We start from the raw sequence: 288,358 nt of genomic DNA, 5'->3' as shown, positions 1-288,358 counted from the left end.
CCCCTGGTGGTGGATCGTCAAATCATATGGATTTAGGGCCAGGACACACAACTATGGTGATGTACATAAATCTGAACTTACCTGTCACTGAAACATATCTCTTTGCAGAGGCATTTAAATGAAATCATAACTAATGATCTTCTCTGAGGTCACAGATTAAAGATTTTACTGTAATCATGTCAAGAGAAATTTCAAATGAGCAATTTTACAGTGAGCTAAGCAGCACCAAAGTTAAAAGCTGCTCAATCACACATTTTCCTCTATATTTGTATATTTCTATATTTTTTAAATATGTCATATGTATCCTGCGGTGTATTCTCATCAGTCAAGTAGCATGACATGTGTAACAGATGTGTTTATGATGGAACTGAGCTGGACTGCATTTAATTACTGGAGTGTAAACATCTATCCTCTGGTGCCGCTTTAAAAAACATCTTTAAACTTTGTCAACAGTATAAAAAACCCAAGACTCACACACCATCACATAGATTCATTAAACTGCTTATCATCCAAATTGTCTTTTAGCCACATGTTCTTTACTAAACAGCTGAATGTGTCAAATAGAGGCACCTCTCAATTATTTCACTTTTACAGAATATATAATTAACCATTATTCGCGAGGTATAACCTTGTGTTCATGCCCACTTAGTGAAAATGAACAATAACTGCAGGCAAACAAATTAATCCTATTAAAAAAAGCTGACTGGGAGAAGGTGTCGTCAGTCAGGTCTCGGGGGGTACAGAGACGAGAGGCAGACACTGCCTGGTTCATCGCTGCATCTGGCTCAAATCTTGGTCAAGACCAAGGATGACGTTACTCTACCAACCTCAGCTTGAGGCCTGCGCCAGGGATCTTTCTACATTGTTCTGCTCCCTGCCAAAAGTTCATTTCCATGTCCTCTCATACTGGCTGAGCTGGGAGCTGTGGTTTTAATGTCATAAGCAGGGTAACGCGACCCAATGTGTGCGGTGTGCCTGTCATTTGGTTGAATTCAAAGTGGGAAGGGGTGGTTTTTCCACTCTGCTGTGGCCAGCTATCCTCTCTGCACACATAAACACATGGTGAAGTCACTGGGGTGAGGGAAGAGGGCTCTATGAGAGCAGCTTTTGGAGCTAACTGAACCCAAACATTATGGACACAGAAACTAACAAACACTATTTCTTAAAGATGGCTGCAGTAATCACAATAGGCTGATGTTTATTTCAAGAGAAAAGAGAAAAGAAAGCACCTACTCAATATTTCTGCTCACCTCAAGGCAATGAGAAGACTTGTCAGGCAATGACTCATCGATGAAATCTTCTAGGGTTTTAGGTTGGCTTGCATGAGTGGGAGTGGGTGGGGTAGAAGAGACAATGGAAGAGACCCCATCAGCTTTTTGTCTCATCTGTTCTTTCTGAAGACGTCGCTCCTTCCTCAGCTCTTTGGCCTTGCGACACGGCGGCCGGCTGGGATCAGCTCCCATTACTGCACCTCGGAGAAAAGAGAGAAGAGGGGGAGAGTTACGGAGAGTGTTACAAAAAACAGCATCCTTAATCTATTTTCATGCAAAAGACGTGAAGAATGTGGAGAAAATACAGGCAGCTGTGAGAAATAACTCAATTACTCCTTTTTGGATGCAGATAAAAAGGTTTTACTTTCACACTGCCTTCTGAACAAGACTTAACACAGGAGGGAGAAAGGTGGGAACTTCGAGCTGCTGGTATTGCTAAGTCTCAAATATGAGACAGATTTTGTGAGCGTTAGACCGTGTTTCCGATTGTTTTTCCCCCAGCCCCTGAGGGTAAATGGGCTGCCATGTTTGCGTTAGTGTACCCCCTGCCTAAGAAGCCAGTCTTAACAGAGAGCCCTGTGGAAGTCATTTTCTTGTTTCCTTGCATTAATACTCTTTACATTGCATCATTGCTTAGGAGGATATAAAACAACAAGTTCTGTGATAGTGTAGTCCAAGTGGTTAGCAGAAAGCTAGTGTGTATTTATGAAGGAACAGAAGACGCAGAACGAACCATGGATGTGTTTTTTGTGAACACATGAATGAGTAGCTCTTTTCACAACAGCTGAGGTTGCTACTAACACGACCAACTCATACACTTCCCCCCGTATTACTCTCTCAACAAGACTAACGTTAACATTCTCTGCAGCAACTCAATCTCTCCCCGTTTCCCTCTCTCAGCCCCCCTCCTTATCCTTCTGCTGTTTCTCCTCCTCCTCCTCCTCCTCCACCACCACCTCCTCCTCCTGGGCTCTTGCCAAGGCCTCCAGCTCTCCGGGCATCCCATGTCAACAGTTTACACGCCCACATCCTGTTTGAAGCAATAAGGAAACGAGAGCCATTTCCTGCTTGTCCTATTGCCAGCCGCCATCAACTCACATACTAACTTACCCCCCTCTCCGTCAATGTCACGAGAAAGAGAGGGACGCCCAGTCCCGACGAGTGCAACGAGAAAGCCTGGCACTGGTCGGGGTTCACTTGGAGGGTTCGGCTTCATCTGACTCAAGCTCAAGGTCATTTATTTTCTACTGTAAAGGCTAATTCTATCCTGTGAATAATAAATATAGACCACATCAGGAGCTGTGTGGAAATGCTGCCTTCTATCAAGAGTTCTGTGATCTGGGTTTCTGTATCACTAACAGTTGTGATACTGTGAACTGTTTGTTTCTAAGTCATTAGCATTCAGAGTATCCCATTAATGTGTGTCTGTTTCTTGTATCATCACATCAATGTCCCTTCCAGCTGCATTTGTCTTGAAAAGTAAATGAATGGAGGCACGACAGGAGGGAAGCATTTCTCGAATATAAACACACAACCCTGGGAGTTATAGCGTGGTCAAATGGTTTTCCTGTCAGAATAAACACAGCGAGGTCAAGAGCAGCCAGAGTCTGGACTGCGTTCATCACACTGACTCAACCACAAACACATCAACCCTTATCCACCATCACTACGTCCACGTGGCTTCTCCCTATAATTACACACTCACAACACACACACACACACACACACACTTTCTCTCTCTCAGACGCAGGTACTCCTGAGGACAGCCAACGCAGCGGAGGTGAAGATAAAGCCTTAACAGATCAGTTCCTGTGGAAGACAGATGCTCCCGCTCCAGCAGTTAGCACTTCATAAAAGCTATGACACTCTCCCTCCCGGCTTCCCCTAAGCGCACATACAACCCAGAATCAGAGTAAAGTTGATAGAATTGTGACATACTGCTTTATTGTGTGTAAACATGTAGAGCCAGAAAATGAATTTACTCTGGGAGGAGCACGCCATTATCTGTTCATCTAAAATACTTCTATAATACAACAACATTTTATGGAAACCTGTACTGGTTGCCACCTTGGGACAACTCTGCCTACGTAAAAACACACAACACCACTTCCTACAAACCAACAAATTTGGGCCATTAATCATAGTTAAGATCTAGTATTAAAATCCTGGCATTAAAATGTGTCCCAAAAGTCACTTGTGATCCGATCTCACTTCCCCTCTCAATATGCAAATAAACATTTGTGTCTGTGAAGACCAAATCAAAGTGGAATACCAATACAAACAGTTTCTCTACTTGTGATTCCTCAAAAGCAGACCCCTACACATGAAACTTTCTGAAACATAATGTTCCATATGCCCTTCTGTATCTGTTTACCTATGACTTTATGAAGGCTATACAGCAGATGGGAAACCAAGATTTCTCAAGCTAGAACTGGAACCTGCCCAAAGCCATAAAGAGCTCCGGTCATAAACCTACAGGAGAGATATGTCCAGGTGTTTTCTGTTGGAGGTGAATAAGCGGGGAGTGGAGAACCACTGGCTCAACGTAGTAAATCCTCCTTGCTTCCTCTTTGCTAGCATCCTGAACAGGCTTGTACTTTCAGTCAGAAGGAGGGAGAGGAGGGTGGTGCTGACACAGACGTAAAAGGTAGAAGGACACTGTCACTGTTCAAGTTTTTCTCAGTATGTTTATGTCTGCATCTGGATCAACCTGTACCAAGCTTCCTGTTTCAATACACGTAATTATCATTTGATTAATGAGCATGGGGCCTGTTCTCATTCGGAAAAAAAGTGGTTGAGGCAAGAAACACGAACATTTGTTAGAAGTGAAGCTTCCTGTCTAATGGGAGTTTATTATCTCTTCACTATGATTGTTATTAATTCATTACTGTGAGTTGGCCGTGGGGATATCCTGTACAGAGTGTAAAGAGAGAGAACATGACAGATAAGCCCAAACCAGGCACGCTCCTGAATACACTGAAGACACAGCAGCTTCATTCACCAAGCTGCTGCACAGTGGCATCTATTACAAAGTAAACAGTGACCCCCTCTGGCAAGCAATGGTACCTCAGTTCTAAAGGAAAAGCACGGTGGCCCCTTTACAAATGAATATAATGAACAGGAAATTATTATGAGGGCAACACAAACATGAAAGAGAGTGAACGTGTCACACAATGGAGTCCTTCTGAACAGGAGAAGAGTCCAGACTCCTAAAAGATGAGACTAAAAGATGGACTACTCCTGTGACATGGAAGTGGATCGGGTATGAAACGTCTTAGTGTGTAGTAGGAGTAACGACCAATGATACGCATCTGCACCTGGAGGTCAATTGACCTCTGTTTGGAAATTCGGTTTGTATTGCACAGCCCTTGATTGACAGATTGACGAATGATAGTAGTTCCACATGCATAGTTAATGTTCTTTATGAAAACAAAAAGCAAGTTGTTGATTTAATAAGCAAAAACAAGGACTCGCTGAATTAAGAGGTAAATACTACATAAAAACGAGTTAATTAATAATGAGTAACCTTAATAACTTTTTTCCAGTAAAGCAAGAATGATTTCTCACCTGCTTTAGTAGATGTAGCTGTTGTTCTTCCATCCGGAGCAGACATTAGATCCTTCTTTGTGGTTTCTGGGCCTGTAGGTGCAGCATCCGCTGCCTCCTTCTGAACTTCAGTGACAGTGGGACACTCTGCGACTTCCTTCTGAATGTCTGTAATGGCCGCACACTTCACTTCTGCGTGACAGACTTTACTTGGTTCCTGTGGACGAGCTTCTTCACACACAGAATCCATTGGCTCAGCTACAAGGCACAAAATCAACATCGCTGATACTATTTATGTGTTCTACAGAGTGACAGTACCAGCACTGTTATGAGTCTGTGTCCAACTCTAACTGTAGTTTCAAACATGCACTCTAAGGCAACTGCTGACCAACAGTCTCAGAGTGTGGACTGCTGACAGCTGACGGACTACTGAATACCAATACAGAGAAAATCTTCATGAAATACAGAAACCTTAAGATCTATTTTACACATATAAAAATACCCCTCACCATCATCCTGTCCTGTTGGTAATTCTCCATTGGAAATGAATTTGTTCATCTTCTTCAGGCTTTTCTTGTGGGATTTGGAAGGCTGAAATTTCAGTGCATGACATCTTGACAGAGAGCACAAAAAGGTAAATGTTTGGTTAGAAAAGCATGTATTATTCAACTCCATACAACTACAATGGGTCATCTTCATGTGATCTTGACAGATCTGAAGTTAAGTGAAGCATGAATGACAGGAGGAATTTCTAATGGGTCAAACATCATTACCTGATGGTATACTGTGGACAGCACGTCTTGTTCATTATGGGCTTATACACATATTTCCCACTTCTGAAAAAGAAGATGTGAACAGCCATGACACAAACAATGATTTGAACTATATGAATAAGAAATTTCAAACAGATCCATGTGTCAGTATACAGGGACTGGGTGAAGCCAGGAGACAGACACTCACCTCCTCCAGCCTCGATCTATGAGGTCTTGATAGTCTTGTACCGTCATGGTGTGAGACCACATCCCTGTAGAAAATAAAAAAGAGCATCACAACTTGAAATCATCTCTCACTTGCATTAATGCTCATGAACCGGTAAACCCAAACAATATTTCGATATTGTTTCATGGTAAACTCTGATGCAAGTTAAAATTCCACAAAAGGGACAAAAAAGCCTTGACTTGCACTTATAATAAATCTTTGCAGGTGACAAAAAATACAGTCAATGAGAAAGTATACGGTTAAGTGTTTCATGGCTAACTTGAAGGAAAACTATATCCGAACCTGGCATATGGGCCCTGATAGAACAGCTCATGAAAACAAGGCGGAAGTCTTATGCATGCATATTGTAAGGTGTCATTTGTCTACAAGCTGCTTGAGAGTACCATAGAAAGTCCATATTATCATTTCAGATTAAACCTCACTGTCCCTCTTGGTAAATTCCCACAGTGCATTAAGCCCCCCGTGGAAGCAAATATATTATTTGTAGCCACAGCAGCTTGGATCCTACTTCCCAGAACTGAGATCTGAGCTCTCCGTTTCAACTCTTGACCTTTTCCTCTGCAACTATATACACACAGTTAGGATGTGCACTCACACCAAATATGAGACCACGATCAGTTTACATCTAAATAAACCCGGGGAACTGATTGTGTACCAGTTCACACAACACACACTACGTTTGCAACTGAGTATAATGTTCCATGTCCCAGGAGACGGGTGCTTAGCCAGAGTCCACAGAGACAAGGCAAGAACACAGTGTGATCCAACAGAGCGTCACTACACCACTGATGCAGTAAATGAATGGAGCTAGAGGCTTATACAGCAGAAACACAATGTGAGAGACAGATATCATCATTACTGCACCATTTGTAGAGCTTTTAAATATGTGTATTTATAAATGTAAAAAAGCACCTGTTTTAAATATCTTATCGATCACATAAAATCATAATTATGAATACAATATCTCAACACCGATCTATCACACACAGTGTCACTACAAATCATTGACAGTGGTGCAGCAAATCAGAACGCTGTATAAATTGGATGAACAGTATTTGCATTCAGTGTTGGGTGATTTCTTCAATGGCAATAAATAAAATGATGAGTGAGTGAGACTTGTAAAGTTTAAAGCAAATCAAACATGTAAACGGTTAAACCTATAGAACAGGACATTCTAAAAACTTTCAAGAATTAGTATATTTGAGGAACGACAGGGTCAGTCCAACGCATGTTTACTGAGAAGTCAGACAACTGGAAGTCAGACGTTTACAAAAGGTAAGAGTTGTAGAGAACAAATGAATTGAGCCATGTGAGCTTAATGTCAGTAGAACAGCTGCCATCATTATGGCACAACACGAGCGCCTTTCAATCGTTCACACCTGATCCATTCTCCAGCCTCCACTGAGGCATGACAGACACAGGGACACAGAGAAGGCCAGATGTTGTCCTCTGTATTGTGGGCTCAACAGTGCTGATAACATCACAGCATCAGTCACATAAAGGAGAGTGTTATCTTCCTGATCAGCTACTTGGAAAAGTCTACAATACAACAAATCACACTGCTCATCTATCTGATAAATGACTCCATCAATCTATAGAGTGTAAATACAAGCACTTCAGCAGAAATTATAGTGGAGGGAAATTGCTTGTTAGCTATAACTTGATTATTTTCAAGTTGCGGTAATATGTCTGACTCTAGTGTCCTGAAATGATGGATTACAAATCTAGTCTAATTTAACCTCTGAACACTGGTACTGACCATAAGAGTTACACAGAGATTATAATCTCCCATCTTCCTCAGAACCTTCCATGTGCACATGATGTAACAGATTACCACTCTTATCTTAGATTAGACAACAGCTCTCGTCTGCTGGATCCGAGCCCAATCGCTCATTGACTTCATCAGTACGTGCCTGAAGCCTAATAATAGTCAACCTGCTTCCTTCAACTGAATGACACCGTTCTGTCCAGCACAGGGAACCCCTTTGCATCTTCTTACACAGCTTTTTTTATAGTCAAACTTTGAATAATGCAGAGTTACATTAACCAGGGTTGTCTTTTAAACAACAGTCAGAACAAACTTAGCTTGAGTCCCATTTAAGCTCTCCTGAACTGTGTACTCCCACTATCAGTAGACAATAAACCTGCACTGTGTCCCTCCTTTTAAAACACGTTCATGAGAGTAATGTTCCTGACCTTTTTGCAGGCCATTGAAACACTTCCCTGAATTAACGTATTACACCAAGCAAATGCTAAGGAAGCTTGCTGGAATTTTTCCAAGCTTCCATAACTTTACATTGAGTATGCAGTCCTACCGCAGACAGCAGGAGGAGAGGCTGTTTTATGAATTATAGATACACAAGACACAATACTCACAAATACAGTCTTCAAACCATTCAGTGTTGCTTCTCGCTTCCTCCTGACTGCCAAATGATAAACAGACTATTTTTGTGACGCGAGTCATGTGTTTGCGCAAGTCAGGCATCCATTTGAGAAACTTTCCGACAAAAAGATATGTAAACACAGTACTTTCTTGTTTACACTTCATTTGTGAATTGAAGGGGTTTGCTCTGTTCTACCCAACTACAGCAGGGGCGGGCTTTTAAATACAATAATTAGACAGTGTGAGAATTAGAAGAGAATACGAACTATGTAATGAAATGTTTGTAGCCGACTTCGTTTACAATGTCACTTGATAAATAAACCAAGTTCCCTTGGATGTGAGCCCTAACAACTGGATCAGGGTGAGAGGATCCTCATCAGAGCAGATATACCCGTTTTCTCATCTGCTTAAACTGAACCAACAATAGAAACACATCATCAAACCAATCAAGTTACCTGCTAAAAATCAAAATCAATAAAGTCATTAAATGTAAGAGTACAATGTTTGATGATGCAGCCACAGGGACGAGGCTGCAGCTTGCGGAGATGACATACAGTACATATTGTAAACATCCAGTCTTCTGTTTCAGCAGGTTGTGAAATCACTGTCTCGTTTTCAGTGTTTGTGCTGTGACAGCTCTCAGTACCGTTATCCTCGCATGAAACTCAGCAGTATGAGAAGTTCGTGTAAGTTCCATTCTGTGATCACTTGCGACCCGTACTTTGGTTTTGTGTAACGTGAAATGATGCGAGCATCAGCCCAGAACTAAACCACAGGCCTCTGGTCCAGTGTCTCAGCTCAGGATGGACATATGAGACTGACATCCGCATTTTCGCCTGAGGACACCAGCCTCGTTTTCCTGTGTATAACACCACTCGTTAGCTAGCTTGATGCTAACAGGGATAGAAATATGTCTACTGCTAAATTACTGACATTGCAGCGTGAGTCGTGAGTAAAACACTGTGGCACAGCTGAGCAACAATTCAAAAAACACCAGCCTAATACTGCTCGTTTATCTGTCTCTTAAAACAGTTGGGCTGAACGATGCTAACGGCTAAAAACTTAGCTTGGTGAGCAACCCCAACATCATCCAAGTAACATGAGGTTAACGCAGACTGACACGTGCTCTTACTATGTCTTCAACTGTCGACGCATTCGCTGTAACTTGTGGTGATATTAGCATCACAGTGCTAACATTAATTTAACCAGCCCCCCCTTTAAAAACCGGTCACTTGCGTCCAGCGAGCAGACGGGAGCTAGGTAGTTAGCATTAGCCAGATCTGTCCTGTAACACCCTCTAGCTGCGTTTCTCAGCCGCTTCGTTCAGACACTTACCATGAGAAAAGTTTCCCTTTTCATTTTTACAGTAACCACAGCGGTAGCCGTCGTCCCCGCCGAAATATTCTACTATAGTGAACGACTTGTTCGCTGCCATCTTTACTGTGGGACAGATGACAGCCGAGTTTCCCGGTGACCGGGTGCAAGTACTGCGGGCCGGAAAACCCCGCCCACTCCCTGGCGTCACCAGTTCACAGCCTCCAGCCCTTTCATATCTGCACGTCTCTGTCCTAAATGGTTTAATAAGAGTGTAGATGGAATAAATTAATAATAGAAATGGAAAGTTATATGTGCAAGGGTAGCAAATATGTGAGAGTAGTGTTTGTCTGGAAAGACTCATCTATTGCATGTTAGTAGTTCAGTATATCTGAAAACTTGTTACCTTGATTGAAAAGAACCCAGGGTGTGCATACCCAGCTGTCCCTTTAAGTCACTAGATCCAGATTTCTATTTGAATCTGCACCTAATCACACATTCATAAATGTCGTCTTTTAATCACTCATAAATTATTTTCTTGTTGTGTTATGCTGTGGTTGTCTAGGTGGGCACACTGAGGCAAATTCCAAACAACTGAGTTGTGTGGCAGTGTGAATGGCAAGTGTTGAATCTTGAATCTTTAGTCAGTGCCCTAAAACATGCCTGATATTTTTTATCAAGATCTGTGAATTTCTCTATGAAATAATTCACAATGTTCATATAACATTGAAAAGTAATAATAAATAAAATTAAATAAATCCTCTATCGGTCAGCTCCAGGTCTGCACCAAAATGTAAGGGGTTCTTGCCTGACCTATACCACCAAGTTTCGCGGTGATCCGTTCAGTATTTTTGGGTAATCCTGCTAACTAACAGACAAACAAAACAAAAAAAACAAATGCAGGCAAAAATAGCCTCCTTAGTGGAGGTAATAACTAGAAACCCAATACACTAAATGTGTTTGTAAACCTGGGGCATTCTGATGAAGTTTTTTAATAACAGTGACAGATGAAACACAAAAACATGAGTTACAAAATGTACAGCATATTTATTAAATTTGTGGAAAAAGGACAGCAAAATAAAACTGAACCGAGATCCTGCAACAAACAAGATCACCAAGGATGGGGTTTTCTTTTAGAAAAATAAGTTAGAAAATCACAGCTGGGCCAATGATTTCTCTTTCTGCTACTATAAAAAGGACCTTTCAGGGGAAAGAGCATTGTCTGCACGATTTGTTTCACCTGTCACACATACACACAAACATAATTGGTTTACTTTTTCAGTAATGGGACAACCAGTCATTTTCTCAGGAGATGGGTCTTTATCTTTTTTTGCACAGGTTCACATAACCAGCATCTTGGTTGTCCAGTAAGATACGCCTCAGATCTACATGGAAGCTCCCTGCACCAACATAATGGATTTAGACAGCTGATGGAGCAGCAGCTGAAAAGATGAAGTGCTTCTTGCAGACACACACCTTTATATAAGTGGGTAAACCTCAGTTATCTCAACTCCTGGTGATGGCTCCTTTAATTAAAACTCCCCTGGATGACAGGGATGTTTTCATGTAGGTATTTCATACTGCCTTGCTCAGAAAAGTCAGCCACAGTGTGCCCTTCCCCTCGAAGGATCCATTTGGTGGTCAGAAGCCCCTCCAAACCCACTGGACCTCTGGCATGTATCCGTGCCGTACTGATTCCAACTTCAGCTCCTGCAAAATGTGTACAATAAAATGAATGTCCTTATTTCAAAACAGTGGTACTTCAATACCATTTATGAGAGGATGTACAGTTTATTCTCACATAACATTGAGAAATAAAACCACGTCTGGTGCTGTACATACCTAGACCGAAACGGTAACCATCAGCAAATCGAGAGCTGGCGTTCCAGAATACACAGGCACTGTCCACCTGCTGCAGAAACTGTTGAGCTGTGTCCTCGTTCTCTGTAACAATAACATCCGTGTGGGAGCTGCCGTACTTGTGGATGTGGTCCACAGCATCCTGCATGCTGTCTACCACCTCAATGCAGCACTCCAGCTCCCCATACTCTGTCCTCAGAGACTTCACCTCAGATGGGCTGAACGTTAAATAGGACGCAAACTGGGGACCTGCGTGGATCTTGACCTGAGAGAAATTAAAAAAAATAATGAAATGACCAAACTTTTCAGTTTCTGGAGCTCTAACGATCAACAAAATAAAAAAAACATTCCACCATGCACTCTAATTCTATGTGTAATATTTGGGCATGTGCTAGTTAGGGAGTGTTTGAAAGTTTCTTACATGTTCTGCTCTCAGCATATCAATGATCTGGTCAAATATAGGAGTTCGCAACAGATCTCTGTGAATAAGAAGCGTCTCCATGGCATTGCAGGCTGCAGGGTAGTCACATTTGGAGTCTCTGACTAGAATGAAACATAAGTTAGTAAATTAATTCAGCAGTTCTGGGTTACACAACCAAGCAAAATAAAAACAATTCAAAAAAGTGAATTAATGTGTGACCAAATACTAAAGAAACACATACCAACGTCAATGGCCTTGTCAATGCTGGCGTCATTGTCTATGTAGACGTGACAGACTCCCTCGCTGTGGCCCAGCACAGGAATACCCTTCGCTGCTCTTTGGATTTCCCGGACCAGCTGGGACGAGCCCCTCGGAATGATCAGGTCAATCAACTTTTCAAGTCGGCACAGATCCTCAACTTCTTCACGTGTGCTCACCTGCACGACACGGTAAATTCAACACTCTTACAGAATATTGGACTGTATATTGAGATCATGTTAAATAAAAACACTAGCTGTGTCTTAATCTGGGGGCCACATCCTTTGGAGGCTGCAATTTAAGACTGATTGCATCCCAGCAGAGAGACTAGGCTCCTTCAAATGCGGCATAAAAATGCTTCCTTCCCCTAGCAATGGAGGATCCACCGGGTGGATGCTTCCGGGCCATCCTTTCCTATGATTCACTGCGCTCCAGTTACATTTTGATTTTTCAAAGAGGTAATAGGCAAGCGAGTTGAAAACATAGGAAGAATTGTTTTTTCAATGCAAGTTCCGGCTCCAACTTAACCAAACAGCTAAGTGCACATATGATAAAAAACATCTTTTCAATGTTTTTAATCAACCCAAAGAACTTTTTCGTCCATAGCACTGTTGCTAAGTGACAGCTGTAAGGGCTGTAAGGACAAGCTGGTGTCGCAATAAGAAGACCAGACCGACATGGTCTACGCAGACGATGAAGGATGCAGCAGACATCAACTGTGTAGACCGGGTCCTCAGAAGGATGCAGCCCCTAAATTAGGACACAGCTACTATGTTTATGTAATGTAATGCCTTCAGTTTTACCAATTGAATGGCATCGGTCACACCATGAATGGAAAGGGCTTCCTGGGTTAGTTGATGTAGAATTTTATTGGTGTTGGAAGCTTCTTTACCCCCCTTCAATAGCAAAGCATTTCCACTGGCAATAGCCAGAGCCGCCACCTGAAAAACAATATTAAATATGTGAAAATTTGACTTTATTGACTTTTGGCGAGAGTTGAAAATAAAACATGTCTCCCAAACCAGCAGCTAATGGTGACTAAGTGTTGTGCTTGACTCACCTGTGGGAGACAATCAGGACGTGACTCAAAGATAACCAGCAGCACACCAATGGGGACAGTGATCTGTTCCAGCTCCAGGTTGTTGCCCACCCTGGTCCTCCTCAACACCCGACCCACGCTGTCCTTGGAGGAAACAGCGAGCTGACGGAGGCCAATGGCGAGGCTGTTTAGTTTGACTGTTGACAGACTCAGGCGGTCGATCAGAGCCTGGGAGAAACGACCTACAAGGACAAACAAATAAAAACACTGTGGATGTGCATCTCCATCACTGTGTTTGATTGATGTGTGCAATTCACATATTTGATCATCTAGCACTAAGATTCACTAAGCCTCTCATTTATGCTGTTTATGTTTGAGTTCTAAAAGCACTAAGCCCACAAAGTCTTGGCAAATTTTCCACGTCATCTAATTAGTTTGAACATGTAGCTCTTCCTCCTTCATAATAATCTTTGACAACTCGCATGAAAATTGGCAGTAGTGGAGATGAGAGAACCAGTTTAGAGAGGATCAATCTAAATATAAAATGACAAATCACAAATTAACAGTAACATTTCAATAATATAGGTATATGGCCTCTACTAATGATTACATATATAAATATAATGAATTGGATTTTACCAATTCAAAGACACAATGAAACAAAGAAACAATGTGTTCATCAAATACAACTTGGGATGAAGTCATTGTTTCTTTATTTTTTCTCTCAACAAACAGAGGCATAGTAAACCAGGTGCATGCAGCTGTGGATTATGGTGATCAGCGTCTCTCCTCTGTGACTCTGTACCTGATTCTGTTGCTAATTCCATGTCTTTCCTGTTGGCGCTGAGAATCTCATCTTTCTTTTCTGTGAGCAGCTCAGAAAGATAGTAGATGATCTCCCCTCTCTGCAAAAACAAACACACATATCATTCTAATTATTATCTCCATACACCGAGGTATTTTAAAACTTCACTTTAAGACCACACTTTGGTAATAAGAAACTTGCCTGTTCAGGAAGCAGAGAAGCCAGAGACCTTCCTGCATGTCGCGCCATCTCTGTCTGCTGCTCCACAGTTGGACCTGGTAGTGTCAATAATAGAAGCATTAAATATGAAAACACAAAGATAATAAGTGGCTACAATATCCATTCATGATGGTTTTACACACTACCTGCAGGCTTCACTTCTGAGAAGAAGGTGCCCAGTTTCTTCCCTTCCACAATGTCTGTTATGACGTGGCCGGTGACTTTGGGATGTGTGCCATTGGCAATGACAACAGACGTCCCACCCTGCAGTGCCCATAGGGCTGCTTTCACCTGACAGAGACATCATTGAGAATAACCTTTTCATTATTTGACAAACTCAGGCCTGTTTACACACAGAGATCAAATACTTTCTGTCATGCTGACCTTGGCTTCCATGCCCCCGATGCCAACTCTGGACTTAGTGCCGTACTTGATCGACTGCTGGTCTCCAGGATAGAAAATATCAATAAGCTTGGCATCATCTGTTCCTGGGGGACTGTCGTATAAACCTGTAGGATAGATTTTTTTCCCCTTTTTAAATCGTTCAGAAAACCAAAGCAGACATGCTGAAATCGATATATTTTCATCAAGAAAAAAAGCCCTGTCCAAGAAACCAGACAGTATGTACAGCAGAACATTTTTACATATGACTGATAATGAGTGCTGGGCCATTTGGGCTGTTTAGACAACTTTTGATTTTATCATTATTTGTACACCACATTAAAAATGTTTACCTTGCACATGTTTTGTATATTTTTTCCACATAACCATAAGAAATTCATTAGAAAACATTTAATGGCAAATAAAGTGAACTAATATTAAAGTTTATACATAAATCTAAATAAATCCTTAGTGGTTATATCTACCTTCAACATCAGACAGGGCAATAAGGAGATCTGCTTTCATTTCAACAGCCAGCCGTGCAGCCAAGCTATCATTATCTTTGATGCTTATTACCTGTAAAACAAACAGAAGTGTCAACACGCCAAAAGGAAAATCACTGTATCTCACATTCTCTTGTAGAATAGCAGCTTATGAGCTGCTACCATGCGACAAAGGCCTCTCACTCCCATTCAGCTGCAAAAACAACATATGTTCATATGTTCTTATCAAAAGGAGATAACACAAGCAAGTCTGTGCACGATATAAAGGCAATTATAATAGGAAAATCGAACTGAGAACAAAGTAGCCATGAAAATGAAACCATATGACCAAGAAGCAAAATGTTAGTGAGGGTGGAAATATAAAGATGAAGAAAAAGATACGTCTTAAAATATGCATGCTTAAACCCTCTCACCATTACAATTCTGGCCCACATTAAGTATTCCCAGCATGCCCTTCACAAGATACCTACATTTACGCCCTGTAGGTCACTGTTGGGAACCGGGGGTGGAACCACAGCATCGTTGGTGTTTATGATAGGAACTATGTTCATCCGCAGCAGTTCATGGAGCGTGCTGTTTAGATTGCCACGCTTCTGCTCGTCATGGAAATCAAGATTGGTCACCAGAATCTACAGAATTGTTTAAAACAAAATTATTGTTATATTTACGTAATTTGCTGTCAGCATTTTTAGTCTATGATAAAAAAGAAAACTGTATTACATACTTGTGCAGTGCAGGTGCTGTACTGGGTGAACATAGCTTCATACAACGCCATCAGACCACTCTGCCCGGCAGCCGCACACGCCCTTGCCTCTAAAACTGGAATTGACTGAAAAACCAAGATATTTCACAAGGTTAAACTTGAAGTTGATGAACAAAATTAAACAAATGCTTATCTAATATTTTGTGTTATTATGTGACTATTATTCACCATTTGTTTGAGTTGGTTCTGTCCAGAATGCAAGGCTTGTCTGACACTTTGAGACAGCAGGATCTCATGTCTCAGTCTCTGCTTCCCAAACGCCACAGCACCACTGGTGACGATCATCATCTCCCTCCCTTGATTGTGGAGCACAGCCACCTGAGAGGTCACACAGAGGCAAGAACATTCAATTTCCTTTTTCAAGGCAAAGATTACTCCTTAGACCAGGGATTTCTGCTTTATTACATGTGGTGATCCCACATAACTTTTTTTTAACAACAATATTAAAGTGTAACTTCACTCCTAAGATTTAGCTGAAGTGCCCCTTCCTGGAAATAAAAAAAACTTCCCTTCAGAATATAGACCCTGGCAGTTGAACGTTGGAACCTCTGGTACATGCGGCCAGTGCTTAGGCACCCGGGGCTAAATTGTGTCTAAGAAACAGAATGGTCCAGAGCCGTTTGAACTGCTAGCACAGGTGTCTCAGCCAGCTTGTGTCGGGGGGCAGCCCACTTTTGATAAGCGGGTGTTAACCTTTTCAAATATACATAGCTGTCATGATGTAGAAACATCACAAATGGTTGACTCCCCTTAAGCATTTCCCTTTCAAGTTCCAAGATGGTTTGAAATATTGGGCCACGTTCAACCCATGAATGTAGATTCTTTATAAATGTTGTAATAAATGTGATATTAAAACCAGCACTAATATATCTCATGAAACAACAGTCACATAATTTAGTGTACAGCTCAAAAAACTGATTTGAGTGTGCAGTATTTGTTTAAGAGTAGCTTTACCTGCTCTACTATGGAGGCCAGTCGCCCCAGTGCCAGGCCGCACTCATCTCCGCGAGTCACCACAGCACTGCCCAGCTTCACGACGATGCGTTTGGCCTGCTTTAACTCACTGCGGTGGGCAAAAGACTTCCCATGGGGACGTGGGAGTGAGACTGCAGAGAACAACAACTGTCAGATTTGATATCACATCAGCAAACACCATTATAGTTTACATGGCAAAGAGATGGTGAGATTAGCATGCACTTCGGATAAGATGTTGGTAGGATACTCACATTTGGCTTTTGAAAACGCTCTGATGGAGACCGAGGACACATTTGACCTCCAGTTTCTGGAGGGCGGGCGAGAGCACAATGCCAGCCTAGCCAACATGACACCAACGGATGAGGGCAGCTGTCATCAACACACAGAAGAAACTTTATGTTATGATAGACAGAGTATATCAAGTCCAAGTTTTATTTGTCATATGCAAGTTAACACAGGGTCAACGGTATAATGAAAGGACAAGAAGACACTGGTCAGCTCAGCAGTGCAACAGTTAAATTAGAATAAAAGCAAGGTAGAAAGAGCTTGCTATAAAATAAGTCAAACACAATACAATACTAAAACTATATATATATATATATATAAATATATATATATATATTGCAGTTTACGGATGACTGTCAAAATAAAGAGGGAAAACACATGACAACACAAATCAATCACGTTAGCATTGCACAGTGATCTCGCTGCAGAGCTTTGCATCATGGATCATAATGTTTAGCATTGTTCAGTGATGGTACTCGAACTTGTAACACTGACCCAGTTCAGACGATGCTGTGAGTTCGCTTGTAAACACATGCTAGCTTAGCACTATACGCACAGAAAATCCCTCTGATATATGTGAAGCCCGCTAAGTTAGCAGGTGAGTTAACACTGCTAACAGACTGTGGCTAGTTGTGTCATGTTATTGCTGTCAAAAGATACATGTGGCTAGCTGGTGTTAGCTACCGTTAGCAAACACGAGCTCCCTCGCTGCTTCGCTTTCGCGGTTATTTCGGACAAAATGGACGTGATACGGGTTTTGACCAAATGACAACTTACCTGACGATGTGAAAATGTACACAAAACAACCACAACCGCGCTGGTGAGAGCACTGCAGGGGGACACGTAGTCAACCCGACCCGGCGAGACTGAGCAGCTGCTGCTGCCACATCCACAGCACACGTTGGTTGAGCTGCGCGACAATCGAGCTATTCACGAAGGACATGTACGTGGGATGTGTGGATACGTCCGCGTAGAGACTCGTCCTTTACATAGAAAGCGTAGGAGTTTTTTACGTACGTAGAAAATAGCACCTTCGATGGGCGGACACTGGAGTAGCTGTAGGAAGTACAAGTACAAGGATAATAGAGTAAATGTTACATTTAGAATCATAATGGAGGATTAAAGTGTAGGTGTATGAAAATATAACCTGGATTTATAGTCTTCATTAAAGAGTAAATATCGAACTAAGAATTCGTGGTATGTGTGTGTGAAAATGATAAATGTGAAATATTGCAGAACTTTATTGATGCCTTAGAATTATTTGAGGCCCTTGACTAGTTTATATTTTATTTTCAAGCTCATTTAATTGATATTTTTTGTCTGTATTGGATATAGTTGACTACATTGTGAGCGCTGTTTTATGTAGAGCTTATAAATGACACTATTAAACTTCCATATGTTAAAATGTGTACTTCAATATAGACGAGAGGAAATAATTGAAACGCAGTAAAATGTAAGTTTGATAAAAACCCGATATGATTTATGAACAAAAATATGGATTCACCTTAAAATGCAAAGATCTTAATCAATTAAATAAACGGCAATTCAACATATTAGTTTATGAAAAAATAGAATATGTGAATAACACGTTGTATAGAGCTGACTGTTCTGTATAATGATATGAGTGCTCAAAATAACTGAATATTAATTTGGGCAAGTTTTGTAAATTAAAATGAGTTTCTGACAAAATAATCTTAAGTCAAGGTCCACTTGCTAACGTATCATGCACATACATCTCAACAATTTAGTTTTATTTATTTGAACTGACAAGGCTGTGAAAATAAATTGCCCTTCAGGGATTGATGAAGTTCTCTGAATTTGAATCAATTCCATTTTCTGATAAAGGCTTTGAGATAAGCCCCTGAAAAAGGGGGCAAATTCCCCTTCAGTTAAAATCATTTCGTGAAACCACTTTTCAAAAATGAACCTTCACATTAAAATAGATTCCTTTATTTTTTAGATGAAAGTAATAAGTGGTTATTTATTTTTGCTTAATCCAGTTTGTTGGAAATGTGCCATTCAGGTGCCTGCATGGTCTCCTGGAGTCAGTGGTTTGAAACGACCACTGGATCACATCAACTCATCCTTTGTAATCTGACACTGAGGCACATGAGTGGCGTGTGCATGCCAAGAGAGGCCTGTGAAACATTCATGAGCAGGAAGGCTGCAGGAGCACAGGAACACACTGAGCTGCCATAACAGGTGCCAGAAGAGCTATGGGGACTGTTGAGGAAACCTTGAAGTGTCCCGTCTGCCAGGATGTCTTCACAGATCCGGTGACACTCCCATGCGGACACGACTTCTGTCTCACCTGTATCCAGACTGTCTGGGAAACAGATGGGCGTAATGAAGGCCCCCACTTCTGTCCCGAGTGTCAGATATTCCTCCCCTCTGAGCTGACTGTGGAGATAAACACCACTCTTCAGACCAAAGTGAAGGACTTCGCCACTGACAGGCCATCAACAGCACAGCTACAGGGAGCAGCTCTGGGCAGGGCACCCAAACCACCTTCAACCGTCCGCTGCGATCACTGCATAGAGACGCCATCGGTGGCCGTGAGGACATGTCTGACGTGTGACGCCTCACTGTGCCAGGCTCACACCCTGCTGCACGAGCAGAGGTCAGCTCTGAGGGAGCACACGGTTGTGGAGGTGACAGGGGACCCGCTGTCTCTGAAGTGCAGGGAGCACCGTGACGAGCTCAAGCTCTTCTGTATGGAGGAGAAGGTCCCGGTGTGCTGTTTGTGTGTCCTGGTTGGCGTGCACAAGAACCACAAGGCATCTCAGCTCCATGAGGCCTGCGCACACTTCAAGGTGAACATCAATCTACTAATTCCACAAATCTCGGTCTGTCTGTCTGTGGCTCTCATTTCTCGGGAAATGTTCATCTAATCAGTTTCACACCTGGCATGTGTATTGTTGGAAATCCAATTTGGACTCACAAGACATGAATACAATTTAAATAAATAGTCAGATAGCCGACAGCTGTGGTTGAAAATTCGGGCCTGCTAGATCATTTTGACGATTGGATATATTTTATTTCACCATATTAGACTGATACAGGCATTAACAGGTGTCACAGGTGCTGATCTCAACCACATGAATTAACATTAATGGAGTCACTCCCTCTTTAGCAAATTCTCTTCAAAGTAAAAGCACAATGGTTGTTTTGTTGCTGCAGTGCTTTGTATTGAGCTGAATTACAGAGGTTGATTTTGAAAAGTAGTAACCTTGGGTCTGAAGATTGTGTTAATTACGCAACAGACTTCTGAAAAAGCTGACAAGCTACATAAAAATAACAACAGTTTCATTTTATGAAAAACATTGACTATAAAATCAGTTTTAAAAAAAGAAAAAATAATCAGTTTGATCATGGACACGCAACGTCTTCATTGCAGAATAAACCAGGCAGGATGAACGCAAAGATTTTCAACATCACTCTGCACCATAAACTGTTTATAAAAATTAAAACAATAAAAAGTGTGAGTATATTGTAGAACTGTTTGAGGAGGAATAATTCTGATGTAGCTCTGGTGAATCAACACAAGCCAAGAAAACAGCCCATTCCATACCAGTTAGCATTGATTCGTCACTAGCTAGTGTGCTTTATTTTCTTTCAAATGACATGATGATTACTTAATTTTCTTGTTTGGGCACTCACTTTCTATAGGCCTGTTATTTTTCTATCTTTAGGGCATGTTAGAGACCACTATGAACCATCTGCTGAAGAGGAGAAGTGAAGCAGAGTTTGCCATCAAGGACTTGGAGTCACTGTACACACAAACAGTGGTGCGATCCACATGAAAGAGTGTTGTTAAATCATTGGTGTTTTATGCACAGAATCCCCCCTTAAATTTATTTAAAATTCTTTATTTCCTAGAGGTTTGCCGCAGATTTCAGAGAGAGAATCTCAGACAAGTACAACAGGATCCGTGTTGTGCTGGATGGCGATGAGCGTCTGATGATGCAGGTTATAGATGCCGAGGAGACATGTATGACAGAGTGGCTGGAGGCCCAGAGGAGCATGATGGAGGCCCAGATTAAAGAGATAGATAGTCTCAGAGCCTCCAGCAAGTCGCTCCTCCAGGACACAAATGATCTGCGTTTCCTGCAGGTAGGAACATGAAGACACTGTGTTACTGTGACAATGTGAAAGTGTTGTACAAATGCAGCTGAAACGTGTTCTGTGATTGCAATACTCTCATTTGTACATTACCTTTTTATTGTCAACAGCAAATCACAGCACAGAATCTTTGGTCAGTATATCATTCCTCTTTTTTTAATCCAACCTGGCATCTTTTGGTCTGAGTTATGCCCACTAATGGTTTTCAGTTTTTATTGTAGTGACCCTCTGGATTTAGCACCAATCCAGGAAGTAGACAAGGACCTTTGTGACCCGGAGAAACTGAGAACAGTGGAGAGGCTGGTGGACGACCTTTCAGTGGCTCTGTCCCAACACTTTCCACGAATTTGGTCATGTAAGTGAGGAAACAAATATTAAGCAATCTAAAATAAACCCCCACTATCTCTGTAGTTGTGTAATTAATTTTTGTATTTGCAGATCAAAGTTCTCCTGCTCTGGACTCAACAACAGCTCACCCAAAACTGGAAATATCCCAGGATGGGAAGCAGGTTTACTGGAGGAAAGAGCCTGTCAGTGAGGCTCCGAGCCCTCAACCCTATGACTCCCAGTACAGTGTCCTGGCTCGCGAGAGTTTTGCTTCAGGCCAGCACTACTGGGAGATCATTGTCCAGGAGAAACCCTACTGGCTGATAGGTGTGACTACTGGGCCGGTTGATAAAAAAGATGGAACAAGTCAGACTTCCTCCAGCCTGCGTGTGAACAACACATCCTGGTGCATCTACCATGGAAACGGGCAGTACCTGGCATTGCACGATAACCAGGAGAAGCAGCTGTCAGTGGGAAAGAGAGTCAGGAAGCTGGGCATACAGACCAATCTCCAGAAGGGGGAGCTGTCATTCTACGATGCTGATGCAATGACTCTGCTTCACGCTTTCTGTGTGCAGTGCACAGAGCCTCTCTACCCCATGTTAAATCCATGCATTGATGTGAATGGGCTGAATAGGCAGCCTCTTACACTGTTTTGGATCAAGGACCCCTGGGAGTAGCATGTAAACACGGATGGAGGTAAAGAGTGAACTTGGGGACAACCATAAACTCATCAAACTCTTTTTTGTCTGCACAAATATTTTAGCACGTAAATGTTTTGTTTACATCAAATTACACAGTGGACATATTAAACATGCTATAAGTATGTTTTCCTGTTCAAATAAGCTATGAAGTAAATGTTAGTGTTTGAAGCTTGTCTATAGTCATCAAGTGGTATCATTTTCATCGTCAAACAGCACTTTTGTTCTGTACTAAAGTCTCTCTACTCATTCAGCAGCTCTCATGTTCGACCTCATGCACTTCAGGAAGTAAATGACCCGTGTGTAAACCACTGGCTTTTTCTGGCTGTATAATTGTACCCTCAGCTTACTTGACCATAAAGGACATGCATTCCTTCATTGCTTCAGGGGCCGTGCAGAAGTGCTGGCTTGCAGCAAACGAAATGTCCTGGGAGGTCAAATATCATTATTTACACATAAAGTTTTCTTCGACCCACGGTTCGTTTTGTGGTTCATCAACAGAACTTTGCCTGACACGATGAGCTGTTAAACGGTGGTAAGGAAACGAGGGAATGTAACCTAATTAGATTTTGAGCAGGAACTTTGAGAACTCGCTTGTTCAAAAACAAATTCATAAGAATAAAACGTACATTTTATGCCCATCTGTGGTTTTAAACTCATTCCAGCCAAATTACTCTTGTGCAACTTCTGGGGGTCAGATGACGACATATACAGTAAAGACATGAGGGCACAGATCAGCATAAAGAGACACTCAGGGCTGAAGTGACCAGCATGAGGTATTTATCACCGTGCTGGAAATACCCTGTCACTATAGAAACCTCTGATTCATTTGAGTTCATTTCTAATGACAGACCACTGATTAATTTGAGGTAATTTCTACAATGAAGGGTCCAATGACAGACCCCTGATTAATGCAAAGGTGATTGATCACCTGAACCATCAGAAAATATGACACTTGACACTACAATGGACTCACAGGAGTCCCATTTTTAAATTATAGTGTCTGTTTTCCATTTCAGATCACATTTGGTTAAAATAAAAGTTAATATTGAGAAAAAAGAGAAAATTAAGACACAATGACACATTGATGAACAGTAGAAAGTGCAGACTTTTTTCTTGTGAGCCATATCCAATTTACAAATATCTGTTAAACTGACATGACAATGCAAATTTATTTCAAGGACAAAACCATTTGATAAGGTGCCTTTAGGTGGCATTGATGCCTAGTTGACGTAGACCTGAAGAGCAGAATAGCAGATTCAATTGCACAAAATCAAAGAGATACACATGATGAGCGTGATTTGCTGCGTTCATTACAGCTGCAGCGGCTGGTTATTTGCTGATGGAAACTTTGCTTGAGTTTTCGATTTGATCCAGTTCACGAAGTTGGTGACCCGTGTGTAGACCCCAGGGCTGTTCTTCCTCCCACATTGGTCTCCCCAACTCACCAGGCCATAAATAACACTGACAGTATTCTGCTCACAAGTCAGCGGTCCTCCAGAGTCACCCTGAAACAAGAGAATAACGCTGAGCGGATAGAAAATGCACATGCTTGCAGAAAACACCTCAGATAAGTTAGTCATACTGTGAACGATAGCAAGCTCCCAACTCAAAAGATTCCTCTACTAACCTGGCAGGAATCCACCCCTCCCTGCAGGTAGCCAGCACAGAACATGGTATTGTCCAGACTTCTGCCGTAAACATTGGGTTCAGAGCATTTCTCCTGGTTGATCAGCAGTACGTTGGCCTTGAGCAGGTGGTTGGAACCAAACTTAGCTGCAGAGACACGACATATAACAAATTATAACAATAAATGCTAAGTTGCATCTATTTTCATCGGCCACATGCAAATAAAAATTCAAGGCTGAAAGAAAATGAAATCTTGAAGGCCTCTATACAGAAATCATGACAATGACTTTTTTTATTTCCCAGTTGGATATGCAAATGGTGGTCTTACATTCCTCAGTGGCACCCCATCCAGAAATGGTGCACTCCGTCCCATCAGGCAGTTGGGCATTAGGCAGACAGGCTGTCTTAACAAACTGGGTCTCTCTGGCACAAACACCATCAGTTCCATTCAGCCTCAGCAAAGCTTTGGAGATACAGAAAAGTCATGATAAAATACAAATGGATAATTTTAATTCTTGTACTTTTACATCACAATCTCATTACTCATAACTGCAAATTTTTGAGTTTACAGATTCTGAGTTCATAAAACATATCACAGATTGGAATACTTGAAACCCTTTTGATTATTTCATATCCCATTCTTATCTAAACGAGGAAGCTTCAAGATGCAGAATTAGTGCTCTGTCCCAATTTTAATATTGTTAGTACGATCAGTACCTATTTGACATGAAATAAGAGAGACATAAATCACCTATGTCGTTGTATACAGCTGTAGGAGTCTCCCTGTAGTTCTCATGCAAAATAGTCTCTTCAATTTGTAAGATTTGCTCTGTGTATTCTGTCATGTCCAGAGACAGACCTCCCATAAGCGCCTGCATGTCCTTTCTGTGTTCACTGTTCAAACACGAACAATGATAAAGATTAGATACACGATTGAAGAGAATGAGCCGATGTTTTGTGTTATTTTTTTTTTCTTTCTTAGATTTCGAGTCATTATGATTGGACTTACATGCAGTGTCCGGCTGTCAGCACCCAGCAGCTGGCAATAAGTACTCCTCCGCATATGTGTCGGTATGGCTGGTTGGAGCCCTTTGGTCTCACTTGCAAAGACATCTGCCAGGGTAGAGCACCCGGAGGCACCTTCAGACCCCCAAATATTCGGGTTATGGGCCTTTTAGGCTGAGGCAGCCCACAGGTAAGGAACTGTGTTGGTGGAACAGTGGGAACGGGGACGGAAGGACGAGCAGTGGGTATGGTAGAAGGTTGCGGAGCCTGGCTGGGCGCTTGGGTCATTGGGGATTCGGTAGTTGCTGGGGGTTTGATAGTTGCTGGGGGTGTGGTAGTTGTTGGCGGTTGGGTTGGTATTGGCTTGACGGTTGCTATGGGTTCATGATGTGTAGGTTGTGGTTTGGGAGGAGTGGGATCAGGGACTGCTGAGGTAACTTCAGTTGGCGTCTCATCTGAAAACACAGACAGGAGAAGATAACACAACTGGTTTTGTCTTGATCAGAAAGCGTTCTGAAGCCTTAAAGCTGACCTGTCGGCTCGGGACACTCTGACAAATCACAGTAGTCCCACAGCAACCTCCTCCCTCTTCTGAAGAAACACCAAGGCATTGCGCTGCCATCTGGGTTTCTGCACCAAAGAAAACGAGTTAGATAACATCCTGTTGTAGCTGTCGTCTGCAGTTTGAATAAACTTATCTTTCTTCTCTTGACCTGCAGAAGTTGTGGGGGCCGAGTCCATCTGGGTCCTCAAAGGCGGTGAAGGGATTCGTCCCTTGATTCAGGATGAAATGTGAGTTCCAGTGGAGGCATTCATCACCGTCGTCGGACTCACTCACGTTGCCACGATATGACTCTCCATCGTCCACATAGCAGTCATCAGGGCCTACGGGATGTATCACCCTCAGTCAGCATTTGAGTTATGATGATGTTGTGATATCTCAGGCTGAATAATGTGGGGTGCAGCATTTACCAACTTGGCAGAAATTTCCTCTGTACCCCGGACTGCACGCGCAGTCGAAGTCGTTACCATCTATGATGCATTTGCCACCGTTTTCACACGGGCTAGGATCACACAGTTTATCTTTGGAGAAAAACAATAGTGCAGTGTGTAAGCTTGCTTCAAGGAACTGTGGAAAATAGATGCAAAGAGGTGCCCTGTGTTGTTTAGATGAGGAAATACTTACATGTCCTGCAGTTTGGAGGCTGGAAGGGCTCCTTGCACTTGCATTCATAATATGGGGGACTTGACGTCAGAACACATTCACCACGTCCACACCGACCTCTCTTACAAATTCTTTTAGCTGAAAGGATAATGATAACGTTTAGAATTAATTCAATTTTGCTCATTTTTCATTCTGTATATGTGAACAATTTGCAGTCCAACAACTCAAGAGAAGGGATTTTTTTTCAAACCTCTTTCGCATTTCTTTCCTTTGTAAGGTTTGGGACAGTCGCATTTGTATTTGTTCCTGGCTTTAGGCTCACACACTCCATTGTTATGGCAAGGGTTTGGGTCGCATGGGCCTGAGAAATGAGAAATTAAATATGCATTAAATGAGAGTTTTACAAAGCAACATAGCCTGTTAATGCAATATTACACAGATCTGTATCAATATTTACCTCCTGTAAGGACCCCTGTTGTTTGTTGTTGTTTTTTTTGTTTTTTTTTATTAGATTACCACAAAGCATATTATAACATAACATTTTCGGGCAGATATGGATCGGGGGACCAAATCAACGAACTCAACTCAAGCCATTTTCTGAAATCCTAACAGTTTGACAGAATACATGAGCGTTAATTCTGTCTCTTACCTTCTGTCTCTTGAAGTTTAAAAAGCCATTCTGAAATATCATCATCGTCGTCATCATCATCATCATCATCATCATTATTGTCAGAAGATCCCGGCAGGATCGCAAAGAAGTGGTCTATGGAATAATATTTTTTTATCTGTTAGGTATAAAGCAGTGTTGTCTTCCCTTTCTCCTCCCCTAATAAATATTCACTGCCGTTTACATTGAAGCATTGTGAAGACTAAGAAGACGCGAAATGTCGAATACAAACATACTCTACATGTACTGAGCTATAAAAATGAATAGAACAACTTACCGATAATTATGTCCTTAAATTTTTTTTTATTTCTCTCACGTCTATCATGCCTATCCTGATCATGACCAACACCATGTTCATGATGCCGATGCCGATGATGATTTTTTTTTTCCTTTTTAGGTTTCAGCTGAATAGAAAGAAAGTTTCAGATGACAGCACCACATATGAATCAGAACAAAAGACAAATAATGTGCGGTTACTTAGTGATATTCTAACATATTCATTAATCTTTTAAAACAAGACAACAAACTCTACAATTTATGCACAGTTAAATCCATTATCAAACATCACAGCATTGTAAATATGAGCCAGTACATTTTCTTATTGATGCAGAAGTGCTGTATAATACATCCAATAAATACATACTTCAGCAGGTATGAGTAGCACCGCTAAGAAGAGGCAGAGGAAGACGAGCTTGAAGTTCATGATGAGGATCAGACGACATCCAGAAGAGTAAAATGATAGTGTGCTGCCTGGCAGATAACTCACACTTTTCTAAACATTCATGTAAGTACACTAACCTTTGATTCGGAGGAGGTTGTCTGGCATCCGTCCCTGCTGCTGAGTCAGTTTTATTGATTTTAGCTGTGCTCTTGCCTGGTTATTTTTTGTAATAATAACGATATTACCAGGTAAAAAAACGATTCCTAACCACTTTTAATGAACATGAACATGAAAATCAATATCACTGTCTCAGCCACCTTTGAAATATATATATTTTTTTCTTTTTGAAATTCATTCAACTGAGTTTTGAGCAAATGGGCGAAGCCTGCACTTTTGATTGAACACACAAGCTCAGAGAGCATATTTGCAAAGAGTCCATTGTTTGTTTGAATGTAGACTTTGGATCCACATACTAACACCAGGTGCATCTAAGGATAAATGACTCCTTTTAAAAAAATACTGTGCATATTTCTGTTAATCTGAAAGCTTAAGACACACACTGGAATGAATGTGTAGTATTTAAACGTGATTAAAAGGACTCATCAGAGATCCCTGGTGGGAGAAAGAGCACTACATATTACAATAGGATTTGCATTGGTGCCATTGTGGTCATGCCCAGGACACAGGGCCAGGTGGAGGCAGTCTGAAAAGGTTCCCACACAGAACGAGAACAGCGGCGCCATCTTGTCCGCCTCAAGAAACGTCACCAGTCCTGCGGGTAAGCTACACATGACACCAACCCGACAGAAGCGTTTGGTGAAAGTCAGCTGATGGGGCAGTCCTCCGTGCCAGGCTGTGTACTCCCCATCAAAGAACTCCACGCACCAGGAATCGCCGCCCCGGCCCAGCCAGCAGTCCTCCGTGGTGCCCTTGCGAGGGATGGTTGGGTAGGTGATGCCCAGCTCCCAGTAAGTTTTCCCAGTCACGTCGATCTCCCAGTAATGGCGGCCGAAGCTGAAAGCTTGCAAGCTGATGACATTGAGGGTGGTGTCGAAGCGTCCAGGGAGGTCTGGAAGCGGCTGCCAGGTGTTTGTGTAGGTGGCACTGTCACCTTGGTGGGAGATGATGAGCTTTGGGTGGGCCGTCTCTGGATCCAGACACACCTCACTGGAATCTGGAGACACAAGTTTTAGATTTTTATGTAGAAAAGGCAACACACTGAAGAGGTCCAGTATAAGCACTGTAGAAATAGGTTAACTGACAGCTCTTGATGAGTTTCTTCATTATAGGCGTCTGCGAGCAGATTAGCAGAAGCATGTTGTTGGTGAGGCTGAGTATCTGTTCAGCTTTTGCCTCGTCCAGGTTCACGCTGCTCGGGTCTGTCGTGCTCAGCAGGTCCATCACTCTGGAGGAGGCAGAGATACATCAGCATTAGCTTCACTCTTAAGCCTTTTCTGTATTAATAATGATTTGAGTCCATACCTGTCTTCTATCTGCATGGCCTGCTGCTCAGGGTATGAAAAGAAAGACTGAGGAAAAGCAGAAAAATCAAGATTCATACATTATACAACACTTTTAATTCCCACACACGAGAATGTTAATCAAATTTGATCCACAGGGTTTTGCAGCTGTTCAGTTTAATCACCGTTACATCAGGCGATGTGAGGGTCTGGTCCAGTGCCACAGTGAGTCTGGCCAGGTCCTGCTCTATATCCTGGATCAGAGAACAGTTCCGCTCCATCAGTCCATCGAGAGTGGAGACCGCAGCCCGTTCCTCCATCTCCAGGTGGGACAGGGTCATCCTCAGGTCCTCGTCCAGGACGGCCTGGATCTCCTGATATTTCCTCACGATACTCTCCCTTATCGCTGAGGACTTTTTCTAAGTCAGGGATACGCATTTATGAGTTTATTATGCTGTCTGACCACAGGTGTAATCATAGTGTCAGTGTTTTTGTTGCAGGATAACAACGGTGACAAGAAGATTCCATGTTGTGGTAAACTTTCAGGACAGATGAGTGTGCACTCACAGCGATTTCTGATTGTCGGGCTGCCAGCTTCTTCAGTCTGTATTTCACTGCTTCTCTTTGCCTCTTTAAACCCTCCTGATGCTTTTCTAATGTCTCCTGTAGAAAGGGTTGGACACACATTCAGCACAGCTCCGTTCAACAGCAGTGGGGTGGATCTACAGTCAGACTCTTGGGGATGAGGCGCAGCAACAGCAGCAGTTTATATGAGACCCAATGCAGATAAAGTGGAGTTTCTCCAAGAGGAGTGTAACCACCATCTTGTCTTCGGTCTTGTTTTGAAGTTTTATCAAAAGGTATATTTCCTTTATTTTGATGGTTAGGTTTCATGTCATAATACAGCACAGAAGGATTTCACCCTCTCAAGCTGAATTTTTTTTCCATCAATGCCATTACATTACTGGCACAGTGCAGAGTTGGGACATGTATTCTAAAAGTTGAAAATCAGTAAACACTTTATCGTAAAGTCCATGATTTACAATGTAATTCTGTGGCCACAGTAAAAACCACAAAAGTCCTCCTTAGAGACACTTGGAATAAAACACATGCTGAGCTTGGGAGTAGCAACTGTACATTTTGAAGGAGAGGGGAAATAAACTATACTGTCTGTGTACTAGTACTGTCTAGGTACAGTAATGAGAAACAAAAATGAAGTTTGATAAAAAATGGTGTCACCAACCTTTTTCTTATTATGTAATTATGTTGGGGTTTTTTTAAAGAGGGGACCAGCCACTATTATAATACAGGCCACATAACATAATCTTAATGTGTGATTGAAAAGAACTAAAAAATAGTAACTAGGTTGCAGATTAAACATTTATGATTAACTATGTTTTATTATTCTCTAACTTTGTTCTAGTTTTTTCCTTATGTGACATTATTTAACTTCAATAGATGTACATTTGATCAAAGAACATTTGTTTTCTACTCCGCCTGTTGTTATTTCTCCTCCTCTTTAAAGTGCTCAGTTGTTACTAACTAACTCGGTAAGTATTGTATTGCGTCTTACAAACATTTACACAAAAAATGACAGGATGTATTATAATACAGTGTCATTGTTCCACTCTAATTTCCCTTGTGGTTGATTAAGGTCAAACTGCAGCTCTCAGAAAAATACAGTGACGTATGACCTGGCACTTTGACATGTTTGATTTGAATTACAGAGACAACTTAGTCAATGAATTATATTTTTGTATTTCTTTAAGAACCATCCTGGTGTGGTTTTCCTTTATTGTCACTATGAATGTAACCAGGCTTTCCACCACTGTTGACCATTTTCCACAGCACTCTCTGTTCTCACGGTCAGTTTTACATGTGCATGCATTTGATGATTCTGTGACATCACAACATGCAAGTTATAGAAGATTGATGTGTTGCAACTTTCAGTGCACATGCACTGCCAGTGGGTTTCTCAGTGGAGTAGCAGATACCTTGCGTGAACTCTTTAAAGTGCATTTGCTTATTCATAGGAAGAAGACGGGGTAGATACAGAATTCTTACCTGATTTATTGATTTTTCTTTTTGTAGAGAAAAAAACATATCAGACACAAATTATAATACCGAGCAAAGTATTTTCTATGTCTTATAATGTGTCTGGAGGATAATATTAAATTGTCCTGCCATTCTTGGAGCCATTGGTCAGTTCTTTTCACTGTATGTGGAAATTAAAATTGGAAAAACATTACATATGCTTGAGGTAATAAGATGTAATCCACGCCATGAGAGTTGTATGCATTATGTTGTGCCTTCTAACAGGAGCTTCACAAAGTCAGAGTCAATTAGGATTTGAAGAATGCAAGCTGGAATATGAAAAATAAGTCTGGGTGTGTAGAGTAAACAGCTCAAGGCTACATTTACCACTACTAGCAAAACACATCGGAACCACCAACCAGAAGTTGGTTTATGTTGCATTATGGGTAACGTAGGCCCCATGTTTTGGCAGGATTTCTGCTGCACTGATTTTGATGCAGACAACTATTAATCATGATTCTGACTGGTAGTGGTACAGTGCTTAAACTGTGGAGAATGTTTTTAGTAAGAGTTAGCTCCTTTGTAGCACTGCTAACAAAACAAGGGGATAAATAGTTTATTTTTTTGGAATAGTACAAAACTATGCAAGACTTGGACCTGTGAGCCAAATCTTTTATCTTCTTGCATGTGAATGCATCAATCCGGGGAAGTGGTGTTCAAATTAATAGTGTTTACAACTGCATTAACACATGGAGATAAGTGGAAACAGAGAGTGATGATTTAAAGTAGCTTTTTAATTCCTTCACCATGAGTTGCTTAGTTAATTTAAATAAACCGTGGCTATGTGTGCTATGGAAAATGGTCAGTTATCATGTTATCCTTGAAAGTGGGGTATGGTCTTTCAAGGCACAATCTAAAATGATGTAGCAGTGAAAACATGTTTCTTCACCGGGGCTCCATTAGTCAGTGTTTGTATGGAGGGTCAAAAGACTCCACCATCTGATTGCTCCCTTGAAAGTCAACAAGTCCTCAGACTACCTCTCCCCCCGAGTCAAATCACTGTGTGTTCAAATGTGGTGAAATGCAGAGAAGAAAACACAGAGGAGAAAAGAGGCGGTGGTACCTTTGGTATAGCCGAGGATCATATGATTTGTGGTGATTTAAAGCTTTATTGGCTTAGATTTCAATACAACAAAATGGCAGTGTGGGTTTTTCAGTTATAAAACAGTACTTTCAAATACAGTTGCTTCTTTCATTTTGTGTTTTACCTTTTTGAATGTTACTGTATGTCGGGTATGGCAATAAAATATATTAGGATTTGTACTTCCAATACATGTAAAGGGAAAGTGTCTGGCTGTGTTTATGAGAGCCTGAGAAGAGAGACGTTTTCTTTTTGTCAGGGTCGGATGAATGTTTTTGCGTGTACAGGAGCCAGGAGGGGAAGGAGACGGATAATGTGGAGGTGCTTGGATCATTCATTTCCATGTAGATCCAGAAAAAAACAGTTGGTGGGTCAGCTGACTTCTGCTTTCCCAGGGGCTTTTTTTTTTTTTTTTTATTAATTCAAAGACTCACTGAGCCGATTCTTGCAAACTTTGGACTAAAACAGTTTCAGCCCAAGCGAAGGAAAGCTGACACATGTTCAAGCTGTACAAGCATGGACATTTTGTAATGGCGTCATGAGGTTTCTACTGTACTTACAAACTTCCACAGGAATCAACAGCAACAAAGAGTAGGAATAAACAAGCGAGAAAGAAAGGAGAGCAGTTCCACTCAAAGCAAAAGCAAGAAGAAAACACGAGCGCAGTCAAACCAAATAACATGAACCTATGTATCATTCACTCTCATTCTTTGTCATTTTTGAACATGGAAGAGTTTCCCATTCCTTGTTTCCTGTGCAAATCTAACTGGACAGATCATTCAGCTCGCAGTCTCAGGAAGCATCAGAGCAACAAAAAAAAAAAGAGTCCATCTCATGGCTTCCTTGGATATGTCAGGATAAAACAAAACAAAAAAAACAGAATAAAACGAAATAAACCAAAAACCTACATCTAGATTACAGTTTGTCGTGTGCTATCTGAATGAATGTACAGTATATGCATGCTGCTCTGAGTGCTAGAAGAGCTTGGCCTTCTTTTTCATGTCGTTGCGTTTCCACAGGGGAAGCCTGTCAAACTCCTGGATCTCCATTCCAAAGATGTCAAAGAACGTTTCGGGCGCTAAGTGGCGCTAGAGTTGAGAACAAAGGTGGAGAAAACAAAGGAGGGGAAGGGATGGGAGTAATTTTGGTTAGCACGGAAGCCATAAAAAGGAGGGTCACTGCAAAAATGACAAGAAGCAATGGATACTGCACATTCATCGCTACAGTTGTATTTTTGTGCAACATGCTTTTTACACAAAAGTAGAGAAATCCAGTATCCAGTGTCATGTGGAAAAAACTAATACCTCCAATCTGGTTCTGTCCACATCCCTGGGCAGTTTAGCTCTCCCTCTACTGGTTATCATGAGCATTTCATAGGGGTACACCTTCAGAAGGAGACACTCGTCAGTGAACAGGTCAAGCCTACAAGCTGGAGTCAAGCTGCAAAAACCTTACAAATCATTTCTTATTAATCCCAACTATACAATTTGGAGACTTTAGTTAATCTGACAGTGACGAAGGGAACACTGAGTGGGAGAACAGGTATGTGACAAGAGGCTGACTGGGAGTGAGAGCTGAATTTTGTTTTAGGTTGTCAGGGAAATGCGGGGTCTTATGGTGTGGACACTTATTTTTGGTGTAGAAGCGTGCAATAGATTAGGTAAGGGCAAAAACATGAGATATGTAACAGTCTGTATATTTAATGCAAACTAAAATAAGAACCAACATCAGTTATGTAAGCTAAACAAATCCACTTAGGAATGATTGTCCTGGTGCATTTTCTACATTTCTAAATAGCTTATCCCATCCGTACAGGAATAAATGAGTTAGCATTTTAGTGGAAATGCTCAGTAATAAGCAACTAGAAGTTCTTCGAGGCCTCTGACCAACTCATATCCACACAGTTTTGTGTACACTCCCTTATATACTACACAGTATATAGTGATATGAGTTGTTCAGGTGACAATCTAGGCATTGGATTCTCCACTGTATGCTGCATACAGTATCCAGCCACTGTAAGTCAAAGCTATGTGCAGATGAGCATGGAGAAGCCAGCATGCTATAAGCGCTACACAGTGACTCGGCAGCTCCTGAAGCAGCATGCTAAATCAGGAACCCAGCTAATGTGAGTCTTTCAATTCCAGTAAAAAGAAATCAGTTTTTTTAATTATCTCCCTATTTCTTCCACCAACGTCCTCACGCTACGAGGGCACATCCAACTAGCTGATTATTTTATTTCACTCTGTTCGTTTGGATTCATCTTTTTCACTTTGTCAAATTGTCAAGACTTTCTCTAAATGAGCTGTGAATATATCATTATTTTCAAGGTAAACTTTTTAATCAGCGATATAATAAAAATGTCCAACATGTTTTCATGTGGATTACAATGCTGTCATCAGTACAAAAAGAAGAAGATACTTGCTTTTGGTTCCAACATATTAGGCATAGATACTCCCCTGTCCATCCTTGCAAGTGCTGCATGGCCATCCTTAATGTGCTAAAGAATAGAACATACACAAATGTAATATAGTGGAAGGGGGCTGCAGAATTAATGGCATGAATATGTCCACTAATGACAGTGGGCACAGTTTTCATTGGATGGAGCAAGTAGCTTTGATGCTATTCTATAAGTTGATTAAAGATGGGCAGTCGTTTAAATGTTTTCTGAATGTCTCTGTAGTTTTTTTTTCTCTATATATGATTTGAAATGTGACATTTAGCTTGAGTCATAACACTGGATAACAACACACAGAACAAGACATGAGGCGATGGTTGTACATTGCATTTACAGTTCACTGGTTCAGCTACTGGGCAATGCATGTTTTGGGCACTTGTAAATCACTGCACTGCAAACCCCGTAGTTGACAATTTATCAAACAGTGACGCAAGCAAGTAGCAGGAGTTGCCTGTGTGCATTCAGGGCAAAGTATCTCTTGCAACCCAGGAGCAGGCAAATATATGATGCAAGGGGAGGAAGCATGCCATGTGAGAAAGCAGATGAGAGACATACCTGAAACTCTGCAGGACAAAATGGGACAGAAAATGAGACTCACAGTTAATGGTTTTGCTTTCAAATCCCCCCCCCCACACCCTCCTGTCCCTGACGATACATTGTGTGAATAATTATGCCAAGTATTTTTTATATTTCAAAATGCACGTCCATTTATTATGTACACATAGCAAGCCATTTCTGAGTACTGATTCTGAATAGCTCTGGTGAAATTGGCAAGAGATTTGCTTGGTGGCCATGTTTGGGTAGTGAGCTCTCACCTCTGCCTCCCCCATACATGTCGCTGTAGCTGTTGTACTGGGTGAAGTCCGTGGACTGGGGCTGCCAAAGCACAGGGAGCAATACATCAACACAGACTTGTGGACATTTGGTTGATGAAGAACAGAATGATATTTAAAGGAAATTCAGGTATTTCTCAACCTGGGTATTTTAGGTCCTTAACCTGGTATTTTTCAACCCTATGTTTATAAATATGAGTATGTAAATGAATGGTTCCTAGTTCTGGAATCGGTCCAGTAGACCTCCGCCTACAATGTAAACTTATGGGGCAACTGCGACATCCAACAAAATGTCCACTAAAACTTCTTTTTTCACCAATAAAATCATGACATTGTTATTCTGGGTCTTTGCTAAGATTAAACATATCATTACACATATCTCGGTCAATGAGAAGACTCACTCTCAACCGTACAGCAGCTCATTGTCCCTCCTCTGCTTGTTGCCTCTCCCTCTCCCCTTGTTTGCTCTTCATTTTGTGGGAGCTCTTCGTTCATATACCCCGGTTTCAAAAAGGCAGCGACGACCAGGGAAGACAAAGCTTCATCCACATTGTCCACATCAGAAAAAGATTCCTCTATTATAGTTTTTCTTAGTAAAGTCCAAACTTCTCTCTCTAACTCTTACTCACGTTGCCGCCTCCATCTTCCTGCAACAACCCAAGTCTTAGCGAGATTTTCCATTGAGCGAAACATGTGTAATGTTGCAAGACTCAATGTAGCAAAGACCCACAATAACACTTTGAGCCTTTTATTGGTGTTAAAGTTTTTTTCACTGGACATTTCATGGACTGTCACAGTTGCCCCATAAGATCACATTGTAGCCACTGCCGTCGTGTCACGGCTGCTGGCAAAGAACAACTGGACTGATTTCAAAAGTTTTTGTAAGTACCATTAATTTACACAACCACATTTATAAACATAGGTCCAATGTTAAAAAAATCTGTAATTCAGTCTATAAAAAATGGACAGAATTAGTGTTTCTGGCACTATGGCAAAGAAATAGTGAAATTAAAAAACAATTTCCATTAAATAGTTATCAACGTTTTTAATGTCTTCATGTGTGTTTTACATAAACAGTAGCAATCTTGTTGAATGTGAATATAGAGTACATCATATGAGTCTATTGTAAATCTGAGTGGGGTCTCACCCGGTGTAGCCCATTCCTTCCATAGCCCGGCAAAGAGTTAGTTTTTGTTGGTGAAGTTGGATCTGAAATATAAACATTGTTGAAATTATATCTGATTGAATTTTTTTAATTTGAAATCAAATGAAATTTATGTTGATCCAATGAGGCACATAAACATTTAGAGCAAATTCATTTAGTTATAAATTTGCTATTCAATGATCCAGACCAGACATCTAAAAAAAGATGCAAATACGTAGGTGCACAGTTCCTGTGTTCCTGTACATTGCTGACAACTCAAGAGTGTATTAGCTGATGAAGCTGCTTCGTACCTGCGTCACAGTTGCTCTGTTTAGAGTCGTAGCGCTGAGCGGAGAGACTACGTGCGTGACGCTCCCTGATCTGTTCTTTTTCCTTCTCCTCCTTCAGAATGAGCTTTCCTAAACCAGACTGAATCTAAACACACACACATGCGTTCAATCAATTTTCAGTACATACATACATAAGCATCAGTCTATAAAATAAACATTAAGAATTCAAAGCATGCATTCATCTCAGGCACATGATATCCATATATGCATTACCACTCGTACATATAGTTTCCAGAAGGTTTATGATTCATTTGGAATATACTGCAACTACAATAACAAAGACAGTGTGTATTTACATTAGCTTTAGTTGCTGTTTTATTACTGACCTTGTTGAGATGTTCCTCCTGGAGCTGCTTTCTTTTCAAGGCCTCTTCTTCCTCGTCTTCTCTGGATCGTCGCCTTCCTTCTGAACCTATGGGTGCTGTACACAAGCCCAGAAAGTTACAGACAACACATACACACACACACATCTCTCTAGTGTTAAACCATGCGTCAGGTGTACTTGTGTAGTACAAAAAGAAGAAAATACTTCATTGACAGTTCAAATTTAGAAAATGACAGATAGCTTAGCTACTTCATTGGGCTGTATAGAGCAGTGAGGAATACACACAGTAGGTGGACAATAGAACACAAATGTGAGACAGAGTTGACGAGACAGACAAACATAAGGACTTATTGGAATATTTGGCTGCACTGACATGACGGATGTTTAAACTCCATTGGTCATGTCGAGATTCTACCGGATGTCAAATACACAGAACAGCACGATGTAAGACAGACACACAAAGGTCAGTTTGAAGTCAGTCTCAGTTATCTCTGTCCTCGTCATTTGTGGCACTGTTGCGTACAGCTAGAGCACCTGTCATGAGCAGCAGGTGAACATAAAGTGGGGGAGCTGATGCTACCTCAAGCAGAAAATTATATGGCTGCAACAGAAACCAAACAACACGTCCGCTTTAGTGCAAGCAAAACTGAAAAGCAGGCTACGGTGACGCCTGAGTAACAGCGGGAGCTGTGAGCTCTGAGCAGGGATGCATTTAAGCTTTCGGGGGGGGGCAGCTGGAACAAGGAGAGTTAGGTGTCTGTTGAACCGCTGCAAGCATCAGGAGCCTACTGTACCTAATACAGCGAGAGAGTAGGGCCGACGATCGCCCTCACTCCGCGAGCTGTCATCCAGAGAGGGAGCATGGGCCGCGGGGAAGGTGGCGGATCTGATGATGTCATCAGCCGACTTGCTTTGAAGGACTATGGCAGCTGTATCTATGGGTTGGTAATCATGGGAACTGGTCTATCAGTGTCAGTGGTCACAGTGTCAAACCAGCAGTTAACATCATGGAACCATCTTAGTCTTGGTTCATCTGGGTTTCGAAGAAAAGGCTTCTACACTGCAAAACATGTCTTTCCTAACAAGTCACTGGATATTAGATAGGGGCCTAAAATCCTATGGTCTCAAACAAATGGTTAAGAACTGTCTTTGGGTGAGAGTCAGTGTGGTTTTAAAGATGTTTTTGCTGACATCAGGTCAGAAAATACTCCAGCTGCCGTATATTCTACACAAGTTAAATCTTCTCACACCGTTACCATATTTTTTCAAATCCAGCTATAAACAAGCCATGCAACTCCTGATGAAAGGTAGATGCTGCTGAAGCCTTTCTCGCAGTGGCGTGTCATAATGACTGGCACGGCAAACAGCTCTTGACTAGTTAAGGCTAAAAATAGGCATAAATTAGAATGATACTAAAGTGGAAGCGATATCTCTCCTTACATCTCAGAACAGCCCTCCCATAAAGGAAATTATATTTTCTGTGTGCACTCATCTTGTAATTAAACGCCTGCTTAGCTGCGGGGTATTGTTAACAATCTGCTGTTCCATCTTATCGGTTCTGTTAATTTTGTAGACATGCTTGCATCATCTTTGACAAAGGCTGGGTACAGGTCAAGCAGAGCAGGAAGCAGGGCCTCTGACAGGTGACTGGAGATAAAGTGTTCTTGTGAGTGTTCTTATGAGATTTCACGCATTATTACACACAAATGCGCAAAAGCACAGATTTATCATTGAATATTGGTGTAAGTTGTCTGACGGCCCTGGCTAGTCTACCTCACATTATACTGTCAGATAACCTGCTATGTCGAGACATTGTTTTATTACACTACCTTGATGTTTCATGTATATTCGGTTTACATATTTACAGTTATCCATGTACAATAATATACATGTCTTTTCAGTTCTCATATTATTGCCAGGTGTAACATCTGTAGTACGTTTGAGACATGGTACTGAGGCAGGAAAATATGTTCTATGTTGTCACTGTGTTGTTTCATTGCTTGTTAATAGTAAACATTTTAACAGTTACCATAGTAGTGCTTTTTAGACAGTTTCCTCAATACTGCACTTTTGATATGAATACAGTCAATTTGAAGGGATAATAGTCCTTCTTCAGTCAGAGAGACGAAGATGTCCAGGCAGACAGCAGCGAGACATACTACGAGACACACTTTAAGCAACGGATAGACAGGCAGCATGGAATCATGAGACAGGACAGACACTGAGAGATTTATTACTTGAAGAGGTGTGTTGTCTATTCCATTTTTCTCGGTTGACTGGTTTTGAGGGGAAGGATGCTGGAGTCGAATTGTTTGACTGATGGTTTGGCCTGATTTTCAGATGTTTAGGGTCGAATGCAGCCCATCTTCAGTTTTAGAGAGATTTCGAACAATTGGAAGGGGGGGGGGGGGGTCTGCTTCACCATCTGTAAAAGCCGCTTAAGTTAGGTTAAGTTCACCTTTTCTGCTTGACTACCTTTCAAACAACAAGATTATAACACCCAACCCAAGGGACTTAAGTAAAAGTTACATAATCTCGTTTTAACAAAGGGCTTGTTGGGACCTTACTCCTGTGACTTGTTGAGATGGACAGAGTGCAGTGTAAAACAAGCTCCAGGTCAGACAGAGGAGGATTGGAGACAGACTTCAAACAGTGCTCACACACTGACACTGGGGTGACTGCACGGTTAAATGAAAACACAGTTTCAGGTGATTAACAAAAGCACTTTCACTTAAGAACCAAAATCTATCACCAAGTGGTTCCCAAAGTTTTCATTCTGAGGTTCCCCCACAGTCCTATCAGATATCCACAAACCCTTCCACGCTCAAAATGTACAGTACTACCGAATATATTTTCATTTGACTGGCATTGTTTCAACCATTTACCTATTAAGTTTAGCAAAACGTTTTAACCTTTTATCCATTACTTTCAGCTATTTCCACGATTTATCCATCACTTATTGCAAACAATTTGAAACATTTATCCTTTACTTTTAGCTTCTTGTTTTTTAACCCTAGTGGGGAATCACATCACCAAGAGTATGACTCTGGAGTAGGGCTCACACTCAGACATTTTTCTTTTCAGTTTTTACAGATACAAGATATACCATGAATTTAAATAATAATAAGGAAAGTTACCATGTTGTTTGTAAATGGGTGGTTTTCTGTAGATGTTGATCCCCTGATCTGAAAACATTAACATATAAGCAGAAAAGACATTTACTGATTATACAGAGTGTAGCTCTATTAAAAAATGAAAAGCAAACCATGATGCATTGGGATTACATTAACTGGCACCCTCTCCTTGTGATAGATCTGTACAGTCGTGACAGTAGAGGGGGGGAAAGCAATCCCAAACAAAGTATAATGAGAGAGAGAGAGAGAGAGAGAGAGAGAGAGAGAGAGAGAGAGAAAGACAGATAGATAGATAGATAGATAGATAGATAGATAGACAGACAGACAGACAGACAGACAGACAGACAGACAGACAGACAGACAGACAGACAGACAGACAGACAGACAGACAGACAGACAGACAGATAGATAGATAGATAGATAGATAGATAGATAGATAGATAGATAGATAAATAGATAAATAGACAAATAGATAGAGAGATAGAGAGACAGATAGACAGATAGAGGGGGAGAGCAGTGACAGGGTGCGCTCCAGCTCCTACCTGGGAGGTGGAAATGTTTAGGGGTCAGAGAGAGAGGCGGAGTGATCGGCCGGCTGTCGGGCCTGAGCGGGAGTGGGGAGCTCCGGCCACTTGGCGGGTCAGTGCCTCCAGTGAGAACAACCAAGAACAGAACATAAGCAGGCGGGATAATAGAGGGGAACCACAGTATGAACGTTGCAACACACAGGGACCAACGGGACCAGTCGACGTCACTTTGAGCGGATGGGAGACAGAATTCTGGTTGGTTCTGATAAATGCAGTTAATGGAGCTGAGCTCTATGTGGAGGATGAAGGTAGGGAAGCGGATCAAGGCAGCAGAGTTTAAAATAGACAGATTAAATGCTTTGGAAGATGTGTTATTAGCCATGAAGTATAAAGTCGGTTCAGCTGTTGTATAATATGAGTTCACAGTTGAATAAAAGTTAAGAAATGAATATTTTCAAGCATGCAAAGTAAAATTTATATTACAAAACCTGACGTTTTTATCTATGCCTTAGAGTTTAGAGTCGGGAGACGGATTCAGAAAATGCACCAAAAAAAGGCTTCCACCATCCAACATTCAGGGAAGTGTCAGCTTGGATTTTGGATTTGGATTATTCTCTTGTGTGCATGCAAAGCTGCAAACAGAAACACAGCGACTGTCTTTAACGTTGGCAGAGGCTGTGTTAGTCAGAGGTGAAGTGAGTGCCTTGGCTGGATGGGTTTACCAATGACATGGGTTTGACCATTCAGGATTGCAGTTCTAGTGTAATGAAAAAATGTGGATGGATCCAGAGCAGCCGATGGGGCATAAAGGGGGAGGTGGCATCCCGGGTGATGATGGAGATGACATTTTTGCCTTGAGGGGTGGGTGGCAAAGAGTTGAGTGGGGCCCTTACCTTGGCTATGGGGGAGGAAGTGGTGTCTGAAAGGGGAGGTGGGGCGGGAGTCACTATTTCTGGAGCCCACACTGTTACTGCACAGGGAGGAGCAGAGCTTCTGCATGCCTGTCAGAGCCTCTGCAGTGAGGGAGTGACAGGGGGACAAAGCCCCAGGACCAGGCAGCAGAGGGGGACGATGTGGGGGAGGAGATAGAGGGTGAGAAGGTGAGGGAAGATATGCGGGAATCAAATGTCGAAAAAAAGGAAATAAAAGACACGCAGTGAGTGAGAGGTAAGGTGTATTCAAGATGTGCAGTAAGAAACAAGGAAGAGTAATAATCTTTTTAACGAAAAGAATCGTAAACTGAGAAAAAGTTGTGTTCTGAAAGGTGCAAATTGACTTTAAGGTTGTTATTCTGCAAAAGGAGGGATTGTTCATCAAGTGAAACTAAAGTAGAGAAGAAGAAATTCAACAGCATAACTACCCAAAGTCAATTTTGATGAAATTCCCTTTTAAAGTGGTAAATAGATCAGAAGGAGGTGGAGGTAAAGAGTCAGTGAACTCTTCTCCATCTACCCTAACCCTAACAACTGTCATCTACCTGAGATCTCATCAAGACATGTAATAAAACACCTGATATCACTGATTTGATCAAAAACACTGTAACATTATACATGGACACACACACACACACACACAGACACAGACACACACACACACACACACACACACACACACACACACACACACACACACACACACACACACACACACACACACTCACACCTTAACCTTAACCTAAACCTAACCATAACCATAACCATAACCATAACCATCAACCATCAACCTTCAACCTTCAACCATCAACCATCAACCATCAACTTTAAGATTTAGGTCCCCACAGCTTAAGTAATACTTGGACCACACACAGACACACACGCACTGCATACACACAAGTACTCACCTGGCCTGTGAAAATGCTGTGGGGACCGTGACAAGGTTGGGGTGTAACCATGGCGATTATAAACTGGTGATCCTATGGAGCCCTGACTTGTTGACCTTTGGAGGATACGTTCCCTCCTGTCGTAGGAGCCCTGACGCACACACACACACACACACAGGTTATTACATTATACATGGTATTTCTGGTTGCATTTAGGGGACAGGAAATTTGACAAAGTGATGCTCACCTCAGGAGGTGGGGTTGGCGACATGTTCCTTGAGAACTAGAAAGAATCAAACAAGTCTGAATTACAGCTTTGTCAGTTAATCTAGATAATGTTAGACTGCTCCACACAGCCAGACCTGAACATCTTAGCGTTAGCAGGCTATAAAAACACCTCTCTGTCTGACGGAGTATGACTTATCTGCTGACCATCCACATTTTTTGTTTCTACAAGGCACATGACCTCCTTTTTATGTGACGCACACCTCGCACGCTGTTATTTCCTTTGCAATTTAGGGTCATTCGTCGTCATTAGCACACGATGACGTATCTTACCTTGTCATCGGGCAGCGGGGAGCGTTCCCTCCTGGCAGTGTGGAGCTGTGAGGGAGACAGAAGTTTAGTACTGTCTAAAAACTTGTTTAGAAATATCACACAATCTGTAAAGACTACCGTGTGTTCATTTATCTCTCTAGGGAGAGGAAAATCACACGTCAGGGCAAACAGATGATCATTTGAAGAGTGTTTCTCTTTATGCACAGTTCTGTGTGTGCATGAAGTGCATGCAGGAAAGAAAGCATGCGGCCTGTGTGTTTACCTCTCCCACACTCTCTCGTCTCTCCTCTCTCTCATCCAGGGAGGTGGTGTACATAGGTTCATAGGTAATAAGATCAGGACGCTCAATGTCATAAATGGCTTTGACTTTTGGAATAGCAGCTAGGTCTCTGTAATCAAGGATCTCATTGTCTACTTTTGCCTAGGGAGACAAATAAAGACATGTACAGACACACACAAACACAAGAGTAAAGGGAGATTACTACAGTGATACAGTGCTATCATTGAACAAGGTGCAACTGTTATAACAATAAGGATGAGGTTATTTCTCGAGAGACAGAGCAGCTAAGCGTAGCTCTGTGTCATATCTTACATAGATCGTGTGACCCGGTGAGCCAGGTATGCTTGAACCAGGTCTGGAACAAATACTCTCAGATGACGACCTCGTAGGCTGTAAGAGAAAGAAAACACAAGTGGCTATTAGTCAAACGGCGTCTGTCTGTCTGTCAGGCCGTCGGTCTCCCAGGATCCACGGCCCCCTGCCATCTGCACATCACCCTGAGATGTTATCACCCAAAACACATTTCATTACACCGTTTGGCCTTAATACGACATGAGCGATGAGAGGGAACTATATTTATGTTTCATGAATTGCGTGAAGTACCGTTGAAACACCAACATGTCATCTCATGATTGGGTCATTCATTTGCAAATTTGCAAAGTGAATGAGACTGTAGTGCTGTGATTGAATGCTCTAAAGAACCCCATGCCTGCTAATGGGAGATGAACAGTTTGGATGGCAGCAGCAGAACTGAATGTGGAGTAATTAAATTAGATTTTCCCCTAATGGTTTAAATGGGCATTTTAGAAAAAGGCAAATTAGTCGAGTCTGCTCCTTCAAATGTGTCTTTGCTTCATGCACCTCTGATATGAGCACATGTGTTAAAAGACAAGACTGAATGGCTCCGTATGACACCCAGAGAAGGGCACTGCAGGCTGCCTCCAGCAGATGGCAGCATACAGTGCATCGTGTCATATGTACAGTATATGGTGAAGAAACACAGGATGATGCCATCTCATAGCCAATAGCGAATACAGTACCTGCCTTTCTGTTTTTTGGAGGAATAAGAGGGACGGAGGCAATAGCTGTGAAGGAAGGGAGAGGGGGGGTACACAGGACATCACACAGGGGTTGTGCCGATTTAGCCTGACTCACAGTTCACATACGTACATCAAAGCCAACATGTCCACATGTAAATATGCACATGAACAAGTATTTAACACACACACACACACATGCAATGGCACACACTCACACAATACCACCTGAATAGTCAAATGCCACAGTGGGATAAGGTTTAGCAGTACAGGAGGAGTGGTGCACAATCCCTTGTTACATATTCAGAATTGTTCTCTTTTCGGGTAAATCACCGTCATGAGACATGAGCAGAAAGGGGCTTTCAGTCAGGACAAAGTCAAGGACAATGGAGTCAGGGACAGACAAATTCCTACCCGCTCCCTGTGTCTCTCCTCTGTTCTGGTCGTGTTCTTGCAGCCAGGATGCCAAACGGTGGATCCTGAGGAGGAGGAGGACAGACAATATTTAGAACAGATACACATGGAAATAAAGAATATTCACAAGACTGAAATGTTTAATTTGTTTCCACATACGACCAAATGTGATTCACTCATTCTGTGACACACTGTCAGCACTAGGTTTGCTGAAAATGCAACAATCTGGTCATAGACATTGATCAGATTGGGAATCATACTCACAATAAGAAACAACACTGTTCTTATGCTCTAACGTACCCACAGACTGTAGCAGCCAATCAAAAATGAGTGAAATCACACATTTGGGACTATTACACCATCAGTGCTTAAAATAAAATTAATATCTATTAGAGCCAGACAGATATATTGGTTGACCTATAAAAATCGGCCTATATGAGCCTTTACACCGTGTTTTTGTTGGCCAAAATAAAAACTTTAATTTTACACAATAAACAATACAGAAAAGATCTGCATTTATGTTTATATAGGCCACATAAAAGAATTCAAGGTCTATATATTTGATTGTGTTTTCTTTTCATTTATAGTTAATATGATGTATAAAACTATATCATACAATATAGTATAATAACATTTATGGTAAAATGGTAAAATATTAAGTATCAGGTATATTTCTTTGTCATTAAGGGTTTGAAAAAAAATTATATATCAGCAGACATATCATTATCTCCTAATATCTCTATCGGCTTCAGCCCTAAATAATCGATTTCTGTAGTGCTCTAATATCTATTATATCAATTTCCATTTTTATGGATCTTAAGATTGCTTGTCGTAAGGATAAGTTTTATATCATTGACTTTCTGCCTATTGCCTAACCTGACCCTCATTTTGCTCCAAACTACTTTATTTGACCATTTAAAAGAAATGAGTGTTGGCATAAAAATGCTGAAGATTCCACATAGTGTCCAAGGGAGGGGTCAATGAGTGGTGTGAGTAGGATATGAATCATATGCTATGGTCTTTGCAGTGGCCAAATCTTAATCGAAAACCTAATGGATTTCTCTCTGAAACCATCAAGAAAACATCTCATGAGGGAAGATCTTTTGGAGGAATGGTGTTAGTGGAAGTTCAGAAACTTTAAGGAGGATTAACTTAACGCTGCTCTGTCAGCTTGTCATGACAGCACTCGACAAAAACTATTTTTTTCACTGCGTTTTACTTGAATCGACAACTTGGATTAAATTAAAGATTAATTCTTTAATTTTGATTGCCAATCTACATATATTTACTTGTTGCTTGGTGTACTATTGTACCAATAACACAAAAATACCACATCTAATCCCTTTGTCAATGGATTTCATACTCCTGAGCTTTACTTAACCTCTGGACGAGCTTCAGTTTCAGCTCAATCGTGCAGTATCTGGTTTTCCTGTGACAGTATGGACACAGGCTGGTTAGCTCACCTTGCAGGTACATCTCCTCTCCCTCTGTGAACATCTGGTTGCACCTGCTGCATCTCGCACAGCTGGGGTGGTAGTGCTTGTCTCCTGCCTGGAAGACACAAAGCAGACTTGACGTCGTAGAAAAATGGCGATCAGTGACGTCTGCAGTCGAGTGAGCAAGGCAGAGCTGCAACTTCCAGAAAATAAACCCAGTGCTCCACCTGCTCTCAGCTCTCTCATCTTTCCTCTGCAACACCCAAACTCTGCTGGTGCAATGATGTGTTTCATCAGATCCTGTGTTCTGGTAACGGCTCTCTGTTCCTTCAACTTTAAAAGTGAACTCAAGACCAAGTTTTTTAGTCTGGCTTTCAATTTGTTTATTTCCAGTTATCTATATTTTAACCTGTTTTACTATTTGGTATATCTTTTTAAATTCACCTCCTTTATTATATTCAGTTTACCTTCCTTTTTATACAATATATTTATCATCTATTCTCTCTGAGGATTTTATAATTTTGCAATTTTTTATACATCTTCCTTTTTTTTATTAGTGCTCTATTAAGCCTTTACTGTGTGTGTGTGTGTGTGTGTGTGTGTGTGTGTGTGTGTGTGTGTGTGTGTGTGTGTGTGTGTGTGTGTGTGTGTGTGTGTGTGTGTATGTGTGTCTGGAAATAGTTCATGAGTTCAGTAGTTCATAAATGAGGATCCATGAGGATATACTGTATAAGATCCTTTAATGTATTCCAGTTAATTCATCTTACTGTACACAAACTGGTAGGACAGTGCTTATTGAGTACGACCACCATGACATCGGCCAGTTTGACACAGTCAACCTGCTTTCAGGCATCTGAGTGTTCCTCTTTAGGATAACCTGCATAATGCAATCCAGTAAAACGATCTAACGGCAACAGAGGCTCAATTCCCACTGATGTGCCAATTTGCATGTAGAGTGCTCCATTATAAACGCCTGTGTGACTTTGACCGGGGGATGATAGATACCCAAATGAAACTTTGCCTGCTCTATAACAACAGACAAGTGGCCTCTCAGAGATACGGAGCCAGAAACTAATATTTGCATTTGACCTTTTACTGTATTAAAAAAAAAAAAAAAACACATCTACAGAATGGCTATAGGGAGCACTTCACAACCCCTCCTAACCAATACTCCTTTCACGCACGCTGTAAAACTGGATTCCTCTCTCAGGGATAATAAATGGTACTTCTGCTATATGTGTAGTATGCCATTAAATGCACTCTCTATTTCTCTCGGCCTTCAATAATTACCCCTGCATTAATGAGCCATTCACATCGCACTCCCAAGGGAAGCAGACAGTATGTAAACCTACCGATGGCTCCATAGTATTTGACATGGGTCTTGGGTCTGTGATTAGACTATCAGACAGGCCGCTCGGGCTTTGGCCCCACTGATCCATTGGCAGCAGTTCAGCGGTGAGTTGCCGAGGCCTCTGCCTATTGTCATAAAGGCCTGCCTTAGTGCTGGATTACTGTAAACCAGGCTGGCTGGCGAGCAGTGACATTTTCATACCACTAAATGACACATAACTCAGTGTCTGATTGGATCACCGTCCGCAGAACAGACAGGCCAGCGCTTGTTCAAGACTCGAGTGAAGCGAGACAGAGCGAAGGGCCGAACTGTTGGAGACGTTTACATAAACTCAGCCCAGACAACTTTCATAACCTTCAACAAGAGTTTCGTAACAGCGGCACGAAACACAGTGTGTTAATGAATAATGATCACTTCACATCCCATTAGGTGTTTTATGTAATATTCATATAATCTGTGGCAAAGCCTGCTTGTTTGAGTGTGTGCATGCATGTTTATTTAGGCAGCGTTGGAGAGTCCTATAAAAAATCTGCTTTGAATTAATCTTTTAGTTGAATACAGTCATGTCAAGAGTCTATTTGGCTCGGTGCTGAAGAGATTACCCCAGAGATTATCAAACTGCGTTTCACAATTTCCCTCCAATGCAACATCCTCTGTCTGTACAGAAAGCAGAATGTTGATGGTACAACTGTCAAAAATGTTTTATATTTCTATGCACAATATTAAAATGATTTAGGTATTTCTAATAAATTTCTATTCTGTAATTATATTTCTAAAATAAACAATTCAGATTGTTTGTGCCCATAGAATTCTTACTTACCTTCAGGCAGCATTCATTTGAAATCCAGGACAGGTGCAATATTAATAGTGTGTTTTATAAATTCCACATCAGATATGCAGCTGCACAGAGTCACATCTGTCTGCAATACGCAGCCAATCAGACGGTGACAGTTCATACATGCTATGTGTGAGATATCTGTGTCTCACCTCCAGCACTTTCCCTGTGATGAACTGATGACACGCCTCACACTGAACTCCAAAATGGATCTGGTAATCCTTCTCACAGTAGGGGGCGCCATCCCTGGGTGGCGAGAGACAAATTTAAATCCAGCGGGACTTGACAATGAAATATCACAGTATAGTGAGCCTTATAATGCAAACCTGAATTTGACCAAGTAGACTCTAATAATGATGCAAGTGAGGTACTTACTTGCTGATGTACTCCCCGGTAAGCACTTTGCTGCAGGCCTTACACTTAAAGCAGCCCAGATGCCACTGTCTGTCCAGCGCTAGGAGGGCCTGTCCGTTCTTGATGTCTCGACCACATCCTGCACAATCTGTAAAGCAAAAGTGCTGTCGCTTAAAAACACATAAATGCCCAGAGACTGAATCAATCCTCACTTCAGTGTGTAGAATTTAGTGAAATCTAAGGGTGAAGTTTCCTGTTCCAGCTGAACACCCCTCATCTCCCCCTCCCCTTCCAAACATGAAAGAGAACCTGTGGTAGCCTTCAGTTGTCATAGAAACTCAAAAGGTGTTTTGTTTGTCCATAGAGAGGACCCACTCCCATTGTAAATATAAAAGTATTTAAATATAAAGGGCCTATTCTAGGGTAAAGCCAACAATTGGTACAATTAAGGTGATTACACACTACTGATTATTTAATATTCAATTTCTGCCAATAGATCCCTTTCACCTAAATCTTACACACTGGACCTTTAAATGTTCTTGTCATGTAAAAATACGACTTTAATCGGGCTTACAATTACAAATATAGGTGGAAATTACAGTATGCCTGATGTGAGAAAATGTTGTCAGTTCTGACCCAAGACACTAGATGGTGATAGAGGGCAACCAGCGATGTTATGACAGCTGCCTCTTGCTATCCTCCACATCTCTTTTAGCAATGGCTCTAAAAGCTCCATCCATAGCCAAGTATGTTCCCGCGGCTCTAAAAGTATAAGAGGCCGGTTTCTGAACGAATAATCTTCTTGTCATTTCTCCTTTAATGAAGAGCATGAAAGCAACGAAGAGCCCACCGCAACCACAGGGGACAATAACTGTGTGAGGCATAACGAGGCTGCGATGATGACGTGAGGAGAATCGGCATGCCTTATTTATAGGTGACCTTGTCTAAAAGCTCTTCAAAAGCCAACAGAGAGACCAGTGGGGCTGGGACAGAGAGAGGGGTAGACAGCAGGAGAGAGTGAATTAAAGAACAGGAAGAGGAAGAGAGGGAGAATGAGAGGAGAGGAAATGCACGGCCATGCATTATTTAGCAAGGCCTGTCTTGGTGTTATTCATAAAGGAACGTTGGCCGGCCGAACGCGGGGATGCGTTCACGGAGAAGAGGAGAACGAAGGTGGAGGAACTCCCAACGGAAACTCCTCCAGAATTCATGTCTTCAAGCTATCTGGGTTACAGGGGAGCTCCTCACAAACAATGTTCTGCTCCTGTAGCGAGGCACTGTCGAGTGGTACCAGCTACAGACAAGTATACTTTCTTAACCTGATTCACAGCTTACAGGCTGCTGGGCACAGGAGGAAATACTGTAGCTATACAATGTTTTAGTTTAAAGCTCCTACCAGAACTTCCAAAGCTCACTATAGCACTTTGTGTCTTGTTTGTTAAAGCTGTACAAAACCAAAAGGTGTGAAGGTTTTTTGAGACACACGGACATGAGAGTGATGCCAATCTTCCCAGCTATCTCTTGTAGAGAAGCAAATCAAATTTAAAAGTATTCCCTCACAGGTTAAAGGTTGAAAAAGTAAATACTGGGTACATGTTTTAATACTGGGTAAATGTTTTAATACTGGGTAAATGTTTTAATACTGGGTAAATGTTTTAATACAATCAAAGCATCTTGATTGCCGCCTGGTGGCTTCCTGCATTATAGGTGAGCCTGCCTTCTCCATTTTAGTGGAAGGGACATGGACCAAAATAAAATGTCCAAGTACACGTCATGTAAAATTAAAAACTAAATAAATAAACTAGTTATTTGATCCAATGAAAACGGGCTGAATCATCATGATTGACAGCTGAGACGGACTCACGATTGGTCAAGCGTGTGTATCAGCAGGACCTCACTAATGTGTCTCCATCATCTGATTGCTACGGCTCAGACTCCTCAAACTGCACAAGATGGCAGTGATTGTGTCTGAGATATTTTGGCTTCATTTCTGGATAGTGGGAGGAAGTAAAGATGCGGCGTCCATCTTTATATACAGAGTATGGTAAATATAGCATATGAGTACTGACTGGCCCACCAACAGGCCACTGAGGGGTACACAACTTTTAAACAGTTTTTCTGTTTGCGCTCAGTTGAATTTATACTTTTAATTGTTTGAGCAAGACGACAAATCCAATCAAATTATATTTGTATAGCCCAAGTTCAAATCACAGTTTGTCTCATGGGGCTTTACCCATCAAGAGTAAGGAAAAAACCCTATTAGCATTACAAATGTGGAACTGACATCAAATGCCTAAAAGCTAAAATTTCTATGCTTTAGTTATTTTTGTAAAACATTTCAGATTTCTTCAATTAACATTCACCGAGAATCCTACTGAAAACTTACGTGCAGAATCCAAAATCGCATCAAGTGAATGTAAATGCCTTCATGTGCAGCATCCTGTGAGCATGTGTGTGTATTAGGAAACTCAATCTGCCACTTACTGCTGGAGCCAAGGATGTCCTTTGGTCCTGGAGACATGGGCTCGACACAGTACTGACACAGACAGTCCTTCCCATTAAAGGTCACCCTGTCCCCAGCAGGGAATGGTCGCCTGCAAGCAGGATGACATCAACAACCGGTCAACAAGACATGAGCTTTGGCCCTGTGGTAAGTGTAAGAGAGTGTTAAGCTGTGGCTTGCAGGTTGTCTGATCTGGCTGATGGTGACAGGGCCCAATGATGTGAATGTGTGTCAACACTGTCTGCCTGAGGGAAACATACAGTGAGATGACGCACAGCATGGCACTGTACAGTCTACTGGAATTCCCACTGTCTTTGACCTACAGCTGGTTCCTTTCTGATCAAACGTTTATAATTACTGTGTTGAAAAGACGTACAACAAATGCAAGAAAGTAAAATGTAAATAGCTCTGGAGTAAAGAATTAATTTAATCATTTTAGTCAGTATGAATAGAAATAATGGTAAACAATATAAAAATTTCGGTCAAATATATTTATATATACACATTTAAATGAGGAAGACTGAGATACCTTCATGCCGACCTTCAAATGTTCCTATTACTTCATTATTTAGGCCTCGACTACGTCTATTGTGCAATGTAATTATTCACAACAATAAAATCTCTCCGAGTTAATCTGTGATTTATTAGCTGATAAATGTGCCGTGAAGAGATTGGATGTCTTACTTGCAGATGGTGCAGACGAAGCAGGCAGGGTGATAGGTCTTCCCCAGGGCGGTGACCACTTCCCCCTCCACGAAGTCCCCACAGCCATTGCAGCGGGTGCCGTGCATGCGTTGGTAGTCCAGCGTGCACAGATACTCTCCATTCTTCATGAAGAAGCCCCCCTGGGCGAGGTCACAGCCACACACTACACAGGACACACACATTGGCACTCCTCAAGTTCGGTCATTTAGTTCTCTGCCCGTATAACACATAAAGCACCCGACCATCAAGCCACCCAGCTCCTCCACGCATCAGTGGCTGTGTTAAGACTTGCTCGTCTGTGTAATTGTGAGCGGCTCACTGAAAGCATGAAATGGATGCTAGCTAAAAAAAATCTGTGGAGAACACATTTTAACAACTCTGTGTGTTACATTGTGAAGCACAATGTTGAATCCAGTGTTCACAGTCACAAGATGAAAATCTTTCTCCTGCACTGAAAGAGCTTTGCATAGTGAGCTCATGTCAATTAATCAGCACCACTAAAGCAAGGTCTTTTCATTGTCACCGTGGAGGTAGACTGTTCAATGCAGTAACAATTCTACAATTGTCTAGCCCAGGAAATAGCCTTGAACTGTTTTTGAAGATAACTGGCTCTAAATACTCCAACACATAGTCAGTCTCTAACAAACTTCCGTCCATTCAAACTCAACCTTGCCATCTCGACAAACATGGAAGGCAGAAATACAAATTAGGGAACAATTGTGTTTGAGAGAGTTTGGGATGTTTTAATGTGTTGGTGGGTTTTGATAGCGATCATATGAAAGATTGACTAAAGTTGAGGAAACAACTGAACATGCAGGAGACAGTGGATCAGTGAAATCCATGAGAGACATTCAGGGAGGCTAAAGATTTGTGGGTTTTCACTTTGTGGGTGATCCCATGTGCTTCGACTATCACCTGTCAACAATCTAATGATTTGTGTCTGCTTTTCAGCAGTCAATCATATTTTGATAGGTTGACATCACATGTGTATATTATAAAACAAGATTATAATCCGAAGACAAGGGCGGTTGTGAGGCTACACTTGGCACAACAGTATTTTGAGCCAAATGCTAATATCAGCAACAACAATGCTTACAGGCTTATGTTTGTTCACCATCAGGTTATTAACATTTGTCAATCAGCAGTTCACACAAATGAAAGCTAAGACTTACAACAATGCTCTTATTTTGCATATTTGCTCATAAAACAAAGGTTAAAATCTGATCCTCACTGAGTCATATAAGTTTACAAGCTAACCAAAGCTCTTGCAATTCATCCTAAAGGGAAACATGAATATCCACTACAGTAGTTGGAAAGACATTATACTCAAAACCACAAATCTCAACCTCATGGTGGCACTAGGGTAAAAGCCAGAGGATCAACATGTTCCTCTAGGGACCATGAATGTGTGAACGAAATGTCATGGATATGAATTCGATCTTGCATTCACATGGTGTCGGAGAGATTAGTTCCTGACTGGGAAAAGTCATGTGCGATAGAAGAACTTGGAAAATCAGCTAAGATTTGGATTCATGGGTTGCTGGGTTTCTGACGTCATTATTTATAAACCAATCAAAGAATTTTCATCAGCTCTAAATGTAAACTTTAAATGTGAATTTGTTAAATGTTTCACTTTTGTCACTTGCAAACTGTACGTTCATCCTTTTCAAGCTCCTAACAGCACACATTTTAGCAAATACAGTCTTGATGATTGACATATATTTTTTATTGGCTATAAATGTCACAACAGATTTTTTTTTTGCTCTTTGTTATTGTGCAAATATTGCAGAGGTGTCAAGGTGTTGTTTTTTCCACATTTCGACTTCAAAGTACATGAACACACTGAAGTCAGGACAATGACAATTCAGGAAATGGGACTTTCAGAGGAGCATGTGAATGCACAGTCCTACCAAACAACACATACCAAGACACTCATGCTTCCCCATGATTTGTTTTGTTATATCATGTTCCAGAAACCTCAGTTGCCCCCTCCAACTTTCATTTCATTTCAATTTCCATTTCATCAAATCGGTCATTGCATTAGTAAAAAAGAAAAAAGAGAAATAGAAAACAAGCAATCAACTTTGTGTCCTTTTAAATCCACCGCCCCGGCGCCCGAGAGTGAGCCTGGGAATTTAATAGCATTTTGGGAACCCCACCGCTAAGAGGGAAAATATTTTGATGTTTGAGATAACTGCACCTAATCATTCTTATGCAATGAGCCACGCTAAATCCTGGGGATGAATGGGAGCGAGTGAGGGAGAGAATCAGATTTAATTGCATTAGGGCTCAGGGATGATGAGATTAGCCTGTAAACTAACAGAGTTGATAGAAAACCTGCAGTGGATTTGGTGGCCTTTGACTGTGATGTCAAGCCACCTTGGCTTTACAACAGATGCATGCCATTACAATAAGTGCATTTTTAGGGTCAGCGAATGAAACTGCAATGAAAGTGAATTTAGTGGAAACTGAAAAGTTTTGCTCTTGTGCATGTTGGAGATAAACCCGTGCAGAAAGAGACTATTTCAGACCTGTCTGCATATCTGTTAATAGCATCTAAGTGTCAATAAGCTCAGTCAACCTGGCATGACCACAACTGACATTAGCGTAATTGTCAGTCCTCTCACAGGTTGGAGACAGTGCTCAAATAAATTTAGAAAGAAGGACTAGGACAGTGTGTCTTACGGCTATTAAAGCTGTACTATGTCTTCTTTGGCAACTGCACACAAACACCCTCACACACACACCAATACACACACAAACGCTTTTATCACAGGCATGTATATCCACTTGTAAAGGACAGAATTAGATTATAATCTCAGCGTATGCTTGTGTTAATCTGGGCCTTTGTGAGACTAAGCTAACTCTATAACAGTGCTCCTGTCAAAGATTAACTACAAGGGCTCCATCGGGGCAGGTTCAGTCTGCAAGAGCGAAACTGTATGGTCAGACGTGGGTGGCTGCATCGCAATCAGGCCAGAAATCCATCGCTAATAGTAACGCTAAGTGCAGAACGATTTGCACTGTCACTCTCCATGGCAGTATGGAGGTCTGATAAGTTACGATGAGTCATGCCAGCATGTATACTCCTCGTTCGCAGAGGACAGAAAGGCGACTGTGGCCTTTAGGTTCTTGTACTGTTCCGATCCATCTGGGTGATTGGGAAGCGTTTTGGGGACTGGCGAACTTTGGTTTCTTTACCTTAAGACATATCAGGCTCCTCGATACCTGCGACCCATAGAGTCATATTTTCAATGACATGGCTGTTGTTTATTAGACAGCATGTACTGAATGAAAGGAAGACAATCACCAACTAATGTGGCAATATCAAGTTAGCAATGAATTTTAAAACTTCACAACTTGGCTGCTGATTTTCACACAGCTCCCATTCTCCTCAGAAAAAAATGCATGTCTACTATTTACTATTTTACAAAAGACTGGGGTTCATGATCATAATGTTTGAGTGATCAGGTAGGGATTAGGCAGTTGTAGGATTGTTTCATTCTTATTCCAACGTACCTTTACAGGTGAAGCACTTGAGGTGGAAGTGCTTGTTCTGCACCCGCAGCACCTCACCCTTGCATGGCTCCCCACACTTGTAGCACTGAATCAGGGGCTTCTCTGTGGAGTGGTGGTTTGTGTCCTGCGCATGAGCCACTGCAAGAGAAGAGACATTGCATTACTATAAACCGTGACACTCATGAGTCAGCATAGTTGCTTGAAGTGGTAGTAACATTGTTGTGTTCATCCAAGGACACGTTCTGCTCATAGACCTGAATCTGCAGCATCACACCAAAGATAAAGACTAACTGCTGAGAGCCTGTCAGGGTAAAAAAAAAGAACATTGAACAGAACAGCACAACTTGGGGTTCACGGCCCAGATAGGCTCTCTGGAGAGCAGCAACCTAAATATAGTCTGTCTTGATCGGTGGAGGATGGGAGAGTCAAAGTGCTGAGGGAGCAGGACCTGCTAAATGGCACACTGAAAGGTTATTGATGAAATCTATTTCAATATTGAGCTTACTATGCTTTCATCCTCACAGGAAAATATAATTTAAAGTTATGAGCCATTTACTGCCTATTCCTAGCACATGTTCCCGGTAGTTGATTAACCCATTAAGTCTCTTTTGACCATGTTTAAAAAGTACGTTTTAGTGTCAAACAAAGCTTGAGAGTAATTTCTCTCAGACGAGCTAAATGCTGAACCCCTACATGCTACATGCTTCGAGGCATAGACTGTATATTAAGATGGAAAACACATTTCTACTTCCTCCCACTATCCAGGGGAGTAGTCTTGTCTATCTTTGGAGTCTATACTGGGCGGTATCATCAAAAGTAGATGAGATACTGTATTTCAGTAGTTGTCCAACTGACAACTACTGCTACCGATATTGCTACACCTAACAGTATAACAAACTACTTTTTCTAGATTTCTCTTTGGGCATAGGACAGTGAGGGGGAAATTGAGCGAGAGAATGGAGAAGACACACAGCAAAGGGCCGGGCCGTAACAACTCTACTCACGCATACCTCTCAATCAGAGTAAAGATTTAGACATAATTGTTTTAATGTGACGTATGCTCATAGTCACAATGATATAAAACAGAGAAACTATTATTGACTTGCTTTATTATCTCTACAAGCAGTATCCAGTATAAGCATGTCAGTCTAAGAAAAGTTTGGGCGACCCTGACATAGTTAGACATTAATCCAGCACCACTGTATGGGACGTAAATGCTGCTGCAGTGCCGCACTGCACTCATTTTATCAGCTGTTCAGAAAACCAGCAGATTATTTCACATTCAGGAGCTTTAACTAGCGAGGCGGCCTCCTCCTCACATCCTCTCGTTTCCTCTTTCTGTCTCCTTTTCAAACAAAGACACACAAACACGCACACACACACACACACACACACACACTAAGAATACACATGAAAGGATCTTTGCTCGTTCTGCACAGCAATGAGTCATTAGTGTTAAAACGAGGTACCACTGAAGGCATAGAAATAGCATTATGACCAATCACTGGTCTTCCAAAGAGAGTCATCACTCTGGATTATTGATGACTTGGCCTCGCTTGCATCCCACTTCGACAGTTGCAGTCTGATATTGAGAAATTGTTTAATTGCAATCAAAGCAGATCAAAGAGAGAGCCAAGTCTTTTTTAATGAGACACTTTAATACGCTTGCATTCATCCTGTAAGGTCCCATGCCAGGCTTTATGGATACCATTCACAGAGTATAATCTGGCTTGAGGAGAAGAATGAGATGGTGAAAACTGTGGAAGAAGAAGACAGGATAGCAAAAGGAAGGCTCAAACGTGTTGGGGTGTGATGGGATGGGGGGTTGGAGGTTGGGAGGATCTGTCTCTCTGGTGTCTCTGATGTGATTACACTCAGCAGGAAAATGAGTCATCACTGGGTGAACCAGACGACTGTGACAGTGAGTTTCAGCAGCTCTGTTTGTGACATTGCACCTCCACAGAAAAACACAGGCCATCTGGGTAAAAGCACACTGCAAAAATATCCAACATAACAAGTCGTTTGAAGCCTCGTGCTGGAACATCTTAACAGAAAGGCCTGGCCATTCAACATTTGACTCATTAATTTCTGGATCTTAGGGACATCACCACATATACAACAAAGTTTTTACAGGACAAGAAATGCACAGTCAGATGACCAGACATGTTGCAAATAAATAAACAGTGTAGCCTGAATTTATTATAAACTGCTTGATTTAGAGGTGAAACGGAAGGAGAGCGCAGCTGAAATGTCAGAGATGATCCTTTCATGTATGAATGAATGAATGAATGAGGAAGATTAGAGTAGTAACATCAGATTGGTTGTTAAACTTGCAACAAACTGCCAACACAACACATATTGTACAAAGGCACCAATTTATGCTACTGCCAGTGAATGCACTTAACTTTTGAATCCAAACCTGACCCTGCCAGTGCTTCAGTGACCAGATCATTTAGACCTTTCAAATTTTTTTGATTGACTTTAATGCTTTTTTTTAATGCTCTTTAGTTTTATTTATTGCATCGTAAACACTTGGGCCTAACTCCAACCAAGCCCCTAACTAAATCGCTATTTTATCCCAACCTCAAACTTTTTAACCCAGACCTAGCCCTAACCCACAGGCCCAAATAACTCCTAAATATTCAAACTGGATTTGTTTCAAATCACTATTGACGTTACCTCTTTAAGGTAGTAGATTGGATCGTCTAGACTCTAGACGATCCAATCTACTTGAATCTAGAGCGACACTTTGATTGGTGGTTAGGGTTCAGAGAAGGTAACTGAGAGTGAAATAACACGTGGTCCTTCAAGCTGATCCAATCTAGCACCAACCTTAATTGAATTTTGATCAAATCCATGTAAGTTTAGCCCTGGCTCTCTCTGGGTGCTTGAGCCCTGAAGCACCTGAATTGGCGCCTATGCTGACATATTATCACTTTATAAACTTGATTTAGAGAAGCCCACATTTCCGCCTATTCCAGCAAACGTGGAATGACATGAGCAGGAGTTTCTGGTGACTTTTACAATGTCACATTTAGCTGTTCCGGTCTCCTGAGAGACATATATCGTCCTCTGGGGTTTTGTCCTTATGAGATAAAGATTTTTAAAGATAATATAAGAGAAGCTTTAAAATATATGTTTTCCATTGTTTTGATGTCAACAACCTCTCTTTAAGCCTGTTTCTATTCCCAACCCACTATTTTTAACATTTCAGTTAGAGTGCTGTCAGAGAGGGGCACAACCCAGGATGGAAAAGTCAACACTGCAGACGTCATAACAGGTTGTCAGAAATCCAAGACAGATGTTTGAATCCCAGGCATAGAGGTTTAGATGAGAATATATGAGCAGTTTGTTTTTCCAGCTCAAACCTTCCTCATCCACTAATGCACCGGGTTTGCCTCAGCAGTGGCTGCTCAGGCGGGAATGAGACTGTGGACAAAAAATCCAGGAGAGCCACTTCACACAGTGTTTCATATAAACATGAAGAAGCCGACATATAAAGGGCTCTTATGTGATTCAGATTGAAGCATTTATAGGATTAGTTTATACATTAAATCCATTAGTGAGATCTCTTTCAAATTTTCATCAGGCCTCCACACTTACGACTCTGTCTCTACAAAAGCATGACTTATAGCAATCTGACTGCAATAAGTCTGAAGTGAAATAAATCCATTAGTGAGTCTTTGGGGATTCTTGTGACAGAAGCAAAATGGCGCTTGATTTGCTAGAATGTATATATATTATATAACGCTATAAATAAGTAAGCAGATAAAGCAACCTCAGCACAGAGCAACTTGCTGTGAAATATACAGTGGTACAATTTTTCAGACTGCTGCTCACATTCCTCATTCTGGGCTGGATGTGTTGGCTGTGCTGACAGAGTGATCTGTCCTGCCTCATCACCAGGGAATGAAGTGACTGATATGAGCCTAAACACACACACACACACACACACACACACACACACACACACACACACACACACACACACACACACACACACACACACACACACACACACACACACACACACACACACACACACACACACACACACACACACACACACACACAAAACGTGGCCGCTGAGGGAACAATAACCAGCAGAGCATCCCAAAGCCAGGCGCAAAAGAAAGGGGGCTGCCCTCTCCACCCCTACAACTCCATCTCCACCCCTCCCCACCACCACCACCACCCATTTAAGCTGAGCCCAGAGCGGCATTGGCAGTAATAAAGGCTGCAGATGATACTCTGGAGGGAAGTAAAGAAGGCCCCCTGAGGACAGATTTTGCCGTAACACGTGCCCCGGACTCGCTAGTAAATAACAAGAGGGTGGGGTTATTGACAGAGATTGTGGGATTTGCTGAGGAAGCTTCAGACTTTGTTGCTTTCATTTCCTTCCATGAAGCCACAGGAATGTATGTGACCATATAGTAATAGATAGAGAAAGGGGGAATTCAATTAAACAACACATGAAAGAGGAAAAAAGCTCATGAAATATTCAGTCACTTGCTGCCTTTGTTACTCTAAGATCCACAGACAGTAGAGTTTGCAGTACAGACAAATAGCAGCCCCAAAGGAGTGTGTGTGTGTGTGTGTGTGTGTGTGTGTGTGTGTGTGTGTGTGTGTGTGTGTGTGTGTGTGTGTGTGTGTGTGTGTGTGTGTGTGTGTGTGTGTGCGCACGTCTGTACAGTATGCTTGAGTGTGTGGCAAAGAGAGACAGAGGGACAGATGAGAAGAGTGGTAAGAGCAGTAATCTCCCCCCCTGGCATCCATGAGTTCCAGATGTGTTAGTATCATCGTCAACAAAGCACACACACTCACTCACGCACACACACACACACACACACACACACACACACACACACACACACACACACACACACACACACACACACTCCCACATCCATCCATCCCATTTTGACTGGAATATCAAAGGGCCCAAATTGTGCCCACCATGAAATCCAAAGTCTGATCTGACGGGAGTGTGTGTGTGTGTGTTTCTGTGTGTGTGTGTGTTTGGGGGGGAGGGCACTCGGAGCTCTTCATCATCCAGACATAACAAGAAACTCTTAACCCTCCCCTCCATGAATATGTATGGTTGCATTCAGCACCTCCCCACCCCTGTGCCCCGCCACCAGCGTCCCAGACAAAGCACTTCAAACGCGGGCACAAATTGCAGGGTGGGGGGACTCTATTGGCCTCCACCGTGCCCCCCAACCTTGCCTAACTAATCCTCAGGGACCTGGGTTTGGAATAATGGTCTGCTCTAAATGGAGGCCACGGTGTGGAGTGTTTGTTGTTGGGCACGTACACAGAGTAAATAATGGTAATAATAATGATGATAGACAGAGAAAAAGAGACTGCACAGCCACCCATCTGGAGGAGACAATGGTGGCTTCATGAAGTGCAGGAGCTATTGTGTTTGCAGAAGTGGAGCGGACGAAGGCCTTGGCTCTTAGCCTCTGAATGACTGCCCACTATGGCCCCACACTCCTGTGTCGTATTTCCCGTGATAATCAAACTGATTGATGCCAGACAGGGAGGATGTTTGTTGACTGGCACAATGTACGGCTACAGTCTGTGTTTCTTTCACGTGATTCTCATGTCTCCCCTGTTGTTTTAGCCTGTATATTTTAGGTCAGTGACTGTCTCTCCACCCCGGTCGACCACTTATCTCATCCGTATATTCTGGTATGTGCCAGCTGTACAAACAGTGTGTGTCTATGAGAGTGTGTAGAATTTGATGTGTGTGAAAGGGTTTAGCTCCTCTTTCAGGGGGTAGACACTGGGCGAGCTTCAAAGATGAGGCACCACTGCAGTTAGTCTGCAGCACTCTGCGAGATCACGGGAGGCAGCTACACAGGCACATGACACTGGACTTTCGAGCCAAAAGAAAAAATGCTCATGAGTGTGAGTGCAGAGGGTTCTGGGAGTTGGTGTTTCTTTAGCACAAGGTAGGTGACATACATGCGACGATACAGAGCAGACGAGATCAGCAGGGCTTGTGATGCAAGTAATCGCACACAAGGTGAGAAGAAAAAAAGTGCATAAGTGAATCAAAGAGTTTACAAATGTACACAAGTGTAAATGAAGGTAAAAAGATCAGACTGTCCTGCACACGCAGCCCCAATAAATTACAAACTATTTCAAGGGTATTCTTGGCTTTGAAAATAGGACAACCGCCTGCGCGCAGGCAAAACGCTAACACTGCAATCGCTTGGTTATAATTCATCATTCTGAGCATACAGTGTAATTCAGTGTTTGGTCAGCTGTGTTCCCTGATGGTACCGAGCCCACCTGGCCTCAGACAGGATGCATGATGAGATCCCTGGTGGATACACGGTGAAATCTTAGTTAGCAAAAGCATTTCCATATATCTTTCTGTTTAGAGGAAAACAATAAACCCCACACTAGCCTCTCGCCGCCGACAATCCCAAGAGCAGGCAAGCGAGGTATATGGCGGGGTAAGGCTGACGGAAAAAACTTTCACAGAGGGATTGTGGGAGACGAACATGTGGCAGCCAGAGGTTACGGGTGTACTGCCAACACGGGAACTTGATGGCAAGGGACTTTTCTTTGTGGCTTGTCGAATCCACATGAAGAGGACGGCTCCAGAGCTGGACGCCGCCTCCAGGCCACAGCAGGCTGTCAGATACATAAACAAACCTACATGTACATATTTTAGAGAAAATGTTTTTTTGTGATAGAAATATTTTCAAACAAAACACAAAAATATCACATGCCCACACAGATAACTCTGTCTACACACACACTGGAAAATGAACCCATCAAACCTCCACTGAAACACAGCAGAGATATATCAAGCTGTGACTCTGTAAAGAGAATTAGATTGGAATATATAGCACACTGGTGATGACGTACAGTGATGACGTACAGTATTATCGTGATTAATGTCTTTATGTTCAGGTCCAACCCAGTGAACTAAGTGGAGAGGCGATGCAATACTTTTCTATTACAGCAAATAAAAGTCTCAGGGATATACAGTATATATATATATATATATATATATATATATAGATTCAGTGTGCACACCTCCCATCCACTAGAGAACCACAGAGTTATTACCATTTCTTCCATTTGAAATGATCATAAAAATATTTTTTTACTATAGAAAATTGAGTCTACGTTGCTTCCTGCTGTGAGTCACCCTGACAATGCTCCACCTCACATACCCCAGTAAATTGCTGGGAATGTTAATATCTCTGTGCCTTGCCTGCCCCCCCCCTGATTCCACCTAATTCATCCCACACAGCTGGGTGACCTCAGCGATATAGGTGGAGACAATCATCTATTTCTTCTAACAGGACGCCGCCATCGAGGCCACGGCTGACAACAATGGAGTGTACCTTTTAGATGGTTGCCACGGCAACGGCTGCAGACAGAGCGAGAGAGAGAGCGCGAGAGAGAGAGAGAGAGAGTGAAAGGGAGACGGAGAGAGTGCAGGTCCACAGCTCTGCGCAGTGTGGATCCATCCCTACACCGGCGCTGCACTTCTCTATATGCTACCTTCTATTATTCAGCCTCTGTGCTGTTTGGAGAGCTGGGACGTTATATACATATAGACCAGAATGTTTTACATTTGCTGTCAGGCTCCTGTGCAGTGAGCCAGATGCTTTGTTCAAGCATGCATTTGCATAAAGCCTGACGCTGCCAAATTAAGCAGACTCCAACGCGAGCATCAGCTGCTCGAGAGTGTCGAGAAGGGCGTAGCATCTCCAAGTCTCTGACACACACAGTATATGTTGTGTTGAAGATTCACACTGTGTCATTAGTCCTGCTTCTTCCAAGCGACACACACCCACATGAAGAAAACCACGTCCACATTCCCATCACTGTATATCATATATGATCCCATCTACAAAGAACCAAACCAGTGACTGAGGATCCAGTCAAACTAAAGTCAGACACGGCAGTGCAAATCCAGCTGCACATCCACACACAGTGAACAACGCTACAGGGAAGACAAATGCCACAAAACCATACTGATCGCACACATACACACATGCTCTCTGACCATCGGCTGAAATACCTTTTTCTTTGACCATGACCATTGGAATCCAAGTTAATCTGCACCAGAGAAGGCTCCGAGAATCAATCAGCAGTTGAACACGAGCTGCTAGATCCTGTTTTTAGTCAGGACCCGAACCAGGACACCACAGAGACAGAGGCACACAGAGAAAGAGAGGTGTAGGCGCTGTTATAAGCTCTCCTCCCGAAAACACAGCTCCAGCGTGGGGTTTACCTCCCGACTGCCTGTTTTCCTCCCATCCCTCTCCTCCTCCTGCTGCTGCTGCTCTGCCCACTCCTCCTCCTCCTCCTCCCCTGCTATAGTCCCTTTCTCAGCCCCTCTGTTGTGTCAGCCGCCTCCTCATTGCAGCAACCAGGTGGCTGCTGCCGCTGCTGCTGATGCTGCTGATGCTGCTGCTGCTGCTGCTGCTGCCTCTGCTTGGCCAAAAACAGTAACCCCAAATCCTCTTATAGATCCCCTTATATACAGACACTACAGACATACTGCAGGCAGACACACATGTCAGTAACATACCGTACACTGTGCATATATGTTTGTAATCAGTTACATCAGACTTTTTCTTTTAAAGCATCATCTCCTCACAGCACATCAGTTTGACTCCTCCATTGTTCACTAAGGAGCTCAGTGTGATAATTTTAACTAACACACACGTCAACAAAGACACAGTTTCAGTAGAACTGGGCAGCAGGCGGAAAATCAATTACTTTCACAAGGGCAAGAATCTGCTGGATTAAAAACTATAAAATAAAATAAAGGCATGGAGTAAGAGGCCGACTTATTTTGGAAACTCCAACTCCAACTGGTCTTTCATAACAGCACATTGATGTGGTTACAACACCAAAATTAATAATCAATATAAAAAATGTATCAACCACATTATTTGCAGATTTGAGGGATTTAACAAAAGTATCACTTCGGGTGGAAAACAAAGGTTATCTAATCTTCTCCAATCAACACGGTCGACCTGATCATCCTGCAGTGAAACCAGGCTCACCTCGAGTGACGGCCTAAGTTGCTAATAATCGCGCTGCTTCGAGCATGAGCTTTGCATTAATATCTTTAGTGGATCCTCTGGAATCCAATTACAGAGAGCACGAGAGGGCACGTTCCTGGCTGAGCCCGGCGAACACACCAGCTCTTATATCATAAAACGTTGCTGAGGTGACCTAATGAACGGTTGGCGGTTCTCATCGACTCTGCTTTAGAGAGTTAACTGTACATGGTTTTATCATCTAAATGTGGCAATTTTAAGCAAGGCAACCCAATTTGCAAGAAGAGGGGAAACATTTGCAGCATGAAAAATTCATGCAAATCCAGAGGGAAACACGTTTTTGTACATAATTTTTTTTTTTTTTGTTGCTTTCAATATTAAGTTTCATGCATGACTCTAACCAAACTAGTTGTGCATATGCTACAACTTATCTACGTATATACATATATTCAATTTATAGAATTATTTATAAACATTTCATTCAAAACTGATTAAGAAGTTCTCCACAGTAAAACATTTTAGTAGTTCCTTATTTGCCTCCTGGAGAATATTGCAGGAAGACCAGCAAAAATCTCACTAGGAATAAAGGGAAAATTTGATTGATTTAAGTGTACAGAGAGCTCTTCTGTTCCTATTCCTATTCGGCAACAAATAAAATTGACCAAATCACTGTTCGTTGACACTTTGTTGAGCTAAAAAAAAAACAAACTATTTCAGTAGTAACTGGGTCACAGATATTAGTGACCACACCGTCCCACATCCATATGTCCCGTGCCAGGGTGGGGAAAGGAATAGTTTTGCATCAGCACCACCTCTGTAATTGCTGATGCAGGGCAGCCCATTATGCATTCAGAAGGCATCCAACCACTGCAGTGTCAACTGTGCCACCTGCTGGATATACCCATCAACATGCATCAGCTTCCACAGGGGCGTTTTTTTGCCTGATGGAGACATGCCAGTGAGGCGAGGGGTAAAAATAGTTTCTCCAGCACTCCACCCTTTTTTATTATGAAGGAAGAGGAATATGTAATGAGTTTGTGATGATTGAATATTTCAGTTCCTTTCTCTGTTTTTCCTCTAATGTTGCAGGTCAATCCATCTACTTGAGAAAATCTGAGTTTTACGGTGCTGCTGCTCACTGTGAAATACAAACACAGGGATGTCCTGTTAGTGCGTGTAATGGACCTATTATCATCTTGCATCTTTTAATAATCTCAGAAGGAGCTGCTGGACACTTTGCCAAGAGCAATGGCTGAGTAGGAAAGCCTATTATCCATGGATGAAAGGTCTTTTTCTGCATTTGGCTCACCTATGAATGGTGTGGTCTGACTGTCCATTAATAACCTGGTCAGGGGGCTATAGACTACCCAGACATATCAGCGCAGATTAGGCACTTTTATTATTTCATGGACAAGGTGGTAAATGCCATTTAATCTGTATGTTTTAGACTATTGCCTTGGGCAGTGAAGCAAGGCCGACGCTATAATGCAAAAGGTAACATTTACAGTAGACAGGTTTGTGTGGATAAACTGCACAGTTATCCCATGGATTAAAACTGGGGGTTGTGGGAGGGTGAATTTGACACACACACACACACACACACACACACACACACACACACACACACACACACACACACACACACACAGATCCTACAAACTCTTAACTACACATCCCATGCACTGGATGATGATTCCCAGATTTTTTCCAAATCCACCAGAGACACACTTATCATGACAGAAAACGCTGATAAACTAGGATGAACTCGTGGTCTCTGGTCTCTGGATAGCAACAAGCACTCCACCAGCTCGCTTCTATTTTAAAATGAGTTAGCGTTTTTCACCCCAATGCTACATTAGCATTCCTATTTTGTAGCTGCACCACATATACACAGAAACCCTCAATGGTAAAAAGAAATATGAAATTCTTATCATTTTAACACAAACATAAACATTTTCATATCCGCAGCACACATTTGGGTTTGGGCAGTTTGGGCTGCTCACTTGTTTTCTTGTGAAAAGTTGAATCAAATACTCAGTGACCTCTGGATAACATAACTTGTTAAAGCAAAATCAGTGCCAGTGTTACACAAGCACTCAGCTGGTGAAGAAGTCGGGGGCGGATCAAGGATTCTTCTGAATCAAGGACCATAAATGGGCCAAAATTTACACAGAGGTGCAAATTATATGTCCAACCTCCATGCACAATTCCTGATTCAGTAAGGTGAAGATTGAAGTCATTCCATGTTTACAGTTAGCTCTGTGGCTTTGGGCAAAGTCACACATTGAATATCATTTTAATAAATGTTCCTTGCACAAGCAAATTGTTCTTTAAAGAAGCTTAGAAAATAAAAAAACTTAACAAATTGTCATATTTATTGCTAGCATACTTAAGAAGTGAAAATCCTTTTTGCTGACAGGACCAGGACACATCAGGGGCCAATAAGATTTCAAGAAGTTTAACATCTTTGACAGTATGGAAACAGTGGAGACAACGTTTCAGCTTTATTGGGGCTGAAGTCTCAGTGGTTCAAGAAAAAGTTCAGGGTGAATAAAAGGATGACTGCTGTTTCTTTGAAAGATTTAAAGTTTTGCAAACTCATTCTCGAGCAGATACTGGGTCTCAGTGAAGTCCCATCACTGTCACTGTATGGTTGACTTTCGCTGCCACTGCAGAAATGAAGTGGATGTGATAAAACTTGACCTCTGTGATCTTTGATCGAGGGTCAGTATACAGAGTCAAACCTTGCTTGACAAGTCCAAATCAAACTTTGATTCTATAAAAGACGAAGCTGCTGGCGTTATTTGCAGATAACTAAGTGCCAAGCAATGATGATTTTACTACTGTTTCTGGCACGCAGTCAGGGAATACATAATGTCAGAAAATCTCTATTTGTCCTCATGCCCATGTTGTAATCCTGATGTAAGCTACCAAGTCTCTTCGTCATGTACTGTTGCTTGGCAGAATGTAGCAGGTCTGCCCTTGCGTATGGGTTTGCTTTATGTAACTATGGAGGGGACTGTGATTAATTTCCTGAATTTTTTTACATTTGCATAGCTGGGACTTTTTGGGCTTCTTGGAGTTATGGTTGTGTAACTTGTGCACAGGAGATTTCACACATATACACAGAGGTCAGATGTGTAGAGCTGTGAGAAGTGTAATCACTCGCTGTCATCCAATTAAAATGAAGTCATCTCTGAGCAACGACTAATCAACTCACTTTCAGACACCTACACACAAACTGAATGCAGAGCAGAGCAGCCAAACAGCGGCACAGGACGCAATCAACAGAGCCTCGTGATATTAACAGACGACTGCTGAAGAGGGAAAAGTAGAAGATGTGGAAATAATAAATTAAATGCAACTTAATCAAAGGTGTCGTTAAATGTAAATCAAAGCTCTAAAAGCAGATCGATAGCGTATGTTTTCATTTTAATGGCCAATTTGTATTACTCATTGATTCATCACCGCAGCTGACTGAGGTTACAGTTACAAATCACAGTACGGGCTGCAGGGAAAAGTGGGTGAATAGATGTTTCACATAGATTTAGATGCATCTTCTCTCCTGTCCTACCTGTGGCGACATCGTTCAGCCTCTCACTCAGATAATAGTCGTTTGGGTCGAGGTGGGGCAGCTGCTCCATGTACAGTTTGGGAATGAGATACAGGACCTCAGCCACATGCCCATCCTCAATGATGGACATGCGCTTGACCGAGCTCTTGCGCTTCACCTTGACGCGGTCGACATTCTGACTGCGGCTGGAGCTGCACAGTTTTCCCAGGCTGTTGAGATTAGGCAGAGTCGGCATGGTGCCTGGCTCCCCTTCGACTGTCCCACAGAGGAGGATGAAGCACAGCAAGTAGACGTCGGCGAGGATCAGCCTCGGACCTGCTCTATAATCCAGTAGTCTTTGGACATGAAGAGTGAGGGGTGTTCACAGAGGCACAAAGTGGAAACGAAAGAGCCGGAGCTTGGAGGGCAACTTCACAGCAGCTCATCTTTGGATCATGTATCCAATATCCAGAGTGGCCTCCAGTGGAAACTCCAGGATGCCTCCACCTGTCACCTCAGATGTGCAGTGGATGTAAGCGGTGGAGTGCTGATGTGCACCTTGAGGAGGAGACACCAAACAGCAGGCAGCAGGTATGATAAAGTGAGACACATGGAAAGAAGCTTACACTTTTAGTGTCTTCACCACAACCAGCCTGGTGCCTTAAGCAGCTTAGAGCTGACGTCGAGCCTATGATTATCTTCTGGGTGGGGTTAGGTAGCTCTGCATCAAGTTGGCCCAGCGTACGGTGGGATTCTCTAGACCTGATGTGACTCGTGTGCGTCCTCCCCATCACTGCTCTGTTCAGTCTGCACCACATTCAAAGTATGCAACAATAAATGACCAGATCTTTTCTGAGAAAGTATTTAAGATGCATCTAAATTCTTATATGTTCACTAAATGTTTTTTTTAGGGCCCGAGCACCGATGATGTGCTGTACACACATGTATCATGACCGGACAAAAAAAAAAGAGTCCCCTGCACCAATTTGATTAACACAACAGGAAGTCAGCAAATTTGGATTTTGTGGTCATTTTGGCCGTTTTACACGTTGTGTATTTTAACAATCTCCTCCTAGAGCTTTCATCAGATCAACGTCAAATTAGGTGAAAGTCATCTGGACTCTTTGGAGATTAAAACTAACTCAAATTGTGAGTTTTCGTCACACCACGGACTTATGACTTGAATTGTGACATTTCCTCAAACCGTGTAAACATTGAGGTGCGGCGAAGGTTGATCCTTCGCTAAAGGAGACGAAGTTGTCGTAACGCCACTCTGCATTGTCCAATCAGCACCAAAATTATGTCACATGATCAGTGTCCCGGCCTGAACAGCTCCATATGTCAATATTAATTCAGGGTCATAGCGCCATCTACTGATACGTCATGAAACAGGAAGTATTTTTTAACTCCACTGTGCATTGTCCAATAAGCACCAAAACTTTCACCTAAGATCACAGTCCCAGCTTATTCTTCATATCAATCAGTCTATTAAGTATATACTGTTATATTTCGCATTTTTATTTTGTTGATCTAGCTATGATTAGCTAGCCAGAAAAGAAGCTAGCTAGCTAACTGCTAGTCAGTATTGTACATATTTCTCTTTCTCACTAGTAATGGATTGTAAAATAAGATTACATGCATCAGATGTGCATAAGCAGCTGTGTGAAATGAATGGCAGGTGCTCTGTAGTGAATACATACTAATTGGGTCATTTTTGACCCATGTGTGTAAAAGTGATGTAGAAATACAAAATTTAGGTTTGTTTATAAAGTAAGAAAGAACAAAAGGAAAATAATGATTTGTGGTAATCAAAAACAAGATATTTAATTAATACTTCAAATATATGATAAAATACATTTATTTAAAAAATATAGCAAAGAAACACTCATGCATGAATTAACAAAGGGAATTAATACAGGTAATTTTTGACCCATGTTGTGCATTAGAAGGGTAGTGATACAAAAAATATTTTTATTCAAAATGTCACAGAGGAAAAATTTAAATAAGGATTAATTGGGGAATACCTAAAATACTGAATGATGAAATTCATTCCCTTTTGACCCATGTTGTGTATCAAAGGGTTAAGCTGAAAGAATAACACTTGTTTGTGACCGGTTTCGCCCAGTCCCTGTTCGCCCCCCTCCCCTGTGGCCTCATCAGGTCCCGAGATCGCAAGTGCTCGAGCCCGCACAGTGCTGCTCGCAGCCCTAGTTTGACATGAGATCTAACTTAGATTGAGGTTAGACAGTACAGTCAAGGCAGAATGGATGGATGGATGGATGGATGGTGCACAGCATCACTGAGATCCAAGATGTACTTTCAGGGTAAATTGCATTGGACGTCTGCCAGTCCTTTACAAGGTCAGCACCAGCAAGGTCATCCCAGCAGCCAACAATGCACAGTGTTTATTATCAGCAGGATCCTTCAAAGTAAAAGAGAGTGTAACTACATCAGCACTGGGGTGGAAAATGCCTGCAGTGACTCTCTTGTTATCCTCTAAATTCGCTGGATGAAGCAATAGGATTTTGGAATATGTAAGAAGGCATGTTCTGAGATTTTAATCTTCAAAGTCTTCAAATATTGGGATGGATTTGTTTCTGCAAAAAAACTTTCAGAGCATCTTCTTAACAAGCCAAATGCATATAATCAACATCTAGCCAATGAATTATTTATGTCAGATGTGATCATCTTCTTTCTTGGAAATATTGAGTGATTGACTTGTCTGTTTGGAAAGCTGGTGAAAGAGAATCTGAGCACACTCAAAAGCAATGTAACTCCGCAGTGCACTGATATGCACTGGAAACATTATGGAAAAACATAATGCAAAGACAGAGCTATACGCTGATTAATGATAAAAACCCCTTGATATTCATCAAACTGATAAGTCTAATCACATATCTCTACTTTCTCCTAGTAAATGAAATGAATCACTGAGGTCCATAGACATGATGAACAGCAGCAGACAATGACAAAGCACAAAATACCCTTTTTGTCTGGAGATGTCGGGCTCGGCCTGGACATCAGGTTCCTCTTTGTCTGACAGGGTGCACAGCAGAGGCAGGACGTCTGGAGCTCAGCAGCCTGAGTTTACTATTTACATCAATACAGGACTTGATCTAATTCAAATACATTTAGCTTAAAAGCACACTTTTATTCTCAGAGAAGAGATAAGATGTGATAGTCATGAGCTGGAAGACGTAAACTGTTACACCCCCACACGCAGACACATGGACCTGAGAGTACCTGAGGAAATGCTACTCTGCTGCATTGAGGCGCTGCCCTCCAACTGTCATCCACTGTGTGGTAGCTTTGACACAACTACCCACACACTCGCAGATCAGCCCACACATGCTCGTAAAACAAGGCTGCCGCCCCTGCAAGCAGACAAATTAGCATCGCACACATAACACATCCCCAATGTTTTCATAGCCTCTGCTGTTTCTGCATCCTGCTCCGCACTGGAAGAAACACACACACACACGCACACACACACGGCTCTTTATGTTTCCCATGTCTTACCATCCAGTCCGAAGCAGGAGGTGATTTTTTGGGCGTAGTTGCAGAGCCCATCGTAGCCAGGCTGATTCCTCTCCGTATTCCTCTCCCCCATCTCTACACACTCCCACACACACCGTCCCGTCCAGCAGCACTTTCACTCCTTCCCCAGCACATCAATTATTCAGCCTTTTGCCAGGACACATGCATGCGCATTCACAGCAAACCCTCCTACATGCCATACAGTATACAGAGAGAGAGAGAGAGAGAGAGAGAGAGAGAGAGAGAAAAGTGCTGATGCAGAGGGTCATGCTGCTGGAGCATGAGCAGCCCTCTCCAGTGGTCGGATAAGGAGGAGGCATCAGATTGGGTTACTGCAGAATGGAGCCTTGCCTCCTTTTTTTCATCAACCATTGATCATCAGGAGTGCACTGCAGTGTAACAGGAACGGTGTTCAGGATGTGCTAAACCCGCTCTAAAAAAAAAGGGCGGGGCGGAGAAGGAAGTCAAAGCAAGGCAAGACTGGAGATGTACGAGGTGTCGGGGATAGAGTCACTTAAAGCAATCTAGACATCCAAATGTGATGATTACTTTGTGGTGTGACCACAGGAAAAGTTTCTGCGCATACAGGGAAGCATAAAAGTTACATGAAAATAAGATTTAAAATTATCAGGTATTTTAGAAAGAAAAAGCTTTTATGCATATTGCTTTAGGTCACAGGACTTTTACATTTTAACATTGGAACCTTGTGGTAAATACTTTTGTTAGGAGGAGAGGAAAACCCTAAAATACATTAAATTCAGCACACTTCACTACTTTACGACAATGTCTCCAAAGAGGTTCGTCAAATCTAATATAAGATATGAGAAAACTGACTTTCCAACACTGACCCACATCCATGTTGTTTTAAGATCGTGCTGTGGAGCACAGACGGTCGGCCTAAATGGTCCAAGATGAACAATTCATTAACCGGCACCGCTAACCAAAACAGTGAAGGAACCCCACAGCTATTAAAATAAATGGTGAGATTCTGCTAAATGGAAAAGCTGAGGGAGTTTTCCCACACCAAGAGGGAGAATGTACAGTAGATGGAGGAATTTGAGAAGAAACATAATCCCTCAACTCCCAGGGTGACCTTGAACAATGTACTTCACCCCTTAGCTCATTGGCCATCAGCCTCGTAATGAGCGACTCACGGGGAGAAACGAAAATGGCTGCACTGCTTGAAATAATATATGCAATATGTGCTCTGTCAAAACCCCCAGGATACTAAAGGTTTTATTCTATCATGCCAGGCGATTCCAGACAAAAGAAAAACAGCACGGGAAATATGATGAGACTAAAAGGCTGGGAAAGAGTTGTATGCCCGCGAGGGTTTATTATAAGGTGGGGTGACTAATGGAAGGGCATCTCTTCCAAGGTGATGGCCCTGTGCTGATAGAAGAGGTGGGGGGTGGGTGACTGCAGGACTGAGAGCTCAGTAATGGCTGATGCTAGCTGGACAACTGAAAATGAGGCTAATCATAGGTGTGTATACTGAGAGGAGAAAACCTTGAAGTCATTTGATTGAATTGATTCCATTTTTTGACTTCCTGCAATGGGAAAAAAAAATCAATCAATCACCCAAAATGTTTTAGTTCTAATCTTTCCTGCATGTATTTGATGGGTCTTTACTGTATTATTGACAATACTACATAATATAAAACTAGAATGACACTCAGAGCTTATACCTTCGCCGAGGCCCAACAGTCCCCTTATTATCCCCCCAAATTGCACACACTCATAAATATCAGTCCCCTAAACCTGCCTGACTTATCTCATCAAGATCCATGACGTAATCTCTAGGAAATTGATGAAAATGTTGAAAAACACCCTGTCTCACAATGACAAAGACAGGGAAATAAATTCCTGGATCCACCCCCTGATCTGGACCCGCACCAACATTTTGTCGGTACTTCCCTGACCCATACCACATCCTTCCAATGAGTTTTGTACTAATCCCTTCAGTAGTTGTTGTGTAATCCTACTAACAGACAGACAGAGGTAATAATAAAACCAGAGAACAAGTTTCAGCTTTGAGGAGCTTTAAAATGAACATTAAAGTTGAGGGATAATGTCAATAATCCAATAGGACTGCGACTTGTAACTGTTTTCTCAATCAGTCTTTTCCTCCATAAAACATTAGGAAAAAAACAGAAAAACATATTCATTATAAATTTCTTCAGTCCCGTGTGGTGTCTTCAAATTGGTTTTTGGCCAACCAACAATCCAGCAATCTGATGCAACAAAAACAAGCCGCATATCCTCACAACCGAGTAGCTGAAGAGGAGGAAGTTTGGCTTTTTGTTCGATTGTCAAAATATGTGCCGATTAATTCCCTGTCAGTCGAGTTCTCAATCAGATGACATTCTGACTATAGCCAAAACATGGGGAGGTGCATGCAGGTTCTCTACATGCTAAACAAAAATGTATTTACATTGAATTGTTTATCTGCACTAAAACACATAATACATCAACATCTCAAGTGCATATGAAATGGGAGCACTATGACCCCTGTAACTGTGGAAGCATTGGCTGTTGACCAAATTAGTTATTTGACATATTGTCCCAAACATGCACATTTGTGCCATTGCGCCTGATTTATCACATTTGTTTAGAGATAACTGGCACTTCACTATGTTAAAACTGTAGGATTTGGGGTTGTTACTTCTCATGAGTAATGATGGGCTGTTTGCTGGGGGCTTAAGCATGCTAATCAGATCCATGTACCACAGAGGGGCTGTCAATCGTTGCATGGGCTCTGAGCTCCATCGATCTCCACCGGCAGCCACGAAGGACAGATACAGTAGAGACCACTTCAGTGATGGAGGGGGTTCAAAGCCATCTTGAAAACAGCTACACAGAGAAGGGCAGTGACATACAGCTATAGAGCCTCTTTATGCAAGGTTGATGATTCATTCAATAACAGGATCAGACCAGCCATGGGGAATGCAGCTGCAGATTTACTATAATAATTTTGAGGGCAATCAATCAATCAGACTTTATTTATATGGTACTTTTCAAAGTGTAACACAAAGTGATTCATATCAAACACCCCCATCTCTAAGTACACAAAGCAAGAGCTTTACAGAGCACTAAGAAATAAAATAAAACACTCACTGAGGAAACGCTATCCCGCCAATCTTCGGGACATGTACACAGGCCCATAGGCAACTGGACCCGGCCCCACCCCTCAGTGACGCCCCATCTCCCATCAGAGAGGCCTCCCCAGCCCCAGACCAGCAGGGGGTCCTGGGCCTATAGCCTCTGTGGGTTTTTACCTGTGTAACTAACCCACCAGTCAGCTAGAACCAAAGAAGCCCCATGGACAAGAGGTGATATGTCCCCAAGAAACATGTCATATTGTCTCAGTCAGACAATCTGATCACAGCAGGAACAGCTGGAGGCTCTTTGTCACTTCTGCCTCCAACAGAGTCACCTGACATGAATCCAGGACAGAGGTAGTCCTCTCCAGGTGGACCTTAGTGCTGTCTGCAAGGTTTGCAGGTTGATCTGAACTGGAATCAGCAGCAGACACAGTGAGACCAATAGTTTGTTCCTTTCCCCCCCAAAAAAAATCTGATACTTTTCATCACTTCACTAAAGGCTTGACTGGGGTGATCACACAACTCCACTGCATCCCAACCAGCCAGTTGAGAATGAACCCAGATCTACAGCTTGCAAGTATAGGCAACAATTAAGTGTGTGCAGCCTTTAACTAAATACATGCACCACCCCTGCTTACAGACGAACCATCCGCAGAAACAGCAACCAGAGGAGGTGCATGTGCAAAAAGCAGCGGGATCTATTTATAGTTGCACCAGAATACACAACTGTCCATATCAACAAGATAACTTGAGGGCTGCAGCAGTGGAAGGTGTAGTTTCAGCCATGCACCGGTGTAACCTACTTAGAAACACAGTCATTATTAACGCTGCCTCCAGAAAGACGACGCAAATGGGCTCTCTTCCCCACTGCGTCCATCCTTGAACCAAGACGCCCTCCACCAGTCGAAGAAGGACAGTGATAGGACTTCCACCTGTGTGTGTATTGTTATGAAGGCTTCTGCGGCAAAAGATACTCACCTCTAGCAGACATGCCCGGTAGGTAGAGCCTCTTTCTTTCTTTCTGCCTTTCTTTTGCAGGGATTGTCAGGAGGAGGAGGAGGAGGAGGAGGAGAAGCCCCGGTGCGGTTGCGGGAGAAAGGATGGAAGACGGACAACCTGATGTTTTCTATGATTTAAGTTTTTTAACGAAGATTAAAGGCATGGAAGTGTTCAGCCTGCGATTTTTTTGGGGGGGCAGACCAGACTACACAGGCTGCGCGATGCAGAGAGCACTTTCCCAGCAGCGACGGGCATGCAGGGCGTGTCCTGGACCAGACAGCATCCCTCTTATTCTCCCACAACTTTGTGTCCATATTTGAACATAATGTCACAGAACTGCAGACTGGTGAACGAGATCAGATCCTTTGCATGCAGCTTCTGTCAGGTCACCCCAACCTAAAAGCAGCTAACCTACTTCTCCTTCCTCCCTCTGGGATGACTGTGCTGTTTGAGCTCAGTCGGAAAGTTGACAGGCGCTCTGGAGCATTCCCCCCCACCCCATTAATCCCGCTACCAAAAGGAAAATATGAGGCGATCTATTTGACTTGTTTTCGGTTCATGATACTTTAAAGCAAGCTCGACCTTGTATTAGCAAAAAAAAGGGAAAACGCTGCAATCTGAGGGAAGCAGCTCCGATCACGTGGGAGGAGGATCAGTAACATTTTCCAGCTGACTGAGATTTTCCACATACTTTATGCCGCTGTGTTTATATGAATCACATTCTGCTCCATACGTGTTAGAGGTACGCTCATTGATTCTCGTTTCCACGCAGAGAAACACTGATCCTTCACTGAGTCCTTCTTCTCTTTGTATGCGTCGAGCGTTGTCGGTGGTTATAAGACCCCTGTGTCTGGGGTCGCTGCGCCCCCTGCTGGTGCGCACGCGTCATCGTTTGGCGAGGGAAGTGCCACCGTGTCCAAAGTGTGCGATACTCGAGTCTGGTCCGGGGACGTGCGGTTGTTTACAGCGGCTGTGCCAGGTCCAACGTGCTCCAGTTTTATTGCTGACGGCCTCTCCTCTTCGTTTCAAGGGTCGGTGTATGAAACCTCCAATCTGGATCGAGGCGGCAGCAACAGGAAGAAGAAGATAGAGGAATTCTCTAGGTCTTCTCGGGAGAAACTGGTCCAGTCGAAGAACAAAATGTTCTCCAAATTCACCTCGATCCTCCAGCACGCGGTGGAAGCGGTGGGTTACAGTCACCCACACCATATGTTCATCTACTGGCTCTGTGATGTGTAATGTTTGTTCCCAGTAGCGGAGGTAGCGGAGGCCTCTGGTTTCCCAGACATCAACACAACGTCAGCATTGGGATACGCTGCTAACTAGGGAGCTAGCACATTAGCGTTTTGTGTTGTCTATTTGTATTTATTCCCTGCTAGCTACAATGTACCAACGTGTGTTTCTGTTTGCCCGATGTCTTCTGACACGAACTAACACATCGACTCATCAGTGTTAAGTCGGAATCTCAGCTCGTCGACATGGTGACACATATCTCGACAAACTGAGCGTTAGCCACAGACGTCAGCTGATAATAGCCGCAAGAAGCTAAGCTAACGGCCGTAGCTAGCTGGTTAGCTCTCCCGTTTCAAACAGCGGGGTCTCATCACGAGGAGCGGTGTCGAAATGCCTGGACAGGCTCGTCTTATGTTGCGCAAACGTCTCGTCCATATTTCAGCCACAGTTTGTTGGTTATGTCGCACCGCGGTTCAGAAAAGCGTCATGTAGCATATATTAGCCAGCTAGCTAACTAGCTGCAAACCAGTAGTTACCTGCCCGTTACCTGTTCTCCAGCTGCTTCATGTCAGGGGCTTCTGAGGGATCACTTCTTACTCAGGTTTACAGGGAAACGTCTAAAACGGCTTGTTATAAACAAATGTCTTAGAACTTGATGTTGTGTATGAGGATAAGACCCATAACAAGTGTCACTCCTGGGTCACATGAAAGGGAAAGTTTAATTCAATTCTGGAACTTTGATCACAACTTGGACTCAGGCATTTTGCAAACTAGCATCATTCAAGCAATGAACTATCTCATTTGAAACTATTAGATCAAACTCAAAGAACCATCCTCATAACGAACACGTTCTTAATCTCTGTTTAAAATGTTAAAGTGACTGACACATATCTTCATGTTAGTGTTGTAATTAGCAGGATATCTCAGTTCCAGCTGTATAAACAGACAATATGCTTGTTGATAAAGTTTTCATGTTTATTATTTCAATATCCTTTTCCTGTTGCAGCTTGCCCCATCGCTGCCCTTGCAGGAGGACTTTGTCTATCACTGGAAGGCCATCACACATTATTACATCGAGACTTCAGGTAAGAAGAGAGACAATGATGTGGATGCTGTGATCATGTTTTCCTCAGGTGTAGTTTTATTGTTGTGCAAAGATGATGTCTGTTTAAGGGCACCAGTCGTAGGTTTGACTTCAATGAGGGAAATCTAGGCCTGTTCAGAAGATTTTCAGTGTGTAAAAGAGTAGTATAGTTAAACATATATTCACTGTTGATGAATCAATTCATTACTTTTAAATTAAAATCTTAAAGAGTTGGCTTAAACTTGATTTATGAGCAAATTGCAGCATTTTAAATCGTAGGCTGCATAACCAACATTTCCTGACTGTGGAGAATGCTGGGAATGTTGTCCTGGTTGGGTTAGTAATAACAACTATGTGGACCAGCTCCAGTCTGTGAGAGTAATTCCTTCACCTGTGTGCTCTGCACAAGTAGAAGTCTCTGTGTGCTCTGTGACTGTGTCAATTTCATTTAAGCTGGTGCTTGGTGGTGAAACCCAGTAATGTAATGTTTCTCGAACTGACTGACATGAGCTTTTTTGAATAATTTGGACCAGGAAAGTCTGCTTCTCTCACTCTTCACTCTAAACAATGGAGGATTATGTTTTCTACAAGTATTACATAAACAAACTTGTTTTCATGTAATCGCTGGTTTTGCAGACTTGTGACTTGCGACGCTGTCGTTGTTTTTTGACTGACCTTAATTGACCACCACGCAACCACTTGTGCATAATATTGTTATTAATCTTTATTTCTTATTCGTCCATTATGCATTGCCCTGTTGTTTGCTCGCTTGTTCCCTATCCTGATAAAGTTAATGTGACACACTTACACACATGTGTGCCACAGTAAATGCAATTAAATGTTAAATAAAGAACTTTACTGTGAAGCTACCCAGGGAGCGATTGACAATAACAGTTGAATTAGCGAACACAAAATATGGCTTGATGAAATGTGCACCTTTACAAGGATTCTTTTTTTAATAATAACAAAGATCAGTTGATCAGAATATTGAAATAACCTTTCAGTAACTGGAGTGAAATACATTTTACCCAGGGTGCTATGCAGTTAAGCAGTTTTGCTTTTGTCTGTTAACGAGAAAAAGAAAAGATGTAGCTTTGCACAGGTGAAGTGGTTTGATTTAAGCTTTTTTATGCTGAAACTGAGAGGCCTTTTTCTTTGTGTTTTTACATTATAGACAAACAGGTTCTGACATGTTTTTGTGTTTTCTCCTGTTAGATGACAAAGCTCCAGTCACAGACACCAACATCCCATCCCACCTGGAACAGATGCTGGACATCCTGACCCAGGAGGAGAAGGAGAGGGAGTCTGGAGAGACAGGGCCCTGCATGGAGTATCTCCTACACCATAAGATCCTGGAGACTCTCTACACCTTGGGCAAGGCCGATGTAAGACAGTCATGCTTTGGTAACTACATGAAATACAAATTCAGGAAGATATACATTTCATGATATGACACCTAAGTGATGTCAGATTAAATTTAGAAGAAATCAAGCCAGAGAATTAATTAGGAGTCCGTGGAGTTTGGGGAAGCTGGACACAGCTGTTATTGTGCAATCAGCTGAAGTGCAACAGTGAATCTAAAAGCTAAAAGCTTGTGTGCTGTAGAGCCATGTGTGATACCCTGTGAATCCCAGTGGGCCCTGACGGAATTGGACAAAGATTTCGGTCAGAAAATTGTGGCCCAAGCCCCACTCTAGTGGACGGATCTGTTTTGGTCGATGACCCGAATATATTCTAAACATTTTCTGTTTGTATGTTTTTCAGTGTCCTCCAGGGATGAAGCAGCAGGTGCTAACCTTCTACACAAAGCTGCTAGCCCACATTCGTCAGCCTCTCCTGCCACATATCAACGTTCACAGACCTGTACAGGTAAGATGTGTACCAGTTTAGATTTCTGTGTATTTTTGATCGTTCTTTTTCCTGAAAATAGTCCATTAAATGACAGCTTATGTAACTTATTTCTAACTGTTTTCTTCTGTGGCTGTTAAAATGTGCTTTCAGAAACTAGTCCGTCTGTGTGGGGACGTGCTCGCTGCTCCGACAGAAAATGAAGAGATCCAGTTCCTTTGTATAGTTTGTGCCAAACTGAAGCAGGACCCATATCTTGTCAACTTCTTCCTTGAGGTGGGTTTGCTATAACACCAGAGAGAAATAAAATTTAAAAAGCTTCACATTCATAAATATTAATTTGTATATATTACTTTCAAGAACCTTACAAGATTTTAAGAACCTAGCTCAGAAAATGTCTCTTATTTTGTGACGTTTCTTGCAGAATAAGTTAAAGAAACCTGAGTTGAGGAGTCCTGAAAGAGCAGAGTCTGTGAAGGCTCCAGACACTGGTCAGTCTCTCACAGGGGAACAGGCCGGGGGCCCAGAGGAGCCACAGGCTGCTGCTGCTGCCGCCTCCACCTCAAGTCCAACCAGCAACAACAACACCAACAGTCACAATTACAATCTGGTCACCTCCCTCCTCAACCTCACAAAGAGCCCTGTGAGTAACCTATGATTTAACTTTTTTTCCTTTGTTGTGAGTTTAAAGTTGGTGTCCATGACCCATGTTCTTTTTTCTGTCCACGTCTTATCCCCTCAGGATGGCAGGATAGTGGTGAAGGCGTGTGAGGGCCTAATGCTGCTGGTCAGTTTACCAGAGCCTGCTGCTGCCAAGTGTTTAATTGAAAACACGGAGCTCTGTGAGCTTCTGACTGACAGGCTGGTCTCCTTCTACAAAGCCCTGCCGAAGTCCTTGGACCCCCTGGACATTGAGACAGTGGAGGCAGTCAACTGGGGGTAAATGTCTTTCTAGTGTTTACCTCCTAAAGGGTTGATCATACAGTCCTCGTTCCATGTCTGCTGAGAGTTGTATACTCATTCCGCTCACACATACATGCCTACAGTCCCATTCATACTAAAATGAGGGTCAGCGTTGGTCTGGCATTCCTCACATGCACACCTTATCCCACATTCCTTTTCAGTAGGTGGACACATTGCACCCGGAACATGTGCAGTCTACACGTTCAGTCAGTGTACAGCTGTGTGTCCTTGCACATCTTCAAAGTTGGGTTGTACAAAGTAGCGACTGGCTCTCCTTGCACAGCCTCTTTTCAAAAACAAGCGTCCACGTAAATGTTGAACAATAAAATATGTTGTACCTGGAGCATGCACAGTAAGCGCAGTCAAATTTTAAGCTGCATGCGGACGGCTGCATAGAAGTCCGTACGCACCCTGGCAGACGTGTGGATGGCGATATTTACGGACTGAAACTATGAATTAGCCTTAAAAGCACATATTCAATGAAATTGGTACTGTAGCAACTGTGTCATTACAGCATAATTGTTCAAACGATATTCTCTGTGGATAATTTAAAAAAGTTGTTTTATCTTCTTCTCTCTTCCAGTCTGGATGTATACAACCTGAAGGAGGATGCTGCTGTGTTCGCAGGGAAGAGGGCTCTCATCTCCTTCCTGTCCTGGCTAGATTACTGTGACCAGCTTATCAAGGAGGCTCACAAGGTCCGTAACCACTGCTGACTCACTGTGTTTTGATGCATCATTTTTTAGTCAGAGATGACACAACTTCTATGCAAAGAAGTTTTTTTGTATCAGAACAGCACAGACGGCTGAACAGCATTTCTTTGTTTTTCTTCACCGCCTTTCAGTTGGCTGCTACAGTGATGGCAAAAGCAGTCAGGGAAAGATTCTTTGTGTCTGTGATGGAACCACAGCTTATGCAGACGTAAGTCGTCAATCAATCAATCACGTTCTTCAAAGGTCTTTGTCTTTCTTGTCAGTGTGTTGTGACTGCTCAGTGACTAATGAGCTGTGCCTCTCGGTGCTAACAGGTCTGAGGTTGGAATCCTGACGTCCACAGCCCTGCTGAACAGGATCATCAGGCAGGTGACCTCAGAGGCTCTGCTGCAGGAGATGGTTTACTTCCTGCTGGGAGAGGAGAAAGATGCAGAGACTCCAGGGACCGTCGCCCAGGCTCCACTCAGACACAGACTCATTGAGCACTGTGACCACCTGTCCGACGAGGTTCTTATCACACAGTTGTTTATATTCAGGAGATCTCAAACCACTCAAACCACACTCTGATTTGGGCTGGGACGCATATGAAGGAGCGCCTACACAGCTGACGTCCTCTGACCTGCTACAATTTCACAATTAATCTGAAGAATTTTTATGCTGTTCAATGCGTTGACATTTTTAGTAGCCACCACCACAATATCAACACTGAACATCACATAATGACTTCTATCTTCTTCAGACTCTGCTGTCTATCTCTTACTTGCGATGACATACACACACACACACCGACACACACATTGACATCAGTCACATCTAATATCTAGAAACATTACTTGGTGATTATTTGCATATAGAAAGTGAGATCCGATCACATCAGGACACATTTTAATTCCAGGGCCAAACATGAACGTCCTTAATTTCCCACAAATGGCCATCTGCCCTTCAAAGATTCAGATTTCCAGTCATCACACAAACCATGAATTTTAATAAGTATCTGACAAGGCGATTGCGCACATTTTCCTCACACAAAAGACGGATGACTCATCTCTTCGATGTTTAAGCAGCATCTGCCCACTTTTCTGTCAGCGAGCAAACACTTGGCACATTGCTGTTGATTTAAAGTGGGAGGTAATCCTCATTCTTTCCTCCCTGTCCCCAGATCAGCATCATGACGCTGCGGCTGTTCGAGCATCTCATTCAGAAGCCCAACGAGCACATCCTCCACAGCTTGGTGCTGCGGAGCCTGGAGGAGAGGAACTACCTGGAGAACAAACCGCAGGAGGAGCGGGAGCCCCTGGAGAACGGCCAGCCCCACGACGCCGTGTAAGGACCTGCCTCTAAGCTTGACCTCGCCGAGCTGCCCCACTTTACACGCACGTTGTGGGAAATCCTTTGCACAGACACAGTCCAGCAGAAATAAAGTGAATGCATCAACTAGCTGTGTTTTTTAGATGTCCTACCACTTAATGAATTATTCATCACTTTGTGTTGAGTCAGTGAGATTCTTCTGAGCCACGACTAAGTGGGATCACGCTAATCCAAGTCTGCCACTTGCTGTAAATCAAAGTCAGTCTAATGAGACTGAAATATAATGAGAAGTGATTGTGTATCCTTGTCTTTGTCTTGAATGATGAATGAAAATGACAATTAAGACATAAACCTCTTAAGAGGCATTTCTCAAATTTTCCTGTTGATCATTTTCAAAGGAATGAATTATTTCAAGATGCAGTTTTTTCACATTCTTTCATATTTATTTCATGTAGTTGTTATAGGGTTTGCAGAAGAGTTGACTTAAATCTTTAAAAACACAACTTTTCAGAAAAGTCCCATTTTAAAATCTGTCCATTATATAACACTTGAAAGTTGCCACACAGGCCCCAAGTGTTATTAACTGCTATCAGATCTTCTGAATCTCAAATCGAAATCTTACAAGAGATGAAACATTTAACGACGTAACAACCAGTTGGTTCCTTTCATCCATGTGTCTTGTTGCACGATGAAAAAAATGTTGAAATCGGATAAATATCAGTAATTTCGAATCTTTGATGAACTTGTGTTCTCTCTGCAGGGACCTCGAGGAGGATCCACTGTTCGGTGACGACCCCTCTCCAGACAGCAGGCTGTCTGGTTCTGATTGGCTCAGCTCCTCTCCACCGCAGAGTCCTGACCACTCCAAGTCCGACGGGAAGACAGAGGTCCACAAGATTGTCAACAGGTGACAGAGCTCATGATACAACATGTGTAGGGTTGCTCTGCCTGTTTTAGTCTTAAAGTTGTAACTCTTCCATATTTATTTCTGCAGTTTCTTGTGCCTGGTGCCTGATGAGGCCAAGTCATCTAATCACGTTGAAGGAACAGGCTATGACACCTACCTCAGAGACGCTCACAGACAGGTGAGATGTTGCTTACCTGTCACAACACTTTCCCGGAGCGTTTCACCAAAAAATGTAAAGATGGGTGACAGGACAGCTTCCCAAAAGTGAAGCCAACGCATATCACCACCTGGTGTTTGGATGCAGGATAGGTCATACGTCCTTTCTCCTCCATGTTAGTGGATGAGACATGGACCAAGCTAAAGTCAGAGTACACTTTGAATACATTTTTGTCAAAGATGGTTTCTGTCATTTTAGGTCTTTTTTTGTTGATTTTCTCTGATAAGTTTGATTTTAATTAGTTATTTGATGCTATAAAAATGGGGTGTGATTGGTTGAGTGTGTGTATTGTCGGTACCTCGAGACCGTGGCTTCCTTCTCCTGGTCACTACTGCACACACCCTGGCTCCAAATTACATCTCCGTGTTAGCGGTTAGGTATCTAGGGGTATTTTGGCTTCAAATCTGGAAAGTGGGAGGAAGTGGAGACACGTCGTCAAACTTTATGTTCTTTACTTTATCAACAGGGCCGAGACAGCTTCTGAGTGACTGTCACTCATTATTTGTTTTAATTGTCCCCCTCAGTTCAGGGACTTTTGTGGGGTGTGCCAGCGGTGGGACTGGAGGGGAAATCCTAAACCTTTCGAGAAGTGTAACTTGGACAACCCGTTCTTTGAGGGACACTTCCTCAAGGTTCTCTTCGACCGGATGGGTCGCATCCTAGATCAGGTCAGTTTGATTCACAATATACTAAACATCTGTGGTACCGCTGTCATCATTCAGAACAACTGTACGCTTTGCTGTCCAAATGTCTGTATTAACTTTCTGTTGCAGCTCCACTAATCCACAAGTCTGAATAACACAGTAAAATGATTGCTTTAAAATCAGAAATGCAACTTTGCCTCTATAAAACAAACGGAAACAAAAAGAACAGGTAGTGTTCTGCTCATTGAGCGCCTGTATTGAAATGAATCCGCCTGTTATCGGATGGAAATATTAAGACCTAATAAACTCACTAATTCAGAGGTTTCTGAAGCAAAGTACAACTGGTTAATCTAGCTTGACATGTACAACCAGATTGCAGTGAATCAATGAAGCTTTCGGTATGTAAAGATGTAATTGTTGTGCCTGTATATCCGAACAGTAAAATCTTCCTGCAGTCGAACGTGTTCCGTGCAGCTGAGTTTAAATGAGGTCGTCTGTTCACCAGCGCAGCTCCAAAATACTTCTACTGTTGCAAAATGCAAATGAGCAGCTGATTATGCAGAGGCCTTCCAATTATTTAGAAAAATAAAAACAAGTGCCCGCCATAAACAAATGTGAAAAACGACGTTAGATGGAATCGTCTAGATGACTAATAGAGATTTAGAAGCAAAATGCACTCGCTGGCAGCTCTCTGGTTTCTTCGTGTGCCTTTTGGGAAATCAAATATTTCTTTTGATTTCCTAAACGCTGCGAGGGAGTGTTATATTAATTGTCTAATGTGAGATTTTTCAGTTAGTTATTATCGTCAATGCTTCTTCTGCCGTGTCCTCTGTCTCGCAGCCGTACGACGTGAACCTGCAGGTGACCGCCGTGCTGTCCAAGCTGTCTTTGTTACCACACCCCCACCTACACGAGTACCTGCTGGACCCTTATATCAGCCTGGCCCCGGGCTGCAGGTCTCTGTTCTCTGTCATCGTCAGGGTAAGACTGCTGTTTAGATTACACCCTGTTTATCTTATTCATCCCTGATGGCAGACACTTCCATTCCCAGAGAAGACCGTCACTGTTATTTAAGGTTTCTAACTTTATGGTTTCTGTCAGGTGTAGTATTGTGAAGTGTTGATGATTGGTTTTCCAAAATGTTCAGTGCAACAAAACAAAGTCATGATTAAGTGTTGGCATTTATCTCAAGCCAGAGCAAGTGTGAATTCCACTTCTCTGTAATCTTCTCTGCGTGCTGCTACTTGACCTGTTTCTTACTGGAAGAAAAGCTCCTCTCCGACTGTCTCCTTCTGGGAATCAGTCCAACTCCTTTTCTTAAAAACCTGTCCCAGTGGCTCACAGTGAAGCAGCAGTTTAGAGGCATCTGGAAGCAGCAGAAAAAAACATCACCCATGAAAAAAAAAATTGTTTACGTCTCTACTACTGTACTATTGCTGGTATGATGCTAAAATGATTATCAACTCACACGCTGCTTCTCTATAGATTGTGTATATATATATATATAGTGGTAATAGGGGAAATTGTATTACTTTATAACAAATCTGTTCCTGCGTGTTCCTGCAGGTGGTGGGAGATCTCATGTTGAGGATCCATCGCATCCCAGACTTCACCCCCAAACTGCTGCTCGTGAGGAAGAGATTATTAGGTCTGGAGCCAGAGGGCATCAAGTACGTACTTCCACACGGTTCCATGCACTTACCTCCTGTGTTTACTTTAGCGGGTGCAGTTTTTAATCAATTGTTTCCTCGTTTAGTATCGACCACATGACTCTGCTGGAGGGCGTGATCGTGCTCGAGGAGTTCTGCAAAGAGCTGGCAGCCATCGCCTTCGTCAAATACCACGCAGCTGCCTCCTCCTCGCCGTAATCTTTCCTGCTGTTCGTCCATCTGCCTCGGCCCGGCAGACCGGGGTCGGGATGAAACCAGGTCTTTGGGGTGTACTGGCACTGGTGACACAGGGTCGGCAAAACATTACCACTAACCACTCATCCCTGCAAAACTGTTAAAGCCCACACGGACGTGGTTTCATCACTCCCTCCTCCTCTGGCCTCTCGGGCTCTACTGTAAAAAAAGGTCAGACACTGCCCAGCAGCCAGCAGAGGAAGAGGAGGAGGAGGAGGAGGAGGAGGCGGCGGCGAGAGGCTGAGGTGCAGGGAGATGCTCACTGGACTCTTTCAGCCTCTGCATTGTCTCTCTCGATCCCCCCCCCCCCATCTTTCTCTCTCACCAGCCAAAAGATGATAGCCCTGTAATTACTATGTCAAGGGGAAAAGATGTTGTGTATTTATTTCCTGTCCCGTTGTCACCCATTTGTAAAAGTCAATGCCTTAGTGTGGGATCACACCTTTCAGTTACAGAAAACTGTTTCTTTTTGAAACATTTAAAAAAAAAACAATCTCTGCTCTCTCACATGTTGTCTGTTTGAAGACAAGAGGCTGCAGAGAAACTACCCACGACTCCTCAACCCTTATGTGTGTGTGTGTGTGTGTGTGTGTGTGTGTATGTATGTGTGTGTGTAGTTACAAAAGTCCTGACGTGCAGTATTTACGATACTGCACCCCCTTTTTAAATACCAAGTCGTCTTATTATTTATTTGTTTGCTTTCAGGTTGCCTTTTTAAACTCGCTTGTGCTGTCAGAGCTCATCTTTGATCACCGTCGCCCAAAGATCCATCTCATTTTCTTCTGTGAAATGGTGAATTTTGCAAGTTATGCTGAATTTGCACATGAACCTCATTGCATCACGTTGCACGTGTTACTTTGTTCGACTTCATTCATGCCTTTTTTGTCGTTGGCTTTTAGGAAAGAGGCGTCTTGTTTTTGATTCTCCAGCAGATTTTGTTCAGAAATCTCGCTTCTCCAGACCCAGTGTTGATTTTCTCACAGTGTTTAATTAAATCCGAGATAATCTGTGTTATTGTTTTTACACCAATAATTAGTTTACTCTAGTCATGGGAGGGTGCAGAGGAAATACCGTCGCTTACAGCCGTGGATCTTGAATCAGATTGGATTTATTTTTAAAAGATTTATAAGAAAACCAACCGGCCTTTGTACAAACAAGTGCAAACCTCCTCCAAGGTTAACGGCCTTTCTCGCCATGCTGAAGAAAAAGATTCCAGGATCCCTGTGGAGGAAATCAGTTGAGTAGTTGTTACGTATTCTTACAAACGACCACAGGCCGATGAAAACTTAACCTCCTCGGCAAAGTAGAAAGTAAGAAAAGACAATTATAAGAACAAAATGTAGTCGATGCAAACCACAGTCTGTGGCTGCAGTGTCCTTAGAGCTTTGTGTTCCTCTGCAAGTTGTCATCACCTCCTATGTGTAGTTGCGTTTACTTCAGTATTACTTCAAATCAAAGTCTTACCCCACTTACATCAGGTTCGAATTCTTCTGAATCAAGATGTTAACGTTAACTTAATTTCCTGTCTGATGTTGCCGTGCGAATGCTTCTGCGATTGGTTGGTTGGTGTGTATGGCGATGACCTTGTTCATGGGTTGTCCGTGTGTGGGCAGAGTCGTGAATGGAAGCCGTGAGTCCCTGGTCTTGAGCTTTTGATTTGTTTTTTTCCTCTCTCATATCTCAAGCACCTGAACGACATTATGCAACAGCTTGCATGGAATCAGATTTGCACATTGTCTTTCTTCATCCTCCTTTATTATGTAAATATAATTAAAAAAGCTTTTTTTTTTCTTAAAATATTTTCTTTCATACACCAAAAAAATAAAATATCTAGGCTGTATCATGAGTAATGTTTCTATTTCAACGTGAAACTTTTTCACTAATTGTCAATCATGCACATTTTTAAAAAATCAACTACTCTTTTTCTGTACAGTTGTATATTGTATGTGTACAATAGCGATGGAGATATACTACCTGGTGTATTATGCATGCTTATACATACGTTTTCTTCTGTTGAGGGAGAGAAAAGCGGCGGACCTGCTGCCGCGTGGGGCGATTTGTGAGCTGTCAGCACTTTGCTCTGACCCGACCGGTAGAAACGATGCCTTACTTCACACTGTGGATCTCTGACCACGCCTCTGATCCACGTGCGGGGGCTTTTCTGCTTCACTGCAGTGTGTTGTGATCTTACTGTGCTTCTGTCTCTTGTGTTTGGTTTGTGAAGATGTACAGAACTCTTTTGAGTTTAAATCTGATTTCAGACCAGTCACTGTATCATGCTCATCGCTGCTTTCCTCCTCCCCCTCATGCTTCTTCACCCTCGTGGCCACTTTGATTATGTGATTGTGTAAAAGCATTAACTGATACATTAAGATAAGATGCATGCAGTCCCCCCCCCCCCCGCCTTCCAGTCCCTCACAGAGTAACCAGAAGCCATCACCTCGCTGTTCATTTACTCATCAGCAGCCGTCTTCACCTCACTGCTCCTCTTAGGTTTCATTAAGGACAATATGGTTTTATTTCAGATGCTCCGTCCCAACTACAAATAAAGATAAAAGGTCTTCAGCAGGAGATGTGGTCGTTCTTTGAGCAGTTCATCGTGTTTTTATTACAAAATGTCTGTACAACAAAAACAGAAAATACACAAAAATATCCATTTCTCTCAATGACAAAGTGAAAACCACAAATCCTGTTCAATAATCTGTTTTTTAAATCCATAGCTTCTAATAACCACCAGATTAAAGTGAAGGAGAAGTAGCTGTGCTCAGCGTGTGACTTCCTGTTCAAACAGCACAGCAGGATGACATGAGAACGTGTACAGGGACAGAGCAGAGGACATGAAGCGTGACAATGACCTCTGCCTCGCTCTCAGTCAACACAGCTACTTCATCCTCCGTCCGACTCTCTGGCTTCCAGCCCTGCCGTGCTCGCTCATCCAGCTAATTCTCTAGAAATGAGTTAAAATAATCTCACTGCGGCCGCAGCTGAGGATCGCATGACAGGTCCAAAGTCACGTGAGGAGTTCTGGAACATTAAAAAAAAAAAAAAAAGTAAATCCTACATTTCACTCGCCTTGCAGTGATACAGCAATCAGCCACAGAAAAGAGGCACAATGGTGCAGAGGGAAGGCTCAGTCTGATGACTCTCATTCTCTATGATCGCTGAGGGTCACACTGAGATGCAGTCAGACAGGGTCTTATAGTTAAAGGATTAGAACGTAAATAATAAAGACCAAATGAAGAGATCCCCTTGTACTCAAATGAGAGAGTCACTCATTACTGCTGTAATATTACAGCGACTGGACTTAGTAACAGAGTATTTCCACACATGGAAACACTGATGCTTTCAATGCAGTATTCAAGTGGAATCTTTAAATCTACGCGCGCGCACACACACACACAGCGTCTTATGCAACAGTTTCCAATGTCCTGACTCAAATGAGGAGTAGCATCATATAGTGCAAGTTCTACAGATTGATGAAGGCTAATCAGATCTACAGGTTTACAATGGATCATGCGTTTAAAACTGATTTTTAAAAATTCACATCAGGATATTACCCGTGTGTGACGTGTTCATATTTCTGTGTGAACGCTGGTGAAATTATAGATACAAGTGTTTATGGTGAGAATTGAGATAAATGAAAATCATTTCCATCAGATTGTCGTAGTTGGAACAATCTCTATATTTTAAGAGCCACATCAGGACTTCATTAGAAACCTCACATGTAAAACTCGCACTACATGATCACGCATTCAGAGGCTGCACTGAAACATGTTTACAGCAAATCACTACCTCCGCCACAGAGACAAGGGTTGATGATTTCACAAACACAACCCAACAGATTGCCAGAAAACTTAGAGGAAGAATCTATACAATTTTGGTGCAGATCTGGATCAGGAGGGCGGATCAAGGAATTTTTGTTATCACCTTCTTCAACATTGCGAAAAAGAGCGTTTGACATTTTAGTTTTCCCAGAGAATAATGAATGGATCGAAGTGAGAAAGAATGGGGCACATTTAGGGGACTGATTTCTGTGAGTGTGACATTTTTTGCAGCTTGATTGAATTTGAGGAGACTGTTGGGTCCTGGCGGAGGTAAACACTGACATTCTAGATAATGTCATGTTTTACATTTTGTGACCCAGGTACTTGATGATATTGTGAGAATCAACAAAAGTAAAACACACATCCAGCGTTCTTTCTCTATCTTGTAGTGAAAACTCCCAACAGCAACATATAAAAAGGTATATTAAATTAATTTACATATACATGTAAATAATTCATTTTCATTACGCAAATCATTTTCATGTACATACAAAAACCACTACGTAAAAAACAACTACATGCTGTTGCACAAACTAAACCAGGCTAAAAATACAAGTCATCAATAAAAAAAAAAATATGTACATTTCAAAAAATGTTTTTTTCATTATTTTTTTTCTTCTAAGTCAACAAGCGTCTCCCCACACCATTTACAAACTGCAGATATGCACGTGCACACAGACACACACACACACACACACACACTTGTGCACAAATTGCTCACACTGGAACATTCAGACAAACAAATGTCTCTTTGGCTGGTGTGAAGCTGTGGCACCTCGCTGTGTGTGTACACATAATTACACTTTCAAAAACCACACGCACACACGAAAAAATAAAGAAGACACCATCTAACGGCATAAAAACAGGTTCCGATGATGGGTGTAGTGATACTTTTCCTATGCATCTGCGAATATATATATATATATATACCAAAACATACTGAATACTGTATAAGGGTCAGCCACACATATGCCCTTGATTGATTGATTGTGTGTGTGTGTGTCTGTGTGTGTGTGTGTGTGTGTATAATATATACTTAAAAAGTCACATTCAGAAGTGTGATGGGAAACTCTGTAGGAAGGCATCAATAAATAGAGATGTCTGTCTGTGTTGCTGTGTTAAACAGCTCCAGCCGTCTGTCAGTCACTCTTCGAGTTCTGTGCCACGTCCAGGTTGACCACCTGCAGCTCGGTCAGGTTACTGCTGCTGCCGCTCGACTGCTGACCAATCACCATCTGGAACACAACACGCCTTGCGTCAGTAGAGAGCACAGGGCCAATCGAAGGCAGCCAATCACAAGTCATCACAGCACCCAGCACAGATGGACGTCCTGCTACCCTGCATGCTTTTCATTATGGAGCGATGTGACATTGTAATAGATGCTGATCATTTATGTAACAACTAAAAGCTTAAGCTATGAAATAACGTATTAAGAATAACAGGACGGGCATGTTTTTATAATCTAGAGCTCTATAGAGCTCAACAGCGTTGGTTCTGGAAGTAGAAATCCTATTTATTTTCTGAATAGAGATTTTGATCATCAGCTGTAATAACTGAACCATCCAATGTAGATTTACCAGAAGCTCAGGACTCAAACTATGTGAGATTCTCCTCTGGAAGCCACAAGTTCATATGATATCAACTGGGTTTTAAGGAAAACGGGTTTTATTCGCGATGTCAAGGAGAAATACGACACTACCCACAATCCTCAGGTGTAATAGAGACGGATATGATTTGTGGAGCTCGCTGTTGCCATGGAAATGTTTACCGCAATTGCAAAAAAATAAATAAACGATTACTATTGCAGGTTCAGCAGAACAACTACACTCAGTTACTACGCTATACACTGTATTAAATGCTACATATACAAACAAGACACAAACTACTATACATTTCAACACTATAATAATAATAACATAAAATTCAAGTGGAAATGCTGGAATTCACTGAGAAGGGATCATTTGCAATGGTGTATGGGATGTGTAGTTCCTTCACTCTAAATGATTATGTTCACTGTCTTGTACATTTGCCATTTTTACCTTTTCACCATTTTCCAATATTTATTTTTGCTCCCCATCAAATGATTTGTAGTCATGACCAACGAGTCGCTGGTTCCAGGTTAAAAACTCTTTATAAAAGGACTATTTGAAACATCATTGAGAAAATGAATGAAATGTACTTTCAGAACCAGAGCTGTTCAGAAGGTGGACAGTTACTGTTACACTCTGTAAGATCTTATCCAGTGTGTTTTTATACCTATAGTTCTAAAGGATCTTTAGAGCTCGATCCAGCAACATATTTCAACCAAGTTGCATAAATGAATTCCTCACATTTTCCTTTGTAAGATCAGATTTTACAAACTTAATAAAACATCACACTCTTCATCTCCATGCACTGCAACTGTGGTGTTTGGTTTAGTCTACTGCACGTGTCTTTGGCTGCAGGTCACAGGTAAAACCAACATGACAGCTGATCACCCACATTCATAAAAAAGAGGCAGCAGGTGACAAGCCTGTGGCCTCTGTGTGCCAGTGCTCTGTTAGGATGCATTAGTGCGATCACGTGGCATGCTGGTTGCATAGGGAATATGAGAGTTTCACTTGTAAAATGCAGATCTTGCCGTACTGGGTGAAGCTGCACCGCAGAAACAGGGATCTGTACCGTGCCGGGAGGTGCCGTGAGGAACACCTGAGGGACACCACCTGGAAGAAAAACAGTTTCGCCATCAGTGTTCTTATTTTCTCTGAACCGATATTTATCCAAAGCTGTCACCCAGTAATGAGAGTGTGCTCAAACAGTGTCTCACCTCCATCTTGACCCTGTGCGTGGGACACCTGCATGGCGGAGGTGCCCTGGGAGAAGGCGTTGAGCACGGCCAGCCCCCCGTCGGTCAGCCCCGAGCTGGAGGCGTACATTACAGTGTGGGGGCTGGGGTACATCATGTGACCCGCCACCGACGTTGGGATTGATGAGGTGACGATGGTTGCTGGGAGACTCACCGTTGCTGAAAGGCAAAAGGTGGGAGGGGGAGAGAGAGCACGTCACACTGAAGGTTAGAGTAGTGTACACATGTTGGCCAGCAGGTGGCGCTTAATAGCTGTCTCAATTACACTACTAACTCCTGCCTCTGCTTGTGTAGTGGCTCCACAACACTTTATTAGGGACAAAATTCATCCCAACGCATAAGATGATTAACAAAACAGTGCAGGGAGACCAAATCTCCTGAAGTCCTCCACTCATGGAGATGTGTATTTATTTGCATTATTTAGGCTAAACTAAAATCCCTTATGGTGGGTTGATGGACGAGTGAAACGTCATAAATTCTACTGTGTGTCATCATAAGATCACATGAATTTAGAGAAACTCTCTCCATCATTTGGAGCAGCTATGTACATGGTATTGAAATGGAGATGGTTCTCAAAGTGGGGTCTGGGTGCCCCAAGGGTCCTTAAGGCGGTTTCAATTTATTTTGACTATCATTTCATCCATTAATAACTCACTATTTTGTGATAAAACTTCTAACAGCAAAAATCTTGTCAGATTGGGGTCCATGGTTTCATTGGTCAGTTTAGGGGTCCTTGCTTTGCAAAAGTTTGAGCACCACTGCTCTAAGAAAACCTAAAATTCTCATTACACAGAGATGATTAATCCAACGGGCATGAGACGGGACAGCAGAGTGTTTCTCCAGAGTGTTTCTCCATGTGACCTACCGGTGGAGTTTGTGGAGGTATGGGAGATGTCTTGGTTGTGTTCAGAGGACTGGGTGTTTTGGTGGACCTGGATAGCCTGAAGCTGCTGGGGAACGCCTGCTCCTAGAGACACACGGAGGAGGGCAAACAGTGGCTACAGTAAGTCATCACACACTCCACAGGGGGAGGAGGAGGGCCCACAGGAGGGGAGTATGAATTACAGGACTGGGGTTGGTATACAGTAGAATTAAAAGCATTGGCAGTACTGTTAGCTGAGGTACACATCGTCGTGCAAGTGGAATTAGTAATACTAATGGTTATAATTCATAGCAGGAAGAGGTGGCATTAGCGGCGGCAGCTTGAGATGAGGCTATGATCAGTAAAAGCAGGCAGAGTGGTGGCAGCAGGCAGAGCAGGTCACCTGTGAGGGAGACAGCAGCAGGGAAGCGGAAGACAGCCTGCTGTCCCTGCTGTGGCTGCTGGGCCAGGGCCTGACCATGCTGCCCCTGGAGGGCCAGGGAGTGCTGCTGCAGCTGGCTCAGAGGAATGGTGGGGGTGCCAGGGGGGAGAGGTGTGCCTGCTGGAGGGGGGCAGGCACGCACACACACGCACACAGACACACACGCACAGAGGATAAGACTTAACGTGAAAATACAGCAGCATTTGAAAATGTTCATTTCAACCTTCAGGTGCCGGAGACATGAACAGAACAGCAGATGTGCACTGTTTAGTTTTTTGTAAACATTTTTGTTCTAATCTAAGCTTTCATCTATTAGTCTAGATCTTTAGCAAGATAACAGAACTACCATTTTTGTGTAGGTTTTCTCCAGATACTCCCGATTCCTCCCACAGTCCAAAGACATGCATTAGGGTTAGGTTAACTGGAGACTCTAAATTGTACCCCACCTCCTGCCCAATATCCAGCTCCCCCGCGACCCTAAAAGGATAAGCAGTATAGATAACGGAGGGATGGATCTTAATAGGGGAACTGTGGAGTACACTAACATTATATTTCTCACCAAAAAAGATTGTGTTTAACATTGAGGTTTCACAAACATGTGGAGTGCATTATTTATCATCATCATGTCATTTTCCTTGCCTCTGCTGGCACTTGAAACCCGACAGCAGAATGTGAACTGTGCTGCCCGCATGCTCACGCAAATGGTTCTGCACCCTCCTGCATGTGTAGGGTGCACACAAAACAAGGGAGCGGCTTGTAAAAACATTGCTCCACAGCACTACTAGTGGTGAAAACCTCCACCGGGTACCTTTAATACTGCCAAAAATACTGGGTCAAGCAAGTAAGCGAGTCTATGTACCAAACTGATACCACATCTTTTAAGTACATTTGTATCACTCAGCCGCTCCAAAACAGCAGTTGCGCTGTACTACCACTGGCTAGTTCTGTTTATGTAGTGGCAAAGTGATTTGGGATAGTGTAGCTTTAGCCTGAGCTAGCTAGAATGTCAAACATGTGGTAATATTTCACGCTGGAAGGTTCCACAAGTAAAACCGACATGTACCATATGCAAGGCAGTGTTCAGTTTCAAGCCATTTAAGATTTTCATATAAACCTGAATGTTGACACACTATACAACTGAATTAAGAGGTGATTAAATGATTTAGACCAGGGGTCTTCAATGTTTTTCAGGCCAAGGACCCCCAAACTGGTGGAGAATGGAGCAGGGACCCCCTACTATATATATTGTATAAAATTGTGTTTTATATTAAACTGGGCCTAGTGCCATGTATAAACATAGCTACCCTGTTATAGTGCATTCAATACTAAGCTATTAATACACAGGTTCATATATTGCATTGCTGACTGAAAGATAACGTCTTCTGCCTCCATTTATCCATTCGCTACAATATGTTGGATTCATGTTAATGTGTATTTAAAGACATTTCAATTTGTGGGAAAAAAATTGGTTGAAAAATTTAAGTCTAATCAACCAAAAATGTTGCGACCCCCCCTGCAGTACCTCCACGGACCCCCTAGGGGTCGCGGACCCCCTGTTGAAGACCTCTGATTTAGACTGAAGTGTCACTGTGCACATGTAACTGTCATTTTCTGAGCCCCAGCTTACTTTCTTCCATCATGTATCAATTGTCATTTAGCTTTTTCTGCACAGAGGGCAGACATTTCACTTCAGCACATGACTCTGGAGTTACAGCGTCACATTTCGTCAGATGCTCCAGAGACAGTTGCTGCAGTCGGGCGGACAGGCCCTTTCAAGCTGCCAGCTGAGGAGGTTATAGTGTGGGAGGGTGTGTTGTTCCACCTGGCAATGCCGCTATGTGCCAGACAGGTGGTGAGGAGGAGAGAGGGAGTGAGAGGGTGTAAAGAGAGGGAGGGTGAGAGGAGGAGGTTGTAAAAGGCAGCGAGAGACCGAGGAAGAAGAGAAGGAGAAGGGACAGAGATGCTGCCAGACTGTCCTTCACATGTCAGTTAAAATAACATAAGAGCCATTAGTGGGCATCAGTTTGTCCGTGTGTTCGGCTGAGGCAGTGTGTTGACAACCAACACACACTGCAGCTATTCACTACTGAGAACTCTGACGACCACTGGGCCTGTTCAGCTTCACTGATGTAACACAGACTCTGGTCTACATCATAAACTGTAGAGAAAACCGCACCAGTCAGCTTTTAAGTCTTTTCATGTCATGGACAGTCTGAATAAATGGTTCTTATACAGACGGGATAATATAAAATTCGTGAAAGTCAAATATTACTCGTGCCTTTGGGGGGAATCGTGACCTCTTGGCTTCCCCAGGCCCCTCCTTGAGACCCTCAGATGTAGACGCAGTGTTTCCCAGTACGTCCATCATAAAGAGGAAGTGTAATGAATAATTTCTGGGGAAAGCCAGTTTAGAAACACTTCGGAGATCCCCAAATCAGAGGCCGCTGCCCCAAACGTCCTCATTGAGTTGGTGGCGTACAGATCCCCTGTGTTTCAGAGTGCGTCGGTGAGGTCCCCCTTAATGAAGGGTCATGTGTAGTTCAGGACCACACTGACACAAAGCTCGGGCTCCACAAAGTGCACCTCAATTATAATTTCAGCACAAGGCACCGATCCTTCATTGAATATTCATGACTAATTATGAACTGTGTTCGTCAGCCCTCATTGCCAGGTCTATTGTGTCCCTCTCACCTAATTATTCCTGTCCCCGAGTGACAATCAAAGCCAGGGCCAGTTGCCAATAGACGTAGCTTTCCTGGATACTGGGGGCTTTGTAAAAACCAAGGACGCCGAGTGTTAGTGACTGCCTATGAAGAGCTGTTGTGTGATGTAAACAGCTCTGAGAGAGGCACGACCCCCCCTCCCGAGATGGCGGCGGAGGTCATGGAGAAGCCATTCAGATTCTAATCAGAAAATAAGCTAGACAACACTGTGACGTTAACAAAACACAAAGGTCTGCAGGAGCACCATGATTCTATAAGATGAGGTTAAGACCAGAAATGAGAACTGTTACAGAGTTCTAGATGTTCAGGACATGTGTTGCTTCTCTACGTACCAGGCATGAAGGTGAAGCCACCGGGCAGCTGCATGACCCCTGTGGAGCCACCGGCCTTGAGGACGGTGCCGTTGGCGCTGATGTTGCTGCTGGCCGAGACGGGCGCCAAGTAGTTGGTGAGGGGAAACGAAGTTCCGCTGCTCACCTGCATGGTGGTGGAGGTGGTGGGTACTGTGGACTGGGTGCTGCCTGGAAGGCTGGCCACCGTGAACGCCGGCTTCAGTGAATCCTGGGAGGAGAAAAAAACAAAAACAAGTCTTCTTAGGAAGACATGGGCAGATCGTTGGATGGTATTTTAAAAGTTTTCAGACAAGATCTCTAGAAAATGTTTGAACATAATTATCGAGTTCCTGTCTGTTTCACATATGGAGAACACAGCAGGAGGTTATCAGGGTCAGGTGCGTTCATATCAACAGGAAAATGTCCGGAACCTTCAGGAGAGTTGTGGTGCAGCATGCAGGATGTAAGATATAAATGACACTACGGAGATCACGTTTTGTTTACAGCATAATGACACAACTTATCACTAAAAGCGCTCTTGACATCTTCTTCGTTTCAGTTCTGCGTCTGTTGCGTGTTAGGAACATCAAAGCCCATTCGTTCGTGGTGAATCCTCCAGATAATCTCCTGTTGTTTTCTAACATGGGCTCATTCAGACATTATCTGGAGTATTTACTAGGGTTGAAGGGGAAACTCCGGAGAATGGAGCAACTGACTTGGACATTTCCGTTCTCACTAACAGCCCCTCTGGTTAATTAGGCGATTATCCAGAGTTCAGTGCAAATCTAAAAGTACAGGATTCCTGCCTTTGGTAAAAAATCCCAACTCTCAAGTAAAATCCAAGACAACCTTGATGATGTCGTCAGGGTTCATGACTACACTGAACTTTGTATAGGATTGACTGTAGAAGTTGCTAGTATTTCCAAATGTTGCATTAGCTCTTGCTCTGAATAAAAGAATCAACATCAGAGTTTCACATGAGGACACCTGAAACAACACCATAATGGGGCTTTTCCTCTCTGAGCAGCTGACAGCCGGGCAGGCAGGAGGATAGACCTCAGTACTCGTAGCATTTTCAGGGATCAATGGACGGCCGACAGAGACCAGAGTGTGTTTTAATAGACTTGGAGCAAATGACATGAGCGGGGCAGGGAAATGCGCCGGGACCCCTCTAATTGCATCCATATGTAAAATACTTAGCAGTGCAGGGAGTCTCTCTTAACGATTCAATGCTCGAGACTAAAAAGTGAGAAAAAAAAGAGTTCTGTTTTTTTAACAGAACATTTTGGAATTTCAGTATAAGATAGTGACATGACATTAATGGAATTCCAGCAGTGTAGTGGGATGACTGTTTATTCTGAATCCTGCAACATCTGAACATACTGCAATTAAAATCCAGCCACTGGTTGAACCAACTCGACTGGAGAGTAATAAAAACATTTTCTACCCTTGTATTTTGTTACTTTGAAACATTAAACATGTAACTGTATAACAGGGTAAAAAACAGGCAGAGAAGATGCTACATGAACTTAAGGAGGTGAGCTGTAGCATCACACAACACACACACACACAAATTTGAACATCCATGGAACAGCAGAGCAGGATGTGTTGGTGAGTGGGCTGCATGATAAGAGCAGAGTAGGCGTTAGGCCGGGACTATAAAGCACAGAAGCACACCATCCCCGTTTCTCCGCACTTATGAAAACACTTATCACATGATACTAATGATCTGTAATAGCAGAATGGGAATAAGGCTACATGTGAAAAAGAGTTTGCATTTCTATGTGGGTTCAAGATCTTTTGAGGGTTTGAATCCAGATGTTTGAATATGAAAACAGAGGTGTCGCTGACAAATCAATAGAAACTAAATAATTCCACAATCAGGGGTGTGCATTTAGACTATAGGAAACAAAGCAAAGAAGAAAGGCCATTCAAATATAAAAGGGAGCTGCATGCACGTCCAAGAATGATAAATACGCTGCTTCTCATTTTAGAGACTGGATCCTTTAATTCTGCATGTGTACAGTAGAGAGACATCATAATATCCCATCCCATTTCAGATGATCCAGCAGATGACACAACTGGTAGGGCCTTTGCAGTTGTCAGTATCCCATAATGCATTGTGCACTTTTCAATACCGCACACGGGTCAGGCCAAAGGACTGTTATTATACGTCCTTCCCCCCCTCTCCTCTCCTATCCTGTACACGCTACCCTGCACACCATAAAAATCAAAGTGCCCAAAACAATACCAGGTCATACTAATACCAGTCACTTAAACTGGACAAATAAAAAATACAATTAATGACATAAGAGGCCACTAGTAAACTGTCCAATGTTTTACCCAGAGCATGTTAACAGTCCCTTTGGGTTTAATATTTATAAATAATTAATATTGACAACTCCTTTTTATACCTCAGCCAGTGACAAGTGGCCAGAGCCATTATGTTTTCAGGTTGACTGTCCCTCCCTCTGTTCCATTCTTGTGAACACGATTTCTCAAGGAAGCCTTGAGGGACTTTCTTCAAATTAGGCACACAAGTTCAGTTGTGCTCAAGGATCAACTGATTTAATTTGAGTGGCCAAAAGTCAAGGTCACAATGGCCTCACGAAACATGTTTCTGGCCTCTGGGCATGATATCTGAGTCTTCCTTTTGGGAATTTCTTCAAAATTTGACAGGTTGTCCCTTAGACTCAGAGATAATTGACTGTATCAGTTGTCACAAGGTCAAAGGTCATGGTGACCTCATGAGCCTGAATCTTTTATTTTTAATATAGACTGAACCTGCACTGGATGGCAGAGGCATACAGCCACAGGTATTTGGAGACATACCACATTAATGAAGTCCACTGTGTGTTAGTTGTACATAATGTATTGAAGATAAATGTCACAACTTGCACCTGAAACTGTTGAAACAATGCCCCAGTTTCCCAGCAGTATTTATACTTTGTTGTGTGTTTGAGGTCAGCTTCCAGTGATAGAAATGTACTTGACTGATATTTGAGATTACAGGTTGAAAACTGTTATTTGGGGAGAAAGTGCAAGGTCAGTCTGGACATCAGGTCTGATGAAGGACATATCTTTGGTGGCCGTATCCCTCAGAGGGGGCAGCCTCAGTACTGGGACTAAACTGGTTTCATAAAGTCAGATCACTTCATGGTGCAGCAGTGAATAAATGATCCAGGTTCAGTCTCTGAAAACAGCCATGGACTATGAGAAAGCAAGTGACTGAGCTGTATTGCAAATAATTTGCATGGAATTCTAATCATTATGAATAACAAAAGGTAATGTGTGAGCACACTAGGCCAACCTCTCCTAGTAAAGCACTATTGGTTTTTATATGTCACTGATTACATGGGTGAGAGGTGGAGGATCCAGCATGGACTTCACTGATAACAACTTCCAACCACTCACTACCATGAAATCAGGTAGATGGAGCTACTGTAAAGATTAGCTACCAGTCTTCAGCCACACTGCAGTGTACCCACATATCAGTATTCATGAGGCTTCTAGTTTTGCTCACTGCAATGCTTAAAGTTGTTTTTATTTGAAACAGAGGTTTAATAAGTGTTTTAATAAATGATATGGGGTGTTGAGGCTAACTTAAGAGTTTTCAGGACTTGATGAGGTGCAGATGGCTGAGCAGGTGATGTCTTAAAGCCGAAATACACAGAGCTGAGCCGCTAGTTAGCTCATCTCTAGCTCAGATCCAGGGTTCTGACAGTCCAAGGTCCTTCAACTCTTTAGTTAAACAGACTCTGGAAAGTTGCAGGGAGGGAGGAGGGGTGGCGGCTGCACAGACGACTCACTCACGGTTGTTCCGGCCTTCTAACCAGAGAGGAAATCTGAATCTAAATTCGCACACCAACAATCTACGATCCAATTACTATACAACTGTCAGGCCTGTTATTCATTACAGAGAGACTACAGACAGTTAGACCATGACACAGCTGTCCCCACGTTTTCATTATCCCGAGAGACTTTCCAGTCTCTCACTTTGTGTGGCGAAGCAGGGTGAGACCTTTGTGAGGTTTGGGACAGGGGGACAGGGGACAGGAAAGGGGTCAGAGTACAAACAGCTGAGAGTACGGACAGCTGGAGGGAAACCTGAGCACCTCAGAGGGGGAATTAACCCTCTCCGAGCCAGCTGAGGCAGCAAGAGGCCACGTGTAATGACGGCCGCCATCTGACGCTCAGCAGCTCTGGCCACTGGAAAAGGGGCATGTTGCTTTATCGTATTTTGTACTAAAACATGGCGAAGGTTTCAGCTTCTCCGTGTTATACTTCTCCGTAGAGAAATATGTGGCTGCTCTGGCAGGTTTATACTCACATCCAACAAGGACACAGATTACTGCATGGGTTAAAAACTGGATATTAAACCTGGTTACACCCTAAAAACCTATTGTGAAACTGCTACTGTCTCTGTGACCTCTGTAACAAGCCTGTCCAACTGCTTTGTTTGACCATCACCGTGCGTCTCCTGTTCAACTGGCCAGTCTATAAACAGCGCTGGGTTTTAGTTCAGAGTTGAGGCAGTGCATAGTAAACATAGGCCTCATTGGTGTAATGCATTCCTACAGACAAGAAGTGAGAGCAGAGAATCATCTTAGTGACACAGGCAAAACCTCCCCAACGTCTTTTCCTCCGCGAGTCCTTTCCACTTCCTGCTCCTTCAGAGACATACACATTATCTCCATAATTAACAATGTTGCAACATCTGAAACCATTAGTTACTTACACCAAAGGGAGTTACGTTTTTACCCCCGTCCGTTTTTTGGTTGTTTTGTAAGCAACTCTACACAAAAACAATGGAGCAGATTACCTTGAAACCTGGTGGAAGGATGTGGTATGGGTCAGGAAAGAGCCCATTACATTTTAGTGGGGATCTCGATCAGGAGCAGGAATTGCTCTTGTTTCTCAAACACTGTGAGCTAAGACGATTTCATCATTTTTCCCAGAGAATATTTCATGGACCTTAATGAAAATAAATAAATAGACACATTTAGGGAACTGATATCCATGACTTTGTGTAATTTGGTGCAACTTGATTGAATTTAAGGGGACTGTTGGGCATTGGCGGAGGTTTGAGCTCTTTGTCTGTTAACTTCAGTTACTCTGGAACATGTCTTAAGTGTATAATACAACATATTAGACCTGAAACCGATAGTTTATTAAATCATTTTAATCGTTATTGTTAATCATTTGTTTTTTGATAACCAATGTAATTGCTTCTGCCAAAGAGGTTAGGTTTTCTGCTTGTTGGTTGGTTGGTTGGTTTGCAGGATTACACAGAAACTACTCATTTCCATGAAATATTGCGGAGGTGTGGGGAAAGACCCAAGGAAGAACCGATTACATTTGGTGCAGATCTGGATCAAGGGGTCTGTGGAGGTATGCACTTTACTGTGTACCATTCTACGTTTGAAGGCAAAGCCACAAACTTAACAGTTTGCTCTTATGCGATTTGTGCTCTTGAAATGTTGGTCGAACAAAAAGAGAGATGTGTCCAAGAGCTTCGAGTATTTGGACTTTTTCCTGCATCATTTAAAACTAATAATCTTAGTTAATATGTATTTCATACCATCTGACTTAGGTTGTTGATAAAGACTTGTCAGCTTAGAAGGAAATGGTGAAATAGGATTGTTGGTTTATAGTTTGACAATTTTATCCTAGATTCTCCTTTCCCACTCGTTTTCAAAATCAACCTCAGCACTGTTCCCTTTGCTTTGAAAAAAAAAAATTTAACCAGAGCACGACCGAGGGAAAACACTCCACTTAGTACGAAGTAGCGGAATATAACAAATTAATTCACAATTTATAGTTGTGCGAATGGAGGAGAGAGTTGTCTGAAATTGGCGGTGAATCCTCCAGTCTAGGCCACTGAGAGCAGCATCTATAAAGCATTTTACAAAAGAGGGACAATATTTTAGTTCAGAAACAGAGATCTCGAGCATTTCTACATTCTGTCCCTCCTAAATCCACTGTGAAGACAAATCCTAATATAAAAAGGATCAGGAGGTAGAATACAATAAACCCAAACCATGAGAAACACAAGCAATCTTGTTTATACACTCAAGAAGTTCTCTGGTTGTGCAGTTGTGCGACATAAAACACAAAAGTGGCAAAACAATTCCATTAGCACTTTTACATGCTGGTTTCCAAACATTTAGTGCATTCTTAGTAGTTCTATATATGGTAAAAGAATTAATGCCTCAATTACCCTCCTTAGATTCACAGACATCATAGGAAAGAGAGTCTGTTTTAAAGACTTGGTAAATAAGAGGGTAATTAAAAAGAGAAGGACACAAATGATTCCCTATTTATGGGGGGATTAATCAGTCCAAATTGAAGGTGGCAACTGTCAGGCTGGTCCAGTGTTTGGTTGGAGAGCCCATTGTGCAGTTTACTGGTGGCTGGCCCTCGTCTAATCTCCCATTTGCTGGCTCCCATCTCCCAGTCTGTCACCCTGCCAGCAACATGGAATTTGCAGCTCCATTTGGGACTGCTAAAAAAGGCAAGGCAGCCCAAGTGGAGGAGGTGCAGCCAATGGCGGATGACCTGTCCAGTTGCTCGCTGTAAAATAAGGAGGTGGAAGGGGGGGGGTGACATAACATTTCTCGCCTCCCCCCTCCAATACGGCCAACATGCTGCTTTCCCTCCCCTCGGACACAATCACCACCTCAGGGGCAGCCTTCTGATGAGAGCAAACATCAGAAGAAATTAACATTCCGTCACCTCAGCGATTCTCTCCTGTCATCTACTTTAAGGTGTCTGACCGAACTGTAGAAAAGTGTAAAATGATACATACTTTTTAAAAACACCATCATAGATGTGCAATATGTGGAATAATGAGGCTGTTTAATCTGCAGAGCCGTAACGCCAGAAAAACAAACATGACCGCTGTTCATCAGGACAGTGGCCTTGGTCTGCAAGTCTTCTGCTCTGTGTTTATTGCGACATCACAGTGCAATGGAAGTGTCAACTGTGCTAATGAGCAGAGCAACAAATAAAACTTCCACCAGGACTAAAACAAGAGCACAGTGAACGCAGCAGGGAGGACGGAGATAGAGAGGCATGGAGCGAAGGGAGGGAGAGAGAAAGTGAGCGCAGGGAGGAGGGGAAAACCGGAGTTGGGTGCTAAGACAGATCCTCTGAGCAAACACGAGTTCTGGGATTTGCCATCCCCTTCCAAAAATAACCCAAAACACATAAAAACATCTGTACTGGATGCTTGTCTAGTATTAAGAAGCAGCCGTAAACAATACCAGGATCTGTCGGAGGGGATGCAGGGACGGCACAATGAGGACAAATCTACTCCCTTTGTAAAGTGCTAGCTACTTTTCCATAGTCATTCCTCATTCACCTCTACATCAGATATTATATTTCCCACAATGCATTTATGCAGCCCTCAGAGAGCAGTCTTGATCATGTTAACTTCAGGTCTTTCGTACTTTGTGACCTGAAAAAGCAAAAACAATAGAAAAGTGAGGGTTTTCCAGACATAAAAGGAGTCACACACACCTGAAACTCAAAGTCTCTTAACACTACCCTGCTCAATTAAAGGAACTCCCTATTGAGTAATCCTGGCTGGTTTCTAGAAAGCAGTCTGTGCTTTTCTTTCTGACCGTGTTCTCGGTAGCAGTTTGAGGTCGGGTGACAGTGACTCAAGAGTCAGTTCTATGCATCTGAACAGTCAACAGATGAGATGATAATAATGTGACTCACAGCCTTCAAACTTTAACAGACACACAAAGCAATCAGCCATGAAACGTGACTCTGGAGCCGCACGGCCCATTTCTCTTCTTAAAATGTATTTACAGTTTTTTTTCCTCTGACAAATTCAGCACTGATAATAAACAATGATGGATGATTTTCCACTGGACTATCTTAAACACATTAAAAATAATAATTAAGTTCCACTGTACCACCAAATGGCTAATTATTTACCATAATAAATACAATGTATGTTATTCACAATATTAAAAAGGAATAAATTCAGGGGAATACACTGAACTATATGTAATGAACACGCCCGTTGTTGTGCTAGAAATGTCACCATGCGACCCAGCCGCCTCTGCTACAGAGCTCTCGCCTGTTTATTCAAGGTATATTAATATTGAACGTATCGCGTTTCCAAATCACAACAAATCCGACACTGCACTTCCCTGTATTCTTAACAATACGCATGCCCAGTGCGAAGCTGACTTGATGAACAGGTTTTTGAGTTTTCTGGAATTTTTATATCAATGGCAACTTCCTAAGTTTGACTGCACGTCCCAAAATCCGTTATAATTATTTTTGAAATTGCTACACATGCCTCCTTTGATAGTCATATTTGTAGAAATTGTGATAAGAATTCAGCTGGTGTGTAAAACATGCCGTTAGTAAACGTTGCTAGTAAAAAGTGATTCTGCTGTTGCCAGACGACCGTATAGTAAACCTGTAGTGTCAGTTATTCATATGCTGGAGCACATTAAATCCCTATAATACTACTCAAGTCGAGTGTTTTGGGAGAATGAGCTGTACTCGAAGCAGATGACCATATATAGAAAGCTGTGGTGAGTAAACGTCAGCTTGTTGTGGAAGTAGAAAAAAAGCGGTGTTCAGAGTTTCTGTCACACTTGTACATATGTTAACCTCATTTGACCACAATTAATACAGACAGTGTCACAGTATACTTGACAGAAAAAAGAATAAATGGTCTCCTTTCCTATTGGAGAAAAAGACACCACTTCAAGAACAAAATGTACGCCCATAGATACATTACCAATAGGTGTGTAGGTGTTTTATTGTTCCACTTCTTGGGAATACTTTCACAGGATTTTGATTCTGCTCATGGCAACAACATTTAAGAACCAGGATTTCTACTGTCACATGATTGTGTGTCTTCTTCACTTCATGCTCTTTTGCTCCTTCATGTCCTCCACTCCCCCCCGCCAGCCATCGCAAACTCTGAACTGTTTAGACTAGCTCGGACTGTATGTGTGACATACTCTCTTGATGAATAGTGTCCAGACGCTGCAGAGGTGCACACGGCGATCACGCAACAGATCTACTGCACAGGAACGAAAACATTTAAAATCAAGGCCGTTCTATCCACCTGCCATGTCCGAATCATAACAGCACTGATCCTGAGATGGACCATGTGGTGACGACTCATAGTGGAGAGGGCTCACGGAGACGCATGCTGGTGTCCCTCACTTGGGACTGCAGCGGGGGTCACGGCATCACTGCCAGTCACCTCAATACATGTCATATGAAACTTGACGTAAAGTATTGCACAAATGTTTCCATTCCAGCCCGCTCGTATCTACATCCATACCTCCCCTTCATATCACTAAATGAGTGGGGGGCTGGGGGGGGGGGGGGGGAAATCACAGGACTCCAAAGACAGCTGCAGCTTATAAGGAATGTGCGGGGCCTCAGCCAAGAGAGCAGGCAGGGAAACCATACCATATATGGCAACAGAGACAGAATCTAATTTTTATCAATGAGCAGAGTGGGCATGAGAGGGGTTTAACGTGCAAAGGTTGATCTCCTCTCCTCGTCGCTGTATGGTACGCGTTAGTTAGTGCCTTGTAAAAACAGCACGCGGCCAAACAGGCCTGCGACTGTCCGTCTTCTAAGGGGTGACTTAAGCCGTGTAAACAGTGGAGGGAATCTTGGCTTCCCAGCACGTGATCACACGAAGGTGTGGGCAGCGAAGTGTGTCTGCTGATGAATTTATCGCTTCACTTCAAACCCTCAAACGCTCGAGGTTTAAGAAACCTCGAAGCAACGCAGAGGCAAACACAGGGACATGATCTGCAGTATCAAAGGTGAAACAGAGTACACTACACACAGAGCTGAAAGAATGCAGAAATTCATCTTCTGAAAATATCCAGTCCTGAAGGTACTTCTGTCAAGGCTATTTTAAAAGGTTACCAAGGTTGGAAATTGTACAAAATGAGTGATATTCCAATATTTTCAGAAATATAAGATATGTTTCATTAGCTCAATGTTTCATCCATGAACACAAGACAGCACCGTCCCAAAATCAAAAGATAAACACCAAAGTCCTCCATAAAGGAGTCTGCGTGTTTCTCATCCTAACACAACCCAGACCTGCTGTGATTTATCTCTCAGAGCATTATGATGCTTTCCTGGACGAGAGGTCAGAGAGGTAAAGTGTAGACAGCTCCCTTTAGTAGAATAATACTCCACATCTTATCTGCTCCTCCCTTCACTCCACAGCCCTTTGAAGGACCAGGGAGACTTTTTTTGATTTAATTTTTAAAAAAGGACTTGATGCTCACAACCACACCACCAGCCCAAAACACAGGCCTCACAATATAACGGGCAAAAGTTCAAAAGTGTTTACAACGGGACAAAGATTATTTTCGGCAGCTGCCTGTGGGTTTGATTAATTTGCTCTCCTCATGTGCCCTTTTAGCATTTTCTGGAGATTTCCCACCGTATCCATAAGTGTCTCTCTATGGTGCATTTATCAGCCTTTTCTTTTTGGTTTTTATTTGCACTGCAATTCGCATTTCCATGAGTGAGCAGACAATGAGTCAGAAAGACTTCAAACTACAGCACCGTTGATGTTGAACCTAGGGGAAATGGACTGTAGGGAGAGGTAGAGAACTGAGTGATTCATAACTGCAGCCTCACTATGATCTCCCTTAACGAGATGGAGAGTCAGCGCTAGTACAGTGCGACATCACCACACGTGCTACAAATAAAAAAATGTCTGTGTGGTGAAGGAATCTACTCCTCGTAGCACCTGTGTGAGAAGGTTTTGTGTACTCGCCGGGCTCCATCTGCATAGTGTGAAGAGAGTCCCTACATCAAACACCAAACACCACAATTCCCACCGACCACCCGTTGACCTAGCTTGCTCAGAGAGACGTTACAACTTGGCCAATTAACTTAAATGAAGGAAAACGAAGCGGTATTTTCATGTTGTAAATCAAACCCCAACACACGTTTTTCGTTTTCTTATTAGTGATTTACGCACTCTTAATCCGATATAAAAATATAATAGTGTTGAACTGTTGATTTTTATATTTTAACATTATTTTACAGTTGTAATAAAGCAAATAAAGACAATGTTTATCTGAAAACATTTGTGCACTATACCTGTGATTGAGATGGTAACAGATGTTTAATTCTCACCTTTGTGTCACCCATGCTCTCCGACTCCGACACCTGATAGGTGAGGTCCGTCTCCTCAAAGCCTGTGGCACTCATGCGCTGGTCCGTGGACGGGTCAGATCGTGGCGGCGAGTCCGGCGAGTTGAGGCATGTTTGGATCAGGGCTTTGCCTGTTTCACTGGTGATCATTGGCTGGAGCTTGCGAGTGGCAAAAGTGTAAACGTGACCTGTTTCACTGGCCACGAGCAGAAGAACCTGGGTTCCCGTCAGGGTGGAGAGTTCATAGGCCTGGGAAAGAGAAAGAGGGAAAACATCAGGATAGGACAGAGTGGATGGTTCAATCAAACATCTTAAAAAGAAATCTCAACAGAATGTGAGAAATTTGAAAGATGAAACTCTGGGGGAAAAAAAGAAAAATACCCACACCTCAAAACATTAGGATCTAAAAATACCCCTGTAGTGAAGCCTGACGTATAACACAGATGAGGCTAAAATAATATGAGATAAGGCTCCCAGAATAGAGTGTGATATAGCTTTGAGACTGATTGCAGCAGGGGACTGGCTTGCATAGGCAGGGGGACTGGTAGTAGCCCACTCTTGACAGAAGAAGCGAGCAGTCATTTTTAAGGCACAGGGGTAGCCGGCTGTGAAACATGAGGCCACCATCACGCTCTGCATGCTGTATAATGAATGACAAGGCGCCCAGACGCTCACGTTCAAACTCCCTGGCGTGAAAGAAACGCACAATGAGACTCAAACTCCATCCAACACACACATGTCGATGCTGCACTCGGGGTGAACTCATGAGAAAGCTTTTTCATCTAAATGAGTCATCAGTTATGTGGAGGATGCTTGCGGTGCTTTGAAGGCACAGTGCCATTACCATCACGTTGGTGAACACGGTGCAGCGGCAGCTAGCTGATAGCTGTGCCAAACTGGACTGAGATACTCTCAGACGGAGCGAGGCGGAGGAGACGAATCACATTCAAATTAAAGATTTTATTGAGCAGATATTAAAATGTGCATTTGCCGTCCATACCACATGACAAGTCAGCTTTAACACTGCCCTCATTTTGAGCTGTATCAGTCTAGTCCTCTATACGTGGGCACGTGCCAAATGACGCAGACCACATAATTGCCTTTTGTGTATGATAATGCGATGACAGAACAGAAGGCCAATGATGACTAGCTCCTCCTGAAGTGGCTCGATGCTGCTTATGTCACCTGAGCACTTGAAACGCATTACGCAGAGCTTGTGTGTGTGTTGAAGGAACCTCAGGCTTGTTGCACACTTCACCTCACCTCACACTGGTAATGATAAACTATCCAGCTCCAACCCCTTCCCTCAATGGGCAGACGGGTGTCTGTCTAACAGCGAGGTCTGATGTTTGGCCAGCATGCAAACAGACAGATAAAGGACTAATTTGTCAATTTAAGTGCATTAGGTGGCAGCACAAACTACACCTACACAACGCTTTAATACGATTTCTTGCCCTGCTGAATTTCTCATAAATATTCATGACAGCAGGGTATGTGTGTGTTTGGAGGGTAATTGGTTCCTCTGCCTCGTACAAATTCCAAGTCGAGCTCACACACACACACACACACACATATATATATATTATATATACACACACACACACACACACACACACACACACACACACACACATGAGCTCGACTTGGAATTTGTACGAACATAAAGAAGAAGCAAAAGTCACACTCACGGACACAAACATGGATAAACTAGAAAACAACAAAAAAGGCTTGTTAGCCACATGAACTTATTTTGCAGGATTTTTCTCTCTGTCTGCAGGAGCATCTGCTAAAAGACAGTGTCTGTCGAGACAGTTACTAGTTTAATTCTCTTAATATCTGTTGGATTTGAACTGAAGCAAGAGCACAATGCAAGTGTGCAAAGTCAACAATTGTGGCTTGTAGGCATTGGAGGTAGTGTTTAAACAATCAGTCTAGAAATAGATTAGCTAATTGACAAATTGCCATCAAAACTTTTGAACTTTGATGCCAATTGTAAGGCATATATAACAAACATTTGCTTGTTCCAGCTTCTCAAATGTGATGTCTGAGCTTCTCGCTGATTCGTGTTTATTCATTATATTTGGGATTTGGACAAAATAAGCCACGTTTGCACCTTGTCCAATGGTTAAAGAATCTGCCAATGTCCAGTCTGCAAGGCCAACATGCACAGGGGGGCAAGGGCCCGTTCAATGCTGCTCGTGGGTCTTGTTTAAAGTGCAATTGTCAGATATTGGATTAAAAAAAAAAAAAAACATTTCCTCACTTCAGCAATGTTTAACACTGCTATAAATGATAATTACTATATTGGATTAAACATGATTTCTTCAATTAAATAATAGATGTATGAAATTTACATTGGAAGTTGTTGGAGTCCAAATTAGAGTCTTCTAATTGTTTGTGTCCTCTGACCAACTGTTTAAAAATAATTAATTTAAAACAATGTAAAACTGTGAGTGTTTGACAAACAATGAATTATCACTTATGATTAGCATTAAACTTTAAACTGCTTTAACAGTAGACCTGTCACAGGAGGAAAAACCAGGGTATAAATAATTACATAAAAATGGCTCCATTCCATTTGGATGAGCCAGTTTCAGAGCTCTGGTATTGCACTCGTGATACCTGAATGGAATGGAGCCACAGTTTATTCTATTGGTAACACTTGCACATTTCCTGCCATAACAAGTTCAAATGTCTGCGATGAAAAGTGTGAACTGAGCAGAGCGACAGAAAGAGCAAAAATGCCCTTTTCAGGACAACTGAACCAGCAAAGGAACAGCTAATTAAGTGAGTAATGCTTTATTTTGCAAGTGTTATGTATGACGAGAAGACACCGACTTCACTCAACACATCCATCAAAATGAAACCACCCGCATCCTAGAAACCAGTGTGAGACCACTCTACGATGCATCTTCCCACTCCACCCACCTGTCAATTTCTGTGATGGCTGACATAGTGTGGGCAACATTTACAAAAATCCTCCTTCCCCACACTGTGTCAAATAATGTTCATGCTGCCAAGAGCCTACATGAAGACACCCCAGTTTCCACGACAACAGTCTGGGATACATAAAGAAAATAGAGAAATAAATCAGAGTACACGATGCAGGCACTCAAAAGTAGCATCAGGACAAATGAAAACTCTTGCAACTACAATAAAACACGGCTTATCAGTGTTTACTTAAAGTCACAATGAAAAATGGCCGCGTCTACTGCAAAACAACTTCTGTGCCTCTGGTCAACAGGCGACTTCATCTCCAAATAATCAGCTGCAGATGCCTTGATGCCAAATGCCACAGAGCAACAGTTTATCACGGCAGCAAACATGTGGCCGGGTTGTGATTTCCAGAGAAGTAATGATTGGTACTCAATTAAGCAGAGAGCGTTGGAGGCAAGATCCGGGCGAACAACAAAACTAAAAACCAAGGCAAGTCAACCACTGCTTCATGACGCTTGTACCACAGTGCATGGACTTCACTTCTGTTTGAGTGATCTCTGACTGTCCTCTGACTTGCCTCCCTGGGGTTTAGTCAGCTGTTGGCACCTACAGGCCCTGCTGCTGCTGCTGCTGCTGCTGCTGCTCATCACCACATGGCTGCCGCCTGCAACCAAAAGGAAACAGCCTGTGCACTGATGGTTTTCATCAGCAGCAAACAGTTCCAGGCAGCAGCGTATGACGGTGTAAGGGTATGTGTGCATGAATGGAGTGTGTCAGTTTATCTGGAAATCTGTATGTATGTGTGTGCGTGCGTGTGTCAGGCCATGTGTGAGGTAGAGCTGGGGGTGGACATGGTCACAAATAGAATTGTCATTTGCTCAAGTCTATAAAAAGCACGTGGCCTGTCATAAAAGCCCTGACTTCCTCACAGCCAGACAGTTAGTGCCGCACTTGTTTGCCTGTAGTATGAAATGAATCGAAATGAGGGGAACTGCCGGTCAGTGGAGCCTCCATTCACAACATGTCAGTAGGAGATGATCACAATAACAGAGCAGGATCAGGCAACAGGTGTCAGAGCTGCACAGGTAATACAGGTTTGATCCAATGAACAGCATGTGTTACAGTGCAACACTCGGACTCACCTTCTTCATAATGCCGGTCTTCCTCTTGCTGAAAGTCGTGTACCGTCTCAACTTGTTGTCAATAAATTCCATCTTTATCTTGACGCGCCCACGTGTCTTCTTCCCCGGCTTCGCCCCCGCGACCCCACCGGGCACCATGCCGTAACCTCCGGGAGCTACTCCCACCTCCTGTCCCGTCACCGCCGCCTCCATCTCCCCTCTCTCCCGCTTCACCCCTCTCCTGCTGTCCCCGAGTGAACCCACGGGGTCGTCGTCCTCCGCGGAGTCCGAGTCGTTATCCGAGCCGCTGCACAGCGGAGCGCTCTCTCTGTCCGGGTCGAACCGCGCTCCGTGCGGCAACACGACCCCCGCGTTCAGCCCCACCATGCTCCCCTGCACGGCGCTCTGCAGGGAGGTCACGCCTGTCCCGTTCCCCGGCCGCACACCTCTCGGACCCCCAGGACAGTTAGCCCCCAGCATCCCGATGGCGTCTCTCTCCCCTTGTCGCCCGGCAGCGCACTCGCCGACCCCCTGTAAAGCTTGCCCTGCTCTCACCAAAACGGGACGGACCCCGCTCCCGACAACCCCCGCGCCGTGCCCTGTGGTTCCCCTGCCCGAAGCTGAGCCGTTCCCAGGTGGTGCCGATCCAACCTGGCTCGGTAACATTCTACTCGCGGAGCCGAGTCTGTGAACACCAGCCGGAGAGCTGGAGCGCGTCGGGTCGGAAATGACGGACAGAGCGCATACACACGGCCGAGCCGCACAACGTAAACAAACCCGGCAGGTTGATGGTTCGACTCCAGGAAATAACCGAGACAAACTTTGGGAAGTGATGCTGCCGTTGAGCCCCTGAGCCCCGCTGCGTCTCCTCCTCCTCTGCCGCCACTACTCCCAGAACCTTCTCTAAAAGGAATACGCGAACAGCGCCATGCATATACATCCGCGATGTCAAGTAGTCCGCGCTATGACCGGACAATTACACACGTGTTGACCGGCTGGTTTTCACGTGTTTACTTTTTCTGAATGAAAACCACATCACGCCTCTCTCTGTGGATCATGCGTGTGTCTTAAACGTCTTATTTCAAAGCAACATTTACGGCAGCGCAGTGATCTCCGCACACGGGAACTACTTCCCGCCTTATAAAGAGATACAACGTGTCCTTATTTGGTGGTGTCTCTCCTTATTTGGTGAGTCACAGCGTCGCCCATCGATTGGCTGGAGATTATCCGAGGGTCGCTGTGATTGGTCACTGCGGCGCGCTGATTAGAATAAATACCAAAATGGTTGCGCTACCGTCAACGTCACCGCGGACAAGCAGAGGCACCGACACAACAAACATGCAACTTTGTTTTATTCCCCGTAGATCGCATCCATGTCACTGAAACATGTTCCCCGGAGTTTTAAAGCCAGAAGGTCTCACTGTACTGGACCGGACATGATTCGACTCTGTATTACTACTGGTGCATTCACAATGACATGTGGCCATTTAATGTTACAGATTATTCTAACAATAAAAATCTTTACGTTTGATAAGTCGGATTTTCGTTCCACTGAAACCCTAGAATATACTCACCTGTCAAACTAACCTGATTAATTGCAGAATAAAGTTTATGATTACTTTCACTACTTTTTCAAAGGAGCTTGTATCCAAGTTGTAAAAAACATGTTGCTGTACCACATACCAAATTAAAACCTGCTTACTTTTCCAGACTTGCAGTTTTCAGACATTACAACTTGTCTCAGTAGGAAAACGACTGACATGCTATTTTATATGTGTCTGTTCTTTTCACGGGTCCCAGTATTTATCTTTATCATTACCACCCATTCTTTTCATTTGGTTCATGTTCTTGTGTTGTACTTGTGTTTGAGTTCTAAAGGATGCAGTAAACCCCCCCGGCACTGCAGGCAGGTTAAAACAAATGCCATGAAATTACGGTATGTGAAAGTGGTTCCACATCCAAGATTTGTTGGCATGATGAATGGGAGATTTCTGAATGGCTACTGGCACTACCTCAGTCACTGTACTGGTTTTGAGGGTATGAAAAGCTGTTTTGCTAGTTGTTTTCTGTCAAAGTCTGAAGTTGAGGCTGTTGATCCATCACTGTAACGCTACAGCAGACCACTCAGCTACAACATAAGCTGCCATATCAATAACATTCTCAACAGAATTTGGAAGAGGAGACCCATGATGCTTTGGATCCAATGATGAGCTGCTGAAGAGGCCTGTGGGCACAAAGCAAAATGTCATATGGCACAGCAACACTCATACTGTAAACTTATTTAGAAACTATAAAAGACTATATCACATTTAACTGGATGTTGACTTATGTGAAAACAATGGGAAGGATTTGGGATCAAGTTTAAAAAGACATACAGAATATATACAGCACTCTCTAGTGGTAAATTAGAGAACTGGCTGCATATATGTTTCATTACTTCATTCAAAGTCTGTTTACACACAGACTAAAAATGTAATTAGAGATACTTGCATGAGGGTGGTGAACATTCAACAGCTTAGAAGAAGCAACATTGTTGAAATAAATGAAGTTGAAAAATGTCCATGATGCTTCTCACAGCTTTCTGGTTTTAATTGAACAACATGAACATGAAGCATGTTTCAGCAGCAAAATACCTGTTTTTTATTTAGGATGTGAAAAATGGTCCCAGTTTTAACTGTATTATCACATTGGAGCTAAAAAGAAAAACATATTCAGAGCAATTTATCCCAAACGCGCTTATATTATTAGAAAAGTAGATTTTCATACCAAACAAAAAAATGTAGGAACTACAATAACCACCCTGTGCTTGTACCCTTCCGCCAACCAGAGCAGTTTGTCTACATACATATATTTTAAAAAGTTCCCAGGCTCATGAGGTCACATGACCTTTGACCACTGACATCCTAACAATTCATGTTTGAGTCCAAGTCTGGTTTGGTCAAATTTGGAAGAAATTCCCTAAAGCCAGACTTGAGATACGTTTTGTGAGGCCACCGCTACAATGACCACATAAATCTATTCAAATCCACTTCAACTCAAACTGAAAGTTTGAACCAACTTTGAAGAAATTCCCTCAAAGTGTTCTTGATATACATGTTAATAAAAATGGGACAAACGGACAACCTGAAAACATAAAGCCTCCGACCACCTACAAATTGGAAACCGTCGCTGATGTGCTTCTTGAAGCTGCGTTACCGTCCACAGTATGAATCACAACACAATAGGTAAAAACACTGTGAACCTTTATTGACAGCAGCATGTATACTTCCGTATATATCTGATTACTGTGAACATTTTGCTGAAGCAGATAAAAAAAAAGAAATAAAAAGAAAGGTCTAGGTGTGAGTGCCTAGCATTCATAAAAACAAAACATTACACTAAAAACAACGTATAAAAACAAGTTCATAAACAAAGGCCATTGCATTTGATTAGATAATGTAAAAAAAGAGGGAAACAGTTAAGATAATCCTTCATTTACCAGGCACTTAAAACGAGTACTGGTGACCAGCAGTCACTCTTTTGACCTCCTTTGTACTTTGTGTGAGCGTGTTGAGCTGAACGCACACTGAGATGGGCCGTGAGCATGAATACATACCATCAGAGAAAGTACCTTTCTATTATAAACATAGTTAAAACAAACACAGGACCTTCATCATAAATAAACAGGCACCTGCACGTCCTTCTACACGACATGATAGAGATACAGAGGGATATTCCTTTAAGTGAAGTTAGTGCATGGCTTCTATATTATGTACACGTTGCCTGGTGTGATGGTCCACTTTGCAGCATTGCACAAAACTACTTGGACCAGGAGGGGAACTGTGATTGGACCTCTGGGGAAATTATGTCGCAGGTTAAAACACAATGATAGGCTGCAGCCCCGCGACGGCACAAAGATATTAATGTAGTATAATGGGTTTTCTCACCCATAGGTAGTGACCAATAAAAACCTCAAGGTTAATACAAAAACAAAACACACTCGTGAAAACGTAGAAAGTCCACACTAGCACAGTCTCATCCATCCGGTTTATTCCTTGGCTATAAACTTGATCTTTTTTTTTTTGTTTGTTCCTGAAGTATTATCACAACATGGAGGATTTATCTCCACAAGTGTCCTCACGGCGACAAACCTTCCTACTTCCACTTCCACTTTGAGCGTACACTGTAGCATGGGAACAGTTTAGTGACGCGTCCACACACACACATGCACAGACAAACTCTGGAGGGTGGTGTTGGGTCCCTGGTGGACAGAGTAGCCGAGTGTCTCCTCCGGGGGTTAGGGTGGGGGACTCAGGATGCAGCTGACTGGATTTTAAGTTCGAGCAGATCCGCTGACACCGTCTCACTCAACACACTTCTAAGTGGTTGACAGAATATTTACGAAGCACAGTCACATTGTATCCCTCTTTCCTTTCTTGAGTCTTTCTAGATTCATGAGAAATGACCAAGGACTTAACAGAGTGGTGAACGGAAATTTCAAGGGTTTTCCTAAATGTCAGAAAAATGATTTGTATTAGATTCCTAATGCGCAGTCCAAAGTTTCGGTGTGCGTGTGCGTGTGTGTGGAGGGGTGGAGGCACTGAGGTTGTGAAGCTCGGAGAAATGACGTGTCTCTGGGACAGAGCGGCCGCAGACAGGCAGGAGGGCAGGGTCACAGTGGAACCTCACACAGGGACTGGAGGGGAGGGTCATCCATGCTGCGGTTAAGGCAAACGTAAACTCCTGGCACTGCTCACGAGAAGCCATTCACACAAATGTGTGTGTGCGTTTTCCACTGATATAGCAAAGAAGTCTTGTGCACACAGCCATGTTTTGAAATGCATATTTAAAAAAAAAAGTGTTTTCTCCTCAACCCTTTTCCCTGAAATGTGTGACTTTAATATCCAGCATTCCTGTCTTTCTCTTTGGGGGGGAGGAGGTTGGTAGAAGCTCCCCCTCGGATGTGGGCTGACAGTTGTCTCAGACTTTGCTGTCAGAGGGCAGCTCTCCCAGGGCTTGGACGATGTCGGTGAAGGACGGGCGCTCTTTGAGGCTTAGTGCCCAGCAGCGCACCATCAGCTTGTAGATTTTGGAGGGACATCCGTCTGGAATGGGGAGCTTCAGCTTCCCTGTCTTCAGACCTGTGAGCACAGAGAGGGGGGTTAAACCAAATCTGTGGACGGTGACTAGAAGTTCCTCGTTTTGAGATAAAGCCTCTGTCAAAAACTACTTACTAATCACTATGTAGTGTAATTTGACATTTAGTAGTGCTGTCAGAATGTGAATTTTGTTATACCCTATATAGGATGGACTCATTGTTTCCCACAGTGCATCGAGAAAAGGTCACTATCTGAGCAATATATACCATCATGCATTGCTCTTGGGGCATTGACAAAGAAAAATGTCGAGAGGGCAGCACATCTCAGCCTTCTACAGCAGGCAAATCTACTACTTCTTATTCTAATCAAAAATATGTGAATTATCGTGAGGATAAAGACGGACAGGTTTATATTTGCCGGCATTTTCACAGACCAATTTTAAAACGGTCAGAGTTTGTCTAATATTTCCGATGGTGTAGTTTGTTTGTTTATTACAGACACGAGACAAATCATTGAGCTGTGGCGGTAAAATATGTAAATACGAGCAAAGCAGGACGTCACAGCACCAACAAGTTTATTTCTACATTTAAATGTTTTTTACCTAAAAAGTATTAATACCAAGTGTAAAATAAGCATTTAAAATGTATTGTGGGATTTCCCAGCAGCCGACGTTTTGCGTCATGACAAAACTAAAACCTTTCTTCTTTTCTCTTGAAAGAGCTCCTTATCTTGTTGTTTGAATCAGAACGTGAACTAAAAATAAACCGCTGCAGCATCATACTGACCCTCCAGCACCTCGTCATCAATGAGTTTGGTATACGGCATTTCCCCGTGACTGAACACTTCCCACATCAACACTCCAAAGGCCCACATGTCAGACTTGGTGGAGAAATCGTCCTCGAACACCGACTCAGATGGGAGCCAGCGCAGCGGGATCCAGGCCTGTCTGTAGTGATAGTACTCACTGCAGACATGCACACAAGGACAAATAACAGGGAGATGGAAACAGTTCATATTAGCCCCATGAAAACCACTGAGAAACTAATGATTTTTATTAAACATCTCTTTTCTGACCAACCTGTTGTACACGTCCTTGCTGAGGCTCAGTGACGACACCTTCACGCGCCGCTGACTGTTGATCAGACAGTTTCGGGCGGCCAGGTCTTTGTGAACGAAGCGGTGATTGGACAGATGCTCCATCCCATGAGCCACCTGGGCACAGATGGAAACCTGGAGAGGAAGCAGAAAAAACATAGATCAAAACAACTGTCAATGTTAAGTGACTTTGATTATATCTTTACTTATATACACAACATCAGCGGAAAGTTTTTCTTTGGTGTATCAGTTCATTATTTTGAAGAAGTTCTCATTGCCTGGTAACCACACAATGATGACAACAGTCCAACACATTGACACAGCACCCACTGAAACCACTACTTCTCAGTTTTCTTTCTACACATTAGATATTGTGTCATAATAAGTAACATTTTGACAATCAGTGTTTAGTCACTAGTTTAGCTGCTACACGCCTCCTGAATGGAACATACTACTTGTTATACAAACTTAAGATTGATGAGAAGATCTACTCATCTCATGTATTTTCTAAAATACCTGAATATGGCTTCAAGTGAACACGATCTCACAAAGAACAGGATCAGCACAACTTATACAAATCATCTCCAACAACCTTCATATGCTTAATCTGACATAGATTTCTATCTCTTACTATTTACACCAGAGAAAGGGAGCAGGATGGAGGAGGAGGAGCTGTCAATGGAGGAGGAGGAGCTGTCAATCATAACCACAACACTTACTTTGGTCTTGGTGCTGATGGGAGATTTGATCTTGTCATCTTTGTTTTTAGAAATTCTCAGGAACTGCTTCAGGTCTCCCTGTTTGATAGAAGCAAAAACATTAAATCACAATAAAAACTATATTTAAATTAAGATAGTTAAATTGTGTGTGTGTACTTCTGTGTGTGTAATTACCAGATCGTAGTACTCTAAGATCATGTAGTGGGGTTCGGCCTCCCTACACAGGCCCAGCAGGCGGACGACGTTGGGGTGGGTGAGCTTGGCGAACATTTCAGCTTCGCGGCGGAAGTCGAGCTGCAGCTGTTCGTCTCTGGTCTGCAGGCTCTTCACCAGCACCACCGTCTCCTCCTCACCCTCCTCGATGCCCTTAGCTTTGGAGAGCAGCACCTCACCAAACTCCCCTTTACCTGAGGAAACGTTCAACCGCCACGAAGCAAATGTCAGAGCAGATAATGTTTGATTATGACATTGATTATGTTGCAGCTTTAAGATCAGAACCAGAGAACATCCATTCTCTGTTATTCTACAGAAACGGAGTTGGTTAAACGAGTCTACCTAGAGTAGTGATGGTCTGTAAGTTTGCTCGAGGGAAGTGGAGCTTATCGTTGTTGACGTGGCTGTGCCGTTTCTCTGTGGTTGCCGCGGTACCCATGTTGGTGAGTGCCACCTCTTCCTGGATCTCAGCCGTGGTGTGGCCATTTTGTTGGACAGCACCTCCTGACAAACACAACACACAGGGTCAGAAACATTATTATCGAAATAAGAGCAAAATATATATTCATCATCGTCTAAAAAAATGTTTCTTTTAGAAAATATACACATTTATATATAGTTGTAATGTTTAGAGGTAGTGAGAAGTTTGATCAATGTACACCAATATATTCAAAATGATGTGTATATGTACATGTAATGTATGCATTAGGGGTGGCAAAATTAACGCGTTAACGCAGGATGATTAATTTGTGGAATTAACGCGTTTTTTTTTTACGCATGCGCAGAATGACCCGCTCCATGTACCCATACCCGCCCCCACTCACTCGCTCAGAGCGACACACGCAGTGAGATCAGAGCTCGTTCACGTGAAGCAGCCGGTCAGTGACTTTGTAGAAGAACAGTGAAACACAGAGTTTCTCTGGTCACAGCTGCTCAGTGATCAGAGCAGAAGCTGCGGTTGGTTTGTTCCAAGCTGGAGTTTGTGTGTCCTCCTCCACTCTGCTCTCACTGGAACTAATAAACACTCCTCACTAGGTATCAGGACCTGATCAGCACATGAAGTAACTTAGTGTTTGTTTGATTCGCTCCAGAGTTTATGAGGCTGCATTTACACATCATGAAGAATGACTGGTCAACATGTTGTTCTCAGTACAACACGAGACGAGACGCTCACAGTCAGGACTCAGTGTTAAAATGAGCGGAGCGACACGCAGACATGATCCGACTCCATCGATTCATAACCAAACACATGACTGTACGTTTGTCACCTAAATCATCCCAATAGAAAATGAACTATGAACTTGGAACTCGTTCTTTTTAAGTGTTAACTGGCTCAACACTGCTTCTACAGATGGGCTCAGATTCAGATTTCACATTTAATTGTGTAAAGGTTTGGTTGTTTGTTTGATTTAAAAAAGAAAGAGAAAAGTTTTATTCAACCATCCTATAATTGCAAAAAAAAAAGAGAGCAAAGGCTAAGATCCCCCAATTGTTTAGGATAAAGGTTATCTTTCAGTTTGATAAAAAAACAAAAAGTTCTAAATAACATCATCCTATGTCTGTTCAGAGGCATAGCAAAGAGACAGCCACATTTAATTATGGTGTGGTATGTTTTAGTTTGATTTTATTTTTCATTCTATCATTTGGACTTGGATAAAAAAAACTAATGTTAAATGTATATATCCATTATCTTTCCGTTCCCACAACAATATACATAGAAAATTGGGATTTTACGGGCATTTAGAAATGGTGATAAATGGTGATTAATCACAGCTACCCTGTGATTAATCTGATTAAAAAATGTAATCGTTTGACAGCCCTAATGCATATAGATTACTAAAGTATGTATATGCATTCACTTAACTCGTGTGTGGTGGTATATTGTGGTGTATGGTGTGTAGTGAGGGATAGACAGAACTTCCGTCTTAACAAATTGATCTGAACTGCATTTTATATGATAAGAGCAATAACCAGAATGAACACAAGATGGCAGCAAATGTCTTAAACTCTCCACCAATGCTTTGAGGGGAGTTGATGGAAAATGAACGACCATGTTAACCTGTGATTTTACTCCCGTCTCCACACTATTACATCTACGTTCTTCTGAATCTAACAGTCATACCATTGAGACACTCCATCTCCGGCTCCTCTCCGTCCTGGCCTTTCTCCATTCTCTTGGCGTTGCGTCTCTTTTTGCAGTAGAACATGAGACCCAGCACGACGATGATGTAGGCCACAGCCGCTCCCACTGACAGGCCAATGGTTTGGATCATCTTGTAAGGAGCCCTGTCATCATCTTCACCATTACCATGCACCGGTTTTTCTGCTGGACACAGGCAGTAAATATTATTATTATTAATAACTAGAGCTCTCTGAAAATGCACAGGACGTGTTACTTTAACCATCACAGATTGCAGTCTTTAATGAACAGAAAATGTTCTGTTACATCTTTCAACAAAGCACTTTGTTGTTTTAGTACAGTGGGTGTCTTATATTATGATCATAAAAAATCATCCTGCTCCCTATAAGTGCCCTGCACAGGATATATGTTATCTGCTATGTGTTGATCCATTAGCTGAACGTGAAAACTGACAACCAGCCACTCTTTTATGTTTGAAGTGATTTATTATTGTATTCAAATAACATTAGGATACTTATAGTATAAAAAAAGTATAGTCAAAACTGAAGCAGCAAAGATATAGAGGTCGACATTTTTGATCTCTTATATAAGTAAATATCCAAAAAACAATGGATCCTACATTTCCCATAATTCAATTTCATATGCTATTTCAGAGGTTTCCAGCTGTCTTGTAAAAGTGCATCTCTTGCAAACAAGCAAAACATTTCCATTTTTACTTAAAGAAATGTTATACAACATTTTTCATAGGAGTATTTCTGCCTATAAACATAATTAATATGTATAAGTAAATAGTCGGGAAAGCACAAACAATTTAGGTTTCTGCAAGAACAGGTATTTGAAGAAGTGGATGCATTTATGTAAATAAATGTACAGATGCAAAATCTAACCCATCCTAACCTATTATAGCAAAGAATAAGCCTGTATCTGTTTTATTGAATAATGGACCTTGCATTCAACGTTAAAACAGATAAAAACCAAAATACTATCTAACAAGTATTTTTTGAGTTGCCCTGTTTACACAGTGCTGTGCCTCACTGTGATCCTCACAAGCTACGACAAACATCTAAATTCAATTGTCTCCAACTTTGGGACAAAATGAGTTGATATGGGACACGAGTGCAAGTGTGTGACTATAATTTTCAGTCGGCACAAAAGGAGTATGAAGCGTTATTAGATCTAACGTCTGCCCAATCCCATCACCTCAGTGACAGTCGTGGCGTCAGAGACGTGGACGAGGTTATTAACCTGTCGAGTTGGATGACGGGCAGAGGGCGAGGGTTTAATTAATGCTTTCATCCTGTACTTCTGATCGTGGCTTATGCCCCATGTGTGCAGCTTTGTGCCCGATAAAGAAAGCCACTGAGAATATGCTTGTGTGTGTATGTGATAAACTCACCAACGACATAAAGCTGAGCCACACGGTCTTTGATGCTGCAGCTGTTTCCAGCCACACATGTATATCTGCCCGTGTCGTCTGTAGTGACATCTCTGATCACCAAGGAGCCATTGGACATCTTCTGGAACCTAGAAGGAAGAAGGAAGGAGGAACGTGAGAGGTGAGGGTGGAGGTGTGGACGTCCACACAAGTCACAGCCAACAAGACGCAAACAGTAGAAAGAGGCAAGGAAAAACAAAAAACATCCACAATCCACTGCACAAAGTTGTCATGAATCACTTCTTTCAGCCTGAGGAATGCAACCTGTTCTTATACAGATGGCTGTTTGTGAGATTTGATCATTGGCACAATCAACAACAGTAAATCTGTTGCATAAGGACGTCTGCTGCACTCGTTGTGTGGGCATGTTTGATCCATAAAAATGAAAGAGGAAAGAAAAGAACAAATGCAGCAGAGTAAGACGTTAAAAGACTGAGATAAAATTATAAGATTATATTAGTAGTGTCAGCTGAGCCGCTCTAAAAGAAAGGAGCTCTGTGAAAGTACGGAGCTGAGGGGAGGGTGGGGGGGGGAGAGTGCGGTGAGGAGAGTTAAAAGGAGGTTGGGAAAATATGTAAAATTCCAAATGAATTTTATTTAAAATGTTTATTTGATTACTCCACACTAATATGCTCATCTTGGGTTATTTCTGGGTACTAACTGCATCTGTATGTATGAATATATACGTGCACAGATTTTATATCGTCATAATTTGGTATTTATCCACGTTATGTGAAAGTAAAATGATTTAGATGTATATACTATAAGTATATCATAGCAGGGTGTTTTTATATATATATATATATATATATATATATATATATATAAACACAATTTATTTTGTAACCTCCATCATGAATGTAAAAGACTGATTGATTGATTGAGACAAGTTCTATAAAATCACTTTTACATTTAACTTAAGAACAAATTAGTTTGGATGAGATGTTCTGGTATGAGGCCCATTGTAATCAGGTGTTTAATAATATATAAATACAAATAATTAATGCATAGTAATAAAGAGCCTGTGATCACAAGCCGTGATCCTCATCCATGCCGGCAGCGCTGCACAGAAGCATCTCATTTACCTCCTGTTCTTGCTGATGTCCAGCGTCTTGTCTTTAACCATCCAGTGGATGTGAGGCTCGGGGTCGCCGGTGACTTGACAGTGCAGAATGGCAATGTGACCCTGGTACACCGTCGTGTTCTCTGGCTCCAACTTAAAGCGAATGTACACTATTTGTGCACAAGAAACACATGGACACACAATAAAGCTCATTAACACAACATTCAAGACACAACTGGGCAATAACATCCCATTTACAGCCTGTGGTGACTGTGGTTAACGTCTTCTCAGTTACACTACAACCCAGAAGCCAATTCATTACTCGGACTGTAAAAAGGCCACACAATAAAAGCTGCTGTGTGATGATAATCAATGAGTGTCTCCTTGTAAACCACTCTTAGAAGTACAGAAACCACAAGCGCTTCTGATGTGGTGCTGATGACGAATATGGTAATGTCCCCCCTCTCATTCATAATCCCCTGGTTCCAGGATGATGAGTGAGATGCTTACCGGCCACAGTGAGCGTCACCAAGGCTCTGATCTCCCCTTGGATGCTGTTGGAGGCGATGCAGGTGTAGTTGCCGGCGTCGCTCCTCGTGACTTTGGTGAAGTGGAGCTGGCCGTTCCTCTGCTCCACGCGAGGCGGCAGCTCTCCTCCGTCTGCAGAGGGCGACAGAGAGGCAAACATAGGGGACAAGGGGGGAGTTAGAGGTGCTGTGTCTGGCACTGCATGGCGAAGTGAAGTGGTTAAACCGAGTCCATCATGGCCAACAAAGGGGTGAAATGATGCATGATGATGAATCTTCCAAACAGGTTCCTACATATTCCGGTGGAAACACCATCAGTCATCATAAGCATTAAGGGAATGAAGAGTGCTTCTGCTTTTTTGATGACATATTGTCTCCAGGAGCAGTGGATCCTTATCTCGTTTAAGATAGCGTGAGCTAAGGTTAAGCCAGTGGCGGCGTACACACCTGCTTTGGTCCAGCGGATGGTGGGGATCTCTCTGCCTTTAGCCGAGCACTGGATGCTGATCTCGTTATCCAGCTCCAGGCACTGAGAAGGCTGGGGGGTCGGGGTGAACTTAAGCTTCTCTGAAACACAAGTCAAAACACCACACACACACATTACACACGTGGTAAACACGAAGGGGGGGGGGGGGGGGGGGGGGGGGGCAGCGTATGTCAAAGCCTCTTTTGTGCAACTCACACTGCAGGTGAAATGACACTAATCTGATGCAAATCGTGTTCAGACACATTCAGGCAAACAGGGCAACAGGCGCACATGTGCACGCAGATCTGATAAGTATAACAGACGAGGTCTATCTGAACCTGAGATCTTACAAACAGGCATTGGCCAGACAAAACAGGGCCATGTCAGGCCATCTATCATTCATTGTGTAGCAGCAGAATTTATCACCTCGATAAAGTGGAGGCTAGAATAAAGCTGCTGCACATGAGTCACATTTTACACCTCTGTGGGTGTCCGCCGGAGACGCAACATGGACACTTATTGTAGTGAGCACACACTTATACACGCGCCCACAGGCATGACAGCATTTGTTTTACAATCTTCTCTCAGCACCGCATTACTCATTACGCCCTAAATATGATTTCATTCATTAGAGATTATCATTCCATCAGTCTGAGGATCAGCTTAGAAAGCATAATCTACTTTACATATTGATGGACTGAGTGATTCCCCCTGCAGCTTACCAAGCACAAGAACTCTAGCCTGCCCAGTGAGTCGGCCGCCTGCGGTCTTGGTTTCGCAGCCGTACATCAGTCCGTCGTACACCTCCACATTGTTGATCCTGAGGCTGCCGTTTGGGAACAGCTTGAAACGAGAGTCCTGAGGGAAGAAGCGCATGAGATTCTCTTATATCACAAAAACAAAGCTTTATTAGAGTTTTCATGTGAGAAACATACACTAATATCTGTGTGTGTGTGTGTGTTAATTCACCTCAGGTGTGATCATGATGTTGTTGCGGAGCCAGGTGACCTCAGGTTGAGGGTTGGCCTGAGCGTGGCAGTGAAGGTAACCTGGTTTACCTTCCTCTAAGTGGCTGTCCTGAGGCCTTGTCACCCACACGGGAGCAGCTGGGGACACACACACAGCACACCATTAATAATCCTTGCTATTTATTTTAGTGTTTCAATGACCTATAAGTTAACCTTCTTCTTTTAAGTTCTACTGGGAAAAACAGTAGAATCCCAGTATTTCAGGATTGCTCAGGGGGATAAATATACTAAAACAAAAATTTGGATCTTATTATGTAATGCATTATTGAAAATAAAATATTTTTTCCTATTACCTACGAGTGCCCTGCAAAGGATAAACTGTTGCATCTGTTTTTTATAAATTTGTTGACAGTAAAAACTGACCACTACTCATTTCTTTGAGTCATTTCATCAGATTTTGTATGATTATAAAATAACATTACGATACTTATAGTTTTAAAAACATGGTCAAAATTGAAAGTTTAATATTTCCCTCTTATAAGGGTAAAAATACAAAAACATTCCTACATTTCCCATAATCCAATGTGATAAGACGAACCATTAGTTTCCACCTGCACAATTTACAAAATATAAATTTCTGTTTTAAAATTTTTACTTTATATAACATTACAGAACAATTTCTGCCTGTAAACCAAACTTAATGTGTCAAATTGTTGAAGTGCCCCGTCAGAATGGACTGTGTTTGACTCACTGGCCACGGTGAAGGTGACCTCCTGGGTTCTGCGTCCCGCCTTGTTCTGGGCCACGCAGGTGTACGTGCCCGAGTCTCCCTCCTCTGTGGGAGTGAAGACCAGATCCAGGCCGTCCTGGTGCACCCGGCCCGCTGCGGGGACTCGCTGACCTCCTCTCTCCCACCACACCTCGGGCTCAGGTCTGCCGCGTGGGGCGCGACAGGCGACCCTCTGCAGGGTGTCCGCTGTGAAAACCTTTGACATCTTGGCCACCATGTCGTCTATCTCTGTAATGGAGAGAAGAAAGAACAAGAGCATGAAGAAGTGATTCAAATGGTAAAATTGATTTACATTTATATCCCTGATAATCATCAAACTTCCCCGGAGCCAGTGATGCATTAAACTAATTCCAACTCACAGCTCTGTTAACGGATTTCCTGTCTAGTTAGGAAAAGTCCTCTGACGTGCAGCACAGACCAGAATAATTAGAGAACAAAGCGCACAGTAGGAGAACTGAGTATATAGGTTCTTCTTGGTATGGGAATTAACAAGGGCCTTTGTGAGGCGGGTCATATCAAAACTGTCAGCCCTTATACAGAAAGTGGAATGTGATCTCTAGTCCAAAGAATCAGAAGACCTCCCACTACAGTGAGGTCTAATACTGTGTGTGTGTGTGTGTGTGTGTGTGTGTGTGTGTGTGTGTGTGTGTGTGTGTGTGTGTGTGTGTGTCTCAAATGGAAGTCATTAATACTGTATTGGCCAACATCGCTCTGAAAGCTGGTCAGTGGCTCTGACCTTCTTTGAGTCTAAGATCTAAATCAATTACAGGCAACAGGAGAAAACACACATTTCTCAGCAGATGAAAGCGAAATTGAGCTGGTGAGGGTGGGGTTGGGGGGGGCAGCTCAATGAATGAAGTGGTGCAATGATGGAGTGACTGTTTAAACTTGTCCCTAAATGCTGAATTCTGCTGTGACACAATCCCCCTATAATGCCTGCGGGGATTACCATCAGATTAAGTGAATTAAGGTATTTAAATGGAGCTGTGGTTCACTGGGTTAAAACTGCAGATACAGTTGTACCTCTTTAATCCAAAACCCTTGGGGGGAAAGGGGGCTGGTGTGAGGGGAATAAAAGTGTTTGGGACACTGAAACGCATAGAAATTCCAGCCCTGAGCTTATCCAAAATATTTGACTTGCATGCACTTGCATTGCAAAATGCTGGCTGATTAGTAAGATGAGAAGATACTACAGCTTGTTCTTGCTTTAAGCTCAAGCAGCCATTTAAAAGCTATTTTCTCTGCAGAGGAGGTTTTCACCCCTGTCTGTTTGTTGGTTGGTTTGTATGTTTGTTTGTTTGTTTGTAAGCAAGATTATGCAAATACTACAGCACAGATAACCTTGACACTTGGTTGTAGAATGTGGTATGGGTCAAGGATGAACCCTTTAAATATTGTTGTGGAGCCGGATGCAGAATCTCTTTTCCCCACTTTCTTTAACATCATGGAATAATTGGATTGAAGGGGACTGTTTGGCCTTGATGGAGGTATGTGCTCCAGTATTTGTTACTTCTGATGGTTTGATTTCAGTTTGGAGTGATTTATTCCACATGACAATGCAAGCAAAATTTCAACTAGTGTTGGAGGGAAATCAATGGGGCAGCTCTAATGACATTAACCAACCTCATACTGACGCTGCTTGTTTGCTTATTTGAGTCATGATGGGATGTTACTTTGCTGCTTGCTCAGCCAGGTACTGTTACACTTTGGGGGAAGCTTGTTGAGCTAAACATCCTTGGCAAACAGCTGGACTAATGGAGGAAATCGTATGGAGGAGACGCAGGAAAAAGCTCCAGCAGAGTGAGTGTGTGTGTCTGTCTGTCTGTCTGTCTGTCTGTCTGTCTGTCTGTCTGTCTGTCTGTCTGTCTGTCTGTCTGTCTGTCTGTCTGTCTGTCTGTTGGATACAGCTGGGGCGGATGTCAATAAGAGGATGTGATTATCATCGGAGAGATCTGGCTCTAAGTGAAAGAACCAGGAGAAGAAGAAGTGGGGGGGAGCAGAATGATATGGAATGAGTTTGGATAAATATGTAACCCCAATGCCCCTGTCACACTCAGATTACACCACCACAGCTGTGTGTGTGTGTGTGTGTGTGTGTGTGTGTGTGTGTGTGTGTGTGTGTGTGTGTGTGTGTGTGTGTGTGTGTGTGTGTGTGTGTGTGTGTGTGTGTGTGTGTGTGTGTGTGTGTGTGTGTGTGTACGTACCAGCTATGAGGAGAGAGGCCTCCAAAGTAACCTGGGACCCGCTGAGGCCGTGGCCGACACATTTGTAGGTCCCTGTGTTCCTGGGCTTGACCTGTGTGATCAGCACTGTGCCATTGGACAGGAGAACGACTCTGTGGAGAGGAAACAGATCAAACAGTTTAGAAATCTGAACCACTGGCCAACAAACAATATGAGTCACATGTTATTTACATTCACATCACATTTAGACTAGTAATAAAAAAGCAGCAGAAGGCGGGAGTGCAGGAACCTCTTATTGTAAAGCTAATGCACCCACAACAAGGGCGGGGGCATTTTCATTCGTCAACACTACACCTGGCTTTCTATTGGTTGGGGACTTTTGAAAGACTGGTTGCACAAAAGAATCCAAGATGAAATCTGAGAGCAGACGTTCAACATGTGCACAGAACGCTGCGTGAGAAGAACCTGGAGCGCAGGAAATCTGTCCAAGCAACAAAATATCTGAGTGCAAGCGCACAGTTTGATCACAAGCAGAGCAAATCCAAGCACAAGCGGGGATTTGAGTGCGAGCAAAGGAGTTTGAGTGAGAACATAACATTTGAACGTGAAATCAAAAAGTCCTGCTCTCAAACTGAGAGACCAGCTCTTGGCATATTACCGGATGTTATCAGAATTCTGCTGCTCTAAGTTGTCTTAACTAAATTATAAGTAATTGTCTACAGAACACAAAATAATCTGTCCTACATGGTTAATGGTAAAAAGTCCTCGGTTTTAAGAGGCTCATCCTGAGGGCCGACCTCTGGCAGGCTGAGGGGAGCATCAGTGCCAGCAGAGACGGACAGGATGAGCAATAATTAAAGACTGACCTTAAGCCAGCTCCAGGGATGACAGATAAGGACTAAACAGCTTTACAGGCCGGACAAACCAACAGCTCATCATTATTATATGTCATAAGAAAGCTTATGTATGATGTATTAGGTAAATATGTAAAGCAGAGAGGAATACTTAAAGGTACTGTTGGATGCAGTTTGGCAGCTGTGTAATTCCTGAGAAGAATTTCAAAAAGCAGCTAAATGTCTCTGTCGTGGATTCTGTGAGGAAAGATGATATTTCTGTGTCATCTATTCTACTTCTCTGTCCAATAGAAGGAGGGAAGTCAACTTTGGGAGCTTGTGTATGTTTCCAGTAGAACATACCTCTGAGGACACTGTTTAAAATAACCACCAAACCTAATCAACAAAGAGAATTGCTTTTAGAAAAAGGAAATAATCTTTACAGCTACATGGATCCTACAAAGAGGAATTTTCACATTTTTGGCCTCCAGAGTTGTTTTGAGCCGTGGGGCAGAGTTTATCTGTCTACGATAATATTCACACATAATCTGGAGGAGGGAGGGTCTGAACAGTGCAGGTGCATTACAGATGATATCTGACATTCCTCTGCCTTTGTAATCAGCTCCAAATCGCACAGAACACCACCGCAGAAACAGCCTGAGTGGTGGGTGTTTTTATATCATGCTTATGCTGAGTCATCACTGCCTTGGTGAAACAAACCCACCTCTGACAGCCTCATTACACAAGTGACTAACTATTGATATTGGAATCCTTCGCCTCCCTCGCTTTGTGAGCACAATAATCAATTCACAAAATCTAAGAACTAGGCCCTCACTCTCATTGTGGAGTGTGACTACGTATAAGTGTGAGGTGCTATGAACCCTGAGGGTGAGCTTGGCACAATGTATAGAAGTATAGAAATTGGTTATTATCTGGTGCTTATGTGTTTACAGGGTACGCGCCCGGTAAGCCGACTGTAGCTGCAGGGGTTTTTCCACTCCGTGCTTGAACACTGGAGAGCTGCAGAGGCGTCTGTGATAGGCTGCAGAGAAAGTCTGCGCTCCAGTGATGTATAGTCGACCGCACAGAAACTTTACAGTGCTCTGTTCCAGTAATAACATTCCTTAATGTGCAATTCGTCTTAAACCCGAGTTGAAAAACCACACAGAGCAGAGAGCCTGATGTTCCACCTCATTGGGTTCAAAGCAGTACCCGAAGCTGAAACTTATATAATGGTCAGTGCGGAGAGGGAATGGAGTGGAGGCAGGATGAGAGGGAGTTGATGGGAGCCGGGAGTCCGAGAAAACGGAGTGAGAGGAAGAACTGGGGCAGTCAGATGCACAATGAGAAAGAGGAGGAGGCTTCATCTCTGAACGTACCGAGATTTGTTTGCCAGCGGCTCATTTTCGTGGTACCACTCCAAAGTGGGGGCCGGCACAGCAGTGAACTGGCAGTGGAACATGGCCTCCTCGTTCCTCAACACCACTTGGTCCTCCGGGGTCACCACTGGGCGTGGAAAACTCTTATCTGTTAGAGAGGTAGACAAACATGTGCATGATTACATCTGCAAGCATTATTAGACCATCAAGTTGCATCTGCGTGGATACTCATGCATTGCACATATTTACTCTGGGCCTTTATTAAAACCTGCCAACAGCAGCGCAGGGCCGGTGAGCAGGCAGCCTTCAGGTGGCGGTGTGTGTCAACGCCTCAGGGGCCCCGGGGAAACTTAATGAGGTCAGTGACCGGACCCTTCAGCTTATCAGGACCTATTATCTCTTTCCCTTTTACCTCCTGGGTCGTAGAATCACACACAGGAAATCATCTCTCTCTCTCTCCTCTACATTAAGTCACTTTTCTCCAAGAAACTGGGGTCATTTTTTGCAATGGAGTTTTTCCAATTTTTGTGAGAAAATTCTTCTGCACAGTATTCACATTTGTTCTACTCTGCCAGCCTCAAATCGCCCCTTGTTAATAGTGGACTAGGCTGCTCTGACCTGCTTAAACCAGAGATTTGGTACAGCCTAACCAAAGGAGTAGTAATTACCGCACAGATTTCAAGACATTGTTATACTCAAAATACAAAGCTGAAGGGCGTTGAGCTCAATAAAGGAACGAGAACACGAAAATACCCCTAATCCAGGTTTATGCGTGTGAGTATTTCAAATCTGCACGGCTAATGGAGGTATGGTGCCAGTAGCAGTATTAGGACGTGGCCACTGGTTGGTGAGGGAAAAGAAAAGCGTGCAGTCGGAGCACACCTGGCCCACCCAGGAAGTTGGTGGAAAGGCCTCAACTTAAAGAGCTGTGACCGTGCATTGAAGAGCTGTCGAAATCTGTCAGCCTGTCCTCGAGGTGAGGACCTATAGAAGAGTGGAGGGTGGCAACGGGGTAACTGGAAACTCAACAATTACCCATTCTTCCTCCACCCAGGTGCTAACCTAGCGTGTCTGTGTGTCTGTGTGTGTGTGTGCTGCAGGTGGCTAATTAGAGTGGAACAGGGCATCAGGTTTCTTGCACAGATGTGCTGCTGTACAGTATATGCTGTACTTGCTGTGTGGTGTGCTGAGGGGATAATACGCAGGGGCTCTCACACACACGCAGAGTAAACAGCAGAAGCCGTGTCGAGAGCCTGCAGGAAAAACAAACATGTCTCCTAACACGCCGTCTGCGAAAGCTAAAGTAACAGAGACGAATCAGCAGAAGGACACTGCTACTGAGGGAGCTGACGTTTGTTTGCGTAGATGTTTATGATGTTGTTTCTTGTCTGTGTGGGTGGCGGAGGAGGAAGACACTAACACACTCACTGGTAATCACATTAGGAACTCTATCACTTCGTCTTCCTGCTCTCGCTCTCACCACTTATAGACTTTACATCCCCTCCTTTCAACACGTTTCCTGGCAGGTGAGGAAATGAGGAAAGTTCACTTAAAGCTCAAAATACAAACTGTTGGTTTATTATTTAATTTGACAGAAATGTAATATAAGCAAATGGTTACTTGTCGTTTCAAAAAAAAAAAAAAGAAATTTTGATTTCACACTTGTCCAAATTAGCTCATGTGAGAAAACAGCAGGAGATTCTCTGAAGGATTCAACACAAGAGAGTGGGGGTTTTGATCTAACATGCACCTCATGCAGAAATGAATAACTAAACTAACAATACAAATATCTCAGGATGTAAAAGCATTGCCAATTATGAAGGACACAGACGAAGATGTCAAGACTAAAAGGTTTTAGTGATACGGGCTAACGCTAGCATCGAGGTAAACAAAAAAAGCATGATCTCCACAGCAGAATTTATATGTTACATCCTGCCCCTGCCTGCCGCACCAGCCCTCACCTGAACGCTCCAGAGATTTCTTCTTGTGAATGTGTCTGAGCGGAAAATTTCCTGCTGCATTGTTCATGTGTGAAAGGCAACCACCAGAGAAAGTCCAGACCCAATTGTGCGGACATCCTCCGGAGGTCATGTCTGAAAACAGTGTGTGAAATCAACCAAGAATCACACACCTATGATGTTGAGAGTGAAGTTGCTGTTGCTGCAGACGTGTCCGGCTGCATTCTTGGCACAGCAGTAGTACAGGCCGTTGTCATCTGGACTGGCGCTCTTGACGGTGAGCGTCCTCTCCTTGTTGTTGATCTGGTGGCTCTTTTCCGTTAGCTTCACGCCATCTTTAAACCACTGGCAGGTCGGCCTGAGAGGCAGAGGAAAATAAGAGGTCAGGCGTGAGAGAGGTTCAGGAGAAGAAGAAAAAATCTCGAAACACGATGACTAATGGAGCAAAAGAAGATGAGATGCAAAGGGCATGAGAAGAAAAGGGCCTGTAATCATTTTACAGTACAGTCTTCACCATGATCCTTAACCCCGTGAACTCTGAACTCAAGGTGAGAGAGGGAGGAGACTCACCGTGGGTGTCCATCGATATGACAGCGCAACGTGACCAACACAGAGCTCTCGATCTCTCCTTCGGAGCTGGGCTCCTTCAGGGTCACGCCACCGCTTTCCAGCCCTGCAGAGAAACAAAAACAGAGGCGACTGTCAGCGGGAGGAGGGACGGAGCGCATGAGGACAAGAGGAATAACTGAGGAGAAGGACAGGAGGAAATATTGAGTTAAGTGGTTGTCCTGTCATCTGTCCTCGCAGGACACACGACGACAATGCTAATGGGTACAACAGCACAGTGACTCAGGACCAGAGAGACGGAGCAGGGAGCGACCGCAGGTCAGCTTACATCAGCATTCCACTCTTTTACACTCACAAGAGCGAGCTGGGCCTTTACACTGATTTTTATGGACGTTTAATGGACAGCCCATGGACTGACTCTGTTAAAACGACTACTCTGCTGTCAGAGCAGCCAATAAACACGGGAAGAAGGGAACATGTTTCTATTTTAGTTATCGTATTCACTTCTTAGTCAATAAAATGCTTGAATATTGGTGTAATGTAAAACCCGATCGATGGAGTCTGACTGATGGATGAACAAGAGAACAAATCAAGAAAACAGATGGCGACAGCTGTCCCCTGAATGCAGCACGGTGCAGTGAGAAATGAGGTGAGCTGCGTGCTTTCCCCATTCAGGAAGTGACCCAGCACACGGGGACATTTATAATACATATAGCATGTCAAGAAATGTCCAATCGTTTTTCAAAAGAAGGGAAACATAATACCATTTGTCAAGGTTTGTCCAAGGTAGACAAGTATATATGTATCCCATGATGTACTGAGGTATTTCATCCCCTCTTTCAATAAATTCAACTGTGAGGACCTTTTTTGTTATAGGCAGAGAGAGAGAGAGAGATATATGTGCTAGATGCACACTTTAGTCTCTCAAATAAAGAAATATCTAGGAGTGATTTAGAGAGACCAAAGCTGTGTGCAGCCTCAGTACAGGCGCAGTGTACCTTGTGGGGATTCCCCTTCACCCTGCTGTGTGTGTTGACTATACAAATACTTAGAGTTTACACTGAATGAGAACAAGGGCTAATTGTTATTTTTGTGATGATATGTAAGCAGTGGTTGTAGCACACAGTAACTCTACACGCTGTGTGGTTACATGGGAATAAGGATGCGACCAGTGAGCGAGCATGTTTGTTTGGGTTTCCCTGGATTATACACGAGTCAATGGGGTTTTTAGTAAGGTGCCTGTGTGTGTGTGTGTGTGTGTGTGTGTGTGTGTGTGTGTGTGTGTGTGTGTGTGTGTGTGTGTGTGTGTGTGTGTGTGTGTCATTCCCTCATGTTGAGCTCCATTCCTATGACTGATAGTGTGGCTGCATCTCGGAACCTATGAAATATGCATGTCATGAGCCTGCCCCTAAAACAGTTGTGGAGAGAGAGCGGGGGGGCAGCACCCCTTTGAGGTCAGAGGGGGCGCTAGAGGAAAACCTGTCACAGTGAATTAAACAGGAACCCAGCAGTTCTCTGCACAATGGAGGATCATGGGAAGTCGTCTCTACGGTAACGCGGCCTACATCCCTCTGGCTTATATCCCCATCTGAGCCAGGCACCGCTCATTAGCTTCATCTCAACACAGATGCCCCGACAACTGAGAATGTGTGTGCTACACTGAACAAGTGTGTGCTAATATTGGTGTGTGTTAGAGTGTTTGTGCATGTATGGTTTGGTGAGGAGTGAAACACACTTAATGATGTTGTGCCCCTCAGCATGAGAGCATGTGTGCACATGGCAGTTCAACACAGGTTACTAATTGTTAGTGTGTCTCACTCAAGGCCATTCCAGTCAATAGCTCCATTAAGTTAGTGAGGAGGAGGAGGAGGTTGTGATGAAGGCCATCCAGCGCTATGGGGACATGGGGCCAGACACTCAGACAGACCTGCTATTAGTGAGTCACCAAGGAGGCGGAGGAGGGTGAGAAAAGTTTGATGGAACAATTATCATCTGCAGCACAACGACAAACAGTCATCTGCAAATGAAATTGTAGAATTAGTTTCAACCTGCCTGAGAAACAGGTGGGCGTTTCCAGTTTCAGGTGGTGACAAAGTGTCAACCCCAAGGGCTGAGACTGAAATTCAAAATTATATTCTGTACATAATCTTTGAGTTGAGTAAGTCTGTCATGGTTGAAAAAAACCCAGCATGTGTCTGAAATAAGATCGTAAAGTAGTGGGTGAGTAACGTAATAGGAAAGCAATGCTGAAGAGATTAAGGAAAAAAAAGAACTATATAAAATGTGAAAAAGTCATCACTGTAGCAGACACACAGTTTGACTGATGTGACCCCTTCATGTATTCAGACACAACAAGGTGCACTTCTTAACACAAACTGCCTCGTGACTTTGTTTTCGAAAGTTCTACCCTGCTGACATATTCTTTCCTCCAGCAGGTTTAAACCTATTCTTGTTTTTTAAATTTAATTTCCAATTTGACCTGGATTCCCTGACAGTGACACATTCTAAACCTTTGCCCTGCTCGTAGCTCTATTCACAGTTTCAGGTTTCTCCAGCTGTCCGCTCGACAAACAGAAGGCACTCTTTCATAACCTATTAGTGGCAAATACTTGCCTGTAATCCTTCTCAGAATGCATGACTAAGTGTTGGAGCGGGCCTGGCAGCTAACGCCGTAATTAGGGGAGTATAATTATTATGTTGAAGACAGAACAGGAAGCTCCATCAACACACGGATGATAACAGATGAATTGCGAGGATATTGTCAAGGCAGATGCTTGGACCGCTCATCCCTCAGTGTGCCAAAAGGCGGCTGTGTGTGTGTGTGTGTGTGTGTGTGTGTGTGTGTCTGTCTGTTTCACTCAATGAGCTGATTTGTTGCCATGGAGAAGAGGCAGGGTGGATAGTGTTATCCAGGCAAGTGCTGTGGGTATGATTTGACTGGCAGCACCATATGGGTATGAAAATAACTAAAACATGTGGTATAGTGGTTTCATATTGTAAACTTTGTTTAAAAAAAAAGGTCCTGGGAAATGCGTGACGAGCCCAGCACGCCTTGTGAGACGATGTGTCAGATTTTATCAGCTGCGGCTGACAGAGGTCAAAGGGCCCCGCTGCAAACTGTGGCGATTCAGAGATGATGCTGCTGCTGTAACATGACAGATAGAGGAGGAAGAAAGGAGGGAAGGAAAGAAACTGACACTGGAGCAAAGTCACTCCGCAGGGGAGAGGCTGAGGGATGGAGCCGGGGTCATTAGGCACGAGGAGCTGCATTTTTCACCTCGCAGATGACAGGATGAAGAAAAAAAAAAGTTGAAGTGATTCCGAGAAAAAGTACAGCTGAGCTAGCCATCAGCGAGGATGCTATAAAATGCATCTGCTGAACAAATGTAGGTTAAGGACACAAGCTGTGTGATTAAATCAGGATGGCGTGTGTGTGTGTGTATGTGTGTGTGTGTATGTGGGCACGCTCTCGTCTGCACGTAGCTCTGCGATTTGAAAGTTTAAACAGAGGAAATTCTGCCTGCCTGTGTTTCTGCAGTGTCATTACCTTCTTCTTACAAGCTGAGTCAATGGACTTCAAAACACTGTCGGCCTTCATCTTGTTACAGATTATTATTGAGAGTCAAGCCAAGCGTCACCTCCAGGACCAACAAACGCGCTGTGACAATGGTGATGCCTGAGCCCCCACGCCTCTGCTGGACGCGGCCCTCGCCACTGATGCCTAGTGACCGGCTGGGACAAAGGGATGGAGGGGGGCTAAAACCACTATTGGACTAAACAGAGGGGAGATAATTACTCTGAATAACTCTCGACTGGCAGGATTTGACCACCCACCCTTGAGAGAAAGACAAATTAACTCTCTCTCTCTCTGCAGAGGGGGGAGGGGGTAAAAGCTACTCCGGTACAGTCTATGTACAGTACATATGGAATACCCCCCATCCCACCCCCCTCCTCACAACCCACATTAACTACTACACACGCAAACTAGCACACACATGAGCGAACGCACATACAGGATTATTGCCAAGGGGGTCTTCGCTTTAAAACCGCATGCGACTTTATTGCCCGTTAAATGTATGTTGGGGAAATATGAGAACATCTGTCATAATACGATCTGATCCACCTAAAGTGATCCAGAGACAAACAGCCAGTGCATTACAACAGGCCGACAAACGGGGTTGATACACACAGATAGACAGAGTGTACGAAAGTGATTAGAGATGATTTACTACTGCGTGCTACTGAACCTTGTGTGTTTGATCCTGGAACATATATATATCGTTGTTTCTCATCTTACATGTCTTTGGAATCCGCTCAAGTTGCTGTATTCTTATCAAACTGATAACACAAGGCTACCGCAACAATCTCACTGATAATCTCCAGACTGATGTTTGATGGATTACAAACAGTACATGCGTGAACATCTGCCTCTCGGCAATGCATCTGCTGCTCATGTCTGCTTGTACATACCATTGTCATATCTGAAAAATGTGTAGTCACAGCATGTCCAGCATCAGGTTCTGTGCTTAATGTGCATTTGCAAAGAGACACATCAACAGCTGGTCGCCCTCAGATAAAGATGGAGAAACCGACTTTGACATATTTGCTGCTACACAACAAACGAAAACTTGCACCCGAATTTATAAGAGCAGTCTGTCTGATATAGCATTAATACCTCCGGCAAGGAATTTATGTTTTCAGCTGTGTTTGTTTGTAAGTTAGCCAACAGGATTATGCAAATACTACTCAACCGATTTCCATGAAATTGGAGTGGTAGGACATGGCCCAAAGAAAAACTCATTAAATATTGGTGCAGACCTGGATCAGGGGACGGATTCAGGACTGTTTTTACTATCTTTCAGATTTTGAGATAGGAAAATGTATCTGGTGAATTTAAATGTGGCTTCATAGGGAGACTGTTGGGCCTTGGCAGAGCGAGCGCACTACTGAGTGCTAGCGCTAGTTTACACTTGGATATACCGAGTTTAATGCTGGTGAGTGACGTGCAGGCTCAGTGTGGGCATAAACAAATGTTCATGATTTGGCTGCAAAAAACAAAGCAACAGCAATCATATGAATGATTTTATCTATGGAAAGAATCATGCTGATCAAAAGCAGTCAATACTAGTTAATATTCCTGTGTTTCTATTTATATTGTATTGTGGCAACCTGAAGCTGTATCTATGAATGAACCCCACACAGTGATGAAAGACGACCAAAACTGTGAGATTGTAAGGAGCTGAAAGATGAACTAAAGCCCAAAGTGCAGAATATATGACAATATATCACGCTAATTAAAAATAAGTGGATAATTACAGTGATAGTTATCTGTGGGTGCATCTTTTACAGTACACAGTAATTTACTAATATAAAATACAGATTATTGCACTAAAGCCAAAAACGAGTAAGATGATTATATTGTTATTGTGTGTGTGTGTGTGTGCGCGCGCATGCGTGTCTAGAACTTGGCTCAGCTCTTGCAGCAGGTTTGTGATCAAGTCGCACTTTGTTACCAGAATAGATTTTGACACTCTTGTCTTCATGTATGGGATAAATGTACATTTTACAGCTTACATAAACATAATTCCGTGATTTAATGAGTGCAACGAGAAAAAGAAAAATACTTTTATAAAGTGAATACAGCACCTTCTTTCCAATAAAAACAGGCCTGTCTTTCCAACGCGTGGGAATGCTAATGACCTGGCAGATAATGCAGTTTATTCTGGGTCAGCTCTTAAGAACTGGTGTTTCATGTCTGACTTGTTTTTCTTTTCTTTTTAATCTGTAGGAGTATGTCAGTTGGACTTGGCCGACGCACAGGATCTTGTTTAATTGCAACACATAAAATCAGTTCCCTTCAGATCAGATGAGGTTTTGTAAAACTCATGTTCTTCTTCTAAACTGTTCAGATTCGGTGCTCAACATCAGAAACCACAAACATCCGCTGGTGGAGGCGCATCATAAGAGGAAGGGTTAAACCTCAGCTCTCTCCTTCTGTCTGGCCCTCTCTGTTTATCTCCCAGTTTGCTACGAGGAGGTCCGGACACTCATCTGTTCTTGTAATCAGCCTTTGAACTAGCAACAGCACCGCAAAGACAAAACCTCCCGGCTGAACGGAGAGAGGACAACATATTCCAGATGGAGCCATTTTTCAAACCGCTTTGCTTTTTGTTTTTGACGGCCATCACTATAACTCAGTGTTTGCAGGACACAAAGGCTTTTCAGTAACAACTGGTACCTGAGGGCCTTCCACAATACACAAACAAGGTTCTTATTTATCCTAAACAACCTTGTGCAGAATTCCCATGGCTTCCCCTGAAACTTGGAGAGGGTCACTGAGCTTTGGATTTGGAAAAAAAAAATCAAGATACTAGTGTGCCTCGACAAAAACGTAAAGGAAATGACTGACTGAAAAGCCTGCAGCAAAGAAGGGCAGTGTTAATCTTAACCTAAATAATTATATAGCTAGAAGGTAAATGACTCTGTTGAGTAGTTTCCAAACAAAAGCCTTTTGAGCGTATACGGGAAAAGAGTGTTACACAACGCAGAAAAAAGAAAAAAAAAAACAGTACAAGCAACAAGAAACACATGCTGGGTGGCACACATATCCAGTTTCCTTTGGAGAGAGGGAGATGAAGCCACAAAGAACAAGGCAACAAGGTGGAAACATTCCTTCAGCTCATACTACCTGTCATTGTATACTGCCACTTTTGTTTTGCGTTTTTGATCCAGAAACTGGACGCACATCCTTGTTTGCCATTATGAAACCCTGTCAGCTGGCAAATTTTCACTCAGGAAATCAAAGGGGCTATTTTTCTTTTTCAGAATGAGGCTTGAAATGAAACACTCACACTTGATATTGAAGGAGGCATTGGTGGAGTGGAGTGTCTCTCCCGTGGCCGCGTTTTCTACGACGCACTCAAAGTTTCCTGCGTCCAGCTGACGATCCACCGCTGTGAACTTGAGGTTGCTGCCCTCCTGGAAGAGCCTCTCGCTGTTCTCCAGGCGCTGGCCATTGTGGAGCCAGCCGTAGCTGATGTCGGCCGGATCGCTGACCTCGCAGCGTAGCATGGCGCTGCGGCCATGCAAGGCATCCTGGGACTTGGGCTCCTTGGTGAACTGGATGGCAGCAGCCTGGATGGACAGAACTGGAACGGAGAGGGTGGAAAAAAAGGGAGAAAGGGGGGAAAGTAAATGACAGAGGGTTAGGATTGGGCTGCTGTTAACATTTTACTGCTTTTTCCGTTCATTAAGTGTGCACCATAGCAACCACTTAGCCGTGTGGAGGAATGTGGTGTTTAGACACTAATGGCTTACTGTGAACTATTTTGTCGTAAAAGTATCAGACCCAACGCGGAGAAAATCCCTTTTCTCATTAGTGACTAATCTGACACACTGACACACACACAAACACACAGTCATATTCAATCAGCTCAGTGAGACACGTATCCCAAACAAGACACGATGTGCTGCACACACATCCTCACGCACACTTGAATCTTTTATTTCCCTCATGTGGACACGTTTTCTGCTCCAGTTACCCACATGTCACTGGAGGAAATGGGTAGAGTGACTTTCACTAAACATGAGTCACAAATCAACTCAATTCTATTTTATTGTGACACAGTCACAGTATTTGTGAGAGGCGATATGGTCATGATATGCAAAGGCAGGAAAGAGGAAATAAATTAAATCAGAAGCATGGAGTCACATTGCCGTTAGCTAGAGGTGCATGTTTCTGTTTCAAATTGTTACAAGTGGTCGACTGATATGGGTTTTTCCAATGGCTGATGCTGATAATCAGGATGGTGATATTATATTGTTTTTAATTTAGCAAATAATGAAATATAAAGAAATTATAATAAAAAATTTGACACAAAATTGCTGAACATTTACTAAACACTAATATTATATTCTCTTGAACACAGAAAATACAATCTGTTTTAGCAAGTCTGCAAAAAAAAAATATATATATATAAATATATAAAAAATATTTTACTGAAATGTTTACTTAACTTCTGCAGACATTTACTTTTTACTCTTACACTTTTTAATGCTATATATTCACTGGGCAGCCACAGCTTCAATGAGAATAGGGTAGCAGTGCAAATATGATCATCTTTATCCAAATCTTGCATTCCAAAACGACAATGTAAAGACACTTTTTATTCCAGTTACGTTCACACAGCTCTTTTGATTGCTGCTGATTAGAACATTTTTATTGAGACACAGGAGGAGTCTCATTGGCTGCTCCATCTTCACTTCCTGTTCGCTAAACCAACACAATGAACATCAGTAGCCATCTCCATAGTTTATCAAGCCAGGCCCTCATCTGCACAATGTTATCATGTCAGGCTTTGTGATCATAAGGAACGGTTCATCACTGGAGTCGATTGAACATACCTACACCTGCGGGATAGTGTGTGTGTGTGTGCGTGCGTGCGTGCGTGCGTGCGTGCGTGCGCGTTCGTTCATTCGTTCATGGCCTCTGGCAGGACTGGAGCCAAGTAAAAAGGGATCTTTCACTAATGTTTAATCAAGAAGCCTGTTGAAGATGAGCCAAGGGTAATCCCTCCATCTCTGACCCTCCTCATCCCACCGCTCCCGTCCTCCTGCTGCCTGTGCATCTCTTCATCACCTCTGCCTCAGCAGCAGGTGGCACGAGCTGACAGACAGGCAGCAGAAAAAGAAAAAAAAGACGCAGCGAGACAGAGAGGCAGAGGTGCAGGTCAAACGAGACATCTAGTGAGGCTGTGGCAGGGTGGGACAAGGATGAATACGTTTGCCTTAAATGCCCCCTTGCCTTAAATCTCAAAGTCTGATCTTCTTTTATGCAAAGAAACACAAAAATACAAACAAAATAAATAAATAGTGGAAAAATAACTAACATAGCAAGGCAGTTTACAACACGTCACAAGGCTCACGTGGAAACCTATTATTTTGCAGATATAAGCCCAGCTAATAATACTCATTCTGAATAAATGTAATGGGCGAGCATGCAGGGCCATTTCAAACAGCTTGGAGAGGTTAGAGACCACCGGCCGTCCTCCAGAATCTAAACACTGGGTCACAAAATGACAGGCACCTTTTCAGGGTGAGGATGAGGACCACATCAAGCTGTGTAAGCATAACAAAAATCCCATCTACCGTTGCATGCAAGGTAGTTAAGTACCAAAATAAATATGCGGTATCAGGTGTGTCATCATACAACACACTATAGTGAAAAGTAAGAAGATACCGTTGATACGCTGATAAAACCATCACTATTCTGATAAGAAAATCACTAAAACATTAGCAACAACACAGGACGCAATAGCAAGATGTAATGTAAACTACAACCACCATTAAAATGTTGTCACACAATGGTCCACTGACGCATCCAATGATGGACAGTTGCAGATTTCCATTAAAAACACACAGACACTTCCAGTCCTTTCAAACCCTCTCACAAGGTCAGTGCGTCTCTGAGGTCGCTGGAGTGAGCTGAGAGAGGGGTGATGTCGTTATGTTCCCAGGGAACAAGGACTTTCCCAACAGCAATGAGATGAACATAAATCTGATCAAAGCAGTTCATGCAATGTTTCTCTAAAGTGACTGAACATGTTGAACCTTCACATCTGCCCAACATCTGTCACCCTTTCTTGCAAATGTCATACAGATCTCTTGCACTGACGGCTCATTATAAACCACTTATGTATGGGTTCACTTATCCCTTATAGATCCACACATTTATGCGAACACAAGTCATAAGCTAAAGGTTGTTACACTTGAGTTGACTGGTTAAAATAATAAGAAATAAGGAAACAATGACAACGCTCCAGTGTTATATTTTTTGTCCACCATGCTTTTGTTTTTAATTTCCCACCAGGTCTGCCAGCAGAGACGATCGATGGGGTCTTCGGGGAATCCTCCGGGGAGGGTAATATTTTTTTCATGGACACAGTGTATTACAGGTCACAGACACATTGGCCTTTCTTTCAGCTGTAAATACACTGTGGGAAAGAAATTTACAGGCGGGCTCCAGGGGCGACACTATACCTGCCAGATGATTGATTTCTACTTCACTGCATCAGGGTTAAATGTCTCACTTGGGATGAAACCTCACCTCTTAACCTCAATTTGTGCCACTTCAGCTGATGTGGCAACCATCTCGCTTCATTTCCCCACATAGATTTGAAATCTAATCACAACTTATTTTGTTCTTGGGTTTTTTTCTAGGTGATAATCGTGGACTGAAGTTTGCAGCCTATCTCACAGTGACCTAAGGTTTTTTTTATTCGTAATCCAATAAATACGAATAGAAATCTTGCAATCTGAGTTTGTTCTGAAAATTTGCAGTAGGAGATGGCGTTGGCGTTGAGCAGTAAGAATGATTTTGTGGTCCTCTCACTTGATGAAAAAAGAAAAAGAAAGCACAAGCCCATCTAATCCTTTGTCAGGAGTAAGTACATCTTCTGATTGAGGAGCTACGAATGTATCCCAATTACCTCCAAGTCTAATTGTCAGTGGTCTAGTTTGATACGCTACCAGCACTGAGATTGCATATTAAAAAGAAGAAAACAAAGTCCTGTGACCCAATTGATCCCAAACAGCTCAAACAACTCTCTGGAACACCTTTCACAGATGTTAAAAAAGCTATAATAACTGAAACCGTACCCAAATCTTTAATGAGAGTTGATCAAGCAAAAATGGAAAATATCCCCGTTTCAGTTTCTCAAAAGTCAGGATTTGATGCTTTTCTCTCCTTTGTTTTATATATTTGAGTTCTAGACTGACACAAGATGTTTCACATTTCAAGAACTAACACTGAATTTATCAATCGAAACGAGTATTCAGGGGTCAATGATTATGACATTATACATAGCCTGAGTTCATGAATCATTCTTTCTTCATCTGAGCTAAACTCCACATGATTTATTAGACACAGGATTGTTACAACTCCTCTTCTGTACGACCGACTGGTCTCGAACAATTCCCCGAAGAGGCCGTGAATTTGTTCCATCTGTGGAAAACTGGGATAAGAGGCAGCAGATGGGTTGGAAACTCCAGCAGAGACATCCCCAACATCCACCTCAATCAATCCATCAAGTGATGTTCACAGACAGCGCTCTGCCTCAGCGCCAAACCTACAGCTGGGCCGCGAGGTAGCGCGCCAACTCCCATCACAGCGAGCCTCCTCTGTACACTGGTGTTACGAGCTTCGGTGGGAGCGCTGCGGAGGCGTGGCATGCAGTTGATGGTTTCATTTGAGATGCATGATGACATGCAGTGGTGTGTGTGTGTGTGTGTGTGTGTGTGTGTGTGTGGATCTTAGCTGCCAGAGGGAATGACTTCCGGGAAAAGTCCCGGCAGAGACAGTGTGAGTAGATAAGGTGTTTTCACATACCACAGGATGACAGACGAGAGAGTGAGTGAGAGAGTGAGGGAGAGTGAGAGAGAGTAAGGCTCACTCTATCACATCTTAGGGAAATCTGCCAAGTTTACTGTACTGTTCAAACAGAGACGGCACCGTGACCTACATCTCCAACACACACACTCTGCAGCCCTTCCTATCCAACACTCATAAACAGACACACAAAGACTTGAAGGGGACGCGGGGACGCGCGCACGCGCACACACACACACACACACGCACACGCGCGCACACACACAGTCACTCAGCAACACACATTCTACAGAAGATTTATCCGTCCGACCAAATCAATACAGTTAATTTAGGCCATGCTTTGTCAATGAGTCACACGCTGGCTGAAGGGAAAGAGACGCTTGGATCTGCACAGTGACATTTCAGAGAGATAAGCGGGGCCAGTGCTATCCTCACTCCTGCTGAGGGCCCTTCACAGAGAGAGCAGTTGAAAGGGAGAGTTTCAGATACAGTGGGAAACAAACAGAGATAAGAAAGAATGGAGGAATGGGAATGTTCTTGTCACAAAAACTCTCAATTCAATGCAAAGGATGTTGAAAAGGAGTAATGTTAAACTAACAATGGCACAAAGACATTGAAGTAAAATGAATTATTAAAGGTATGCTGTGCCCTAGTATCACTGTGGAGGTGTGGGTTTTTTTTGTCTTTTGTTTTATGGTATTTTGCTGGGTGACAGCTGGTGGAAGTTATGTGCCAAGACTTGTAAAGACGTGCAAAGACATGCAGGAATACACCCAGCAGTGTAAGAATAAAGCCAGTAAACACCAATGTAAACAATAATTAATTTTAATAGATAAAAGTGTCCATGGGGGAAGAAAATAGACTAAGTTGTTAGACCTCAGGTATACAATTTAACAAGAAATCATGAAACAGCACCTTTAAGTTTTAAAATTCATAATTTTCTAATTGATTAATAGGTAGATTGGGAATCCAAAAAATTATTTATCTTATAAAATGTGAGAAAATATATTAATCTTTCAGGGCGATTTTTTCTGATTAACAGCTTTACCTGCCCAACAATCCAAAGTTCTTGAGCAACAAATCTCACATACTAAAGGCTAGATAAGTTACTGTGGACCAACTTATTGATTAATCAAATTTTTTTTTTCCAGTACTATTGAAATATTTTTAATTTAAGTAAAAGAAAGTGGAATCTAGATCAATTTTAAAAAGCTGGTGAAAAATATTACTCATTCAGTGAGCCTCTCTCCTTCTTTCTTTCCCAGGATAATAAACACAAAAGACAGAGTCCCGGCTCTGATTCCAATCAATACGCACTTACTGGAAAAAGCTTAGAACAAACACACTAATGCACCCGAATGAGCAGCAACAGTCATGCAATATTAATAGTTCTACACTTTCAAAACAGTTTGAGTTTCCCTGGATTTCGATCCAGGTATCTGGAAATAAGTTGAAAGAGACAGAAAGTGGGTTAAAGGCGCAGGGGGAAACTGCTGAGAGGGGGAAAATATCTGCACACGGGGATTCTCCTCCTCAGCTCGCTGCACTGCCGACCCCATTAAGCCGGGCTCGGCTGTCGGGGCTGTCAGGTGCAAGTCGCCTTAAAGTCGGCCTGACAGCCAGAACCCACCGTAATGGGCTCCTCAGCAGCCCACGTCTCTCTTTCACAACATCGCTTGCTGGCACAGGCAGGGAGAGGTGTCAGAGCGGAATCAAATTTCACAAGAAACTATACTGTGACGCCTTATCAACTTTCAGCATAGATCGCAGGACGCACAGTCGGGGTCACAGACAGAGGGTCTGTGGGTAAGTCTAATCTCTTACTGAAGGGCATTAGGGTTTATCCATCATTTTTGACATTATTAAGAGAGACAGTATCTGCAGGTCACACATTCACCTCGGATCTGTTATCAGCTGCTGGGCCGGAAGCCAGAAATCTGACAGTTTTTATTGGCAGCCACAAAAATAATCAACACCAATATTCATGAAACAAGACAAATTTATGTCTCCAACCCGTAGCTCCAACATGACATTAACCCGAGCAGCACATCTGAAAAATTCATTATTGATTGATTTTATTGGTTGTAATAAACTGAAACAACCGCTGGAACAAACTGATTCAACAATTTTTTTCTAGGCTGTCAGCTCATCATCAGTCGACTGTGATTCTTCAAGTCAAGCGTTTGTTTTCTCCACCAAGAACAACAAGAAGGTTATGTTTTCATTCCTCCCTGTTTGTTTGATGGTAGGTTGGTTTATTTGTAAGCAAGATTACAGAAAAACTAGGAGACGGATTACCATGAAACTTGGTGGAAGGATGTGGGCAGGATCAGGGAGGAAAGCATTAAGTTTTGGTGCGAATCCAGGTCAGGGGTTGGATCCACGATTATTTTCTTCACTTTATTGAATTAAAGTGTTTTTCAACATTTCCTTGATGAAGTTTTTCTTTTTCTTTCTTCAGACGGTGTGCAGATTACTTCAGCTGTACAATGAACTCCAACACAGAGAGTTGTGCAACTATTATCATTCTGTATTCAAATTTACTCTGACATTATTAAATTGTTAATACTGATCAAGACATAATGAAGAATTTTTTTTTTTCAGTTCCTTTGTCTTGTACATTATGGATACCTTCAGTCCACCTTTGAAAAGCATCAATCTCAAAAATCAATTTTTGCTCACAGCTCAAGTCATAACTGTGATGAGGGGTCAGAAATCTGAAGAGAAGGTACAATGTGATCAATCACTCAGTCGTCACTGGCAGATTATATTTGATGATATAAGGTTAGAGCTCATACAACACACTGTGTGCTATGCGGCAGTCTCTGTCAAGGATTATGATAAATGTTACATAAAAAAAAAAGGATTTTAAATGCAGGCTTTGAGCCAGGGTGGCTACTACATGATGCATCTTTATTCCTGTTTTATACTGAGCCTGCAAATGTCATGGGGGAAACAACATGTATGATTTAGATAATTTCAAGAAATATATTTTTACCTCTTCACTAGAGTTACGGGATAAAATGTATTTTATGGGATAATGATATACATGCTAATGTAATTAGTATGGATCGCAAGAGGGGTCATATGTATAATACATTTGATGTGGATAATACATCAGAAGTCATCTGCATCCTAAAAACATAGCTTCTGTAGTGCTTCTTAAATGTTTACTGCCATGTGGATTAGAAGAAAGTAGGATATCAAATATAAAATGTGATATCAAATCAAGTGCATTAATTAGCTATCTGTGTGTTATTTATTTAAGAGCATAAATCAATAATTCAAGAGGATAAACAATAATGCACACAAATTATTAAATTGTGTTCACAAATAACTTCAAGAGCTGAATTTATCAAATTGCGTCCATGAATTAATTCTATAAAATAATCCACTAATCATGCACTTGGACCACATTGTGATGTTGTGCCTTAAAAAACAACAAATCTAATTGTTTTTGCATTTAGTACTGAATATTACAACAGTGCACAGTGAAATCACTCCGTTTGTCAAGTCAGTCATCAAGTGTCAGGACAGGACTTCAAACTTTCCGCAGACTAGTGAACGAGCCTCATGCCAAAGATGAACTGAGGGTAAGGGTGGGTGAGGAAAATCCAGGGAGGAAGGGGAGAGGGTAAAAAAAAATGTTTCATCACGTACGATGAATGCTCAGGGAGACAGAGTTGTTTGAAAGGAGAAAGATGTGTAATGCCAGCATGCAGGCCTTGCAGCCGAAGAAACAGGTGAAGCAGAAGGAAGTGCTGCTGAGGGAAATCGAAAGGCTGAAAAATGTTCTGCAATGCGTACGAGCCCCGCAAGCCAGAGAAAAAAAATGAGGGCGAGGGAGAAGGAGAAGCTCAGGGAGGAAGAAGAGGATGAAAGAAAACGCTCATCACTCACGAATCAAGAGATTGTTATAAGGATATATTAAAGCAAAGAGGTAACCATCACTAAAATAATAATAATGATCAACTGGTGATGTCTGAAAATGTAAAACCCCTAAAGACTTGTAACCCATCTGATGAAAAAATATGCAACACCCACACAATAAAGAATATTTCTGTTTTAAGTTGCACCTCAGAATCAAAACAAAAGATCGTTAAGGCTGTCTGCATAGGACAGAGCTGTGACTTGGGAAAGTCTTTATTACATCTTTATTTTATTTCATTCTATTCATCCAGATGGTTAGAAGAGTTTGAGGCTTCTTTAAATACCTTCAGTCCAGTGGTCAAAATAAAAAAACACTTTATGGATGCATTCTGAATAAGAGCCCAAAAAAACATGATCAGGAGAATGTCCCATATTAAACTCATGTGATACTCTGGGTTTCACAGCTCACACACAAACACCATGAAGAGAAACATCCGCTTTAAAACAAAGACGGCTCAGAGCCGACAGTTTCACCCCGAGTCGTCCATTATCTATAGACAAGAAGGAAAATCAATATCCAGATAAGATAAACTGATTGATGTTAATCGCCACAAGCTTTCCCTGTGCAGGTAGAACAGTTATATTAAATAAGAAAAAAGATGGTTCCGAATTGTATTTATAAAAATCAGAGCCTTAATTCAGTCGAAGTTGAACACAGTTTATAAGCTGACGTTATGTTATCAGTGAAGCGGCTGTAATCAGTACTGTGTGTCTCCACCAGGTCATCACACACCACAGTGTTATCTCTGAAACCTTCTCTAAACAAACTGCTGCAGGGCGACGACAACCAGTGACGACACGCAGCACTGAGGTTAAAGGGGGAGTCGGCCGCACATGCACAGACACAAACAGCAGCTCCCACAAACGCTTGGCACCAGTCACACCCGTTGCAGGAGCTCAAATAGCCCCTATATGTGGGAGTGGTTCAATAGCCTCTCGGCGGACCGTGTCGAAGCGGGACAGCTGCTCTGAAACGTTTCAGGGTGACGGGATAACAGAGCGAAGAGTCTCTGAATCGCAGAGATGAGCGTTGCTGCCGGGGCGTGAGACAGTGATTGGAACGTTCGGCATGGCTGCCATCAGATGTTTATCTCCACACCTTGCACTGAGTGACACAGAATTCTCCGTCACACATTAAAGTGCTGCAGATATTTGTTAAATACTTTGTTGGCAAATCCAGCAATCTATGAAAAAAAAACACAATCCTATGAAGACACGACTCAACTACCACGCATGAACACTTTGTTTGTTCATCTCCCAGCAAAATCGACATAACCCAATTAAGGGTAAAAGCAGCATGAGTCCATAACACCCCCCCCCCCCTTTACTCAAACTTGCACACGGACAGCAGACAGTGCAGCTTCAAAAGAGTTTTTTTAAATAGGGAAGAAAAGGAGTGGCACAGACACGACTTGACTTCTTCAGATTGGATCAATTATTAACAACTCAGAGTTCACATGAGATCTGAAAGAGAGCCTGGCACATTTGGAGGCAACATCTTTAGTTGATGTCTATCCGAGGGTCAGACAGGGGCCTACTCGATGACTGGAAAAACATGTCATCAATTTTTCAACACACAAGGATGTGCAGCGAGGGAACACTGACGAAAACCACTCTCTCTTTAAAAGCATCTAATTTAGCAGCTGCTGTAATTTCAGCTCTGTCCTGTTCACAGAGTTGAAGGCGGCTCTTTACATTGTACGATTCACAAGTCTGCTGCCCTCGAGTCCTGTGGAAAAAAGTCTAGATTTAAAATCAGAGTGGAACTTCGGGTAAGAAAATGTGCATATCTTTATTTCCAGCAATTGAGCAATCAGTGCAGATTCTGTCTGCTGCACTGGAATGCCAGGCTAACAAGATTAGCTTCCCTGCCAGGGTGGATGTCAAACAGAGAGAAGAGGAGGAAACAAGAGGAGAAACGACGAGCGGTGTGGCGAAACTGATACGAGTCAAAGTCTCAAATTAGTTTGAACCTCCTGGGAAGTAGCTGTAAATACATTTTCAGTACCAAGTGAAATATGGTCCTGATATTGTAAAGAAGGTTGGCAGTGAATACCTGATCAGATTACTCAACTATCTGATCAGAGTATTCCTAACCTAAATCATATTACTTAGTGAACAGTGGTGCTGTAACAAATGTCATGTCTACTGTGGCATTTCATTGTTTTCCACGTAATCTAAGTGATTGGAAACAAGCTCATAAGTCAAACACTTTTAAAATGAGACATATTCTGCTCATATTAATATTCATAATAAAAATAAAAAAAGGTTTCCCTGCTCGAATGTTCAGAAAACACATCCCTTTCCCCAAACTGTCCTTTGCTGCAGCTCTTCTTTTCAGCCTCTGTCTGAAACATTCTGTTTAAGCTCCTGTCTCTTTAAGGACCCCCTCCTTGGAAAGCCCAGTCTGCTCCGATTGGCCAGCTGGCACACTCTGTTGTGATTGGTCAACCGCTTCCGGCATGTGTAGGAAATTAGTCTCCACTCTCGCTTTGCCCGGCTTTGTAATGAGGTGTGTCGGACTAGCCAATGAACATGCACTACTCAAATGTTGCTCGTCGTGAGGTTATCACATGATGCAGAAGTATGGCCTGGACTACTGAGGTGTTTCAGGAGCTTCAGGATCAGTGCTTTCTGTGGGGGGAGGAGCTCCCTTCACTTTCTTCACAGCTTTTCAACTTTGCAGAACTTTTATAATACACGTAAAATCTTAACACTAAACGGAAGAAAAACAATGAGAAAACATCGTACGCCTCCTTTAAGGCTTATTTAACATAAACCCATTTCCCTGAAATCAGGACAGATGTGCAAGCTTGGATGATTGTCACATTGACATTTGCAGAGAGGCTGATCTGTCACTGTGCTTGTTTTTAAAACCTGAAGCGAAATGTCAGTGGAGAAACTGTGACAGATTAATCCTCAGTTGGTTGAGTTTGTGGACTGAGATGTCAGAGAGATAAAATGGAGTGGTAACGAAGAGCATGGGAAGCACCGAGCTTTCATGGCCTGTCAACAAAGAACTGGATGCGTGTCTGTGTGATTGCGTGTTTGAGTTTTCCACTGACTGAGTTGCCTCCCCTGGCTGTTTCCTCGAAAACTGGTTGGCAGAAGATGTTTTATTAGATTGACAGGTTTTTATGGTTTATGGTCTCGTAAACACAATGGAAAAACCCGAAAGAGCATAAGACAGGTAAGTCAGCATGATATACTGCGCTCGTATTTATTGACACTACAATGTGATGGCAAATCAAAACTTTAATTCCTTTGGCACCAAAAAACAATAAAGACAAACGTGTATTAGGCATAAGTGTGTGTGGTAAAAGGTAATAACAGACCAAAAGATATTTTCTGTGCTTTAAAGTGAGACAAAAAAAAACAAAGAACAGTTAACACAAACAGAGGAGCTAAACTAGAATACTGACGTCAAAATGAGCTCATCTTGCGAAATGTGCATTTTTCATGCTCTGCCGCTGTCCTGGTCAGTGTTTTCAACAATGCTGTGTGTCAGCAATAGTTTGCCATTTCTAAACGTGAATTTCACAGAGTATTCAGCAGTGCATGAAGCTGAAATGCCGCCAAAACACAGAGGTCAGGTTGCCTCATTTAGCTTGACAGCAGAGACGTTAAACAGGACGGAGTTAGACCAGGTACAACGTCTCTGTCAAACCGTTGTAGCGGGAGTGACGGTTTGGTTCACCACAGGCTGATGTCATTAGTCAACACGCTGGGCGTCTGTGGACTTAACGTGGTTCTAGAATTATTTTAAGCAGGAAAATCACGTTGCAAAAAATAATAATGTTTTATTTATGTGGCACAAGATTGAGAACAAAGTGATTTCCAAGAGTAAAAGAGACTTGCTCCCTCACTCTACTACTTTCTTTGCTTTTATCCTTTTCTTTTGCCTTTACTTTTTAATAATCTTTATTCTATTTGCGGTCTTTAATTTTAAATTATATTACATGACTCTGCTTTTTGTCTCTGAGGTTTTGTTTTCTAGTCTTTTTTTGTCCTCTTTGTGAAGAACTTTACAACGGCAGTTATTAACTAAAAAATATTTAAATTACTGACCAATCAATTCAAAGTGACATATAATCCTTACATTTTAGAAGCTGCAGATACATTTATGCTTAGTTAAGAAAAATCTAAGGAATAGTTTGGGAAGTACTCTCTAAATATTAAGCTAACCAGCAGACGGTTAGTTTAGATTAGTTTAGCTTTATATAAACACTGGAAACAGGGAGACAGCTAGTCTGTCTCTGTCCAAAAAAATATGTTCAAACTCTGAAATAAATCAAAGTAACATGAAAGATCGAGTCCCTGCTGTCTCTTTTCATTAAGTACAGAAAACTGACCTCGGGTAGTATTTTATTCTCTGTGGGACATTACATCAGCCGAACACATCTCTGTGTTCATTCTGCTGCTTCTAATTGAAAACCATGTTCAAAGCAGCAGAGCCAGGATACCTCTTTACCAATGGCACCGGTATGCACACCCACTACCTTAATTCAATCGCTGCTCCTATTGTACCATGTAATTGCACTCTAGAAGGTTCAGACTCTGTAGTGTGACTTGCTCCTGTGCAAAGAGAGGACCTGGCTTATTATTACAAACCTCGCAGAGATCACTATCAGTTTGGAGCCGCTTCTCTCCATCTTACCACTGACAGCGGGGAGCGCGCTCTGCAGCAGCTACACAAAGACCCTTCCCTCCCTTATTGCCAGGCAGCGATGGCATGGCAACCGGCATGCAATGTCTCCAGGTGGACCAGACCGCTCCATTCATTTTTGCATCGCTCTTTCTTCAAACTGTAGCAACAGTCACTGAGGAGGTGTGATGCCATTTTGACAACTAGCACTTACAAATAGCTCTTCCATCAGAAACATGACACTGACCTCATTGTAGCTGCTTTTCTTCTTGAACAGAAATTCAATTTCAGCAAAAACCTACATGACATGACATTTTGACAGAGGTATGTCACCTCTCTTATGCTGTCATGAAATGCCCCCTCATCACTGTCTACAAGTCGCTGCTTGCCGCCACACCTTTGAAATGAAGTGCTCCAAAGGGTCTGCGAGGCAGGAAAAATGCTAAAAACACTTGAGTTAAAGTGTGAGTGGGGGAGAGGTATAGGGGAGGGTGGGAGAAGGAAGCCTTGGTGCGTTCATCGCTTAATAAGCACACCAGGAGGTGGTGAAATTGTGAGCTGTAGGCCTCAACCTAACGCTGCTTCAGGTTTAACAGGCCACCCATCCGAGGGTATTACCGCCTCATTATGAGTAGTACTACGAGGCCTGCAGCAGGCTTCAGGCTGACGCTGGGATGAGGTTAACCACTGAGGTGGTGAGGATCATCATTATATAGCCAGCAGGAATTAGATACACCACCATAGCTTGGAGTTTAAGTCGGGTAAAAATTCTCAGCCAAATGATTTGACATCAGGAAACTGATATTGTGGAAACAGTGTTTGTTTTGCTTTTCTAAATACCACTACTTGATAGATTTTGTGCACCTACTATTACAGTTTAGTTTCAATGTCACCAGTTTGTAAGAGCTGATATGTGTATATATATTTTTTCGATATTGATCGACGTTCAGTGTCTTCTTTGATCTTATTGCTGGGGTTATTTAACTGTAACGCAGGAAATCACAATGTCACGCTATTCCTTGTTATCGTATGAGGTTTAAATGACGTTTCACTTAGAGTGATGGAGCCCCGGCACATGAAGAAGCCTATCAGAGAAAATGTGAGCCTCATCGCTCATCAACACTACCCCCAAACACACACACACGTCTATCCCTCTACACCAGGCTTCATAACTGTCATGCTGTATCTAAAATAGAGACATGTGAGCGTGGCCAGCTCTCACCTATTTTCAACACCCACTCATAAGAGGCTGACTGTTGAAACACAGGGAGCCTAATGCATGTCAGTGTAACCCACGCACGCTGAGGACAGAACATGAGCTGACAAGGAGGGAAAGACAGAGAGGAACAGAGGGGAGAAAGAAGGACTGATAAGAGGTTATACAATTTGTCTGGAACGCCCAAACAATGACGATGAAAAACCTTTGCGGCGTCCACAGATCCCGATTCTGGCCATGAAAGGGGTCGTGGGTATTATGACCCATGGTGCACAGCAATCTGGAGCCACAGCCAACCCTTGCAGCTGTGCCCTTGCGAGACAGAATGAATATGGGAGCAATTATTAGATTAAGACGGATTAGGCTTTGCTCAGGTAAGGCGGGCCGGGCCTACCCTGTCTCTTTGGTCCTGAAAAATGGGCACTAATCCAGTAATGGGATCGTTTTAGAGGGAAAAGTGCAGCAGTGGAGAATAAAGGCCGCCATTTCTTCTACATACGTTTAGTTTTTTATATATATATATATATATATATACATACATACATACATACAACAAAGGCACCACACACACGGCAGACATGAAAGCCTAAAGCAAACTGTTTACACAAGTAAGTGCTAGAATTACCCTGCAGTGGGCATGTACAAAACTTAACAGAGGATTTAGTATCAAACTAAATATAAAGGAACACTAATATCAAACATCTGGGGTCACACTCTACAATATTTTTCCAGAATTATGAGCCAAAGATGGAAGATTAAGTCCAAGTGGAACAGGGGAGCTCAGCACTTTGTAGCCAGGTTGAACACGCAAGTCTGATAAATGTTAGAGACTAAAGTCTGCTGTGTAAGTGGGAGTCGGAGACGGGAGGCTGGCTGCACGGTTAAATCTCCCTCTGCAGGACACCGCCTCTACGCAGCACTGTGACAGATATGAGATCAAGCAGAGTTGGAAGATTTGGGATGCTGTTTCCAACTCTCCTGCCTCCTGAAATATGATCTATGAGGATGAATAACTTTGATGGATTAAACAGAGAAAGAGAGGGGGAGAAAATACCTCCACTGCACAAGCCAGAGCCAAACGTGCAGCCTTGGGACGTAAACCGTATATAGAGTGCAGCGTTCACAGGACAATACGTCTCCTAAGTGACAGAGCTGCTTTTCCCATCAACGGAGGTAATAAATGATGGTTCCTCTGCCCGCTCTGGCAGCAGGTGGGCGCTCAGTCCTTGGATGCCAGCGTCGGTCTCTTCTCTGCAGGCGGCTCTGGCTAACACCCGCAACTCTGCTATGTCCAGACATGAGTGCCAACCAGGAATGTGGTGGAACTCTACGAACCCTCAGCAAACTACACAGCATGAAGGAGAGTAAGGCGAGATAAGGAGGATGGAAGAAGAGAGGACAGAGTAAATGGTAGAAAGAAAAAAAGAAGACACTGACAGGATGAGGCCTGAACACTTGTTTCTGTCATTCAGATGATAAGGTATTTTTTTACCAATTTGAGTCATTTGAGCTTTTGGCTTCATAAAAGGGTGAAAAAGAGGGTTTGTAAAAGTTGTCACTTTATTACCGACCACACTGAAAGAGATTGTGCGGGATATTAGAGTAGTCAATTTGAGAAGTCAATCCAGCGCCAGGTTTCTGCTGCAACATCCGACTGCTAACAGTGATGTGTCTATGTAAGTAGGATCATTAAAAAACGAGGTTTGAAATTACTCTCCTCTGTCAGGGCAGTATACATTTTATGATCTAATGAGATCATTTACAAAGACGAGAGCTCAGAATACTCACGAATGAAAATGCCCAATCAAAAGTCAGATTCAGTCACTCAATGGGGCTCCGGAGTACACTAAAGACTCCATTATATCCACAATTACAGCCAACTTTCTCTCTCATTCTGTCTTGTTGTCTATTTGGTCACACTGCAACAGTCCATCTGCCACTGGCCTTCGGAAGTGTGTGTTTTTGAAAGCTTCCCGATTCTCTCTGGCAGAAGCAATCTGCGATATCCTCAGCGAACAAACTGCGAAACTGAATTAGCATTTGTTGTTCTTTTACCTGAGGCTGACAACAAACACAGATAGATTACATGAAATAACGCAAGATGACTTTCATGATGCTTTAATTTTAACAGGCATTACTGCTGCTATGGTTACACCTGCCATCCACACTACTCCAGAGTTTTGGAACACCGAAGACAGAGAAGATTGGAAACAATCAGGAGAACACTGTCAGCAGTATTATCTTCCTGATTGGTTCTCGTCAGTCTCGACTCTACAACCAGCGGTAAATGCAAAATGTTGTTAACACTCAGTAGCAGATCCGACTCATCCTAGGTCCAAGAAAAGAAATACCTCATCTTACTTTTCAACATTGTTTCTCTTTTGTAGTATTTTCTGAGAAACAAACTGCAGAGCAGGTAATCTGCTTCCCGTTTACACCAGGATGCATATGTAAAGTGTACGTGAATGATCACGAGATATACGTTTCCAGGTGTGCCGAAGTGAACACTGATGCGGAGCTAAAATGCTTGTGTAAACAGAAATCATTTTAGGTTAAAAACGCCATTTTAAATTGAAATCGGATTAATATGAATGTAGCGTGTGTGTGTCTCTACTAACAGATTCCGAAAGATGAAATATAGACATGGGTGGCCTCCAGGCCTTTCTGTATCTACCACTCCCTCCCGTCTTCCCACACGCAAACACACACACACACACACACACACAGATGTTGATGCTGGCGAGAGGGGCGGGGGGGGGGGGGGGGGGGGGGGGGGTCAAAGAAACCTGGCAACCAGGTTGTTTTCAGGACCAGTCAATTCTGTGGTGTAGATTTCCTAGCAGAGCTTGGCTGGCTGTGCAGAGTGAGCTCAGTGTAGTCACCAGAGTTTAATCAGCCACAACCTCTCTGGACAGACGTCTACTGTAACTGCAGTCGCTGCAGTCTCCACAGCTGAGAGAGAGCTCCCTGTGACCGTGGACCACATAGGTGCAACTGTGTATTTTTATGAATCTGTTGACTCTGTAAACACAGAGCAGAAGGTTTTAGTGGCAGATCTCCAATACAGCACACTTGTAGTCCTAAAGTGAGCCGGGATGCCGTTGCTTCAGTTTCTATAGTGATCATTAAAAGGTGTGTTCCATCAATAAGATTCCATTCTCTATTTACAAACTGCAATTTATTGAAATGAGCACAATGACAAAAGATCTATTAAAGCTGTAACTTAAACATGTTAACATGCAGGAGCAGGTCAGTAGAGTTGGCAACAACAAAAACTGCAGTTTGTCAATTCACTGGATTATAGCTACAACAACTGTATTGGGATATTTATTTCATCCACAACAGTAAACATTTGAACTAGAACCCAGTAAAGCACATAGCACAACAGTCTCTGTACGATTTATTGAACAAGATCCATGAACTAAAAAATCTCTTGCAATATTAAAGAAAATGAAAAAAATTGCAGCATCCACCGCCTCATATAGATCCACATCAATAACGAATGGTTTCTTCACCGATGCCTCCTACCACCAAGTCTATAGAAATCTGTTCAGTTGTTTTTGTTCAATCTTGCTGACAAACAAACAAACAAACAAACCAAAAAAAACTAACAGGGGAGAAAACATAACCTCCCTGGAGGAGATACCAACTACCCCAGCCTTCAAAACACACAACCAGGTCCAAACAGTAAGGAAACAAATATCCAGCTAAAGGCGGACGTGACACACGCAAAGGAAGTAATTGTTGAATTAATGAGAAACTGTGTCATCTTAATAAAATCTGACAACAAAAACATCCCGTTATGAGAGTTAAAGAGCAGAAGTGAGTGGATCATTCCAGTGTGTGTTTCACATGCATCTGTTGCCCAAATGAATATAATTAGGCTCTATTATCTTTTAGATAAGCAAGTCATCCTGTGACATCATGTTTGCCAGCCAGCAGGGGGTCCATTTGCTCAGCCTGTATGTATCCATGTAGGGTACTGAGTGCAGTTTGAGTCTAGATGGACATGGAAGTGACTACAGCTCTATTCAGCCAATCTCTGACGCCATTTTATGAGGTGACGTGCTGAAAAAAAAAACGGTGCGTTTTTCAGTGCTTCATTTCAGGCATTAAGTGCAAAAAACTTTTTTGGAAGGTCTGTGGTATTTGGGAGGTCTGTCAGGCTGCTCTTACATTAAAACATGCCTCAAGTGATTTGATCCTAATGTTTCCTTAATGTGTCTTAGGATGTAGTCTGTGTTGTAGTAAGAGCTGTCAACAGTGACTGGATTTCAAGACATATTTTAGTGCCAAGTGTTAACAGGACCACGGGGACTTCTCAGTATCAGCTGTTAAGTTCTTTGGGGGAGAAAAGTGTGGATAAGTATTCATTCCTACAAACTATTCAATTGAATTGAATTTCTTCCCTTGTTTTTAAGTATTTTTTCGAACCACCATGAAAAAAGGCATCCATCCCTTGGGTTAAGACAGGATTCAAATGTTCTGGAAACAATTTGACTTGGCTTTTTCCACCTCCACATGCATCTTTTATGCAGTGAGAGGAAAACCCCATTAGGGAGATATTTCTCTTTAGAATTTAAATGCTTCGATTCTGTTTCATCTGCCCTTTAGTGTATAATATTAAAGAGGAGATTTCAGAGTATGTGCCACTTTCAAATCTCATGGGATGACTGTGCGCGCACCGTAGGGGGTTCATGACATTTGCAGCACCTGGGATTATTTCAATAACAGAGGAATGGGCAGGATGTGGCAGACCCCCGGCATTTAGCTTTGAAAGCAGTGTTTGTATTAGAATTTTGAGCCTAGAACTGTGAGTAAGTGAGGACATTTTGGGGAAATGAGGCCGGTTCTCACTTTTTGACCCACATTCAAAGGACTGGGGGTTAAGACTTACAGAAGTACAGTGTTGTATGGTGTGTGTGTGCTTAATGTCTGTTTTTCTCCTGCTACACATCTCCAATGATTATTCTAGTTTAGTGGCCACGTGTATAATCTATGTTCTACTTAGCCATAAATCATTTACAGACTATCAAGTGGGTGCTCGCTGTAGTGCGGGGATACATACTGATGAAGGATAACTAACTGATCAGAGCAAGCGCAGATGAATCAAATTAAAGGCTGCAGCGAAGGATAATCTCTCAAACACACAGACCTTGCCCGATTTTCAGCCTTGAGAAACAACTCCATCTTTCAAAATAAAATCATTCCAGGATGCGAGTATCTGCTAAATGTCTTTGTTGTAAAGTCTATTGTTACACAACCTGCTAACTTCATTCAAGCACTATGACAAAGCAGTCATTACTATATGGACGATCACACAAAGGCTCATGGATCCTGTTACTTGGCAACACGCGGTACTTGTCGTGTTTTCCACCCACTCAGGTTGATCTGTACGCAGTCAAGGTGATTATGTTGTTTCTGTGAACAATTCAAGAGCTCAGCACTCGCCCCTTCTTACCTCTGTGCTGAGAAAAGCACTTTGTGTTCCCACTGCTAGCACGCGAGAAATGAGGTAGCCCGAGCTGTATCAACCAAAGCCAGATTACTGTAGGCCCGCCACCTCATATGCACTGTAGATTAGGGGTCTCTGGACAGGAAATTAAATGTTTGGCCTCTCTGCGTTGTGGCGGGGAGAAGTGTTTGTCCAGGTACCGCACCTGTTGATAGGCATCTAGACACCAACAAAGCCAGGGCAAGGATCTGAGATAGGACAGGAAGACAGACTTCCTTGGGGATAAGTCTGAGCGATAAATGCCAACACGGGGGGGGGGGACTCATGTCAACTGGACTCACGTACCACCTTCCCCTTGAAACAACTAAAAGGCTCCAAGCTATCAGCAGGCCTTCACCTTCACACTACAGATGTTCCAGTACAACTTTTACCTTCCCGACATGAACTCTGATACCTGGACATTGCGCAATGGCAAATACTTAGAACTGATCCGATACCATTGCATTGAAAAAATATCAAGTTATATATTGTATTTTACCTTGTATGGAAGTAATATGTGCTATCATTGTTTTTTGGCCTGATTAAATGACACAGAGCCTCTTATATTATCTAGTTTGACGGAACACACTAACCCTAACCCTCCTGACATTTTAGTTATCTCTGGCTAATGCTTCACACTACTGGAAATCACCGCTCTTAAAACAGTACTTGTCAGTGGCAGCACAGCGCTACTGCCTATTTGGAGTGGCGAGGAAGAAGTGATTTCGGGGAGAAGAAAATTGAAGTTTGATCTGAGTGAAACTAATGTATTTTAAAGACGTGGTATTGAATCGGTACAGAGATGCACATGCTCGACAGATCATTTTCAGATGTATCAGAGGCATTTCCGATGCTGGTATCGGAAAATCTCTACTTCATACACAGCAAACATACATCATGATGTACAACCAAACAGTATAACAATCAACAAGCTAAAAGAAGAACCTACTTAAACAACACTGTGGTTTCTGTTTCTCTGCTGTCCTGGTAAAGGAGCCCCTCAGGAATAATCATCTATGGAAAACCATCTCGATTACATTTTATTCTTATTCCATAACACTTTTTCCATTACGCCTTTCCAGGAACCTACCCTTGATGGGGTGGGTTGATGTGAAGAGAAGGGATACCATTTGTCTTTCTACTCATCAGCCTCCAAGAAGAGGAAACACTTCAGAGCAGAACTGCAGCTGGTATCCATCTCTACATCTGTTCTGCAAATGTCCGTGTTGAATGTGTGTACTGACATTGGATGGAATAGAGGAACTGAGGCAGGAAAAGAGGGAGGAAATTCTTCAGAGAAACACAGAGAGACAAAGTGGAGGTTGTTTTTGATGCATGTCAATACGTCTGCTTATTTGCCTTTAAGCTTTCCATCCTTAGGGCTCATTCATGGCTGGGGTGCTGGCTGTGGTCGAGGGAGATCTGGGTGTATCCTGTGGATCAAATGGATAGCGTGCTCTCATCTGGATGGTCTGTTTCTGCTCAGGGCTCCGGTCTAATGAGGATGCCAGTGTATGGAGTTACAGACCGCAGCTAGGCCAGCGGTGATCCTGACCAGCCAAGTCAGGCGGCCTCCCCCCCTCTACGCTCCAGGCTCAGTGGAGATTTCATGGTTCCACATCAGGAAAGTCTGAAGAAAAATAACTTTGTCGACTTGTTTAAGACATGACTGTTTTCTCTTTTCAGATAGAAAAAAGGGACTTATTCAAACGGCAGCACGTGGAAACCGATGGTTGTGACTGAGCCTTCAGGCCAATTTCTACCTTTGCATTGAACTGACACTGTATGTAAGGTAGCAGAGTTGGTGCAAAGCCATACATACCCCATCTTTCTTGACCTTAAACAACTGGATGTCTATGTCTCAGAATACAATTATCTCAGGATTAAAAGAAAAAGATGTAAACTTGGAAAGACATCAGGATTAGGGAGCTTTTGGTGATAAGTGCAGACACTGGGGTCGATGTGCTGTACATCACCCCTCACCTGAAAGTTTCAGAATTTTTCCTGTTGTGAACATGCCTGACCCGCAGCAGAATCTCCTATTGTGTTCTTCATATGTGAAAGGCAAATTCTGGAAAACATCCGCACCCAATTTCCAAGCTTTTTCCAGAGGTCATTGGTTGAAAACAGCCATACAATCATTTGGGTAATATAAAAACATGCAGGCTTCTTTTAATGGTGTGAAGGAATTATATTAGCTTACGTTGATATAACTGCAGTTGTTTTCAGAAAGTGCCATATCTATGCTAAAGCGAGCAACAATCCAAGATATGAGGGAAGTCCTGTAGTCTGATGTCTCCGACAGGACACTTAATGAGCAGCTCTCTCTTTCCTCTCATAATGGAGGGATGCCATCTCAACTTGAGTACAGGAAGTTGTCCTCTTTATTGCCCTTCCTGAATTTTACAGAAAGTGCTCTGGAAAACTGCATACACTTAATAAAAGGGGAAATTGACCTGAATAATATCATGGTCGAGGGGGAAGACTGCAGATTTCCATGAATGAACTAAACCAAGATCAAAAGCAAGTCATCAATCACCAGGGGGTGAACATTTAAATTTTTTTTATGCATAACACTCAGAATAATGAAATAGCCAGTGATTCTATATTTTGAATAATTGTCAAGTCCATAAAATGAACTCTTAACTAGAATAATAAAAAAAAAACATTTTCCCAGTGCGCACACACACAAGCCAACATACTGGTTTCCTCTCCCCTAAATGTAAACAGCATTGAGGCCTGACTCACACAATGGCTTCCCTCTGAGTATACTGTCACTCACACTCTGGGGAAAGACACCTCACAGCAGGTGGTGGCGCGACCTCCTGAGACCTAATGAAATGACACCTTCACACACACACACACTCATATGCAGACTCTCACGCACGCACACGCACACACACGCACACGCACACACACGCACACACGCACACGCACACACACACACTCTAAGGCCACTAATTGGCTTGCTTGGCTGTGTGTGAATACTAGCTGGATGCAGCAGCTGTTGTTATAGGCAGTTCTCTCAAAGGTGAAGAGGGGAGGAAGTGGAAGAGTGAGAGTGTGTGTGTGCACGCGCGTGTTTGGAATGAAGAATTTTGTCTCATGCTGTGTCGCCCCCTGATGCCAACAGCCAATTACCTATGTGTAAAGTTGGAGCCCTCCCTGCCTTTCTGTCAGGGCCTGTCTCGTCGTTAAGCACGATTGGACAATGCAGTTTACTGGCAGAGTTCTGCTGCCTGCCTGGGAGAGCACAGTATAAGGCTGCTCTCCCATAATCGCTGCCATCCTAACCCACCCCACACAGGCCACATCAGTGCTCTGCTGGTTCCCTTTCAGATATTTTTGTTCCCTCTGCCCTTTGGGCACTTTGCATTTCCCTCTGCAGAGAGGAGACAGCTTGCACGTTATAGGGGTTTAGTTTTTCCCCACATACACTGGGCGACCTGCCCAGATATATTAATGGCTGCCTCAGTATAGTTTGACCCATTTCAACAGTGGCTGAAGTTTTTCAAGAAGTCTGACGTCATGAAAGTGAATATGTGGTCTGTGTAAGGGAAGGCGGTTTATCTGTAACGACAGTTAGAAAGTTTAAGTTCACCTGCCAGTTAATGCTTGACTTATCTTTACCACATAAAAGCTTATATTGACTTACCCGTTTATTAGCTTGTCTAATGAAATTAGATACCATGACCCTAAATAAGTCATACCATAATAAAACTCATTTTTTCTACATATGAGCTTTTTTAACTATATCCACTGCTGAATAGGCCGAGTGGGGAATATCATTATGTAATTTATACGATTTACAATCATAGGACCTCCTGTATTTGTGATGGAAACAAAACCATCCACACACTTGAAATTAGACCAATATTATGAAGGATTTCCCAGTTAATTGTTGAATTAACTTGAGAACAGGACATCACGGGATATAGGCTGGTAGAATGACTGCATCTTCAGAAACCCTTAAATCAAATCAGGAACTAGTTTATCCCTGATGCATTTAGATGAATTTGGACATGAAATGATGCAGCCTCTAGCGTCTGTAATTGCTTTGTTTTGCAAGTGAGTTCTGACTGTGTTAGCTAACCACTGTTTTGATCTGGATTTTACCATGTTAATTCATTTCCTGTGTAGTTTTTAGAGTTAATTACACTGCTCAAAAATCACATGTTTGTAATTCAGCTTTTAGTCAGCACCCGTTATCATCAGATTATGAATAAACACAAGCACAGGAGGAGCTCAGACATTGTAGAAAATGTAGAATAAAGTAAGAGGAGTTTAAATACTGCATTTCAACTAAATAAATTAGCATCCTGCAGATTGATGGTTTGTGTAAAAGGTTAAGTAGCCAGGCAAAACAGAAACTACAAGTCATATTGTGAAGCAATCACATGGCCATTTCCCAAAACGAATGTACTTGGTTTGCAGAAACATGGCAATGAAAACGTATTTAAGCTCACCTTTGTTGGAAATAGTTGCATAAGTCACATCCGAGCACACATGAGGAGAGAAGGAGAGAAAACAAGAATGTTAACCAGGGGCTCAACATCAGCACAGACTTAATGACACAAACAGAAAACGGGTTCATTCTGCCAGGATCACATGCGTTTTTATTTATTTTTTTCCATTCTATTCTTGAGTACGACTCTAAGGCAACATGAACATTTCTATCTATCTTTCTTTAATGTGCTTCTCCCAGAATGCAGCACTGCTGTAACAGCGAGATGCCTCCCGGCTCTTGGAGAGCTGGATGAGATAAATCAATCCAGATGTAAACATGAATCCATCTATTCATCCTTCATACATCTCCCCAAAACAATATGGCCATGAAAGATTTACGGTTCATCATCGCTGGCAGTATAAACCTCGGCGAGAACAGCGGGAGTAGTTTTGCGGGCCAAACCAAAGGGCTTCTGGGTAATGCTTTCATCCGTGAGAGAGCGGTTCGGGTCAACACATCTTCCTCTCTGCCTCAAAGCGACAATCTATGATAAAGGTGAACCAACTACTATTTCTAAAAGCCCCCATGAGCAGTGCAACATAAATCTATTTTTTCCCTTCAATCACTCCCTCTACCCATTTATCTGTTTCGGGCTCATCTTGGCTCAGAACAAACGCCAAAGGAGGGAAGGGAGAGGAGTGGGGGAAAAAAAGTAAACGATAGATCATACATTGAAAAGTAGGAGGGGGGATATATATTTTGCAGTGTCTTAAAAACTAGACATTTGTCACCATTGGTGATACCCCCTTGCCCTCCAGCTCACCCCCTGAACCTTAATGACATGCTCACAACACATTGCTCTATTGCCTGTAAAATAGACACAGTGGCCTATTTATAAGAGGATTAAGTAAAGAAAGAGAGGCAGCAGGAGGGTGTTCTGTCTTCAACAGTACTCCCTGCCTGAAGGGGAGGTCCCTTTACCAGGACAATACATGTATCCTGACGTGTTCTCCAACTCAACGCAGACCTAGTCCAAGGTGAATGTTTCCGGGCCACAATTGGGTTCGAAGGTAAATCCACAACGATACACAGCCCTGAATGTGTCCTAGATGCCATGACATGATTGGGATACTTGGGCGAGCTGGTTTCAGGCAGCAAGGCACACTGCAGTATGTCAACAGATTCATGTACTTTTAAGTATATTAAAAAGTACAACCATACACATCAGGAGAGGAAGGTTAATGGAGAGTAAAGTCACAATAGAACCAGCAGTAAATACCAGGGCATCGCCATTAATTGTATTAAGATCATGATCTTGACTCATATCTACAGTATATACAATCTCATTTCTGATCGACAACTTCTGCTGCATTTGAATTAAATCAACGAAAGTGTCAGAACAAAGAAGTTAAAGAACCCCACATTGCTCCATTATCTTAATCCCTCAACCAATGACAGCATGGCATTACCCCACCTAATATAGAGAAAGAAAGACTCAATTCTAAGACAGAAATTAATACGTTAAAAAAAAATTCCAGAGCTGTGCAGCTCTATTAAAAACAGAGAATTAATGGCAAAATTAATCATTTTAAATTGACTTATCAGAATCGGTAGTTCAAGTTTGGTGAATTTTGAGCCAGACCTTGACTGAGAGCTTATGGCAAAGACCATGAGGCGTAATGTCTCCGGTTCTCAAGTTCAACCCCACCCCCAGCTGAATTGGATACAGCGTTACAGAAGAGAAATGGTTTGGAGACCGTTAATATAAGAAACAGGAGTAAATAGTTCAAATATTTCTTCTTAATTTTAAATAATAGATGGAATAAATGCCAGTAGCTCACATGGCCTCTATCCCCATTTAAACACTTTTTATTGAATGACATTGACTGACTAGCAACAGCCTGTTCCCCAGCTGGTCCACTACAGTACTGCAATGGCTCTTGCAGCAGTTACAGTAAAAAGCATGACCATAACCCACCTGAGTCCCACCACCTCAAGTTCATCTTTGAACATCTTCAAAAGAGAGATGTCCAATAAATCTCAGGCAGCTTTTAAAGAGGTGTAAAGGAAACCCTCGTTGTTAAGCATCATCAGTGACTGCCTCACCCCCACCCCTCCACTCGTATATCAGTAACACAAAGAGCAGCTCTGCCTCTGCACAGATCAATGATGACTGCTGCCTCCAGACCTAGTGATTTAATGATTTTTCTCAGGCTCCGCAGACTTGGTGAGCCCTTGTGAAGGATCATTCCCTCGACTTGTAAATTGCCTGTTGCTGCCAAAAAGATTTCTTTCTCAACGGAAGAGTGGTGCTTAACCAACAAATGTCAAAACAATAATGGATCATGTTACCCAGTAAAAACAGGAGTATCTGCATGTCTAATTTCAGCCCCCTGGTCCCACCCATCTCAGGCGTCTAGTAACAGTCTGTTCTATCTTTCCATCTGGCTTAAACCCAGAGGCAAGGCTATAGGGCTAATACAGCCTTGGTCCAGTTCTCAGGTATCAGCACTATTGAATTGAGGCTGAGAGGGAAGGGGCACTGTGGTGAGTACCCCCCCAACTCTGAAACTCATCAAGGACCAGTGAGACAGCAGGGAGGAGAGCGCAAACACTCAACTAATGATGACTGGTGCTTTGTAGACTTCTACAAACAGGCGGTTTGTTTACATTCTCCATTTCACTGGGATGTATTGATCTGCAGACCCGTGTAGCAGAAGGTCTTGTCTAAGGAAGACCCAGACATGCCCTTGTAAAGTACTGATAAGCTCACACAAGGGGAGGATGTGAGCTGCATCATAAAAAGATGAGAATTCTCCTTTGGTTATGGGTGTAGCTTACTGGTCATCAATCATGAAACTAATGCATCATATAATCAGATTCAAGTACAGAACAACAATGGGGGGGTTGAGTATTTATAGAATTTTAAGGATGAATTCCTTAAGGAGGTAGTGGTGGTTTGTCTTTGATAACACGAACGACTTGAGGCATATAGACCATCCCTCATTCATCTGCGTCTGTCCAGACAGCATCTTCCAACAGACGTTTCCACGGCAACCATGGCAATCCTGGGAGAGAGAGCCTCACCAGTGGTCAAAGGTCAATTAGGGGTAATTTATTTTTTGCTGAGAGGAGCGATGATCCTCCCATCTTTAAGCAGCCATCCTCCCAGTATGCTTTTCTTAAAAGGTAGGAGAGTTGATGTTCATTCACCAGTGACAGATTCCTTCAGCTGCTGTATTTTTTATAGGTTTTTGGTTTATACTGACTTATTCAGATTTTTTGGCTTCAGTGGGTATTTGTCACATTTCCATCAAATATGTGCATAACATGATTCTGGTTCTTTCCAAAAAAGCAATTTCAAAAATAATTTCAAAAAACCTTTGTTAAAACAGAACAGAAAAGGGCAGTTTCTCTGTTCCGTTTTGCCCTTAAGCTCCTCAGAGGCATCAATGCTTCTTTCCCCTTCTAGTGACAACAGCACTGTCAAGTACAATCTAACCCCAATATAACATTTGGTGACCTGAATAAGGCTCCATTTGAGACAAGGCCCAGGGGCCATTGCACATAAGAGAAATCTAAAGCAATATCCACTGTGTGGATGTTAAGTGTTCACCTGCTGAGTACTAGCTTCATGCAGACGCTCCTCTCCAAGGGTTAAAAGGCTATAGTGTCAGTGAAGGCCAACAGTAAGACGGTTCGATGCCACATGAATGTTAAGGATGCATTTGACAAAGCGGGCAGCACTAAATTGACCCAAACCCCCGGGCCAAGCAGCCACTGGCAGACCGGCTCATTGGGTGACCCGTCCTCATGGCTTATTAAACGCCAGCACTCAACAGCACATTTAGAGAAATCACAACAAGCACAAATATTTCTGTACACACACCAATGCAATCCACCCAGATCCAGGAGATACTATACAGCTAATTCAGGCAAATGACATTTACTGAAGAGTTATTTAGATGCTATCGGTGGCTCAGGTCTTTGTGCTAAGGGGATTAGCGCCACCGTGCCCAGCGCTGAAAGGCGTCTTTGTGGCTGTAGTCTTTAGCGGGATGGGAGAGCGACTCAGATGCCTGCGTGGAGGGTGTCAATTATCAGGGATCCTGCCATGCCTTGCTAATCTCTGGCCCTGCAGAGTTCTTGAACCCCAGCCAGCGTGTCCTACGCCAGCCTCTAGAGTTCCCTTAAAGCAGAGGGACAATGATAGGTATTCACAGGGAGAGCCACTGGACCGTCAAGCTCCTCTCCTTGAGTGAGAAGCATGAGGGCAAGGGGAAGGCTTGGGCTGCAGGACGACAGGTCTAAAGCACCATTGCTGCGTTAGCAACCACCAGCATTCAACAGAGACAAGCTACAAACATATGCTTTGGAACACTGCACCCACACAGGCACAAACCACTCTGAGAAGAATGTGTCTTTTAGTCATTTGCCTGCAGTGATCTGCCCCTGGCATCGACACACATTTATATCTGCCACAGAAAGTAGGTGGTCACCTGGGTTAACTGTTTGGAATGAAATAGGATGAGGAGGTGAGATTGCAATGGTTGTGATAAATGCAAAATTTGTTTAATGTATAAAGTCCCCAGATTTCCATTCTTTTGAGAATACAAAAGGAAGTTTTGAATTATTAATCTAGCCTTTTTTTTTTTTGCATCTTACATTGTGCATACTCTTTAATAAAAAGTCTTATTCATGAAGCACTATTTTAAAATTCTGATTAAGGAGTTGTTGAACTTTAGCCAAACTGTTCACACAAAGCATCTAAGAATCAATTATCTTTTGAGTTTCCAGGGATCTGAGCTTAAACTACATAGTAAAAGAGATTTCACATTTACTCCAAACAGCTTAATCAGTTGCAAAATTCCTGCAGGGTACACTGGTTAACGAAAAAGTGGGTCAGAAATAGAGCGCCATATGTTCCCCAAAGATCAGCACTGTCTCACACTCCCCAACACTGTGAGTTATCTGGGATGTTTTAATTAAATGTAGATGAGTAGGAGGGAGGGGGAAGATATGCAACGCAGCTGAAATTCTCTTTCCAGACATCCTGAAGTTTTAGAAGTTTGGATGGTTAGAAAGGGGTAAAAAGGGTTGGTGGGTACATAGGGAGGGGTGGGTGCAGAAGGGAGTACAGGAAAAAAAAAAAGAGGGGGGCAGAGGATTAGTGCGACCAAATGAAGAGATGATTCATTGAAATGTTGAATTAATTTGTGGCTGTCAGTTTCTCTTTCACAGTGTGGTTTTCATGGTGTGGGGTGTCTGCCCCCACCATTCCTTGGATCCCACCTCTTCCTCCACATGCCTTGGCCCAGCTCAGCTTGGCTCCCCTCAGCCTCGCATGGCCTCCTTTCCACTCCACTGAGAAGCAGACATGCAGAGGTCTATCGTAAATGCTTGGCTGCAGAACTTCATAGACCAGTGTCTCATCTCCTCCTCCTCTTCCTCCCATTGTTCCCTTAACCTGGTTCTAATGTCTGGCATGATGTGTTGCAACCCCCCTAGTATCGGCTCAACCCTGGTTCAACACACATGGTCTACCTCTTTCAAAGCAGTAAAGAGCTGGGCACATTTTGGTCTGGGGTGTGTTACAGTAAGCCAGGTCCCTGCAGTCGTATATCCAACTGCCCCCAGCACTTCTCTGGCTTCAAAAAGAGCAATAAGAAGCCTGACTGAAGATCAAGCAGCTCACTGCAACAACTGGGCTATAAAGTCAGTTCAGGCTCTATGTTAACTGCTCTGAGGTAAAATACTGCAGAGCAAACACATATGGTTGAAGGCCTACACAGACTCAGCACAGGGATGACAAAGCTTATTGTCTAGACATGGAAGTCTCAAACGCTGGGGACGCGACACTGTCAGACAATCAAGGACAGCAGCATCTGTCCAACACACATGCTCACAACCACCTCCTATTTGGCACAGCAGTGGAATGCGGCCACTAACAGCTCTGTCCCATCCCGGTGTTCACCGAGCAGCTAAGTACAATGTCTCTTTTCAAAGGAGATGCTCAGATGAAAGAAGCCAAGTTAATTGCCTTGGCTACAATAGAAACCTCCCTGGAAGGCCCTCCCATATCCCCTGGCAATTAGGGCTCACTTCCCCCACCAGGTACTCCTGAATGAACTGTGAGGTCGACACTGAGCCGTGGCATCAGGGCCAGATTCCACCCGTCATCTGCTAGTCGTCTATAGAGTGTATGAGGCACAATAGATTGGTTCCTGCATGGAACAGAAAGGAAGAGAGGTGGCTAACTAAGCTGTAATTGAACAAATACCACTATTATAGAGAGAACAGGTACAATTATCAAACTAATGTTTAATGCAATTAATTGTGTTCCACTATTAGGCATTAAAACAGACAAAATCAGTCAAATAAAGACTTAAATAACAAATTTGGTTAGTTTATGAAAAAAAACACCTAATTGTCAGCTAATAACAAATTGAATCAATTGAAATCAACTGCCCTGTGGATTTTGCCATTGATTTGTAATGAGTTTCAAGAAGCAAGGGTTACAGGCAAAGAACTAAAATCGTTTTTAAACTTTACAGTTGGAGCTGGCAAATATCAAGAGATTCTTTCCAAAAAAAATTCAAATGATGATTTTTGAAAGGCACATTTTAAACTAACAAAAGGCAAAATGCTTTGAGAGTCCACATAGTTGCATGTCATCTTTCCATGTATTTGTGAGCCCAAAATTCACAACCACATGGACTCCGTTCTTCTGACTGCACATTTTTGGGTAATATCAGGCTATGAATTTAGCTGAGAATTGTGAATCGAGAGCACAGACAACTCCAGGGATTTCATACCACTCATCCAGACCAAAGTTTCCTGTGAGTGTAATAATTGTCCTACTGAAAACAAAGGGAGATCTAACGCTAAAACCAAAAACACAAGTAAAAGGTTTAAAAAGTACTGTTTAAAGGGAGAAGTACAACAACAGAGATGTGGAATGTGGACATGTTTACCGTCTGATACCAGTAAATTTATCAGAGATTTCTGTTGCACTTTCAGATGACTCAGATTGTAATGCAAGGGCATCATACCTTTGCCTCTCTGTGAACAACGCACCCTTATGAAGAATAATTATATGGTGAGAACGCCTGTTAACCAACTACACAGCCGAGAAGCTTTTTTTTTCCATGATTAAAGCAGGATGATTAGCTCTAATTACTTCCTGCTTCACACACCGTCTCCTGCAGGTCACAAACCGAGAATGAACAATGTTTTGCTTTTCCCAGGATTTAGGCTGAGGGGGGGAAAGGAGATGGGACTAAGGGGGTTGAGTAAAAAGACAGGGGCTGAGCTGAGTGGAGTTTCTCTAACCGCACTCTTCAAAACACGAGCACGACTGCGTGAAATGTGCACATACGCACACTTGAACGAAGGAACGCTACTCATACAGAAGGTTTTTTTTGGTCCGATAAAACCAAGAGGGAACTGAGTGACAAAACCACCTATTATGGGCTCATTTGTATGTACATCACAGCCTCTCTTTGTATTGGAGTAAGATGTGTTGAGGCGCGCTACTCTGCTCCTCAATGAGAGAGTGACAGCCCTGCAAAACCAGACCCCCCCCCTCCCCATAAACCTCTTGAATGAGCCCTCTACAGTGGTTTTCGCTAAAATCCTGCTCTGCATTAGCATGGGTAACGGCTCGCTCAGAGGGGGCTGGGCCACACTCACGGACATGGACAAAACGCCACAGGGAGAAGAGTTTCGCAAGTGCTATTGAAATGGTTCAATCAAAAAGCTGCCCTCCAGCAAAATAAATCATGTTTCCAGCTACAGACATAAAACCATTTGAATAAATGTGTTGTGATTACATCATCAGATCACACGTATTAATTATTGGTGCTGACAATTAATGATTACAATATTGAGTGCAACAACATTGATGTAGAATTTGAGTATCTATGCATGAAGATGTTCTGCCTGTCTACCAGGGTCTGCATTTCTATGTGTATTAGGGGTGCAATGATTAATCAACGTAGTCGACAAAAATCGATGACAAAAATAGTTGCAGACGAATTTAATAGTTGATGATTCGTTGGTTACATCAATCTTTTTATTTTTTACGAACTAATCTGAAATATGTGTGGTGGTCTATGATCTATGGGTTTGTACAGTTGGGTGCACATAGTCAAAATTGTTTAAATCTTCCTTTTATTTTCTATTTTGAGAGTGAGACAGCATTGTTTGGCCTTTGCAAAGTTATTTGGCCATTTAGTTAGTAAATGTCAGCACACTCAAACTAAACTAAGATGGTGCACATGGTTTACATGATATCTACTGAACGTCACGTTAGCACAGTCATTCTAAGGATGTTATCAATTCACTCAATGTTTTGCTGTGAGTCAGTGCAGCTTTGTGGAGCTGTAGACTAGCCATCACACACACACACACACACACACACTAGCTGCCACTTAACACTCATTATGGATTCATATACAAAGTAATCTCAAACCTCAAAAATCCCATCCCATCATCGACAAACAAGAGATGCATAAAATCTTTATATTTGTTAAAGAGAACAAGCTTATTTCTTGAATAAATATCTTCATATCTCATCAATCATCCAAATAGTTATCAGGGATTTCTTTCCACAAGTCAGTGTGTCATGGTTTAAGCATCAATTAGTAATGTTTCTACTTCGTTAAGTGGACGATAATGCATTTGCATGCATGGCTAAACCCAATAATAAGATTGACTCATACTTTCATACATGTTATTTCATAATGCAGTCATCCTGCACTGACAATCCTTCACCACATTGGTGTTTTGCACTGTGAAATCCCTTTCTGTTGCTCCCCATGAAATTTATCAGCTAACAGGCCCGGTCCACTGTGGCGTTCAAGGACTCTTGCTGACTCGCCGTTGGTCTCGTTGGCTGATCAAAGTTTTCTGAGACTGAGAGCTCACAGTGTGTATTCTTCTGCCCTCGTTGCTGATATTAACAAGCCTGGGAAACCACGCTCCCACCGGCAGGAAAGCTGCATAAACATTGTCTGAATCACCCGCAACTCTCCCAGATATCCCCCACAGGTTAAGTGTTTCATTCTGCCAATGTTTAGATGACATGTAGTGGTAAACATTTTAAGTGCTTTTAACCAAGACAAACAAAAATGCAGTCAAGGTTTTCGGGAAAACACATTTCAATGAAACACTTTGAATCCTTTTGAGTCACACTCCCCCTCGCTGAGCTGATTCGCATTTCCAAAGAATGAGCTGACGACACCTATCTGTGTGTATTTAGCACATCCAGGGCCACAGTGAAACAAAAAAACCACTGTACTTCGTATGCATGTGTATGCAGGGAACAGTAAAGGCAGACGAGCCCAAGCACTTTGACACTGAGACCGACGGTAATGAGCCTAAACACTCTCCTCACCGGTCATCCACATCCATCACACACACACACTCAGTGCAGATAAGATGGTCTGAATTCATTACCTGACATACACTGCACATCCTGCAGGCTTTTTAAAATGGAAACAAGATCTGGAACACCCTGCTTTACTCTCCTCTGTGTATATGCAAGTGTTTTCTTCAATTTGGAAGGAGGTGTTGTGGTAAAAACTACAGCTGTGGTCACAGCAGGGACTGTACCTGTGCCAGATAGATGCACTAGAGTGAGATCCGTGACCCGTGAAGAGGAACGCTGGGTGTCCAGGCTCCTGCTGTGGGCAATTCCCCATTTCAATTTACCACCTGGCATAACAAGCGTCACCTACAAACAAACACAGAGATAAACGCCAATTCATACCACACCTGAGGACACCAGGAGCAAGGCACAGGAGGAGATGAGGTAAAACAGGGTCGAGCTAAACCCAGATCGCAGGACACGCAGGCGCGTCTCCCTGGTCGCACAAACCATTAAAACAGGAATACGGAAAGGCCTACAGCAGAGAGATCTAATCATAAATGTTAGCTTCACAATATCCCGTCTGCCACCTCTAATGGGCCACTTAAGTTTAAAGGGGGAAAAAGTACAATTCTAGATTGAAATATGAGGCTCTGGAATTCCCACTTTCTCATAACATACATTAACTGTTTGAAAGAAAAAAAGGGGGGGGGAATCTTTCCAGCCCTTTAATCTGTCTCGTCTTTCGATTAGTCAAGCATATTTAAAGGGGACTTTCACCGTACAGAAAAACTTCCATATTTCACAACAGAGGGAAGAAAAGCAATAAATTCCAAGTGAAAACTGCTCATTTCCAGCTCAGCAGTTGTTTTATCTGTGACAGTGATCGATTCAACAGTTTAAATATGAGCTGAAAATAAGTATATCATCTCTACATTCAGAAACGTCCACGTCAGAGCTCAGAGTACTGTTGGCGTCAGGCAATCATTGAGCCGTGACTTTCACAGAGACACAACACTATAGATGGCGCCCTAAAAATTACACTAAAATGAATTAAGAGATAAAACCTGAGGGGCTATAAATGCTCTATAAAAGTTAAATGTGTATATTTTGTGGTATTGCTTCTTGATGTTATCTGAATTGTGAGCACTGGACACTGGTATGGAGCTAAAACAACGGCACCGGCTTGTGGTGCACCATGACGGTTTGTTGCAGCGTCAAGCAAAGTGCACGCGCGGCAACGTTCAAGCGCATACTGTGCCTAATACCCAGTGTGTGGGGCGAACTGTCGGCGAGCACAGCACCAATTGCGTTGTGTCTCAAAGGGCCAGGAGGCAGCTCTTCGTGCCGAAATGTACAGTCATTGGAATATCCTTGACCAAAGCTCTAATTGAATGGTAATACCCTTTAACAGACAGCAACAGCGACTCAAATCTTTTTATCCCTCCATGTTACCTCGAGGCATCCCCCCTGTAACATAAATCTTTCTTTCTTCCCTCCACCCCTCTCTTTCTGCCCTGTTAAAAGTCAGAGCCCCTGAGAAGCTGGCAGTGGCTGCAGGAGAGGCATCTCACATTTCAAGACAAAGCCCGATCCTCTGTCAGAAAGGAGACACTCTCCAAACCGGGCCTGCTATTTATCACCAGGAACCTGTTTTTCTGCCTGCTCCCCGTCTCACACCTCTGCGCTGAGAGGCCGCGCGCTAAAGTTGCCTGTTGATAGGGAGAGACTGTCAGGGATCGAGCCTGTCGAAGCTTTACAGTTTCTTTGCGTGATCGCACAATGAGTAGATGCCACCTAAATCACCTCGAGTCTGTCCGTTTTCCCCAGAGAATGATGCATTTTGTTGACAGTGCAGACAAAAAAAATCAATTACACTGTGTGAAGGTATGCAAGGTGACGTGGGCTTTGTTTGAGTTTCACACAAACAGAAAGAGAGGGTCGGGCAGACGGCGATAGCGATGCATCGGCACAGTGTTAATTTACTAAAGTGTGAATAAACTGTATTTTCTGCTCAGCACAATGAACACGAGAATTTACATCCTGAGAGATATCAACACTGCCACAGTGCTGCTTTTGTCCAAGTAACCAGACAATGGACAGCAGCACACACTGTTTAGAGAAAAGTGACAATTTGCCAAGATTTAAAACCTTGTTAAATACACAACATGGCTGCTGCCGGTTAAGACGGCGTTTCCTGTGTGAAATTGCACGCTGGGGATAATCAGATAATGACCCTGTAAGGAGCAGATTTGCCTTGTTTGAAGGCGAGAGGTCATGTTATACAGAAGCCACAGTGTTTCAGGACCTGAGGTTAAAGCACACGTCATGACCTCTGATCATAAAGCTCCGACTCTGCGCGACGCTGTTTGACACCCAGGGTCAGGCTTATAACTACAGAGACTGTGGCTTACGACAGAGGGTCAGAAAACTAATTTTCTAACTTGCACTAACAAAGAGCCACTGATCCCAGCGACTGAATTTCACTCTCAAAAGGTCTGATGGCACACCCACCTTCTCCGCACGGCTGTAAATCCATGAAAAATACCTTTCTGACAAGTCTGCCACTTAAAGCTTTAAGGCTGAAAAAAGTCAGAGCTCTGTAACTTAATATTCTGCTGTCTGGAGTACCAAATATATTATTTTACCAGAACCCCCCTCTTCTCAGTAGCATTTCAAATGTAAACTTCTTGAAAAATCAAAGTGCTTCACTCAACCAACAACTCACAAGCTAAAGCAAGCATTAAATATCTAGGGGGGGGTGAAAAATCTACAAGCTGCCTGAAAATAGATATACAAGCATTTTTCTGTTTATTTTGCAGAGCGAGCTGTTATTTCATTTGGATTAACAAAGTTCTGGTGGAACGTGGCCAAAAGAAACACTTGAGCTCTACCTCCTCACTACTCAACGTATATTTCAGATTCATGCAGCCACCTGCTTGACGCTACGTGTGTTAAGCAGGTTAAGAGGAAATGGTATTATTAGCAGTGTACCATCGCTTAGAGGGCTGAGACGTGGCGAACAGTCAAAGGCGCTCTTGTTGCCTCTAATATGAGGATAACATTGTTAACATACAGAGGAGTACGTCTGATAAGAGCGTCTGCTGCAGGCCTGAAAGTCACATGAAAACAGTTAGGATTCACTCATTTATCATTTCTACAGCTCATCTACACAGACATGCTCTGAGCTACATCCAAGAAAAAAACTGAGCCTCAAAGAAAAAAAACCCCACAAAGGATTCATTTACAAAATCAAAATCCCCACAAAAAAAAAAAATCAATATCAGCCTCACTTTAAATTACTTAAAGCTTCTATGGGAACTGGTCTTCGTCATACAGCTTTAGTCCATCATAAAAACGCTGAAAACGGGCCATTGTTTATGGCATGTACTGAGTAGTCTGGCAACACTACATTTAACAGGATCTAAAACAAAATAGCATTTTTTCACCAAATAAGAAGCATATGGTCTCAGAGTCAATTACAGCTATTTTCTCCCCCGGCTCACATTTCACAAGAGCCACTTGTTCGCTGCACAACTTCTACAGGAATCATCTCGCCACACAGCTCATGGTGACCTCAGGAACTAGCCACCTAAAAGCAGCCCTCATTCATAAAAAACTGACTTATAAAAAGGGACATCAGACACACCACAAGATTCCAAGCTTTTTCCCCCATCAAGACATAGTGGGGTTCAAAAGTATGAGACCACACTCTACAAATATAAATCTACAAATCTTCTTTTTCTACAAATAAAAATCGTCTCTATACTTAAATAAGCATGGATTTCACATGCAGATGTATTTTGCATGTTCACAAAGCTGTCTGTGATCTTCCTGACCTTAATTTGAGCCCATACTTTAGGTAGGGTAAGTAGCGCAGTTACACTGAATAGACACTGAAGCTGCTATAATATTTAGTGGTATTTTAATTATAACACAAGCAAACAAACCCATGAAGTGTCTTGTAAAAAAAAAAGTTTATGATCCTGTAACCACAATGCACTAAAATAACGTGTATGATGATATTGTGGTGACGGTAGGTGGAAGCTTCCCCTCCTCATAGTTAAAGAACTGACGATGTTTGAATGTGTGCTTGTAAAAAGAGTCAAAAAACCCAGCAGCCACATCCTGGGAGCTGGGATTGGATGCAACATCAAAGGCCGATGTGTCATAGTTTAGAGAGATATTTAATAAATGAATCTGGGAGAATAGCAGGACAGGCCCTGGGTCTTTTCACATCACCTGACCCACAGAGAAAATCAGATCAGGATCACAGGATCAAGTTGGTGAGCTCCAGGGCCAGAGAGCGAGAGAGAACGTCTGCATGTCTGGGGGAACTGGGACACATGCAGACCGAGGACGGAGAGTTGAGAGCTTGTTCAAGCCAAAAATACATGCCCACGTCTCTATTCATTTTAAAATGAAGGTCCACGTTGGTATGGTGTTCCACGCATGTGTACCTGATCACACATTCCATTCCAGAAGGTGTTAGCAATGCACAATGAGGTTGTTTGTCAACTGCCATTAAATTAAGAAGCCTCTTATCATGACCAAGTGTGGGTGCAACTTCTTTCCAAGAGTTTGGTTAACCTTAGAATCCTTCAAAGGTGAGTGGTACAAATGTGGATAAGAGTGGACCTCCTCGCACAGCCTCTCTGAAAAATAAGCATTCATGTTTTTTTGTTTTCTTCTCTGCAACCTTGTACCTAGAGCACGGGCAGTCAACATGTACAGTCAGCCTTAGCAGACCCCAATGGACTAGAAGACCAGAAAACAAAGATGTAAGAGTTTCTCCCAACATCTACACATGCATTTCTAAACGGGTCCTGCAGAAATCTATGTGCAGTCCTGTGTCTAATGAAAAGTGGTAGACCTTGAACAAAGCAAAACCCTGATCATCAGTACACAGCTGGAATGAGTTGTTGCTTTGTCCTTCCTTCGGAGTGAATCTGTTAAAAGTCTTTTGAAGTACCGATTGTCAATAATGTAACCTCTTTAGGGAGCATCTGAAGAAACTGGACCCTTGTTGTGACCCTGACCTTTATCCATTCATTGCACTTTTAAAGCTGACGGAGTTCTGCATGGGAGCTCACACTTCCATCTGTGGTGGCTTAGAACCTGTGTGTCTCCCTCACTTTGAATCAGGTCAATGCTTGTTAGAGTCCATCTGCATTGAAACCTGAGCAGACGTTTGGGGGAACAGTGACCTCAGCTTCTCTCTTGACCCTCTAACCTCCCTCCACTCTCCCCTTCATGGTCTGATATTCTCCAGCTGCCAAAATGAACCTTACTCCCGCCCCAAAATTAAGGTCTTCATTAGGACACTTCTAGAAGCCTTTAACCATGTAACCATTGTGTCCGTTATTTATTAACCAACCCAACAGCGGCACATGGCAATAAAAGTTTATGTGAAAAACAGTTTGCGGACAAAACTTTCACTCATTATTTCCAGCTGTGACATGAAAACGGAGGAGGTAGCTCATGGATGTAAACGTGTGACCATTGTTTTTCACTGGTCAGTTATGGTTTCTTGCCATTGCATTTGGGACACAGTTAAATTTAAGACTTCCAAAAGACCATAGTGTATAATATTTAAGACTTATGTCAAGTATAACTCACAAGAAGAAATATTAAAGTCCAAGAATTACTTATACATCCCCATAACTGAAGGTATGATGAAGTAGGCGAGTTGGCAATAACCCTTGATACACTACATTATTTTACAAACTACAGGCAGAGATACAAGGTATCCAGTCTTTCAGACAGTGCACTGAGATAGATTCTGACTAAGAGGTTTGTCGTCAGTTGCATGTTAGTCTTGTTTGTGGTTTTATTACAGTGTGCTAATATCTGTATTGTAGAGAAAGAACTACAACATTTACATTACAAAACTTTGCATGCTGTCAAAACATTTCTCAAAAAAAATCTTTTTAAGCCACAACAGAAGTTGTGTTAAATTAACTTTTACATATTTAAGACCTAACTAAATGTAGTTAAGAAAATGGTACATATTCTTTTATGTTTTTTGAACTTTTAAATTTGAGACTTTTTAAGACCCCACAGACCCCTGCTAGGCGAAAAGTTAAGTTGTTTTCAACTGCATCTTCCTCTGCCTCTCAACGCCCTGTGGCACTTACCACTAAAAGGAACATCATTAAAACATGAAATTTAGGCGTTATTATGTTGCCACCCTAAAGGTATTCATAGTAAGTCAACTGGGTCTCACTTGGCATAAAAACAAAGCCAGAGTGCACTTGTCCTCCCATAAATGTTCAGAGACATATTCATATTTCCAAAGTAAACCAACTACTTACCAAAAATATGGTACAAAGTACTGACTTCAGGAAAACAGACAAGTCAAGAGGATCCCAAATGGCGACTTCAAAGTAAAGTTTCTTTAAAAAAATAACTAACACGGGCGTGTGTTTGTGAATGTGGGTGTTTACAGAGGGAAACACGGGGCAAGGGCCAACAGCTCTGGGAGGATCCGGTCCTGTTGTACGGGCTATAATACACTCAGCATATTCTGTGACGGCCTCTCACCGTTTCCTTGCACTGGGGGAACTCGCTCATGTTTAATGCCTTTTGAACTGCCAGAGTTTCAGTAAGAGTTACACTGCCAGAAAGAAAAAAAAAAGATCAAACAAAAGGGAAGGGGTGGAGGAAAAGCTGCAGGACATCCAACTCTTGCTGTTGTAAGAGATGAGAAACATTTGTGCGGGTGTCTCTGAATAGATGTGCCTGTTTAATTCATGACCAGCATCTTTCCCCACGAGGAGTTGTCAAGTTTAGCCCGACTGGCTGGAAATCAGAAGAGTTGCTTTTTTCTATTAAGCTGCCCTGTTGTACGGATAACTGCTGTTTTCATCAGAATGCAGTGATGTACTCGCTCTTAAAGATTGAATTAAAGTATAGCAGCTTTTTAATGTAAAAAAAAAAAAAAAAAAAAAAAAAAAGGTGCAGTAAATTCCTTATTGGGTTTAATATTAACCACTGTCAATAAGGGTTTGGTACCGAAATCCGGGTACCGGTTGCTACACGTTCCGGACCGGATTACAGCGCCGATTTCGGTGACACACTTTGCTGCCTGAGCTATGTACGGAAATACTTCTCCTGCTTACAGAAAACATAAAAATCACGGGACATGTTAACATTACACTTAACACTGGTGGGAACACACTCTCTACATGGCTCTGGCAGAATGTAACATTAGCCTACAATTAGCTAGTCGCTACCTAAAATACACGTTGACAACAAAATGCCTAAAGCCAAGCAGTCAGACTGTCGCTGTCTTTCACATGAAAGGTTTCCGACTCCGGGAAGTGCGAGGAATGATTTAAGTTCAAACTTTGAATGACAAACTTGATGAAGCACCTGGTGACGCACAAGATACATCTGAAAGTGTGTGGGCGGACCTAGCCCCGGCGGTGGGGAGACAATTGATGAGGAAACTGAAAGGGATGTGCATTTTTGAATTATTCTAGCTGGGTTATGTTTTACTTATGTTTATTTCTGTAAATTTGTTAGGAGTTTTGCACTTATCTATATTTGTATATTTAAGTTAAGTATACTGTTACAGTTAATGTGTTATATTTCAACTTCCACTTGGCCTCAACAATGAAAAAAGTTCTCATCATTGACCTTCGTTTGGGCTTTCTGAAAGAAATCGGTTCAGGCAACGTTTAGGCGCTGGAACGAAACAACAACAAAAAGCATCAATTTAGAATCGATATCAGAAAAAGGAACATTACCCAACCCTACTGTTAGTGAGTCATGGTTGTGACATTTCATTGGAACAATATCCAAAATGCAAAGGGAAACATTGCAGTTACAACTGACACACACATCTCCCCATTTGACGTTTGCACATAAAGAATGCAGCAAGGCATATTTGACTGTCACTCAACCTACATAGAGTTCAAACATGGTGTTTCTCTGAAAGCGGACAGCAGAGTATACAACGTTTGCTCTTCCAGAGTCAGAGAGTTGGGTTCTTTTGCTAAAAGCTCTCCACCATCGACGTGTTCAAAGAACACGAGGGAGGAATATAAAAGAAGAGGGAGGAAGCCAGAGGTGAACCCAGGGCTCGTGTGTCATCTGACCTCATTTTAAGATGGACCTGAGAGGTTGCAGGGGAAGGCAGGGGTGTACCTTTCACTGCAACCTTTTCTTCGCTTCCTCCAAAATGACAGGACAGGAGGGCGCGCACAAAGGCAGAGTAAGACGTCTGCCTGGAAACCATCCACCAAGAGATGAAAGAGCCCTGGTGAAGTCATGGTGCAAAAACGCAATGAGCAGAAATACAAGACTCTTTGAATAATGGCCGAGCGTATTCTTTTGAAAAGACAGAGAGAAGCATCAGATGCGTTTTTTCTGTTTGGTTTCCTCCACAGTTTGTCAAAGATGACACGCACCAGGACAAATGAATCACTCGCTTTAAAAACACAGACAGATATGTGCCCACAGGTGCATGAGCCACATGTGTGTCACACACCAACACATGCGCACACATAAAACAGCCTTTCCTGTGGGGCGTCAGTCTGCGTTTACATATTCTTCAGATTCCAGAGGCAGTGAAAGCCCTGTGTGTTCGGCAGCACGAGGGCCCCCCCCCCCCATCTGCACCACAGGAAGTCAACAGCCAAACAGCCGCCAGCCTACTCCTGCCACGGCTGTTGTCCAGACCCTCAGGGAGACCTCAGCCTTTGCCCTCCATTCTGACCACACACACAGAGCTGAGACCCCCTGTCACGCAGTTCAGAGTGAGGAAAGACAGGACATCTGTCTGGGTCCTAACCTGGATGAGGACACAAAGCAGCGGTGAAAACTCTAACCTGGAACAGAGGATGCTGTTGGGACCCTGATCCTCCCCTGACGCAACGCCAGGAGGAAAGAACCACAACAAAACATCTACTTCCTCTGCCTGCACTTCCTCTGAGCCAGGGACCATTGTCAGTGGTCAGACACTACAGTGGCATTTCTATCTGTGGTCACCTCAGCAAATAAGTACAGGAAGCACTGTCCTGTGCTCCCAAATCAACAAGGCTGTGTTAGCTGGCTGCACCTGCACAGAGCAGCCTATTGTAGTGCTGTGTATTATGTTTGTCCTCTGTGGGGATTGAACAATGTGGGGTTTCTGAGGGCAAATACTGATATTGTTGACGGAGGCTGGTAATAGCAGACACTGATAACAATGTCTGGAATTAACTTTTCATTCCACCCACAGACGATGTAAAATAATACCTGCCAGGAATTATTTACACTGGCAGGTATTATTACACTAGTACAAGACTGAACTACTGTGAATATCTTCAGTTGAATCTTCAACAAAGAACTGGTTAACAGAATACAAAAAAAACTGCAACATAAAGCTGCCACAATTGCTCATTTCAATGATCCGCAGCAAATTAATCATCATTCAATAATTTTGATATACCATATTAATGTTTAAAGACTTTTATTTTATTCTCAAATTTAAAGAAAGATGAAAGAAAATAGACACTGTTGGGCGTTGGACAGTTGGTTGAATAAAACAAAATATTTTTTAAATGTAATCTTGGACAGTGTGAAATTAGAAAGGTTAGAAAAGTATTTTTAACTGTTTTCTGCTATGTTGTAGTCATAATATGTAATCAAGAAAATTAACTGGCAATGTAATTCCTTTTTGAGGTGAATAAATGCAGGCCGAATAGGCTTCATAAGCCTTATGTTATAGTTCATAGCAATATTAGAATTTTATTCGCATTTACTATATAAATACTGTGGGACACCCTAATGTAAAATAGGGAACAGTGTTTTTCCAGATCTTGTTCACGCACAATTAAGTTTGTATTCAACAGGATTGATTCCAGACATAGACATTATACAGGTGATGCATTCAAGTCTTACAAGTCAGCTCAGATAATTTCCAACAAGTGATTTTTTGATGGAAAACTTTCCAAGTACATTTACTGTTTGTTTTTCAGCCTATGCTGATCATTTATTCTAATGTCCGTGTGAAAAAATCCAATAAATACAAAAACAAAAGATCAAGTTTGCCACTCAAGTCAGTGGAAGATCCTTTAACAGTAGACTGTCAGTTAATGAACTTCCATGGAAACCCAGAATAGACTCTTAAAAAAAAAAAATGTTGCAGTCAGAGAGTAGTTTTCATCAAATAAACTGTTAAACTGAGATTGAATTAAACACCACAAGCGGCTAGATACTTTACATCAACCTTCCACATACCAGCTACAGTAGGGTGGAAGGATGGAGGGAGTCATGCTGGACAAACAGGAAGCACCTTCATGTAGCAGATGTTACGGGACTAACCTGCGACCTCTTGTTGCACTGGTGAAAACAAATCATCACACAAACCACCAGACAAGGTTTTTCCTCTCTATATGACGCCCAGCGGATAGAGATTGAAAAATGTTCTGGGGACGTTTTGGTCAGAAATGGGCAGAGGACATAATCCACGACCCTGATACTGAGTGAAGAACCAGACTCCTTCATGTCAGAACAGAGTATAAGGCAGAAATACAATGCATTTCGATACAAACCCAACTTCACAGATAGAATAGAACACCGATGTGACCCCATTCCAGCTGCCACTCTATACACAGTGTTGTTTCCCAAACACCGAGCAAAGAGGTGCCGTTTCACCAAAACCTCTTCATGCAGAGAACCTACTTGGTTATTCTGCCTGCTGTGCCATCCAACTGTCAGAAGTGATAGAAAAAACACTGCAGTCTGGCTTAAAGCAGACACAGGGGGAGGTTCAGATAGAGGACAGCAGAAAGGAGGACGGGGTTTAAAGGGATTCGGTAGTTGGCATAGTTTGTGAAACTGGAACGAAACAAAGTGAAAAGGAGCAAGCGGAGGGTGAAACATAGTGCGAGTGCAGCAGCAACACGGAGGGAAGCAGATGAAGCTGGAGAGGATGGCGAGATTGTTTAACATAATTAAAACCACAGAAAATAATTACGCCGGGCCGTGTAATGAGCTTCCCTCTCTGCTGTGGTTCTACTAATTCAGAACAACCGCCTTAATGTACTAACGCCGTAACAGACGTCGGGTCAGCAGAGGTTTCCCAGGGTGATTATGTAGCCATTAAATAAATCTACTGAACGACCGGCTTCACTGTTAGAGACATTAGAGACGTAAAAGGGACATTAAATATAATAAAAAAGAGAAATTTACAAAGCGATACCCTGTGTTTCCCACTGAATTGACTCAGACTCTGTGACAGGCGCACAAAGTGAGAGAGATGTTAATGTGCAAGAAAACTGCAGTGAGTGCCAGTCGCGGGTGCGTACACAGCTGCAGATGAAACGAGGAAGTCTGACTGTCTGTGTGACGGTAAAATCTTTATGGACGACAGCGTGAGCCTGCAGAGACAGTGAACATGAGGCAAATCGCTCTACAAGGAAATAAACTGAGCAAAACACCAAGTTTCAGAAGTTATTATGTGAAGTGTAAAATATGAAACTGTGGCAAGACAAATTAAAATATGGCAGGCTGCTACAGTCTATATAGTTAATGGGAAACACTGCCATATCACGAAATCTAGGTCTAAACTATGTTATTCATATTTTATTTGCATAAATTTAAAGAGGCCACTAAACGATGATGACCAAAGTCAAGAGCAGCTGCTGAGAGGAAACTATTCCATGTCAATTAAAGAAAATATTTTTTTGTGCAAAATGAAAATACAACAAATGAGAATACAGGAGGTTAGTCAGCAAACATAAATCAATAATATTGAGGTTAGAGAAACACTGGTTAGGGATATTTTAAAAAAGTACATACGAGAAGAAGCTTCTCCACTTAAAGATGTGCAGAAGCCAAGGAGGGTTTTTCCTTTTACAGATGACACAAGGCTCTGTCTTAAGCTTGCACAGACGCACTCCGTCGCATTAAACAAACACATTCTTATGGCTGCTTGCTAGATAAACAAAGAAACCAGCAAATGCAATATATCGTGAATTCATTCTGTGTGTTTCCTTGATCTGTTCATTTCTTTAAGGTACAATTTCACAGAAAACCCTGTTAAGAACTACTGCAAATTCTTCCTTTGTGAGAACAGCTGAAAAGTGCTCCTGCGGGAGAACACGAGCGGCACTGTGGCACTTGGTTCACATTCAAAATGTATGAGCGAGGATTCAAAAGGAGCTCTGAAAGCAGTCACAGGCGCTGTGCGCCAAGATAAAGTCGCCGGCTTCACTTATACATCTCGCTGCTTCCATCGCACACTGTAAACCCCGGCTGTGCAGGTATAGTCAGGTAGCAGGAACAGGAGGTTAACACTGCACATGCTGCCATGGAGACAGATCTGGCCCTTATGTGGCCTTTGAGCTCTGCTTCAACCCATAGCGAGAGAGAGAGAGAGAGAGAGAGAGAGACAGAACACAGCATAATGAGGAGCAGCGCCAAACACAACAAAGAGCAAGTAAACTGGATAATACAGTAAATCAGCACAGATAGGAGAACATTTAAACTACTCAAAGAAAATATATTCTCCCCAAACAACAACTGGGCCCACTGCGGGGTCAGTTGTAGCCAGCTGACCCCATTCATCTGCAGATCAAACAGAGGCGAAGGCCCTTCTCATTGAACACCAGTGGCCTTTTCAGCCCGTTCAAATCTGCTGGTGTGGCTGGGAGGAGCCAGGCGCTGATTGAGAGCTGCCTGGTGTCACTCTGCCTGTGGCCCGTTGCGATGATGAGTTCATTCGCCCCCGGCACACAAAGAGTTAATGGCTGTTGGGATTATGCAACGGCATGCCAGACGCCTTTCTCCTCTCTACCCTCCTCCCCTTTAAAAAACCGGGCCCAAGCCAAATTAGGCATTCTTGCACGTTTCCATCAGATGCATTTGAATGCGGTGGCAACGGCGCACATGCTTTGGCACTGACGCCGGGAACCAAACGGGGGGTTTTATATTCGCCCTCACCAGGGCCTCACACCTGCCCTGCAGGAGGAGCGGTGTCATCTGGATTTACAACCGTCGGAGAGGGTGATATCTACACAGTGTCAAGCTAGTAAAACCATCTGTATTCATCATTTTAAAAGTGAACATGAAACCACAGGTTATCACTAATAGCTGATAAGTGATCCGGCTACAGGAGATAGAGACAGGGTTATGGTTGAAGACGGTCAGCAGATGTCAGAGGCTGCGTCAGATAAGAGAATAAACATGTCACATTAAAAAAAGGATCAGGGCAACTGAACAAGGAAAGTTAGTTCTATGCATTAGATTTATTAGATTATAGCTTTCTTTTATCTCTACTCCAACTCTATGTTGGTTTTTAAATCACTGAGGACGGTTTAATAGTTACACTGAAGTTACAGGATTTTTTTATTTATTCGTTATTCAACTCCACATCTTATTATTGAATATATACATATTTTACACATTAGGGGAAATTTACTGGATCACAAAACTTACATTGGAGGCTATGTACATTTTATGGACACCATTATATGTCAGTATCGCTACGTGAAATTATATAAAAAGCAAAATAAAGATTTGATCAACATTACCCACTATTACCTTTCACTGAAGTAAGACCAGGCCCAGATTATAATCAGTAAAAACAAAATATTATTATTAAAGAAAATTAACAAGCTTTGAAAACATTGTTTTACACAATAAGACATTTTAATGGATCTTGCTAAAATCTCACCACCAGGGCAGCAAAAAAATTTTTCATTATCAATTAACCTGCTGAACAATTCCCAGCTAATTCATAATTTGTTTCGTCAATAAAACGTTAGAAAATAGTGAGAAATATCCGTTGTAACCTCTCATACCTTAAGGAGACATGCCGTACTTTGTCGGACCATGAGTCTAGATGATGTGTGATCATGAGCAACAATGGAAGGTTTCAAATTCTCTCTTTTCAAGAAGTAGGAACCAGAAACTGGTTGGCTGTTTTTCTTACAAAATAACAAACAATTATTTGATCATGAAAATCGTTGCCGATTAACTTTATGTTGATTGACAAGTTGGCCAGCAATATTTACCACTATTTGGAATATTAGCCATTTTAAGATATTCATCTAAAAAATAAATGTTTAGGTTAAGATCATTTGTGTTTTGCGTTACTAAGACGATAATTTGAGGACCGAAGCTCCTCTGGCGTAGTATCTCACTGGAGCATGACAACAAGTAATTGGAAACGCCACAGAATGAAAATGAATAACTTTGATGAGGGCAACACAACAAAGTCAGCAGCAATGGCGGGTTGGGGTAGAGGCTAACCACCCCCACCCCCTACCAGCCCTCCAGACAGGAGACAGAGCTGTGCAGGCAGGCACCAAATCAATAAACAACAGAGATCCTTCCAGACGAGACTGGCAACCACGAGGCCCAACACACCAACTAGGACAGGAAAGAGAGACGGAGATCTACAAGGACTGACTTCAATCACAACCACAGGGTCCAACAGCAGAGCCAAGCACAACCACCAACACATGAGCCAACACGCATGCAGTCCATCACACACACATACACACACACTGCAGCTCAAGTACATGGGTCATTAGGTGCAGTAATCATCATCTAAAGCGGGTAGCTCCACTCTCACAGGCCTTTGTTTATTTGGCTGCACATGAAGCCAACAGGGGCCACGGGAGCAGTGCTTACTGTGAACTGTGGTTATTTCATCGGGGAAATTCAGTCTTCCTGCACAAATCAGCAGGTACGCCTTGTACAGTCACACACCAAGTATTTAATGTCAGGGCTTGGAAAATATTAACCGACAGAAAATCTTATAAGCTGTCATATCCTTCTCTCCTTCATAAATCTCTCCCCCGGGGTGAGGGGAGAGATGTTTTTGGCAACCACGGATCCATACCTTCGAAAACGATCCTAATCAACACATTTTTAGACACACTGGAAAGAAACTAAAAATAAGACAAGGCTAAGTGAATTAAGTATTTTCCCTGTGACTCACCATATTTATTTCAGTCATGAGAAAAAGTCCAGTGAGGACAATTAGAGAAAGACAAGAGGGAGAATGCTTTTTTTTTTTAATTTCCTGTCCATTTAACCTTTATTCCCTCTCGCCTGCTGCATGTCCTGTGGAAACGGTTGTGGACGCAATCTTAAAACTATTTGCCACAGTCAAACATTATAGTATTGTGACCATTGTGAAAATGTTGGTTTCCAATTTAGGCACATTTGCAATCTTCACTTCCGGCTCCTCCGTAGGGCCCGGTCACACAAATGCAAATATTTCAATTGCAAATCTTCACTTTCCGCTCACTTCCAATATGTGAAAGCGAAGACATTAGACATTAGGACATTTGCTTCCTGTGGCGAGGCAAATCACAGCGTGGCTTTGCGTGGAGTTCAACTTGGACCCGCAATATTTGCATCACATTCGCGTATGTGTGACCGTGCACTTAGTCTCCTTTCCTCCACCAAAATCTTTTAAAAGTTGCACACTTGCTGGAGGTCAGTGAACTGAGAGGATGGGGGTGCATCATTAGAAACTACGGGAACCCCAAATCTAAGATGCCGCTCGGCCATGATTGCAATTTCTGAGAGAATGCAAGAAGATCCTCCCATGGGAGTAGAGCCCTGTTTAATGGAGCGGCAGCAAACGGCACATACCAACCGGCTGAGAAAGATGACTCTCAAGTTCAAAAGGCTTCGCCTAAAACCTGAGTAAACATTGTCTGATAAATGATCAGAAACAAGAGCCATGGGAGACCTTGAGAAATCCTCCCCCAGTCTCACAACCTGTGCTACCAGTCCAACTTTCCTATGTGAACAAACAAACAGAGAACCAGATCTTCTTATTTTGCTCCATTTATCAGCCTCTTTTCAGCTCAGTGCTTTGTTTTGTTGTCACGCTCAGCTCTTTGAGCACAGCTAGCTTTAGCTGTCCTTGAACCTGCCCGGGTTAATTATAATAACCGACATCTCTGCCTCATATAACAGCCTCCAGAGTTACAGCACAACACTATTGTCTTCTACAGAGCTACAGATACGAGGGTTCATACAGCAAAAGACAGAAACTAACCAAAACTGTATGATGTAAGCTAATCCGATATAACAGAACAAATCAGGAATGGATCAACATCAAGATATTAATCATGATGTTTTTCAGAAACAGTATCTGGTGAGATGAAAGCTCAATCTGTAAACTGGTCCAGCTGGTTATTCTGCTCACATCGCTTATTACTGACTCAATAAATAATGAGGGAAAAAATAAAGGACATGTTGGAATTTACTAAGTAACAATGTTGTCAGTACAGTTTCATCTGTACACACACATACATATACATACATATACATATATATACATATACACATATACATATATACATATATATGTATGTATGTATGTATATATATATGTATATACATATATATATATACACATATATGTATACATATATACATATATATACATACATATATATATATATATATATATATATATGTATATATATACATATATATACACATATATGTATACATATATACATATATATACATACATATATACACACATATATATATATATACATATATATATATATATACACATATATATATATATATATACATACATACATACATATATATATACATATATATATACATATACACATATATACTGCTTATTTAACATAAAGATTAATCAAACTGTTTAAAGCAATGCTCGATTGTTTTGAGGTACATTACCACACCTTTAACACATATGTAAATAATAAATTGATAATGTAAAACCACTTTGTAAAATAAATTTGATTCGTTCAATTTAGTTTCCCTAAACATTTCATTGAGACAACAGACACTCATAACCTACCAACATAATAGGATCACACCTCAACCTGCAATGACGAGCCGATTAAACCATCAAAAGAAAATTAATATGCAATTTCAATATTATATTCAAAGTATTTTTTTTAAGTAAAAATGTTGAAAGTTTTCTCCCATGTTCTCAAAGAGATGCTAGTAAAGTAGTAAATATTATATATGTAATGGGCAATTTTCAGTGTTGTCTGGCTTTTTATAGACCCAACAATTAACTGGCTGATTTAGAAAATAATCAGCAGAGAAATGGATACTAATCAAAGCCTTAAAAAGCTAATATTAGATTGACAAAGTGCGATAAAAGACCCCCCCCAAAAAAAGAGAGTGTTACAGGGCTGTTGGACTGGGACGTAAAGATGTTCATATGATACATGAACCCTGCAGCACTTCAGGGAAATAAACAAGACAAGATGTCAGAATCAATTGGTTGAGGGGATGAAAAAAAAACAGACAAAAAGGACCAGATCAGAAAACAATAAGTTACTTTATGAGGATTTTTGATAATGTTTTAAATTGTCTTGTCATATGATACTGTTGAATGTATGAATAACTTAAAGTGGTTTACTGCCTCAATAGCCATGCGTGAAAGATACCAATCTGAAGCTGTGCTCTGTATTCTAATCCACTCAGATATATATCAGACATATTTAAAATATATACCAATGATGCTTTTTTATTTCAAAGATTATTGTCCAACACAGGACCGTAAAACACTACATGAGCCTGACAATAACAGAATCAGTTTATTCCTTTATTGTTTCCTCTCCTCTGAATCCAATAATTCAGAGAATCTGAACCATGGAGCATCCAAACAGCCTGCAGGCACAGCGGGGTTAATAGGAGCCGAGCATATGGATTTTAAAATAAAGCAGCGGCAGGTGGGCATGCCGACAAAACATCCTGCAAAAAAGCTCTGATGGTTTCTGTTTAGAGCCGCACTCAAGATCCCGAGCTGATACGGAACAAATGCTACAGATTAGCTTCATGGATCTCCTAATAGAAGCAAGCGGAACCAGCACACCTACTTCTGGGCATATAATACCTTCCATTTGTTGATAGAAGAACATATCTGTTACCATATCCAATACTACAGTTTCCTTTGTTGGATGAAGACAGAGAGACGATTCCTGAGGTCATTTGAGTCTGGATTTACTGGGGAAGAAATTTGACTACACATCTTTGAATCATCACGGGGGGGGGTATCCCAAATCTTCACGCACAAGGGGTCGTGAAATGCAGATCTTCAGCTGCATGATGAAGGATTAAAGAGTCTGGGAAGAGGCAAGTGTGAGTGAGTGTGTTTAACATTTTTACGTCTATCCGAGTACCTCCACAAAATAATATTTCTTTACATAAATACTCCTGGAATCAGGAATCGTCCTTGATGAAGAAGATGGGGAAATGAATGAGGAAGGGGTGGGAGCTATGAGTGGGCGGATGAGAGAGATGCTGCATTAAAATTATGGACATCAACGCCATACGTGGTTTCCATGTGATCCGAGAGCTGCTTCATAGCTCGCTGCTGGTGAGATACAAATAGAAACCAGATCCAGACATGTGAAGAGTGGGTGAGAAAAACAAAGTGATTGCTGTAAACTAAAAATAAAAAAATCTGGGTAAATATGTCACCACAGCGCCCGGATCATGCAGATGAGAAAACCCCTCCAGAAACACGGCGTGTTTGGTGCGGACAGCTTCATGTGGGTACAAAGCCACAATAAAAATTGGGCCTCGTTCGCCGCCATTTCTGGCCTTTGCAGTGCTTTCACATATTTCAAAATGCATATAGAGGACATTTCGAAAGCCGCCTAAAACGTGAAGCTGCTGTGATAACCCGGCTGGCCTCGATTCATGCATCCAATAAACACAAACCCACAGCAGCCTGCGTCTCCCCTGCCGCCTGCACACAGAGGACACATTCATCCCTAAGTGGGCACCATGAGGAGACTGGAGGTGGGTGGGGGTGGGGGGGGGGGTCAGCAGACACACTTCAACTTAAAGGAATTCTTCAGCCACTTTGACTGTCATGGCCGTGTTGAAGGCACAGGCAAACACAATCTGCGTTGCCTGCGTCTCAGTCCACATGCGGAGATCAGATAAAAGTGAGTGAGTTTTGACATGATGAGCGGTGAGTTAATGAGCCCGATCCTTGGCAGGATAGGAGCATTCCTTACACAAAAACTAGGGAACCATGTCTTCTCCCTGGCTTCTCCTCTCACCCTGCAGCTGGGGTTATGAACTTTAGGGAGGCCTTGACATTGTAAGGGGGGGGGGGGGGGGGCAGCATCGCGTCATCTTCATTTGTCTATTGCTTTTTTTCCTCCTTCTGGGCAACAACAGTGCAGGCAGAGGCACAGCCCAGCTCTCCGTTCCGTGCACATGAATGGTACCCAGGAGGGCGCACAAAGCAGGGGCTCGGGGAGGCAGCTCAGACGTGCAGACAGAGTTATGAATATGATAATCAGAAATGGCGTATCCAATGTGTTGTGTGGGGATGGGGAGTGGATTCCCCTGGGAATGCATGATAATGACAGAGCAATGGCTGCCATCGGAGATAGATGGAGAGCTGCCATCCCTCTGCTCCTCATCACATGTTTAAGTGGAGGAACACGCAAACACGCGTGTTGTTAGTACAGTGCAAAACAGTGCCGGGCTGTGGATGCTCCTTTGATATCGAGTCCTTCGATTCTCCCTTTTTCCGGTGAAACTTCATTCAACGTTAGGGTTGAAATAATCTGCCATTTTGAGGACAGACCCCCTCAAACATACAGTTGTTGTTGTTACACCCCCCCTCCCTCCCCACCACCACCACCACCACCAACTGGGGCTAATGGGGGAGGGGGAGGTGTGGATGGGGAGTTGGGGAGCACCCCCCCTTCCTCCATTGACCCCGAAACAAAATGTACTTTAAATCCCTAAAGTGTGAACTTTACGATTTTGATGTGGAGCTGTAACAAGACCCAACTTTGGCTCGGGTGTTCGAGCCGCTGCTCTCTCACATCAGGCGGCCACCGACTTCACCACAGCCCTTTGGAAAAGCGTGGAGGTCAATGTCGGGTCTGTCTGTTGTTTTAAAGCGGCTTTTTTGTCTAGTTTAAAAGGCATCACACCAACAGAAACAAGCGCCAATGTGTGTGTGTGTGTGTGTGTGTGTGATGTGTGGGAGCGGAGTGCGGTAGTTTGTCACCAACCTTGGAGGTAGATGAAAACAGCGGCGAACATCGGATCCACCGGTGGTTTTCTCCTGCGAGGCGCCGCGGGGTTCCTGCCGCCTTCCCTCCGCCGGCTCTCGCTCCCTCCTGCTAGATCCATGAGCGTCCCGGTGCTGCGCTGCTCCCCGGTGCTGTGCTCTCCGGCTGCGGCTGGAGGTAGAGCGGTGGTGGTGGTGGAGGAGATCCGGTGGGTCACCGTGTGCAGGTAAGCGAACACCCGTTACCTGCGCAGGTCCGCCGGGTGGAACTAACCCGCACGGCTCGGCTCACCTGGTCGTTACGGAGACAACAAGCGGGAAGCGGGCGGGAGCATGCGGGGCGGACGCGGCGGTTTGCAGGCCGACCTCTCGGGCGACTTAACGAGTCCCCGGGAGCGAGGAGTGGGAAAGCCGAAAAGTTTGAGGCGAAGTTTAAACTTCCAAGTGTCGCGCCGGGCGGAGGTTGAGTGTGAGTTCAGCCCCGCGGTGGTTCACCACAACCCGCTCCGTGTAGTCGCCGTGTGGCCGCGTCCAGAGCCACAGAGCAGCGGGTCAGATGAGTGTTGGTCGCTGCTCTCGCTCCTCCGGCTCCGCGATGTTCCACAGTTTCCTCCCACTGAGACATTTTACACCCGCGTCGAGCGCCTGCACACCGCCTTCACAATAAAAGTTAGAGACACTCACTTCCTCTGCGTTTCCTTTGACTTGTTAACAACTTTACTTTTTTACATTTTAGTTGGATCGTTGTTGGATTTCACTTTACATTTAGATTTAATTTGTTTTTATTTTAATTTGATTCTAGCAGCCCCCTTTGTGCCCTTTCAAGACAAAGTTAGAAAAACTAATTTAAAATGAAAACGTCCATCAACAAAACTATTTCAACTTATAGCAACTGAAACTAACATTTAACTTGTCTTTTCCCCTCATATGTTCACTTTATTAATATGTTCAATATTATTATTTTTTTGTCCCACTTTTTATACTAGTGCATCGGTTGAAATAAGTTTCTATTCATCGTTTTTATTTGTAATATCACACATTACTGTTAAAATTGTACAACAAAGACACAACACCTTCGATAGTTCAATTTAGTCCATAGTTGGGTATGGACCAAAAGGTGTTTTATTTTGAAATCAAAGCATTGAACATCCGGTGTGAATCTGTCTATCAGTCGGGGCTTGACGCGGGCTCCCTCTCTCCCTCCTGTGCAGCTTCCGGTGCCCGGACCTGACCTGGGATAAGGAAGACAACACTGCGACCCCCTGGTTCAACCTGATCACTGTCTCCTTCCACTGCACATATCCCATCATCACCATCATCATCTTCATCACCATCATCATCATAAGAATAATAATGTCTAGCATTTGGAATTTGATGCATCTAGTCACTGTTAAAGAAAAATAACTATTAAAATTATTTTATTATAATCTAAATTAGTTTCTATACAAGAATCTCTATATATCTATAATATCTTACTCTATAACTCCTTCGCACATATGTCAAATTGGTATGTTGTGACTAATACCAGCTGACATACTGTATAATATTACTGTGATTCATATACAGTCGCAGTGTTTATGATTAAACCTGCATGAATGCACACTGCTGTGACAGGTCCCTGATGACCTCACCAGCCCAGTGGGTCCTAGCCGTGCAAACACACCACTCTGATCACATGGGGACGGGCCCTGCTGGCACCACCGGTAGTGTAATGCTGTGAGCAGGACTGGTGCCATGTTACTGGTCCAGCTGGCACCTGTGTGACTGTGGCTCCCAGTAACGTGCAGTCAACCTGACTGGAAGATTAAAGGGTCAGGGAAAAACTGGATGTTTATAAGGTGCTGTATTTAAAATGAAATTCAAATCCGACAGCCACTTGCGTTATTCTGTGTGTTTCTGATGTAGGAGGGAGGGTTTGAGGGTGAGGGAGCAGCTACCACCTGCACACTTCTTTCCTGTGAAGTTTCTGAGGGCACAGAGTCAACTCGTGCACTAATGAACTCTGCTGCTCCCGCGTTGCTGTTTGCTTCCAAACACAGCTGAGAGAAGGAGCCCGGCAGCTTCTCTGTCAAACGAAAAAAACCCATCCTGGGATCGGTTAAATCAAAGTGCTCCGAACTGAGGCTCCACATTAAAGCTTTGACATGCTGAGAGATTATCAGTGAGCGGAGACCCCAGGCTGACTTCTACCAGGAGGAGGAAAAACTCTGGGAGACACATCACGCCTTGGCAAGCTGTCAATTTTCACAGGGTTCCCACACATACTTAAAGACACTGATGTGAAAGATCTTGCTTGGAGGAATTCAGAGATTTAATCTGCAGGTTTAGGGACAAAGCGAGAAATAACACCGGTCTCTTAGAGCTGTAAACCAGCTATCAAATGACAACAAAACAACCAGAAATAGAAAATCATTGGGTTTTTATTTCTGAATCAAGGTCAGGCAGTGGTTCAGATTCACTATCAGGCATTATTCTGTTATTACACATGTGGCTGTAGAAGAACCAGGTCCAAACAGAAGCACATTCACCTCTTACCAACAACCTATCTATGATTTGTGAACTTATCAGATTCTATTTAACATTATAACAAAGGATAAAACTAGTGGGAGAAAAACAAAAATCAAAAATAATTACAAGACATTCCAGTTCTTTTGTGTAGCTTCACTAAAAAATACAATTAAAGACAAAAAGACACCCATCTGAGAATTGTGCAAATTCTATCATCACCACATAATAGAAATCTAGACGTGTTTCGCTCATCGTTGTCACTGTGACGACATCATGACACTCACACTCCTGCAGACGAGTCACACATGGCACAGGAGATTCATTCAGGAAGACCAGGTTGAATTAGGCAACCCAGTTCTGCCTTATCATTTTTTATATACAATTTAAGAAGTTGAACATTTCCATCTATGTGTTTTTTTTACCATTGAGAAACACATACAAATTGTAAGTCAGTCATATCAACACAAGATATCCGTAAAAAGTCATGTGACTCATATCATGCCAGTAGAATAAACGTTTCACCCTGTTTCCCAAAGCGTTAACCGACACCTCACATAGCAAATTAATCTCAAGAGGCAAATGTTTAACCATTAAAACGAAACAAAAGAAACAAGAGTGTAGTCACGGCAACTTTACATAATGTCATTTCATTTTTTTTTACATGTTATCTAAGGAAGGGGAAGACACAACATTTTCTAAAATCACATCTACATTTAGAGAAAAATACCAGCAGAGGTGACGCTATGGAAACAGATCAAGTCAAAGTGCAGAGTCAGTGATTCTGAATAAGGGGGGGGTGGGGGGTGAGGTACATTTTCTTGGCTTGGAAACTGATGAGGAAAGAACCAAAAGCAAAAGCAGCGACCTGACTTTAAAATTAAACACAGTAATTGTATATATTTGTCTTAATGAGATGAAACGTCTTTGGGTGTGGATCTGGGGGGAAATGGGTCTTTGGGTCAGATCTGGTAGTGTTGTTAGTGATCGGAAGACGAGCCAGAGGAAGGGGCATCTCTGTGTCTGTGAACAGATCGGCTGACAGAGAGCCGCCGGCGCACCAGTGGCTCAGTTTCCAGTGTAGAGGTCCATGGTGCTGGAGCTCAGGCCCCGGCTCTCCTTGAAAGTACTGCCTCCTCGACTCTGTGAAACAGAGATTATGATTTGAGGAGGATATGAAGTTTGAACATTTCCAATAGTGTAGCACAGATGGATTCATACAGAGTGATCCTCACCTGAAACGAGTCATCACTGGTTTTGTTCAGGTAGTTCAAAGAAGCAGCTCGCTTCATGCTGATGAAAGAACAGTAAGAAAACGATGTTCATTCAGGGTCTGAGCGAACAAAACTAAATACTGATTACACCTTAAGCTGGTTACTTCCAAGCTACAATGAAACAACCTGCAAACGCATCACATGCTTCAACAACTACTATAATTTGCTTTAACTACCTGTTGTCTATCATAACAGAGGATTTGTTCCTTACTTGGTGCTGCGGGGTTCAGGCGGCCCGTTGCCCTGCAGTTTCTTCACCAGCATCTCGCTGCTGCGACGCAACACGTCCCTGAGCTTCCCCAGAGAGCCACTGCGCTGCAGGGCTCCGCTGCCATCCTGCAGACACACACACACACACACACACTCACTCATCAACACACTCATGCAGCAACAACCATGTGGAGGAAAACCTGAAAGTGTCTGCCATTGCAATTCTTTTACCTGAAGTGGAAATTATACATCTGTGTTAATCGAAGGTTTGAGAATTTAGGGAGGAAATTATGCTTTTGCAAATATGTGTTTTCTTGCAAGAACATGCAACCAATATTTGAAATATAATTCATATCATTTTTATCATCTTCAAGTTAATCTCCCTCTGTAAGGAGTAATAAGAGATTTCACACACATCCATCGAGCGTGGTTATTAGTGTGAACGTCTCCTTGTGGTTGAGCTGTGTGTTAATGTCATCATCTACAGTCACCAGAACTAAAGTGATCAGCAACTATTCTGACAGTGTCATTTCTAAGAAGACAGGACTTAGTTCCAGCTTCTCAATGGACAAGCGCTGCCTTTCTTTATAATTAGTTTTGGACATTAATTTTTTCCCCTGAAAAAATACAAAATTATTTAAAATGTAAACATGGGCAGTTTTTTTATGTTCTGACATTTTTAACTCAAAATAGTTCATCAGTTCATTAACAAATGAGCTGGTGGATTTATTAAAAATAACTAAGTTGTGGAATGAGACCCAACAGACCATCAGACAGTATAAGACTCAAGTTTCTCCGGTTTTTTTAGGTGCGTAATTTAAGTAATAATTGAGTAATTAAGTAATTTACCCATCCATCCATCTTACCACATCCCAGCTGTGTTTTAATGACCAACCAACCAGGAAACACTATGCATCTCCTTTGGCTTTGGTGGGACACATAGGTGTGATCATAATGCAATACAGTCTTATCACCAGCAGGGAGAGCTGTGGATGAGTCTGAGGCTTTGGAGGCAGAATGAAACATTTCCATCCAGAGAAGAAACATGAAACAAACTGTTCCCACCGATGACACATCGACACAGACGTCTCCATCCGAAGTAGAAAACAGACAAAATGTTCACAAATGAAAAACTTTATTTGAGAATACCAACAAGTGTTGATGCAATAATCTTCACAATGCAGAATGGTAAATATAATGCAGTCCTACTTACTAAGATAGTGCTTATAGACCTTACCATTAATGTTCTTCCACTTGAGGAAACTGAAGTCACACTATATATGTCAAGAATAGACAGTTCAATAAATAAGCATTCCACTAACACAACAATATTGTCATAATTATGTGATGAACATAGTCAATTCTTCTTTTGTTCAAGAGTTGCATTAGAAGTATAGGTGGACTCATTGGAAGGAATGAAGAATCAAGGCAAGTAGCATACTGAAAAGCCATATAATAGTCAATGCACTTGACAAATCTATAAATACAGCCTACAATTTTACTTCCAAGATGTTAAAGTACATTCAGTTAGTTAAACATCTCAAATAACATGTTGATCTTGAGGAAAAGACTCGCACTTGTACTTCTGGCGGCTAAAAACATGATTCACCAAAATGACGATGTTGCAAAACAACCGTGTAAGAAAAAAGGCAACACACCCCATTGAGCTTTGTGTTCAAAATACCGTAACCATAGCCAGAGCGGGCACTGTGACTGTACCACCAAAACATACACGAATACACACTAAACACTACAGTGGAATCAAGGCTTCCATTAAATCTAAATATTACTCCTACACCAACAAATCAAGGCAATTCTGGGCATGTGTGTCCTTTATTTTGAAATCTGTTATCATGGCAATCTTTCAGGTGTCTGTGCTCCTCGACTAGTTTCTTTGTAAATGCAAGCCTTTGTGTATATCGTGTGCCAACATAGAGCCTGCGTGAATACTCCATCAATCCAAGGACATTACGGAGAGCAACTTGAAAATAAATCACCATGGCAACAGCTTGCTGCGATCGAACCAATTTTGCCGTCAGTCTTGGCCTTAAACGGTGCTGAGCGTTACTGCTCGTTCACAACAGGTAAACACGATGTTATTGTTGACAAACTACTGCCTTTATATTCAGCCACAAAACAATTGAAAAGCATTCTTTAAAAAAAAAAAACGTAAACAAAAATCATAAAAAAATCGAAACAAATAGGAAATACGTCTATAAAAACAAAAAGAGTAATGCTCCCTTCTCATTTCCTGCCAACTAGGCTGAAGATGTTTAAAAGAAATCATTGTAAATGTCCGGATTGGCTTGTGTAGCTTTACAGTACCATTTCATCTGTTCAGGCATTTGATCTCAGGCATTGAGTTGAAACAGAAATTGTAAAAAGGTGAGAGGAAAATAAGATGCAAGTGACACAGGCCGGTTGGAATCTAGCTTTGAGGTCAATTGTCACTTAGAAACAGGCTGAGAGCCTCTTTACACAAAAAAGTCTTGATCATGGTCCAAACCAAGGTTCATGTCTTTGTTTTATTGTACATTTGATGCTGTTAGTTTTGGTTTTACATGTGTATGACATACATACGTCCTGTCACCATCACCTACGAGGCCGATCCTCCTTAACTGAAGACATTTGTATGTATACGGGCGTGTCTGACCTCGGTGTGGGTAGTAGTCTTTCCATTTGGGAGAAAACGAATGAACGGTTTTGTTAACTTCATTTCAACTGTTATATTGTGTTTTTTTACAACCAGCATCACTAACTTCACGTTCAGTGCTCCACACGTAATGTGCCAAATGAGCGTCCTTGTGGCTTAAACATTATATCGACACTGCAACCACTCCTTTGAGCCTCGTGTGCTTCTTTTTCTTCTTCTATTGTTCAATGTTGTTTTATTCAAATAAGTGTTGTGTGTGGTGTGAAAGTGCCCTGAGGTCTCAAGGCAACAAGCAAATTCAGCGTGCGACTGTTGCAAATCAACTGTGGAAATATATTATTTTGTATAATATTAAGTCTATAGTATCAGTTAGTTTCCATCTGACTGTGCGTTGGAGTGATGTCTGGAGCTAAAGCTGCTGTCGAAGGATGCACTGATCCTCAGAATCATTCAGCATTTCCTCTGCGTGTTTAAACTTTTTCCAGTAATTTATATTTCCATCTTCCCTCTTCTCCTATGCAGCTAATAAATCAACTCTGCATCCATTAAAAATTACAAGTGGGTGTTGGAGAGAAGGAAAATGTGCGAGTGACTTCCTCACAGGGAAAGATTACATACACTGACTATTTTTAATGTTAAGTGAGAGAAAGAGTTGGAGTAATGATTTCTGATATGGAGAACGACACATGGTTAGTGAGACGAAAGGTTAAGAGAGAGAGAGAGAGAAAGAAAGGGAGAGGGGGAAAAACCAGAGCACAGATGAGAAGAGAAGACCAAACGTCCCGGCAGCGGTCAGTGGAACTGGGGACAGAGGTGACAACCAGGTGGGGGCTTTCTGAGTCTCTGCCGCGGAGGGGGGGCGCCGGGACAGCAGAGGGGCTTGGTTTGTTGGGACAGAGAAGGCCAGAGGGAACGACAACACACATCCTTTTACTATTGTGTTGGGGAAGGAGAGAAGGATGGAGGAATAATCTTGATGGCTTAGGCCTGATAAAAGAGAAAGAGAGAAAGAGACAAAAAGACAAAAACGGCACACATTGTAAGATTAGGAGCTCTGGGGGTTTCGGCTTCCTGATGCAACTGTGTCACATACACATCTGGAAATCTGAGCTGCAACTGCTTCCTACAATAACCTGCCCTGTCTGACCTGCACCAGGTTTTCTGTAACTGCATCAAACTGATGTGAAAATCCAGCAGCACAGGAGCTGCACTAAAGGAGGAGCAGGTCGTGATGCAGTAGGTGGGCGGTTGCAGTCACAGTGACTCAACAGTTTTTCTTTCCTCTCTTGGTACCAAAAGGTCCGAAGCTGGCACACTGCACTCAGCCGGTGACTGTGCACTGCAGACGTCAGATATCTGCCAGCATCAGCACAAATACATAATCATATAGCTATTACACTGATGATAACAGGGACTGATGTTGTGATAATATTCCTGTTTACTGCATCTTGAATCCAGAAGTAAAGTATGGCAGTATCAACTTCCTTAAGCCACTTTTATATCTGATAAATGATGAAAATATAATCCTACTACATAATAATACTAAATACTCAGCTTTCCCTATATTCTATAATCTTTACCTTTGACTAATACATCCATTACCGAACCTATTACTATGTCATATAATACATAAATATAACACCTAAGCTTATCAGGTGGAGTAACAGATCGAGAGGGGGAGTACAATCCACTGAGTGAGAAAAAGAAATTCCATAGATAGGCTGATTGGTTGTCATGGCAAGAGTAATTAACTAGGAAATAGGTTAGTGACAGAAAAGAAAAAAGGGCAAAGGATGAAATCTAGAAACATGCAAGCTAACAGGAGCACACTGAAGCTGAACACACAAAGCAGATACAGACACACACACATGACTCCAATCATGCATTTTAAAAAATGAGACATGCACACACATACTGTACAAATTAACGCAACCACAAATTTCGCCGACAGCTGTCGTCTCCATCCACTGGTTGAACACACACTGAGTAAATGAGCTAATGTTGAGTGTGTAAAACACCTCCATCAGACTTTCTGAGAGCAGCGTGTTTGGGCAACGCTTTACAGAAGGTGAGTGGCAGGTCTGACGTGTGTATCACATTCTCTCTGAGCAAATATCTACACAGAAGCAGACAGCAATTTACAAGCCTCTTTTCTACAACATTAAATAGCCAGGTGACAGTTGCACATGTTGGTAGATGATGGATGGATGGATGGTATTTGTTTAACAATCTTTTTGTCAAAACCTCAAATGTTTTGGGACAAACAATTTTTCAGAAACGATCTATAAAAGCATGAGAATGTCATGATGAGTATATTTGCTGTTTTAACTGAGTGAAGTGAGTTTCTACTGCTGTGGCTGTGATCGTGAAAAGCTCGCACACAACCTGCGTTCCTCTGCATGCCGACACACGTTTCAGAGACAGACAGGTGCACACTTGGATGAACACACATGCCGGTGCATTTGCTGGAGTGAATTTCCGAAGCGGTTTGAGTCGCAGTGTTACGCGTATGTGTCAATGTGTCAAGAGAAGCGTTCACACTCACACAACATCCAGCAAACACAAACCCCACCTTTCTACTAGATGTTACCCACTCAGGGAGCAGCGGAGGTGAGGTTAACAGACATTTCTCAACCATGTGTTAACACAGTGAACGCACATGGTCCATTAGTGTGCATGTTAAGGGTGAGCCCAGCAGGCCGGCATAGCTACATGCATGTTTGGACTGGGTTGGTGCAGTGAAGGGCGTGACTGCACTTAAGTGAGGGGAGAGGCACAAGCTCATACGAGGCATCTCTTCTGGCACAGTCCTTTCCTCTGGCTTATGTAAGCATGACCAGAGGGCTCCTTCAAGCCGGGACACAGCTTTAGCAGCGACGATTAAACTGCAAACACTGCTACACTAAATATTAGCAATTTGTATTGGCTGACCCCTTTAATAACGAGGAGAGAGGTTACAAGTCCAAAGGGAAGCTCTGTGCAGAAATGAAAGCTGCACTGTGAAATTACATTAATGATTGTTGGTCTCTGGGAAACCGCCTGAGTGGACTTTATAATGAGACTATAAAAAAGAAGGATGAACTGTTGCATTAAAACTGCTCCATTTACTGGAGAGAGAGATCCTGTCAGTGGAATTTAATGGTGGAAATATGAGGCATCCAGGAAAGGATTTCGACAGACGGTATCTCTTTGAGCAGATACATATTAATGTGTTGCCAGGGTGCCACAGGATGAGCTTGTGCCTTTTTGTTGCCGCTCCACTTGTGCAGAAGCGTTACCAGCAGAACAACGACATATTAAAACAAGGCAGCAGGAATTCATTGTCGAGCAATGAACAACAAAAGTAAGAACATTTAGACCAAAGCAGACTTAGATGCTGTCAATAACGGGTCAGCATGCCAAGACACTCAATCAGCTTTACATTTCTCAAAAATAGATTTCCTGGTTGACCTCATGGGAAGGACATGGAGATGTGCATCTACAGAGAGCTGATGGACTGGTACAGATACAGTTCAATGAGTGCAGCTACACCAAGAACTGGGAATGAGAAGCTATTTAATTTAAAAAAGATAATTTTAATAGAATGGTTGTGTAATTTATATTTAGTCTATGATTATATGTCACAGTGTCATAAAATAGACCATGCATGTAGGGTAAGCAAAATGAGAAGATAATTATCGATATCAACTGATATGACATTTTTTATCTTGATATGATTTCTGGCCTCATGATCCAGCCTTACACAAAGGAATTACTAATTTGTGCATCTGTGCAGCTTGACCACATTGAGAGAGGGCAACCTGAGCTTCCTGAGCGCACTCAACAGCTTCCTGTCTAATGAGACTTCCTGACAGCTCTGATGAATTAGGTAGAAGAGCGAGAGGACTCCCAATAATCAGTCCATTAAAGCACTAATCTGAAAGAGTCCTGTTGTCTCATCTTTCAAGTTAGATAACTATGCATTCAATTTCTATTACTTTGTGGGATGGTATGTATTCGTTTACACTCTGTGATTACAAACACCGCCTTGTTCTTCCAGTGAGGTCACTGGCCATGACTCTACTATCGTGGATTTGTACTCACCCCATTCCACTCCACGCCCATACTCACTTCCTCGCCGGTCTCAGAGCCGCTCTCATACTTAACGCTGGACAGGCTGTCCCGGCTCCTCCGCCTGTCACCATCTGTGTCCTTCAGGATTTCCACCATACGTGTCTGGTTGATGGGGTCGATGCCCTGATGGAGAAAACACACACGTATGATGCACAAGCAGATAAATATAATAAAATTTTAACCAGACGTTAGCTTGACAATATGGATGAGAGTGCTGAGGGTGCAAAGTTATATGGAGAAAATTTAGTGATTTTAGGTTTCCTTTCTCCCTTGATGCATTGTCACAGCATCACAGAGACGAGGGAACATTTGAAATGACTGAGGTGAGAGTGATGTTAGGGGAGAGAGGTGAGGTCTCTGTGGGGGCTATCAGTTACAGACAAACCACTTACTGTGTTGCTCTGGATCCATAGAAATGTAGAGAAAGAGAAAGGGATAATATAAGATTTGACGGGGATCACATTTCAGAATTCAGAAAAGCAGGAAGTGATGAGCTATCTCCATGCAGCGAAGGCCATTTTAAGTTTGGAAATGCTGCTCACCTGCTTGCGAGACCTCACAGCGCATTCTTCCAGGGTCTCAGCAGCCTCTAGCTTGCCCTGACGGCGGTACAGGGCCCCCAAGTTCCTCAGGGTGGTGTTCACGGTAGGGCTGGACACAAAACAGATGCACACACCAGAATGTTGTCAAAGGTCATAAGAGGAACTGTTTCATTTGAGCCACGAGAAACTACTGTACATATAAATTAATCCTGAATTAGTAAAATTGCTAAAACATAAATGAGAAAACATAGAAAGTTTAAAGAATTTCTAAAATATACAGATGTCACCCATGTATAAATACAAAGTAATTCATATCCAGCCTTTAATAAGCGTGTTTATGACCGAGCTGTAAAAACATGCTTATCAGTGTCTGCCTCACCTATTGACTTTGCAGGCCTTGTACCAGCCTCCATACTCCCCGTATGGAGTGTTGTCTCTGTGCTTGCCCTGGAAGTAAATAAGGGAGAAGAGGAAGAAAAGCGTGTGAAGGGGAGTGGTGGCTTCAAACTGGTTCCGCAGCATTTTTCCTATATTTACATACAACTATCATAAGCCAAATGGGGATTATAATGTTTGTGAAGGACAAGATCATATTTCACTTTCCAGGAAGTGAATGTAACAGATCTTTCCAAATTTCCCCGAAACATTTTATAACCTTGCATTTGACGTGTCTTTCGTACTTGTTTTAAAATGTTTTATGTTTGCTCTGCTTTTATTCAGAATGACACGAGGACGATTTCACAAACCCTCACCTTACTCATCTCCTCTCTTTCCTCTGCATGCATCCAGATGGGCTTGTTCTCAGCTGAAGAAACAGACAGGACAGGTGGTCTACACACAGTGCAATAGGACTGGACAACAGCTTAACTGGTTGATGCCAGCAGGTTTATTTTAATCCAACATGAACATTAAATGTTAATCTGTTTTTGGTTGTATTTGGCAAGAGAAATACAAGAAGAAGTAGGTGAATTCTCTTCCCACCTGGAGTAAAAATATTAAAATGCTGGCTAAATGTTCTAAACAGTTGTTTATAATATCAAGATTGATTCAGCAACATAGCAACTTGAGCTAATTCAATAATACATAAAACATACAGCTTTTGTTTTTAAAATTAATAATTTCATAAAATCAAGATATACTGTAAGTGTATAGATCTTCATACATAAAACAGTATAAATACAACATGGCAATCAAAATACAACCTGGTCTTATAACACAAGTAAAGTAATAAAGAATGATTTGTATCACACCATTTCAGACACCCCTACTTAACTTTAACGTTTTCAGGTAATCATTAATATGCATTGATGTATTAAAATTCATGAAATACACCTTTGAAACATCAAACACATCACATGTAAGATTAAAAAGGGATATTCAACATTAACTGTCTCTGTTTAAAGCCTCTGTGTTGTGTAACCTTCACCTTCAACTCACCAGGAGGTTTAAAGAACATCTAAACACTTTTGTCAGGGTAATTTCCCACATGAAAAATGGGACCTTTTTGAAAAATGTGAGATCCTTTTGCTCAAAAAGCATCAGCACAGTGCATTGTGTTGAGTCTTTCATTCCATTTTCAAAGCAGTGAATCTAATCCCTGGAGAAAAGCCACCAAAAAGCTTAACTTCAACTAAAAAAGAGAGAAGAAAATAGCAAGAGCTCATTTTTCAGACAGGTAAAGTCTTTATTTCTTCAAATAGTTTCTGTAAAGATTCTCAGATTCCTCTGAATGGTGAAGGTCGGCACCCTGCTTAGAACATCGTCCCCTTTCTGACCAGCTGTCCATCAGTGACCCTTCTCACTGGTGTGAGATGACAGTAGTATAAGATGGAGTATAAGATAAAAGGTGGAGGGAAGTTGAGAACACAAAAAACAAATTTAGTCTCTATATAATGAAGGAAGTTTAATGGAACCCACCACCATGTTTCCTGGGATAACGAGATGTTTAGTCTCTGTTTATAGGTTGAATAAAACAAGAATCTCCAGCTCATTAATAGAGAAATAACATTTTGACATGCAACGCCATATAATGTAAATTATAATATCCGCTATGAGGCCTTACCATCAACAGATCCAAACTCTTTCTCATGGGCACGAGTCAGGATCTCTTTGTACAGAATCTCAGCCTCCTTATATTTCCCTTGTTTGAGAAAGCAGGACGCCTGAGGAAGAAAAAGAAGCGAAAGCACATTTTTGTGATGGATCAAATGAGCCTATTGACTAGTAATGTGCCCCGAGACAGCAGGTGCAATCTGTCTGTATATTTCTCCTGCGAACTGCGGTGGCTCCTAATAAAGCTATTTAGCACTGCAGAGCCTTCCCTTACTGTCGCCATACAGCCTTTCCATCATCAATGGGATAGGACAGAAGCACGGTTGAGGTAGGGAGCTAAAAGCAAGTCAGCAGATAAAGGACTAGGGGCGAGCTATAGACAAAGCTAACTGAAACAAAAAACTCTGAAGATGACTCGCGTGCTGAAAAAGTGTCATTATATACTGCTTTATAACTATTCTTTTTTTTTTTTTAATGGCCCATTTGTCACATCTGGCCACATCAGCTGGATATATACAGATAAAGTGTTAAATAGACATGAAGAAATGATTGGTTGGGCTCACAATGAAATTATTGTGTGACTGAGTTTACCTTGGTACATTCAAGGCTCAATAGAGACTGTGAAAGGGGGAAAAAGTGTAACAGCTGATATGGTGGTAACTTTTCCCTCACCAGGTTGTTCTTGGTTTTAGCCACGTTGGCGTCATCTGGGCCCAGCCTGCACTCGTAGATCTCCAGGGCACGGCAGTAGTAGTACTCTACCTCCTCATACTTGCCCTGGTTCTGGCACAGCAGAGCCAGGTTATTGAGTTGTTTGGCCACATCTGGGTGGTCCTTCCCCAGGACCTGATGGAAATCAAGAAGCAAATGTTTTGAATTAACATTTCAGTCTGTGTATCTGCCTCTGTGCCGTCGGCTGCCTCCAGCACCTCCATCTCTTCTCGCTGCATTCGCCAGGCAGCATGTCTGCCTGATGCAGGCCCCTCAGGAAATCTGATAAAAGGCTGGCTGATCAATAGATGGTAAAGAATATAAATTTCAAGCAAAGACAAATCATTGTACACTGCTGAGCTCTGTAGCTGTACCATGTCTCCTATCTGTCCCTCTACTCACTCCCCCAATGCCTGCTATCCATTTTTAGCTGTGCTCTCAATTAAACCCTCCAGTTCCCCTCCGACACGGGAATGGCCCTCAGCAGAGACTTCACAGACAATTTAAGAAAATAATTTGCTCACGTCTTTATTTATAGTCTTTTGTGAGCTCGCGTTACAGTGGCTCCAACGGACATTTTGAATAGATTATCACTGTTAATTACTTTAATACAATGAGATAACAGTTCACAGGTTTAGCCCTCAGATCAGGTCTCGATAGCTGTGTTGTGAACCTCTGTACTGGTTCAATCCAGGGATGTGGCCTACCTTTTCTCTGATCTCCAGAGCCCTCTTACACAGAGGCTCGGCCTCCTTGTACTTCCCCCGCTTCCCGTACAGGACGGCCAAGTTGTTCAGCGTTGCAGCGACCTGGTCAGATAGAAACAGAAAACCTGAATAAGGCCAATTCCTCTCTGATTCGGTTTGGTATTCACAGTGTAGCGTCGCAGTATCAGAACTCTGTTAACTTTGCAAAGGGGAATATGTTTTCATCTGCATTGGTTTGTTCTTTAGCAGAATTATGCAAAAACTACTGGTCGGATTACTACAAAGCTTAGTGGAAGGATGCAGTATGGGTCAGGGAGGAGCCCATAAAATGATGGTGCGGATTTGGATCAGTGAGAGATAGGACATTTTTTTACATTTTCACTATCTCAGAGAATTATTCATAGATCTTGAATCAGGCATATTTAGGGGACCGATTTAGTTGCAGCTTGATTGAATTTAAGGGTCTATTGAGCCTAGGTGGAGGTATGCACTCTTAACTGCCTTTCTAGTGTTGTAATGCCTTGACACACAGTTGTTCAATCAAGCAGTCTTCAAAAAGCAGAAAGACACATGGATTACATAGGTTGTGAGTAGTCACCTGCCTTTGTGCGTTTGCATTGAGGATAAAACATGGAAAACAATCTGAGATTAGCTCTGTGCTTCAATAGCTTCCTTTAGGCTACAAAAGATGTTTTGGTGACAAAGCGTAAATCAATTCCTGCAAATTTGTTCATAAGGGTAAAAAAAACATTATCTTACTTTTGGTTGTTCTATTCCTGTTGGAAGGATTTCATAAATTGGTGTATGGATGTATGAGCACACACTGAGCAGTTCTGATTGATTTTTTTTAAGCCTGCAGACGCATGTACTTTAATAGTCGGACAAAATCCCCACAGCCTGACTGAGCAGCACAGTAAACACTGCAGACTGTGCAGTTATTGCTTCCCTGTTGACTGAGACCTTGAGCGGTTATGAACCAAGACCAGATGACTAATCTCATCGATGAAAACGATAACGACGAGATGGATGTGTCTAAATGAAGACATGGTTGCCGTGGCAATGGCGGAGTCTTACAGCAGGATGGTCTTTTCCCAGGGTTTTCTCCCGGATAGACAGAGCATCGTTGAGCAGATGGGCTGCCTCTTTGTATTTGTTCTGATCCCTGAATGGATGACAGGGAGAGGCAGGACAACAGTATGAGACCGAAGTGTTTCTCATTCTTGTGTAGAGAGGAAAGCAACATGACAAAAGTGAAATAACAGCAGAAATAACTAAAGCTCATAAATGGGGTTGTTTCTGACCTATAGACCAAGGCCAGGATGTTGAGCATGGTGGCCACATCAGGGTGGTCGTGTCCAGATGTCTTCTCCAGGTCCTCCAAAGCCTGCTTGCAAAGGGGCACGGCCACCTCGTACCTGCCCTGGGAGGCATACTGGATCACCAGGTTGTGCAGGGTTCTCAGACGGGCTGGGATCTCGTAGCCTCCCTGCTGGGCTGCTGCCACGGCTGCACTGTTGTGTTGGTGCGGCACTGTGGGGGTACAAAGGTTGAACACACAGGTCAGAGGTCAGCAGGCTTGCAAGGCAGAAAACTCTGACCTGATTATATCACTTACTACATTTGAAAGAACATAATACTGTGATTTGAGGAAATCAGATTAAGGGGGTTAATTCAATTAGTGTTTAATGGCATGACACAAAGTTATCTCTTGCTTGCACAGTCCACCAGATAATCAGACTAATGCCAAACCAAACCTGATTTCCCTCATTCAAAGCAAGTGTGGTTATTGAAAACCTTGCTTATTCTTTTAACTAGATTTATGCTAGTAGTTATTTCGACAAGGATAAAAACATTTGTGTTTGCTTTAAAAATCTCAATTATCTTATTAACTGCTATTCCAATAATGCAATACACATTTGTTTTAGTCACATACCATAAATACTTTAGGATGTATTAATACCTTTTTACTAAATTATGACTATATCATTTGGAAGCGAACCATCCTCTATTAAAGACAAGCCTTGTTATTAGGTGTTATAGTCTTATGGGTGAAACATGTTCTTACTTCCTGGGCCATGCTCCTCTTCATCATTTGGGAAGAGGTCGTCCAGGGAGTCCTTTGGTGTTTCTCGGTCCTTCTCCTCCTGCTGAGAGGATGAAACCAATATGTGGATCAGACTCTCTGACAGACAGCAAGAGTAATGGATGACAATACAGAAACCTGGCATATCAGATATGACAAATAATCGATGACAGGTAACACACACAACTCAGAAATTCTGAATGACAAGCACATTGATCTGAATACATCAAAGCGAGCACACATGAGATACTACCTGTCTGAAAGCTTATTATTTATACAATTATATCAGTGTAGTGACATACTGATCATCAGTGAGTCAAAACGTTCAGTTACAAAAGAAGCTTTGTGGTGCTACAGAGAAGTTTTGCTAATGATGTCAGCAAAAATTACACCATCACATTTCCCACTAAAATTGTGAGTCATATAGAAATATATTAAAACAACCATAATATGGTAATATTTTATTTCTTTTTAAACATTTCTGGGCCACAACTTATTTTGGAAAAATAATACCTCAGCCATTAAGATATGCAAATGTATATCATTATTATATGATGAAATATTTGCAAATGGATGAATTATACAGTTCTTCTTTCACCATGACATGATGAAAATAGAGTTCAGGATAAACTGGGCTCATCAAATGATGTTATTAATGCAGTTGCCAGTTCAAAGCTGGATAATGGATGACTTCCTGCTTGATCGAGCAGATGATGGATACAGGCTATTACATTCTCATTTTGTGACTCCGTTTAGAGTCAGGATTTGTAGTGAATCATCTCCAGCTCCAAGAGAACAAGAATCCAGGAAGAAAATCTCATTCCTGTCACTAACAATAGTTGTGTTCTTCTTTCGTATCCCAACTCATTGACAGTTCACTGCCCTTTACAGTTAAATTAGTGCTTTTAAGGCATTTTCATCCTAACTTGTTCTATTTTGGTTCACAGCACAGGAATTGTCTAACCAAAAAGGCTTCTCCATTTTACTGCAGAGGCTAAATAATAGATTAAACCTGAATCGATTGAACTCAATTGAATAGGACAATCTAACATGAAACGACACATAGGCAATGTTTAAATGGCTCAAAATGTATGAACCAAATATTGCAAAGTTATACTAACAGCCCATTAATAATACATAGGAGCAATTGTAATAGTGTGCGAGGGCCATCTGTCTTGATACCAAGCTTACTGTCAGTGTAAAGTACTCACAGTGGGTGAGACATCTTCATCATATTTTTTCAGCTGGTTCATGAACTCCAGATGTTTCTTCTCCTCCTCCAGCTGGGCCACACTCTGCTCGCTCTTCTGCAGCTTCTGCTGGGTGTTGGCCAGCTCGTCACGCAGCCACTGGTTTTCCTGGCAGAGCCTCCTCACCTGCGCACGCAGCTTCTGCTTCTCTGACTCCACCGCGTTCAGGTGGTTGGACAGAGCCATCATAACCTGGGACAGAGACAGCATTCAAGAACAATGACATTTAACAAGGACAAACTGCTGCAGCAGCAGGGTACATTCAGATTCAGGCTGATTCTGAATGAATCACGATCACCACACAAGCTCAGTATAGAATGAGGAAGCAGAACCACCCAAAGTAGAGGACAGTAGCATGTGGCTGTGTGGATTAAATAACACACAAAATTTACCTTAAATGTAATTCACTTCATAAAACAGAAGATTTTCCTTTCACCTCATATCATGACCAAATTATTAAGTTCTTAACTTATCCTCTTTCGACCCCCCTCTCTTACCTGTGCTTCTCCCAGGCCCAGTTCAATCATCTCCACTGACTTGCGGAGCAGGTTGGACTTCTCATGCACCAAGTTGGCCTCTTCATCCTTCTTTAGGCACTTGATGGTCTCAAGGAGGCTATGGAGGATGGAGTTGTGCTCGTTCTTCAGGGCCTCCAGACCCTGGATCACCAGCTTCGTGTTTGAGATGATCTCCTCCTGAGTAAGCTTCTCCAGCTTCTCTTCCCTTGGATAAACCATGGTGGACATCTTCTATATAGCTCAAGGAAACCTGTGAAGGTTGAAAGAAGATTGGGAACTTGCTGTTAGAACTACTGGACTCGGTTCTTAGCAGTGATGTTCACAAAAAAAAGCTGAGAGCTGAGTTATCTCAGCTAAACTGCAACTGCTCCATTCTGAGTTTAAAGATATCAATGTCCAGCAGTGTAGAGCCATGCTTTTGATAATAACAGACAGTGTAAATTATTTGCTCAGCAAATAAGATTTTACGACGACCCTAAAGCAACGTTTTGGCGATGAAAGTGTGATATTAACTATTGGACACACAGGGGTGAGATACATTGGGTCAGCATTTTTGTACATACTCAGAATGTAGTCAGCTCAATATGAATTTAAAAAAGATGTTTAAATACACCATGAATTAAAATGACAATGTTGGATCTGAGTCTGCTTGAATTTGTGACCTGCAAGTAGTGAACATATAGACATGTCCAATCTAAAAACATGCGCAGTATCAAATAACTGTGTTTTAGTCAAGACGGGCAGAAACTAAGACTTCTGGAAACTATTCACTCACAGTCACTTGCTTCCTGATCAGTCACAACTTGACTACCAGCGGTGACTATAAAGCACCCTAACCTTACTTTCAGCAACAGTTCCACCTTGTCGTCAGTCCAAGCTAAGAAAAGCCTGGACTTACTTTTTTCCACCGCTGCATAAAGACTGACTACACGGCACAAGCGTCACCAGTTTACATGAATGATATGCATTCTCAGGTGTTTTACTATAGACAGAGATTGCATCTAATAGGGAGCTAAAGCGTTTGCCTGTGCGAGGATCATTTTAAACAGAAAATGAGTAGAAAGCTGAGGACCACAGGGGACATTTTATTCTGGGAGGACATGGTGCTGGGACTTGGCTCATATAATAAGCTCTGGTTGGGAGCAGGGCTGCAGCTCACAGTGTACCAGAGGGCACACAGATGCTGCATTGTGAGTGGCTTCTGGTGCCAACATTACTTTAACCAAAACAGAGGCCTAGCTGGCTTCATGGCCGGCACAAGAGTCAAGGAGAGGATGACTTAACAAAAGCCTCAGCAATACAGCTCAGCAGCTGGTCAAGACAGAAAAAGAACCTCAGTGTCAAGAATACTGTGTTCAGAAGAAATGTCAGCCTTTGGGTGAGTACATGGAACATTTTCCCAAAACAGTCTGAAGATAATCCATGACTCATTGAGCCACATCACCGTTGGCTCCATCATTATGTCAGATCCAGAAACGGCCCTGCCCATCCACATAGTGTCCAGGCAATGTTGCGTTAGAGCAGAGTGTATTATAGCAGCAGCAGTGGGAGTAAAGGGTTAAGGATGCAGAACTAAACCCCCACTGAGAGCCACCTGTCTAGAGAAACATGTACTAGATTGTTTGGTCCAACCAACTGTCGTAAAGCTACTAAAGACAATAATCAAACACAAGAAAGGAAACCAGAAAATACATTTAAGAGGTTTTCAACTAGATCATTTTGACATGGATATGATTTGGCTGTTTGTTACAATGTTGCACTATCGTGGCGAATGTGGATCTAAATAAACACTCAATTAACACTAAATTGATTACCAAAAAGGGAACTAATTTTCTGTCATTTTTCAGCTCGAATGTCCACCTCACTTTGTTAGCTTCACCGTCCTCAGACCTCTTCTCAAAGAAAATTTGCTTATGTATTTTCTGTGAATCATGGCTCAGCGTTAGAGCTGAATCTTGCAGTGGCAGACCCACATTCAACAAATCTACCGAGGTCTATTAATGGTATCCGGTAATTATAACCCCCTCCTGTGTGATTCATGCATGTCACATCATGCAATTAGAGCTGGGCTCTGTCATGGGAAGCGTTGTTTATGATACTAATATATTTTATTATAGACAGTAGACACGAACACAGGGACAGCTACTGCAGTCAACTCCAGGCTGTCTTAACCCTTTAATCTCTCTGTGGAAATGAGCTTTAATCAGGAGGACAGTGATAACTATGTACCACCAGGTGGAGGCTCTCTCTTGGCAGGAGAGCAGCAGTGATCAATAATCAAATGTGTCAGCTAGACTCATATGTGTGTTGGAGGCTTCACTCGAAAAACTGCTCATTCACTTTTGATGGCTAGTTAATGTTGCGTCACGTTGCTCACACTGCGCATGGTAGAATTTTAACGCTACAACGAAGGCGTCCGTAAACAGAATCATATTGAAACTATTACATAAGCACGGGCGATAATATGAATAGGTACACAGGATTAGGGCAGCTGGTGAACCTGGTGTGTTCATCTGGTTGTGGGTTTAATTTCCCTTGTATCTCTTTAGCATTGCAGTGATAGCTAGCATGGCACGTTAGCACAAAAGTTGGCTACTTTGAGCATGAAACAGTTATTGATGTTGATAAAATGATCGCAACAGCAACATGCATCGAGTACGCCCTCCGTCAAGCGTTAACACAATTCAGACGATGGACTCCAGCATAACATTATGGAGAGCAAAGGAGGAAAAACAAAGGGCATTTGTTTCTCATCTTTAAATTATATTGTTCATCCATTTTCTTCAATTAAAAGCTTGACCATCGACCACTAACTAAAATCCAATGAAGAACACCAAAAATGCATAATTTATGAAGGAAATGGTACCTGTTCATTATTTCCCCTTTCCCAACATAATTTAGGCTAAGTAGCAAGATCACATATTCAAATATAAAATGTAAGGTGTTACAAACTCATTAGTACCAAACTATTTCTGGGTGAGTGCTGTAGTCGTGGTATGCACATGTTTAATATGCCAAAAAAGATAAGACCAGAGGGCTTACAGTTATCACTTACAAGACGTACATAACAGTAAAATGTGTGAGTAATCTGTAAAGTTCAGCTGCAGGCAAGAAGTAACAAGTTTCAGGAGAACTTAACATTAAAGACAAATAGGCGATGACACGGACAAGAGAGAATCATTCTGTCCTGACAAAGAATAAAAACTCACATTCTACTTTATGAACGTTAAGAACAAATAAAGCTAAACTCTTAACAGCATTGTTATAAAAAAAAGGACTGTTTTGAATAGAGTTCAGAGTCATATGACCATCATGCTTTAAAGAAGCACGGTAAGTGAACCCTTACTTGACGTGTAGGCATGTCAGACAGACTAGGACCAGCCTATTTTCTCACTGATTAAGTCTGACAATGAAGCTCATACCTGCTCTCTTCAAGATACAAAACGATCTGTTAAAAACAAAACGAGCATATTCACAGATGAAGCAGCTTATTACCCTGTGCAGTTACTCTGACTCTCTGAGCTGTTGAACATGTGGATGAAACGCCTGACTGGCTTTGTATAACCAGCAGATAACAAAGTATAGTAGTACTTTCATGTCAGCCAGCAGAACAACAAGCTGCTTTCCCTTGATAACAAACACAAACACCTGTATCAAGTACCTGCACTTCAATGCATTCTCCAGACTGCTGAGGTTAATATTTTCCATGTCTTTAAAGTGGCGAGATAAAGTCCAACAGGCCTGTTGTTTTCTTTAAAACATTACACTTAGATTAATGTTTAACATTTCCCCCATTTAATCATTGTTTTATAAGAACCCAGTGCAACCATAGTGCTTTTGAGACAATATAAAAAAAACATGCTCCTCGTGTACAAGTTAGAGCCTGAGCGATATCAGTGATATGTGCTTTTCACAGACATGTGTATTGCTGTTGTTTTACAGAATAAACGATGCAGAAAAGATCTGCATTTTTATAGCTAAATATTTTACATAATCAATTTGGTTTATTTCAATAATATGTTCTATATATTTAGTTGTATTTGTGTTTTCCTTGATATTTACAATAAAGTATATGGTTAAACTGTAAGATATGAAGCCACAATTACATGTCATTGTCCTATAGGGTTTGGTTACGGCACCTCAGGAATCATTGCACACACACACACACACACACACACACACACACACACACACACACACACACACACACACACACACACACACACACACACACACACACACACACACAGGTCGGGCACAGCAGCACACATTCACCCAGTTTGGGCTTTTATCCAAATCCCCTCATGACCAGGTAGTGAAATGACCAGGATCAAGCATAGTTCATGAGCAGCGAGTCAGCCAGTGGTTCCTAATCATGAGAAAAGCTGCCGGTTAACTTCTCATGACAGGAAAAAAAGTAAATACAGGCAGACAAGGAAACTCTTGACCTAGAGCTGCATGCATGCCACTTTAATATGTATGTAAAACAGATAAGTCATGGTGCATTAACAGATGTTCCTGCTTCTTACTGGTAGTTTAAGACAGATGGAGGATTTTATGAAAAGTAGCTTTACAGTCGGGCTGCAATCGAAAACCATTCAGAGTGGAAAGTTTGCACAAGATATCGGATCATTATGGGTAAAAAAAATATTGTCGACAAAGTCATCGTGGTTCTTTACTTTTTAGGGATAAAAAAAAAAAAAAAAACTAAAAACACAACTGACAAAAATCTGAATAATCACACTAAGACTCTATGTCCTTTACTAAAAGCAATAAATTCCTACTAAAGAGTTAAACCATCTATTATTCACACTTGCAATGTTTTCAGCTGCTACGGACCAGAAAACTAACCTCGGTTTCAGTGGAAGATCAGAGCCTCATAGTTTGGCACAGACAAAAGCTGATGAAATAATGCTCCTCATCCAGCAACAGCGCTACATACCGGATAAGAGCATCATACAATTGCTGTGCTAATCCAAAGAGATCCTTCTGAAAATGAAAAAGGAAACCTTCCGTGTGAAACAAATGGTAATGAAGCTGGACTGCAATGAGAGCGACGAGTGTTGATGTTGGGGCGAGGAGAACGGGAGCTGTCTGCAGGATGATGGTGACCTTCCCACTGCTCGTTCGGAACAAGCAAACATCGGCTCAGGGCGCACATCGAGAGACGACCCCGCCCCTAGCAGGGAGGAAAACAGAGGAGTGCAGAGGGGGGGAGGGAGCCATGATGATCTAGACTCTGCTTCTCTATACTCATCAGACACAAAGGAAGATACCTAATGAGACACTATAGACTCAATGATGATTCACGCAATCAAAGGGGGCTGCTCATCCCACATGACACACTGCGAGGTTCAAATCTAATGTGTCATGGTGCGACACAATATGTGTGAAAATAAAACTGCTGGTCATTCATTCTCACCTTAACACCAAGCTATACTTGTCTGATTGTCTAGTGTCGAATATTTGACCTTGTTCAGTCCAGTAAATGGTCATAAAGCCATAGGAACATTTGAAACATGACACCAGGACTGTAATGATCATACAGGAAATGCCAGTTTATACGGACAAACTATCTCTCTCTCTCTTCAGGGACGTTCATGGTCTGACTAATGGGTTTTAGAAACACAGTTTTGCACCAGTGAGTGCTGACACAAAATCAAACTGGCCTTTTCTTACAAAATTCATCTCTCTATATTTCAAAGTGGCATTAGATCAGCTGTGTTGCACTGAAAAAATGGACATGATGGTAACGTTGAACTTACAGTATATAGGAGGCTTAATTTGTGGTGCATAGAAATATTGCATTAAATCCACAGTGAATAGCAGCCTTCTCTACAGCTAACAATTCTTCAAACCCCCAAAAAATCTATTTAATAACAGGACCATATAAGCAAAAAAGAATTTGCTGAACAGACAAGTCTTGCTTTCCTGTCGATTCTCCCAGGAACTGAATTTATTGACAGGTTCGATGACTCAATCTTGCAGGCCGATCAAAGGTCATATCATATATTGCAGTTTCAAAGCCAACACAAATGCCCGGGAGGAATGCAGGTTTATGAAAGATCGGTAGGTTTTCAAAGAAACAACTTGGCTCTGACTGTTTCCTTTTTTTTCTCTGATCAGTGGAAGTCAGGGATGCGGTTGAATAATCTTTTTTTTGGCTTACAACGATTCAAGAAAATGTGGTTAGTGGAAGGGAAATTTTTTCCGAGTAATCAACCACAGCCCTGGAGTATTTCTCTAATGTGTTTACCCACCCAGAGCTCCACTCTTCATCAGTCTTCATCAACAGAGGTCTGACGTCTCACATTATCACAATGCCATTTGGTAAACACCATCATTACTCAGTCCCTCGTTTCTCAGAATCTCTTCCTTCCATTACTGAACTACAGCTTTTCAAGTCGATGCTTTTACCCCACTGATCCCGAAACTGAGGATCAATGCTTATTTGCTATAAATATGCACATTGAATCTTTCGGACTTCAAGAGGGGATGAAACCAAGTCAAGAAGATGACATTGTTCTTCTCTAAAAAAGCTTGGGTTTGGTTTCAAGCACGCCTGACGACAAAAGCTTAAGTTTCGGTTTTAAATGTATACATTAATATTGAGATCAAAATGTTCTTAGCGGTCAATCTTGATTATCAAATTATAATTACTTTCATGTTAAAGATTATGTGTTAACCTGCTCGTCCAGCCCTATGTTCAGCTTAATGTAAATAATACAACTCATTGCAGTGGCCATGGGAAAGATGCTTTGAGGAAGATTGAGGTATGTATGATTATTATGGACTCGAACAGGCCAGACTGCAGTGGGAGCATCAGCAACCCGGTTGCCAACCTCTGTGCCATCTCCCCAGAGACGCCTTTCTGGTCTGTCTCAACTTTGGCTGCACCGGATCACTTCATCTTCCTCTTGTTTCCTGCTCCAACATCTATCTAGCTCTCCTGCGGGCCTGCATCACTGCCAGACACAAAGGAGAGGCTGCCATCGAGAAGGGTGTGGCGGGGCCTGGGACACCGGGGAGGGAAGTGCCACTGACACGGACCACGGTCCACCATCCCTCCACTGAAACCAGCTGCTGGGAGCCATCTGTCTGAAACATGTCTGACTGAACACTGCCACTGACTGTACAACAGATACCTGGTAGATCTGGAATAAATCAGACGGGGGATCTGTTTAACTAAATGAGTATCGTGTTGAAACTGTGACACCTGTTTACACTGACGTCTGCACTGCTGCGCTATGATGAAGCGATGCTGAAAGCCAGTGGATATGGACGCGACATGTCAATGACTGTGCACATCCTCCGCCACAGGAAGCAGCGACACACTCTGAAACATTTGCTAAATAAAACATACAACGAAACAAAATAGCTTGTAATCATTCAGCTGGAGATCTGCTCCTTACTGGGATCGGGTGTTTCATTTTGTTTTGACTTTCGCATTTCCCTGCGGAGCTTCGACTCCCCGCCTTCACCCGGCAGCTGATTAACGAATATTAAAAGGAAGGATGTTGGATCCTTCACGGGTTTTATCGCGACATTTTCTGGATGTGTGCTCGTTACATCAGGCAGTGAAACTCGCCTTTCGATCTGCCCAGGGCTCCCGTCGGCAACAAGCTAGCTTCGGCTAACCAGCTAGCATCACCACTCCCTAGTAGCTACGAGTTTCGCCCCGTTCGGCGCGTCGAGTTCATCCGTTCTACACGCGGTGACTTGCATTTACACTAGTTCAACACGCGGCCATGTTCGGGTCTCCGGTTCTTCCACCATGAGTTCTTTAAAATGTAGGTATCACTTACCGAGAGCTCGGACTGACGGCCAGCTCAGCCCCTTTAAATCCAAAATGTCTGCCACACTGCGCGGTGCTCCCAGCAGCCTCTGCGGCGCAGAAGACGTGACGTCATGTTTTGTTTTCGCCACATCTCTATAAAAATAAGACAAATCTAGATTTATGGAAACTGACAAATAACAAGTAAAATACACATGTCTGATAAATGTCAGCAAATATTCATGGAAAATGGAGGAAACCAACAACTCAATCCAATTGGAAGCTAAAGATTTTTTTAGTATAATTATTTTGTTTAAGTTAAAATGACGAGTATGATACACTAACTTTTTAGAGAAATTTAATTCATTGTCTACCCTTTTATTAGGTAACCATATTTGTATCATTATGTAGATTTTCTTATCATGTATATTGCTCCATTTTGGCAATTATATTTTGATTAAAACATAATTTTTATTATTGCGATGCCCTTATGTTTCTGTGTATTATCTATCTATCTATCTATCTATCTATCTATCTATCTATCCATCTATCTATCTATCTATCTATCTATCTATCCATCCATCCATCCATCCATCCATGCTCAGCCTCCATTTTGTTGGAGGCTGTGTGTTTTCTTTGCTGACCTCAAGGTGGGTTCAATGTTCGCTTCAATGTTTGTTTTTATTATTTATTTTCAATAGTATTACACTTTGATTGTGAAAGATGTATGACAGCTGATTGTGTTATTGTATCAACACACATGATAATATACTTCCCCACTTCCTCTCTGGCTCTATTTGGACACAATTAGTATCATAATTTCTGAACAAGAAACCAAAAATGTTTTTTCTGAAACCCAGCACACTCAGAATTGTACAAGCCTATATATATTTTTAGGCAGTCAAATAGGTTTATAAGTTAATTGCTGATAAACAGCTGTTGATTAGTTGTCTGAGTCAGGTTAATTAAAATGAGTTACGATTTATTTGATATGTCTGCCCCAACTTTTTTTTATCCTCTGATTTTAACAACAGTAGGACAACAATAGGGGGAAACAACACGCTCATTCTGTAATTTGTTTTTGATGACCTTTCGAGCACTAGGCTCTTCCTCAGAGTTCTGATAAATAAACTGATGCCATCTCAAATACTGTGTTATATTTATATTTGAAGATGGTGACACTGTATTTATCAGAAGTCTGGGGGAGAGCATTGTCTTTGCACGAGAGCAAATATTATCCTTTGACCGAAGCTTTTAGTTGTGCAGATCCTTTCCTTCAAACTTGTCACAAGATTCAATACTGTGCTGTCAAATCACCTGCCTTCAACTGGGTCTCATTTGAGAATATAGGCAAGATGGTGAATATCCCTTGCACGTTTGAAGGTCTTCTGCACAATTTAAGTTACCATCTGCCATAGATGTTAGCAGGTGTTAGTGGCCACCAGTGGATGTTAGGGACATAACTTCAGTTGTGCACCTTAGCGTCACCTCAGTGTTTTGGCCTTGTAATCAATGATACAGGCCAAACTTGAGGGTACACTGAGGCTAAAGGTAAATCTAACTGTCAAATCACCTGCCTTCAACTGGGTCTCATAGTTAGTATTACAGCTCTGATACTTTTCACACGGTGCATGTGATGCATCTGCTGCAGTTAGTGTAGATGTGCCTATAACATTTTTCAATCATTCTTACACACTGTTATAACCGTTCTTTTGAAAGGCAAAAATCTCATTTTTCTTTTCTTTTTCCAGATGGCTTATTTTGGCCTCTCCCCCATGCTCATCTTCCTTTACTGGATGCTCCTCTTTCTTTCCCTCATGCTGCTCCTACTTTCCCTCAGATGCTGCTCTTTCTTTCCCTCATGTTGCTCCTCATGCTCCTGTTCATTTCCCTGCTGTTTCAAGATGCTGGTACATTTTAAATGTATTAATACAACTGTCATTTTTCATACTTTTATTATTCTGTTCAGTTTAAATTTGTCCTTTTTACAGTTTGATGGATTCTGTGAGTATTTCAATAAAACAAACATATGGATCTAAAATCATTCTTCTCTACTGCTCTGATTTACTCCCAGTCATCTTGAAGGGTCTTGAAAAGAAAAAAAAGTCAATATGATAATTACATCTTGTCTCATTTAACTATGATGACATTTACTATGCATGAACATTATGTGCACACATTGAGCAGAACTAAATGTACATATTTGGTTGAGACCTTTTTCTGTTTTATTAAAGGTTCCGTGTGTAGAATTCAGTGACATCTAGTGGAAGTTGCATGTTGCAGCTGAATACCCCTCACCTCACCCTCCTCTTCCAAACATGAGAGAGAACCTGTGGTAGCCTTCAGTTGTAATAAAAACTCAAAATGTGTTTAGTTTGTCCAGTTTGGGCTTCTGTAAAAAAACATGGCGGCCTCCATAGAGAGGACCCGCTCCCAATATAAAGTATTTCAATATAAAGGGCCCATTCAAGGGTAAAGAAAACAACAATTTGTACAATTTACATGAAACACACTAGTGAAAACATCACTAGGATTATTTTATATTACATTTCTGCCAATAGATCCCTTTTACCTAAATCTGACACACTGGACCTTTAAATTGACAGAGCTGAAATATCAGCACACCTCATCTGATTAGTTCACTCACTTCATAAAGACAAGTGAAGAAGTGTTGTCTTCTAGTGTCAGTATTTATTATACTGTGTTGAATGATGCACACATGCATCCATGTTCAAAACATGCATCGTCCAATGATTTGCAAGATCATCTGTGATAAAATAGACACAGATTAATATAAAGTATAAACACATACAGGATGTGTTGTCATTTTGGAATTTGATTTTATAATAATCACAGTTATTTATTTGCTGTAAATTTGTAAACAGAACGATAGGTACCACTTTTTTAATAATGCACCATTTATAAGCTGGAGTAAGTGCCTTTATTTAAGGTAGTATATTAATGCTTTATAAATCTGTTATAATTATTAATATGGACAGAAATGACTTTCTCCAGCTCATGAAGTCATCAACATCTCCAATGAGCTGTTTGGCCTTTGACCTTTTGCTGAACATGCAGATCAAACCAACGTGTTCGTGACTGATCAACATTTAGAGGAGAATCAATAAGTAGATTTTCACATTTTAATTCTCACTTTTTCAAATTAGTGGAAAAAGTGAAATCTAAAAACAAAGCGGATCTTGAGAACATTCAAGGGCGCCATCTGCTGGACGCATCGCGCAAAGACGATCACTGAGCTCTGGCGTCATCAGCGTGCGACGCGGCGTGCAGGACTGTGAAGGACGCCGACGAGAAGCTGGTGATGAATAAGTGAAACACAAAGGTTGGTGTAACGTCACTGTCCGTTTGGTTTGTACGTGAGAGACATGACAGAGACGTGTTAGTTCACTGAGACAGAAAAGTGAAGGCAGGTCTGGTTCTTTCACCGGGTTGACTCGGTGCACACAGGCTAAGCTAACTGCAGCTGTGATCTGTAGAGCAACAGCAACACAACAACACGCTGATGAACGTGTAGCAGTCAGTGTGTAGCGAAGACCAACGTGTAGATCAGGTTTGAGTGAAAAGTGAATCTGCTCTGTTCTGACAGGAGACAGGAGGACGTTGTCATGGCGATGTCGTGTCTCACTCGAGCTCTGCGTTCACTGACAGTGTCCCAGCATGCTGTGCTCTCACCACAGGTAACTCTCACACACACACACACACAGCCGTGTCTCCTTGACATCACATTGACTTACATTCCTGGGAACCTGACCTTAAAACTTGACCTTATAAGATGTCTTCACATTTTGGGGACTTGTTGTTTTCTCCATAACGAAGACAAGTCCCCACAATGAGTCTGAGTAAACAGAGTAAGGTCCCCACAACATAAGTAATACCTGGACCACACACACACACAGAAACAAACAGACATCGGACACAGTTGTGAACTCAAACTGGGTGAAAACCACATGATGAACATGATTATTTGTGTACAGAGCGGGGCAGTGAGATCCGATCACAAGTGGTCACAGGAGACACACTCAGGTTTTAGTTTTAACCTTGACTTCAATCAGATAAGTGGATGTTAATCCCACGTCTGTCTCTGTTTATGTGTCAACAGGCAGCCGCGCGGTTTGAGCTGGCAGCTCTGGTGCCTCAGTGCAGAGGCTTCCTCACCTCAGCCTCTCTGGAGCAGAACAAGACATTTTGGAAGCAGAGGGAGAAATACACCATCAGACCAATAGGGAAGAAAAAGACAGGAGGCCGAGACCACTCAGGTAAAGAGGAGGGGCGGCTGGTTGTGTTTTGTACATGAGGCAGAGTTTGTGGTTAAGGAAGTATCTTCAGGTTGAACTCAGACTGTTCAGTCCTGTGATGCTGGTTCAAATCACCATGGTAACTCGTGCTGAACCGCTAACCTGCTCCAAATCCAGTCAGAAAGCAGCAGATACTTTTATGGAGTCCACTCTGATGCTTCTTCAGACCTGAGCTGAGGGATGACGGCGTCTCATCTCTTTCTTTCTGCTGCACAGGAAGGATACGGACGCACGGCATCGGCGGCGGCCATAAACAAAGATACCGGTGGGTCGACTTCCAGCGCCTTCGCTTTGAACCGGGCAAAGAGGCCCAGACATTCGAGGAGAAGGTCGTGGAGGTGCGATACGACCCATGCAGGTGAGACCAGCTTCTGTCACACACACACACGTGTCGTTTAAGATCAAGAACACGGAATCGCTTCTCACGATCCGTGTTGTCTGTACAGGTCTGCTGACATTGCACTGGTCGCCGGGGGCAACCGTAAGAGGTGGATCGTCGCTACAGAGAACATGCAGGCCGGAGACGTCATTAAAACATCGGGAGCTATCGGACGCATGGCGGGTACGAGATCTTCCTCTAAAGCTGCTTAGAAACAATAAAGGTTTCTTCCATGTTTAATAATGCTGCTCCTCCGTGTTTAACACAAAATAAAATGTCTCTCTTTGTAGTCCTGGCCAATGAAGGTGATGCCCACCCACTGGGAGCTCTGCCTGTGGGGACTCTGGTGAACAACCTGGAGATACAACCAGGGAAAGGATCAGAGTACATTCGTGCTGCAGGTAAATCTGTTACTTTGTGTGGGTTCGTGCTTTTTAAATGTTGAGTGTTCAGATACTTTAAGAATGATTCATCTGTCAACATTTGATAAATGTTGTGGTTTGTAAAGTTTCACAAAACAGTGACATATGTTCATGATGAGCAAGTAGAAAATCTCCCATTTTTACCAAGTAATGACTCATTTATCAAAGATGTTGATAAGAATCTTCAATGAGTCAACTTATTCTGAGAAAAGGTCGTAATACTAGGATAATAAAGTTCATATTTAATTAGATTAAAATAGTGAGTTCTATTACGAGAAAAAGCTAAATCCTTTCAAAGTCCTGATACTTATGATAATCTGCTGTTGAGCCAAAAGATGAAGCATGTTATTTGTGAAACTTATACTAAAATATAACTGAACAAGATGCTCCACATTCCTCGTTTTAACAGCAGGTTGATCTGATATTCCTAAAAGTACGACTTCGTTCTCGTAATATTAGTATCATACGTTTACGAGTAACATTTTTTTCCTCATAGTACCACAACTTCATGCTCTTATTATGACTATTGTTGAAATTTCAGATTTCTTTCCCCTTTAAGTGGCCCAAAGCAGTTACCATTATAAGTCAAATTAAATGTTAGGGTTCTTTTGTTTTCAGGCACGAGTGGTGTCCTGCTTCGTAAAGTGAACGGAACCGCAATCGTTCAGCTTCCCTCGAAGCAGCAGGTTCAGGTGAGATCATCTAGATTAACATTACACTGGCTAGTTTAAAACAAACATTCTGCTCTGAACTCAACGTTGTCGTCTGATGCTCCCAGGTTCTGGAGACCTGCATGGTGACGGTGGGACGCGTTTCCAACATCGACCACAACAAAGAGATCATCGGCAAAGCAGGTCGCAATCGCTGGTTCGGCGTTCGCCCTTCGAGCGGCTTGTGGCAGAGGAAGGGAGGCTGGGCCGGACGCAAGATTAAACCGCTGCCCTCGATGAAGAGTTACATCAACCTGCCGTCACTCACCGCTAAATAACACGACAGGAGTCCGGACCTGTGTGGGACTGAACGTCGTCGTCTTGTGATGTTATTTTGTTCTGGACAGTTGAATCAAATCAGAAAATATGAATAAAGACAAACTGTTTGTACAGAAGATTAAAAATTTTATTTAACACAACTGCTTGTGAGAGCATGGAAAGAAACAAAACGATATAAAAATCCAAAACATATTTACATCTATAGTAAAACATGCAGAGTAACCCATATTTTTAGTGGTAAATTTAAAAATACTGTCATGTCATTTAAAATAGGGTTTGTGCAAAGACACTGGGCGGCATTTCAAGTAACAGGAGCAATGAGATGGCACGTTGCTCGACCACCAATGAACATTAACACAGATGTTTAGTTACTTTTTTAGCAGTGCTAAACTTGTGAAAAAGTCGACATGCCTGCTCATTGATCCAGTCTTGTAAAACACCCCCATGCTACCTCTAGATTTAGGGCAAAGGAAAAAAAACAAACTTGAGGTCAAATACATTGAAATCCACTCGTCATTTAGCCCATTTAGTATTTAAGAGGCTAACTCACTTTGACAAATTCCCTCAATCAACTCTGCCCCGGCAAACACTTCACAGCCCGAGTTTTTAAATTTGTCGGGGGTCCGTCAGCCTTGTGACCGAGAGAAGACCGAACCCTTCAAAATAAAGGCAGGAGACCAGAAACCGAGTGTAAACGTCGCGGGCAGACGGGACATCTGTGGCAGCTGCAAAATAAGCTCGAACATCAAGTGTCAAAACATTGAAGTAACAGACAACCGTGACGGTTTTCAGACCCCAGGGGGCGCTGTCAACCCGTCAACATAAACACAACATCCTCATGAGAACAAGGGTTATTTTCAACTTAATCAAAAAAGGCCTTCTCTTGACTACAGGCAGTGGTTTACATTTCATCAACGCCTCGAAAACTTCACCTCAAACCAAAGCGTGTCCCAATTGGAGCGAAGGTATAAAACCACATGAAAGTGCATCACAAAGTGAGGGAAATGTATGAGAAACGACAAACCTAATAGCGTTTGCATTGTACAAGTCAACTTCATAGTCTGTAAATATATTTGGTATTTACGTCAAGAAATAAAAGTACACTATTTGTGCTTTCAATTTAGTGGAAGGGGGGGGGGGGTTTGCGGTTCACAATAGTACATCTTGTATATATATTTATATACAATGCTAAAAAAAAAAGCCCAGCCTGTCAAAGCTCGTAAGTCTTCACTTTATAAAAAAAAAAAAGCTAACTCATCCTCTTGCAAAAATATTCCACGCAACACTGTTCAGGGAGTACCATCGAACACATAGCACAGCTACACACAGACACACAGACACACACACACACAGGCAGTGACTTCTGGCAAGACTCCACACACGTTTCATCATGTTTTAAAAGCAGTACATTACTCGCATTTTGCTTAACTCTACTGTCAAAGCACATTTCAAATCAGAGCAGCTCATTCCTATTAGAAATTGACCCAGAACAAAGATCTACTGAATGAGCAGTTTGAGGTCGGGCGCTACCTGCGGGACGAAGCCGTGCTAAAGGGCACAACGGTTGGTTTGGATGTGCACGTCTACATTTGGCCAATAAAGTTGAAAACTAATCTGTAAATGTATATCTTTTTTTTTTTAACTCAGTAATCTAAATACTGATCTCCACAGGGACCACACATATGTTATCTATTAGTTTTAATTCTTACAAACTATTTGGCCAAGGCAAGAGCTCTGGTGGTTACACTGTGAAACAAACGCCACTTTGGCACATCACTGCACATCGGGAGTGATCCAGTTATTTGCTATGTTACTGCAGGTCTGTGAGATGATGTCTCAGGGTCAGCTGAATATGGGGGGTGGCCATGTTTGCCAAAGAAAAGCTGTTACAACCTGAATTTACGATTACACTCGAGCGGAAAACAAAAGAGGGAGAAACTAGTACGACAGCTCATGGAGTCGCAGCTAAATTTGGCATTCAGCTGAAATGTGTTGTTTCTGGGTCACGTTACCCTGCTTCTACTGTCTGTTACTGTACAATCCAAATGTACACTAACATCCATACAAAATCTCCAGTACTTACATGAATGAAGTCATTGGATGAACGGCTTACATGTTACAAATGTGTCATAGCTACATTCATCATAGCTACCTTCAAAAATACACAGCTCCAGTTGTTTTCCTTTTTTGATTTCCACAGTGTGCTTGAAAGCAACGAGGCAAAAAGAACGCATTGTTCCTTTTTATGAAAATGGACCTTTTTGGAGAACGTAAAGGGACGAGTAAGAAAACGGAGCACTGAGTTCGAAGAGAAGGATTCCATCTAGATTCACAGCAATATTCCAACTTTCAACAACAAACACAAACACGGTCTCAAACAATCTCACGCACGCCACTGCACGTCACCACCACACTCCTCCATTGTCTATAGAGTAACAATAAATGTAGGATTTCACAGAAATAATAAAATGTTAACAAAAACAAAGTGCAAACACAGCTGCCATTATCGAAATGTGGCAAATTGTCAAAAAACCTCAAAATACCTCCGAGGCCGTAGCACAAATCTTACAAAATAGTACTTGTTCTTTCTGTAGTGTGTAGAAAACAAAACAAAACAACAACACCCAACAACATCAAAACATCAAATTGACGACATGAAGTTTGTGTATTGAACACGGTTGTGAGTCAGTAAGATTTCCACAGGAAAACTATTACTGCCAGGGGCCGGGTTGGCTTTTCCTCTAATGCTCTGTAGCCTCTCGGTGAGACAAGTGCGGCGGGGAGTCTGGTAGTGGGTGAGGTTGCAGTGACGGTGGCCGGGGTCACACGGGCTTAGTGTAACCGAAGATTCCAACAGGGAAGTGCTTGACATGTGTCGGCCACTGGGCGGCAAGCTGGAAAAACTTCACATCATTCCACTCCACTCCGTCAATAGTGACTGAGGAAGAAGACGGATCACAGTTAAATACACAAACAGAAGAAGAACATAATAAACATTTGAGGTCCTGCTTGAGAGGTGGCACTGACAACGGTTTCAGACAAGATCATTATTTAGATCAGTGGTTCTCCACCTTTTGAGTCGCGACACACATTTCAGACTGGATATGTTTTTATTAAGTTTTGGTTGAGCTGCTTTCCGAAATTCACTAAAGTCCAGAAATTCTCCCGATATTAACTAGAGGCTGTATGTGAGAACACAAATGTCCAAGTCAGTTGCACTTGACAGTTTTTCTTTCCTGCCAGTCCCCTAGTGAAATGTCCTGGAAATGTGTGAGTCAGCCCATGTGAGAATACAGCAGGAAATTCTAAGTGATTGAGTGGGTGTAGTGATGACCTGTCTAGCACGGGAGGAGCCACACGTACAAGACTTGTGATTCCTGCTGCGTCATGTTCTACCTCCTGCACGCTCCACTCAGACGCCACCACTCGCCTCAATGTTCTGAACATTTTCCTGTTGTGGTGAAACCAACTAATTCTGACGACAGTCTCCTGATGCGTTCTTCACAAGTGGAACACAAACTCTGGAAAATGTCCAAACCCTAATTTACACGAGCTCATGTCTGAAAACAGCTTTGACTCACAAATACAATCAATTAAACATCCAATCTAAAGCAGATGTTATCACTGGTGCAGACAATTTAATGTAGAAACAATCCCCACTCTAAAAATAGTCTATTTAGAGTAGATCATGTTATTATTTTCTCTACAACCATCTGGCGAGCTCAAGAAATGATCTCGCAATCCCCCAGATTGAGAAACACTGATTTACACTATCTAACACTGAGGCGAGTTGTGGCATCAGCACCAGGGGGCAGTGCAGCTTCAGCTGTGTGCTTGTGCGGTCTCACCTCTCAGCATCGTGTGCTGGTGCTTGGCTGTGCAGATCAACCTGCTGATACCATCAATCACTTGGCTCTTAGAGTCCAGCTCTTTCTCCTTGGGCTTCTTGCTGAGAAAAATCACTGCAGAGGGAGGGGGGGGGAGAGAGCCCAGTCATTTTCTTTTGTACTGAAGAGGAAACTCAGCTGACGTTACACAGCAAATGTTGTTTACTGGTCTCGGGAAGCACAACTGTGCATGTGGAAAAACTGTATTAAGCTTTCTGTGACAGCAGAGAGAGCAGCATGAAGCCTGATTAAATGCCTCATGTGATGTCATCTGAGTCAGCATTGGTAAAAACGAAAATCGGGGGTTGTGGAATAAAAAAGAAGTGAGTTTATCAGACGTCCATTACCTGCTCCTCATCTCTGAGGATAACAGTTCCAGGCTACATAAGTTGTTACTAGCAAAACAGTAACAATGTAGGCACCAGTTTAAAAAATAAATAAAAGACGATATCTCTGTTTCTGCTGCGTTGGATTTTAAAAGTGTCCTGAGTCTGACATATTATAGACGTACACTGTTAAATAGGTGAATAGTCCTATAAAGAAATAAACATAGTACTATTCAATTGCTGAACTTTTTGAGGAGAGACTTTGTGAGGTGCTAAATTGGACCAGCGCTGTTTACGACTCAGCCACTGTTGCCTCTTTCTCAACAGGCACATCATCAACCTCCTATGTCTCCTAGAGGCATCATAAATGAGCCTTAATAGCAGATTTGACAAAATTGCATATGTCATCCAGCTTAATTTACTAGTTACAGCCACTTTTTTTGTGTACAGTTGCGTAAGAATTTCCTAGCGTACCTTTCTTGTTCTTCTCCTTGGTAACAACAGTCATGGCCATGCTGGGCGGAGGGGTGAGTTCCCCTCCACACGGAAGGCGGCTGACTTGCAGTGAACGGAAATTACTCTTCAGGGTGTTCTTCAGTCCCACGTCTCTCTTCTCTCCCTCCTTCTTCTTCTCGGGGCCTTGCCACGTCCAGTAGTCCACCTGAAGACCCATGACCTCGTTGCCCGAACATGGAGAACTAACGACGGGAAAAGCAAAATAAGAAACAGCCCAGAGAGTCGACAATAAAAGCTAAAGTGAGAAAGAAAAATGGGATGAGTTTGCATTTATTGATAAGTGATAGGTGAGTCTCGTCATACCCAGCTCCAGAGAGGGCGGTGGACACAGAGGGAGACTGCGGGGGGGTGCCCCCAATCTCCTTCCCATACAGACCAGCCGATGGGGGAGTCGGGGAGGACAGGATGCTTGTGTTGCCTCCCATCGCATCATCTGAGTCCACTGCAAATTGGGGGGGGAAATTATCTTATGCACAAAGTTTCAAATTAAAACTAAACACTTTCAAAATATTTATTGTTTGCCTGTGTGGAAATATAAAAATCATATGAATTAGGTCTCTGAATATAACAATATTATATTTGTGTGAATTGTTACCTCCGCCAATAAATTATGTTTTCATCTGTATTTGTTTGTCGGTTTGTTAGCAGGATTACACAAAAACTACCAGACGGACTAAAGCTTAGTGGAGGGATGCGGTCAATTGTTATGCAGATCCAGGATCTTTTTTCACCTTGTTTAACATTGTGAGTATTTTTCATAATTTTCATTGATTTTTCAGACAATAAATTCATTGATCTTTATCAAAAAACAATCAGGCAAGTTTAGGGGACTGATATTTACGAGTGTGGGAAATTTGGTGCAAATCCAAATAAATATCTGTGTCTGTATCTATCTAGAGATTTTAATGTGGGTTTAAAAGGGGACATTTTTTCTGTCCGTTAAGCACTTTTAACTTTGTTCAATAAATAAAGTTTATGATTCTTTCTTTCTTTTCTTTATCATTTGACCAGCACACAGAAACAACAGTAACATGTCAAAACAAATCCTTTCCTACCTGAGGTTGAGAGGCTTTGCTCCACAATTCCAACTTTCACAACCTGTAATAATGAAAAAGTTCTCAGATTAAAATAACATTCAACACAGAAGAATCTATCAAATCTGTTTGACATCTTCGTATTGGGAAGAAAAAAAAAAAATCTTACCCCGATAAATGGCACAAATTTCTGACAGGAGTCCTCATCAGGGCTGCAGAGACAGATAAAAGAGGCTGTGAGTGAGACCAGAGGTGTGTCTGAACATTTCAACAAAAGGTGCACATGAACACACTCAATGGTCCTGGAGGGAGGATGACTGTGCCATGACCCATCAAGAGTGGAAATGGCACATGACTGGCTTGGGTGGAATGGGGTCATCTTTGGGGGTCACGTTACAATGAGATGAATGAGAGGACTGCTCCTTACAACCAAAAGAAGACAGGGTCAGGGGGTAAGAGAGCTAATCTTTTGTGAAGCGCTTGAAAAAGTGATAGTTTGGGCACAGACATGGTAGTAGCTGCGTGGCTTCATTACACGACTATGCTGATAAGCTGAGCGCGTCACCCGTTCAGCAATACATGAAAAATCATTGGGCACAGAAGTTTAGCGCACGCACACAGGCCAGGACAACAGATTCTAAAAGTTATCTGTCTGCTAATGTCCTCTAACATGCAGCAACCAGCAGCGCAGCTCCTAACCTAGTCGGCGATTCTCTCCCCGTCTTTCATGAGCCTGCAAAATAGACTGCACCCACAACAACAACGCAAGGACGAGGGGAGGTGCTGGTTTTGTTCCAGTGCAGGATGCAGAACAGCAGACCACAGCGATCTCCCCTGCTCGGGTGCCAGTGCTGTATTTCATCATTATGTTTCAGTAGCGTTACATCGTGCGAGCTGAAGGTTTTGCATAGCAATGCCACCACTGAACAAAACACTTACACCTAACAGGTTGTAAATCAATCCCCAACGTTGTGCATCAATTCATTCCCGAGTCCTAACTCTTATTGATTGAACATTTCTCATGATACTCATATCGCTGGATGTATGAGCCAGAAAACCATTTCACTTTGTCAATTTGTTAAAAGGTTGTAAGGCAAATCTCCACAGCAACAACACAGAGGACAGAGTAAAACCCAAAGTCACAGCAAACCAAAGACAAGAGTAAGGACAGAGTGCAGAGTGAAGTTACAGTGAGTATCGAGTGTGAGAGGGGGAATGTTAAGACACAGCAAGAGGGGCTCAAGCCAAATGGAGGAGGAGGAGGAGAGAGAATAGGGAGGGCAAAACAAGAGTCGAATCAGATACCTGATGTAAAAATCAAAATACAAACTCCTTTTCCTTGAATGCAAATCAAAAAAGGGGGGAAAGGGGGGAAGAAGGAATGCGACAGTGTTAAATCTGCGTGTTGTATTTCGGATCTCTCCGTCCAGTAAAAAGCCCCTGTCACAAAGAGGGGAGGAAACCTCAGAAAGAAAACAAGCAAATGCACAGCGAGATGCAAAGGACTGTGTGAGATGAAAGCTGACTCAATGCAGTACTTTGTCGAGAGAGGCCTGCACTAATCTGAACATCAAATCCCTGCTCCATCACATTTAATTATGAACCCTAACCATAAAACTTTGTTTGTCATAATAAACAGATGTGACTACACTTTGTGTGTATTTGAATATGTAGACACATGCATGCATGCATATGCATATTTGCACTTCAATATCTTCCTCATGCAGTTTTTTTTTCTCTCCAAATCATGGTCTGATCCAGTAGTTCCCACAAATGATCTAGACTGTGGCGGTTCTAATTTATCTATATTCTAAATTATTTGCAGTTCTATTTGCTGCATGCTTGCTAGCACTGTCGCTCTGCTATGGTCCATTAGGGTTTTACCGTCCATGCAATGCAGTTCTTTCTCTTGTGAGAGAACTTATCTTTCAATCTATACTCGCATACGTGTCACTCAGAATCTGTTGGACACGAGTGAACTTCGTGCCTGTGCACCCCCGCTACCGTCATAGATTGAATTAATTCTGTGGGAAACACTGACCGATCAGTTGTGTTCAAGAACAAATTTTAATAAGAGAAAATAGAGGAACATTAATATCAGTACACCATGTTTGAAATCATTCCGACACAGACGTGCTCAGAGCATTAAAAACATTCATGCAACATAACAAACATGTGCAGCACATGAGAACATTTTAAACATTAATAATCAATGTCGCTTTACCTCTTCTGTTTGTAGGTGAGCATGGCTTCCGAGATGGGGAACTGGTGGGACACGTTGGCACCGGCCAGATACTGAACCACTCGTCCTGCTACATCTATGTTATCTGCAGGGGAGCAGGGAGACAGATTGTTAACAACATGCCTCGCTCCTGTTTCATGTCTGACTTAACAAGCTGCAAGACAACTGGTGCAAGATGTTAATTCTTCACATGCAGCACATCGCTCGGAGACTGTGCATTAATCATTTACATGTCACAGAATTAAGGAGACGGGCTTGCTGAGTGTAAAATGTCATTAAAACATGGGTGAAGTCGGCCGTACGACTCACAAGACAAATCGTGTGTCGAAGAGAACGCCTCCGGGGCAAATCCAGCCTGACACACATTTTTTGGCACCTTGAAATGTGGAAACTTGGGGATTTTTAATGTCAATTTGTTTTGGACTGCTGCCTCTGTACTTTAAGCAAATTCCCCTCGTGAAAGAGAGAACCAGCAGTTTCTATCCAAACACTGCCCTTTGTATTGAGGATATAATAATTTATGTGGGAACAATGGAGGACAGAGCACATTTTTACATCTTTGATGTTTTTTTCCTGCAAACACTCGATGATTCAACGTGGTGTGTGAGACTGTGACTCTTGCATCTGAGAATTGAGGAAACGGATGAGGACAGAAAAATTGACATGGATATGTGTGAAGCAAAAATCGCATGACTAACAAAGTGAGTGTAAAATAAATTCAAATCTAAGAGTATAAGGAGTGTATATTCTACAAAATAGTCCTTAAAGAGGAATGTTTTTTACTAAAGAACTCTCTCCCCCAACACCTCAGAGTGAAATTTATGTAATGACAAGAAATGTAATGTCACATAAATGTACCTTTGATATTACATAAATTCTGATAACGTTTGGGGTAAATATCTGAGCCTGAGTTCTGACGATGTACTGTCAGAGAAGTAGCATCAGGATGCGACTGTGGTTGTCTTTCACAAATGAAAATGAAAGAAATCTCTTTCCATCCATCAGCCTCTGGCCTCTTTTCTTTCCCTTTCAAGTTGGGTGAACATGAGACATGCAGACCTGCTTTGCAGTCAGACATCAGAGCCATGCATCCTACCTGAAGTGGGCCGATCTGTCCTGCAGAACAGCTCCCTCCATGCAGTGTCCATGAAGATGTTGTTGAACCTGCTGTCAAAGGAGGCCACATACTTCGCCAGGGGATGAGAACCTGTGCACAAGAAGAAAATGCTCATATTCACAACAAAGGTGAAAATGTGTAGCATGTTCTGGCTGGTATTTCCAATAACACTCTGCACTAATCCTGACTGACATACCTATGGGGATCACCAGAAAGCGTATGTAACTGAGCCAGTCAGGTGTCTTGTTGGCCAGCTGCTCCACGAAGAACCTCAGGATGGTGCTGAGGTAACTCTGGTCGCCTGCCACTGCCACCTTCATCGTCGACGGGGTCTGTGCGTTGCAGTTGCAGCTGCAAGGGTTAAGGTAAGAAAGAGAGAGAGTAATTAAGAGAAAGAGAAAGAGAGAGAGAGAGCTAACTCATAAAAGATGTGGGTCACAGAGTGTGTGTGGGAGAAATTATGAGTGTCTGAATGATTTACATCTCTTCAGGGGTTTTCCAGGTTTTAAACCGGTCTTACCTTTTTTGAAAGCCGGATTATGTAGTACATTATAATTTGAAATACTGGGTACTTGCAAGTATTTGCACGTCTCCTCAAGTTAAACTAAACATTACAGCAGCTTTAAGGACTTTGTTGCTAAACAATTTAGGAAGTGAGACATCAAGGGTTTTCCATTTGCAGAAAAAGACCTGCTCTGCTTCGGCTCCGTGACATCATTTGAGGAAACACCCAGCAGCCAGCTAAACCGCGAGCGAGTGAGCACATTAACAGAGATATACATGACTCTACATGACGTGGCCCCAGCTGGAGTAAACACACTGAGGAGCAGGTGTGGAGAGAGGGAAAGTTGCAGTTTGGCAGAATTAAAGAGAAAACAGGTTTAACAGAAGCAACATGGCAGAGTGAGACAGCCTTGTCTGCAATTGACACGGCTTCCTGAGGGGACACAGGCGAGCAGATGGATCCAAAAAAATAAATAAAAAGAGAGAAGAAATTGTACTTCAGCTTTCATGTGAAACAGACACATTTTGATTGAATGGGTTCACTGACGGAGAGCACTTCAGCAGCGCGAGGGATGGCGTCCTGGAATTCTCTGGCGGCGAGCCACAACAAACACACATTGTTGTTTGTTGAAGACGACTCCCAGGATTACAAGCGGTAAAATCATACTCTCTGATGGCTTGCGTCATTCAAGCAATGCGTGTGTTATGTATGTATGTGACTCACAATCTCTGGATGCGAGTAACGATGGTGTTGAAGGCAGCCTGAACATCGGCAGCAGAGCAGGTGGACACAATGGGCTGGGCCTGTTCATGGAGCAACTCGGCTACATACTGCACAGAAACACACGTGAGAGGGACACAATGAGTTCATGGGGATACAAGGGTTGATTGGGCTGGAGAGAAAGCAGGAAAAACGTGCTACTGGGGCTACACAGTGTACATCCCATGAACAATACTTCTTGTCTTAATGCGAGATGAAGGTCAACATGTTGTGTATAGGAAAGCACACACCTGTCCTTGCCACTCCATGGTGTTGATGAGGATTATGCTCTCTGGAAGGCGTTCGTCCGAGATGAGGATCTGGTTCAGTTGGTCGTACACAGACTTCCTGGGAACCTTTGGCACAAATGAGAAGCAGAGAGTCTGAGACTAAAAATATCTGTGAAGAACAGATCCGCGGCTTGATATTACATCCGTGTGTCGCTCACCTGCGCTATGAGCCGTGAGTCTGGGGAGTACTCGCTCTCCATGCTGCTGGTTCTGTCGCTCTGGGCCTTGGAGTTCTGTCTGTCTTTCATGGAGGTGCTGCGAGGACGCCTCTGCAGCTTGTTCTCAACTTTACTGAGAAAGAGAGTAAACAGGAGAAGTGTAAAATACACAACAGAGCAACAAAGCTAAACAAACACATAAACCCGTTAAGGTCCGGTGTGTTGTGTGTTGTGCATGTCTCAAGCTTTAGAGCCAGATTACACGCATGTGTCTCATCCAAGATATCATAGTTTTTTGTCAAGACATGTGACTGATGAAATACATTGTGATTTAATAAAATACTTGCAGGAAAAGCTAAATGTATTTTGGGAAATGTCGTTTGTTAGCACAGTGGCGTTTCATACAGTGACTAGAACTATGAAAATAACAATGAAGAATATTCAGACATGGAGACGAGGCTGAGAAATTAAAGTTTTTGTAAATGTTGGCAATTCTGTCAGCTCTTCAGAAACCTTTAGGTTGTAGGTGTTCATTTTCAAACAACATTTAGGTTTTAGAGTGAGCCTTTCTTCCACCCCTTAAGTCTTAAATCCTAAAAACCCTAACATAACTTTCCTAATAAAGTTCATAACACTACTGAGTGTGTATGTGTCCAGATGCAAGACATTTACCTGGGAGACATGTGGTTTTGGGACTCCGTCTTGCAGAGCTTGCCAACAGTGGTCATTCGCTCAGTGTTGACATCCCAGCTGCTCACCTCCCCTGGCCCCGGCCCATTGTCTTCAGCCTCTGGCTCCTGAACCGAAAGGAGGGGGAGCAAAGATGAGCCAAGAAAATTATGTTTATGATACAACACTGGCATGGTCACATCCCATCAAACTAGACCAGATTCCTCCTCAGGTTTCAGGTGCATTCTCTATTCTGTCTGAGTGGAGCATACGCAGCCAGCATTTTAAGGAGAAGAGTTGAGAAACAGTGGAGGCGTGGAGGGAGGTCGAGAGGTGCTGGCCTGCTGAATTATTCAGCTGAGCTGTTGAGGATGGAGATAATGATGCAAGCGCTCCATGACAGATGCGATAAGAAGTCGTGGTCTCTTAGCAGGTGGCGGAGGAAACACCGCTCCTGCAGCTCAGATATTCAGATTGAACTGGGGTAGTGGACCAGGGAGATGATCGGGCAGCGTGCAGCTCAGAGGGGGAGCCGGGGGTCAAAGCAACAGGTTAGACGGACCCGACAGCACAACGAGGAAAACAAACACAAACATGTCTCCTTCGATCGCCGCCAGTCAAGACTCCTCCTGCGTGGTGCTGCCTTCTCTGATCCATAATGGATGGCTGAGGCTGTTTGGTGTGCTCGCCCTTAAATAATCCCTCCCTCTGTGATTTCTCTTGGAAAAACAACAAAGACCCATGGGAGGAAAGAGCACTCAAGTGGATGGGATAGGGGGTCAGAAAAGACAAATTCGAGAAAGGGATGCTCAAGGGGGATTTAGCTGAAGAAAAAAGGAAACTAGTGTTGTTCCAAAAACATACCACAACAGTTGTATCTGTGGGGCTGTCGTCTGGATACCGAGCTCCTTGTACTTTACATCTGTCCACAGTCAGAAAGTCTCCACTCTGCAGGGGAAATACACAAACACACACATAAAAACAATTTCACAATGGAAGTCACTTCTCTGATCTATCTACTAATTCCTGAAATCTCTGTCTGTGTGTGTGGAGCCCATATCTGGAGAACCGTTCATTTTATCAGCTTCACACTTGGCATTTGTATTGTTAATGGCCTAAGGAAGTGCAGTGTTGAATTAGGTGCGATTTGAATTGGATGCATTCAGTAAATAAACTATGAAAAAAGAGGTGACAAGTGCTCTGCAGCAGCGTCGGCTAGTACTCATTAACGTCAGTGATGTCAAAATAATGCTATGGTCCATCTGTTCAGATTGACCAGTTTCTCATTGTGTCTCAACACAATCCAGCTTGGTGACAGCGGCAGAGTATAAATATCTCCAAAAGCTTCTAAATGTTTCACTACCACTGTGTACTAATATATGAGCTGCAAAAGTATAAATGACACATTTATATGTTCAGGTTTACGCGACAAAGTGTTTAAGTGCATCTCCTATGATCTACTTAATTCATTTCAATATCACTTCAGAGACTTTACATTTTGTCTCGCAGACATTTTTACAAGTTCAGCTTGGGACATTTATTGGGTAAAATGGAGGACTATAGCAGTCTGCAGTGCTCCGGGCTGTTTTATTACAGGCTAAAATGGATTCCCAGATATTTATAAACAGCACTCCCTCTATCGCCATCAGACTCAACACGTCTCCCTCTTTCTCTGCCCTTGTTGATTCCAATGGGCCATAAATCTGAGCAGGAATTCAGGGACAGCTACAGCCAATCTTTTCCTTGTGCATGGGAGCATATTTGTATCTATGTGTGTGTGTGTGTGTGTGTGTGTGTGTGTGTGTGTGTGTGTGTGTGTGTGTGTGTGTGTGTGTGTGTGTGTGTGTGTGTGTGTGTGTGTGTGTGTGTTGGTTGATGGTGGTGGTGGAGAGGTCAGTGGGTGTGAGTCCCTATAAATACTGCAGGACTACAGGGGTGAATAGGGTAAAGACCACAGGCCCCGTCCTCTTTTGCAGGGGGTGGGAGCTGGCGGGGACATTGCACTCGTGCTCAGAATATCTTGCCTGTCATACCATGGACCTTGGGAATCCCTGAACCACAATAAGCACAGAAGACCGCCAGATATTTAAACACCACTAACCATGGGCAATTCCTTTACATAACACTGTTTACAAAAGAAAGAACCTCAGCAGAAATCTAGGGGGAAGAACCTAACGGGTAAACAGTGGAGCTGAGAGGCATGAAAGAGGCCTGTTAGTGGAGTGGCTGATCAACTTACAGGACACGACAGCTCTCTCTGCTGACTTTTCTGGCTGTGTATGCTTCCAATTTCTGTCTGAGAGCTGGAGTGAGACATCCCTTCAAAAAACGGCCTAAAAACACAAATAGAAAGATTTGAATAAAAAACAACAACTAACAGCATGGAAATAATATCTTTTAAAAAAAAATAAGTAATTGAGAGGTATCAATGAGCTTTTAAAAAAATTATAATTTCTTCAATGTTTTCGACCAAATCCAACAAAAAAAAAAATTGTAAATGCAAAATCTGAGATTTCGAGAAGAATTAAGTAATATTAGAAGAATAAAGTCGTAATAGAGAAGAAAGTCGTAATATTTAACGGAAAAAATAATCCTAATATGACTAGCATAAATTTGTAATTTAATGAGAAAAAACTCATTACAAAAGTAAAGGCATTATGTAATGAGAAAAAAGGTCATAATATTATGAGGATAAATAGACACAGTCACAATATTAACCTGATAGTCCTGATACTTGTGATAGTGTGTTGCTTATGTGCAAAAACATTAAATATTTTGTTATTTGTGAAGTATAACTTAACAGGAGGCTTGTAGCCTAAAATTATGACTTTATTCTTGTTATAATATGACTTTATTCTCAAACCCCCCACCCCTTTAAGTGGCCCTAATTCTCCATCATAATGTACAGAACAGAAATATTTCAGTCATAGAATTATTAGATATATTAGAACTAAAGAGGTTGAGTGCAGACATACTTGAGTTTAGGTTTAGGTGTGCTAAGGACGCTCTCGTTATCCTCCATCTCTGGCCCGCTGTCGCTCTGGTTGTACACTTCAAGACTGTCGTAGAGTAAGTCCAGATCCTCCTCCACCTCCTGGGTCTGGTCTACAGGGTCAGAGTCCAGGACCTACCGCACAGGATAGACACATCATTAACACATCAGCACACTGTAATCAGGGATTTGTAATTATGGCCGTGGATTAAATAAATGTAGGGAGTGACTGGTGCTGTGCATTAGCTAATCACTTTCACAGCTGGGTTAATGGAGCTTAAAGAATGAACAAGAGCACTGACGGCTGTAAAACAAACAGAAAAACAACCTATGCCATAAATACATCTCTGCCTTAGCCACGTAGAAGGTAAGTGAGTGCTTGAAGAGAGGGCTATGGTGATGTGCCTTGATCTACCCGCTGCACAGTGGGGATATATATCATAGAAACTGCACACAGCCAGGCCTTGTGGACTAATCAGGTGATTAATGCCACTCCATAAGTGCAGGAGCTGGCAGGGAGCAGATAAACACAGTCTGTCCACTCTCCTCCTCCCAGCTATGTATTAATAGAACTGTAACCCTGCACACTGACCAGCCACAAGGAAGAGATTAGAGACAGGGAATGTGATAAAAGATCACCGGGCCACCTGGAGCTTCCAGAATCATCCAGCGAGGCTGATGGCCTAGAGGCTCCTATAAGCATCAGTAGGTTAAATCTTATAAATACGTGTATGTGCAGATGGTTTAAAGTAAACATAAACCTAAAAGGGAGGAGTAAAAAGGTAGAGCACGTCCTCATTCAGAGTGGTAACCTACCTCTTTTTGACGTCAGAAGAAGAAATGGAACTAATACTCCTATAGGTTCCACAATTTGCTAGTAGTTATATGTATAATGGCCTAACGCAGATTATGTAGCGGGGGACATGCAGTTGCACACAAATGTTCGACATCCTGCCGATGACCTGATTAGAAGCTTTTATGTAGAATCCAGAAACACTTCACATTCACACTCGAGAAGAAAAACACTAACCTAAAATAGGACAAGCCTCTGAGCCTACATTTATCATTAGATTAACTGGTAGAGAATAAGGCCGTTAATGGATTCTGCATACGGATTGCAGCTAATGGCAAAGTATGAATCATACATCAATGAACACGGAGGTAAGGCAGCCTAGCATTATAATGACGCTTGTACCTCTGCTGTGGCACTGATTTCTTCACAGACAATGCTCCCGCAGACTGGAGCACGCTAGAACTACAGATTAGTTCCCCCCCCCAAGTGCAATTTAATAACTGAAATGTATTGAAGCTGACTCACTGAAGTCTTCATAACAGAAGGATGGAGAAATTCCAGGAGGCTGCACAGGGAAGGATGCTGCCTGCTCTAAATTTCAACGCACTGTTTGCTGCTTTGACATTGAACACAATCTCCTGGGTGTCGAGCAAAACAAAGGCAACTATCCTTTTCTGCAACTCACCTCATCTGTCACCTTGAACCTCTTAAGCAAGGCCACAAACTTCTGCTTGAAGTTGGGTTGCTGTAACGGGAAACAGAAAGCATACAGTTATGATGAAAACAACTCCCCCACCACCACCACCCAAAAGGGAAAGGCTGTCCTGATTAAATAAGCATGACAGCTGGGCTCAGGCTTTTCAGTTCTCCAGTAACTGTCCACTGGATTACTCATTCACAGCGACTCTACGTAAAGACCATTATAATCAGTCCAGTGAACCCAGTGTTCATTTACATGCTCATCCACATCGTCCTAATGGCTTGAGCAAATGGATGACAGAGTGTACTTTCTCTTAAAAGCTTGTCTGACAGCAAAGACAGATCTTGTGTTATTCTCAGGGTCAATGAGTGGCGAGCAAAAAAGTGCACACGGCCGAATGGGGAGGCAACTAACCCTGGTCATGGAGGTGGTCCGGATCATTTTCCTCCGGGCTTTCTTGGGCTTCCTGACCTCGTCGTCTTCGTCATAAAGATCCTAAAATGCAGACAAGGAGGATAAAATATCTGAAATATATCAAACTATAATTAAAAAATCTCTTCACTTACTTGCCATCAAAGCTATGCAACAGCACGTACTGTGTGACAAGGATTTTGTTCCTTTCATTCACTGAATCTCTTGTATGTATTTTGTTTCACTGGGTATTGCAGATTTGTATGCACCCAAGTCCTTTCTGGCACTGACCTGGCCGTGAACTGCGTCATCACTGGCTTCTTGTTCTGAAGAGTAGCTGTCATCATCCTCCTCAGAATAATTATCCATGTCTGGGGAGCGGTCTGAGATGAGAAAGCACAGAAACACGTCAGGATATTAAGATACACATCTAGACAGCATTACAGCCATACAGATTTAAATTTGCAAGTTTCCCACAGACACATCTTTTTAAATTTGGGCTTAGGAGAGATAGAGTTTATTCGGTGAACGAAAAGACAAGTAGAAATCCGAAGGTCGCAGCCTTATTAGTGCTGAAACTCAAACTCAATTTTCTTTTGGAATAAAGAAGCCCCGAAGGAACCAATTCGTTCTGAGTGAAATCCAACCTCCTAAATGCACTTTTTCGGTAAATGTTGTTCTTCCACCGCCATTGGAAGGTAAAAGGGGTTTCATTTAAAAAAAAAAACTGTATTATTCTCTTATGATGTAAATAATGCTTTAAGTCTGTTGTGTATTTATCACAAATTTCAAACTAAGTTAAAGAAATTGGTTGCAACTTAATCCATGAAAAATATAAAATGTATTCGGTGGGGTTAAAGTTGCACAATTTCCTGTCATCATTTCAGAGTAATGAACAAAATATAATTTACAGTAATGTAAAAATGTTCCTACCGTATAATTAAAGGCAAAATTTGACTGCTGCAGAAATGTAATGAAACTCGTGTTGTATGCAAATTAGACCGTAGAGCTCTCTTTGAGTGATTCATTTTAGTGGTGGTGAGGTAGATTCTCCTGTGTGTCAGGTGATGGATCTTTTTTTTCTTTTACAGCTAACTCAGACATCCTCTTTACCTGTGAAACATCCTGTTCTATGTTCCTAGAAGGGAATAGATATTATTAAGGATCACTGCATAGGGGTGAAAGATAAACATCTTCCCCTTCCCTCACAGTGACACTCGTTTAATACTCGGTGCATGAGCTCATCTGTTATGTTTGAGCGGCCTCCTTAATAACATCCAGAGCAGCGAGGGATCAGCATAGCAGGACGAAGGCGTGGAGCGAAAGCAGGGCTCAATATTCCCCCCTGCCCAGAAATAAAGCAGTGTAAGGTAATAGGCCCTACATCTGTTCAGCTCTCGAATCGACATTACAACCATAGCTGAAGAAAATAACATATCCTTGGCAATAGGTTGGCCTGGGATTAATGGAGTTTATTCTGTCCACGGTTGGGAAATAGAACCCATGTGCAAGGAGGGAAGAGAGAGGCCTGGGCAGGGTGACCAGACCTGGCTCTAGGGTGACGGCTGAAATTACACACAGGATTTGGCCGGGCAGTACGAGTACAGGCCTGTCTAACAAACACGTGTAGGGGGGGACAGGAGATGGCTGTGCCCACCTGAGGTTTTAGTCTTGCGGCCAGCTTGGCCGCTGCCATCCTCGTGGTCGATGGGTTGGCTGGACAGAGAGTACACGCTGATCTCTGCCACGCGCACTGGCGCCTCCTTCACGTTGCTATGGAGACCCAGAATTTGTCCTCCGTCTGTCGGGTGTTGCATCACCTGGACATAGGAAGATTAAAAATGAGGTCACTGATTTAAAAAATCCATTTAAAAAAGATAAACTTATATAAGACATCAGTTTCATTCTATCCCTCTCCTGCACCGTCACTGATCATATTATCTTTTGTTGAATGAATACAACACAGGGTCTGATAACTGGACTTCATCTGCCTCAGCATCTAGTCCTGTTTATCTCAGATGCCTTCATGTCTTGTATAATTCCTGCTTCTTTCTATCACTCAGTAGAGTCATGCTGAAGTCACATGGAACAAATCTTTCGTCAGAAGTGAGGCAGGATGGGAGAATTGTATCTGAGACAATACTGATCCAACAGAGACGACGACAGCTTCTGTTACTGCTTTACACTCACTGAGATTTACCAACTGATGACAAGCTGACAGCTATGTTATCTCCACATAAATCTTCATTAGCACAATACCGCTTCCCCATTCAGAGAGTCTGATTTAGCCGAGCATATTTGTGCCTATCATCCAGTCAAACAGTATGACACAGTTGGTAAAGTGTTCTGAATCAGATGAGGAGGGACCAGCGTTGACTCTAAGCACTGTCTGGGGGGTGCTCTAATATTTCACTTGATGAATTGCTGTACAGGGAGTATGCTCAAACACCAGCAGGGGTGCACTTGAATGCACCATGCAAAGTCCAATAAGTGACTTCCTCCCACATAATGCCCCAGCAGATTCAGAACGAGGCCACAAGAGAGTTTACTGCACAGCATATGACAACATAATTACCTAACAACATCCAATAATGGCCAATCGAGCTTTATTCATAGACTATGGCTTGTTTCACTGCAGCGATCACCACAGCAAAACAGCACAGCAGCTGAGTGCTTGCAATAATGCATTAGTCTGGTTTTCAGATGTCAGTCAGTTCCTGTCTTGGGGCTAGTGCAGGAAAGAAGTCCAACTCACCAGATCTACACTGTGTGTGTGTGTATGGGCATGGTTACACATGCACGAAAAAAAGCAATGGCGAACCTTTGCATCCTAGTCACTTGCGATCTGTCTGAGCGAGGGCGCGAATAAAACATTTAAACTCCCAGTATATTAAATCCAGAGCAAGCCATTTTAAGTGATCTGTATCTGCTAACCTAATTTCCCAATTATGCCTGCGGTCAAAAATACCCCACTGTGCTTAGGTAAAACACAGGTTGTTTTGAGCGAATGACCCAAAAAATGCCACAAATTAAATATAGCTGACAGTTTCAATTTGTGATCTCCACCATGACAACAGTACAGGTAGGTGGCCGAGACATAGCTCACAAGTGCACGGAAAATACAAATACAAAAGCCACAGCACGAATGCAAAAGTGGCAACACAATTGCAAAAGCCACAACGGAAACACAATAACAATGGATGTTGACAATTAAATAACCAGCTTATCTTTACCCACTTTCTACAGTTAAGTGTTTGCAGTTGTGTTGTGGCTTTTGCATTAGTGTTTCCCCTTAATGCACGTCTCGGCCAATGTACTGTAGGCATTAGGAAGCAATGCAAGTGGACCCACTTTAAAAATCATCTTCATGGCTCAGCAGTATGACGTAAACGTTAAGTACACACTAGATTAAGAACTTTTAAAAAGAACTTAATGGTACATTTACATTAAAAACCATCACTGGGCATTATAGAAGCTCCTATGCTATTATGTATGCAAAGCACGACCAAATACATTACTTGGAGAAAAGTGCATATGAAGCCAGTTCCAGATGGCCCGTAATCTCACACAGCAGTATGTGTGACGAGGATGAATCATTTGAAATGACACAATAACGCCGGAGAGCCTCTCGTTGGCAACCAAGACATGGTTACAAAGACACTAATAGCATGTCAGTCACTGTCAGAGCGCCGCAGAATGCAATCACAAGCTCCTGAGCCAATTCATACCTTTTTCAAAGAGAAATGAAATGGCTGCAAATGAAACGTGAAATGAGATGATTGAAAGAGGTGCCCCCAGTCGAGCCACCATATAGTACCTCAGCCATATTGATGACTCCCACGGCCAAAGTTTTGTAGCCCAGGATGGTTCGATTCTTGTAGCGTTTCCTCCTCTGCAGCATGATCTGCAGTCGGTTGGCGTCCCTCTTCAGAAAATGAGGGTACTGAAAAAGAACACAAATAAAGTCAGATAAACAGTGCGGACTGCACAATATATTCATCAGTCTTTAGTTGGAAACACACATGCACTTATTTCACCACATAGAATTTTTTATTTTTTTTTGCTCTATAATTTAAATGTAATTTAATGGAAAAAAAAACATTTTATTCAGCTTCTATTTCCTCTTAAAGACTTTTCTTTAACAACAATATAAATAATAAAAAGACTATGTATTTACTGCTGTTATTTATGAAGTCACTCTTCCTGACATCGCATCATAAAGAACATTGAAGCTGATGCCCACTTTCTTTCAAGCTTTTTGAGTTTGATTGAGTTTCCTGATCCTTTAAATTACCAGAAGTCTTTTCTTGGTGAGGGACTTAATGGGTTTTGTTGCATCAACTGGTAATTGCCGGCTATAATGTACCACAGAGTGTGGCCGGGCCGTATTATTGCCCTCAGACATTTTCAATGTTTCACCCGCCAGTGTACTTCTTACAATCCATTTGACATTTAGCTTGCTCACACTGTCAGTTCTTTTTGCAACATTAAAGTATCCAAAATGTTTCACAAGATTAAATTGCAGTAAAAACACTATTTGCATTGAATTGCAACCTTACTTCCACAAAAATTAAAAAAAATAAACATCAATGGCTGAACTATTGACGACAATTAACCTAATTTCAGAACTAAATTTCTGATGAAAAAGTATTTCATCCACACATTTGCTTTTCTCCTTATCTTGTCTGTTTCCTCTGGAGTCATAGTGACTGACTCCCACAACTCGATCTTCACATTGACATTTCTTGCCTTCTTGGTCTATAATATTAACATGACAATGGCTTCGTAAGATCAAGTTTCACATGTTGTTTGAAGGTCACTGCTGCAGTTTTAATATTGTATCCTGCCCTTGCTCTTTCAAGGCTTCAGTCAACTCATTCTGTTTTCCACAGCTTGATCACTATAGCTATCTCAATTCAGGGGCTGGATCCTTCTGAGGCAGCGCTTGATGACAAGAGTGGCCCATTTTGAGCAATTGTTCGAATGCGGCCAACAAATGCGTCATTGCATTCCAGGAAAACAAAGGATCTGACAGGCATCTCTGGCAAACTTATCCCAGGATTCATTGCGCGCCAGTGACAAAGCTAACGAGCTAGTGGAGCTGCAGTGAGGGCAGCCGCTGAAAGTAGCGAGGCATTAGTTTGAACGGGACAACTGGTGACACAAATAGCTACAAGGATGAGTCCGTTGGAAAACCATCGTAATCCACAACAGAAACAACAAAGCCATTTCCTGTCCCCTCAAAACAAGAGTTAAAACCTCCTCTAATCACACATAACATGAACATTAGTCATACAGGCAGATTTTAAATAAAGTCTGATATAATCTATACAAATTATTGTAAATACCCATGTATGAAGATTTTGAACCCAAAAAATGTTGCTATTAGAAAATAATCCAACACCAAAGGAGTAAAGAGGCGGCACCAGTGTGGATAAAGACTTCAACACGGTCCTGTCTGTCAAGTAAGTGCCGTATCAGTGTGAGAATTCACAGTATAATGTCAGAGGCCTTGCCTGTAGTGAGAATGTGAGCTCCAGATCTGTCTCCATCAGTCCGCTGGGAGGGAGGATGTACTCATTTGATCTAAGGAGACGCTTTGAACCCTGAAAGACAAAGTAAAGTTTCATTGTAAGAAAGAATTATAAACGCTACATATGAAAAATAACACAAAAGGCACAACCAGCTTTGTTTTAGTTGCAAGTCTAAATTTGACGTACATCTGTTCCGGAAATCAAAACAACCAAAATTGTTTGTTTTGAGGGAGCAAACTAAAGCTCTGACAGTGGACTCAAAATTGGTTCTTTTATTTCTGTTCATTTCTAGTAGAGCAGGAAGAGAGAGCCAGTGAAAAAAGGCAAAGCATTACTAAAAGATTTACACACACACAAATCAGCCATGACAACTGCACAATACATGGTTGTTTATTAATGTACACATACACTATGTAAACAACAGAGAGAAATATGACAAACAAAGTCAAGGGAAAATGTATTATCGCTGTAGACCATGAAACAGATTGCACAGTGCATAACACTGATAAGGAAAACAGGCAACAGGATGAATCTAGTAGATTCATTGATAAGTGATGTACCTTGATTGTAATACATTTTCAGAGGATACCGCTGTTAATGCACGTGTGGGGAGAATGTCACATTTAATCTTTCCAATCACAAACCAGTCAGACATGTGTTTGCTAGGGAAAATACCTGCACAGGCGAGGAGAGAAATATATATAATAAAATATGGGGTTCAACATTAATTATCAATTCTTGAAAAGTGAGTATTTAGCTTCAATTAGATGTGTTGCCTGGAACCCTATATGTGTAGCTGATATTTTTTAAGCCATTTTGAACGTTTAAATTGCACAACCACATTGTACGACAATATGAATATCAATTAATCAGAGTGGTATTTGGCCTTTTGGCTAGGATACATGTAATGTTCTGATAAATAATCTGTAGGAACTTTTAATTTAGCAAGTTAGCTTACATAAAGTGTTTAGCAAAGTTATTACAGGTTAAATGACTTTCAGCTAAGGTTGAAATAGCTAACATAGTCTGTCTTAAATTAGCTAAAATCTTAAATTAGCTGCTTGTTCCTCCACAACACTGTCAATGTGAACCAGTCTATTTCGAATCAATTCCCAACCATAAAAGATTTCACAATGTCATACACAACATCTTGAATCATTTTTCTCCAGTGTGGACAAGGGAATTTGAAGGTCTTAGTTCAATTTTGTGTGAAATTATTCAAACAGAATGGGGTTACAAATCTGTGGAAGGAGGACGGTTGCTGGCAAATACAAATAACACCAAATTAATTTATCTTTCACAAATCATTTCAAGTCATGTCCATATGCTCACTTCGGAATAAAAACAAATCCCCACCTATGTCACATGAGGTTGCTTCTTAAGCCTGTATCTATCCAGACGACAGTGGCCTAGCATGCAAGCCTTATTTTAGTACCAGCCTGCTTCACATTCACACATTTATGAAGATTCACACCTTGAGGCTGCCCAGAACAAACAGTCCTCTACTCCTTCACAGCTTTCTAAAGAGGAGTGTTACTAGACCAACTGAAGAGGTCAGATGGACTTGTTCAGGATCATATCCAGAACTGGGGTTTTTCTCTTCGTAACCTTAAAGCTCCTAACTACTGCTAGATTCAGCATTTAAGACACTCGAAACCAAATTTAGTTTTAGTATCCAATATGCAATATTACACATGCTACTGTGGATGAGAAAAACTCATCAGCTAAGCTAATTCTGGGAGCTGACACAAAGCTGTTGCAGCCAAACTGCACAGGGATTTAAATGCCATGAGTTGAGGCAGTCTCTTTTAAATGTAGGGGCCCCGACAGTCAGTGTGTCCTCAGAGAACCTGCCCCGGCCTCACAGCATGTTTATAATCCTAACCCTTTCTTGCCTTCGATTTAAGTCTATCATGTTCCTTGTCAAGTTAAAGATAAATCCCTCATCAGGCTTCTTTTATAATTTTGAAACAAGCAATCAGGGAACGGGTAAAACAGAAAGAAAGTGTGAACGTGAGAACAGACACAGCTCGTGAAGTCTCAGGTTAACAGTTTCATGTCAAGCTGTGAGCGCTGAAGAGAGGCAGCTGTTGTGTAATATGTTTGGCAACTCATCAACGGCTGTAAAAATGTCATTCGTCCTCTGAGCTTCGTTCAGGTGTCTGCTAAACTTGCCATTCGAATTAAGTAAGACTTGGTGAGCAGCACAGAGCGGTAATGACATCCTGTATCTGGCCAAATACCCTGGGGAGAAACTCTTTCATGGTCCGATGCAGTGGCCACGACACTGGATCCTAATGTCATCAGAGCTGCTAAAACATGTAACGGGATACCAAATGAAATGGTGTGTGCTGAGGAATCATCACGAGATACTAGAACGGGGTTAGCTTTCTTCAAGAAGGCAGTGATGCTTCACATACATGTCACATAACTTACTCTACTTATTGTATTGTACCAATATCTAAATGTCAATGCATACAAGGGCGATGGCAGTGTTGAAATCAACCTCCTGTCCCAATAGGCATCAATAAATAAAGTCTGAGGAAAAATCCTCACAACCAATCATTTCATTCGGACCGTATGAATGGTACAACACCCGTTTTGTGATGTATCGGTTGCATTTTTCCAAAGTGTAGCCTACTCTTTCTAGCTGGACCCTTGAGCTTTAAAAATACAAGCATGCCATACACAGTACTGTGTTTTAGCCAGATTGACTTGATTTAAAAAGAAAATTTACTTCAATGTCAATCATTTAAAGATGCATGGCCTTCGCATGAAACAAAGCTTTGAAGAAGTGAAGGGAACATGGGAAAATAGAATTTTGGCTTTGCTGACACTTTTAAAGCACTCGGCTGTAATAAGCAGTTATCTATCCAGTCTATTGGTTCAATATGCTGCAGAAAGGGAAATGCTGACAGTACCCCGAAGGTAGTTGCATAACGAGTTTTATAAGCAAGGAAAACATTGGGTAAAACGCAAAACTCGGCCTGACCTTGCCACTAACTTGAGGTCCACAAAGAGGCCTGGTATGTACTCCTTTCTCATGCTGTGTGGCTGGTACAATGAATCAAGGCACAAAAGCCGGGCACTTTCAAACTGCCTGACATGCATTAACAATACAGAGCCTTGGCAGGGAAAGCTTGTACTGAATGTCCTTAGCTGTCTAACCCCCACCCTTTTTTTTCTCTTGCCCTCTCTCCCCAGCTACAAGTTTCTCTACTGTCTTTCTGGGGCAAGATGGGGAATGTTACAACCCCTCTACTCGACCATGCTCAACAAGCTTGTGGGAAAACAACTTAAACTTTACACTTCTTCTCAAAATTACTTTTTTAAAACATGTTTAATTGTCTAAATTGGCACCCCTGTTTACAGCAGAGGCAGGAAGTGATTCGGGGTCAGAACAAGGGTGAAATGTGGAAAGTGTGTTAAAGCAGTTTTAAAGGCTTCTGCTGTCACCCAACACACACAAATCTATCTTAGTGAGGACACTCATTGGCATAATGCATTCCCTAGCCCCTTACGCTAACCTTAAGGATCAAAACTAAATGCATAACCCTAACCCAAATATTAATCCTAAAACCAAGTCCTAACCCTGAAACAGCCCATTCAAAGTGGGTCAGAAAGTGAGGACTGGCCAAAATGTCCTCACTCCGTAGGTCGTAGGCTCAATCTGTACAAGCACACACACACACACACACACACACACACACACACACACACACACACACACACACACACACACACACACACACACACACACACACACACACACACACACACACACACACACACACACACACACACACACACACACACACACACACACACAAAATTGGATCATTTCTGAGTGGATTGCAAATGGAAATGCTTTAGACAGCGGCTTTCCAACAATAATCCAGCTGATATCAATATCTGGCTACAACCTCAGGCAGCAGCACACAGAAAAGACAGGACGCAAAACATACAATCACGTAACGCACGTGCAACAGGAAACCACATTGCAATCATATGTGCAGACAAGGAAGCAGGTTTGTGTTCGGAGGCCTGAACTACTTTAAGTGACCCTGCGGTCTCCAGGGTGAGAGACAGAAGGACACAGAGTCTCCTCTAGACTAAAATGCAATCTCATCATCCCCACTGCTTTGACTTTGGGAGACCATCCAAATGATTAGCCATTACAGGGATTGTGTGCATGTAGGCCACTTAACCTGATGAGACTCAGAGGGAGAAGAGAGACAGAAACTGTATGCAGAAAAGGGGGCTGATGACATGGTGTCTTTGTAAGTCACCGTCTGAAAACAAACCCACTTATTCCTCTGTCATCTTCTCCAAGTGTCTCTTCATCCCTCAGCGTCTCTGTTCTCCCTAAGCAAACCTGCTGGAAATTGCATTTAATGCTCCAGTTCCGGAGCTGTGGCGAACAGAGCTTTGCTCGTCTGTCCTCCAGGCGGAGATTTCACGCTCCGGAGACAACGTAGCTCATGGATGAAGCCACACTTGGTTGGTTGCTTTCTCTTTCAGGATAACGGTAAAAAAAAGAAGGGGGGGATATTTGTTTCCCTTTAGATAGAATCGCCCACTATAGCAGAGCTTTCCATAAACTGCTGGCCAAAAAGTCATCCACTCGATGAAATCCAGCTGAACTTTAGTACCCTATTTAACAGCCTTTATTCGAGGCAGCTTTATCAGAAAACACCTTTATTTCTAATTCTGTGTGTTTTCTAACTATACGCGGTCATATTTGAATAGGAAGCCCTGTTTGCCCTCTCTGCTCGGAGCGAGGCTGCATTGCATGCCACACAAAAACACACTGAGCAGAGCTGTGCAGATTTTCAACTGCTTTAAATCACCGCATTCTGTGAGGTAATAGTGAATTGCTATGGAGAAGGCAAAGCAGACAAGAGAAAGGACTGACACTGACTAATTACTGTGTTGTTCATTCTCTCTAAACTTCACTCAGAATTTTGATGCCAGAATTATTATTTATTTTACTGACATTTTGATACCACTAAGAGATTATTAAATCAACAGCAACTCTTGTCTTGTGAGGATTTATTTTGCTGCTCCAGAGACAGTAATTACTTGAAATGTCAGAGGCTTCAAATCATGATTTTAAAATAATATATTATATAATGAAAATTAATATAGTATATGTGATTAGGATATATTGTTTACAAGTTTCTCCACAGCATCCGCTCTAAGCTAGAATCCATATATTAATAAACAATATTATTTATCCTATTACAGAGTAATTGTCTCCTGCTTGTGTGAAACAAATTGTACGTTCATTGTAAATTTTCTTTTTTCAACATTTTCACACTATTTGGCTCCTTCATATCCTTATAGAGAGCAAAGCTATTGCGTAAAGGTTCAATTACATTTCATAATGCATGGGACAGTATTGAGAGTAGGACAGAAAAATTGTCATTTGTTGAGGCGTGAGAATAGAAAATGTGGCTTCCCGAATTGCAACCTAAGATATTTGGTTCCTTTATTTATACAACAACAAACACACTAGTTGTGACGAGATACTTCTGGTTCTATTCTCTACACATTAGACCCTCATCAACTGTATGACGTGTATACTACACACACCAGCAGTGTATTCTTAGAAGCAGATAGCACATTATTTAAGCATCTGCAAGATACTCTGGTTTTAGTTCTGTTCCAGAAACATTGGACCAGCATCTTTACAACCACTACTACACTTACTGCTGATTGTGTGTTTTAAAACTGGAACCTGTCAGTGGACTAAAGGCAGGCTTCCAACACGCTGCCACTGCACATCAGTCTAGTAAAGGATCTTGCAGTACATGCACTATCTTAGATCAACACAAGAAGTATCAGTTTCCATGATGTTTATATCATTTGAAAATTACTATAATATCAATATGCTTTTGGATTCAAAGATATTTTAGTTTTATTAAAAACTAAAAACTTAATTGTGCTCAACTCTTTCAGAAAACCGTTCTGAGATGTAAAGAGATACATCAAATCCATTTCAGTATCTAATTAGTGTCTATTTTTAGGTTTAGTGGTCGAGCAGTGTGTGACAGAATGCCGCTGATGTAAAGGATGGTGTGATCGTTGCACAGGAACGTGTTGCTACTGTGACAGCAGGGTTGTAACTCAACTGACCTCAAGTCATCTGTGATCAGTGACATAATGCAACTCCACAGTAAAGATGGAGTAAGTTTGAACTCTATTGCTGTGACCTTGTTTATTCAAGCACAACATTATAACAGCATGTCAGTTTTTTTAGTGAGCAGAACAGCTACAGTCACTGTAAAATCATGTACCAATGCAGATCTTTGCTGTAATTTATTTCCATTAATCCAGCCAACTGCTGCTTTTCGCTATTAAATCATTCAGAATTTGTAACATCAATATATTGCAATATTGGGAGGATTTCCAATGTCAGTACCTGTAATAGCAAAAATCTATTAGCAGTCATTGTAAGATGCACAATCCATCTTAAGGAGCTAATGCTGTGCTTAGAATAGTAATGATAGTCTGCCATTTAAAGCACCCGAGTAGATGTGACTCATCGCAGCTTCCTGTGCAGCTAAGGAGGTTTTTATCAATCGGCAGGATTAGCAGCATATGCTATCATCATCTAGGCTTTGTGAGCGTGTTGAACAGGGTGCAGCCTCGACAAAGGATTGTGATACTGTGAGCTACGGACTCCAGACCGTGACATGAGCTGAAGCTATCAAATGTTTTGCAATTGAGCTCGTTGCTCCCATCACACGTGGGAGATTAACCCACCCACCTGGATTTTGACAGCTATAGACAGGGAGTTCAGCTCTTTATCCAGTTCTTTGAGGACGACCAGCTTTTTCAGTGTGAGACTGCAGAGCCTGTGGAAACGACAAAGAACACGAGAAGAGGGTGAGAAGAACAAAAAAGATTAGTGGCATGACTATACACACAATGCGAGCACACCTTCCTGACAAGCTGTAACATCTGGGCATGAAAAGCCTGGCCGGCGGTATTCACATTTCATATTTACTTGTGTCTTCTTCTTTTGGATTGAAGGTATGATAATGACAGGAAGCATTCAGTAATCATCAATTACTGCTGAGAAAGCGAGTGAATAATCAGGAGAGCAACATAGTAATCAAATCCTCTTCTAATCTATGACATTTTTCGGAATGATGATGATGCACCACAGTGCTAAGAAATCTTCCTGTGAGCTTTGTGGGAAAATACTTCATGGAAAGAGTCATAGATGAAGTATTAGAAAGGCAAAATGCAGTGAAGTGTCCTCAGTAAGCCCTGTTTGAACACGCTGCTACATAATGTATTAAAAAGTTATGCGCAGAGTAACTTACCGCCATCTGTTCGTTATTAAATAAAACAAGAAACATATTTACATACGCCTCAAACAAAGTAAATACATATTTAATTTGACTGGGCTTTTTAATATTAGATAACTATCACTGGGATCTAGATTGGGTGAGGTGTAGAAAGACAGAGAAGACAGGAAATATACTGTATTTAATCAGAAAAAACCCATGTAGGTAGGTACCCAGTGGACTTATCTCAGGTCAGCCTTTTCTCACACAACCCTGAGGCTGCAAAATGTGCTACAACTGACAAGACACACCACAATCTCATGCTTCTGTAATGGATCAAAAACCATTTGTGACCCCTCCTCTCACCTGCACCAAATTCCACCTTCTGTCTTTCCCACACACACACACAAGACACTCCGCAAAAAGTGAAAAACACCAAGGACATGTTTGCTAAGCTTGCTCCTGACCCACTTTTCCCCAGAGTCCTGTTCAGAGGGTTGGAAGATAGTCAAAGCAAACAAACAGCCAGTCACCCACTTTCCCTGAGAGACATTCACCCATGTCATTCAGTCACTCCCGGCTAGACAAGTATGATTCACAAAGATTCATCCTGTTCAAGCACAAAGGAAACTTTTAAACTTTAGTGTAACAGGCAGCAACAACAGGGTGCCCTATTTCGGGGCATGAAGAGGGAGCCATGTTTTGTGAACATGTAGTATCACCCAGACTGTCGTTTCAACATACAATATGCAACTTTGGCCGTCAGGGGCTTCTCAATCAAAACAACCCAACTCAAGCGCGAATCATGTTCACGGATGAGGTCGTGCAATACATTTTATTTATGTTACGCAGCAGACAGAGATGAATTATCGTGATCCAGTATGAGTGACCAGTACAAACATGGGAAGGACCAGCTAATTGGCTAACAGCATGTTTTTTGTTCCTCGTACATTATTTGCCTCGAACTTTATAGCAGAGACGGGCAAAGCCACAGGCAAAACCTATATTATGCAACTAAAAGGCAACCAAAATGAAACGCCCCGTTACCTTATAAAAGATTGAGGATTTCTCTGGCTTTGAACATTGTTAAAAACATTTTGGATAAAGTACAAGTCAACAACATACATAGCATAGATCTAGTTGTTTTTTAGACATTTTAATGAAGAATTTCTACATATTATATCTTCAAATGTTGACTGTATTGAAGTTTTTGATGTAATCTAAAATCTTAATTATAACCATAATTTTACTGTTTATTACCCTGCACGTCTTGGTGATGTGATATGCAATATAAAATTAAACATTCACTAAATGCAAAGCTGAACATGATTTGTTTAAAACGTTCTTGGTCAATCAAAGGTCATTACACTGACTTTTATATGAACTGATGTCTTTCTCTTTCTTCGTGACTTTGTTATTTGCTGGTACAGAGCCCATTCTAAATATGCAGCTTCACAACAAAAGTGACCTGCAGTAGCTGCTGACTTGGTGAGTGCTGAAGCCACATCCCCAATGCTGCACAAAGAGCTGATTCACCCGTTTCTTCAAAGTTCGGTGAAGCTCAACTTAGTACACAGAACCTCGAGCTGGAGAATCAGCGGCCATCGCCGTTGTTGTGAACGTTCCATTATCGTGATCAATGCCGTAACTTATGATGATTAGTCCCAGGCCCCACTGGTACAGAGCCCTGTTTCTTCAAAATGTGTTAATATTTAACATTTCACGTGTCAAAACTGGTCCAAATTTACCACTGCACTTCTTTGATCCCCCAGGAACACGTGCATTGAAGTAGATGGGATGAACAGTACAGACAGAGACCCCCTCACATTATAGTAAGATGTTGTATGTTTGTTCCTACAGTGGGATAAAAATGTCTGAGATCAGTGGTCCCCACTGTAATTTTTACTGTAAAAATGAACCAGATGGAGGGAAATGGAAGGAAGCCAAGGTCATTACATTGCATGGGAGGTTTATCCAAGCAGCCAACTGAATCTATCTTTAATGATGACAGTATAACAACAGGAATGAGCCAGGAACTTTGTGTTCCCGCGTCGAGTCTCCCTTTGGCCCAAATAGGTGACGACATAATTTTGCAGTGGGAATTCGAGCATAAGTAGCGAATCCACTTGGCTGAACAAGATACCTCATGCATTTGAAAAACTAAAATGCAAATCTATTATATGAGTCTGGAGTAATTAAATGCTGAACCTTGTAGGTAGCGCATGGATCCAGCTTGCCTTATGGTGAGGATGAGTCACCAGTCAGCTACAGCATTCTGTCAGGGATAAAAAAACTGAGCTGAGGGTTTAACAACATCTCTATCCAGTCACATCTCTCTCTCTTTCTCCCTCGCTCTGTAGACTGGGATTCACATGTAATTAAAAAGGCTGCAGGCGCTGAAGAGGTCACCTAGGGAACCAGGGATTTTTTATTATTAGACAGAGGTGTTATCTCTACTCCTGCCTGCCACTGTGTTGTGTTGTAAGGGAAACTCGCTGCCATCTGTTCTGGCCTGGTACCACTGTGTCCCTGTACTCCTCACCAGTGCCAGTTCACTTTGCCACCCAAACAGCGGCTGCAGTGACAGGCCAGGTGCCGCACAAAAGCGCTAAATCACTGTGCTGAAATGGCTGGCAGGGGTACACACTGGGCCATGGATAAATCAGCTGGTTTTAGAAAGGACTGCCAGTATGGATATACTGTATATTTGTGATTACAGGAATATAGAGGGGGGTGGGTTTATTTATGGGATGGTCTCCCCTTCACGCAGCAGACACTGGCACACACTCAAGAATTGAAATAGGGGCTTGGAGAGGCCCCTCAAAAGATGCATTAATCCTCAATTTTGGCATGTCATTGCCACATTCCCAGAGTAAGTCTGCGGTGGGATCACAGCTCGCCTCACTGTGCGAAAAGAGGACGAAAACACAACAGTGTTATCAATCCACAGAGGAGGCCGCGTGGGTGGAGAATCTATAGAGCAGTCTCCAGTTCAATATTTCTCTGAACAGGCGGTGGAAAGAGAAGATAAGTGATACATGTTTGGTCTGTTTCCCTGTTGATAAGGGCCCATGGGGGAAATCCCTCTTACAGTTTCAGTGCTCGGGCTTGATGAGCCAAGTCATCGCTTGCCAAGCTCTTCTGATTGGGTCATCATTGTTATAGATGTTATTGATCCTCAAATGCACGCCATGTGCGGACACTCTGCTGTTTTTGATTATACTCCTGACATGTCGGTGAGGAAAGAGAAACTACACTTTACTGATTGTAGAGTTAAATCAACATGAACACTGTGAAAAAGTTTCAATAAATACGTTTTAAATTTCTTGAGGATAGAACCTTTTGAAAGGCTGTTCTATTAAACTGCATTCAATTAAGCTACTGTAACTTTAATTGACAGGAGTGTAGAATAATAATGTACATATCCTAGTTCCTGATTGCATCTAATTATACCAACTAGGGCTGCATTTATTCAATTATTTTTAATTTTAGTTAATCAATCAATTCTTCTTTTCAATGGATGGATTTTTTGGGTTCAAAAACTGTCACAAAAATGATGAAAAAATACCAATAATACTTCCACAGAATACAAGCAAACATCTCACAATCTTCAAAATTAATTTGTCTGATTTTCAGTATAAAATTAGATATACCAGAGAAAAAGAATGAAAGTATTTATCTTCCTTGTAACTAAATCAAACCACTAATCATTATCAGTTTGTTGCTGATTTATTTTATGTTGTTTGACAAATCAATTAAATTCATCAAACAAGCTGTGTCTTTTAAACTGTCCTGCCTTCACTCACCTCACGTTTAAACAACATTTTGCTAAAAGTGTGTCACAGACACAGGACGTGCGGATTCTAAATCGGTGCAAGAATCTGAATCACACCCTACCACTAGCTAATTACATGCAAATCGTTTTCTGGATGCCATCTTCTATTAATGACATTGACATATAAAAGATCATATCAGAATGAATAGCTATTGACCGCCCTGAAGGACGGTGCCCAGTGGGCGCTTGGATTCTCTGCAGCTAATAGCTTTAGCCTATATGACATCAATCACAGCAGCACAAGTAGTGCTGCTCCATCTAAGCCCATTAGTGTGTTCAAGTCACTCACTGTACCATCACTAACGGTTGACCTTTTCGGCCTATAAAGTAAAGTGTGGCCATTAGACTACAGGGCCATTTCCCCCTTTTCGATTACACAACGGCTTCCTGTGACATACCAATATTACTGAGGAAATCAAAAGGAGGCTTTGTGTGAGGCTTATACAGATGAACTGACAAACTTGAACAGCTTCTCAACAGCTTCTCAACCATGTGCACAATACAACAGAAAGTTGTACTTCATTTTCAATTACTCCATCTTTCATTTTTACCTGAATATAAATGTTTTATTATACACATCCATTAGTAAATTTACGAACATCAATGCTCTGAGAATAAAATCACCAGGAAGTTTTATAGTAGGTCTGGACGATATGGCCAAGAATAATATCGATATTGCTTTAATTACTGATAATGTTTTATTGCCCTGCCCTACCCTATAGTGCAATATCAGTTAAGTCACCTTAAATCAATCATCATTACTAAATGCTATTAGATCCTTAGCAAAGGAGGTGAGAACTACTGTGGAAGTAACTGTGTTATGAATGTTGGTCCATCTGTGGCTACACTCAAATCCTTTCACTTTTATCTGTGCAGGACAAACAAAACAACTTATCAGCCATTACACTCAAACAGCCGCGGCCAAATATTTGGTTTCAGATAAGAGGCCTGTGATTGTGGGTAGTATGGCACAGCGTATTATCTTATCTCGGCTGCTTCATCCATTTTCTCTACAGTAATAACAAGGAGGAAAAGTAAACATTTGAAGCTTTCATGTTTCCAGTGGTGTACAAGTTTAACATTTCATCATTTAGGCATAAAGCTTTCCAGATCAACTGAGTCACAAGTGACAAAACGGCTCCAGATCATATAAATACCATATCATTTACACACAGTGTTTCACAACTGTTTCAGGAGACAGTTGTGTCTCAACCAAGAAAGCCTCTCCTTTCCAGTGCAGACTCGATAACTTATCCCACCTGTATTGAAGTGTTGCTGGAACATCAGAGGGAAGCAAATCAGTGGTGGGAAGTGGATTAAAACGTGGACAGCAGGGTCGAAGTCAGAGATGAACACATTCTGCACAGCGAATAATCCTTTGTGTTAGCCCCTTTCTGACCTCACCCTCCCCCTGAGTCAGCCTAGATCTCTTTAACCCACACAAACACGCACAGAGGCCTCACGCAGTCTCCTCTGGAGTCAGGTCTCAAAGAGAACTTCTGGCGCGACACCAAGCTTCAGTCAGTCGAGTTGAGTTTGGCTCTTTGGTAAAACGATATGTCTGTCTGAAGACTGTTTATGTGACAGAAGACAATTTATATTACACCGACATCACAAGGTATTTCAAATATTTAAACCCAACTCTGAAATCAACTCCCTAGGCCCTTGGCCTCCGCTTCACATTTGAAAGGATGTGACTAGATGCATCTGAAGAAATAATCATTTAGGATGAAGGCGAGAACACTGATACCAGATTCAACTATGGTTGTGAAAAGTCATGACAAAGCCAGAGCAGAAAGAAGTAATTCACATACAGATCTTTCTTCATATCATATGAAGGAATGCATTCAGAGCTATACATATTTAATGTTTCCACAGTGATAAAGCTGTGTGGAACTTGTAGAGCTTTAGTTCATTCGACAACAATTCTAGATCTGGTGCAAACAACAATACAAATCCCACCTCCATCAGCATCTTTCAAAGCCAACAGTTCAAGATGTCCCAGAATATACGAGTACATGGCTATTAGCTCTGTGCTATTTCTGGGCCACTTTAGTGACAGCAGCTTCTCAAATAACTTAACGATGGAAACACTGTTAAGTTCAAGAGCCTACAAAGAGACAAGTGCTACAGCACTCATCCCATGGCAATACTTACAATGTTAAGATAAGTGACAGTCATTGAGTTGGCAATTTCTACGTCTTTTATCAACGCTTACGTTCACATTTGTCTCCGTTGTAGAGATTAAAGCACAGTAGACGTTCCTCTGTTTCTACTTTGCACAGATATTTCTGCTTCCAATAAAAACAAAACCATCTTTACATTCATGGGGCCATAAAAAGGTTTATCATGCAGGCACGGACATGGGTCCGGACTATAAATGAGCACGTACGAAATCAACTGAGAGGCCAACCAACCCTCTGAAATGAACGATATGCTACCTAAACAAAACAACACTTTTGTAATTCTTTCCCCCTGGTCAGCATTCTAGTTGATGTTTTGCCAAATCCATGACCTCGGATCACTGCACAGCAATTGTCAGAGGCACAAAGTAGGGGGAAGTGGACGATGGATGATGAGCAATGTAACAGAGAGCTGAATGAAAAAGACACTGTCTATGTTTGGTATGTGCTGGGGGGCTTCCAAGCGAGAGAACAAAAAAAAGGACCCATGCTTCTACTGCTTTTAATGTACTATTTCTCATATTCTCTGCTTCAGATGTGAAAGAGGTCACAGTCTTTTATTAAAACATGCTTCAACATTATGCTCTGCATGAAATTCTTGCATGCTACTAGTGGCTTGTATGTGGGAGACTGACAAAAGCGCCTTTCTCTGCAGTCCAGGCTCTCGCAAAGGAAAGCCCTTCCACTTTGTTCATTCATAATGCTATTATTTGTTCATATCTAGTTGCATAATTTAGCCCAAATAAAGGGTACGCTGGTCTAAAAGCTACTTCTTCTGAATATTTCATTCACCTACAGGAAAAAACAGGAGCAGGTCTATTCACGGTGAGTGCCATCCTTTAGCACTTGTGAGGTTTTCTCTGATAGCAATGCATGGAACATTCCCTTTATTTATATTGTATATTTTTCCTTCATGGCCTTTTAGCTGGAAATTATATGCAAAACAAAGCCTGACATTCTCAAATCCACACCCTCTGGAATGTTCTAAATAAATCTTCCCTTTTAAATTTCAAATTCACAAAGATGGGAAAACAATGCAAGTTACAAAGCAGAATAGATAGAGAGGGAACAGAGAACTAGTAACTAGAATAATGGAAGATGTCGAAGAACATTTACATTTAGAGTTGGGCCAATCCAGTTGATATCTGGTGCCAAAACTGACAGAATTCACTTTTAGACGTCACTGATCCACGTATCAGATCGAATTGTAAATGTGTCAAATGCCCATAGCCAAAATGTTGTAGAGCAATAGATTGGTTATCGAACAGCTCTACAAATATATCTAGTTGTCCCTATTCTCTTTCTAATTTTGAGCTCTTGAATCTAATCACTATTCAAGTCTTTCAAAAACATTTAAGCCATTGCCATATCAAATTCGCAATTCTACATCTATTTGTATGCGAATACATTATTTGCTCATGTGTGTTATCTACTTTATAAAAGCTTCATGTAATATTTAACATTAAATACGGTTTAATATTTAAGAGGAGCTATCGGTACTAAGTCATTGCATCTCTATTCAATGTTTGAGTCACATCTATATTATGAGTGACACGGTCTAATCCAGAAGACTGAGCAAGTTGCTTTTAACAAGTTAAAACAGTAGGATGTTCCATAAGAGCTTAGCCTGCACTTAGGCTTGCATGCAAAAGCTATTTTACCCCTTGAATATCTGGTTTGGTGTGACAGATGGCCATATGCTGGTTGGGCTTTAATTCCCTGAATAAAATCTTACTCTCAAGGCCACTGGGAAAGAGGAAGAAGAGGCTGTGAGCCAGGTGCACAAGGGCAAGATGTTAATTTGGTCGAGACTGAGTTCTGTGGCTATTTAGTTTATGTGTGAGACACAACATATTGTCCACAATAGCAATGTTACTGAAAATGAAGTCAATCAGACCTCTGGATTAGAAAGTAACCTTCTGGTGTGCCAAAGAGCTTTGTAAATCCACAGTGTAATTCTCATAATGCAACACAACAGATGGTATGCACTCATTAATCAAAACAATACAAAATATTTAGTAATGAGATGGCAGCTTAAGCTTGGCCAAAAGTCATATGATTAAGCGCGACAGAGACTTTACAATGTTTTGTAGACATGGATTAAGTCTTTTGAGTAACAAACACAAATAACCCTGTGGGCTTAAAATGTGGCTTTGATTATGGATTCAAATATTGCTTGATACTGTATAGTAGTAAACATTTTTTAATATCTAATGAAACTTGTCCTGTAGTGTAACCAACAGCATTCTGTTGCCAAGCTATATGATCTGTATGCTCAGTGTGTTTCTGCAGCCATATTCTGGCCAAGCCACGGTTAAATGCACAACTTCCTGTAGTCAGTCGCCTTGCACCAATCGTGTTTGGAATAGGTGACAGAAACTTGAGTACCCAAGGAAATCTACAAATAAGGAACCCCACAGAGAACAAGCTAACTCTTCAAAGCCATGACGTTTAAGTTGAAAACATAATCCAATGACTAACCAGTAATTAAAATTAAATTATTATTGGTTTTTAAAGTATTTTGAAGAAATGGTAGACTTTATTGACTATGAGTTGTGGAGGACTGGCAGTAACCACACCACCTGGCTACAATATTTTAGATGCAGCCATACAACATCCCTCTAGCTATTTTCTAAAATCCCACATTCAACACGTAGTTAGTGTTAAGTCATTATTTGGATGGATTTTAGCTTAATTGAAGTAGAGACAAGAGTTACAATGGAGGGCAATTTGGTGCAACAGGAAGGCAGGACAGGTGTCGTCACTCAGGTATGAAACCACCCTGAGGGAGGTGTTATGAAAAGAAAAATGGATAGGGGAGGGAATAAACTGGTCGTTTCCAAGAACGCAAGAGTAGAGGATGCAATAGCTGCACTCAACTCGAGTCTGTCATAATACTCTGAAATATGTTTTTTGTGAACTCTGTGGTCCTGAGGCTGCCCCGTGCTGAGAATATGACTGCTGTGGGGATTACAGACACATTTTATGTAATACTACACAGGGCTGGTACATGAGAGCTCAGGGACAGATTTTATCTCACTTTGGCAATTTAAGCCAGCGCTTTCCCCTCAAATGCCCATTTGAGCAACAGTTATATCTGTGGAGCATGAATCAGAGGTTTGGCCACTTTGCTCTTGCTGCGTGGTGGGTGGTTTGGTTGAATCCTTCAAAGCCTTCTCTCTAATAATGAAGAAAGCTGTGTACGTTTCCCATTGAGAAATACAGGCCAGAGTCTGAGTTACAGAAAAAGTATGAGGCGGAAACAGAAAAAGAGAAAATGCAAGAATGGGATGATCTTATGGGGTCCCTATATTTTAATCACGTAGTCCAGCACACACTGATGTCACAACCTAGTGACAAGATTTGTGAATCAGTAATCGATGAGGACTATATTCATAGTTCACTATAGCCGCTCCCTTTCAGGAGCATGGGCTCCCAATGGGGTTCATCTGTTTTTTTAGCTTTGTTTTCAACTCTTCTGCCTCTTTAATATCAATTAAATATTCAGGAACTGTCGGCTTTTGTTGCTCTTTTTGCAGCGTTAAACAGGTCTTTTGTTCAGCCCTAACCACAAACTGATGAGGTCAGCAGGCCTGTGTTTGTATTGGCCACGGAAGACAAGATCAGACCAGACATGGCATGTTTACAGGACAAGCCAGAGCAAAAGACGCCTGGACCAGTTCAACTACAGTACATCATAAATAGAGGTAGTATGACAGATTATACCTCTCAAGCATGCAGAAAATTATGATCTTATCAGTTTATATACGATACATCTTTATGTTCACGCCTATTGCCTACTACATCTAGTGACTTCCAATTTATAGTACAGTAACCAGACCAGCAGATACAGGTAAATCCTGAGTGTCACAGCCTCTGACATGGTAACGACTGAGCTTTAAAATCCTATTAAGGTGGATGGTCTGCCTGGCAGTAACGTTCCTTTGCCTGGAGTCTCCTGGTCGGATCAAAAGCTCAAGAGCAAAGCCTTGTTTAAAACAATCTCTCTGTCTAGGCTGCTGACCAGAATGATTCAAACACCAAGAAGGATCAAATCAAATATTGACGGGAAAAATGACATTGAAAGTTTAAACATGAAAAAAACAACAATTCACTCTTCATGATTATGGAGTCCAAACACAAGGTTAAAGCGAAGACAGCATCTTGTCAATTTTTTAATTGCAGGACAATTACTTTGCTGCCAGAGGTGGGTGCATAATAATGAAACCCAGTGATTACTCTGCTCACTGCTGAGCAGAATAACTGTGATTATCATTTCAGTTATTATGCAACCCTACTAACAAGGAAATATTTGGTATTGCAAAACTGTGTAATTAGACAGTAAAGACTACGTCACAATCCAGTATTTTTGGCTTGAGGATCCTATAAGTCCCTTTACAAATGACTGAAAAGTGATTCGTCATAAAAAGCCCTGAAAAATAGGCTGGATAGTGCAAGAATAAAAATTATATGATAGCGAGGAAAGCCAGCCAGACCTTTGCATCGACTCCTGGAGTTTTTATACATCTTAAGCTTTTAAGCTGTAGTGTTATCATTTCATTCATCCGTGAGTAGGCTAGGGTCCACTGCGGTTTTCATGACACAAATGTCATAATCAGAGGGTGTGTACAGATATCTATGTTCTCTCCTATTTATTGTGTCCATACAGATTTGTCTGTGCCGTAATGCAGACCCACAATAGGGACCAGTTGCACACTCGTCCAATCTGACTCAAAGTGGTACAATTACTAGTCATTGTGTTGGATTTACAATCCACCAATTTTAGGGGCAAAGCTTGGGCAGCTCTGATATGAATATAAATTAGAGAATTAATTTGTAAATGTTTGGCCAAAATTAAGAAAAAACGAAGAGCCTCTATGACCTGGGAAATAAATTAGCTAAGCTCAGCCAAGCAACTATCATTCTGCTTTATTTTCTCATGACAATTTTCCTATTTCTGAAATATCAACTATTGCTGTCCGCACTACTGGTTTGTATAGTTATGCTGTTATTGCACTTCCAGAATTGCAGCCCATTATACTCTGCATACACATCTTGCTTCTCTCCATCTCCATGCAACATTCTTTAATATATATGGTTTGAAAAGAGCCGCTGCAGAGGTGGACATTAAAACCCTGGAGTTTTTGAGAGGATGAAAAGAGTCGCACATTGGTTGTGTGGGCTAATTGGGCAAAGGCACATGTAGAGCAAGGGGGCTCCAGACAGTTCAGACTCTTTAATCTGTGATTAGACATTTGGGCAGGGCATCCAGCTCGATGCTATTCAAGTGTTGGCACTCAAGGGGCTGAAATGTCCTTAACTAGAGAGCAAAGGGAAAACTATTGATTCCTTTCTCTGGATTTTATTCAGCCAAGTCAAGGACAACTGGATTTGTGGGAATTAAAAATGATCTTAAAGTGGAGACAACAGAATTACTGAGATTTTATCATTAAAATAATCATCTGACTGGTGAATTTTTACAGTTTTATTTGGAGTAATTTGGTGAGTTTCAATAAATATTTGAGCTGTCACCAATAATTCGTATGCACTTTATTTTCTCTGCATCACCTAACGGTATGTTTACAAGATTGCACTCTGCTAGAATATAGCACAGGATCGCTGACTGCCATTCATATTACAATGCTTCATGTTTTCAAATGGTCAGTAATGTGCTCTCATTCATCCACACCACAGTGTTGTGTGTCTGAAATAATGGTGTGCATGTTGTTGCTGCTGGCACATACAGCTCAGGAAATGCCTGAATGGGAGAGGTGGGAAATAAGTAGAGCAAAAACAAGAGAGAAAACGAGTTGAGAAACATTGTCCCAAATGTGCTTATTTTGACAGGATCCTCCCTGTGTCAGTGGACAGTTTCCTCGCCTCACTTGTTGCCTCAGGAAGTTGGATCTCGTCACTAGCTGAGACCCCAGTATCCACCCACACAAGAATCTGGCCTTTCTCCCATTCTGAGGTCCAGGCAGGGGGAAACCAACCTTTCTTCCCTTTGTGGGGAATTCGACATGAGTATTCAGAGCATGGCCGTTCGCTGTGGAGCTCTGGGCCAGGTCAGCAAAACTTTTCAACAGGGTGAGCAATCCATAACACTAATCCTGCTTACCCGACCCACCCTACCCATCCCTATTGTTGGTCAACAACAGAATACAGAAGGGGCTCTGCAGAAAGGCCTGGCTCTGCTGCCCCAGCAGCTCTATAGTTGCAAGGAATGTGAAACGTTTCCCAAGGAAATTCCTCCTCCTCCAGGAAGACAGGGAAGGAAACCAACAGACGTTTGACACATTTCAGGCAGTGGGAGTGAGCATGAAACAGAAGAGAGTGAAGGTGCTGATTGGCCTGCTGTTAGCAAAGTGTGTGAACTGCATGGTGAAGCAAGGAGTGCGTATACTGAAGGCCAAGCATTCCTAAAGGTCTGTCTAGCTCTCATAAATTTCTAAACTTATAAATATAAATTCATACTTTTTTTCAGAGAAATTTATTAAAATGTCCCCAAAATTCCTGGATCTGCCCATTTTACTTGATCTGGACAAAATAATTTGAGTTTTTTTCCTGGCCCATGCTCCATCCATCCACCAAATTTGGTCCAGTACCATTTGTGCAATCTAATAGACAAAAACAAACCATAACCTCATTGGCTGAGGTAATAAATGTTTCTGAAATCTCAGGGGCCTATAAAAATATTTTACTAGCCCCAAAACGTATGTTTTATTTCTCTACATTGGCTCCAGTGAAGAACAAATGGCCAGTAAAAAATCTCTCAATTCTTTTACCATTATCAGAAGTACAGCTGCTTAGAAATGAGAGGTTATTCCTTTAAGTGAAATGATCTGCACTGGAGCCCGTCCATGTATCCATGGTGGAAATAGTTTCTCCAGTTCCAGTCCCTAAAGGCAAATTATACGACTCTAGAACGACTATTGCACATTAATACTATGCCAGTTAACGACAGGGCTGTTTTAATTAATTAACAGAGCTTAGTTCATCAACATTTCAAGTATTATTCCTTCACTTAACATATCCCAAATAGAGAACAATATGGTAATTTTTTTACCCAAAATGATTTAGCATTTACAAAAGTGACAGAGGAACAGTAGAATTAAAATATGACAAGGTCCTATATACTAAGCTGCTTGTTTTACTTTGACATCACAACAACAGTCACTTCCACACCTGTACATACTACATCAGTTGTCGGTTGGGTTAGTGTAGCGAAGCAAAGCCTGCAGACAAGTCGCAGACTGACATGCAGTGCTGTGTCACAAACCTGAAGGCCACTGAAGAAGGCCGATGTAGCCTAGTTTATGATTCCAAAAGGAAGCAGAGGATTAAGCAGACGGTGTCTGTGTGTAGCATCAGATTACTAGCTCTTCTTTTCCTGTTATGAAATCAGATTACTGCAGCTCCCCTGCTATGAGAAGTAATATCCAACCCTTGAGATGAAGGGGTTACAGGGGAGGTGAAAGGGTAAAGTGAGCTCATATTATGTGACGGACAGGCCGTCTTTTTTTGTATCCCATTTGACTGGTTTCATCTTTCAACAAACAGAGAATCAGACATTAAATCAAAGAGCTTAAGGCCAAGGATGATACAGAAAAACAATTCAAACTTCAGTCCCCAAAGGACTTCGTAGGTTATTTTGGGGAATATTGTGCAGGTTATTTTGGGGGAAATTGTGATGCATGTCAGGGTGTTTTTAGGCAATGAAACTGTGGGAGCAAGTGAAAGTTACACACACACACAGTTTGTCATGGAAACAAGCAAGCATGCCAGTATCACTGTGATTTACAGTATACTAACATTACCACCAACCATGCACTTTTACATGGTTACCAACCTTAATTATTCCAGCACGAGCAATAAATCTGTATGCTACAGCCTCTGTAGTAGTTGTGTTTCGCAGCAGAAACGTATTTGTCAATCGATGACTTTTGTTTCATCGTTTGTGTTCCACTGAAACGTTGCACACTGTACAAAATATTCACTTGTGCTTAGAACATCAGGGAACTGCCTTGCATAGTCTTTAGCTTTATTTTTGTTGGTATATGTGAGACGATCATGTCCGAGTCTGCACAAAAAGGAAGCGAGTTAGGACTATATGGAGATGCTGTATGATAAATTCCAGGGTGCACGGCAGCATAAAGGATGTATAAAGACTTGTAGCTGATGGCTTCATCCCAGGTAACAATGTGATACTTGCTCCAGTCCAGGCCTGGGTTTGTTTTTTGTTTATCTTCTCTACTTGTTGACATACACAGCACACATCAGTTTGATACACCGTACAGATTTGGGCCAGAGGAAATAAACATCTGACCAGAGCCAGCAAAGTACACTCAATTACTATTGCGATAAGGCTCTGCAATTCACAACAGAATAAGGTCATCTTGGGACTCCCATGAATCAGGCAGCCAGAAAGAAGGATGCTCTGCTCCAGGGAGATAAACGTCAGAGGGAGAGAGGAAAATATGTTGTTTTGTAGCTTGCAGCCACACCTTTAACCTTAACCCCTCTCAAACGTAAAAGACAGATATACATTCAGAGTAAAAATATCATGGTATGAAAATGGAATTCAAAAGTTATCTCTTGAAAACATTTTTTGCTCAGTGACCCACATAAGACTGTCATGTTTATATGTAAGGCCTGTGAATTGTGAACAGATGTCGATCACAACAACTCCCCTGCCATTCTGGAAACAATGCAGCCTGGCCAGCTTGTATGGCAAACACGACCAAATTGCTCGGTTGCTCCCATCATGTCAGTGACGAGGGTAAAGGTCACAACCTCCAACCCGAGGTTGTAAAAGATCTTTGAACTTGGTAAGAAACCAAACCTTCTCATGCTGCTACACATTATTTATTGTAAGTAGATAAACATAGCACCATGATGCTGACCTCTGCATTAGTATCATTCCTGCAAATACCACATCGTTCCCTCAACAAATGCCTGCCATGCCATAGTTTTTAGACAGACCACTTGGATTTCCAAGCATTCCACTTAACTTTGCGTATGTATATAATGCAAAGTCAATAACTCTCTCTGTTTTGGGTTTGTTGACCCAAGAGACAGTTTTAGTGTACTTCGCTATGTAACCATGTTTGTGACCACTAAGTATGTTGTTCACACATCTGTCAAGAGAGGGAAATAATACCTGTGGGAAAAAAAGCTACTATACTTAAAAAGGTCCAGTGTGTAATATTTAGGTAAAAGGGAATTCATCTGACAGAAATTGAATGTAAAATAGACCTAGTTATATTTTCACTGGTGTGATTCATTTAAATTGTAGCAATTGTTGTTGTTTTTTGTTTATCAGTAGCCCAATCTGCACAAACTAAACACCTTTTGAGTTTCTATGACAACTGAAGGCTACCACAGGTTGTCTTTCATGTTTGGAAGGGGAGGGTGAGGAGAGGGGTATTCAGCTGCAACATGCAACTTCACCACTAGATGTCCCTAAATTCTACACACTGAACCTTTAAACATGTGCACACTGAAGCCAAAAGGTCAAAGAACTCAAGCTTGTACTTCACAGTATTATGCTACAAAAGCATTTGCAACAAGATCATCATTGTCATATTAAGCATGGACAAAAATTAGTGGCATATTTCTTTGCCTGGGTTGCAGCCCACACCACCAAGTGAGCTAGTGGGACCCCCAAGTTTTTTTAACAGGGGCTTGAGTCCTCCTGCAGCGGCCACAGGTTTGTTTATTTCAAGTATAGAGTTGCTCTCACTTCAGCTTCCTCACATTCAAGGTAACCCCATTTAGTATCCTGTTTGAGGTATAGTTTACATGTATCTAACATGGACATTCAAGTCTTATCTTTCAGAAAGAAATCATTGAATTATTCCTCCTGTACATTTTACCTTGTAGCTATCTCTGGTTACTCAGCAACAAACAATGCATTGGTCAGCTATTTGTTGAGCCCCAAGCAAGGAAAAGGCAGCAGTGTTGCCAACACCCCCTGCAGAGGTTTTTGTGTTACTGTAGAATTCAAGATGGTGAAAAAGCTCAGCTTATATGAAATTAGATGGAGCCTCAATGACACATACTGTATTAGAATCATTTGAAAGTGGCAGACTGGCAGGCATGGCAGCGCTGGAAACAAAACAATGTTTATCCAACTGTTCCAACAGGCATGCTAAGGATAGAGCTCCCACAACACTCGTCTGGCAGGTAGAAACCAGTCAAATACTGAAACACGCACAGCAATAAAATTGGATGCGCTAGATAATGGTTGCATTTAGATATAACAAGCAATCGATGATAATAAGAGAATGAGTAAATGTATAAATAACAGATAATATATATCTCTATGAATCTTGTGATCTGCGTAGTAGTTAAGAAGTACAAAAAAGAAGAAAAGTGCTTTCTATGCCATAATTGTGTCAACAGCAAAACTGTCAGGTACCACAACCCCATGCTGAAAGCCTGTACAAAAGCTGACAACATATTTTCCATTGTGGATAAAATATTTTCCCCTGAGCATGGCTCTCAAGACGGCTGCAAACTAAGACTTGGAGGATCAATTTCTAAAATACAGCTTCTTGCAATAATTAACCAACAACAGCTGTGCGTCATGTTTTAGATCACCACAGTAAAAAACGTCAATTGCTCCAAGCCCTGTGGCCTCATTTGAAACCATGCCACTTAGCTGGACACCCACATTTGCTAAGAGGCTAGTGGAGGAGCAAACAGCTGCACACAAAATGGCCCACCCCCTGAAAGAATGCCAAGGCAGAATCCCCAAAACAGGCTTTGGGTTGGGCTCCATGCAAGACCTCTCGCACCAGTCTGAGATGAGAGAACAGAAACAGTCCTGGCAAATTACTTTGAGAGCTGCTGTGAACAATAATAACTCCAAGCAATCATGTCGACAGGCCTAAATAAACAATTCTGTCATACATCATCCGAGAAAACTTATATTACATATAAGATCCAACAAAGTAGCCCATCAACAACGACTTGTGTCGAGCAGCTACTGCAGTCTTGTGCTGAACAATGACTGGTATGCCTTTACTCCATACCTCATTAATAATCCATTTCATCCTCACCCTTATTCATCTTTGATACAGCTGCCTGTATGTCATCCTCTACAGAGAGAAGGCACATAGTGCAGAGGCAGTGATGTGGGAAATCAATGTGCCATGTGTGCGTCACTCTATAAATGCACAGACATGTCCGCGGCTTTTTCTGCTACAGCCAGTAGCCTTAAAACTTAATGGACACAGCTATCTGGAGTACCTGATTCCATATGTTAGAACCAGGCACATGTAGTTGCTTGTACGTACATCAGTTTTATCTATTGGTGACTGGAGACATGACCTTGAGAACCACAAGTGTTTCATCCCAGGCAAACATCAATGATGTTTCAGTTCTATTGAGGCCAATCTGAGATAAAGGTCACAAAATTAAATCGTCCTTTTTCAGGGATAATATCAAAAAGAGAAATAATTCCTGAAAAAGGGCAACAAGGACATAGGGCAGTTAAATCGTCTCAATCTATTTCACTTCAGATGAGCTGATATACAAGAATATAATATCAAATTGTATTTGTATAGCCCATATTCACAAATCGCCTCATAGGGCTAAACGATGTGTAACAATCTCTGCTCTTCACCCTTGACTAGAGTAAGAAAAAAACTAGCCACAAAAACCCTTTTAGCAGGGGAATAAACACAGAAACCGCAAGAGAGAGACGGATTCCTCCCCCAGGACGTACAGATCGGCAATAGATGTCGCGTGTAACAGAGCATGTCCACAAAATAACAACATTCACAAGAAAAGACTGTGTCTAACATAAATGGAGAGCCGTATTAATGTTTAAAGTATTAACACAGAAGAACATGTCTGACAGAGAGGAAGGGAGCTGCAATGCCAGTTGTAATGATACATTGCCAGTAACACTAGCATATGAGGGCAGGCATGTTGTGTATATTTATTAGCAATCTAGCAATATTCAAACAGAAATTTGACCACAATCCCTGTGAATTAATCATGTTTTCCTCATGTCATGCTTCACATATGCAGACACTAAAGAGCCTGCCGGCAAACACACACACACACACACACACGCACACACACACGCACATCGACTGTGGAGGAAACCCTCCCCACTGTAAGCCCACTTTTCTACCAATGAGTGGAACAGATCTAGGTCAACGCTGATTAATGTGCCCACAGATCCCAGGAGGCTTCTGGTCAGGTGGCAGCCATGCCTGCTCACTGACGATGAATACTAATGCGGGAGTATTAACATCGCTGACTGTCCTCTATATCAAACGGTGTCATCAGAACAGCAACGGAGCCAATGGGGACTCTTGCATTTGCAGAAGAGACGATCGTAAAGAGTGTAGCCCTCTGCTGTGTCAACACCAGAGTGTGTTGTTTGTTGTGGTGCCTGTGTGTGTCTATGTATGTCAGTTACCCGTTATAACCACAGCACCGAGCACCTGAGCATTATAATGATGTGGGTCTCAAATAAGCTGGCCTGCTGCAGAAAAGCCCATCGGCTCATGACACACACACACACGGTGCTGCTGACGGATGACATGGGTGCATGCTGCTGGTGAGACGAGCGGCGTCCGTGTCACCGCATTTAGAGACACTTGTGTCGGCATTAGGTGGCTTGCATTCCGCAAATCAGTTCACACGCGGGTCAGCAGGGACACAGCAGAATGTGCCTGTCGGGAAACTTTAAAATACGACGCAGCAACGCAGACGCCGATGAAGTAGTTAGCTAAACTTTTATAAGCTAGTTATCATAACGGTGAAAATATAAATGAACCCACCGATTGTTAATTACTCACTTGAGAGGGAATGTATGAGCTGCTGGTATGAACGTGACAATTTGGTGTTTAAGCCGACTGTGTCTTTAAAGGGCCAAAAATAAGAAAAGTGTCAACCGCTTTTAGCACGAAACATGAGAGGAAAACACCAGCGCTGTTTGCTAGGTCGCGTTAGCATTAGCTACCTTGCTAGTTAGCTCGCTAGCCAGCCCGACAATGTTTTGGAAATGTGTTGCAGCTCGAGGGCGTTGTTTGTCCAACATTAGCCTGATGTTTGTCAAACTGCGCGCTGATTTGTTCACACTGCTGCTTGTGCTGTTTTTGTCTTTTTACACGCCAACACACAACAATGTTCACGTTACCTCGGGACGCAGCTTGGGGATGATCGGTCTATCTCCCAGGTCGCGAAGAGGTTCATGGGTACGGGCATGCTGCCGGAGCCCGAGCCCAGCAGCACAGCCCCGGCTAACGCTCCGGCCGGGAGCATTGTCGGCGCTGGTCCGCCGCCGCCGCCGCCGCCGCTGCTCGGGTTCAGGAGAGCGGCCCGGACGACTCCTCTCTCTACAGCCGCCGCCATCATCACCTCCACCGCCTGGGGAGCAGCTCTAGCTAAGTGTCGGACAAACGCGGGAGCCGCTGCACTGTGCGCTGCCTGCTCCAGCTCCTCTAGACTCCCAGCTCCGCTCAGCCGCCTGGAGATGCTGATAGGCGGGGCGGGGCGGGGCGCGTCACTGCTGATAGAGGGCAGCACGTCCCAGCTTCCAGGGAGGGACATCTGTACTGGGGCCCAGCACACTACTATACTACTGTAGTACTTTATATACAGTCTATGGGCCCAATACACTACTATACTACTGTAGTACTTTATATACAGTCTATGGGCCCAATACACTCAACTGTAGTATTGTATATACAGTCTATGGGCCCAACACACTACTGTAGTATTTTATATACAGTCTATGGGCCCAATACACTCAACTGTAGTATTTTATATAATCTATGGGCCCAACACACACAACTGTAGTATTTGTATAAACAGTTTATCGGCCCAATACACACAACTGTAGTATTTTTTATATACAGTCTATGGGCCCAAAACACACATAACTGTAGTATTTTACACACAGTCTATAGTCCGAACACATACAACTGTAGTATTTTTCATATATAGTCTATGGGCCCAAAACACACAACTGAAGTATTTTACATGTTTAACCATGATGATCAGGACACACTGATTTGATTATTTCACTTTTCATATTCAGAGGTAGATTCAAGTGGCTGCACAGGGACATTAAAATCAACACAGTCAGAGACAAAATTAAAAGAATTAAAAAAACACAGTTTATAACTAATTTTAAGCAAAATAAAAGAGAATAAAAATACTAGAGATTAAAAGAGTAGAATCAAAGAGGTAAATAGATAATAAAAAAGGAGGTAAAAAAGATCTGTTAATCTGTAAAAAAAAAGTGAGTAAATCAATACATATATAATGGATAGAAATGTGTAAAATAAAAATAAAACATAGTATCAAACATAATGATGGTTTGACCTTAGGACCTCCTCTGAGTGTATTATGGGCCCTCTTCTTTCTGAATACATATACATAACATTACCATTTGCAGGTATAAGACTATTCACTGATATTCAAATGTAATCTTCTCATGAAATATAATTGTTGCCAAGCAACACAATACACACAATACATGCAAAGCTTGCTGTAGTTCCAGACCAATAAATCTTTATTTTTACTTCCACAGTCCACTTTGAATAAACTGCAAATTAACTTCTATGTGCCAAGTAAAGTGTGCATGTTATAGAGGCGTTGTTCTCTAATATTGTGTTATATATTTTATTTAAGAGTGAAAAATCTTGAAATGGCCCAAAACATTACAATGTTTTAAAACTGTTGGATCTTTATGAAGGAGCTTAAAATAATAACATGGAGCCCAGGTGAGCACAGGTGAAATCAGGATTGACAAAAGTAAAAAGCATGAATACTATTAGTGTTCAACATAGACTGTGCATAAAATCATGGCAGCACCTTTAAAGTGAAGCCAAAGATTATATATCGCCACCTGGTGGCTAGCGGCCTTATGAAAATCTATCCTGCCTCCTCCATGTTAGCAGATAGGACATGGTCCAAACAAAAAAATATCAAATACATTTATCTCAAACATGGTCTCTGTCATTGTAAGTCATTTTTATCACACTGATATATCTTCAAGTCAAAGTTTTTCTGATGAATTTGTTTTTAATAAGTTATTTAGCTATAACAGGATGAAACGTCATGATTGACAGCTGAGACTGACTCACGATTGGTTGAGCGCCTTTATCGGCAGGACCTTGATACTACAGCTCCATTCCCTAATCAGTAATACACAGATATGTTGTCCATCTTTATGTACTGTCAATTGTTGTTCTTTGTATGTGGTGTGGTCAGGCTCAGTGTTGGTGCACTGTCCAGACACCCTGGGCCATTTGTTTCACTACCTCTGACGTCACCTCCTCTTCCTGGCTGCCTACTCACACCCAGATCTTCTTTTGATACCTGTTTGCTTTTTCAAGTCATCATTGGAGTCTCTCAGACTTATGAAGGCTCTGCATTTTGCCACCTTGAGTTCCTTTAGAACTGATGATAGAGGGAGCAGTAGGTGCCCAGACCAGACATAGATGCCCAGTGAACAGAAGCTTTGGGGATTCCTGACCATTTCGGAAGGTGCTTGTTGGTTTTCCTCCCAAAACAGTAGTCGTCAGGAACTGTTAAATTATCAAGAATCTGTGCAGAGGGCCACAGTGGTACAGCAATCTGCCTACAGAATTAGTTACATGCTGTTAGTGAGTCATTCAACTATTTTTAGAGGTATCCTATTGGGTCGTCATAAATGGATATGCGGACCTCAGCCTGAACTTGGCGGCTGGACTTGCTGGTAACATTGCCCTCCTGGATCCCTTTACTTTTGGACTACCCTGGCCTTGAAGGACATCCTTGTCCAAGTGGCTACACTGTCCAGGGTTTCCAGAAATCGTTTTGCTTGGACATGTGACACATGTTATTTATGAGAACCCCTATAGTACAGACTGGGCAATGTCCAACTCCAATGCAGGGCCAAGGGTTATGTTCTCTCATAGTTATACATATAATAAACAGGGTGTGGAGATGGTGAACTCTGATGGGATCCTCCTTTGTAGCCCCTGCCAGTTTGTTACTAAAAATGGGCTGACGTGAATCTGAGTTTGAGCTCGGGTGATCATGTCTGGAATATGTAGTAGTGGTCTACTTCTTTTTAATGAACTCCTGTGGGATTAACCTGTATGGTTCACCAGACGACTGGCCATCACCTTTCTTCTGCTTGGCCTCTAGGATCAGTTGGTGGATCATTTGGGTTTGTTTCACAAACCCCCAAAATACCACCAGTCTGGATGGATGTGTTAACATAGTAGTTCTGTGCCACACAAAAGGTCAGAGTTCTTGTAAGCATAGAGAATATAACCATGCATTCCACATTCATGGAGGAAACTGTCCTGAACTCTGTGATAGTAGAGAAAGCAATTTTCTTCGGTACAAAACATTCCTCTGCCCTTGTTCGTCCATAATAACAGCACAACCTTTAAACTCTTTTTGTTAGGGGTGAGCACCATAGTCCAGTAAGAATACAACTGCTACATACACCTGATTGATGCATTGTGAGGATAATTTGTACAGTCAATAATTTAGTATACGCATATATTATATTTCCATTACATTAAACGCACAAATGTATCGTGGTTGGATGAAAAATTGTGAGCAAATATGCTATAATATTACTTTTCCTTTTGATTTCTCTTAAATTGAGCATTTTTTAAAAAGATTTCACCTGGTTGTAAAAGCTCACCAATGGTTGGTACAATTCAGTTTGTCTATGTGGATGTAAATTTACAGTCAATGTAAGTTGTGTATTTTCTTCCTGTTTGTACAGTATTACTTATGCTTACTCATTAAGTGCAATCCCAGAAGTAAGAAATCAGTTTCTCTAAATCTGTTTCACAGTAAACGTTCAAGTGGGCTTGACCTCCTCCCAGAACTCGGTGTTATTCATCATTTCTCATCAGTCTATGATCACATAACGATACCTGGTAAGTGATGCTTGATTCAGTCATTGTTCTGATAATGCACGTGTTGGGAAACGCATTGGCTGATACTGTGACGAATGACTGGAATAAAGCTGACATGACTTGACACGTACAGGAGGGTTGGGTAATGTGTGCGACAGCCTGTTTACACTGACCGAAAAAATAAGAACACTTCCTGAGCAAAGTGCTTTGCCCAATCAGCAATATCATGGAACCGCAATGAATCATTTGGGGAAACAATATCTTCCATGAAGTCATCACTCTGGCAGGTTTACCTTTGCCTCATTGACTTTTCATCCACATACTTTCAATAGAGACGTAAACCACTGGAATGCACCACCTCTCACGTAAACATACAAAGGTGAAATCATTTATTATTTGAAAGTTATTTGGTGAAAATAAGATCAGCACTTTGCCTGTTACAATATCATGGGATATAATGTTGCTGCTGGAATATATTCTGTGTGAATGCAGACTCTGTTCACCTGAGAACCTCCAGACTGTGGCGGGGGCAACATTCATTGAGCTTATTGATGATAATGGAAAACATAACACAATTTGGAGATTTGTGATTGATTAGCTCGCTGTTCATTATTCTAATGATACATTTAAACAAGATTAGATGCACATATAATCCATCAGTATATTCATGGCCTTGTAAGGCAATGGAATATTTGTATGTAGATCATTTTTACAAAGAGAAAAACTCAGATCTTTTATTCTGCATGAATGAAGACACTCTTATAGGGGGAAGTACAGTTTTATTTTAATACCAAGGTGCCTGGATGTGGAAACTCTGATACAGGTCCTTTATTTTTTTATAAATTTCAATCAATATGTGAAGAGAGAATATTTATTTATCTAAATTATTGTTGCTATTATTATTTCATTTTATTTTATATTTCTTTGTAGGACTCTTTGATACTTTTTTGACATTTTATCAATGTTTCCCTCCTTCACTTGGAGATTGCTCGCACATAGTGTATAATGACAGCCATGGTAAAATGACTGCTAAATGAAGTTGTGAAGTGCAGTGTCACCTAGTGTTTACAAAAGAGAACTACAACAAAAAGTGGTATATTTAACACTGACATTTGCACATTGTGATTCATCCAATAGATGGCAGACTGTCTGCATTATTGGGAGTCGATGTGAAAAGAACAATTCTCTCTCTCTCTCTCTTTCCTTCTTATTCTCTTTTCCTTTCTTCTGCTCGCTCTACCCTCCAGACTGAACCCTCCTCCTCCTATAAGTATGAGTGGGTGGATACATATATTGTCATACTGTGACACCATTGATGTTTCCACAATACAACACTATGACACTTTATAAGCCAGCCATTCATCTTTATTGAATCCCGGAGAAGAGACAAAAGAAATAAATACACAAGCATGAGTTTGTCATGTAACACCTGCTCAGCAGCAGGCATCTCCCCATCCTCCCTAATACCAGGCGAAGGAGGTTCTGAAGCTGCTGATGCTTTGGAGAGTTTTCAGGGGATTTCAAGTCAATAGAGTCGGCTTGCAATGTAAGCATAAAGGCGATGAACAATACTAATTACCAACATACTCTGTTAGGTAACAGCATCTCGCTTTTCTGGATACCATTCTCATAATGCCAGAGTGACGAAAAGCGACCGTTGTTTCCGAGCAGATTTGTATTTTTAGGTGTGAGCCATTGTTTTAGGCTTGTGGCATTGTTTGCATGCCACCTCCTCACCCATCAAAGTCAGACATTGAGCAAGCCTTTGATTACAAAGCTCAAAACAGCACTTTTTCTGAATCAGTGCGCCTGCAGGGATTACAGATGGCAGTCACGCATGCTCTTCTGAAATTGTACAACATAAAGGACATAAGGTCTTTTAAGAAATAAGTCTGTAAAGTGGGTGCAATGAAAGGGGAGACCAGTGGAGAGAAAGTGTTGGCCTGCATCTCTTTCCAAGATTTGTCAGAGCCAACACATGTTTATTTTTCTCTGCTTGTTTTTCCTCCCCAGCAATACAGCACTAATGAGCCAAATCTGATAATGTAATCATTGTTCTAGCACAAGGAGCGTATTAGGACTGTATCTATATTCACTTTAGGTGCCTGCATGCAGCAAAATTTGGACCAAATAGAGACATTCATCAGAAGTGCTGCACACAAGAAATTATGTGCAGCCATATGTTGACCCCCGAGGAGCTTAGCGGCGTCGCTCTGCAGATGAATATGAATTTCTGTGCATGGGATTCGCAGCACAGAGAGTATTTGTCTGCGCCGGTGCCTCAGGAGGCAGAGTCAACATCTGCATTATCTGTGATGATAAAGACCTGAACCGCACAAGATTAAGAGAGACAGATGAGGACGTTGTCACTCTCTTGAATTGCACCCACGCATATCTAAACAGCGTTTGGTATCCACACGCACATCTTCCCATTCATTTCACGGAGGTTTTCTGTCGATGTCAGCTCCTCGAACACATGAGGATGGATTGATCTCTCAGACTGCGGTGAGCAAGAAGGGTTAGACTCTCTGGTCGGTCACAGTCAACCCATTTCACATGAGTTTAAGGGGAGGGGGGGGGGGTCTCATTCATCAGGGAAACTGTGCACAGTGTTACTCTTATGTTTCTCATTTCACACACATATTATTGCTGGCTCCCGTCGCAGCCTGGAGTGATTGGCCTCTGGTGAGGAGTCAGTTGCAATTTAAAGGTCTTGTCTATTTGTAATCTGCTGGAAAGATTGCCACATGCCCTGATACAGTAGAGCAGATCAATCCAAGACACATCTCTTTCTACCGCTCACCGCTCACCGCTCACTCTACGAATCACACCCCTGCAGATAAGCTGCTGATCTCATTAAGGTTTTGCAAGCCTGGCAAATTAAAGATATTATGTCTCATGGATTATATCCTTAGTTACAACACAATCGATGTACAATTTCCTGCATTTTGTTTCATCCCAGGTATTATCATCATTTCTTTTCATGGTTTGGGATGTGATACTGATTAATTGCAGATAAAACGGACTGGGAGGGAGGTGAGCCTGAAGGTGAACACGTCTGTGATCACAGAGGAAGATTTCTGACGGCCGTAAAAAAAAAAGCAAGAACAAAGTTATACCTTCATGCTGCACAGTTGAAACGTAATCCAAGCACAAAGGTAATCACAGTTAATAAATCCCTGTTATTATACAAACATAATCTATGAATAAAGTGTGGGGTCACTGGATAGAGAGACATGATACGTAATGATTGTTTATGATGTACATTATTTAGATTTAACATAATCTATTAAAGTTGATCAGATATGACGACACTGAGGTTGAGCTTGTTTGTTGGATGTGTGGAATAAATGTGAGTTTTTTTAAGTCCTCTTTTTGTGTTTAATATAGAGTTGTGGGTTTTTACCTTTAAATAAAATATTGTTGAAAAAATGCAGTCTGAATTTATTGTTAGTGTTTTTATTTGTGACAAAGACAATAAATTATGATCGATCTATGACCAATCTTGACCAATCAATGTAGTTTAGCCTCGAGCACATGCAATTAATCACATATAAGGTTAAGATATCACATTAGTGACTGATCTATTATCTATTTGATCTAAAAGCTCAGTTTCCCCATGAGATTAATTTCCCTCTTGGTTGGAAAAAACAAATATCACATTTGCAAGTCATAAGGCAACAGCACATTGAACCTGAACGATGTGAATATCAAGTACACTTTCAATGTTCTTGTGTATATCCTGCCAGAAATTACATTTCAGTCCCAGATATTATGATGAGTGGCATTAACAGAACCACAGTATCCCCAACAGGATGAATTCTCTGAAAAATGCTTTTCTCTAAGCATTTGAATAGCACACACATAGCACATATATATATTTCACTGACATATTTATCTTTAAACTGTGGGGTTTGAATTCCTCTCGTTGATGTATCTGGGGGTTTGCATATTTAGATGTTCAGATGGAAAATATAGGTTTTTCCAGACAAACGAACAAACTGTAATAATCTTTGTTTAGCGTACAGTTTTTTGTCCCTCAGATCTTTATTTTGTCACCGACACCAAGTATTTCAGCTGTGGCTCAGCTGACACCCAGAGGGAAAAGGGATGGATTCAAAACTGAGTTTGATTTCAGCCCAAATGATGTGAAAATCCCATTTGGAGGTTATGACTGAAAGGAGAGATTCTTCAACAGCAGCCCCTTATCACGTTACAAAGAGCCTCATTCATTTAATGTATATTTGCACATAAATGAAAATGACAATCCTATTCAGTCTAGCCAACACAGCTTTTTGCTGCTTGTTTATGGAAACTCTTCTCAGAGTGCATTAACATTTTAACCCAAATAAAATCACCTCTCGTCTGTTCTCACACATCCAGAGATTTGCACTAATGGCGGTGCGCTGAGGAAACACAGATAGCGGCGGATGCTACGAGAGGATAAAAGACGACACAAGCCGGGGGAAATGTAAAAAGTGATGGAATGACTTGATGAAATCCTGTAAGAACATACAGTATGCAAATCAGGCGGGACACGGTGTGCCAGCTTTGAATCTCATCTCCATCATCAGAGTACATGAACTCTTCATAAACGCGTTCACGTCTCTCCTCCATTCATTCAGCCGTGCCGCCGCAGCTCCATTGATCTCCGAAGAATGTATGCACAGCTTCCCCTGACGCTCATTGTGTTTCCCACTCTGGACAATGCAGCCTGGAAAAGACAAGAGAAGCGCAGCTATGAAATCCAGCTACACGAAGAGAACACAGACTATAGCAAGCAAGACAAAAGCCCTGCAGGGGTCCCAAGACCCACAGCGTTTCCTGATAGGGGCCGACCGAGTGCCACTGCTCGGCCACGTACAGTCGCACAAAAGACAACTTTGGACAAAGGCCAATATTGTTTTGGGGGAAATTTCTGCTGCCATTAAAATTCACATTTAAGTGGAGGCAGAAAATAGATCTGCTGGCTTGTTCTCTTTCCGCCCCTCTCCTTAATGCTTTCTGATGGGACCCTTTGTCTAAAGGAATCATTTTGCATTTAGATTTCCCAAAGTAAAAAGAGACACAGAGGGAAACTCCCTGCTCCTGTTTCTCACAGAGAAAGCTCCTCCTAATGAGTCCTTTTAAGCCGAGCTGATTATTTCCCGCTCTGCAGTTGTAGCTGGATTGCCAGTACATGTTTTCCCCACTATTAACCCAGATATCCAAAATGGCAGCCCCGGGGTATGTTTAATTGCTCTTCCCCAATCCTTTGAACTCCACTGCAATCAGAATACCCAAACTGCGGCTACTTTTCGCTGTGAAATTACAAAGGTATCTGTCTATCACAGCATTCCCCTCAAGACACCGAAAGGAGAAACAACTCTGTGTCCTGAAATCTTTGAGCTGCTCTTTCATCGGAGGCTACGTCGTTAACCGTATCTGCAGCTGAATTACAAATAATTCACTTGATTGTCGACGTGGGGAGGGAAGATGGTGTGTTTGGGTTTCTCACAGGAAAGTGTTTTGCTCGTCAAAGGAGAGGCTGCAATACAAAACACACAAGCTGTCAAGACTAATCAAAGATCCTTTTTTCTGTTGTTTTTTTTCGCCATGTTGAGACATTTTCTATGTTGACAGATTTTCTTAATCATTGGGATAAGCACTTACTCAGAAAAATAGTATTTGTTTCACTTGCAGGTTGTTTATCATCTACTGGCGGCATTTAAACCACCGTTTTTTAAATATGCGCGACAAATTATTTTAATGCCACATCTGATTCTTCTGTGAGGGGCAACCGTGCATAAACCTGCCAAAGCCAAATAACTTTTCAACTTATTTGAAAAAGAATTGCAGTGGTGGTCTACAGGTAGCCCTGCAGTGCAAAAACTGCACATATAACCATCTACCTTCAGAAATCCGCAGGGATCTCAGAAAGAAACCTCTGCTCCTTCACATAGAGAGCGAGCCCTTCAGGACCCCACAGGAAGAGCTGGCAATCGTGGCTAGGAAGAGGGACGTCTGGAATACCCTACTTGGCCGATACCTCTGACACCCGAGCACGGATAAGTGGAAGAAAATGGTTGGATGAATGGATGGATAGATGGATAATAATCCTAAATTCAACAGTTTTAGAATTAATTGATTATCTAATGCTTTCTAAGAAGGATCCTTCGACTAAAGTCATCAGGTAAATATCTCTTGCCTTGTCTTGATAAGAAAATGTGTCTATCTTTGAGATATATAAACTAGATACAAAGTAGATTCAAGGCTATAGTACACAGGATCTTCTTTAGAGGCAGCACATATATTTTCTAGCTGTAGAGAGATTTGCAAATATATTACTTTTCAGAAGAAGAGACAAACACGAATCACATCAATTTTCTTGCTCTAAGATTTAAATAAAAACTCTGCAGAGTATCTGCGGTACAAAATCATCACTGGTGTGATAGTGCACCATGACATGGATTGTGCAATACCTTCATCACCGTGATAAATCAATAGACTTATAATAAAAATAAAGCATTTTATTCTCTTCAAATGCTCAAATGCTCAAATGAATACTTGTCCTTCTAAAGTAATTCTTGAAATAAATTAAAAAGTAAAACATAATCGCTGTATCAGCCAATCAGCTGCTGTTTTCATGCAAGGTCGTGGTAAAAAGGAAGCAGCTCAACTGATCAATTAAAATGTGGTGAGGTATTGTCAAATGTAGCCACTTCAGCTTAAAGGGACGAGTGGAGTGCTGGAACCAGGCAGGGACACTGAGGAGGCCACAGGAGAGGAAACTCTCATTCCCCAAAAGGGAGACAGTGAGACACCATCGTTGGCTCAGATTTAAATCATCCCACATGGTGCAAGCTACAGTATTCAGCAATAGAGAGTGGCTCAGGTTGCATTTTTCAATCTGAAAAAACTAACAGACAACAGATTTTCTGATTTTTTTTCAGAACCCAACTCGAGCCCGATGCAGTTAATATAATCTGCACAGTGTTTGCGTTGCCCTAATCCCTGAAACGCATGATCAGTGCTTGTTTTCACTGATTACAGACATGTTCAGTGTAAAAATCAAGCAGTAGATAGCCCAGCCAATGTGACAGTACCCAAACTTTATTGTCTGAATCCAGTCCAGGTCCCGAAGGGCTCGAGTTGGGTATCCTGACTCTGTAATGCAACATGTGTCACTGTGTCATGATAGCAACAGGTGGAAACACAAGAAACTTGTTTCACCACTTAAAAAACATCATGTCAATACATATGAGGAGGCAACCAACCTGCACACGTGCCAAAACCAGCATGTGGACCACCAGCGCCAGTATAGCACGTCCCAAAACTGAACCAGAGTCACTCCCGCCATTGTTTACTGCGTGCCATATATACGACAAGAATAAGAGATAGAAAGATATCAGTAGACAGGACAGGCTTCTCGTCCCAAAACTTGAAAAATGAAGTAATAATGTTATATAATACCACCACCTTCCAAAAAGTGAAAGATATAGTGATTTTAGATGGGGACTTGGATTCCAAGCCCTGGGAGCAGCACCTCTGCCCCGGTCATGTTTCCAGTCTTTGAAGGTGGGAAGCCAGTGAGGATCTCTATCACTCTGAGACTGTAGTGTCAGCCATAAAGATGCTGGATGGATGAATCGTGATGCTACTCAAACCACTGCAGCACTTAAACTAACAAATCAGCCAAAACTAAAAGTAGTATCAGTGATTCACTTCCTCGCTGTTATAAAACCCACAGAAAAACCTGAAGGTCTGAACCATGAACTTCTAAACAAAGTTACTTTGATGTGCAAATGATTATACTTGATTCACCCCCCACATATCATCTGTCCATATTTACTGAACTTTGACGAAAGGATGGAGGGGTACTTCAAAAAAATAAAAATAAATAGCAGTGGTGATAAAGTCTGACAGGACGTTGCTGTTTTTTTAATACCACCCACACGGTTTTGTAGATACAATACATTTCTCCGAGCTGCCAAGTGTTTCCTGCACGACAGCCAAGACGCTGGGACTTAAAGTGCTGCATTATATTGCTCAGCCTGGCTTTAAGTTTCCCTTCAGCCGGCGCCTTGGCTGTGACACGAGGCACGCAATAAATTCTGAATGTCAACATGCCATGTTCTGACCTCACCTTCGTCCACGTCTTGTCACACATGTCCCTCACTGCTCCGCATATGGACACTTCACGGCAACAGGGGAATCTGACATATCTGATTTTACCAACAGAGCAGAAAGAGGAACAGGGAAAGGATCACCTTGCAAACACTGCCCTGAGGGCCAAAAGAGAGAAAAAAGGAAAAAAACAGCTCTGAATCCATCTTGTCGCTGAGCTTTCAATGCCAGGAGCTTTTTATTTTTTTGACCCTGTCAAACCGAGACTCTTTCAGAGCGAGGCCAGGTTCTGGTGTGTGATCCGTGGGCATTCACCATTAGATTGTGAGAAAATGAAAGAAGCACATAATTTTAACTAGGAATGTTTTGGGGCCACGTTAAGCTTGAAAAAAAAAAACTGCTGTCGGCCTTGATACAATACAACTGACCATCCACCATATCAATCAACAAAAGAGTTCCTCAAGCATTCACATTCTCAAGACTGGGCTACGGAAATTGCCTTCTCTCTGGCAGAACTCAAAAGTCACTCTCTCGCCTCCAACTAGACCAGAACGCAGCAGCTTTGGATTCTTATTGGTTCTAATAGATGACATCACATGATGCCTAGCTCCACTGGCTCCCTGTTTGGTTTATAATTGATTTAAAGATTTTACTAATCACTTTTAAAGCTCACTGTGGTCTGGCCCCAAACTACACAGCAGAAATGTTGGCCCCATATGAGCCAGCTCAGCATTAGATCTTCAGGTGGGGCCCTTGACGTCCCAAGTCGAGGCTTTTCCGTATTAATTTGCTTTGATGAAACGTCATAATCTTTTTATTTGTATACTGCTTCTGTGTGATCCTGTCTTCTCTGTCTTCTTTATCAGTGTGGGTGCAT

General features: G+C 42.2%; 11 protein-coding genes, 2 long non-coding RNA genes and 1 pseudogene across 61 annotated transcripts in view; 5 read left to right on the top strand and 9 right to left on the bottom strand.

Annotated features, from left to right (window-relative positions):
* LOC117775527 (arginyl-tRNA--protein transferase 1) overlaps positions 1-9,717 on the bottom strand; it is a 51,657-nt gene extending 41,940 nt beyond the window's left edge. For 2 of the 9 annotated variants that reach the window (XM_034608785.1, XM_034608784.1), the window contains exons 1-6: positions 9,535-9,713; positions 5,778-5,841; positions 5,591-5,653; positions 5,327-5,430; positions 4,839-5,075; positions 1,251-1,465 (exon numbers count right to left, since the gene is read on the bottom strand). In XM_034608785.1, the coding sequence (XP_034464676.1) occupies positions 1,251-1,465; positions 4,839-5,075; positions 5,327-5,430; positions 5,591-5,653; positions 5,778-5,841; positions 9,535-9,634 (783 nt within the window). In that variant the 5' untranslated portion in view covers positions 9,635-9,713. Of the gene's footprint in view, positions 1-1,250; positions 1,472-4,838; positions 5,076-5,326; positions 5,431-5,590; positions 5,654-5,777; positions 5,842-9,534 lie in introns of all 9 variants that reach the window. The other 7 variants (XM_034608782.1, XM_034608777.1, XM_034608776.1 and 4 more) reach the window with 7 other exon arrangements.
* Positions 9,718-10,536: 819 nt separating this feature from the next.
* Positions 10,537-17,975, bottom strand: LOC117775526 (delta-1-pyrroline-5-carboxylate synthase-like). Its single transcript, XM_034608775.1, has 17 exons — positions 17,800-17,975; positions 16,989-17,106; positions 16,717-16,868; positions 15,931-16,080; positions 15,724-15,828; positions 15,470-15,628; positions 14,982-15,072; positions 14,500-14,624; positions 14,262-14,406; positions 14,098-14,171; positions 13,897-13,996; positions 13,113-13,333; positions 12,856-12,993; positions 12,036-12,231; positions 11,795-11,916; positions 11,356-11,638; positions 10,537-11,223 (listed from the first exon to the last, which is right to left on the bottom strand). Exons 2-17 carry the CDS (start codon positions 17,083-17,085, stop codon positions 11,042-11,044), a joined length of 2,340 nt encoding a protein of 779 aa, XP_034464666.1. The 5' UTR covers positions 17,086-17,106; positions 17,800-17,975; the 3' UTR covers positions 10,537-11,041.
* Positions 17,976-19,238: 1,263 nt separating this feature from the next.
* On the top strand, positions 19,239-22,765 carry LOC117775523 (annotated as a pseudogene).
* Positions 22,766-22,797: 32 nt separating this feature from the next.
* On the top strand, positions 22,798-23,438 carry LOC117775524. The gene is made up of 2 exons (XR_004616286.1): positions 22,798-22,865; positions 23,073-23,438. It is a non-coding gene; the product is annotated as an uncharacterized LOC117775524 (long non-coding RNA).
* Positions 23,263-27,414, bottom strand: LOC117775520 (hyaluronan-binding protein 2-like). The gene is made up of 13 exons (XM_034608762.1): positions 27,282-27,414; positions 26,916-27,042; positions 26,621-26,734; positions 26,222-26,332; positions 25,993-26,109; positions 25,779-25,889; positions 25,520-25,691; positions 25,339-25,436; positions 24,811-25,261; positions 24,553-24,695; positions 24,130-24,264; positions 23,803-23,948; positions 23,263-23,680 (listed from the first exon to the last, which is right to left on the bottom strand). Exons 1-13 carry the CDS (start codon positions 27,339-27,341, stop codon positions 23,486-23,488), a joined length of 1,980 nt encoding a protein of 659 aa, XP_034464653.1. The 5' UTR covers positions 27,342-27,414; the 3' UTR covers positions 23,263-23,485.
* LOC117775522 (probable E3 ubiquitin-protein ligase TRIML1) lies at positions 27,279-29,826 on the bottom strand. Of its 2 annotated transcripts, none has more exons than XM_034608772.1 (5): positions 29,327-29,826; positions 28,945-29,178; positions 28,782-28,828; positions 28,562-28,704; positions 27,279-28,473 (listed from the first exon to the last, which is right to left on the bottom strand). In XM_034608772.1, exons 1-5 carry the CDS (start codon positions 29,444-29,446, stop codon positions 27,902-27,904), a joined length of 1,116 nt encoding a protein of 371 aa, XP_034464663.1. In that variant the 5' UTR covers positions 29,447-29,826; the 3' UTR covers positions 27,279-27,901. The 2 variants fall into 2 exon arrangements, with proteins under 2 accessions (XP_034464663.1, XP_034464664.1); XM_034608773.1 differs by having other exon boundaries at positions 28,951-29,178.
* A 2,116-nt stretch (positions 29,827-31,942) lies between these two features.
* On the bottom strand, positions 31,943-76,255 carry ablim1a (actin binding LIM protein 1a). Of its 20 annotated transcripts, XM_034608742.1 has the most exons (27): positions 71,630-71,936; positions 68,132-68,668; positions 55,514-55,651; positions 51,974-52,157; positions 51,271-51,380; positions 48,808-48,934; positions 48,585-48,678; positions 46,274-46,361; positions 44,811-44,875; positions 44,400-44,444; positions 43,672-43,749; positions 43,342-43,500; positions 43,080-43,124; positions 42,769-42,804; positions 42,543-42,672; positions 41,596-41,715; positions 40,718-40,822; positions 40,179-40,226; positions 37,836-37,976; positions 37,043-37,137; positions 36,678-36,801; positions 36,370-36,431; positions 35,205-35,265; positions 34,945-34,952; positions 34,357-34,431; positions 33,239-33,319; positions 31,943-33,022 (listed from the first exon to the last, which is right to left on the bottom strand). In XM_034608742.1, the coding sequence occupies exons 2-27, from the start codon at positions 68,364-68,366 to the stop codon at positions 32,909-32,911; spliced, it is 2,568 nt and encodes an 855-aa protein (XP_034464633.1). In that variant the 5' UTR covers positions 68,367-68,668; positions 71,630-71,936; the 3' UTR covers positions 31,943-32,908. The 20 variants fall into 20 exon arrangements, 18 of the variants coding, with proteins under 18 accessions (XP_034464633.1, XP_034464642.1, XP_034464636.1 ...); XM_034608751.1 differs by lacking the exons at positions 68,132-68,668; positions 71,630-71,936 and adding an exon at positions 75,730-76,255; XM_034608745.1 differs by lacking the exon at positions 41,596-41,715 and having other exon boundaries at positions 71,630-71,937.
* Positions 76,256-76,487: 232 nt separating this feature from the next.
* On the top strand, positions 76,488-87,637 carry fam160b1 (family with sequence similarity 160 member B1). Its single transcript, XM_034608761.1, has 17 exons — positions 76,488-76,935; positions 77,990-78,068; positions 79,283-79,452; positions 79,832-79,936; positions 80,069-80,191; positions 80,340-80,558; positions 80,658-80,854; positions 81,462-81,576; positions 81,723-81,799; positions 81,906-82,098; positions 82,751-82,914; positions 83,660-83,806; positions 83,894-83,984; positions 84,548-84,691; positions 85,508-85,648; positions 86,234-86,337; positions 86,424-87,637. The coding sequence occupies exons 1-17, from the start codon at positions 76,891-76,893 to the stop codon at positions 86,533-86,535; spliced, it is 2,226 nt and encodes a 741-aa protein (XP_034464652.1). The 5' UTR covers positions 76,488-76,890; the 3' UTR covers positions 86,536-87,637.
* Positions 87,638-89,144: 1,507 nt separating this feature from the next.
* srfb (serum response factor b) lies at positions 89,145-113,743 on the bottom strand. 8 transcript variants are annotated; one of them, XM_034608767.1, is made up of 8 exons: positions 112,854-113,741; positions 108,757-109,023; positions 97,600-97,828; positions 94,506-94,664; positions 94,106-94,207; positions 93,202-93,399; positions 92,996-93,097; positions 89,145-91,630 (listed from the first exon to the last, which is right to left on the bottom strand). In XM_034608767.1, the coding sequence occupies exons 1-8, from the start codon at positions 113,496-113,498 to the stop codon at positions 91,593-91,595; spliced, it is 1,740 nt and encodes a 579-aa protein (XP_034464658.1). In that variant the 5' UTR covers positions 113,499-113,741; the 3' UTR covers positions 89,145-91,592. The 8 variants fall into 8 exon arrangements, with proteins under 8 accessions (XP_034464658.1, XP_034464656.1, XP_034464654.1 ...); XM_034608765.1 differs by having other exon boundaries at positions 93,021-93,097; positions 94,506-94,661; XM_034608763.1 differs by having other exon boundaries at positions 93,021-93,097; positions 112,854-113,740.
* A 2,314-nt stretch (positions 113,744-116,057) lies between these two features.
* Positions 116,058-195,372, bottom strand: ptk7b (protein tyrosine kinase 7b). Of its 2 annotated transcripts, none has more exons than XM_034608740.1 (20): positions 194,738-195,372; positions 141,098-141,394; positions 134,250-134,352; positions 133,853-134,037; positions 131,722-131,869; positions 129,531-129,661; positions 127,288-127,554; positions 126,538-126,674; positions 126,291-126,426; positions 125,550-125,669; positions 125,086-125,235; positions 124,598-124,745; positions 123,474-123,601; positions 122,060-122,263; positions 120,280-120,441; positions 119,899-120,131; positions 119,725-119,802; positions 118,989-119,140; positions 118,696-118,874; positions 116,058-117,952 (listed from the first exon to the last, which is right to left on the bottom strand). In XM_034608740.1, exons 1-20 carry the CDS (start codon positions 194,856-194,858, stop codon positions 117,792-117,794), a joined length of 3,240 nt encoding a protein of 1,079 aa, XP_034464631.1. In that variant the 5' UTR covers positions 194,859-195,372; the 3' UTR covers positions 116,058-117,791. The 2 variants fall into 2 exon arrangements, with proteins under 2 accessions (XP_034464631.1, XP_034464632.1); XM_034608741.1 differs by having other exon boundaries at positions 117,571-117,952; positions 122,060-122,260; positions 194,738-195,358.
* Positions 128,169-132,365, top strand: LOC117775525. The gene is made up of 3 exons (XR_004616287.1): positions 128,169-128,184; positions 129,679-129,686; positions 131,879-132,365. It is a non-coding gene; the product is annotated as an uncharacterized LOC117775525 (long non-coding RNA).
* A 1,766-nt stretch (positions 195,373-197,138) lies between the features above and the next one.
* Positions 197,139-221,275, bottom strand: klc1b (kinesin light chain 1b). Of its 11 annotated transcripts, none has more exons than XM_034609667.1 (17): positions 221,160-221,275; positions 213,334-213,604; positions 212,798-213,028; positions 211,569-211,650; positions 210,805-211,033; positions 210,578-210,665; positions 209,504-209,605; positions 208,758-208,931; positions 208,096-208,195; positions 206,786-206,838; positions 206,413-206,480; positions 206,034-206,142; positions 205,884-205,892; positions 205,462-205,614; positions 198,727-198,851; positions 198,477-198,534; positions 197,139-198,384 (listed from the first exon to the last, which is right to left on the bottom strand). In XM_034609667.1, the coding sequence occupies exons 2-17, from the start codon at positions 213,580-213,582 to the stop codon at positions 198,310-198,312; spliced, it is 1,905 nt and encodes a 634-aa protein (XP_034465558.1). In that variant the 5' UTR covers positions 213,583-213,604; positions 221,160-221,275; the 3' UTR covers positions 197,139-198,309. The 11 variants fall into 11 exon arrangements, with proteins under 11 accessions (XP_034465558.1, XP_034465561.1, XP_034465560.1 ...); XM_034609670.1 differs by having other exon boundaries at positions 211,569-211,647; XM_034609669.1 differs by having other exon boundaries at positions 220,943-221,200.
* Positions 221,276-224,358: 3,083 nt separating this feature from the next.
* Positions 224,359-228,483, top strand: mrpl2 (mitochondrial ribosomal protein L2). Of its 2 annotated transcripts, none has more exons than XM_034609679.1 (8): positions 224,359-224,471; positions 224,736-224,826; positions 225,249-225,405; positions 225,661-225,802; positions 225,891-226,006; positions 226,114-226,224; positions 226,864-226,937; positions 227,024-228,483. In XM_034609679.1, the coding sequence occupies exons 2-8, from the start codon at positions 224,755-224,757 to the stop codon at positions 227,231-227,233; spliced, it is 882 nt and encodes a 293-aa protein (XP_034465570.1). In that variant the 5' UTR covers positions 224,359-224,471; positions 224,736-224,754; the 3' UTR covers positions 227,234-228,483. The 2 variants fall into 2 exon arrangements, with proteins under 2 accessions (XP_034465570.1, XP_034465571.1); XM_034609680.1 differs by having other exon boundaries at positions 224,365-224,471; positions 224,743-224,826.
* On the bottom strand, positions 228,352-275,988 carry zmp:0000000755 (phosphofurin acidic cluster sorting protein 2). Of its 2 annotated transcripts, XM_034609666.1 has the most exons (25): positions 275,643-275,988; positions 255,940-256,027; positions 249,150-249,239; positions 247,451-247,576; positions 245,291-245,453; positions 243,925-244,016; positions 243,637-243,717; positions 243,208-243,267; positions 241,713-241,864; positions 240,977-241,070; positions 239,602-239,685; positions 238,741-238,865; positions 238,069-238,201; positions 237,872-237,976; positions 237,585-237,691; positions 236,553-236,707; positions 236,336-236,446; positions 235,222-235,324; positions 234,303-234,335; positions 233,167-233,209; positions 233,019-233,061; positions 232,267-232,405; positions 231,922-232,145; positions 231,083-231,196; positions 228,352-230,172 (listed from the first exon to the last, which is right to left on the bottom strand). In XM_034609666.1, exons 1-25 carry the CDS (start codon positions 275,858-275,860, stop codon positions 230,057-230,059), a joined length of 2,799 nt encoding a protein of 932 aa, XP_034465557.1. In that variant the 5' UTR covers positions 275,861-275,988; the 3' UTR covers positions 228,352-230,056. The 2 variants fall into 2 exon arrangements, with proteins under 2 accessions (XP_034465557.1, XP_034465556.1); XM_034609665.1 differs by lacking the exon at positions 234,303-234,335 and having other exon boundaries at positions 275,643-275,987.
* Between the last annotated feature and the right edge of the window lie 12,370 nt (positions 275,989-288,358).

This window comes from Hippoglossus hippoglossus, chromosome 15, assembly GCF_009819705.1.
Source record: "Hippoglossus hippoglossus isolate fHipHip1 chromosome 15, fHipHip1.pri, whole genome shotgun sequence".
Classification (NCBI taxonomy): domain Eukaryota; kingdom Metazoa; phylum Chordata; class Actinopteri; order Pleuronectiformes; family Pleuronectidae; genus Hippoglossus; species Hippoglossus hippoglossus.
Note: the sequence above shows the minus strand (reverse complement) of the source record. Positions and strands in the feature narration are given on the sequence as shown.

What these genes read in the sequence shown, in the direction of transcription:
- LOC117775526 (XM_034608775.1), bottom strand. Translation starts at nt 17,085, where the DNA reads ATGTTGGCTAGGCTGGCATTGTGCTCTCGCCCGCCCTCCAGAAACTGG. An exon ending in GTCCTGATTGTCTCCCACAG is followed by an intron (nt 12,994 to 13,112) that starts GTGAGTCAAGCA and finishes ATTGTTTTTCAG; the next exon opens with GTGGCGGCTCTGGCTATTGC. An exon ending in ATATGCTGAGAGCAGAACAT is followed by an intron (nt 11,639 to 11,794) that starts GTAAGAAACTTT and finishes AATTTCTCTCAG; the next exon opens with GTCAAGATCCACGCAGGTCC.
- LOC117775520 (XM_034608762.1), bottom strand. Translation starts at nt 27,341, where the DNA reads ATGAACTTCAAGCTCGTCTTCCTCTGCCTCTTCTTAGCGGTGCTACTC. An exon ending in GCCTCCAAACTGCAGGACAT is followed by an intron (nt 25,890 to 25,992) that starts GTAAGTATTTCC and finishes TTTTCTCCAAAG; the next exon opens with ATAAACTGTGTGATCCTAGC. An exon ending in AGAGTGTCCCGAGCCGACAG is followed by an intron (nt 25,262 to 25,338) that starts GTCAGCTTTAAG and finishes CTGTGTTTTCAG; the next exon opens with ATGAGACGCCAACTGAAGTT.
- LOC117775522 (XM_034608772.1), bottom strand. Translation starts at nt 29,446, where the DNA reads ATGTGTGTCCAACCCTTTCTACAGGAGACATTAGAAAAGCATCAGGAG. An exon ending in CCCGACAATCAGAAATCGCT is followed by an intron (nt 29,179 to 29,326) that starts GTGAGTGCACAC and finishes TCCCTGACTTAG; the next exon opens with AAAAAGTCCTCAGCGATAAG. An exon ending in GCCATGCAGATAGAAGACAG is followed by an intron (nt 28,705 to 28,781) that starts GTATGGACTCAA and finishes TGCCTCCTCCAG; the next exon opens with AGTGATGGACCTGCTGAGCA.
- ablim1a (XM_034608742.1), bottom strand. Translation starts at nt 68,366, where the DNA reads ATGCCGACTCTGCCTAATCTCAACAGCCTGGGAAAACTGTGCAGCTCC. An exon ending in CTTCCTCCCCCATAGCCAAG is followed by an intron (nt 40,823 to 41,595) that starts GTAAGGGCCCCA and finishes TTCTCACTGGAG; the next exon opens with GCACTGACCCGCCAAGTGGC. An exon ending in ACAGAGCAACTGTGACGCAG is followed by an intron (nt 36,432 to 36,677) that starts GTACGAAGCAGC and finishes TTTATATTTCAG; the next exon opens with ATCCAACTTCACCAACAAAA.
- fam160b1 (XM_034608761.1), top strand. Translation starts at nt 76,891, where the DNA reads ATGTTCTCCAAATTCACCTCGATCCTCCAGCACGCGGTGGAAGCG. An exon ending in ACGTTCACAGACCTGTACAG is followed by an intron (nt 79,937 to 80,068) that starts GTAAGATGTGTA and finishes ATGTGCTTTCAG; the next exon opens with AAACTAGTCCGTCTGTGTGG. An exon ending in TTATCAAGGAGGCTCACAAG is followed by an intron (nt 81,577 to 81,722) that starts GTCCGTAACCAC and finishes ACCGCCTTTCAG; the next exon opens with TTGGCTGCTACAGTGATGGC.
- srfb (XM_034608763.1), bottom strand. Translation starts at nt 113,498, where the DNA reads ATGTTACCGAGCCAGGTTGGATCGGCACCACCTGGGAACGGCTCAGCT. An exon ending in AGAGCATGGGTGACACAAAG is followed by an intron (nt 97,829 to 108,756) that starts GTGAGAATTAAA and finishes TTCTCCTCCCAG; the next exon opens with GATTCACTGAAGCCGGCGTT. An exon ending in CGCACAGGGTCAAGATGGAG is followed by an intron (nt 93,098 to 93,201) that starts GTGAGACACTGT and finishes TTTTTCTTCCAG; the next exon opens with GTGGTGTCCCTCAGGTGTTC.
- ptk7b (XM_034608740.1), bottom strand. Translation starts at nt 194,858, where the DNA reads ATGGATCTAGCAGGAGGGAGCGAGAGCCGGCGGAGGGAAGGCGGCAGG. An exon ending in CATATCGATGGACACCCACG is followed by an intron (nt 134,038 to 134,249) that starts GTGAGTCTCCTC and finishes TCTGCCTCTCAG; the next exon opens with GCCGACCTGCCAGTGGTTTA. An exon ending in GACATCAGCAAGAACAGGAG is followed by an intron (nt 123,602 to 124,597) that starts GTAAATGAGATG and finishes TCTTCCTTCTAG; the next exon opens with GTTCCAGAAGATGTCCAATG.
- klc1b (XM_034609667.1), bottom strand. Translation starts at nt 213,582, where the DNA reads ATGTCCACCATGGTTTATCCAAGGGAAGAGAAGCTGGAGAAGCTTACT. An exon ending in AGAGTTTGGATCTGTTGATG is followed by an intron (nt 206,839 to 208,095) that starts GTAAGGCCTCAT and finishes CTGTTTCTTCAG; the next exon opens with CTGAGAACAAGCCCATCTGG. An exon ending in AAGGCCTGCAAAGTCAATAG is followed by an intron (nt 206,143 to 206,412) that starts GTGAGGCAGACA and finishes TTTTGTGTCCAG; the next exon opens with CCCTACCGTGAACACCACCC.
- mrpl2 (XM_034609679.1), top strand. Translation starts at nt 224,755, where the DNA reads ATGGCGATGTCGTGTCTCACTCGAGCTCTGCGTTCACTGACAGTGTCC. An exon ending in ATGCTGTGCTCTCACCACAG is followed by an intron (nt 224,827 to 225,248) that starts GTAACTCTCACA and finishes ATGTGTCAACAG; the next exon opens with GCAGCCGCGCGGTTTGAGCT. An exon ending in AGCTATCGGACGCATGGCGG is followed by an intron (nt 226,007 to 226,113) that starts GTACGAGATCTT and finishes CTCTCTTTGTAG; the next exon opens with TCCTGGCCAATGAAGGTGAT.
- zmp:0000000755 (XM_034609666.1), bottom strand. Translation starts at nt 275,860, where the DNA reads ATGATGGCGGCGGCTGTAGAGAGAGGAGTCGTCCGGGCCGCTCTCCTG. An exon ending in CCGCAAGACTAAAACCTCAG is followed by an intron (nt 244,017 to 245,290) that starts GTGGGCACAGCC and finishes TTCTCATCTCAG; the next exon opens with ACCGCTCCCCAGACATGGAT. An exon ending in CTTTCTGGTGATCCCCATAG is followed by an intron (nt 236,447 to 236,552) that starts GTATGTCAGTCA and finishes TCTTGTGCACAG; the next exon opens with GTTCTCATCCCCTGGCGAAG.